Source organism: Mastigoproctus giganteus, chromosome 6 (assembly GCF_048544385.1).
Source record: "Mastigoproctus giganteus isolate SK-2022 chromosome 6, ASM4854438v1, whole genome shotgun sequence".
Lineage (NCBI taxonomy): Eukaryota > Metazoa > Arthropoda > Arachnida > Uropygi > Thelyphonidae > Mastigoproctus > Mastigoproctus giganteus.
Window position 1 is genome coordinate 145,957,167 of NC_143580.1, and position 249,135 is coordinate 146,206,301.

A 249,135-nucleotide genomic window follows, 5' to 3' on the forward strand; every position below is an offset into this window, starting at 1 on the left:
ATTAAAAAATAAAATGGGATAAATGGGAACTTTACAAAAGGGGAGAAAATATACTACTGCAGCAAATATCAACAAAATTACAACAGCATTTTTTTTTTTTCTGTAAAAATAAAAAATCTTCATATGCTGCTACATCATAATCCTCCTGTATCTCAGATATTTACCTATTTTATACTGCTGTAGAACACATAGGATATTAAATATTCTAACAGATTATACTACTCTTTGTCAAAAGAAAAATGTTCTCTGCTTTTAAAGTTTGGTTTAAAAATTATCAAATCCACCTTAATTACAAAGTTGTATATTTTAACAAAGATATTTCTGACATCATTAGAATCCATATAGTACTGGTAGCCAACAAAGTCGAAAATGGTACAATTTTTTTTTTTCATAATTCAAAATGGGTGTATGAGTATAAAAAGGACCGGAGTATGTCTGCCAGGGGCAAAAGTTGATGATGTAGAGCAGATATCATGTTTTAAGGGCACAAAATCATTGTACAAGTTGCCACTAATGACATTAAGTGTAGGAGATCTGCTTTTTTTTTCTCAGCAAGTACAGGTCAATGCTGAAAAAAAGTCACAAGTTACAGTTAAATTTGAAAGTGTCTGCAATCCTGCCAAGACACGATAGGAGGGAGTATATGATTGAGAGCCATGTCAATAAATTCAGCCCTGGAGAGACTGTGCAGGGCTCATGGGATGGAATTTTTCTCAGGGTGTTTTTTTGTACTTGTTAACAGGAGAGATTGCTTCTACAGGGATGGGATACACTTAAATAGAAAGGGTACAAGAATATTTGCTGATGCTATCAAAGCAATGTTAGGTGGGTCAGAAAACTGCTAGCTTGGGAGAATTCACAAACTAACAGGTTAACAATTAGCCACAGGCAGAGGTGGAAATGATTCTTGCACTGCTTCTATTGGAATGAGCAGCAGCCCAGAAAGCCAGTTGCTGGGGATTTGAACTGCTGGGGGGCATGAAACAAGTAAATACATGGGCTGTGTTAGAGTAACTAAGCATAAGAACAGGTGCATGTACACCAATGCTAGGAGTATAGTAAACAAATTTGATGAATTTGAAGTGCTGGTTAAGACATCCAAGGTGGATATTGTTGGATATCAAAGACCTCAGATATAAGGGATGTGTATTGGAATTTGGGGTGTACAATGTGTACAGAAAGGATAGGAGGGATTATGCTGTTAGTTAGCAAACACAAAATCTAAGGAAGTGCATCCAGTTGATATAGATGGACAGTGCAATGTTGAGTCAGTTTGGTGTGACGAGCACTGGGAAAGCAAAAATGAGGGTAGGAGTTTGTTATAGGCCTAATGAGTACAATGAACAATTATACAGAGAAATAGTGGGCCAGTAAATCAGGGGGATTTTAACTTCCCAGATATAGACTGGAACTTGTGGGTTGGTCACTTTCACACTAGCAAGGCTTTTGTGGATTTATCCAATGATTATTTTCTACAGCAGCATATCAGAGAGGCAACAAGAGGGAGTAACACTCTTGGTCTGATTATCGGCAGTGATTATTCATGCAGTAAGAATTTACTGATAAAGGAACCATTAGCACAGTGTGGGATTACTTAAAGTTGTAACTACCATCAGGGGTAAAGGGAAGGGTTTTTACTTTCGTAAAGGCAACTACAGTGGTCTCAGAGATTTTTTAGGTTCTATATGCTGGGACCAACTGATTATGTTACCAACAGCAAATTTGAAATGGGAAGCATTCAAGGAAGTAATCTTGGAAGCTACTAGGCTTTTGGCAACCAATGACTAAAACACCCAATGAAGGTTTGGTATGAACATCTAAATAGTGGAGATCAAAATGAACCCTTTTGCATTCACTTGTTTTATAAACTCAGTGCAACTTTTGTCAGGTTAAATATGCTTTTGGATGGAAAATGAAAGGAATATAGAAATTAATCTGTGGAATGATAAATCTTTCAAGGTATGACATTTTTCTAGAGTAAAAACACTTCCTATGCAAGGTTTTACACATCTATGGCTGAATTATTTATTTATTTTTATTTTTTGGGAATGTGAGAACCCCAGGGGCTCACATCTGGTGAGTATGGGCTTGGCACACCCAGGGTCCTGAGCTGGATATCATAATTTTTCTTTTTCTTGGTGATTTCCTTCTCTCTCTCTCTCTCTCTCTGGGTAACCCAGAATTTTTTTTTTTTTTTTTTTGCCTGGTGCAGCAAAAGCCTCAGGCTTCCTTGCACCATATGGCTGCTAATGATAATGATATGTAAATATTCCGAATGGGATGCTGTAATTTCTGCTTTAGGCATTACTGAAACAGTTTCACTTGACAATTTTTGTAAACTGTTGTGATACTGAAAGTGCTAGAATGTGTTTAACTGACGTAGAGATGTAAACATGAGGGTGTGATGCAAGATAACAATGATAATGTACTGACCTATCAGGAAGTTCGATAGGCAATAGTGCACTGCAAATATTTACCGAAGGTCTTTTCAGCTGAAAAATCATTTTGAGAACACTAGAACAGAAATCAGCGAAAAGCACCAGACCCTTCTTATCAAATACTTTAAATTTGTTTACAGTATTTTATGTATTTTTTAAATACAGTTCTGTGGTTATAAAACCTCAATAACCATTTCTCATCTCTTAACTTCAACTTATCAAGTCTTCTATATTTCTAAACAAAATAAAATTTGTGCTAGTAAAAATGCCCAATGCAAAACACTTTCATTGATGAACAAGAAAGTACTAAACCAGCCTAGCACTTGTTCCCATTTTTAATCAATGTGAAGAGTACAGTTTGTTGAGGCTAGAAAAGAAATGCAGAATACTGTAATTCTTTAAAAATCTCTGCAATCATACAATAAATTTTCCATTTTATAATATCTACTCTGTCTGCTAACAATACAACACTGCATTAATAATACTGAATCACAAGGCTACAATTAATGGAATTTCAAGACAAAGCAGATTCATCATTTATTCTGGCCCAAGAAAAATGCACCTCAGAAGAAGAAGGGATTATGCACAATGATGAATAAAACATTAAATAAAATTTACAGCTAACAAAGAATGATAACGTGTAACCTTAAATGAAGACATAAATGAACATGCACACTTTACACCATGTTTTTTCATATAAGCACAGCAGAGCGTTAATTATCTGTGGTAACCAAGGAAAGCTAGAACTAAAAACTCAAAAACAAGGTTAATCCAAATTATATTTTATTAAGATTGTTACAGGTATATGTTTCATGTGAAAAAAAAAAAAAAAAAATCATATAAACAAATGAACGTAGTTGTGTTCTAAAATGTAAAAAAACTAAACAGTTTTCAAAAAATCATTTTGTTAGAAAGTCTGTAATATGCTCCATTAAAATTATTTTAAAAAAATAAATAAATATCTGGGATCACAGTTAATCTAAACCCACAGATAACCCATGTTCTACTTTACATAGTTTAAGAGTAAATAAATTATGTAAGATATATCAATTAAAAATAATGTAAGAGCCTAATCTAAATACTATGCCTCAATTAAATAACCAAATTACAGGGAAATAATTCAGAATCTAGATCTCACGTAGAACCCTATCTAAACAAAAGATCTTTTACGGAAAAAAATTGAAAACTAGCTTTATACAAACAAATATGGATATAGAGTGTGCCATATTTATTTTCATCAACTTCTTTATTTAAAGTCACCATTATGTAGATTTAGGTCCAAGTCTTTTCAGACCATTACGTAACCTTTAATATATTGTATAAAAGCTATACAAAACAAAAAGCTCAAGACGAATTCAGCTATTAACTTGTTTCTAATTCCTTACCTTAAGCTCTCAACTTATCGAATGCATACATTGTGTGTAAATACACAATTTACTGTTTCAAACTGCTGACTCACATACAAAATATATTTTTATATAACAGCTTTATTCTAACATTGCTCCTAAAATTTAGGCAAGGGGCAGTTTTTAAAACTATATATACTGTACAAATTCTTAAGGCCAGAAAAATATTATTTAAATATCATCTTTAAAAAATGGCATCATTTCAAAAGTACAATTTCTGCCCATTACATTTTTTTCAAATACAAGACATTACAACTGGATACAATAAATTACAATAATTAAGGGAAGAGTGTAAAATGTTGAAAATTTACTATCAAAATTAAATGCAACTTTAATGGTAAAAAGGCACTTAATCACTAGAAAAATATGCAGTAACTCAATTTAAAATTTAATTTGATTAACTTAATTATCACGTTCCCTAGTGGGTTTTTTTTTTTTTTTTTTTTTGTAATTTGTATTTTCTTGAGGGAAGTTTTCATTATGTGGTATATACTACGTATGAATATAAACACTGAATATGTTGCAAATGTGGTTCATTCCACAACCATGCAAGAGGAATCTTGAAACCAATCATGGTGAGCCAATGCACCATCTTTCAGCAAGATGGTGCACTGGCACACCATGCTCCTGCAGTATGAATATATTAACATAATATTCAAGTGAATAATGAATTAGACAAGGATCTGATCTGATATAATATAGCCACCTCGAAGCCCAGGTTTCACCAACATGCAATTATTCATTTTGGGAGATTCGTGAAGGAGAACAGTGCTCTGCTGCTGATAGAAAGTACTGAAGATCTTAAAACAGCCATTTGGGATTGCATTTCTGGTATTCAGCCTTCAATCTGGAAGAAAATGTCTAAAAGAAAATGGATATAGATCAAATAATATGCAAGGGAACAGAGGACAACATAGAGATATGCTGTAATTTCATTGTATATGGATTGCCCTGTATGTACCAAACATTGCAGTCTCACTTTTCAAACCATCAGAAGATTAATAAATAATTAAATATTTGGATATTACACATCGGCACAAATAAGAAAAGAGACAAAAAATACTGTGGTCCTGTAAGGACTAGGAGACAGACAGACAGACATATAAACTAGCTGCTGATCAGAGCCTGCAATAAGTGTTAGCTCTTCCTAGAGCTATTTGGCAGTGATGCATGCTGGCCTACTGAGAACTGATATTACCTCAAGTGCTGGTGTTGCTAAGTCTGCTTGCAGCAGTTGTATGACTGCCCAATGCATAATTTTTCTTAGTGGGAAAAAATTCTTTGGACAGTTGTTCCAGACCGCAAATCCTACCTAAAATAAAATTGCAGTTGCACCAGAACAAGCAACACAGCTGCTAGTGACAGGCTTTCCACTCCAACTCAGAAGACCACATCTTGAACCAGACCAAGATTCTGGCCAACTTACACCACAAATAGAAAAGAATTTGCTTAGGCCTACCACATTCAAATCATTTCTCACATAAACAGGAGTGGGGATGATTGAATGTGGCAAGTAAGAAGATGTAGTCAGCATCACCTTCTCTTCTTCCTAAAAGAAAGCATGCAATTCCCCTTCCCCTGACTTCTCTGCAGGTCCAGCACATGACCATCTGAGATGAAATCACAATTCTCAGTAGGGCAATATACATCACTGTCAGACAGCTCCGGAATAACTAAGGAGCTCTCAGCTGTAACCAAAATGATTTACAGCCCAGTCCACATTTGTGTATCTTAGTGCTTACAGAACTACAGTAGAGTACTTATTTGTAATTTTTTTTTTTTTTTTTTTGAAAATGAAGATCCAAATACATAATTGTGTTATTACATTTATTAATTCCTCTGATGGTGTCCACATCAAGACTACAACATTTGACACCTAGTATAGTTAATGGATTTTATATTATATATTTCTCTAGCCATTAAATGTCTTTTTACCTCCTCCTCTATGCAATATTTTTATTTCTGCTATTAACAAACTTGAGTAAAACCATGTCTGTTGTATCTCATATTAAAACAATATTTAACAAATGCTTAGAACTCTTACATTAATTTTTACTAATCAAGGCATCAAAATATTTATTACATCACTTAAAAGTTATAGTTACAAATTCATCTCAATAATATTACAGAAATCTATTTATGTTAAAACATAACTACCATCCATTAGGAGTATAGTACAGAAGAGTAAAAATCACAAAAGAATAAATTCAGCATGTGTAAATTCCACACGACAAAATAAGAGGGTTGTTAACACACATACACACACAAGATGTGAAACTAAAGCATGTTTAATCCTCCAATTTCACATCTTAACCCACTGACACATGCAAACTTGGCCAGAAAACTGCTTGCTGGTACAATGCACATCCAAGACATCATGGCAGATTGTTACTGTACTATTTCAAATATTATGTTAAACTAAAACATAATAATAGCATTGTTATTATTAGATACTATTACATAATAACAATGCTATTATTAGAGTAATATAGAACACAACATTAAGTTATATTAATCTATTAACACTGAAACTCTAAAAATTTTAGATGGTTTCTTGAAAAATAGTAGCCTGTGTTTCTGTGATAATTCATGAAACCTTGTCGATTACTATACATTCTGACATGCAATTCAATCTTTGGAACTTTAAAAATCATTCCACAATTTTAAGATCAACTTATAGGCAAAACAGAATTCTAAATTTGAATTAAAGAAATTTTTAGGAATACATGAATTATTACAATATATTTACAATTTATTACATATATATATATATATTTTTACAGAAATATATTTTTGCTCACTTTTTAAAATCCAAGAATTTGTTCACCTTTTTCAGAAAGACACAGTTCATGGAATTTGTGAGAAGTTGCTTCAGGTTTAGTTTAGTTTACCTTTTGAGTTCTTGAAAAGTAATCCATTAGCATTAGAAAAGGCATACAATGCCAGAAAGCAAGCTTATGTAGCATCAGGCAAAAAAAAAAAAAAAACCATTCCCATTTCACCCCTCTGTTCGTTCCAAATAGCTGTCCAGCTCAGCCTTAAATTTATTTAGGCTATCAACTTCCACAACAACGGATGGAAGTCTGTTCCACCATCCGTAGTTGGTTGGTGGAACAGACTTCCACAACAACGGATGGAAGTCTCTTCCACCAACCAACTACCCGCTAGCTAAAGGCAAACTTTCGCACATCTATCCTACATCTGTCTTTCCTCAATTTGAATTTATGCCCTCTCAGGTGATTATTCTGAGCAAGAGGAAAAATCCCATCAGCATTGAGCATGCTCCCACCATTCAAGACTTTATACACCTCAATCAGATCACCTCGCAGGTGTCTGAGTCTCCAGACACTGTAATTTGAAAAATTTAAGCCTTTCTTTGTAAGAGCAACCCTTTGTCCCATTCACTAATCTTGTTGCCCTTCTCTGTACTTGTTCAAATAGCTCTACATCCTTCTTAAAATTAGGCCTCCAGACCTGTATACAGTACTCAAGGTGTGACCTGACCATTGCCTTATACAAGAGGATAATCACTTCCTTATCCCTGCTAGAAGAATTCCTGTATATCATTGACAAGACACTATGAGCTACTCTTGCAGACAGTCTGCACTGCTCAGAAAACTTCATATCTGCCTGCACAATTACCCCCAGGTCCTTTTTACTCTCTACCACTGTCAGTGTTGTACCACACAGTTGATATGTCACTCTGGGGTTACTGCTTCCCATATGTAGTATTTTACATTTGTCAATGTTAAACTTCATTTGCCACCTCTCAGGCCATCTGCTCAACTTTTCTAGATCCTGTTGCAGCAGCGTACTGTCATTAGTGTCCTTAACAACCATACCAACCTTCGTATCGTCTGCAAACTTGGACATTAAGCTTGATATACCATCATCAATATAATTTATAAATACAGAAAACAACAATGGACCCAACACTGAACCATGAGTGACCCCACTAATAACATTAGTCCACGATGACCAGTGTCCATTGATTACCACTCTCTGTCTTCTCCCACTCAACCATCCCTTTATCCATAGCCACACTGCTCCAATTTGTTCAACAGTCTTCCATGTGCAACAGTAGCAAAAGCCTTTCTAAGATTCAAATATATGATATCAAAGTTATTCCCTGCATCCTGTTCCTTTGTGACCACATCATAGTATCCAATCAAATTGGTCAGGCAAGACTTTCCCTTAACAAAACCACGCTGTGTCCGAACTATAACTGAAGTCTAGTCTAGATGATCCTGCAGCACTTCTTTAATCAGTGCCTCCATTAATTTTCCTGGAACAGAAGTTAAACTAACAGATCTATAATTACTTGTCGCCCTTTGTTCCTCCTTTGTGAATTGGAGTTACATTTGCACATCTCCAGTCCATGGGTACCTCCCCTGAGTCCAAAGAAGCTCTCATAATTATGGCTAAGGGTTTGCTTACTTCCTTTGCTGCCTCCTTTAATATAACTGGATAGATCCCATTCACCCCAGGTGCCTTTTTTATGTTTATCTTCAACAATTTTTCCTCCACTTTCCTCTCAGTTATTACAAAATCATCTATCTCATTGCCACACTTTAACTCACCTCTGGCATTTCTCTCCCTGAATAATTCCTCATGGTGAATGCAGATGCAAAATACTCATTTAGTTTGTTAGCCACCTGAGCAGCATCATCAGTAGTTGAACCAATCTGATTCATCCCTTTTCTTCTAGAGTTTACATAGGTAAAGAATTCTTTGTTGTTTTTCTTTACATCCTTTGCAAAAGATTTCTCATAATCTGCCTTTGCATGCCTAATCTCCTTTGTGACTTGGTTACAGACCAGCTTATATCTATCATAGGCTTCCATGTCACCCATTAATTTATATGTATCCCATGCATTTTTCTTCTCTACCACGTGTCTCATTAGTTCATCTTACATCCATTTAGGCTTATACCTTGTACAATATTTCTTAGTTGGTATGTAAAGCCTAGTAGCTTCCAAGATTAATTCTTTGAATGCTTCCCATTTTGAATTTGCTGTTGGTGACATCATCACTTGGTCCCACTGTATAGAATTTAAATACTGTCTGAGACCTCCGTAGTCGCCTTTACAAAAGCAAAAACCCTTCCCTTTACCCCTAATGGTACTTACCTATTTGAGTAAATCCGACTTCAGCACACTGTGATAACTGCCACCTAGTGGTTCCTTTACCTGCCGTTTCTTAATGCATGAAGAATCACTACTGATAATCAGATCAAGAGTATTACTCCCTCTAGTTGCCTTCCGAACATGCTGATGTAGAAAACAATCATCCAATAAATCCACAAAAGCTTTGATAGTGTGTGAGTGACCAACCCACAAATTCCAGTCAATATCTGGGAAATTAAAATCCCCCATTATAAGACGCTCTGATTTACTGCCCACTCTGTACAGTTTCTTATAGTCTAATAAGAAACTGTACAGTTTCTTATTATACTCATCAGAGTCATTTGGCCTATAACACACTCCTACTCTCAATTTTGATCTCCCAATGCTTATGTCACACCAAACTGACTCGACACTTCACTGCCCAGCAATGTTGGCTGGCTTCACTTCCTTGGATTTTGTGTTTCTTAACTAATAGCATAACCCCTCCTCCCTTCCTATCTATCCTTTCTGTACACATTGTACTCCCTAAATTCCAGTTGTGCATTCCTTATATCTGTGTGACACCACGTCTCTGATATCCCAACAATATCTGCCTTTGATGTTTTGAGCAATACCTCAAATTCATCAAATTTATTTACCAAACTCCTAGCATTGGTGTACATGTACATGCAAGTATACATGTACCTGTTCCTATTCTTAGCTACCCTAACACAACCCCTGTGTTTACTTGTACCGCAATGAGTCCCAGCAGTCTCTGAAATACCCTGCATCTTGTTTTCCAGGCTACTGCTCATTCCAATAGAAGCAGTTCAAGAATCACTTTCACCTCTGCCAGTGGCTACTGTTAATCTATTAGTCTTTGTATCCCTCCAAGCTAGCAGTTTTCTGACCCACCTAACACTGCCTTGATAGCATCAGAAAATACTCTTGCACCCTTTCTATTTAAGTGTATCCCATCCCTGTAGAAGCAGTCTCTCCTGTTAACAAGTACAGACCAGGCTGAAAAAAATTCTACTTCTTGAGCCTTGCACAATCTTTCCAGGGCCGAACTGTTCAACAAGGCTCTCATCATATACTCCCTCCTATCGTGTCTGGGCAGAATTGCAGACACTTTCAAATTCAACCCCTTCAATTTATTATAGCAAATGTGATTCCCTATTATTGCATTATTTACAGAGAACAAATCTGCAGAACACGAAACAAATCTGCAGAACATGAAACTGGAACAAAGAAAGGCTCAGTTACATAATAAAGGTCTTCTATGCCTCCGTAGCCGAGTGGTCAGGAGCAGGAGTGCAGTAGCGCACGCTCTTTGAGTAGACCGAGGTTCAAGCCCCTGACTGCTGAATTCCGTCGATCTGCCAACCCGCACTGGACCAGCGTGGCAGATTATGGTCCATTTCCTTTAGCATGAATTGTTGAGGAGGCTTCAGTGGGTTGATAATGGCTGCACTTTTTTTTTTTTTTTTTTTTTTTTATGTACACATACAGCATCAATAAGAGCAATGTCACATCATCACCTATGCCTGTAGGTTTTGGTTTCATGATTTACATAAGGGCACACTGTATATGATTACCACTTTCTTTACAGTGAAATAAAATTCTGCAATGTAGAAGAGCAGAAATTTCCATTAAAAAATAAGCAACAGTTTCTAATACAGAAGTTATTATTATTATTAGCTACATGGTGCAAGAAAGCCTAAGGCTTATGCTGCACCAGCCAAAAAAAAAAAAAAAAAATCCCGAGTTACCCTGAGAGAGAGAGAGAGAGAGAGAGAGAGAGAGAGAGAGAAATAAATAGAAGGGAATCACCAAGAAAGAGAAGAATGATGATATCCAGCTCAGGACCCTGGGTGTGCCAAGCCCATACTCACCAGGGGCTCAGCCCCTGGGGTAAATTTACTCTAATACACCATTGTGTGATGCAGAAGATGACTGTAAAAAAAAAAAAAGTAGCAGTTTTATATAGCAAATATGTGATTAAGCACTAATCTTCAAGACAAATAAATAAAAATTAATTGTCATAACTTCTGAAAAACTAAACTGCTTAGCAAAAATTCATGCCTTCTAGCATTTTTTTTTTTTTTTTTTTTTTTACAAAAAACTTTTGGACATTTTTAAGTACTTTTTGTTGTTCAAACCATCTCAAAAATTGCCCCTATAAAATCTTCTCACAAAGAACTAAATAATCAGTTGACACAGTAAAATCTGAAATCCAAATAAACTATCTATATATATAAAATGCTTAGGTATGCTGCCCAAATTTTCCAACTGCTAATTGTTGCCAGCACCCATTCACACAATTCATCTCACATAACCACCATACTGGGGATTCTTTTATTACTTTTTGTACTAACATTTTTTTAACTGAAGAAAGGCAACCTATGCCTGAAAACTATCAATGTATGTTTATTTTATCTGTCTCCAATTTCAATAAACTGATAATGTTTATACATAAACTGATAATGCTATTAGTTAAGAAGTGAAAAATGGCTGAACAGTGTGTAAAAACTTTGAGAAAATGTAGAAGAAATGCTAATGAAATAGTAGTAGTAGTAGTGGCATGTGATGCAAGAAAGCAAATGTATGAGCTTATGCAGCATCAGCCAAAAAAAAATCACACCATTCCCTCCAAATGCCTGTCCAGTTCCTCCTTAAATTTATTTAACCTATCAACTTCCACAACGACAGATGGAAGTTTGTTCCAGCAATTAACCACCCGCTAGCTAAAGGCAAATTTCCGCACATCTGTTCTACATCTGTTTTTTCTTAATTTGAATTTATGCCCCCTTAGGTTCATAATCTGAACGAGTGGAAGGATCCCATAAGAATTCAGCATGCTCAACCCATTCAAGGCCTTATACACATCAATCAGATCACTGCACAGGTGCCTAGTCTCCAGCTGCTGCAATTTCCAGAACTAAAGCCTCTCCTGGTAAGAGGATCCCTCATTCACTAATCTTGTTACCCTTCCGCTCAAAAAAACATGCTCAAGCAAATCTACATCCTTCCTAAAATGAGGCCTCCTGCACACAGTACTCAAGGCGTGGCCTGACCATTGCCTTAAACAGAGGGACAATCACCTCCTTTTTCCTGCTAGATTGTTGTTTTTTTGGTTTTTAGGAGCATTAGCAACTAAGGCCATATTGCTCCGGGATATGCAGTGGCCATTCCATGACCTTTCCGCATCCTCCGTATTTGGTGGTGACAGGCTCGAACCCTGGTCTAATCAAGAAGCGTGTGCTACGCACTGCTGCTCCTTCCCACCTGGCTACGGAGGCACCCTTCCTGCTAGAAAAATTCCTATATATCATTGACAATACCCCATGACCTGCCTGGCAGCCTGTCTGCATTGCTCAGAAAACTTCATATCTGACTGCACAATTACTCCCAGGTTTTTTTCATTTTCAACCATCTTAAGTGTAGTACCACACAGTTGATACCTTTCTCTGGGGTTATTTCTACACATGCAGTACTTTGCATTTGTCAAGGTTAAACTTCAGTTGCCACTTCTTAGCCCATCTGCCCAAATTATCTAGATTAGCCCAAATTGCAGTAGCACACTGCCATTACTGTTATTAACAACCCTTCCAACCTTTGTATCATCTGCAAACTTTGACACTAAGCCTGATATACCTTCATCAATATCATTGATAAATATACAAAACAACAGTGGACCCAACACCAAACCCTGTGGGACTCCACTAATAACATTAGTCCACGAAGAGTCCATTGTAGCAACCTGCCCTTAATACCATTCTGCTCCAATTTGTACAATAATCTTCCATGCGCAACAGTGTCAAGAGCTTTCCTGAAATCCAAATATATGATATCAAAATTATTTTTTGCATACAGTTCCTTTGTAACCACATCATAATATCCTATCAAATTTGTCAGACAAGTCTTTCCCTTAACAAATCCATGCTGTGTCTGAATTATTGCTGCAGTCTCGTCTAGATGATCCTGCAATGCATCTTTAACCAGTGACTCCATTATTTTACCCGGAACAGAAGTTAAACTAACTGGTCTGTAATTACTCGTGTCACCCTTCGATCCCCCTTTGTGAATTGGGGATATATTTGCACATCTCCAGTCCGTGGGGACCTCCCCTGAGTCCAAGGATGCTCTCATAATTATGGCTAAGTGTTTGCTTAGTTTCTGCTTTGCTGCCTCCTTTAATATAACTGGATAGATCCCATCCACCCCAGGTGCCTTTCATATGCTTAACTTCAACAATTTCTCCTCCACTTTGCTCTCAGTTATTACAAAATCATTACGCACCCTGCCACAATTTTATAACCTTCTGCCATTTTCAAACCTTAATAACTCCTCGTGTGAATATAGATGCAAAATACTCATTCAGTTTGTTTGCTATCTGAGCAGGATCATCAACAGTCGAACCATCGATATCAAGAGGACCAATCAGATTCATCCCCTTCCTTTTAGAGTTTATATAAGGTGAAATACCACCACTTTGCTTATTGGAGGCTTGAAGTGGTGAAACCCATGTTTAGTCTCTAGAGCAAAGTTTCCGGCATCCCCCCCCCCCATACTTCTCCTTCAACTCATTCACGGTACTAAGTACTATAGGTTTTGATACCTTTCGTGTTTAGGGTTTTCATTAAAAAAAAAAAAAATTAAAGAAATTATTGGTTTTTCTTAGCATATTTTGCCAAAGATTTCTCGTAATCTGCCTGACTTCCTTTGTGACCTGATTACAGACTACCTTATATGTGCCAGAGGCTTCTGAGTCACTTGATAATTTATATGCATCCCATGCATTTTTCTTCTCTGTCACTAGTCTCATTAGTTCATTTGATAACCATTTAGGCCTAAACATTGAAAAATATTTAATAGGTATGAAACTTTTAATAGCTTCCACGATTAATTCGTTGAATGCTTCCCATTTAGAATTTACTGTTGGTAACATCATCAGTTGAATCCACTGTACAGAATTTAAAAACTCTCTGAGACCACGGTACTCACCTTTATGGAAGCAAAAACCCCTTCCTTTATCCCTGATGGTAATTATATCTTTAAGTAAATCCCACATCAGTACACTATGATCACTGCCACCTAGTGGTTCATTTATCTGCAAATTCTTAATACATGAATGATCACCGCCACCTAGTGGTTCCTTTATCTGCAAATTCTTAACACACGAATGATCACTGCTGATAACCAGATCAATAATATTACCCTCTGGTTCCTTCTCGAACATGCTGCTGCAGAAAACAATCATCCAATAAATTCACAAAAGTCTTACTAGTGTGTGAATGACCAATCCACAAGTTTCAGTCAATATCTCGAAAGTTAAAATCCCCCTTATAAGATATTCTGATTTATTAGCCCACTATTTCTCTGTACAATTGTTCATTGTACTCATTCGGGTCATTAGGCCTATAACACACTCCTACTCTTATTTTTGCTTTTGCAGTGCTTATGTCACACCAAACTGACTCAACAGTGCACTGTTCATCTATATCAACTGGATGCATTTCTTTTGATTTTATGTTTTTCTTAATTAACAGCACGACACCTCCTCCCTTCCTATACACATTGTACTCCCCAAATTCCAATTCTGCATTCCTAATATCAGTGTGACACACTACATCTCTGATATCTCAACAATATCTGCCTTTGATGTCTTGACCGACACTTCAAATTCATCAAATTTATTTACTATACTTCTAGCATTGGTATACATGCACCTATTCCTAATTACCCTGACACATCCCATATACCCACCTGTTTCACGATGACTGCCATAAGTCCCTGAAACCCCCAGCACCCCTCGCTCCAGGTCACTACTTATCCTAATAGAAGTTGTTCAAGAATCATGTTCACCTCTGCCTGCGGCTACTTTTAACCTTTTAGTCTGTGAATCCCCCCCCCAAGCTAGCAGTTTTCCAACCTACCTAACACTGAATCGACAGCATCAGCAAATATTCTTGTACCCTTTCTATTTAAGTGTATCCCATCCCTGTAGAAGCAGTCTCTCCTGTTAACAAGCACAGACCAGGCTGAAAAAAATTCTACCCCTTGAGCCTTGCACATTCCCTCCAGGGCCGAATTGATTGACAAGGCTCTCATCATGTACTTCCTCCTATCGTGTATGGGCAGAATTGCAGATACTTTCAAATTTAAGCCTAATTCACGACTTTTTTGCAACATTGACCTGTACTTGTTAAGTAAATCTGCAGATCTTCTACTCTTAATGTCATTGGTGCCAACGTGTACAACATCACCTTTTGTGCCCTTAAAAGATGATATATGCTTTACAATGTCATCAACGTTTGCCCCTGGCAGACATACCCTGGTCGTGTTCCATCCATCCTTTTTACACAATATATTCCCCGTCTCCCTGACAATAGAGTCACCAACAATAACTAGTTCCTTTGGGACCAGCGCATTCTGCCTTGGAGATTGCTGCTGTGTTGCCTGATGCCCAGGAGTGAGCTCTGGAATTCAGTTAAGCAGCTGAGAGCTTGACGGGCCCCTCATATTAATTTCTTCGAGGGCATCTGCTCTAAACCTCAAGCTCTCATAGACACCCAGTAGAACGCTGAGTTGATGCCTAATTTCTAGACACTCTCTGCACCTGGCACACACAAAGACATCCTCCTTGGCTAGATCATGTTCTGTTCCTGAGAGTTTGGCAAACATTTCACAGGTTGCACATTTTTTTAGGCTGTGATGCGTTGGAGAATCGCCCCCCCCCCCTCAGTTCTCCTCGGAGTCGCAGCACTCCTGCCACTTTGTGTCCGTTGCTTTTGCTGCTCTAGTCTGGGGCATGATATTTTAAATTAATAAGATCAATAAATTTAATTAATTAATTGTCAATACTACGCTATCTAATAGAATCCTAAATGCAGTGATGCGTATTACACTATATAATTATACGTTAGAGCTACCTAGTTACCAAAATTAAAAATTTGAATTCCCTACTACTCTATACAAAAACAATGGCTGCAAGATTCGAACGAAATAATGGTTTTACGTATATTAAGTAGTAATCTACAAAATCTCTTTATCTAAATTAAAAATAACCAGCGTAACTATAAGACTACGTATAAAGTACAATATAAAATAACAATTAGGTAAATAAAAAGCAAACACTTATCGCTTTTTCGGAGCCTGTAATTCACAGCTGTAATTTTTAAAGAGAGTCAGCGCCCTCTCTGTTAGAAACGTTACTAAGAGACCGAAATGAGACTATGATTACGAAGATGGACAGAACATTGAAGAAAGAGAAGCAAGATCGGAAATGAGAAGATGCAGTAGGACTAATGAAATAGAAGTACCGGATGCAAATAATCAACAAGCTGTAATTAATGTGGAAGAGCATGACATAGGAAATGTGTTACACCTGTGAGTATTGCAATGCAAGATATTATTGGGGACATGAGTTAAAATATCAAATAGATACACTACATGCTGTCATGATGGAAAAGGTTTCACTTGACCCATTGTCTGAGACACCTACTCTATTATGAGAGCTGCTTACAGGAGATACACGTGAAGCAAACAACTACAGAGAACATACAAGAGTACAACTCAGCAATGGTGCTTGCATCAATAGGTGCAGAGATTAAATAACCACCTGGAAATGGTCCATACTGTTTTAGAATACACAGTCAGGTTTACCATTTGGACTCAGAGCTATATCTAAACGAGGCAAATAAGCCAGGATATGGACAACTTTATATTTTCGATTCTAATGAGGCAACAACAAAACAGCTCGAAAAAAAATCAAACCAAGGGTGTACAGCCAAAATAAGGAAACAATTGGACGAGATGCTGCGACAAGTTAACCATTTGCATAGTCATATAAATGAATGCATCAAATAACCCAGGTCAATCCAACAATGAATGTGCAGATGGCATTTATAGAAGACCCAGACTTAGATAGGAGATGATATAAAGCACCTACATCCAAAATGGAGGTTGCTGCAATATTTTTGGAGAAGACGGGGAACCATCTGCAAATAGAGACATATGCATATATCCCACAGGTGACTGCTGTAGAATTATATCACCGCTAAACAAGAATGGTGAAGACTGAAGGATCTAGATTAAACTATTTACGAAAATGGCATATGTTGCATTGGGTACAACTGGTATTAAAAGAATTCCATACAGTCAATTCATGAGTAACTGTATCAAAATTGCTAACTAGGTTAGTTAAACATGATTTTTCCCTTAACAAAACAATATTGTGTGTCTTCACGAGTCCCCTGGATTGCACTCTTAATGATTGCCTCCAAGATTTTTGCAACCATTAAAGACTGGTCTGTAGTTACCCAACTCACTTTTGGAACCGTCTTTATTCCAGTCCAAAGGAACATCTCCCAAGTTATTGATGTCCTCATAATTAACCTTAATGGTTCAATGTATTCTCTGGTTACCTCCCTCAAAATTACTTGGGTATGTGCAATCAACTCTAGGAGTCTTACTTCCCTTTAGGCTTGAAAGTTTCCTAATAAACAATCATCTGTACTTTGGTAATCACTAATTTCATATATCTCAGCCTCACTGCATAGCCCCTTCATGTTGAGACGGTGCAATGTGGTGAGGCCCCCTTCTCACCACAAAGGGTCTTTTGTGAGTAAAGATTGATGTGAAGAAACTAGTTAATTTGTCAACAACATTAGCTGGGTTATCTTAGACTTTTCCACAACCATTACATAAGAGATGGATCCAATTCATTTTCTTTTAAGTTTGTATTTACTATGAAAAATTCCTTGTCCCCATTCTTTGTTCTCTTAGCCAGTGCTTTCTCATTCTCAGCCTTTGTATCCTATCCTTTTCTGTGGTGCTATTACAAATCACCTTATAGCTAAATATAGGCTTCAGTATTTTCAATCACTCTTAACTTTTCCATACAATCTTTTTCTGTTCTTAGACTGATCAGCAGCTCAGTATTCATCCATCTCAGTATTTTTTTTTCTTTTTATGAAAACTCAAAACACGAAAGGTATCGAAACCTATACTACTTAGTACCGTGCATGGGTTGAAGGAGAAGTATGGAGGGGATGCCAGAAACTTTGCTCTACAGACTAAACATGGGTTTCATCACTTCAAGCCTCCAATAAGCAAAGTGGTGATGGAAAGGTTTTTTTTTTTTTTCTGGCAGATGCTTATACCAAAAAAAAAAAAAAAAAATTTGCTTTCTTCTATCATTTGCCAATACTGATACTATATTTTCTTAATGATATATATGCATTTGTGGCTTCTGTGATTATTTCTTTAAAGGTGCTAAATGATAGATGCCATGTAGGATCTTAGCAACTCTCATAGTCCACTTTCCTGAAACTAAAACATGCTAAAGGTAAAGGTAACATGCACCTTTACCTTTATCTTCCAACTAATGACTGCATGATCATTTCCTGCCAATGATTACTATAGTGTACTGTCTGCCCTATGTTACGAGCTGAGTTTTTCGGTTCCCTGCCCCCTTTAATTTTACTACCCCCTCCTCATTTAATTTTTCTACTATAAATTAATTCTTAGTTGTTTAATTACTTCCTTTTTTTAATCTATACAAAACCATATTCACTAGTATTCTAACAGTTAAAAGGAAAACCAGATATTTTAAGTGAATGTTATTAAAAGTGTTGTTTAGAGGTATTGAAAACCCCACTCATAACTAGGTAGAAAAATCTACATAAGCTTGCTAGGAGGAGTGCAAGTTTATTCAAAAAAATAGCAATTTCTGCTGAAAGATATGGGTCAGAAAAGTTAGTTGATTCTTATAAACACTGAAGAGTCTCAAAGAGATATAAAATGGACTAGAGCACTTTAAGGGCTTAAGCCTGAGGCTGTGAAAGAATTAAACAATGTACAAGTTAGTGCAAATGCAGCCTATTATTACGCAGCAATTCTAAAAAAAGCTAAAAACTGCATCAGTTTAGTTATATCTCATATTATGAATACCTTCACAAAGAGTTGCCATGATCTTGCACTACTTCGAATAAGTAACACTTCACTGACTATTCTCATAAGTAACAATAGTCTTTGCCACTGGTGAAGCTTTACTTATTCGAAATAGTGCAATATTATGGCAACTCGTGAAGGTATTCACAATGTGAGATATAACTAAAATGATGCCGTTTTTAGAATTGCTGTGTACTAATATGCTCCATTTGCACAAACTTGTACGCGATATGAAATGTTAATGTGTGACTAAAAGAGGGGAAGAGACTAATTCTCACTTGAATAAGTGTATACCTTTAGCCTACGTAAGTGCCCAAACATATAAGGTATATGCTTGGGCACTTACGTCCTTCTATTCCCAAATAAGGAGATACAGAAGTTTTGTTTATACATTTCAGATGCACGTGACGTGTGGCGGGTGTGATGGGGTAATTAGTCACCCCTTTTCTGCTTTTTCCATCATGTGCCAACCAAGCACTTGGGACCTGAGTTCTCACCTCAATGTCCAATCATATGCCACAATTGTCCAAATGTTTTGGGAGAATTTCTGACATAAAAGCAGGCCCCTGGGAGGCCCAGAGAAGAGGGGAGAGGCAGGATGAGTACAAGCAAGTCAAGAACCAGTGAGCCCAAGTCATCCAATCGATCGTGTTAAGAGGACAGCCAATGCCTAAGACCCCAAACTGTTGAGAACAGTCCAAAGTTTTCTGACTGAAAATATGCTTCTTTTATGACGAGTGTAAAAGGCAAATGGCTGAAAGCAATCAAAAAGGAGATAAGTGCGTTGATTCGAACCTGTAAGGAATGATAATGGCCAAATGATTTCTTCCTAGTAGTTCATGTTGGTATTTTGTGTTTCTTAGTATTTATGTTGAACATACATGTTAATGATGGAAGAGTTCTATCAAAACCCTCAAGCTGAGTTAGAGTTTACGGCTGGATTAAAGTTAAACAATGATTCAATGATAAAGAATTTGCTTATGTGTTATTACTATATTATGACCACTAGTGTCTGATATATTCACGTTTTAATCATGGAAGTTGAAAGTGTTGTGTAATATTTATTTTAATAAATGTTTGTTTTGTTTTTAATGATAGCCTCTGCTAATTTTCATTCATACCGGAAAGTACCAGAATTAGGAATAAGATATACTTACAAAGATTATTGCAGCATTGAAGGTGAAGGTACCTGCGTAGAGGGCCTCCAATGTAAACACAACAGCAGTCGAAGCTGCACTGTTCAAGACTCCACCCTCGAACGCTAAGGGCCATAGAGACTGTAGTCCTATTTGATGACTAGATGAGTATTAGGGGAAGTAAAAGACAATGGAGCCTGGTAGAACCCACCGTGCCCACACAAGAGCCATAACTACACTATAGGTGAAAAAGTAATAGGAATGCCTAGTACTATCCATTCACCTTTCCCTACAGTGGATCACAACTAATGGGCAATAGCTACTAAACCCCCTCCCCCCAGGCTTCGTAACACTATAATGTCATCTGATTCGTGAGTAATGATCAGATCTAGAATAGTCTTACCCCATTAATTTTCTCTAACATGCTGATACCAATAATAATCGTCTAGTTTATTTAAAAATTTTGTTCCTCATGGTGAGTACCCTTTCCACTTGATCCAATTAATTAAGGGCAATTGAAATCACCCGTAATAAGACACTCACTTGCTCACACATTCCATCTACATATAGACACCCTTGTCATACTCTTCACAATCTTCTGGTGTGTAGATTACTCCCACTCTCATTATACCTTTTATTCCAACTAATTCACACTGCACAGATTCTATGTTAACAGGCAAAATAATCTGCAAAGCTCTTTTCAGAATGAAGCTGCTTTTGATAAGCAGCATGGCTACACCCCATCCCTCTTCCTAAATACACTACATTCCATAATGAAACTCATCATCCCCTATTTCTGGGTGACATCATGTTTCTGTTAGCACTATTATTTCAGCATGAGTTGTACTAACCAGGAGTTCATATTTGCTCATTTTATTGACAACACTCTCGACATTACTGTAGATACAGATAAAACTAAATATTCTTCTACAGTTTATTATCCTAACACACCACTTGAAGTTATTTAAGCCTGTTTCTCTAGCATGTGCTCCCTCATTGTTTGAAACATAGCTACCCTTGGGACCTCCTGCCATTATCAGCTGTTTCAAAACAAACTCTTGAGATGTGTGCAAGCAGAGACGTAGCTAGATGTTTGGCGCCCTTGGCAAATTCATGGGTATGCACCTTTTTTTTTTTTTTTTTGATAATTATTGGTAAATCATAATAAATAATAATAAGTACAGTTGGACCTCTGTTTAATGAACTTCTTTATAGTGAATTTTTTTTAATTCCCCTCGGTAATTACATTTAAAGTAGTTTCCATAGAACGAAGAAAATTTTCCATATAACAAATGGATTATGAGAGATGTAACTGGGTACGCATCTCTGGCCTTCAAGCAATTTAGGAAATAGTGCTGTTGCTAAGCACAAATTAAGATCTAAAGAGATTACCATCTGCAACTTAGTGGTGCCCATTAAACCTATACAACTGTCTGTCCCACATACCAAGAAGTCGAGTTTGTCAACTACTTTCTATATAACCATAGCCAGTAGGCATATCAAGGCATTTCCACATTGGACAATAGGCTCTGGTCAAACTTCTACTGTAAGCACCCTGTTAGAAATTTAGGAGAGAATTGTTTTCCTTTACCCTGACAAGTGGTCATCTGTTGTTTTGCGGAAGTGAATCATCCACTTTACCATAAATTTCTCCTATTTCTGTTTACATGGTCACAATAGTTGAATATTCAAGTGACTTCGACATTTTGGGCAGTTTCAAAAAAAAAAATGTTTCTATATAAAGTTAAAATTATTAATTACATCAAAGCTTAATTTTTCTGGGTTTAGTGTTAGCAAAATTTCATCGAAGTCTATTCTGCTAGCAAGTTCATGTTTAATTGGAAGGAAACATAGATATGACATTTGTTCTTGTCCTGACGTCCATCTCAAATAATTCTTAAGTTTTAACTTGCTAAAACTTGTTTCAACAGTGGCTACTGTTGTTGGCATTGTAAGGAATATTTAAAGAAAAAAGAACTTTTTCAATATTTGGATACGTTTCTTGCAACTCCCATTTAGCCAATACACAGGGTCGTGTTGATGCTGTGGCCATACCGGCCATGGCCAGGGGCCTCGGGTGAAGAGGGGCCTCATTTTAAATGTAAATATTTTCTAAAGTAGTGACATAAATTTATAATAATAAACCAAGAAAACGTGTAATATAAAAGCATTCTTAAACTTAACTTGTTAAGTGTTTAAATTTTATTCTTATATCTTTTTTTGTACAATAAATAAGTTAAAAGTTTCTATTAAAATTGTTTTTATTATTACTTTATTTTTCAAGTCAAAAAACAAACATTTTTGACCTCTTAGTTTTTTTATCAAGGAATTATTATTCACAATATAAAAACCTATGTAGTATTTGTATTTATATGTATTAGTTTTAGTATTAGTAAGGCCACATGGTGCAAGAAAGCCTATGGCTTATGCTGCACCAGCCAAAAAAAAAAAAAAAAAACCGAACAAAACAATGATAAAAAAAAATAATAAATAAATAATAATAATTAATAAAAAAAAGGAAATTAAACCTATCATCCTATGCACTTCCCTGACCCAAAGTTACTATCCAGATGACCTTTGAATTTCCCCAAACTGTCAACCTCTACCACCCATGTAGGCAACTTATTCCAGTAATTTATAACTTGCTGGCTAAAATAAAACTTCCTGCAGTCCAATCTAAACATTTTCCCCCGTAACTGGAATTTATGTCCCCTAGTTCTTCCCCTAGTTCTAACATCATTTATAATCATGAAAATTTCGTCCTCATTCATTTTACTGATGCCTCTCAGAGTCTTAAACACCTCAATCAAATCTCCTCTAAGGTGTCTAGTTTCCAAACTCTGTAACCCACATAGTCGAAGTCTTTCTTCATATGGACGCCCTTTTGCCGATCTCACTAGGCGAGTGACCCATCTTTGCACCCTTTCAAGAAGCTCGATATCTTTCTTTAGGTGCGGTATCCATACTTGAACACAGTATTCCAAATGTGGTCTAATAAAAGCCTTATATAATGGGATTATCACGTCCCTATCTCTACTTGCAAAAGTTCGATAGATCATCAATCTTTTGCAAGTAGAGATAGGGATGTGTATGTGTGTATTACACACATAGGGATGTATGTGTGTAATATACATATATTAAAGGGGCCTCAAATTTAAATATGGCCAGGGGCCTATTTCATCCTTAATCCAGCCCTGCCAATACATTTAAAATATCTAAGTGATGTATTTATTGTATGATTATTTTTGTTTTCTGATATTATTTGATTTCAATTTTAAATTGGACTTGATTAATTTCAGGGTATTTCTCTGACAATAAATTAGATTGTCTTTAAATCCTTGCTTGTCATTGAATGCAATGCTTCACCAATCAAAAAAAATTAAAGTCTGTTATATTTTTAAAAGATTCAAATCTTTTGTTTAACTGCATCATAATAATAGAATCAATTATTGAAAAATAGGAAAGTTTTATTCCATCGAAATTCAATCTTCAGCATGCACACCTGGCTTTTTTTTTTTTCATTTCACCTTCCTATTTTCGACTGGTACCATTTTCATTTTTGCAAGTTTCCTCAATTTCAGTAAAAACATTATAAATTTTGTTATTTCTTGGATCTTTAAAATAATCTAAAAATCCTTTAATTAATACCGATGTTCGATAAATATCCTGATCTTGTTTGGCAGTGATACGTTGACTATTTATCCTTTCCAGTATCAAATTCAACAGGCTTAAAAATTTGTAATAAATTTGTAATTACTCCTTTGGTGGGGCAATGATTTAGATTTATCTTTCATTTCGTCTAATATTAAACTATTTTGTTCTAGTTTTCCGTATACGGCACTTATGGAATTTACTTTTGAACACCTGCTTGTATCGGTATGTCTCTTCAAGCTGATTTTTATGACTGATCATAGTTTTCCCATCTGCTAGTGGATGAAGAAAAGAAATTGTACAATCACTTTATAGTTCTGAAAAATGTAACATCTACATTAATGCTGGCTGCATGTACGCCTATAAAATTAAGACTATGTGAAGTGCAACATGCAATATACAAAGCAAGGGAATTCTCCTTTTGAAATGTGGCTTGGACACCTTTTTACTTTCCCGTCATATTAGCTGAATTATCATAGCCTTGACCACATGTATTTTCAATTAGTAGGCCACCTTGAATTAGTTTTTCCTTAATTTCTGTCACAATTCCCTCTCCTGTTTTTTCTGTTGTGTTTATGAAATCGATGAACATTTCTTTAATTGTATATTTATTATCTGAAAATTTTACATACCCAGTAACTTCTATTAATTAGTCTCTGTGTGATACATCTGAAGTGCCCTTGTGAGTAGTACAGTTGGAAGAATTGCAGTCCTCCCCACACAGGGCAGAAAAGACCTGAGTTTGAGTCAACATTGATGAAGTGAGGAATTTTATAGGCCATTTTTCACAACGTGGCTCAGTTAGTAAGTCTCAGGCGAGAGTAGCATAGTTTTTTTTCCCTGGAAACTCGGGTTTTTCGTCCAAAAAACAGAAAATTGATCTCAGAACACCACAATTTACAGACAATATACACTGCGCAATATTGCATTGACACTGATGTTCCTAAACCCTACTGCAACAACATCTGGGGTGTTACCAAATATTATACTATAATATTTAGTTATTTGGATTTCTTTTATTATTTATCTTTGTACTTTTAATGCTAACAAATTAATAAATTCATTCTGAATTTATGCCAATAAATAATTAGTGTGGCGTTTAAAATGCAATTCCAAAGCATTTTTCATACAAATATCAAATTGGCTGACAAATTTGATAAAGCTTAAAAATATACCAAAATTTTTTTCCCTTCGGTATCAATATTACTAGTCCATGAAATGCCGAATTACTTCAGCAGAGAACAATATACAATATATATTTTAATATTATTATTATTATTATGTGGCGCTGGTGGCACCAGCTGTATACAAGCTAAATTAGTGTGCTTATAAAGTTAATTAATGAAGAAGGTTTTAGATAGTGTTGCTCAAAAAGAAGTTATATTTTAGATAAAATAAGTGTTGATAAGTGATAGATTAAGATTTGGGACAAAAGGGTGGTAGCAAGAGCACGTGATGCAAAAAAGCAAACTTATATAGTGTCAGTCAAAAAAAATTACACACCCCCTTCTCATTTCACCCATCCACTCGCTCCAAATGTTTGCCTATTTCTGCCTTGAATCTATTTAAGCTATCAACTTCTACAAAGACAGATGGAAGTTCGTTCCAGCAATCAACTACCTGCTGGCTAAAGGCAACTTCTGCACATCTATCCTACAACTGTCTTTCCTCAATTTGAATTTATGCCCTCTCAGGTGATTATTCTGAGCAAGAGGAAGAATCCCATCAGCATTGAGCATGCTCAAACCATTCAAACCTTTATACACCTCAATCAGATCACCTCGCAGGTGCCTAGTCTCCAGACATTGTAATTTGCAAAACTACGCCTTTCTTCGTAAGAGCAACCCTTCGTTCCATTCACTAATCTTGTTGCCCTTCTCTGTACTTGTTCCAACAGCTCTACATCCTTCTTAAAATGGGTCTTCCACACCTGTATACAGTACCCAAGGTGTGGCCTGATTGCCTCATACAAGGGGGTAATCACCTCCTTATCCCTGCTAGAAAAATTCCTGTATATCATTGACAAGACACCGTGAGCTACTCTTGCAGACCGTCTGCACTGCTCAGAAAACTTCATATCTGCCTGCACAATTACCCCCAGGTCCTTTTCTCTTTTCCAGTTACTCTGGCGTTACTGCTTCCCATATGCAGCACTTTACATTAGTCAAGGTTAAACTTCAGTTGCCACCTCTCAGCCCATCTGCTCAACTTTTCTAGATCCTGTTGCAGCAGCGTACTTTCATTAGTATCCTTAACATCCCTGCCAACCTTCATATCATCTGCAAACTTGGACATTAAGCTTGATATACCATCATTAATGAATACAGAAAACAACAATGGACCCAACACTGAACCCTGGGAGAATCCACTAATAACATTAGTCCACAATGAGCAGTGTCCATTGATTACCACTCTCAGTCTTCAAATGATGCCACCCCAGGACATCCAACTGTTTTTAGTGAAACTGAGGAACAGACTTTCGTTTCTCATTGTATTGTGATGTCAAATTATGGTTTTCCTCTGACAAGATTCAACCCGAGGTGCATAGTGAAATCCTATCTGGATCACGTGGGCCGTACAGTGCTTATTTTTAGAAATAATTTTCCACGAGTTGACTGACAAAACTCCTTCATGGGTCACCATAAAATTCTTACGCAAATATTTACTCAAAATATATTGATTGCAAGAGCAGCAGTTAATGAGGACGTTGTTAATAATTTTTTTGACCACTTGCAAGCAGAACTTGATAGAGTTCCAAGTGCAAATATTTGGAACTACGACGAGACAAACCTCGTAGACGACCCAGGCTCTTGCAAAGTAATCACAAAAAGAGGAACAAAATATCCTGAAAAAATTAGGAACTCCACAAAAGCTTGCACTTCCATAATGTTTTGTGGGAATGCAGATGGCCAGCTTGCTCCACTTTATGTGAACTACAAGTCCAAGCATTTGTGGAATACATGGACTGAAACTGGTCCTGCAGGTGCAAGATATAACTGCACTCCTGGATGGTTTGACTATAATACGTTCGAGGACTTCTTCACCAAGGGACACTAATCAATGCAATGGAACCAGCAGGCAAACACTGGAGATGGCCTGCGGAAAAAGACAAAATTTGGTACAAAGACAAGGAGATTGTATGTAAAATAAATGCTCCTAAAAAGAGGGGAAAGCGAGCAATTTTTGATGTTCCAGAAATAACCCAGTTGTTTTCAATGTAACAAGTAATGAAATGTGTACCAACTGCTTTGAAGGGTTTCTTTTTGTTGTTTTTAGTAAAGTTTCTACCCTATGTTCTATAAAAAAATGTTTGTGCTGAAGTACTGTAAGCTAACATATTAATAAAATGCATTCATGACATTGTTCCATCGAAAATACTGAATGATTTGCTTCCGTTTATCCTTTGTTCTAAATTAGTTATTTATAGGTACAACACTATGATAGATGTTGAAATACAAAGGAGTGATAGCAGAATGTTGGTTGTCACAAAGTTGTCCTACAAAGGAGTGTAACATTGTGACATGTAATTTCTCAAATTCTAATTGTTCTAATGCAAATTTGTAAATAAATGTAATGGTATTCAGAAGAGGAGAGGTAATTATACCCATAATCATAATCGGAATATAATTTTGTTTATACTTACATGTATTTATTTTTAGAAAACAGCAAAAAGTGTCACAAAGTTGTCCTGGTTTACAGTACATGACCTTCACTGATGAAGGTTACCATAATAACTGAAAGTTTTTGAATGTATTTAATATTTAATATATGTGTGTTTTACAATTAGTATTAAACTTGTCATTATTTATTCTGTCTTCCGTTTCACTCTATGTCACACAGTAATCCACAATAATAATGAATCCAGAGCACACAGGCCTCTTTAATCATAAAATTGTTAATTTACAACTTTACAATACATAACAGTTAAAGGGTTATTTGAATCTGGGAGGAAGGAGATAGGGAATATCAAGACATACAAGCTAAATTGTTGATTTGGTACATATATGGATAGAACTGTGACATCACGAGGAAACTTCACCATTGAATAAGCTACCACATCTATATGGCTGTGACAGGTTTGGCAGATCAGCAGTTTAAATTTATTGCCTTCAACAGAAAATAGAAAAATAAGCCTCAAAACTAATTAGCCCGGATGTGATACAGCTGATCTTATTGGCGGTATCTGTGATGCCAACAAGCCTGATAACGACATATACAGTCAGTCAGTCCTCGTATAGCACGATAGTTGTGTTCCTAGAAACCCTCGTGCAATGCAAAATCGTGTAATATAAACAACAGGCCCTATGGGAAAAATAGGGTTAGGTGCCGACCACCCAATATTGAACACACATTTGTAACCAAAACATTACCAAACACAATAAATAATCATAATAAAATACTCACGTATTTTATTACGACTATTAATAAAATATTGCTATAAAACTTGTTTTTTGTTCGATTTTCTATCCAAACAGATGACAGCCGTTCCATCTCTTCCAATTCTTTGTGTCTTAATCTAATGGATTTTAATTACACTTTGAGTTGTTCCTGCTATGAAAGTTGTTTTTCTTTTATCTGCATTCTTTGTAATTCTCGGCGTTGCCTCATTTAGGCCTGTAGCACGTGTAATATCACATGGTCTTTCATTTCGCTCAAAGCGTTTCACAATTTCATATTTTTTCTCTGTCGACAGAGGTGGACTGGCCATAAGCCTTACCAGGGAAACCCTGGTGGGCCGGAGGCCGGTGTGATTTTGGCCATAAACCACAGTATGAGGCCACTATAAATTTTCCTGAGTAAGAATTTTTGACCCAGTCCGCCTCTGTTTATCGATATTGCTTTTCTTTTTCTCTCTGAATCTGTAGTGTCTTCACCAGGATGCTTCCTTTTCACACCTTTTAAGTATTTTACTCATTTTTAGGGAACAAAGCACAATTACAAAATGAGGAGGCATGCTTGATACACATAAACAAAGCTGCACGGATGTAGCAACTGAATAAACACCGTAAAGGCAGAGATACACTTAACATCTCACATTTTACTAAATCACATTTCTAGGGGTTACTACCATAAAACAATAAAAACAATTTCCAGTTGCATTTCTGCTAGCGGAATCTGTTATATACTCGATCTAATTGCATTTTCGATTATACCGATTGCTGGAATTGTGTTGGTTTTTACCTTATTATGGTGAAATGTGTTTCCCGTTCACTGATATAAAAAACATAAATACATTTTCAGAATCTTCTCTTCATTCCTATCATGTTGCGTTCAGTTGGGATGATTCTGCGTTCAACTGCCATTTCTTGTAAGCACAAAGGCGAATCGTGCATAAGCGAATTCGGTTCGTGTTATATACGATATTGTTCCTCTATTTATAAATCGTGTATGATCGAATTCGTGTAGTGTAAACACGTGTTATACGAGGACTGACTGTATTAAACTAGTCACACTCAATATTATGGCATTGTCAAGAAAAATTGAGGTAGTGTGTGGACATCTTAAAGGACAGAAAAATAAGCATACCTGGATTGAATGAATCAAAATGGAAAGGAAATGGGTGTAAAGAGTTATGAGGAGGCTTTACCTATATTTGACTGGGGGTATTGTAGCAAGGAAGGGTGTAGCCATCATTATAGATCACAGGATTAAGGAAAGGCTACTGGAGGTGAATAATATCCATGACAGGCTCATGTTAATTAAACTGCAAATGAATGACAGCGAAACATTGAAAATAGTACAATGTTACGCATCGCAAACTGGTTGCAAAGAAATGGAGAAGCTGTAGTGGACAAGCTCGAAGAGACCATCACAGGTGGAGTCATATAGTCATCATAGGCGACCTGAATGCAAAAGTCGGAGTGGAGAGACAAGGGCTAGAATATGTTATGGGTCCGCACAGTTGGGGACCTAGGAATGATGATGGTGACAGGCTGTTGGATTTCTGTTTACAGAACAGCTTGGTCATAGGAAACTCCTGGTTTAAGAAGAGCAAGAGTCACAAAGTGACAAGATACAGTTGGGACGGTCAACAGGAATCTCTCCTTGACTATATACTCATGGATAAAGAGCGACACAGAAGTGGACGTCAAGGTCATTCCTAGTGTCTCCTTAGGTAGTGATCGCAGGTTAGTTATTGGAGTTTTAAGATTCCCGAAATTGAAGAGGATCAAAATAACAAGAGAGAAAACTACGGGTGTGGAAGTTGAAAGAAGAGGAAAGAGGGGCAATGTTCAGAGAAGAGTTCAGGAAGGTTGTACCTAAGACAGTGGTGAACACTGCAGAATCAGAAATGGAAAGCATTCAAAGGCTGTATAGTAGGACTGACAGAGCAGGTTTGCAGAAGCAAAAGCAGGAGATGGAAAGAAAACCTATGGTGAAATGACAAGAGAGGCTGTGAAAATCAAGAATAATGCATTCAGGACCTACTTCCAGAACAGAAATGATGAGAATAAAGAGAGAGAGATGAAAAGAGAGGCCAAGAGGATAGTTAACGAGGAGAGAAGTGGTTGGAAGAATGGAGTTAAACTCTACGACAAGATATCGACAGTAATAAAAAGATGCTGTATGGTATGGTGAGGAATAGGAGAAGAGATGGTGAACAGAGCAAATACTTGATGGATGAGAATGAGAACCTAATAACCAAGGATGAAGAGATAAGAGAAACATGGAAGTATTTTGAAAATCTGTTGAATGTGCAGGACAGCCGGCAAAAGGGACAAAGGCAGGTTGATCATAAAAGAGGGGATGAAAGAGAAGATATGGAGAGAGACCAGACAGATTTGACATGGAATGATGTAGTGCAGGTGTGGAAATACATCAAGACAGGTAATTTGCTGGTATGGATGATATAAACAGAGAGAGAGAGATGCTGAAGGTTACAGGCAAGGCAGGGATAGCGTGGACATACAGACTGTTCTTTAAGATCTGGGATGAGAGACTTGTGCCAAAGGACTGGAAAGAAGACTTGATCATCCCATTGTTCAAGAAGGGTAACAGGGAAAAAAAAGTGTTCCAATTATAGAGGCACCAAACTGACGCCACACGTAAGCTGTATTAGTGAGTGTTAGAGCAGAAGAACGATTGAAAATAGGATGGCCAAGGAACAGTATGGCTTTAGGCCTGGCAGATCGACGGTGGGCCTAATTTTCTGCATCAGGCAACTGATGGAAAACTGTTATGAACACAATAAAGAACTATGGGTGGCATTTTTGGACATAAAGAAAGCAACTGATGCTGTAAAGAGAGAGAGAGAGAGAGAAAGTGTGGGAGGTTTTGAGAAACTTAGGGATAGAGGAACATCTTGTGGAGAGAATTGAGAATATGTACACAAATACAGTGAGCAAAGTAAGAACAGTGATGGGGTTGATGGAGAGCTTCAAAGGAGGCGTCCTGTCACCACTACTGTTCATAGCTGTCACGAATGATGTTAAATGAAGAGTGGTGGAACAGCTTGGACAGGACCAGATGAAAGTCATGCTCTTCGCAGATGACCTCTACATATGGGGAGAGAGCAGGGAACAAGTGCAAAAGGAAGTTGATATATGGGCTAGTATGGCCAATGAATTTGGACTGGTTTTCAATCAAGAGAAGAGTGAAGTAATGGTTCTAAAGAGGAGTGGCAAGCCTGATGGATACATTACAATGGTAGGGAAAGAGCTAAAAATGGTTAGCAACTTCAAATATCTAGAAATCATCATTACAAAGACTGGAGTGATAGACAAAGAAATAAGTAGAAGGATACAAGTGAGCAGGAATTTCTATAGGCAGACAAGAGATCTGATCTGGAACAGGAACATACCACTGAAGTGTGTTTTACAGAGATATTAAATAGGTTTAGTAGCGTTCGCTAGCTTCTTATTTTGAATTTAACTAGCAATTTTTGGAAGTTACGACTCCGGTGTTGGTGCCAATATTGTTGAACTAGGTGCCATATTGTAGTCAATAAGAAATAGTGTAATATATATATATATTATATATATATATCGAACTGATAGCATAAGGTATAAAGGTAAAACTAGATGGTGTAATACGAACACTCAATTAGGAATCTGTTAGCTTATTATAGTATTATCAATTAATCAAAAATATTATTAATCTTATTAAATTTCATTGTTAATTGAATTGTATTTAAACATAAATCATGACCCAGACTAGAGCTGCAAAGCAAAGATCACAGAGTAGCAAGAGTGCTGTGACTCAGAGGAGAAATGAAGGGGACAATTCTCCAATGCATCATAATCTCAAAAAATGTGCGAAATGTGAAATGTTTGCTGAACTTTCTAAAATGGGACATAATCTAGTCAAGGAGGATGTCTTTGTGTGTGCTAGATGCCCAGAGTGTCAAGAAATTAGGTGCCAACTCAGCGTTCTGATGGGGGTCTATGAGAGCTTGAGGTGTAGGGTAAATGCCCTCGAAGAAATTAATATGATCGGCCCATCAAGCTCTCAGCTGCCCGGCTCAATGGCAGAGCTCACTCCTGGTCCCAAAGGAACTAGTTATTGTTGATGACTCTATTGTCAGGGAGACGGGAAATATACTATGCAAGAAGGATAGGTGGAACAGGACCAGAGTATGTCTGCCAGGGGCAAAAGTTGATGACGTTGTAGAGCAGATATCATCTTTTAAGGACACAAAAGGTGATATTGTTGTACACATTGGAACTAATGACATTAAGAGTAAGAGATTTACTCAACAAGTACAGGTCAATGCTGAAAAAAAGTCAAGAGTTAGATTTGAATGTAAAAGTGTGCTTGTTTGTTGTTGTTTGTTATTTTGGTTTTTAGGAGCATTAGCAACTAAGGCCATATTGCTCCGGGATATGCGGTGGTCATTCCCTGACCTTTCCGCATCCTCCGTATTTGGTAGTGACAGGCTCGAACCCAGGTCTAATCAAGAAGCGTGTGCTACACACTGCTGCTCCTTCCCACCTGGCTACGGAGGCACCCATAAAAGTGTGCAATTGTGCCCAGACACAATAGGAGGGAGTATATGATGAGAGCTTTGTCAATCAATTCTACTCTGGAGAGATTGTGCAAAGCTCAAGGGATAGAATTTTTTTCAGCCTGGTCTGTGCTTGTTAACAGGAGAGACTGCTTCTACAGGGATGGGATACACTTAAATAGAAAAGGTGCAAAGAATATTTGTTGATGCTATCGAGGTAGTGTTAGGTGGGTCGGAAAACTGATAGCTTGAGGGGATACACAGACTAAAAGGTTAATAGTGGCTGCAGGTATAGGCAAAAGTGATTCTTGCACTGCTTCTATTAGAATGAGCAGCAGCCTGGAAAGCAAAGCAATGGAGATTTCCAGGACTGCTGGGAGTCATAGTAGAACAAATAAATACATAGGCTGTGTTAGAGTAACTAAGAATAGAAACAGGTGCATGCATACCTGCATGTACACCAATGCTAGGAGTATAGTTAATAAATTTGATAAGCTTGTAGTGCTAGTCAAGACATCAAAGGCAGATATTGTTGAGACGTGGTGTCACACAGACATAAGCAGTGCAGAATTAGAATTTGGAAAGTACAATGTGTACAGAAAGGATAGACAGGACAGGAAGTGAGAAGGGGTTATGCTGTTAGTGAAGAAACACAAAATCTAAGGAAGGGCATCCAATTGTTGTTGGTGGACAATACAATGTTGAGTCTGTTTGGTGTGACATAAGCACTGGGAAAGTCAAAATGACCGTAGGTGTGTGTTATAGGCCTAATGAATCTGATGAGCATAATGAACAATTGTGCATAGAAGTAGAGCGGGCCAGTAAATCAATGTCTTATAATGGGGGATTTTAACTTTCGAGATATTGACTGAAACTTGTGGATTGGTCACTTGCACACTAGCAAGACGTTTGTGAATTTATTGGATGGCTGTTTTCTACAGCACCATGTTTGAGAGGCAACCAGAGGGAGTAATACTCTTGATCTGATTATCAGCAGTGATTATTCATGCATTAAGAATTTGCAGATAAAGGAACCACTGGGTGACAGTGATCACAATGTACTGATGTGGGAATTACTTAATGATGTAACTACCATTAAGGCTAAAGGGAAGGGCTTTTGTAAAGGTAACTACAGTGGTCTCAGACATTTTTTTAAATTCTGTACAGTGGATCAACTAATGATGTTACCAACGTTGAATTCTAAATTGGTAGCCTTCAGGGACTTAATTTTGGAAGCTACTACGCTTTTCATTCCAACTAAGAAATACTGTTCAAGGTTTAGGCCTAAATGGATGTCAGATGAACTAATGAGGCTCGTGGCAGAGAAGAAAAATGTAGGGATGCATATAAAGTATCAGGTGACAAAGAAGCCTGTGGGAGATATAAACTAGTCTGTAATCAAGTCACAAAGAGGTTAGGCAGGCAAAGGCATATTACAAGAAAACCTTGGCAAAGGATGCAAAGAAAAACAGCAAAGAGTTCTTTTCTTATGTAAACTCTAGAAGGAAAAGGATGAATCAGATTGGACCACTTAACATAGATAGTTTTGACTACTGATGATCATGCTCAGGTAGCTGATAAACTGAATGAGTACAGTAAACCCCCGCTATTCGTGGTATCTGTATTCGCGATTTCGCGTATTCGCAGTCGCTGATTTAATATAAAATGAAACCTGAAAAAATGTGAATTTTAAAGGGCGGTGAACATTTTCCGCCATAAAAAAAAAACATGGGAGTGGCTAAAATTATCTTTCCCGGTAAAAACAGCGCTCAGCGGGTGGGGGGAGAGGGGTGACAAAATCGCGAGCGTGGATGTTTCTCGCTAATCCTTGTTCAGTATGTGTTATGCGCTTGTCATGGAAGGTTTCGTCGTTTGCTTTTAATTTATATGCTTATAAATTTAATAAATTGATATGCTTACAAAAGTGATAAATCTACCGTTTTGCAGTGTAAAACAGACTTTTTCGAGTGTGTTAACGGAAGAAAGTGCCTTTATTGTGGACAAGTTCTTTCTAACCCGTACAAAAATATGGCTATGAATAACAAGAGAAATGTGAAAAGATCAAAGAAAGTGATGACATTAACGAATAAAATTGAGTTATTACACAAAATTTCTAATGGTGAAGTGTCTCCTCAGTGGCAAAACATTATAAAATCAATGAGTCAACGGTACGATCAATCAAGAAATCGGAAGAAAAAAGCAAAACTGGTGATAGCACTGGCGGGATAAGTTTTTTAGCTAGCAAAGACACTGGTTTGAAAGATTTGTTTGAAATTTTTAATAAATATTACATTTAATATTAAATTGTTTCTTATTTTCATTTGGATGCCATATGCTTGCATTTCACTATGTACTGTCTATGTACATAGTCATATTATGAAGGTACATATAATACATACATAAACAAAATTTTAGACTAGTTTTTCTTATATATTTCATACTTTGGAATGGAACCCCTTTATTACTATGGGAGCCATAACTCAGTATTCGCGACATTTCTCAGGAACGTAACCCCCTCGAATAGCAGGGGTTTACTGTATTTTGCATCTACATTCACACATGAGTTCTTCAATTAGGGGAGTGCCAGAAGTTAATCAAACTCTAACAGGAAGCTAAGTGATTTTGTAATAACTGAGAGCAAAGTGGAGGAGAAATTGTTGAAGTTAAACATAAAAAAAAAAAAGGCACCTGGGGTGGACAGGATCTATCCAGTTATGTTAAAGGAGGTAGGAAAGGAAGTAAGCAAACCCTTAGCCATAATTATGAGAGCTTCCTTGGACTCAGGGGAGGTCACCCCATGGACTGGAGGTGTGCCAATGTATCACCAATTCACAAAGGGGGGCTCAAAAGGTGACACAGGTAACTATAGACCTGTTAGTTTAACTTGTGTTCCGAGGAAAATAATGGAATCACTGGTTAAAGAAGCATTGCAGGATCTACAAGACTGCAGTAATAGTTAAGACACAGCATGGGCTTGTTAAAGGGAGGTCTTGTCTGACCAATTTGATTGGATACTATGATGTGGTCACAAAGGAATTGAATGCCAAAAATAATTTTGATACCATACACTTGGATTACCGGCCTCCGTAGCCGAGTGGGCAGGAGCGGGAGTGCAGTAGCACATGCTCTTTGAGTAGACCAGGGTTCAAGCCCCTGACTGCTGAATACGGTCGATCTGCCAACCCGCACTGGACCAGCATGGCAGATTATGGTCCATTTCCCTCAGCATGAATTGTTGAGGAGGCTTCCATCCTGCAGTGGGTTGATAATGGCTGCACTTTACTTTTTTTTTATACTTGGATTTCAGGAAAGCTTTTGATACTATTGCACATGGAAGACTGCTGCACAAATTGGAGATAAATGGCATTAAGGGTAAGTTGCTACAATGGATAAAGGGATGGTTGAGTGGGAGACAACAGAGAGTGGTAATCAACGGATATTGCTCTTCGTGGACAAATGTTATTAGTGGAGTTCCCCAGGGTTTGGTGTTGGGCCCATTGTTGTTTTGTATATTTATCAATGATATTGATGAAAGTATATCAGGTTTAATGTCCAAGTTTACAGATGATACAAAGGTTGGCAGGGTTGTTAATGATGGTAAAGACAGTAAGGGTACTATAACAGGATCTAGAAAAGTTAGGCAGATGGGCTGAGCAGGGCAGCTGAAATTTAACATTGACAAATACAAAGTACTGCATATGGGTAGCAGTAACCCAAGAGAAACGTATTGACTGTGTGGTATTACACTCAGGGAAGTGGAGAATGAAAAAGACCTGGGGTAATTGTGCTGTCAGATATGAAGTTCTCTGAGGAGTGCAGACAAGCTGCCATAGTAGGTCATGGGGTCTTGTCAGTGATATATACAGGAATTTTGCTAGGATAAGGAGGTTATTATTCCTTTGTATAAGGCAATGGTCAGGCCAAACCTTGAATACTGCATTCAGGTCTGGAGGCCTCATTTTAGGAAGGATGCAGAGTTGCTAGAATGAGTACAAAGAAGGGCAACAAGATTGGTGAGAAGAACAAAGGGGTGCTCTTACCAAGAGAGCCATAAGTTCTGCAAATTGCAGCACCTGGAGTGTAGGCACCTGCAAGGTGATCTGATTGAGGTGTATAAGGCCTTGAATGGGTTGAGCAAGCTGAATGCTGATGGAATTCTTCATCTTGCTCAGATTAAGAACCTGAGGGGGCACAGATTCAAATTGAAGAAAGACAGTTGTAGAATAAATGTGCAGAAATTTGCCTTTAGCCAGCAGGTAGTTTTGATTGGTGGAACAGACTTCCATCTTTTGTTGTGGAAGTTGATAGCCTAAATAAATTTAAGGCTGAGCTGGTCAGGCATGTGGAACGAACGGAGGGGTGAAATGGGAGGTTTTTTATTTTTTTGGCTGATGCTATAAGCTTGCTTTCTTGTATCGTATGCCTCTGCTAATGCTAAGTGTAAAAAGGCTATATATCAGGCTTATTACGTACCAATTCTGACCTATGCATCTGAAACTTGGACTATGAGGATGAAAGCAGAAGTCAGGGGGCAGAAATGAGATTTGTGAGGAACATAGCCGAAAAGAGAAGACACGACAAAATCAGTGATGAATCGATTAGGGAGAGAGAATTCAGGTTGAAAAACTCCAGAATAGGATTGAAAGGTCCTGTTGACATGTTCAAACCATTTGAAATGGTTTGGACATGTCAAGAAGATGAACGAGAGGCGTTTGCCAAGAAGAATGTTTGATTTACAATTAAGGGACAAAAGACCTTGGGACAAAAGACCATGACAAAGACCGATGTCATTAAGAGAGGAAGAAACCTAAGTGAAATCAACGACAGAGAGAAGTACACGGACAGGGAATGGTGTACTTCTCTCTGTCGTTGATTTCACTTAGGTTTCTTCCTCTCTTTTTTGAAGACCCTTTTCTAATAATTTCCATTTTATGAAATTGTTTATGTGTTGTAACAAATTCTCATGAAATAGAACGTTTGGATTTAGATGTTTCCAGTCTTTAAATTCATCTGAGCTGCAAAATGGAACATCTGTGCTAGATACAAATAAGAGGCATAGAAAGCAATATATTGGATCTTTGTTTTTTTTGCAATAAAATAACCATTTCCTCTCTTTTTTTTTTTCAATACCTACATTTTTATATTTCCACAAATTAGTGTATAGCATTTTTATATTTCCATTAGTGATAGTATAAACACTTAACACTATGTTCCGGACCATGTTGCACTAAAAGAGATCTGTTTTTGTGGATAATAAAATTCCATGTGGTTGGATCATTAAAATTCAGACTTACATGTTCCATATTAATATTACTGCTGCCATCATTTTCTTCTGCCAACTGTTATTCGTTTTTCTTCATACTTTCAAATTCTTTTAAAATAATTCCAACTGTTTGGGCTTGTTCTTGGTCTTCCATTTCAGTGCCATCATCATTTGTTTCATGTTCATTCGAATGTTTGTTTGTTTTTGTTGTGACTTTCAGGTTTGGAGTGGCTTATTGTAAGCCAGTTTTGTAAACTAGCAGAATGTTTTTTTTTTTTTGTTTCATTTCCTTTTTATGCAGTCTTTCTATGCGGTACTAATGTTCACTATTTTTCATTATTAGCATGTATAAAATTAATCGGGCTTTTGTTGTTTTATTTAAATTATAAATCACAATTTCATGATTACCTGTTTGTATAGCAAACAAAAAAAACACTACACACACGTTATTTATAACTTCTAACTTATTCAGTATCATACAATGCATGAATTACAAACTGCTATGCATTCGAGCATGTACTGATGAAGTGGTCGCCTGATTTGTCCCTCAAAGTTACATTCTGGATGGCAAATTTGTCAGCTAGCCTCAGGTGTCAAAATAGCTTAGCACGAAACTGATGTGGCCTGTCAGTGGTGACCTTGGCTCCTGCCCTAATGCCAAGGCATTCCTACACTACTGTGTGCAAGCATTACTTTGACCCATGTTGTCAAATAAAGAGGCATCTATATTACCCATTTTCCCCTCCCTAAAGAGCAGTTTCTTCAAATCTTTAACATATTATAATTTGAGGTTGGTATGCTCATTACACTGGGAACAAAGAATTGTCATATGAGTTTGGTTTTACATACCTACCACAGGCTAAACAACAAACGAACTCATGATTTTCACAGGAAATTCCTACAGCCAATGCTCTGAGTTATGTATACTCAGAAGAAGTATTCAAAGTGGATCTTTCAGAACTCAGAAAATATTATCATATGGCCTGATATCATTAAGATCCGCCTTGCTTAATATTAAATACTTCATTTTGTTCTCATTTCTCAACAGTCCAACTTTCACAATACCTTTTGTTATCTCTGTGACCTGTTCTGGAGTTTCTCCCACTACTACTATATCATCTGCACATTAATAATAACATACACATGTACAGAGGTGGCTAGGTGTACTTGAATTTCGCAGGGCAGTCTTGCTTTTTATAAGTCTGGCCTGCAAAAAATTTACGTATTGAAATGTCCTGCTCTTTTTACTTTTTGCCCTGATTTGTACTGCAAAATTGAAATGTCAGAAGTTTGAAGACTAAAGGTAACGTATAACACACACAACTATTTTTCGTACTTTCAAAATTTCTGCGCATTTATTCACAGATAGTACAATAATCAGAATCACCTATGTTCATGATTCTGACTATTGCACTATCTATTATTAGTGAGTTAAAACAAAACAATGCACATTGCGACTGTGCTGTGGCCATTCTCAATAGCACTTTATTCTTGCCATCACAACATCATCATTCGTAGATGTGCATAGTTATCATTATCAAGTGTATACAGTTTCTTTTTGTTTTGAATTAATTGGAACATATAGGTGACAAACAAGGTTTTTCATTATTATATACAGGCAGTTCTCGCTTTACGAGTTCCTGGGTTTACGAGTTTTTTTTCTCCCAAGAATCAAGTATCAACAAAATCAAAAATATGAACATCAATTGCCAAAAATTAATGTTAAACATTCGTAAATACTGCATTTCAAACCACGTGCATAGGTATACAATACAGTGTACCCCGCTTTACAATATTAATCAGTTCCAGAGACACCATCGTATCGTTAAAATATCTTAATGTGAACCCAATAACACATTGTTTTTTGTAATTCATTTCAAGATCTCAGAAGTTGAAATTTTCGCTGTATAACTAAGCTATTTATCTCTCTAAAATGTAATTTTTAAAGTCATGAGGGTGACCTTAAGGCCATATAAAAGGTCGTAGTGCATTTTCATCATCATATGATAATGATGAAAATGCACTACATTTTCATCATTATCATATGTTCCGTTATAAGAACAATTTTAAACGCCTTTGTAATATTTTTCTAAAGCACATTTCTGGAAGTCACGACCATAAAACAATTTGCACTTTCTGGTTTATTGGGCTTTTCTGTTACTGTTAGTGCAAACAATTATATTCCAGTTTATTGGGCTTTTCTGTTAGTTCAAGCAATTATAAACGGATACATACATATTTAAACATATATATGTATAAAATACATAAATAAATTTTCAGAATCTTCTCTACATTCCTTTTTTTTTTTTAAAGGTAAACTTGTTACTCATAAACTTGTTTCTTCACGCGAATCGTGTTAGTTGCAATTTGTGTGTGCCGTTAAAAAATGCTTATGCATGTAACAGTGAAATTTATAATTAAAAGATAAGATTATCTTGGAAACATATGCCTCTTGAAACATTTCTGAAGATGACTCCTTGTGCAACAAACCAACGAGTGCCGAGCCAATAATGAGTGATCAACGAGTGTGCATTTAGTCGATGATGATGAAGAATCAACGTTCTTTAACATTTGTAAGTCATAAATAATTTCTCTATTATTATAATTTGCTTGATTTTACAGGCTACGTTTTCATTTCTTTTGATAAATCAATCATTGTTTAAACATAAACTAATCAGCTAACTAATTTCGTTGTTGAGAACGTAACCCCTATTTTTGACCATGTCTTTGGGAAATAAATTCCCACTTTACGAGTTTTCGCTTTACGAGCACGCGCTAGGAACAAATTAACTTGTAAATTCGAGAACTACCTGTAGTTGTTGTGAATTACAGTAAGTAACCATAAGTGAAAAATGCTATTTATTATTAATATCATATATAAAATGCCATTAAAAATTATTTTTTTAAGATGTCTGACAAAAAAAAAAAAAAAAAGAACAATTTACTCAAATGACATAACAAAATGCTTCAGGCATATAATCAAAGACAAACGACAATCAAGATGCAGGTGAATCAATCGTCAAATATGCAATTTTTCCTGCTTCATTTTCAGTTACATCTGGAGCTCCATCATGTATGTATCTAAACATAACAGAGTGGCACAAAAATCATTTAATGCAGGAAGTTAATCTCGAAAACTTCATAATTACCTGAGTAGTAATTTTGCAGAAAACAAGCATATATTAGCTATTGCAGAGGGTCTTTTAGCAGACTGCACAAGAAAAATCAACCAAACAGTATTAGACGTTTATTTAGTTGTTGCCTAACTAAATGTGAAGCCACCTGTATAAATGTGCTTACTATAAATCTGTTTACCATAGAATGAATTAAATGATGTTTTACAAATGGCCAGATTCTTGAAAATAATGTCGGGTGCATCAAACCACAAGATATATAATTGTATTCAACTATTGTGAGATATTTTAAATTCAAAAGGGCATACAATTTAAAGGTTTTGATTTAGAACAAATTACAGTTTTTGATTTAGCTACATTGAAATAAGAAATATCTGACATTATTTTAGACCATTTATATAATTTAATTATTAAACATAACTTGGAAAAAACAATGTGGTTGGAATATCAGTATAATACAAATACAACTTTGGGAGGAAAGAATAGAAAACATTTATAAAAATTAGTGAAAAAATTAAACAAATTCTTGGATTAGGATGTAGTGCTCACATTATATCAAACTCAATGAATACTGCTACTGGACTGATGCAAATAGACATTGAAGTCATTCTACCAAAAATTTACCTATATTTTGTAGATTTACTGTGAGAGTTGTGAACTTGGAAAAATTTTGCAAAGAAGCAGAAATAGAATACAAAAAAACGTTAAGTTATTCCAAGACACGTTGGCTTTCTCTGCCTCCAGCTACAGAATGTGTAATTAAAATGTTTGATCCTTTGAAATCATACTTTTTTGAGTATCAAAAATTGCCCTATAGCAATCAAGCAGTTTTTTCTCAATTCTTCAGCCAAAGTTTTGCTCTACTTCATACATTTGCAAGCATCATATTTCCATGAATCAATTAAACAATTAGAAAAAAATAAAATTTCTGTAATTCAGGTCAAACTAGTTTTGGATAATTGAAGAGAAAAATTATTTCAAAGATTCTGACAAAATTTCATTCCCTTAGTTGTTAAAACATCCTTATCAAAACTAGAAGATTCAAATCCAGGAATAACAAAAAAATTTTGAGCAATAAATAAGACTTTTTTATAAAACTAACTTGGATTATGTTGCAGAGTGAACTAAGATATTTATAGAATTCTAAGTACTTCCCTGGAAAACTTTGAAGGAAAAAATAAATTGAGGATGTACAGAAATCCAGGGAAAAGAAAAATGTAACGTTGAGATAGACAATAATTATCTTTTTGATGAAATAAATCGGTTGACTATTTATTGTGATGATGAAAAATTTAATGAATGGGTTTGTTTGCAAAATATGAGCAAAGACTTGAATTTTTTTTGAGAAAATGAAGAAAAACTCTGCTAATGAAAAATCTAGAAATTATAACTGAATTTAAAATGTGTGTACCACGAATGCTAGTGTGAAAAGAATTTTTTCGCTGATAAACACTTTAAGCAATGAAAAATAGTAATAGTAATAATATTTTCCATATAATGCAAGGAAGCCATGGCACTGGCAAAAGAAAAAAAAAATCCAAGTAAATAAGAAAATACAAATAATGTGCTTCCCTTCTCACATAGGTAACAATCCAGTTGACCTTTGAATCTATTCAAACTGTCAGCCTCAACTACCTGTGAAAAAAACAAGAATTACTCTTGAAACGTTAACAGCTATTGTCAATATAAAAGCCAAATGGAATGCAAAAATGAACAAATTATAATTTGTTTTAAAAAAAATTCACAGTAATGAGAAATATAAATTTTAAAACTAATATTGTACCTATTTTAAATTATATAATAATTATAATACAGAAATAAAATAAAAATTTTATTTTGCTGTCATGAGTAAAAAATGTCCTGCTTTTTCATTTCTTTGACCTGGTCACTCTGGTACAGTAAATAAACAAAATATTACAGAGTTTAAATTAATAAAGCATTACTGCAACTAAACTGTTACCAAAACTTTATCTATTACTGAAGTTAAAAATTACCAAAGAGAACATAACTTAGCAGGAGTTTTAAAATAAGTAAGAATTAAATTTACAAAATTACAGAAATTTTCTAAATTTAAAAGTTATTTAAACAAATCAAGAAAAACAGAAATTTGTTTACTAGAAACCTAAGCTTACTCCTCTTCAGTTAATCTGCTAGAATCAATTTAAAACGCATCCACTCTCTGTGACTGTCAAATGAATATATACATTCAAAAATCTTTATGGTGATTCCCCCCCCCCCAGGAATGAGAAAAACAGTCATTATATTGAAAGGACGTGCAATAGTTCATAAAATCAGCAGAATTCTACTGTTACAATATGGTATAATGTAATTCAGAATATGTACTACAGTATTAAACAAGAAAAAATGAAGATTGTACTTTTTTTTTGCAATTATTTTACACAGTGTAGTAAGTTTAATTTATAAATTACTATATACAGTAATTACAACATACAGTAAGCACTGGCTATAGTCATCACGTTTCCAAATTGGATTTTCGTTCTAATAAGCGAAAATCAACGAATATTATCCACAGACTATAAAAATAAAGATATAAAGAACAAAATTGCACTTTACTACCAAACGTTTATTAGAAATTAAATGATAAGTGAAAATCAGATGAATATTATCTACAGGTTAGCAAAATAAAAATAAATTATACTTACGTCATAGCTTAATTAATATACATATTAATTAAACATAACACTTTGTAATATGATTATAATTTAAAATACAGTAGTCACTTTAGATTGCTTTAAATTATCACTACAAAGTCTATTTATAAATTTTTAAATATTGTATAAGTCTATATTCACGATCACTTGCAGTTTCTTCCAGCATTCTCCTCAGGATGGCTATAGCATCATGATTTTTCCATTTTGTTACAGGAATTCTTTTGAGTTCATCCTCATTTCCGTCCTCCTTGGCAAAATTATCAGTAACAGACTGGGCAATTTCTTCAGATGTTAAAGCTGTAGTAACTTGTAGATCACCATCTATGTCCACCCAATCATTAAATGTTCGCCCATGTCTTTAGGCTTTTCAAAGTAATCAGTATCGTGACTTTGTTGACCATGGAATCAGTAATGAATAATTCCGACTTCCGAAACCTGCATTAGCAGCTTTCAGAAACTTCACTCCAGGCACTCAAATTCACTCTCTCACTATTCACTGACATTTCCTCCCCCCCCCCCCTTTTTCGGGTAGTAAAATCCGGGTTTACGAGTTTTTTTTCCAAGTCTCAACAAAATCGAAAATATGAACATTATTGCAAAAAAAATGAATGTTAAACATTCATAAATACTGCATTTCAAACCATGCCCGCAGCCATACAGTACAGCATACCCTGCTTTACGATATTAATTAATCCGTTCCAGAGGCACCATCGTATCATGAAAATATCATAATGTGAAACATTGTTTTTTGGTAATTTGTTCTCCACAACCTCGGAAGTTGAAATTTTCGCTGTATAACTAAGCTATTTATCTCTCTAAAATGTAATTTTTAAGGTCGCGTTGTGACCTTAAGGCCATATAAAAAGTCGTGGCGTGGTTTGTAAATTGTATTAGTTACCAATTCAAATCATTAAAATGCACTACACTTTCATCGTTATCATATTTTCTGTTATAAGAATCAATTTTAAAAGCCTTTGTGATATTTTTCTAAAGCACATTTCTGGAGGTCACGACCGTAAAACAATAAAAACAATTTGCACTTTCCGGTTTATTGGGCTTTTCTGTTACTGCAAGCAATTATAAACGGGTAGTAAACTCGATGTTATTGCATTTGCGAAAATAATGATAGCTGGAATTGTGTGGGTTTTTACATTATTATGGTGAAATGTGTTTGCCCTTTACTGAAATCTTTTATTAATCGTATAAAAATTATTATCAATTATTAATCGTATAAAAAACATAAATACATTTTCAGAATCTTCTCTTCATTCCTTTATTTTAAGCTTTGTAAACTCGTTACTCTGCGCAAATTGTGTTAGCTGCAATTTGTGCGTTCCATTAAAAAATGCTTATGAATGCTATTAAAATTTATAAAGAAAAGAGAAGGTTATCTTGTGCAACAAACCAACGAGTGCCAAGCCAATAATGAGTGATCGAGTGTGCATTTAGTCGATGATGATGAAGAATAAACTTTCCTTAACATTTGTAATTCATAATTTCTTTATTATTATAATTTGTTTGATTTTACAAACTACGTTTTTATTTCTTTGGATAAATCAACCATTGTTTAAACATAAACTAATTAGCTAACTAATTTCATTGTTGAAAACATAACCCCTATTTTTAACATTATGTCTATAGGAAATAAATTCCCGCTTTACGAGCGCGCACTAGGAACGAATTAACTCGTAAAGTCAGAAACTACCTGTATTAGATTCTGAAAATTTATATTTTTTATATGATTGAAGATTTTGGTGAAAGAGAAACACATTTCACCATAATAACGTAAAAACACAGAATTCCAGCTATTGGTATTATCTCAAATGAAATAAGATCGAATTTACTACCCATTTAAAAAACAGATTGTGCAAACAAAAAAGCCCAATAAACCAAAAACTGCAAAATTGTTTTTATTGTTTTATGGTTGTGATTTGCAGAAATGTGCTTTAGAAAAATATCAGAGAGGCATTCAAAATTGAATGCCTCTCTGATATTTAACCTCTCTTCTTATAACCAAAGATGCGATTCTAATAAACAATGAAAATACAGTGCATTTTACTGATTTGAATCAGTTCTTTGATATTTGATTCTATAAAGTGGCTGATTCTAATAATCAGTGATCGCTATAACCTGCACTTACATTATATACACATGAGAGGCCAGTTTTGTAAGTTGTGTGACAAACATCCTTATTTTGCCAGTTTTGTAATTATTAATTTTTATTATACATTTTTTTCCCTCCACTTTATATATATTTATACAGGGTGGTCTGTAATTCGTGGTACAACCAGCAAGAGTTTCCCCACCCATGGAGGGATGTCCGGATATTAATGGTAAGGCAGTGTGTGTGTGTGTATATATATATACATATATAACATATTATTAGGTCAAAATTCCAATTAATTTTGTTTTGCGTAAGGTGGTGCAATTTTTATTATTATTTTGGGAGGGAGGCATTACCAGTAATTAAGGCCTAACTGACTGACTAGCCATTGTTGTACTAGCAGTTGTTGGTTCACCTATTGTTTTATGTCAACAATTAACTGAAATAAAATAAAGAAATATATAAATGTAATATTTAAAACGAAAATGAAAGGTTAGAGGAAATAGGAAATAAAGAATAGTGGAAAATAGGAAATTATTAAAGAATAAATCTAGAGAATTGGCAATAACTAAGAAAAATTAGGAAAATAACAGTCTTTCACATGGCCATCTCTCTGCTACTTCCTCAGGGGCTTTCAGCAGACAGATAGCCATACTAAATGAATGTCTCGTGCATATCCATTTTTGTAGATCCAATAACAGTTTTGCTTACTTCATAATCGTGGTTAGTTTTAGAGATCCTAAAGTAGTATTAGTATTAGCAATGGCCGCATGGTGCAAGGAAGCCTATGGCTTATGCTGCACCAGCCAAGAAAAAAATATAATAATAATAATAATAAAATAAATAAATAAAAATAATAATAAGAAGAAAATTTTTAAAAAAATAAATAATAACTGAAAAGGAAACAGACAACCTATGCATTTCCCTCCTCCCGTAGGTGAGGAGAGAAATGCATAGGAGGGAAATCCAGCTGATCTTTGAATTACCCCAACCTGTCAGCCTCTACCACCCATGCAGGTAACTTATTCCAGTAATTTATAAATTGCTGGCTAAAATAAAAATTTCCTGTAATGCAATCTAAACATCTCCTCCCAGTAACCTGAAATTATGGCCCCTAGTTCTAGAATCATTTATAACCATGAAATTTTTTTACTCATTCATTTTACTTATGGCTCTCAGAGCCTTAAACACACCTCAATCAAGTCTCCTCTAAGGTGCCCAGTTTCCAAGCTGTGCAACCCACATATTCGAAGACTTTCCTCATATGGATGCCCTTTTGTCGATCTCAACAGGGTGAGTTACCCGTTTCTGGAACCTTTCAAGAAGCACAATGTCTTTCTTTAGATGTGATCTCCATATTTGAACATAATATTCTAAGTGTGGTCTAACAATAGCCTTATATAATGAGATTATGATGTCGTTATCTCTACTAGTAAATGTTCGAAAAATCATTGATAGGACACCATGGGCCTTCCTTGCAACCTGTCTACAATGCTCAGAGAACTTCATGTCTGACCGTATTATAACAGCCAAGTCCCTTTCCTTCACCACCAGCTTTAGTTCAACTCCACCAAGTGTATAAGTTATTTTGGGGTTACTGTTCTCTAGGTGTAATACCTTACACTTTGCTGGATTAAAGCATAGAGGCAATTTTTCTGACCATCCCTGAAGTCTATCTAGATCACTCTGAAGAAGACCTACTTGGCGGTGATCATTAACTATCTTTACACCATTTGCAAATTTAGACATCATGCCCTCTATCCTTTCATTAACGTCATTTAAGAAAATCAAAAACAACAGTGATCCCAATACTGATCACTAAGGAACCCCACTTCTTACATCAACCCAATCTGAGGAATAACCATTTATCACAACCCTCTGCCTCCTGCCCTGAAGCCATTCTGCTATCCTTCTAAAGATTTTCCCTGTGATTCCAGCCTTTTCCAGCTTATAAAGTAATCACTCATGTGGGACCAAGTCAAATGCTTCGCTGAAATACAAATAAACAATGTCAAAATTATTCCCTAAGTCCAGCTCTTGAGTGAACCTGTCAAAATAGCTAACCAAGTTAGTTAAACATGATTTTCTCTTTACAAAACCATGCTGAATATCCTTCAGAATTCCATTTCTATCTAAATGATCCTGAATTCCACCCTTGATCATTGTCTCCATGATTTTCCCTACTACTGAAGTTAGACTGACCGGCCGGTAATTTCCCACTACACTCTTAGAACCTCTGTTATGTATTGGCAACATTAGTACTTTTCCAATACAATGGAATCTCTTCTGAGTACAGTGATGTTCTCATAATTAGCCTTAATGGTTCAATGCACTCGCTTGCTGCCTCCCCTTAAGATTATAAGGGTCTATGCCATCAACACCAGAAGCCTTACTGGCCTGTAGGAGTAAAAGTTTTTTCATTAAATCAACATGTGAAATTTGAACATCATTAATTATATTTTTTTCAACTTCACTCCCATGATTTCTCATTGACACAAAGGGCTTTTCTTCTGTAACTATCGATGCAAAGTAACTGTTGAGTTCATCTGCAACTTCAGCTGGGATATCTAATACTATCCCATGCTCATTACATAAGGGTCCGATCTGGTTTGTTCTCCTCTTTTAAAAATATTCTAAAAATAGAGAACTTACTCAAAGAATTGAAGAAGTAGAAACAGATGAAGATGTAGACGACTCGATAATATGGGCTCTGAGCATCGCTTCAGTTGTCGTTAGTCCTACATCCACTATCTCTGTAGCTATATTAATAGGGTGGGGACTGGTTAGTGAGATGATTGAAGGCTGCAACATCACTGGCAACCAGATGCGTGATATCTTCAAATTTGCCTTTTTTAAAGGTGCAGGTTTGCCAATGTGGTTAGCATTTGCAGAAGTTTGCTCCCACGTATTGAGCAAGTTTGTAGATTGACCACGAGAGAATGTAGAAGGCCAAAATAACAGCGCTACTGTGGCTGTTGGAATAATTTCCACGTTATCAGGAGCATTTGTTGCTTTCCATTGCTGGAAACAAAATACTATAGATGGTCTTAACAACAATGTAAAGGGCACATGGATAACTGGCTTTATAGAGAGAACGATCGCCTTAGGTTATTGTATATTTGACAGCATTCTCAACGTGATAAAAAAAATTATAAATTTTGTTACAGGGTTATTTTCAGGGGATGAATTAGATTACAACTTATTGTCTGAATATGATATGCCATGTAACTTGTTCACCGAAGACGTCATACTCGAACCCAGTGATGCAATCATTGCATACTCAAGATTTATTGGTGGCACAAATGGCAACGCTATTGAATGCGTGGCAATTACTATTGCTGGCAGTGTTCAAAACCAAAATAGAGATTGTCATCTGATAGCGTTGTCACTTTGGTTCTGTATCAGTAGGGAGTCATTTAAAAATGCATTGGCATTACAATTTTTTGTGCCTGACATAACATGACTTGACCTTTTGAGATTATGTAAAGCATTTGACCAAGCTGGTATAGAAGGCTACAACGACATTAAAATTTGTGGTGGGTCTGGACTTGTATTGGCATCAGGACTGTGATGGACCACATTCCTCACTGAATATGGTTTGGTTGTACTTGTATGCGCCAAACAAGAAAAATTGCCGGATAGTTATGTTATTACATATATGTAAAAAAAACCATCACTTGTTACATTATTAACAACATTGCAACTAGTGATAATCTTGGATCACAACGTATAATTGACTTTGCTTTTGAACAGCTAATAAAGAACACTGAACGTATACTTAGTAGCATGTGTAGAAGTCAAGTTATGTTAATACCTTGTTTGATTGATGCATGTCAGTTTGACAGAAAATTTCCTGGCATTTTTGTTCCTATCTATGAGATTAGTAAAGCTCTTAACGTAAAGCAAACTACTCTGTTACCTGGAGGGTGTATATCACTTTTGTCGGGAGTTGTTAGTGGTCTTATTTCTAGGAAGACTCATGATATCACAAAAGAAAGTTGTGACATGTTGCAAAAATTATTACCCTATAAAAAAAATCTAAATCCTGTAAACATTGATGTTGAAACTTTGTTAATAGACCAAGAAGAGTTTCTTAAATGGAATGAGAAATTACTTATGTTCAAATATTGGTCATAACAGGGCATCGATGAAAATTACATTTTATTAAAATGCTGAAACCCTGAAATCAGCCATTTATCGTCAGCGGCAAAAGAGTTTTGCTTTAAAAGGAGACAAAATCAATTAAAAATGAATCCTATATATTTTGGTGCCAGAAGGAAGTGACGCAGGCAAAAACTTCACATTAAAGGAACTCTCGGAGATATTTCACGACAATGAAAGGGCAAAGGATAAAATGTTGGAAGCTGATCCAAACTTAGAAAGGAGTTTAACAATTTGCCAAGGCATAGAAAAGATGCTCGATCCATATTGTGAGTTATACGACGAGAAGAAGGCAAGCACTATTCAAACTACTCTTGATAATTTTTTTACAAAGAAATAAAACAGTTTAAATCTAAATGTTTCTAATGTTTTAAATTACAGTCAGGGCCGGATTTACGTATAAGCAAAATAAGCAGTAGCTTAGGGGTCCCCAACCATCGGGGGCCTCAGAAAAAAAATCCCATAATTTCCCACGAAAAGATGTTGATTACTTTAGATTTTATTTGGCAAAATTACAAGACTTAGCTCTCAACAACGATTCGGCGGTAGCTTAGCGTCTAGACATAAAACAAAAAGTAACTAGAAATGCCACTGATCCGTGGCTACATGGAAAGGTTTGGCAGCGCCCTAGTGGTGCTACTAGGAACTGCTACAGTTGAGTTAAGGCGGGTTGCCAGTCACCTTTGTTAGTTTCTCATTGAGTTTTATAACCTAACTAACAGCTTGCTGTCTGTTATAATTTATGGACGTCTTTGCATCCGAATTTATTTACATTTGTATCAAATACATTGAAATAGGTTAGTTTCTTTTCTTTATTATATCTTAGTATCTGATGTTCATAAACTATGTCATAAATAAAACAAGCCTAATCATTGTTTAGTATCAATCTACAGTATCTAATATCTCGTTTTGTAAACAACAGAATATATAATAATTTTAATATACTGATTGATAGAGTTTTTTCCAAGTATAATATATTGAAATACTGCAATTTCCATTATTTTAACAATATAAATGTTGTATAAATTGATTAATTTTATTCCATAAAATTAACTTAAATATTCTGTTTAATAACATGAACTATTTATTTTACTTTGCATCTACCTAAACATATCTGTTAACCTTGTATTCTATCTCATTTATATTATTAATAAGTTCTTATCAAGTAAGTAATTTACAATATTAGTTACATGTCAAAGTTTAAAGACTTTTATTTATTCACATTAATGATGATTCTAAATTAAAAATTCGCTATCTTGAAGCGATTTATAAATAGATTTATTCAAAACTTTTAATTACTTTTTAATTTAAAAAAATAAAAGTAATTCAAATGTTAATTTTAAAATTAATGTATTAATAATGTGTGAAATACTTCAATTAATTAAATACGTTATATTCGATTTGATGAACAGATTAAAAATGAAGAGGTCTTATGCCAGTGGAAGTCAAAAACGGAAGAAGAAAAGGGATGAAGAAGAACGAATGAACAAACTTCCTTAATTTTAGGTTTTTTTCCGGAAGAAAGTCTAAATGAAGATATCTTGTCAGATATTAACGCTGATATCAGTAATTCTTTTTCGGCAGATACAAGACATTTTTCTAATAACGGTACCGAATCACCACAAAAATGTACAGCAAACGACAACTTAGATGTGACTGAAAATACCCAAGACCCTACTGACACTGCTTCAGACAGTGCGAATTTTGAATCCAACACTGATAAGCAATATTGTAATATTAAATCTAACGATATTGGTCTTTGGAATGAACTGTCTGAAACTGATATTGAGTTTTGGATAGAAAAGGGTCCGACAGACTGTGCACATTGGGAGGGACCATTCGAGAAATCACGACAAGTTTTTCAAAATACTACAAGGTACTGTCCAAAGAATATTTTCGTCAGTACAAAGGCAAATGGAGAAACTTTCAACAGAACATGGCTCGTATATTCTCCGACAACTGGTCACCTATACTGCTTTGTATGTAAATTATTCTTTCCGAATACGAGTTCATTAGCAGGGCATGGATTTTACAATTGGCGGAATCCTAATATCATTAGACACCATGAAAATTCAGAGCAGCATAGAAATGCCTTATTGACATTTTTATCTCAACAACGAAAAGCAGGCAGAAATATGATTAGAAAGGTCCTTTCTAATCATATTAAAAATGAACAAAGCTACTGGAAAGAAGTTTTACGTAGAGTAATAGCTGTTATTTGTACGTTATCGGAAAGAGGTCTAGCTTTTCATGGCACCAGTGAAACGTTTGGATCACCTAATAATGGCAACTATCTCGGATTGTTAGAGTTAGTTGCTAGTTTTGATCCATTTCTCAAACATCACATCAAGAAGTATAATTGTGGGTTGGGAAACACATCTTATTTATCCAAAAGCATTTGTGATGAAATCATCCATCTTATGGCTCAAAAAGTTCGACAATCAATTTTGGAAGATATGAAACTAGCACGATACTTTAGTCTGTCAGTTGATTCAACACCAGATTTATCGCATGTCGATCAACTGACAATTATTATTCGATATGTGTCACCTGATAACAGAAAGCCAGTTGAAAGATTTTTGATGTTTTTAGAATTACAAGGACACAGTGGGGAAATGTTGGCAAATACAACTTTAGAATATTTAGAAAAGTGTGGAATTGATTTTAACAATTGTAGAGGGCAGTCTTACAACAATGTGGCTAACATGTCTGGACATTACAAGGGTATGCAGGTGAAACTATGTGAAATAAATGAATACGCAAATTATATTCCATGCTCAGCTCATTCGTTGAATTTGGTTGGACGTGCTACGGTTGATTCATGCTTGGAAGCGGTGAACTTTTTCTCTACAGTTCAAGAAATTTACAAATTTTATTCAGCATCCACACATCGCTGGGCACTTCTAAAGAAATCTATAGGCTGCAAGGCTTTAAAGCTCAAACGACTTTCCGACACAAGATGGAATTGTCATTCTGAAGCTGTTTCAGCTATTGATCAAAGCTTCGAGGATATTGCTGATACGTTACGCAGTATTTCTGAAAATGAAGATGAGAAAGGAGAAACGCGACATATAGCTGCATCTATAGCTGATAAAATGGAGACCTTGGATTTCGTTTTTATGTTGAAGCTCTGGAAATACATTTTAGATGAATTCCATAAAGTATCGAAAACTCTTCAAGATCCAATGACGTCCATCACTACATGTCGAAACTGTACTCCACACTTACAACCTTTGTACAAGATACTCAAAATCAGTTTGATTGTATCGAGCATAAAGCAATAGAAGTCTTACCAAATGTTGATTATAAACCTGCGACATCTAGAAGAAAGCGACGGAAGAAACAAGTCAATGATGGCAATGCACCTGATGTTATTGAAAATATAACCCCAAAAGAAAACTTTCGAATAACATCTTTCATTCCGATAATAGATTCATTATTGGTAAACTTGAAAACACGGTCTGTAGATTACAAAAGTATTTCGGACACGTTTTCATTTTTGATGACTGACTTGAAAACAAAAGAATCTGTTGTGAGAAATAACGTAAATCAGCTGCTTAAGAAATATTCAAAAGATCTAAATACTGATTTTACTGTTGAAATTTAAAATTTTTTTACATACGTGAAAGACACATACCCTAATACCAAGTTCAATCACGAAGAGCTGTACCATCTTATATGCCAGGACAACATTTTTCTAGCATTTCCGAACATTGAAACGATTTTACGTTTGTATTTAAGTTTGATGATATCGAACTGCACTGGAGAACGATTATTCAGTAAACTGAAAAGAATAAAAAACTATATGCGCACGACTGTCTCACAAACTTTGGGGGGGGGGCCCAAAAAATTTTGTGCTTAGGGGCCCCACAATACCTAAATCCGGCCCTTATTACAGTGTACTAAATAAATATTAGTTTTACTATTTTTTTCATTTCCCTATACATTTATAACGGACAGTAAGAGAGTTTTTAATGTTTTGACAAAAATTTTTAAATGTGACGGAACAATCGCAATTTTTCCCATTGATTATTAAGATTGCTTTGCACAGTCATTTTTACGGTCTCGCTCTACCGTTCAAAGCGGGGACTGCCTGTACTTGAATTTTAGGAAAGATTTTGATACTGTTGCACATGGAAGACTACTGTACAAGTTGGAGCAGTATGGCATTAAGGGCAAGTTGCTGCTATGGGTAAAGGGTCAGTTGAGTGGGAGAAGACAGTGAGTGGTAATCAATGGACACTGCTTGTCGTGGAATAGTGTTATTAGTGGAGTGTCCGAGGGTTCGGTGTTAGGCCTATTGTTGTTTTCTGTATTTATCAATAATATTGATGAAGGTATATCAGGCTTAATGTCCAAGTTTGCAGATGATACGAATGTTGGTAGGGTTGTTAATGACAGTAATGACAGTACGCTGCTGCAACAGGATTTAGAAAAGTTGGGCAGATGGGCTGAGAAGTGGCACCTGGTTTTAACATTGACAAATGCAAAATACAGGCATTCCCTAGCTTATGTAATACTTGACTTACGGAAATTTGACTTTACATAAGTTTTTGTCGGCTGGTGAAAACTTAAAAAAATCATGGAAACATATTTTGCATCCCATAGGAATAAATGGAGGTATCGTGAAAATATTGTAATGTGAACCCAGTAACACATTGTTTTTTTTTTTTGGTAATTTGTTCCAAGACCTCAGAAGCTGAAATTTTCGCTATATAACTAAGATATTTATATCTCTAAAAAGTCATTTTTATAATGGAAATTGCACTACACTTTCATCGTTATCATATGTTCTGTTATAAGAATCAATTTTGAACACCTTTGTGATATATTTCTAAACACATTTTAACACATTTCCGGAGGTCACTACCATAAAACAATAAAAACAATTTGACTTTCCGGTTTATTGGGCTTTTCTGTTAGCGCCATCTATTATAAAAGGGTAGTAAAAGGGTAGTAAACTCGATCTTATTGCATTTGCGACAATACCGAAAACTGGAATTCTGTGGGTTTTTACATTACGGTATTATGGTGAAATGAGTTCCCCTTCGCTGAAATCGTCATTCATATAAAAAACAAGTAAATTTTCAGAATCTTCTCTTTATTCCTATTTACTTATTACAATAGTGAAGGGAAAGGGACCAATGGAAAGTGCAAGTGCTGGCAGTGCTAGGAAATGAAACAAAATTGATTTAGAAGTGAAGTTGATTGATTAAGAAGTACGAAGTAGGACAAAGTTTTTCACCTATTGCATGGAATTAGGTCTCACTGCTTCAACAATGAATACTATTTTAAGGGACAGTGCACATAAAAAAGAACATGTTAAAGGATCAATGCATTTAAGATCAACAGTGATCACAAAACAGCATTCAGATGCTATATCGAATATGGAAAAGCTATTAATAATAATAATAATAGAAAATCAGATTCAGAAGCAAGTGCTCCTGAGTCCAATGGCCATTCAAGCAAAAGCAAGAAGTGTTTATGAAGATATTACAAATAAGTATGGCAAACCCCAAGCCAAGTTCATGGCAAGCAATGGGTGGTTTAATAGGTTCAAGCATCACGCTGGTTTCCAAAACATTAAAGTATGCAGTGAAGTCACAAGTGCTCATTTTGCAGCTGCAGAGAAATTTTGTGATATGCTGGAAAAAATCCCTTCTAAATCTCCATAGCCCTCAACTTCCGTAGCGGTGTGCTTATCAGCTGGAGAGGAGTTAATTCTGGCAATGATACTCGAAAGGTAAAACTTGCTGACATTATGCCTGTCTCCTCTCTCTCTCTCTCTCTTTGTAATTTTGTACACTTTTGTAATTTTTCCTGCACACGAGATAAAAAAATTTAATAAATAATTCTATTTACATGTTTGTCGAACATTTCCTTTTTGCTTCAAATCAAATTCAGCACGCATAGTTGCGAGTGCTGCATAAGCATTTAGGGAAATTCCGACTTACGTAGAGTTCTGCGGAACGCAACGCTTACATAAGCCAGGGATGTCACTGTACTACATATGGGCAGCAGTAACCTCAGAGTAACATACCAACTTTGCGGTACTACACTCAGGGAAGTGAAGAATGGAAAAAACCTGGGACGTGGAGAATGAAAAAAATCGTGTAGTCAGATATGAAGTTTTCTAAGCAGGGCAGATAGGCTGCAAGAGTAGCTCATGGGGTCTTGTCAATGATACACAGGAATTTTGTTAGCAGGGATAAGGAAGTGATTATCCCCTTTTATACAGTAAGGGTCAGGCCACACCTTGAGTACTGTATAGCGGTCTCCAGACCTGTGTTTCCTATTCTAAGAAAGCTGTAGAGCTGCTGGAACAAGTACAGAGAAGGGCAACAAGATTAGTGAGTGGAACAATGGGTTGCTGTTACCAAGAAAGGCTAAATTTCTGCAAATTGCAATGTCTGGATACTAGGCACCTGTGAGGTAATTTGATTGAGGTGTATAAGGCCTTGAATTGTTTGAGCAAGCTTAATGCTGATGGGATTTTTCCTCTTGCTCAGATTCTGCAACTGAGGGGGCATAAATTGAAATTGAGGAAAGCCAGTTGTAGAATAGATGTGCAGAAATTTGCTTTAGCCAGCTGGTGGTTGATTGCTGGAACAAACTTCCATCTGTCGTTGTGGAATTGACAGCTTAAATAAATTCAAGGCTGAACTAGACAAACTTTGGGAGTGAATGGATGGGCGAAATGGGAAGGGTTTGTTTTGCTGATGCTTGCTTTCTTGCATCATATGCCTCTACTAATGCTAACTTGGCCTAACTACAACAGGAAAATTAATTTCAGAAATTAATAATCTTTAAAATAATGTGTAAAAATGCATTTTCAGTGGCAGAACATGTTTTAAAAGAGAATTATGATGGTACATGATAGCGGTTAATTCACTTTCATAATTAGGCTGCATTTTAAAAAATATGACATGCAAGTTCGAATCTGTGATGGGCTTAAAACTTGTAACTCCTTCAATGAAACTTATGGTTTGACCACAATAGGTCCCTCCCCTTCATCACTATAAATTTTAGGTTCCATGTCTGCAATGAGTTCCTCTTGATTCGTGCATATAATGAAACATACAACATTAGAATCCACTTCAACATAGTTAGTCTTCAAAAATGTGTTTCCCTCTAAGTTTAGGCAATGATGCACATCCTCAAAATTTTCTTCACTATTATTGGACTGTTCTTCGCAATTAATAGACAAAGAAGCATGTGAAGGCTTCATTCGTTGAATCATTCAAGGTGACAGATCCAGTATGTTTTGAGCAATTGGCAATCTATTTCACCAACCTCATTCCATGATGAAACAAACACATTGCCCGCAGCATATCAATTTCATATTTTGTTTTGCTTTCAAGACACAGCACAATTTTCTTTAATAGCATTCTTTGAAAGTTTTCCTTAAAACACTGGATTACAACTTGATCAAGTGGCTGAAGAACTGATGTCGCATGAGGATGCAAGTACTCAACAGTGGCTGCACACAGGACATTCACTCAGCAATGAAGGGTGCAAGTTATCCATAACAGCAAATTATGATTCTTTAATCTTGATTTTTTCCCCCGAAAATCTTGCACAATGAGCAAAGAACAAGGGATGAGATTCCATCAGGACATAAAGGAAATGGAGCAGAGATACCAGGGAAGTTGGAATAAAAGCATGAGGGCAGACTACTGCTGGTGTTTAAAAAGAGAGAAACCTGGCACTATACATAAAAGAAAAACGATTAAATGTTCTTTTCAAACAAAGAGACGAAGGTCTGATTAATGAAAGTTTCAGAATTTTGATTAATACTTGTTAGTATTTACGTATATTTTGATATATGAAAATGTACTCCTATCAATTTGTCGTTACTAAATACAATAAAGTTATATACCTTCATAAAAAACAATACTTTTTTATTTCTTAAATTGTGATGTATCTGGATGTGATAGAAAAAAATCTAAGTCATATTTGAAATCACAGCAACATATTTCGTCAGTAGGACATATTGAAATTCAGACCCCAGTGAACAAACTTAAATTTGTAAACTACTGTTATTAGACAAAGAATCGCAATTGAATTTTGTGTAAAGTTAGGCAAAAGTGGTCAGAATATGTTTGAGATGATTCAAGAAGCATACAGGATGAAGCCTTGGACAGAATGGCTGTATTTAAATGGTGGAAGCATTTTAAGGATGGAAAAAAAACCGTAAGAGATGAACAAAGAAGCAGGTGTCTGTCAACCTCAGTGAACAATGAAAACATTGAGGAAGCCAAAACGTTATTGAAAGAAAATAGATATTTATCGATTCATGATATGGCAGTTCAGTTGAATGGTGGTGCAACAAGATGTCACGAAATTGTAAAGATGCACCTTAACATGTCACGTGTTTGCACAAGATGGGTACTGCACAATCTTACTGTAGAACAAAAAGAATGCCGCATTGAACTTTGTCAAGTCTTTATTGACAAAATGAAAGAAGAGCCCAACTTTTTTAATAAAATAATCACGTGTGACAAGTCCTGGATTAAACATTTTGATCCCAAGTCTAAACAGCATGATTCACTGGCTCCAAAAAAATTTAGCGTTTTTGGTTCATCAAAAAATTGATGTTGATTTGTTTTTTGACGCCCGCAGAATAATACTGCAGCACTGGGTTCCTGAGAAACAAACTGTAAATGGAGAATATATTATGCTAACACGTTGCAAGTTCACCTCAAAGGGGCAATTTGCAAAAAAAAAAGACTGGAACTGCTTAATCAAGAATTGTTTCTTCTTCAAGATAACACTAGGCCATGTGTCGCACAACCAGCAATGCAAGCTTTACCAAAAATTGGTGGTCAAACACTAGACCACCCTCCATATAGCCCAGACTTCACACCATGCGATTTCTGGGCTTTCCCAAGCTCAAAAAAGTGTTGAGAGGAAAAAAATTTAACACAAATGAAGAAGTTAAATCTGCCACATCCGCTATCCTGCAGCGCCTTTCAGAAAATGAGCTGCAGCAAGTGTTTCAGAAGATAGTGAAGCACTGTAAAAGGTGTATAGAATGTGAAGGATGCTATTCCAAAAAGGAGACTCATACCAGACTCAGAGCAATGATCTCTGTCCGCGTATTTTCGGAATAGCCCTCGTACATGGAAATCTTCATATCTGACTGAATTGTAATCCAGAGTCTCCATCCTGGATCACTTTTAATTTCACTTCCCCAATTTATAACTCCTGGATTTTTGTTTCTCAGGTTAAAAACTTAACATTTAGAAACATTAAACTGCAATTGCCATTTTTCAGACCATTTGTGCAATCGGTCTAAATGATTCTGAAGAAAAATGACCTGGTTCTGGTCATTAACCACCCTTCCTACCTTTAATTCATCAACAAACTTTGACAACCTACTCTGCACTCCCTCGTCATATCATTTATGAAAATGAGAAAAAGAAGTCCCAATAGTAATCCCTGAGGGACTCATGAAGGATCTTACTGATAATTCCACTTTGCTTGTTTTTGTTTTTTTTGTTTTTTGGAGCATTAGCAACTAAGGTCATATTGCTTCAAGCATATGTGGTGGTCATTCCCTGACCTTTCCGCATCCTCTGTATTTGGTGGTCACGGGCTCGAACCCCGGTCTAATCAAGAAGCATGTGCTACGCACTGCTGCTCCTACCCACCTGGCTACAGAGGCGCCTTCCACTTTGCTCCATTATAGTTAACAAGATTGGTCACACAAGACTTCCACTTCACGAATCCATGTTGTGATTCATTAAGGTTACCCCTGTATGTATATAAAGTGCTTAGCATCATAATACACAGCCATTTCTGAATAAACAGAAAATTTTTTTTATGGTGGCATCGTTTTAGGTTATATCTCATATTGTGAATGCCTTCACAACGAGTTGCCATGATATTGCACTACTTCGAATAAGTAACGCTTCACCTAAGGAGAAGACTAGTGTTACTTATTCTCAGATAGGTACCACCACCCAGACAGCACTGTTTCAGGGCTATTTGGCCCTTCGTCAGTGAGTGGGTAGGTACCCAAGTGATGCAATGATGGCAAAAACAGTTATGAAGTATAACTCCACAATATGAGAGATGCCTGATGGTGTATGATGTATTTAGACTAAGGCGCATTTAGGGCTAGAGCCTCAAGCTGCGAACAAATTTAGACTATGTATATAAAGTGCTTAGCATCATAATACACAGCCATTTCTGAATAAACAGAAAATTTTTTTATGGTGGCATCGTTTTAGGTTATATCTCATATTGTGAATGCCTTCACAACGAGTTGCCATGATATTGCACTACTTCGAATAAGTAACGCTTCACCTAAGGAGAAGACTAGTGTTACTTATTCTCAGATAGGTACCACCACCCAGACAGCACTGTTTCAGGGCTATTTGGCTAGCCCTAAATGCGCCTTAGTCTAAATACATCATACACCATCACGCATCTCTCATATTGTGGAGTTATACTTCATAACTGTTTTTGCCATCATTGCATCACTTGGGTACCTACCCACTCACTGACGAAGGGCCAAATAGCCCTGAAACAGTGCTGTCTGGGTGGTGGTACCTATCTGAGAATAAGTAACACTAGTCTTCTCCTTAGGTGAAGCGTTACTTATTCGAAGTAGTGCAATATCATGGCAACTCGTTGTGAAGGCATTCACAATATGAGATATAACCTAAAACGATGCCACCATAAAAAAATTTTCTGTTTATTCAGAAATGGCTGTGTATTATGATGCTAAGCACTTTATATACATAGTCTAAATTTGTTCGCAGCTTGAGGCTCTAGCCCTAAATGCGCCTTAGTCTAAATACATCATACACCATCAGGCATCTCTCATATTGTGGAGTTATACTTCATAACTTTTTTTTCATAGTTTTTGCCATCATTGCATCACTTGGGTACCTACCCACTCACTGACGAAGGGCCAAATAGCCCTGAAACAGTGCTGTCTGGGTGGTGGTACCTATCTGAGAATAAGTAACACTAGTCTTCTCCTTAGGTGAAGCGTTACTTATTCGAAGTAGTGCAATATCATGGCAACTCGTTGTGAAGGCATTCACAATATGAGATATAACCTAAAACGATGCCACCATAAAAAAATTTTCTGTTTATTCAGAAATGGCTGTGTATTATGATGCTAAGCACTTTATATACATAGTCTAAATTTGTTCGCAGCTTGAGGCTCTAGCCCTAAATGCGCCTTAGTCTGGTTACCCCTGTATTATTATTAACTACAGGCTCTATGATCTTTTCCACCACTTAAGTCAAACTCACTGTATAGTTACCTATCATGTCTATTGCACCTGCCTGGACTAGAGAAGTGCTATCATCATTAACATTCCCGACAGGATGATGCCCACATGTGCATCATCCAGTTGGGAATGTTTGATTCACTGTCTTCTTTTTTGTGTTCACATACAAAAAGAAGCCCTTGCCTCCATTTTTAGTTTTCTTTACTAGTGATTTCTTGTACCTAGCTTCTGCCTGTCTTTGATACTTTTGTTACATATGAAGGGACATTAGCATTAGTAGAGGCATACAATGCAAGAAAGCAAGCTTATGCAGCATCAGCCAAAAAAAAAAGCTCCGATTTCACCCCTCCGGTCGTTCCAAATACCTATCAAGCTCAGCCTTAAATTTATTTAGGCTATCAACTTCCACAACAAAAGATGGAAGTCTGTTCCACCAATCAACTACTTGCTGGCTAAAGGCAAACTTCCACACATCTATCCTACAACTGTCTTTCTCAATTTGAATTTATGCCCTCTCAGGCGATTATTCTGAGCAAGAGGAAGAATCCTATCAGCATTAAGCATGCTCAAACCTTTATACATCACAATCAGATCACCTCGCAGGTGTAATTTGTAAAACTCAAGCCTTTCTTCGTAAGAGCAACCCTCTGTTCCATTCACTAATCTTGTTGCCCTTCTCTGTACTCGTTCCAACAGCTCTACATCCTTCTTAAAATGAGGCCTCCAGACCTGTATAAAGTACTCAAGGTGTGGCCTGACCATTGCCTTATACAAGGGGTTAATCACATCGTTATCCCTGCTAGAAAAATTCCTGTATATCATTGACAAGACACAATGAGCTATGCTTACTAATGTCTTGCACTGCTCAGAAAACTTCATATCTGCCAGCACAATTACCCCCAGGTCCTTTTCATTCTCTACCACTGTCAGTGTAGACCACAGAGTTGATAAGTTACTCTGGGGTTACTGCTTCCCATATGTAGTATTTTACATTTGTCAAAGTTAAACTTCATTTGACACCTCTCAGCCTATCTGCTCAACTTTTCTAGATCCTATTGCAGCAACGTACTGTCATTAGTGTCATTAACAACCCTGCCAACCTTCATAGCGTCTGCAAACTTGGACATTAAGCCTGATATACCATCATCAATATCATTTATAAATACAGAAAACAACAATGGACCCAACACTGAACCCTGAAGGACTTCACTAATAACATTAGTCCATGAAGAGCTGTGTCCATTGATTACCACTCTCTGTCTTCTCACACTCAACCATCCCTTTATCCATAGCAGCAATTTGCCTCCAATGCCGCACTGCTCCAATTTGTGCAACAGTATCAAAAGCCTTTCTAAGATCCAAATATATGATATCAAAGTTATTCCCTGCATCTAATTCCTTTGTGACCACATCATAGTATCCAATCAAATTGGTCAGACAAGACTTCCCCTTCACAAAACCATGCTCTGTCCGAACTATAACTGAAGTCTTGTCTAGATGATCCTGCAGTGCTTCTTTAACCAGTGCCTCCATTAATTTCCCTGAGAGAACATAAAAAAAATTTTTTTTGGCTGATGCTGCAATTATGCTTCCTTGCATCATAATACTCATATATATATATATATATATATATATATATATATATATATATATATATATATATATATACACACATCAGTATCTCACAAAACTCTACTTTTTCTTTTGTTCACTTAAACTCTTAACCTCACTTGTCATTTACTTGGGCATCTTTCTTTTACAGAACTTCCACAATGGAACAAATGCATCTCTAGCTTCTGGGATAAATACCTTGAATACTTCCCATAATGAACTTGTATCCAACAATATATACAGTAGCTGTCTCTCCAGTTAACAGACCCTAAGAAATACCTCAATCCACTATAGTTTCCTCTTAAAATTGAAGTCTCCCTTTCACCACAGAAATCTCTTTAGATACCTCCCATTTTCCCGCACAATGAAATTTTGGATGCGGTTAGTTTCCTTGGTGAAAACCAAGTCAAGGACATTAGAATCCCTTTACTTTCTCTGACATGTTGGAATAAATAACAATCATTCAGATGTCTCAAGAATCTGTTTCCCACACAGATTATTAGCAGCCCACAATTCCCAATCTATAAGAAGCATAAATCACCCATAATATGCATATCACACTTTGCTGTCCATTCAAGTTGCCAATACCAATTTCTGTTGTACTCCTCAAGACTGTTTGGTTTGTAATGTATCCCAATTATGAACTTCCCTGTAATCATCTTTCACCACACAGACTAAACATCCATCTGAACTTGATCTGATAGGTGACTAGGTGCAGCCTGATCACTTTCAGAGAATTTTGTCGAGTCCATTGGTATCGACATGGATCTTTCGACACCCTTTAGTAGCCATAATAACTCAGCTGATTAATCACATCATCTAATTTTGCACCTGGCAGACTGGTTCTGTTCCATCTGTCTTTATTATATAATCCACCAGTAAGGCCCAGCTCCTGTGAAACCGAGCATTAAGCACCGAAAGATGCAGTTCTAGATATATTGGCTGGATTCAGGAGAGCATCACTACTAATAAACTGTACTTTAAAGTTTTCTGCTTCATTTATTTAATTCATTTATTTATTCAACAGACTAACAACAAAACATGGATAAAGCTGGCTATTGTGGACTATGCAAATCAACACACATAACAAGGTTGAGTTGCTCAACAAGTTAACTTAGCCTTCTTCTATATGCAAATTATTTTAAATAAACACAAACACACAAGCACTGAAATTGAGGTATTAAAAGGTAAATCTTTATTGTAAAATTCAAATATGTAAACAAACCTATGAAAACACTGATATATGAAGTCTAGATATATTTGTTCATCTTATGCTGTGAAGATGTACTTATACTGGTATGGTCACTATACTTAGACTAAACAAGAGCAAAGCAACCTAACACTAGCTATTAGGCATATGTCATTAAAGATCTATAATTTCGAGAGGGAAAAAAAAAAACTATAAATTTGTAAAATATGCACAAACTTCAGCGAAAATCGGAAGAAAACTACACATCAAAAAAAAAAAAAAAAAAGGAAGACACACCCAATTATTGGGTAATGAACTGTATTTGGACACGAATCAGCACAACTTGCTAGTGCTCACTTGTTGCACTTTTCAATTTTGTAACTTTGAAAAGTGCTCATTTTCTCACATAACTTAAAATAGGCTTGTTGAAGAGTGCTGTTGTTCTACCAGTCTACTTTAACATTTACCCAAAGACTGCCAACATGTACAAAAGTTTCAAAACCTTTTTTACTTCAGTGGAATGCACTAATTGAAATTGGAAGTTTTTTTCAATCTCTTTTCTTTCAGCACTTCTTTCTAGATTAGTATATGTACTAGATCAGTATATGTCCACCAAATACTAGATTAGTATATGTCCACCAAATATTCAGAGGAAGGCAAGCAGCCTCCTTTTCAGCAAACAAATTAATCAGATAACAAGGATGGCCTATTGTCACCATGTGCTCAATCTCCCCTTTTAACTCAAATCACACCCCCAATTTTAACAAAGATACTTGCATGATCCCTTGTTTTAACTATAAAAAAAATTCTTAGCTTTTTTACTGAATTTAAAACAATTATGAATTGCTATACCCAATTTAAAAAAATCAAAAAATTAAAAAATAAACAAGAGAAACCAATAATGATGATAAAAGTTTTTATTTTTTTGGAATTTTCAAGATCACTGATCCCCAGATGCCTATGTGGGATCTGGCAGACACAAGATAAATGTCTGCATTTTTCTCAGCTGTTTGCATTTAGCCAAAGAAATCAAAGCTCTATGGCAGGATTAGCTAACAGATTAGGCAAAAATGTATACCTAGAAGAAAGGTATACATTTTTGCTCACATGGAATCTCCTAAATGCCAAACAAAAATTTAGTGCCTTGTAATTCATTTAATAATAATAAATGAGTAAATTGTAATAAATTTAGTATATCAAAATGAAAACGGAAATTACCATATAACCCAATGATTCCCAACCGGTGTGCCACAAAATTAAGAAAAATTCCATTGAGTTCAATGGCAATCACTATTTCGGTGTGCCATTAATTCGTCTTTTAACTTAAAATGTGACTTGAGTGACAAAAGATTGGGAACCACTGGTATAACCAGTTAAAGAATAGTGGTGACCACAGGTACATGGGAAGATCTGATTTGATTTATAAAATGTTAAAAAATAACAGAAAAATTTTAAAAAGTGGCACCTGTCAGATGTCATGTTGGCAACAGAGGGTTAATACCTTTTCTACTCCAGTTTTTAGGCTTACCATGAGATGAACATTAACAACCCCCGGGGGCTACATCTAGTGAGTATGGGCTTGGCACACACCCAGGATCCCGAGCTGGATATCATCATTCTTCTCTTTCTTGGTGATTCCCTTCTACTTTTGACTCTCTCTCTCTCTCTCTCTCTCTCTCTCTCTCTCTCTCTCTCTCTCTCTCTCTCTCTCTCTCTCTCAGGGTCAGGGTAACTCGGGAACTTTTTTTTTTCCCTGGTGCAGCATAAGCCTCAGGCTTCCTTGCACCATATGGCTATTAATAATAACACTAACTGCCAGATCGCTTTCTAAATAAATCCCACAGAACTTCATGTTGATAAGATGAAGATATCCAGTCTAGAATCACCGACCAATACTGAGATAATGACATTTAGTGACCTTTTGTTTGTGACCTTTTCTAAAGTCATTAAATGGGATATAGCTTGGAATCACTTCGTTTACTGCCACAGATAGCAATCAGAAAATGGCATTTTTAAAGGCCATCAATCAATATTTCTTCTTCTTTCCCTCTCTGTCCACTTTCACTAACAATGGCTGCTGTTTTTATTCTTCTACAACTGTATATTTTTCCCTTTTTCACTATCAGGAAACATAATTCTGAACAATATGCCTGCAACTCAGAGAAAGATTATAGTTCATGATTAACAATACAAATGAGCACTCAGAATGTAAAACAATATAAGGATTATTTTGGGAGATGCACGAACCTCATTTAAACAAATGTCAAGTGACGATATAACAATGTGTATATACCAATGAGATTTAATGTTAAAATAATAAAATACAGTTACTTAGATACATTATTAGATAATTTTTAAATAAGTAAATTATGATGAGAGCAGTGATCATTTTTTTTTAAAGCTATAGAAAGTCAGACTTGCTACAGGTTTGGCCAGAGCCAATCTGACTATATGTAAATAGCTGAAAAGCTTTTTACATATGGTCAAATGTACCATTGTTTGAACAATGAGAGTATAATAGGTAATTAAAAGGGTTGGCATGAGTTTTTGGGTTAATTCATGAAATTCTATTGAAAGAATTTCTTGAATTAACTCAAACTGTTTTCCTTTCATGTCCTCTTGTAATTCTGAGAATAGCTAAAAGTTGCATAGTGCCAAATCAAGAAAATAGGTGATGCACCATAAAGGGAATGTTTTTCACACACTGTGAAAAATTTCCCACATTTTTCACTTAGGGTAGCTTTCCATTAGACTGATGCATAACAAGTTAAAACTTGGTGCATGCATACATGCTCAAAAGGTGGTAACATTTTGAACAATTTTATCTTGCATACAATGTAACAATTCTTTGGAAAGAATTGAAAAATGTTGTAAGTCCTGCTCACAACTTTTTAACTACTGTTATGAATTAAAAAATTACAAGACCATTTCACTGAACTTTTTGATCAAACCTTGTATAGATGTAATATGTACAGTATGTATTTATTTTTCATTTTTAATGTTGCTTATGAGAGCAACTTCCATTATTTGTGATCTTTGGTACCCACAGCTCCCGAACTTTTAGATAAAAGATGCACCAATTTGCACTATAAGCCTGATTTGCATTGTCTATTATTCCTTGAAAAATAAAGTGGAAGTCTATAATAACCAATCTTGTTCAAATACAGGGAAAAAATTAGTGAGATGACATCTTGACAACATAAATTTGAAGGGAAAATTGGACTTCTATTATGCAAAATAAAATAAAAAAAATTTTTAAAAAATTGAGAAATTGATTGAGAAATGCTGCTAATTGAATAAAATGAAATATTTTTGGGATTAACCTACAAAATATTAGTAAGAGTTCTAAACATTTATTTACCTATACAGTTCACAGAATACAGTGTACTTAATGTACACTGTATTCTGTGAACTGTATAGGTAGCAAATTGGAAAATATACCAGTAAATACAGTACATGAATTTAAAAAAAATAGAAACCTTACTGTATGATGAACTCAACATTCATATAAAATCTAATATTATGATATCAATACCTTCAACATGTGAACTGCTGCTTTTCCACATCTCTGTAAAATATAACACACTCCCAATCCAATTTCTGTTCCATTTGTCTCTCTATAGTCCAGCAGTCAGGAATCTGTTGGGCCATAGAATATTAGCTCTGGAATTTGTCCTCCTTGCACTCCTGTTCCATTGGTACTGTCTGATGAACACTGAAACTGAAAAGTTACACAACCTACAGCCACTTCACTCATTCCTTCCTGGCCAAAATAACTCAATTCTGTTCCATCTAAAATAGCAGTTGCAGTATAAAAAGTTTCAGCTTCAATCTGAATTGGATGTTCAAAATAGACATGAAAAGTATTGCTGGAACCATCAGAAAAAAATTCCGTATTGTTCTCTGCTAGCACCTTGCCCATTCGTTTCAGTTCAATCTTAACACTATAGTCAGATGCTCCATTGCTTGAACCATATAATCCAAAGCCAACAATGAATATTCGCTTATCTACACAGAATTGAATACTATCACACCTTCCTCTATATCTCCACTGATTACTGCGATATGCTGATGACTGGAATCTGTGGCAAACCAATGATTTTTGTCCAACACGAGGTTTTATTGGAAAACTCAGGCTGGGCTTATTATTAGCTGTAAAGTGAAGGAATATATCTGTAGTTTCTTGGGGTGTTAAGAGTCCTGACTGTGCTGCACCATTTGCAAACTCTTCAAGAGACATAGATGGTATTCTTATGAGATATAATGCTTCACCCAGCACATGTCTTTTATTTTCTGATGTAGCCTCCAAGTCCCGGCGTATACATTCAGCTGTAGCCCAATTAAATGCAGCTTGAAATAAAGTAAATTCTTTGGCATTTAGAGTCTCCCTTGTAAGGATGGATTCTAGAGTACTATAATCTATTTCAGTAAAGCCATCTGAGGCAAGTGCTAGTTCAGCTTGTGCATCTATGACTTCCCAACAACGCTGCATTAGTTCAGGCTCTTCAAAAAGTCTGCTTTGACTCAGAAGAATACACGAGTTTTTTGCAGTTAAACTGGTTTCTAAGTAACTAACACATGCTCGTGCCAAATGGGGAACCAAATATTTCTTGGCTGCATACAAAGTAGCAAGCACAGTGTCAGCTTCCAGAGTAATATCATCATAATATAGATACCTGAAGGGGGATGGGAGAAAAGGAGAAAAGAAATAAAATAAATATATTTATTTTTATTAGCATCAATCAATTTTATTAGCATCAATCAATTATAAAATAGCTAATGCAATTTTGGCTGTTTTAAAATTATGAAAAGTAGGAGGGCTTTCCCTATCTTCTCTTGTGATTTTGCAGTTGGCAGAATTTAAACTACCTAATGTTCAGAGCAGAACAAAGTCCATTTCATCACGAGCAGTTTTGGGTATTTACACTACTTCTTAAAGAGGCATAACTAGGGATTTTTTTATGGCATCTTAATTTTCAATCTTTTATGAGCACAACTGTGAAAAATCATTTTATAATGTGGTTATATATAATATGGTTTTTTTAATGTCCACATTTGGATGTTATATTCACTGTCAGCAAACAAAACTTTAAAGAAACAGAATTTGAAACGCCTGCATGCCTCAGTGACTATATTTCACAGAGATGCATACTGCAGATGTAAACATCTGACACTAGCATGCATGTTTTACTGGATGCTATAGATGCCACTAATTTTTAATTCTTTCTTTAGAGCACTTAATAATAATTATATGAAAGGACTGGTTTCATGAAGCCTAACAAAAACCTTTTATTTTTTTTTTTTTATGGCTAATTTGCATCAGTAATTCTTTAATAAAATAATTACTGATACACATTGAAAAGTCAAACTAATAATGAAGGAATACTAAAATTCATATTAATGTCACTTTAATAAGATATTTTTATTTTCAAATTTAAGTCACTTTAATGTATGGACTACAAGTGTGTTGTGGCTGAATTAATTACATTTATGAAAACAAAGGCACATTTCTGATATTCTAGGAATTTTAGACACATACATCAAAATTCCCAGTTACTCATCTGCTTTAAACAAATAGCATAGCCAAAACATTGCTCTGCTATTTATGATGTTCAAATGAGAACAAACAAAAATGAAATAATTCTTTATTTAATCCTAGGTAAGAAACGTCATTATTTTCAGGTACATTTGTAAATGTACCTGAAATAAGCATTGGGATCTCCCAATGAGCATTGGGAGATCTCCCAATTGATCTCCCAATAAGCATTGGGAGATCAAAATTGAGAGTAGGAGTGTGCTATAGGCCTAATGACTTTGATGAGTATAATAAGAAACTGTTCGGAGAAATAGAGTGGGCCAGTAAATCAGAGAGTCTTATAATGGGGGATTTTAATTTCCCAGATATTGACTGGAATTTGGGGGCTGGTCACTCACACAGTAGCAAGGCTTTTGTGGATTTATTGGATGATTGTTTTCTACATCAGCATGTTCGGGAGGCAACTAGAGGGAGTAATACTCTTGATTTGATTATCAGTAGTGATTCTTCATGCATTAAGAATCTGCAGATAAATGAACCACTTGGTGGCAGTGATCACAGTGTGCTGAAGTGGGAGTTACTCAAAGAGGTAACTACCATTAGGGGTAAAGGGAAGGGGTATTGCTTTCGTAAAGGCGACTACAATGGACTGAGACAGTATTTAAACTCTATACAGTGGGATCAACTGATGATATTGCCAACAGCAAATTCAAAATGGGAAGCATTCAAAGAACTTATCGTGGAAGCTACTAGGCTTTACATACCAACTAAGAAATATTGTTCAAGGTTTAGGCCTAAATGGTTGTCAGATGAACTAATGAGGCATATGGCAGAGAAGAAAAATGCATGGGATACATACAAATTAACACGTGACACGGACGCCTATGATAGATACAAGTTGATCTGTAACCAAGTTACAAAGGAGGTTAGGCAGGCGAAGGCAGATTACGAGAGATCCTTGGCAAGGGATGCGAAGAAAAACAGCAAAGAGTTCTTTACTTATGTAAACTCTAGACGGAAGGGGATGAATCAGATTGGTCCACTTGAGATCGATGGGTCAACTGTTGATGACCCTGCTCGGGTAGCTAACAAACTAAATGAATATTTTGCATCGACATTCACACATGAGGAGTTATTCAGCGAGGGGAATGCCAGAGGTGTATTCAACTCTAGCAGTAAGCTAGAGAATCTTGTAATAACTGAGAGCAAAGTGGAGGAGAAATTGTTGAAGATAAACACAAGAAAGGCACCTGGGGTGGATGGGATCTATCCAGTTATATTAAAGGAGGCAGCAAAGGAGGTAAGCAAACCCTTAGCCATAATTATGAGAGCTTCCTTGGACTCAGGGGAGGTACCCATTGACTGGAGATGTGCAAATGTGACCCCAATTCACAAAGGGGGATCAAAGGCTGACACAAGTAATTATAGACCTGTGAGTTTAACTTCTGTTCCCGGAAAATTAATGGAGGCACTGGTGAAAGAAGCACTGCAGGATCATCTAGACAAGACTTCAGTTATAGCTAGGACACAGCATGGTTTTGTTAAGGGGAAGTCTTGCCTGACCAATTTGATTGGATACTATGATGCAGTCACAAAAGAACTGGATGCAGGGAATAACTTTGATATTATATACTTGGATCTTAGAAAGGCTTTTGATACTGTTGCACATGGAAGACTGCTGCACAAATTGGAGCAGTGTGGCATTGGAGGCAAGTTGCTGCTATGGATAAAGGGGTGGTTGAGGAGGAGAAGACAGAGAGTGGTAATCAATGGACACTGCTCATCGTGGACTAATGTTATTAGTGGAGTCCCTCAGGGTTCAGTATTGGGGCCTTTATTGTTTTCTGTATTTATAAATGATATTGATGATGGTATATCAGGCTTAATGTCCAAGTTTGCAGACGATACGAAGGTTGGCAGGGTTGTCAAGGACACTACTGACACTATGCTGCTGCAACAGGATTTGGAAAGGTTGAGCAGATGGGCTTCGAGGTGGCAAATGAAGTTTAACATTGACAAATGTAAAGTACTACATATGGGAAACAGCAACCCCAGAGCAACGTATCAACTCTGTGGTACTACACTGACAGTGGTAGAGAATGAAAGGGACCTGGGGGTGGTGGTGCAGGCAGATATGAAGTTCTCTGAGCAGTGCAGACGAGCTGCAAGAGTAGCTCATGGTGTATTGTCAATGATATATAGGAATTTTTCTAGCAGGGATAAGGAGGTGATTATTCCCTTGTATAAGGCAATGGTCAGGCCACACCTAGAGTACTGTATACAGGCCTGGAGGCCTCATTTCAGGAAGGATGTAGAGCTGCTGGAACGAGTACAGAGAAGGGCAACTAGATTGGTGAATGGGACAAAGGGGTTCTCTTACGAAGAAAGGCTTAAGTTTTGCAAATTACAGTGTCTGGAAACTAGGCACCAGCGGGGTGATCTGATAGAGGTGTACAAAGCTTTGAATGGTTTGAGCATGCTCAATGCTGATGGGATTCTTCCTCTAGCTCAGAAAAATCACCTGAGAGGGCATAAATTCAAATTGAGGAAAGACAGATGTAGGATAGATGTGCGGAAATTTGCCTTTAGCCAGCAGGTGGTTGGTGGGTGGAACAGACTTCCATCCCTTGTCGTGGAAGTTGATAGCCTAAATAAGTTTAAGGCTCAGCTGGACAGGTATTTCGAACGAACAGAGGGGTGAAGTGGAAGTGGTTATTTTTATTTATTTATGTTACTTTTTTTTTTTGGCTGATGCTGCATAAGCTTGCTTTCTTGCATCAAATGCCTCTACTAATGCTAATGCTAATGCTAATGCTAAATGTGTCAAGCACCTGCTGTCTAATCATGTCTGCCTTCCCATCATTCTACGTGTAACAATTTGACTCTCAGTGGATAGATTTTCATGAACATTTATATCTGGGTCTTTTAGAAAGATTTGTCAAGCCATTCCAAATTCAATTTAAACTTTTTTTTTTGTTGTTTTGTTTTGTAACATTCAGTTATTGCTATAGATAAATGGAAGTATGTTTTGGATGTTTGTGCATTACTCAATATAGTAAAGTTTGACAACAAATTTTTTTCAGAGTATGTTCTGTAGGTCTCTGGGAAAGTTTTAGGATCACTGTCAGTTCAACCTCTCCCCATACACCAGAAATCTACTTTAGATAGTTAAGCATTACTTGAGAAGGAAAAGTCAGATCAACATCAAATTTTCAGCATGTTTTTTTGCTCCCTGGAGACTTTAAATTTTGATTCCTTGATCCACAGAGACACTGCAATAAAGTTCACCAGAGCTCTGTTCCTTTCCAAAATGTGATGGGTTCAGTATATTCTTCTAGACCTTTGTATCAAATATCATGTCATTAGGTTATGCCATATCTTATGTGCCCCCTTCCTCAAAAAAGAACTGCTGCAAAAATTGCACCTCAGAGCTAACCAACACACTGTGATTGTCATGTTATTTTATAATCAAATGTGCCTGAAATGTAATGCAATGAGTATATTACCTAACTTATTCACCAGTCTCCTCTTATATACAGACCTTACAATTCAAAACTAACCACCAGAGAATTTCTTTGGTTGGTTGCTTGCTGGGCCACTCCTGCACCTGAAACAATGAAAAGTTGATTAGATTTGCACAAAAGTCAATGGGTATATTACTTTCAGCCTGTAAGTAACAAGCCAGTAAAGAGTTCTGCCATTCCAGCTCCCCAAAGCTACAGAAATTCTGAGCTGAGCTGAGGAACGATGACGCTAACCATATTTTGAAATGAAAATACATTTGGAGTTACACAAAGGATAGGATAACTGTGAACAGCATTTTGGAGGGAAAAAAATATCATCATCATCATGGGTTCCTTCAGTCTCTACGACTTGTTGGTAGCACTGATGACTTTTTTCCACATCTCTCTGTTGAGTGCCAGTTCTTCAAAGTCCTGGTATGATCTTGTTGTTGTATCCCTTTGCAGTTGTTTTATGAAATTGTTTCTCGGTCACCCTCTGGGTCTAGTTCCATCAATCTTTCCTTATATAATCAGGCTTAGTATTTCACTGTGTCTTAGATTGTGTCCGAGCCACCTTCCTCTTCGCTCCTTGATTAGGTTTATAATTTTTCATTTTTCTCCTAGTTCTTCCAAGACTTCTTCATTGGTCTTTTTTTCAGTCCATCTTATTTTCTTGTATTTTCTCCAGCCCCACATCTCGATGCTTCAATTCTCTGTCCATCTTGTTTGTTTATCGTCCAGGTTTCGGATGCATATAGAGCCATGTTCCAAACATAGGATTTTAGAATTCTTTTCCTTATATGCTCATTCAAATACTTTGCCAGAATTTTTTGTTTTTCCCTGAAAGCTTGTTTTGCTTGCCCAATTCTTCTTTTATTTCATCGGTGCATCTTGCATCAGCATCTGTCCTAAATATTTAAATTTTGATACTTGTTCAATATTATTGTTTCTTATTTTGATGTGCATAGCTTTGGGGTCCTTTGAGAATGTCATGCACTTCGTTTTATTCATATTAATTTTCATATCATAAGCCTCAGCTGTGTGGTTGATCAGCTGTAACATCTCAATCAGGTCACTCCTTCTGGTTACTACAATTGCTTGATCATCCAAAAATTTTATTGTTTTTATTTGTTCACCATTTATGGTCACTCCTAAATTGCTATTTTCAAGGGCTTCTGCCATAACTTCCTCCGCATAGATGTTAAATAGGCCTGGTGAAAGCAGGCAGCCTTGTCATACTCCTTTTTCTCTTTTTGTTGGGTCAGTTTCCATGTTATCAATATATACTATGGCTTTCCGGTCTTTGTACAATGTTTTTATTAAGTTTAGTATGTTTTCTTCTATTCCTATTTTTTCAAGGACTGAGACGAGTTTTGGCCACTGTATTCTATCGAAGGCTTTCTCGCAATCGATGAAGCAAATGTAAAGGTTTTTTCCTAGATCAATAAATCTCTCTCCCATGAGCCTTAGGGTTGCGATGGTATCCCTTGTGCCCCTATCTTTCCTGAAACCAAATTGGTCGGGTGCTAAATATCTGTTGATTTTGTCATTGATTCTCTGTTTTATTATTTTTAGTATGATTTTGGATACATGTGAATAAGACTGATAGTCTGGTGTTGGCTGCATTCCTTGGTATTGTGCTTTTTGGGGAATGGGTTCATGACCGCTGTGCAATGATCTTTAGGTCATGACATGTTCTTTGTACATCTGGTTTGTTAAGATGAAAATAAGTTCATGTAGCTCATCACCTCCCTCTTTAATAAGCTATGGGCAAGGAGTCAATTCCTGCTGCTTTTCCATTAGGCACTGCTTTTAGCACCGCTTCAAATTCTTCTCTTATTATTGGCAGATCTTCCGTGTTGTCTTCTGAGTCACTCCTCTTGATTTCTGTTTCTTGTTGGTGGTCTTTTTGGTAGAGTTTGGCGATATATTCTTTCCATTTGTTTTTATTTCTTCAGGTTCTGTCAAAAGTTGCCCATGTTTGTTGTTTATACTGCTGGAACTTATTCCCTTCTTCCTTGTGAAGTGTCTAATTTCATTGAAAGTTAGATCTGATCTGCTTTTTTTATCTAGATATTCAATGATTCTACACCTCTCGCTCCACTACGTTTCTCTAGCTTGCCTACACTCTCTTTGAAGTTCATTCCTTAGTTCCTTATACTTTGCCACACCTTCGTCCGTGTTGATGTTTTTCCATTTCCTTTTTTCTTCTACTTTTGCCCAAATTGCTTGTGAGATCCAGGGTTTCCTTGCTTCTGTTCCTTTGACGGCTACAATTTCTGTTGTTGCTCTGGTGATGGTTTCTTTAATAAACTTCCATTTTTCTTCTATTGTTTTGTTTTCGTTAAGGTTTTTTTGTACTGTTTTGCCTATTGTGTTTTGGAATTTTTGCTTTGCTTCTTCTTGTCTTAATAATTCTATATTCCATTTCTTTCTGTTGCTCCTTTTTGGTGTTTTAAATTTTAGTCTGCTCTTTAGCATTAAAAGATTGTGATCACTATCTGCATCTGGGTAAGCTATGGACTTTCTAACTTGATTTCGATATTTTTCTTTTATTAGGATATAATCTAGCTGGTATCCGTTTGAGCCTCCTGGGCTCTTCCATGTATACCTTCTTCTTTTGGGAACTTTTTACCATGTATTCATGATAATAAGTTTCTCTTGTCTGCAAAAATCTACAAGGCGCTGTTCATTTCAGTTTCCCAGTTTGTTGTTGTTGTTATTTGTTTTTTAGGAGCATTAGCAACTAAGGCCATATTGCTCCGGGGATATGCGGTGGTCATTCCCTGACCTTTCCGCATCCTCCGTATTTGGTGGTCACAGGCTTGAACCCCAGTCTAATCAAGAAGTGTGTGCTACGCACTGCCACTATTGCCGACCTGGCTACGGAGGCGCCTTCCCAGTCTGTAATTTCCAGTGATCTTGTCTCAGCATTAGTAGAGGCATATGATGCAAGAAAGCAAGCTTATGCAGCATCAGCCAAAAAAAAAACGCTCCCATTTCACCCCTCCATTCGTTCCAAATGCCTGTCCAGCTCAGCTTTAAATTTACTTAGGCTATTAGCTTCCACAACAAAAGATGGAAGCCTGTTCCACCAATCAATTACCAGCTGACTAAAGGCAAATTTCTGCACATCTATTCTACAACTATCTTTGCTCAATTTGAAACTGTGCCCCCTCAGGTTCTTAGTCTGACCAAGAGGAAGAATCCCATCAGCATTCAGCTTGCTCAATCCATTCAAGGCCTTATACACCTCAATCAGATGACCTCGCAGGTGCCTACTCTCCTGGTGCTGCAATTTGCAGAACTTAAGCCTTTCTTGGTAAGAGCACCCCTTTGTTCCCCTCACCAATCTTGTTGCCCTTCTTTGTACATGTTCTAACAACTCTACATCCTTCCTAAAATGAGGCCTCCAGACCTGTACACAGTACTCTAGGTGTGGCCTGACCATTGCTTGTACAATGGGATAATCACTTCCCTGTGATGCAAGCAAAATTCCTATATATCATTGACAAGACTTCATGTCCTGCCCTGGCAGCCTATCTGCACTGCTCAGCAAACTTCATATTTGACTGCAAAACTACCCTCAGGTCTTTTTCACTTTCCACTTCCCTGAGAGTAGTACCACACAGTTGGTACATTTCTCTTGGGTTATTGTTACCAATATGAAGTTTAACATTGACAAATGCAGTACTTTGCATTTGTCAATGTTAAACTTCAATTGCCACTTCTCAGCCCATTTGCTCAACTTATCTAGATCCAGTTGGAGTAGCATACTATCTTTACTGTCGTTAACAACCCTGCCAACCTTTGTATCATATGCAAATTTGGACATTAATCCTGATATACCTTCATCAATATCATTGATGAATACACAAAACAACAATGGGCGCAGCAACGAACCATGGGGAACTCCACTAATAACATTTGTCCATCAAGAGCAGTGTCCATTGATTATCGCTCTCTGTCGTCTCCATTAAACCATCCCTTTATCCATTGTAGCAACTTACCCTTAATGCCATACCTCTCAAATTTGTTCAGTAGTCTTCCATTTTTTTTTTTTTTTTTTTTTTTTTTTGATTTGGTAGTTGTTGGCGCATCGGCTTCTGTGGCCATATTGCACCTCCCAAGGTTTTTGCAGTACTTTGATCCAAGCCCGAGGCGGGAATCGAACCCGCGACCTTTGGGTTGCCGGGCAGGTACTTTACCCACTCGGCTAGCCCGGTCGGCGTAGTCTTCCATGTGCAACAGTAACAAAAGCTTTCCTGAAATCCAAGTATATGATTTCAAAATTATTTTTGACATTCAATTCCTTTGTGACCACAACATAGTATCCAATCAAATTGGTCACACAAAACCTCCCTTAAACAAACCCATGCTGTGATGGGTTTGTTAAAGGGAGGTTTTTAACAAACAAGTTAAACTAACAGGTCTATAGTTACTTGTGTCACCTTTTGAATCCCCTTTGTGAATTGGTGATACATCTGCACACATCAAGTCCATGGGGACCTCCCCTGAGTCCAAGGAAGCTCTCATAATTATGGCTAAGGGTTTGCTTACTTCCTTTCCTGCCTCCTTTAACATAACTGGATAGATCCTGTCCACCCCAGGTGCCTTTTTTTTTTTTTTATGTTTAACTTCAACAATTTCTCCTCCACTTTGCTCTCAGTTATTACAAAATCATCTAGCTCTGTGTTAGAGTTTGATCAACTTTTGGCATTCCCCTCATTGAATAACTCCTCATGTGTGAATGTAGAGGCAAAATACTCATTCAGTTTATCAGCTACCTGAGCATGATAATCAACAGTCAACCTATTTTTTGTTAAGTGGTCCAATCTGATTCATCCCTTTCCTTCTAGAGTTTACATAAGTAAAGAACCCTTTGCTGTTTTTCTTTACATCTTTTGCAAAAGATTTCTCGTAATCTGCCTTCACCTGCCTAACCTCCTTTGTGACTTGATTACAGACAAGCTTATATTGCCATAGGCTTCTGCGTCACCTCATAATTTATATGCATCCCATACATTTTTCTTCTCTGCCACGAGCTTCATTAATTCATCTGACATCCATTTAGGCTTAAACCTTGAACAGAATTTCTTAGTTGGAATGAAAAGCCTAGTAGCCTCAAGATTAAGTCCCTGACGGCTTCCCATTTAGAATTCAACATTGGTAACATCATCAGTTGATCCCACTGTACAGAATTTAAAAACTGTCTGAGACCCCCTGTAGTCACCTTTATGAAAGCAAAAGCCTTTCCCTTTAGCCTTGATGGTACTTACATCTTTAAGTAATTCCCATATCAGTACATTGTGATCACTGTCACCCAGTGGTTCCTTTATCTGCAAATTCTTAATACATGAATAATCACTGCTGATAATCAGACCAAAGGTATTACTCCCTCTGGTTGCCTCTCGAACATGCTGCTGTAGAAAACAGTCATCCAATAAATTCAAAAGAGTTTGGCTAGCATGCAAGTGAACAATCCACACTCTTTTGAATTTTTCCTTTTCATTTAATTTTTCATTTTTCCTTTCCCAGTGCTTATATCACACCAAACTGACTCAACATTGCATTGTCCACCAACATAAACTGGATAGACTTCCTTAGATTTTGTTTCTTAATTAACAGCATAACACCTCCTCCCTTTCTGTCCTGTCTATCCTTTCTGTACACATTGTACTCTCCAAATTCCAATTCTGCACTGCTTATATCTGTTTGACACCACATCTTTGATATTCCAACAATATCTGCCTTTGATGTCTTGACTAGCACTTCAAACTCATCAAATTTATTAACTACACTCCCAGCATTGGTGTACATGCAAGTATACATGCACCTGTTTCTAATTTTAGTTGCTCTAACACAGCCCATGTATGTATTTGTTCCACTATGACTCCCAACAGTCCTAGAAATCTCCATTGCCTTGCTTTTCATGCTGCTGCTCATTCTAACAGAAGCAGTGCAAGAATCACTTTTGATTCTGCCTGCGGCGACCGTTAACCTTTTAGTCTGTGTATCCCCCAAAGCTAGCAGTTTTCCGACCCACGTAACACTGCTTCAATAGCATCAGCAAATATTCTTGCGCCCTTTCTATTTAAGTGTACCCCATCCCTGTAGAAGCAGTCTCTCCTGTCAACAAGCACAGACCAGCCTAAAAAAAATTCTACCCCTTGAGCCTTGCACAATCTCTCCAAAATTCAATCTCAGCTGTATATAACTTCTCCACTTAGCTTTCATTTCTGTTTAGATTGTTCTCACTTCAAATGATGTGGGAACAATATTCCATGATAGGGCGGATTTGCGATTTGTACAGAGCGAACGGCTGTTTGAAAGAAAAGTAACGCCGAGAGCGAAAGAGAAAACCAAGTTTTTTTAGATTTGGGTTGCAGAGTTTGGCAACTAGACACCTTAGAGGAGATTTGATTGAGGTGTTTAAGGCTCTGAGAGGCATCAGTAAAATGAATGAGGACGAAATTTTCAAGATTAGAAATGATGCTGGAACTAGGGGATGTAAATTCAAGTTACGGGGGGGGGAATGTTTAGATTGGACTGCAGGAAGTTTTATTTTAGCCAGCGAGTTATAAATTACTGGAATAATAAGTTGCCTTCATGGGTGGTAGAAGCCGACAGTTTGGGGAAATTCAAAGGTCATCTGGATAGTACTTTCGGGTAAGGGAAGCGCATAGGATGATAGGTTTAATTTCCTTTTTTTTTATTTTTTTTTATTTTTTTTTTGTTTTTATCATTTTTTTGTTCGGATTTTTTTTTTTTTTGGCTGGTGCAGCACAAGCCATAGGCACCATGTGGGCATTACTAATACTAATACTAGATGGAAAGGAAGCAACATTTGAAATGTGCTTGTACCAAGAGACATCAGAAGTCAGGGTAATCCCCAAAAGATATATATCATCTTGCCTAGAAATCGGAGTGTCACCAAAGATAAGCATAGGAACAAAAGAATCATTTTTGTGATATATAAGACAAGACTAAGTTTTAGGATTGAAATGAACTAAGTTTTGTTTGCCCCGCTGGAGAATTAACTGGAGATCGGCATTTAAGGAATTGGTAGCGAATACTCGAAAAGTCAAAGCTGATTGAGCAGGGCAGCATTTCTCAAAATGGAAAGTGGAATGCAATGTGCTATCATCAGCAAAACTATGGATAGGATTTCCAGTCAACGGAAGAAGGTCATTAATATACAAGAGGAAAAGAGTTGGGGGGAAAGAACTGAACCTTGGGGGACACCAGCATTAGTGGAGAAATTAGAACCATCTACAATCACCCTCAGTGAGCGATCAGAGAGAAAACTGGATAACCAATTGCAAAAAACCGTTGGAAAACCGTAAGATGGAAGCTTGTTTAGAAGACCTTTATGCCAAACACAAACAAAAGCCTTTCAGATGTCAAGAGCAACTGCTTGTGTTTCACCAAACTTTTCCATTGAATTTGTCCATAAATGAGTAACATAAGCCAGAATATTACCAGTGGATCGACACTGACAGAATCTATATTGGCGTTCATTGATCAGACGGAAGGTTTCAGGTAGTTTAAGAGTTGGCGGTTAATTGATTTTTCCATTACTTTAGAAAGAGCAGAAGGAAAAACACCTTTGGAATAAGAAAGTGATAAAAGGTGGCAAAGAACAGAAGTTCATTCAAGAGCACAGGTTTTGAGAACAAGTGGAGAAATACCATCAGGACCTGGAGCTTTCTTTGCATCAAGATTTGCCAAAATCATTCTGACATCCTTTTGACAGAAGACCACAGGAGGCATTGAATGGATCATGTTGGGAATGGTGGGAGGTGTTTTACCAAGATCATTAATACACGAGTTGGAAGAAAAATGGGATGCTAGCAGGTCACAGCTTTATCTTTGGCTGAAGTGACAACAGAATCATCTCGTTTTGACAGAGGTGGGAGCAGAGATGGGCAAAAGTTGCAGCCAATAGCTTTGGCAAGAGACCAGAATGCTAGGCTACCATTAGGGCAAGAAGCAAGTTTTCTACTCTTAGTCTGTTCAAAATCTAGTTTGGACTGATTAATAACTGCTTTACAATTGTTGTGAGCTTTCGTGCAGGCAGAAAATGAAACTGAAGAATTGGAAACCAGCCAATTACGACATGCAACCTTCTTCTCTTGAAAGCCTTAGCTCATTTATTGGAAAACCAAGGTTTAGATAAAGGACGAGATTTTAAAGTAGAGCATGGAATAAAGGATTCCATTCCTGCAAAAATAATTTCACTGACACGATCTGAGCATTAGAAGTTTTGAAACAGTAATCCGACCAAGGGAAAGAAGAAAAGAAATCTCGCAGGTCATCCCATTTTGCATTCTTGTAATGCCAAACAATACAAGGTTGGGAATAGCCATGAGATAATGGCTCCACTGGAGAAGAGACAATCATCAAGTTGTGATCTGAGGTGCCCAAAGGACCACTCACTTCAACCGTGTACTTAGAAGGGTTGTTTGTGAGAAAAAGATCAAGTGTGTTGGCTGTATGGTTAGGATTGACCAGTATTCTTGTAAGTAAATGCAGCTGTTCATAGAGGTCTTCTACTTCATAGTCATCATGGTTTGACTTTGGCATATAAACCTGGACGATCAGCATGTCTGCTGGTACTGCTGCTATTCTGCTGTTATTATTCTCATTCCTATTACTCGTATATCAGTTATTTCTTTTCTGATTTTTCTTTCTATAATTAGTGCTATGCCTCCTTGTCCATTTGTGGCACCAGAATGAGTACTCTGAATTCCTCACCCCAGAAGTCTCTTTCTCCTTTCCACCTGACTTTGCTTACTCCTAAAATCTTAAGTTGGTATCATCTCATTTCTTTTTTAATGCATTCCAACTTTCCTGTCTGGAGCAGAGTTCTGATATTCCATGTTCCAAGGTTTGTGTAAGGATTTCGTTGGTTGACAGCCTAAGAAGCCTTACATTGGTTGTGCTTTGATTAAGGTGGCGGCACTGGCTCACCAATGTCCCAGCACCGTCGTAGAGTTTGTGTGGCATTTTTTAGGGACAAATTACCAGGTTTGTCCTGGTAATTTGTGGTGTTTTTTTAGGGACAAATTACCAGAGTAGCTGGTGCGGCTTGTCCGGGGCCACCGAAGTAGCTACACAACACCTGGCGCTTGACTGACTGAGTTACCCGCTGAAGAAATGTGTGAAAAATTCATGAGTGCTAAAACATGGGATAGATAATGTGGTAGTTTCCCCTTCCTTTCCACATCGTAGTAGCAGAACCAAAGTCTTGAATATGCCAAGGGTGCTTCTGCAAGTTCACTCTGAAACCAAGCCCATTTTCTGCTTTCGGGTGATGATGAAAGGTGCTGCTGCCCTTCCTCATGGTTGGTTGTGCTTTGATTAAGGTGGCGGCACTGGCTCACCAATGTCCCAGCACCGTCGTAGAGCTTGTGTGGCATTTTTTAGGGACAACTTACCAGGTTTGTCCCAGGAGAGTAGCTGGTGCAGCTTGTCCGGGGCCACCGAAGTAGCTAGCCTCCATATCTGAAAGCCATCCCCCTATCCGCAACCTGGGGACATGCAGCTCCGCCCCTGGGAATTAACCCAGAACCAGAGCAAAAAGATAAGAGTTGGCAAAATGCACAGGGTGCCTCATAAGTTTGCTTCCACAGACAGGCTGATTATTATTATTATCAGCCATATGGTGCAAGGAAACCTGAGGCTTATGCTGCACCAGCCAAAAAAATTCCCGAGTTATCCTGAGAGAGAGAGAGAGAGAGAGAGAGAGAGAGAGAGAGAGAGAGAGAGAGAGAGAAGTAGAAAGGAATCACCAAGAAAGAGAAGAATGATGATATTCAGCTCAGGACCCTGAGTTTGTCAAGCCCATACTCACCAGATGTGAGCCCTTGGGGTTATTTGACAAAGGAGGAGAAAAACTGTTGATAATCATGGGGCTTCAATCTGAAGTCTTGGAAGATTTTACCTAGAATGAGCCATTAAGGTGCTAGCCTCTTCAAATACCAATAGCAAAAGGTGTTTCAGTGTTGCCAAGAGTAGCAGTGTTGCAAGTCAACAAAACCATACCTACATGCATATGGAACGTCACACAGATTTGTACAGTGATAGCCACACTAAAACACAACAACTTCTATAAATTTCATTACAGTGCAGTGGTTTTGATTTAACCTGTTATTGTGTTGGTGTAATTTAGAAACACCCTGTATATTAAATACAGAGTCATTCCAAAATTACAATCTAGTTTTAATTGTATATATAACTGCCTTCCACTCAGTGCTCTTAACCAGTCCCACAAAAACAGTGATAACTAAATCAGCACTAAGCAGGGAAACTTCTTTCCCATGCTTATAACTGATTTTCCTGCCTAGTGCTTTTGGTCAATTTTAATGAACAATCTCTCTCTATATATGTATATAATATGAAATGTAACAGAAACATTAAATTTCTTCAATCCATTTGCAACTACTTAAAATTTTGTAGTATCAACAGATATGTGATTGGAGGCATCTCCCATATTTGAGAGAAATTTATTGCAGTGTTTTTGTTAAAACAAATAACAGCCCACAGAAACTAACACTGGAATAATCACTTGCAGTTGTATTACAGTGAATGCTTCAACATGTCTTTAAAGTGAAGGACATGCATTTCTGATGACCTAATAATGTCACACAAACTTAACAGAGGCACAGAAAATAGAGATCACACTGTATACTTAATGAAATATCATATACAATATACAATGTACTACTCACTGAAATCGTGTTGAATTGTTCTTGCACCTAAAATAAACGTAGTTAAGCCATGAAAATGTGCTGAAATGTGTTAACTACATCAGAAGCATTTTTAGTTATAAAAAAAAAAGAAAATCAAACAGTATAATTCCTATGCTTAAATGCTTTTATACAGAAGAATATTTGAATAAATAGAAATTTATCAAAAAAATATCACCTTTATGACAAAAGCGAATGCACAGCATACAACAAATTTTTCAGTACAGGACATGGTAGCTATGCTGATATAAAAGCTCATTTAAAAGGAAGAAAACAAATTTCCACTGCAAGTAGGACCATAAAAGCCTTCTAAACACCCAGGTGTAAACAAGAAAATGCCATTCCTCACTACATGAAAAGACTATTTTTGCACCCCTGACAGATGGTACCTGGCGTCCAAACTTTCATGTTAACATGACTGACTGAAAGTTCTCCAAAATCAATTTTTTTTTTAACACTACTAATTTAGTAAATGTTTTTATATGCCAACTCAAAAATTTATACAAATTTTCACCAGAATGGACAAAAACAGCAACTTTAATTAAAAATGCTGTTTTTACCGTCCAGAGGTTATTTGAAGCAGGAACTAAAATTACAGTACAGTTGTGCCCCTGTATCCGCTGATTCAGTTACCCACGGTTAACCATGGAAAATAAACGAAAAAAACTTAACATGTACTACTCGCGTGCCCAATACAATGCTACCCTTTATTTTTCACAATGTCGATTTTAAATCTAATAGCTTCCCTTTATTTTTTACAATGTCACGTATGGTTGGTCGCCAACATTATAATGGTTCTTTAGAGATTTAACGGATGCACAATTTTCAAACTTTTGAATAATTTCAAGTTTTTGTTTAATTTGAAAGCACAACTCTTGTGTTTGCCCATCATTTTTGCGATTTCTAAACAAAAAAAAAAAAAAAAAAAAAAGAAAGGATCTGGGGAACTATAGAGGCTTAAGTGTTAATTGCACTATGTCCAGACTATACTCTAAAGTGCTTCAGTTAAAATGATAAAATAAGTGAAGATCAGTTAAAATGATAAGATAAAGGATAAGATAAGTGAAGAAAAAAGTGGATTTAGGTCAGGTCACTCTTGTGTGGACAATCTGTTTGTTCTATAACAGCTGGTGGAGAAAATAAAAGCAAAGAATAAAGATACCTTCTTTGCCTTCATCGATTTAGAAAAGGCTTATGACTCCGTTCCAAGAAAGGAATTATGGAAAGCCTTTCAAAATATGTCAGTTGATCCAGAACTTGTGGAACTGATTAGGGAATTGTACGGTAACAACGCGGCATTTATTAAAGTTGGGAATACGTTACTACCCAACAAAGGGGCTGAAACAAGGATGTAGCCTATCGCCTTTATTGTTTAATGTTTTCTTGGAATTTGCTTTACAAGAATGGAAAAGAAGCTGTTATGGAGTACCAATTAATGACAGATATCTTTGGAGTCTAAATTTTGCCGATGATCAGGTTATCACTGCCCAAGAAGCTTATGATTTAGAAGACATGTTGAGAAAATTGCATCTTGCATATGATTAATGGGGCCTCAATATCAATTTTACAAAGACAGAAAACCTAAGCACAGTGGAACATCCTGATGAATTGAAAGTTACACAGTCTTACATCTAAAACCTGTTGACTTTTTCAAATATCTTGGATGTAGATTAACTAAGGAAGGGTTAGGGGAAAGAGTAAGTTTACACAATAATTCATAAAAGTAGGAAGGTGGAAGATTCTTAGTGCCCTAAACTCTATATGGTGGGGCAACAATATCTCCCGTAGAACTAAAAAACAAATCGGACTGTCGTTAGTGGAATCGGTACTTTGCAATGGATGTGAGGTGTGGACACTGAAAGAGGGTGACAAAAAGAAGCTTAGGGCCCTAGAGATGGACTACCTACGTCAGAGTGCTAGGGGTTTTTAGGCTAGAGAGGATAACAAATGAGGAAATAAGAAGACATATGCACACAGATGAAGATATTATAGAACAAAAAGAAAATAGGAGGTTGAGATGGTTTGGACATCTGCTGCAAATGAATGAAGTGAGATGGCCTAAAATTATACATGAGTGGATACCACAAAAGGGAAGAGAAGGCAAAGATGCCCTAGTAAAACATGGAAAGAAGGTGCACTATCAGCCATGAGAAAGAGAAATTTGAAAGCTGAAGATGCCCACGTCTGGTGACTTTGGAAAATGGGAACGACAAGGTGGCGATCTGCCATATTAAGTCAAACATAGATGATGATACCTTTTCCCCTTTTTTAAGACAATCCAAAATGTATCTTTGATTCTAGAGAAATAAAGTTTCTTTTGAGCGGTGCATTTTTACTTTCCTTAGGCATAATTTAATTCACAATAAAGAAATTATTCCAATACAGTTCTTAAGAACTAAGTTTAGTAATACATACCCGGAAAAATTTATAAACAATCAAATAAAAACCAAAAGAACTTTACAAAAACCATAAAAGTCAAGAATTGCATGCTCCGAAGTCACAATTTTTTATGGTCTCAAACAAGCACAGAACCTAACACGGAGATTTCCCAATATTTTTTTTGCATAATCAGCCAACAGTGGGGATTCACAAAAAAGAATGGAAATGTTGAAACATGACATCCAACATAATACAATAGAACTTCGATTGTCCGTAAGACAACGGGACTGAGACCATGATGGATAATCGAACAGACGGATAATAGAATATGTACATTAAAAACATTATACATATAATAGACCAGGTCATCTAACTTGTTAATTTTATTACATAACCTAATGAAATTTAATTAAACTTTAAATGTTATTTATTTTTTAACGGGTCATCAAAAAATCATAGTACATACCTATCTTTCATATTTTGACTATTTTAATATATTCTGACTAGTAATGTCATAAAAAAATTTAAAAGAAAACAATATTACACACATACAACATTGTTCTAATGTCATTACAGAAATTTAAAAGAAAACAATATTACATAATTAAATTTCTTTTCTAAAAAAGTCGGTCAATTTCTTTATCCCTCGAGCCTTTTGGGAGGCAATGTTACGAATTTTATGCGAAAGTAACACTTGCGTAGCATCAGCTTCTTCTTGTACCTCAAACCACTCAATGCACCTTGGCAACATAGTTTCAGCATCACCATGGCTAATTATGTTTGCTGTTCATCGGCTGCAACTTTTTCTTCTTCAGTTTCAGAATCATCCGAAATTGCCATCACTCTTTGCACAATTTCATCGTTGTCTAAAATTTCGCATCCGATATCCATTTTGTCCATATCGAGCCAATCATTTACTTCCTCCATCGAAATATTTTTAAAACCAGGAACATTCAAACATAACTGCAAAATTTCAGTTTCTGTATCAGTTGAATATATTTCTGGCCACAACTTATTCCAGCTTCTTTGTATTGTTTGAACTGGAACATCATTCCAGGCATCAGCAATATTGAAAATTGCATCTTTTGTAGCGCAGCTTTTCCAAAATGCTATCACATCTAATTTATTTTCTGCCGAAACAAGTTTTTGAATGAACATTTTGCAATAACATTTCATACTCTCAATCACACTTTGGTCCATCAATTGAATGAGAGATGTTGTGTTTGCTGGTGGAAAGTGGCATGATATTTTGCCATCACCACTTTTTAAATCACATACGTGTATGGGATGAGTAGGTGCATTGTCCATCAGTAGCAATGCATATTGCGGTAAACCTTTTGATGCCAAATGTGATCTTACACATGGTACAAATATTTGATGAAACCAATCATGAAATATATCTTGGCTCATCCACGCGTTGTTTTGTGAGAAATATTTAACTGGCAAAGCATTTAAATTAATATTTTTAAATGATCTAAGCTTTTTTGGTTTTCCTATAACAATCAAAGGCAATTTATGACTACTGCTGGCATTAGCACCATACCATTATAGTGATGCGATCTTTTTGCATCTTATATCCTGGTGTCATATGTTCAGTCATTGAAGCATCTTTTAAAGTAGTGTCTTCCAATTAAGGCCAGTCTCATCGCAGTTGTATATTTGGTCTTTAATCAAACTTCGATCAGCTATTTCTTTTTTTTTCCTTCTGCAGTTTTTCATGATAAACAGAAATTGTTGCACTATCCGCACTTGGCTTCTCACCCTGGATTGACAACTGTTGAATAACATGGCGAAACTTAAATTTGTCCAACAATGCGATGCTAGCCTTGAATGAAGGATCTCTGCCTAGTTTTTTTATTGATTTCAATGGCTTTTTCGATTATTATAGGTCCTGACAATGGAATTCCTTGGCTACATTTTTGAACAAACAATTGAAATACTGCAGTATCCAATTGTTTATTTTTAGCAAGCTTCATTGTTTTACGACTTTTAACAACCAAAATTTTCATTTTCGACACGTGGTTTTCAATTTTGTCTGCATCACACTTCATATCATTTACTGTTGTTCTTCCTATTCCATAAACCGATGTTATACTTGTAGCACTTCTACCTTAGACGATTGATTATTTCAATTTTTTGTGATAATCCCAACAATACTCTCTTATGTTCCAGGTAAATTAATGGAAGCACTGGTTAAAGAAGCACTGCAGGATCATCTAGACAAGAATTCAGTTATAGCTCAGACGCAGCATGGTTTTGTTAAGGGCAGGTCTTGCCTGACCAATTTGATTGGATACTATGATGTAGTCACAAAAGAACTGGATGCAGGGAATAACTTTGATATTATATATTTGGATCTTAGAAAGGCTTTTGATACTGTTGCACATGGAAGACTGCTGCACAAATTGGAGCAGTGTGGCATTGGAGGCAAATTGCTGCTATGGATAAGGGGATGGTTGAGTGGCAGAAGACAGAGAGTGGTAATCAATGGACACTGCTCAACGTGGACTAATGTTATTAGTGGAGTTCCTCAGGGTTCAGTGTTGGGTCCGTTGTTGTTTTCGGTGTTTATGAATGATATTGATGATGGGATATCAAGTTTAATGTCCAAATTTGCAGATGATACAAAGGTTGGCAGGGTTGTTAAGGACACCACTGACGCTATGCTGCTGCAACAGGATCTGGAAAGGTTGAACAGATGGGCTGAGAGGTGGCAAATGAAGTTTAACATTGACAAATGTAAAGTACTACATATGGGAAACAGTAACCCCAGAGCAACGTATCAACTCTGCGGTACTACACTGACAGTGGTGGAGAATGAAAAGGACCTGGGGGTAATTGTGCAGGCAGATATGAAGTTCTCTGAGCAGTGCAGACGAACTGCAAGAGTAGCTCATGGTGTCTTGTCAATGATATACAGGAATTTTTCTAGCAGGGATAAGGAGGTGATTATTCCCTTGTATAAGGCAATGGTTAAGCCACATCTTGAGTACTGTATACAGGTCTGGAGGCCTCATTTCAAGAAGGATGTAGAGCTGCTGGAACGGGTACAGAGAAGGGCAACAAGATTAGTGAATGGAACAAAGGGTTGCTCTTACGAAGAAAGGCTTAAGTTTTGCAAATTACAGAGTCTGGAGACTAGGCACCGGCGAGGTGATCTGATAGAGGTGTATAAGGCTTTGAATGGTTTGAGCATGCTCAATGCCAATGGGATTCTTCATCTTGCTCAGAATAATCAGCTCAGAGGGCATAAATTCAAATTGAGGAAGGACGGATGTCGGATAGATGTGCGGAAATTTGCCTTTGGCCAGCGAGTGGTTGGTTGGTGGAACCGACTTCCATCACTTGTTGTTGAAGTTGATAGCCTAAACAAATTTAAGGCTCAACTGGACAGGTATTTCTAGCGAACGGAGGGGTGAAATGGGAGTGGTGTGTTTTTTTTTTTTTTTTTGGCTGATGCTGAATAAGCTTGCTTTCTTGCATCATATGCCTCTACTAATGCTCTACTAATGTTTCTCTGTCACTTCAATGGGTTTACTAAATAAAATTTAGTATTGGTGCCATGTGTCACTCAGTATTTTGTAAACAAATACTGAGTGACACATGGCACCAATATCGTAATGCATTATGGCATAGTGGTGTTAAATGACAGTTAACAGAGACTGACGGTAAATAGGATGACGGACAATTGAAGTTCTATTGTAGCAGGGTTTGCACAAAAGCTAAAAAATGCCATGTTATGCGAGATTTGCTGCAATTCTCTAACCATGTTATATAAGTACTGTGTTGTGTGAGGACTGCCGCAATTTATCAATCGAGTTAGAGCGAAACTGTGTTGTAGAAGCACCATGTTATACTGGGGTTGCCTGTATTTCACATCACTTCCAGCCCAATCCTTTTGTAAGTTGCAACTAGGCACATGAGGGTTCTATTTTACTTATTTACTTTGATTACATAGCCATCAATTTTCGGTGTTATTTTTCTTTTCCTTCTGCACTGGCCTTTTCTTTAAGGTGAAACTGAACCTCTTTCATATTTCAGCTTGATTATTTTGTTAACAGCTTTCCAAACTAACTTAACACTGTTAAAGTTTTCCTCTGCGTAAGGGAAGTATGTCATGTAAAGTTACAACCTCAATGTTTTCTAAGGGTCAAATCCCTTTCCATAACAAAAGATTTATGAACCTTACAGCTAAAGCACTTCTCAGGATTTCTATTTAAAAGTACAACTCTCTGCATAAATTATTAAATTCTTCCTTAAAACACACTTATAACCATGACTTTTAATGATATCAAACAATCCTATAAAGAAACAAATGAAAATTGAAAATACAGTTATAAATAACTGTTAACAAGTTGATAAAAGACAATACGCCAAAATTCCCATTAATTTTGCACAAAACTGCACATACATATGTATGTGCAGTTTTGTACATATATACACTGAGTTGGCTTTGCATTAGCAACACCCCCTTGTATAGGAATGGATTGATCTATGACACTGGTAAGGGCTCAAAGTCAGGAATGGCTGATATAGATTGCAGTTCTTTGACTGTCTGCAGGGAAGAATGGATTGTCATTGAGATATTTCCAACTTCAAATGTAATAATTGTGGGGGTAATTTGTGCAGGTGCAAGTATCTCAACAACAGCCAGCATAGTTAAGTGTTCCCATTCTGTGTTACTAGCCTACTGTGACTGGCTCAACAGTGGTCGAACAACCAGTCAAAGGTCACAAGTGAGGCAGCCATGTGTGATCAGTGCCTGTATGAGCATCATGGACTACCAATGTATGGAAATCTGTCATATGATCTGATTAATCCTGCTTTGAACTCTATAATGCTGATGGGTGTATACACATTTGGAAGCCATGGCACTTGACTGTTTTCATGTCAAGTCCTAGGACCTCTGATCACCATTAATGCATCCAGACAACTCCAGTGTCTATCAACAAGACAATGCACCATGCCACAAGGCCCAGCAGTTTGCTAACTAGTTTTAGGAACATGAAAACAAATTCTCCATTCTCCCATAGTTGCCCACCTCACCTCGCCTGATCTCAATCCAATTGAGCATGTTTGGGACCTACTGGAAATGGGCATTCGATGCTACGATCATCCACCTGACAAAGTGCAAGCATTACTGGACACATTGTGCAATGCATGAGTAGCACTATCACATGACACCCCGAAACACCTTGTGGAGTCCATGCCAAGACTTGAATGGGCTGTAATTATGGGCAAAAGGTGACCTCACAAGGTATTAGACAGGTGTTGCTAAAGCAAAGCCAAATTGGTGCATATATAATCTAAAAAAAAAAAAAAAAAAGGCACCAATATTTCACTCTTTTAATCATCATATTCACAACACTAAATTACATATACATTTCGATGTTGCCATCTTAATTGTTTGCTCACATAAATTTACCCTGTAAATACTGTAGTATTTCTTGATTAGCTTAAATAATATAATAAAAACTTAAACTTTACTTAACAAAAAAAAATGAACTTTAGTTCTTTATTTCTCTTCTACGCTTCACATACCACCATCCAAGACTGCTACGTCCACCATGGTTTCCCCCCCCCCCCCGAAGTTTTCACTCCTATTCCTTTGGTTATGATAGGAGAATCTGTATATGACAAACTTTTTTGAACAGATGGAAAATGTCTGTGGTACACTCTTTTCACTTCTGCAGAAAATTGGAATGCAAATTATGTAACTGTGCTACTTACTAAGCTATGTGTGTGGGTGTAGGGTGTGTGTGTGTGTGTGTGTGTGTGTGTTAATCAATTGCTAGTTAATAGATCATAGTTTCAATGCATTTTATCTGTTGGTGAAACAGGTTATTTTTATTTTTTCTTTTATTTTCTGAATCTATCCAAATATCAGTTTTATCAGTTTTAGCATAGGGTAAGGAAATTCACCAAATTCATTCTTATAATGGTGAAACAGATAGTTGTTTTTTTTTTTAATTATTATTAAAAAACCTAACCTTACTGTTTTACATATTTGCTTACATGTAAACTTAGTTATTCAGCAGATATGTCAACAAACTGCTTCTCCAATAGTGCTTTCAATAGTTTGAAACTAAGCATGAGATTAAAAAAATAATAATAAAAACTACCATTTTTTATTATTTTTCCCCGAGTTCCCATCAACACAAACTGAAACCAAAGATCCATGATTTTGCTAGAGAATATGAATAATACTTTTAGACTCTGGCACGTCTGATTATGCATATGGAGGTCACACTGCTGAATTTTTATGTGAGGTGTTCATGAAGGCAAAGCCAGCTCTATCATATTCAAACCTCGTATTCATTTGAACACCAGGAGTGAAATGAACTTTTTGTGTGTACTGAGTTTAAACATGGTGGATATAGCAGTTGCCAGTAAAAACACCTTCAAGCATGGGCAGCTATATATAGAATTACAGAGGTGTAGGCCATAGAACAGCATCAAAATTTCCAAAGAACATAGTGTTTAAAGAAATTCAGTACAGGGGTAGAATGGTAGTGGAATGGAGCCCAGGAAATGTTTTGTGGAGCCTCTATTTTTTAAATGACAATTATCCCTCATTGGTTGTAGGAGTTAAGAAGCAGAAGCTCCTTGCAATCAACAAATTCATATACAGCAAATATTTAAAAGTAATGAAAAAAATCAGGGGTCATATTGCAGTCAATCTGAAAAATACAAAACAATTTTTCAACAAAAGAACTAGACAAAAATTAATGACTTAAAAATTACTTAAAACTTACCAATAATCCAAAAATATATACCATCCGATCTGTACAATTCCATCCCTTCTTGTCAACTAACTGTTGACCTAATGCACTGTTTACATAAGCAATCAGAACTATAAATTGTGTGGTGAAAGGTATACAGAATGAGTGAGAAGAGGGCAGCTAGCAAATGACTTTCAACAACTTCGAGTCATTAGGCCTATAACACACTCCTACTCTTATTTTTGCTTTAGGTGTGACATAAGCACTGCGAAAGCAAAAATAACAGTAGGAGTGTGTTATAGGCCAAATGAGTACAATGAACAATTGTACACAGAAAGAGAGTGGGCTAGTAAATCAGAATGTCTTATAATGGGGGATTTTAACTTCCCACATATTGACTGGAACTTGTGGGTTAGTCACTCACATTAGTAAAGACTTTTGTGGATTTATTGGATGATTGTTTTCTTCAGCAGCATGTTCGAGAGGCAACCAGAGAGGGTAATACTCTTGATCTGGTTATCAGCAGTGATCATTCGTGTATTAAGAATTTGCTGATAAAGGAACCACTAGGTGGCAGTGATCACAGTGTACTGATGTGGGATTTACTTAAAGATATAACTACCATCAGGGGTAAAGGAAAGGGTTTTTGCTTCCGTAAAGGTGAGTACAGTGGTCTCAGACAGTTTTTAAATTCTGTACAGTGGGACCAACTGAAGATGTTACCAACAGTAAATTCTAAGTGGGAAGCATTCAAGGAATTAATCGTGGATGCTACTAAAAGTTTCATACCTATTAAGAAATATTCTTCAAGGTTTAGGCCTAAATGGTTGTCAAATGAACTAATGAGACTCGTGATAGAGAAGAAAAATGCATGGGACGCATATAAATTATCAAGCGACAAAGAAGCCTATGGCAGATATAAGCTAGTCTGTAATCAGGTCACAAAGGAGGTTAGGCAGGTGAAGGCAGATTACGAGAAATCTTTGGCAAAAGATGCTAACAAAAACAGCAAGGATTTCTTTACTTATATAAACTCTAAAAGGAAAGGGATGAATCTGATTGGTCCACTTGATATCGATGGATCGATTGTTGATGATCCTGATCAGATAGCAAACAAACTGAATGAGTATTTTGCATCTACATTCACACATGAGGAGTTATTAAGGTTTGAAAATGGCAGAAGGTTATCAAATTGTAGCAGGGTGCTTCATGATTTTGTAATAACTGAGAGCAAATTGGAGGAGAAATTGTTGAAGTTAAAAATAAGAAAGGCACCCGGGGTGGATGGGATCTATCCAGTTATATTAAAGGAGGCGACAAAGCAACTAAGCAAACTTAACTAAGCATAATTATGAGAGCACCCTTGGACTCAGGGGAGGTCCCCAAGGACTGGAGATGTGCAAATGTATCCCCAATTCACAAGGGGGGGGGGTGACACGAATAATTACAGACCAGTTAGTTTAACTTCTGTTCCGGGTAAAATAATGGAGTCACTGGTTAAAGATGCACTGCAGGCTCATCTAGACAAAACTGCAGCAATAATTCAGACACAGCATGGGTTTGTTAAGGGAAAGTCTTGTCTGACAAATTTGATAGGATATTATGATGTGGTTACAAAGGAACTGTATGCAAAAAATAATTTTGATATCATATATTTGGATTTCAGAAAAGCTTTTGACACTGTTGTGCATGGAAGACTATTGTACAAATTGAAGCAGAATGGTATTAAGGGTAAAAAAAAAGGATGGTTGAGTGGGAGAAGACAGAGGGTGGTAATTAATGGGTGCTGCTCTTCATGGACTAATATTATTAGGGGAGTTCCATAGGGTTCGGGTGTTGGGTCCTCTGTTGTTTTGTATATTTATTAATGATATTGATGAAGGTATATCAGGCTTAGTGTCGAAGTTTGCAGATGATACAAAGGTTAGCAGGGTTGTTAATGACAGTAATAGCAGTGTGCTACTGCAACAGGATCTAGATAATTTTGGCAGATGGGCTAAGAAGTGGCAACTGAAGTTTAACCTTGACAAATGCAAAGTACTGCATATGGGTAGAAGTAACCCCACAGAAACGTACCAACTGTGTGGTACTACACTTAAGGTGGTAGAAAATGAAAAAGACCTGGGAGTAATTGTGCAGTCAGATATGAAGTTTTCTGAGCAATGCAGGCAGGCTGCCAGGGCAGGTCATGGGGTTTTGTCAATTATACATAGGAATTTTGCTAGCAGGGAAAAGGAGGTGATTGTCCCTCTGTATAAGGCAATGGTCAGGCCACGCCTTGAGTACTGCATACAGGTCTGGAGGCCTCATTTTAGGAAGGATGTAGATTTTCTTGAGCGTGTACAGAGAAGGGCAACAAGATTGGTGAGGGGAATGAAGGGAATGAAGGGATCTGCAGCTGCTGCAAATTGCAGCAGCTGCAGACTAGGCACCTGCGCGGTGATCTGATTGAGGTGTATAAGACCTTGAAGGGATTGAGCATGCTGAATTCTGATATGATCCTAGGACCAATTTTTCAGATTACGAACCTAAGGAGGCATAAATTCAAATTAAGAAAAGACAGATGTAGAATAGATGTGCGGAAATTTGCCTTTAGTCAGCGGGTGGTTAATTGCTGGAACAAACGTCCATCTATTGTGGAAGCTGACAGGTTAAATAAATTTAAGGGGGAACTGGACAGGCATTTGGAGGGAATGGTGTGATTTTTTTTTTTTTTTTGGTTGATGCTGCATGAGCTCATACACTTGCTTTCTTGCATCACATGCCACTACTACTACTACCTCTAAAACTTCTCTTTGCTGTAGTGCCTATTTTTATGTATTAAAGGCATTAAAAACACGGTACGTGAAAAATATTTCTTGGCCGAATGTCTAAGAGTATGAAAGCGGCAGTTTATGCATGGGTATTGCACTTCCACATTTCTACTATCCAGGTAGTATGAATGCATCTTTTATTCATATCTCATATTGTGAACACCTTCACAATGAATTGCCTAGGTATTGCACTACTTTGAATAAGTAAAAATTCTCTGGTAGAGAAGACTACTGTTACTTATTCTCGGATGGGCACCATCACCCAGACAGCACCGTTTTGAAGCTAGTTGGCTTCATCATCGGTGAGTGGGCAGGTACCCTCTTGCAATAGTGACAACCCAGTTATGAAGTATAACACCACCACCACCCATGATGAAGCCAACTAGCTTTGAAATGGTGCCATCTGGGTGGTGGTGGTGCCCATCTGAGAATAAGTAACAGTAGTCTTCTCTACCAGAGAAGTGTTACTTATTCGAAGTAGTGCAATACCTAGGCAACTTGTTGTGAAGGTGTTCACAATATGAGATATGAATAAACGATGCATTCATACTACTTGGGTAGTAGAAATGATGGAAATTCCATACCCAGGCATAAACAACCTCTTTCATACTCTTACACATTCAGTCAAGAAATATTTTTGATTAAACCATGTACACCATCAAGCATCTCTCATATTGTGGTGTTATACTTCATAACTGGGTTGTGACTATTGCAACTGAGTACCTGGCCACCCACTGATGATGAAGCCAATTAGATTAAAAACAGTGCCGTCAGGGGGTGCTTTATGCTGCCCGGAGTTTCCGAGAATAGGTAACAACAGTCTTCCCCACTGGGGGCAGCGTTGCCTATTCAAGGAGTTTTTGAGTGGTGTGAGTTGGAGTTAGTCCCTTTCATTCTTCTACACCGTTTCTTTTCTTCTTCCTCTCCTACTATAACTTTCCCTCTACTTTTTTGCTTTTTTAAGTCTAATAGGGACAAGTGGATAGTAGAGTTATTATCCCACACATATACAACTAGCTTTAAAACGATCGTCTGAGAGAAGTGGCTTGTTTGTGATTTGTTTCATTCAGATGTGTTCTATATCATCAAAGTTGTGTTCTACTCATTCTGAAGATTGAGGAAAGTGTCTGATCGTATCAAGAGATTAGCAGCAGTCCTTCCAGCTGAGGTAACCCCCTTGTGGGGAACCTCCTTTGATTGTTTTTCTTTTGTTTTATATTTCTTTGAAATTTATTTCTGCCAAGTTAGGTATTTTCTTTTTTCATTTTGCTGGTGTCAGGCAGGACACGGATTTGTATTTATTCATTTTCCTTAAGGAACGGAAACTAATTATGGCGTAGTTCTTTTTTTAGAGAAAGGTCAATGGAGTTTCAGACTACAGAGGTTTGTCCAATTAGAGAGGTAATGCAGGGAGTACCTTAGGTTGTTTCAGTTCACGAGATAAAAGGATTAACTCCATTACTGAGGCAGAAATATCAGTTGGTCTTAAAAACAGTAGAGGCAAGAGAAAAGATTTTGAAAGGGTTTTCTACTAGAAATGTCATGATCAAACCTGTGGAAATTGGTAACATATGCAAAGTGGTTACTATTGACAGGTTTCCAGTAGAAATGTCTAGTAGTCCTGTCGAGAGCTTTTTTAACAAGTTTGGTAAAGTTGTTAAGATTCAAAGGAAAGAATGCGAGGAATGGCCAGGCGTAGAAACAGGTACGATGCAAATTCATATTGACATGAAAACGCCCGTGCCAAACATCATTGATTTGATGGGTCACAGGATATTAATTAATTACCCAGGAGTTCAGAAAGTTTGTTTGAGGTGTGGAAGTAAAGACCATTTGGGAACAGAATGCAAAAAAAAAAAAATCATGTTCTTTTAATTGCAATGGCACAGATCATATTACGGCCAACTGCCCTAATAATTTTAAAGAATGCAGAGCTTCCATGCATAAATTCATTCAATGCCCGGAACGCATGTTTGCCAAAAGAGTTGCTGGTAGGGGAGAATAGCGGAAAGCAAGCGAGCTGCCAAAAGATAAACCTATGCCTAATGCTGATAGCGTGGAAACTATAGTAGCACAGAGGGGTGAGACGCAGATTAAATAAATCACACCAATATTTACAATAGTGTACGATATGTCATCAACACAGTCGGAACATGCGGAACTGACTGAAGACATGGAAGCAGAAAATACAGTACGAAATGTACATAAGCAGGGGGAGAAGGAAAAAATAAGTGGTAAACTAAAAGAGCAAAAGGGGAAACAGAGGAAATTCAAAAAGAGACCAAAACAAAACAAATAGAGGGGGAAGAGGTATCAATTTTGTCAGGCGGTAGGAAAGATTGCAAAACACTTTCGGGGTCAGATTCGGATTCAGATGGTAACAAACAAGGGAATACGAAGGAATAGAATTAAATGTAGTAGGAAACACAAAAGAATACAGAGAATATAGGCGAAGCTTGGCAGAAATTGTTAAAACTCGAGAAGAACCGGTTTTTTTTTTTGGAATGAAAATGAGGATGGTAAAGTAATAAATATACAGTTCGCTTAGGGAGATTTTTCCAATATTAGAAATAAGACGGATGGAGATCTCACTGTGTTGCTCACCAATTACAAATTAAAATTAAAATGCTGAACATAGGAATACCTTATCAGAAGTTCTAGTAAAATTCTGCTCATAATGTCCAGAATAACATGTCGTTAAATGCAAGGTGGAAATGAGTGGGAAACATGGGCATACAATTAGACAAAGGATGATATGGCAAATTATGATGAACATGGGGGTGAAAATTTGGTTTCTACAAGAAACCTACTTCGCAAGTTTAGCAAACGTCCAGCAGTTTCAAAACAGATACCAGTTGTTAGGATTTTGGAAAAACGAATCGATCAGCAGGGGTGGGAATAGTAGTAGTTCCTCCAATTTTAGGGACTATACGACTGGTGGGTAGGGATACTGAAGGTCGGGTTGTGGCAGTGGATTGGAGTTATGGGGGCATACAATTAGACAAATCTGTGTCTATAGTCCAAATTCTACTTTAGAAAGGGAAACTCTGTTTCAGGGACTGGGCAACTATTTGAGGGGGGTGCAGTGGGTTGTAATGGCGGGGGACTGGAACTGCATTCCTGACCCCATCATGGACAAAATTCTGGGGGGGGGGGTAACCCACATCATGGTATGGTGGGGTTAGTGAATTAATCAAGGTTTGTACTAAATGGGGCTTGGTAGACGTCTGGAGGGGAAAAAATCCGGGAAAACGAGCGGCCACCAGAATAGCTGATAACGTAGGAACTAGAATAGATCACACTTATACGAGACAGTTGAAGGATAAAATAACAATGATATGGCATGTGAGATTTGCGGGAGGTCGACAAGTTTCAGATCACATGGTAGTAATGTGGAAGGGAGATTTATTTACAAACGTTAGTCTGGGAAAAGGCTATTGGAAGCTCAACCCAGCAGTTCTGGAGAGAGAGGACTAGGACTTTACAACAGTTATTAAAAATACAGTAGAGCAAGGTGGAAATGAGTGGGAAATGTAGGCGAAAATTAAAGAAAATGCAAAATCATTTTATTATACAAAAATTAAGGAAAGAAACAAACGTAGAAATAGAGTGAAAGATCTCTTACAAGTAAAAAGAATTTACAAACGGTGTGGGGACGAAAGGGCAACAGCGGAAGTACAAGCGGTTATTGACGGTATAATATTGGAAGAAGAGAAAGAAAAGGCATGAAAAATACAGCTGAAATTTAGGGAGGCTGAGAGTCCTTCAGCTGCATTTTACCAAAGAAGACTAAGGCTAAATAATTTAGCCAAAGCGGTTCAGGAAATTAAAGACAATGACAACACATATTCAACAATGCTCACTATTATGAATCATTTTGTAAATTACTATGAAAAAGAGCTTGCTTTGCAGGAAAAGAGAGAGATGACTATTTGGACGATTGGACAATTCACACCCGGGCAAAAAAGCATCACAGGACAGGGAAATAATTATGGGGATCTAACTGTGGCTCTAAAATCATGTAAATTACGACGCATGCCACGACCGGATGGTTTATGGGGTTGAATTTTATAAGAAATTTTGGAACTTGTTAGCGCCTATTCTTCTAGTTATCTTTAGCAAATTTTTTCAGGAAGGGGTTGTACCCGAAGGCTTTTTAAATGTCTATATTACTTTCATTCCGAAGCATGGATGGGATTTAATGAAAATTGGTAACTGGAGACCTATAACGTTGGCTAATTGTGACTACAAAATATTTGCAAAGATTTTGACAGCTAAGTTAAAACACGACGTAACCCCAGGTAGTTAGAAGTACACGGTATACAGTATACCGGGAAGGCGGATAGAATATAATCTTTGGCTATTAAAGGATATATTAGAATACTGGAAACGAAAGAGTTACAATTTAGCGTTAGTAGCAATTGTCCTAGAAAAGGCTTTTGATAGTATTGACCACGACTACCTTTTCTCTATAATTAAGGATACAAACATAGGATCTCAGTTATTTACAGTCCTGAGAAAGCTATATACACTTAGTAGCACAAGACTTTTGATAAATGGAAAAATTTTTAAAAACATTAAAATTGATAGGGGAGTAAAGCAAGGATGTCCGCTTAGTCCTTTGTTATTTACGTTAGCAATGGAACCACTACTGGGAAGAATAGACAGAACTGAGGCCATTCAGGGGATACCATTGCCAAAGCCCATTGCCAAAGCCGGCAGGGCGGTGCAAATATATAGTGTATGAGGATGATGTTACCGCCACTCTCAGTATGAGTTATGCGGTGGAAGAATTTATGTCACTCGTTCGATCTTTTGGTAAGAAGTCAGGGTTAAACATAAATGAAGATAAAACTAGAATCAGACTGTTTGGGGAATGGGTACATCGGCCTTTACCACAACGAGAAGTGGAATCGGATAAATCGATTCAAATATTAGGAGTTCCGCTTAGAGAGATTCCCATGCTACCTGTAGGAGGGCTCACCACTAAAATACGGGAAGGTTTAAAAGAATGGGAAGTGGGACAATTTTCTTTTGAGAACAAATCCATCATTGTTAGAACCATAATTCTTCCTATAATCTTATACATGGGAATCACAGCTAGGACAATGCAACAATTTTACGCTCCAACATTTCAGTTTTTATGGGGAGGAGTACGGCAAGAGAGAACAAATCCATCATTGTTAGAACCATAATTCTTCCTATAATCTTATACATGGGAATCACAGCTAGGACAATGCGACAATTTTACGCTCCAACATTTCAGTTTTTATGGGGAGGAGTACGGCAAGAGATAGCGCAGAAATTTTTATTTTTACCTTGGGAAGAGGGGGAAATAAGTATTTCAAAAATTAATCTGAGGTGTAGCTGTAAGAGACTGCTGGATGTGGCTAATGTGGTGCAATCTAACCATGCAGTAGTGGTACTGATAAAATATTTTATGGGATTTAATACAGCCTTAATTAAAGGCAGTAATTATCTAAAGCAGAGACAATTCCTATATATTACAAAAAAATTCGTGATATGTGCATGCAGTTAAGGGAGAAAGATATAGATCCCTTTAAGGGTGGTTTAAAACTACTCTACTGGACACTGTTTAACTTAGAATATCCAGAAAAGCCAAATTTAGGAAACCATAACATGCAGTTGATTTTAAAAATCTGAAAATTGGCGGAAACTACCCATCGCATATTCACTTTTCACGGAGGGTTGGTTACGGAAATATACTAGTGAACGATATCACATATAGATTTAGTCGGACAGGTAACAGATTATGCGAATTTTGTAGCGAAATTGAAACAGTGTACCATTTATTTTATTACTGTTGATTCGCGCAGGAAGTTTGGAAGAGAATTTGTAGGTTTTTGAGAATAAGACAGTTCACGCTGGAGAAGGTAATTTACTTGCGATTCAATCATCCCTTGGGCAAGAAAAAAATGTTCACGATATTTTTAATTAAAGAGGCTAAATATCATGTGTGGAAGCTTTGAAAACGGAAAAGGTTTGGGACCTTTAGGGGATGTCTCTAGGTATTGTCATCCTATGTCTATAGTTGTCAAACTATGTCTACTTCCATGCAAAGGTTTTTACAGTTGGAAAAATGGCTTTTAGGGTCTGATAAGTTTCTGAAAAGATGGGCAGATTGGTTGGAGATGAAGTTCATCTAAAATACTGGTTTTAGTTATTTAAAAAAAAAAAAAAAAAAAAAGCACCTGGTTTTTTTTATTGCAAAATTCAGTTTTCTTGATAAAAATCTAACAGGCTCTCATATTCTCATCAAAACAGTTCTGTTCAAAGTGTGAATTAAGATTTTCCATGATATATGTTTTAATTTTATAATTCATTTGTTTGGTTTAATAGATCTGGTCCAATGGTTTTTATTCACATTAAATTCACAACTAGCTTCGAAACAGTGCCATCTGGGTGGTGGTGCCATCTGAAAATAAGTAACAGTAGTCTTCTCTACCAGAGAAGTGTTACTTATTCGAAGTAGTGCAATACCTAGGAAACTCGTTGTGAAGGTGTTCACAATGTGAGATATGAATAAACGATAAGACATACCCATGCATAAAACAACCTCTTTTATGGTACATGAAGCTTGGCACTCTGAGAGATGACATCTGATTTATTAATGGAAGAGCCAGATGCTGTGGAAGTAGAAATCAGCTTAAAGAAATGTGTGACTGAAAGTTGCTTACCTTTCTTTTTTAATTTCTTTATAGAATTCTTTATAAAGTAATACAGCAGTTTTGGGTTATTCAGCCCCAAATATGAATCAGCTTGTGAAAATGTGCTTCCTTAGACATAATACATGATAAACCATTTGAACAAGAAGACGAGTAAAATAATCAGATTCGTTAAAAATATTCAAAACAAGAACCATAATAAATTTATCTTTTTATCATAATTTTTCATACAATTAAAGAATAATCTAAAATAAACTTTAAAACTTGTGCAAATGTATATTCAATATGTCTTGTTGCTTGGGGCATACAAATACACACCAGAAAATTTTCCTGTGTCCAGAGCAGCCCAAATCCACCTGGTTCTGTAGACAGATTTCAATAAACCATTTATATTAGGATTAACTACTTTATTTGTGTCATTCTTGAAGTAACTTACCCAGATTAATGCCATTAATCACCCTGCCCATGTTTGGTATAATCCACAAATTTAGACATTGAACTTAAAATATTTTCACCAATATCATTAATAAATATTAGAAATAGCAAGGTACCTGAAGCTGAACCTGTGGAACTCCACTCATAACATTAGTCTCTAAAGAGCAGCAACCATTAATAAGTACTCTATGTCTCTCATCACTTAACCATAATAGTGACGTTCCCCTAATGCCACACTGCTCCAATCTGCACAACAATTGTTTGTGTGAAATGTACAAGAGATATAATAAATCTTTTACTGAGGGTAAAGGCGCCTCCGTAGCCAGGTGGGAAGGAGCAGCAGTGCGTAGCACACGCTTCTTGATTAGACCGGGGTTCGAGCCCATCACCACCAAATACGGAGGATGCGGAAAGGTCAGGGAATGACCACCGCATATCCCCGAGCAATATGGCCTTAGTTGCTAATGCTCCTAAAAACCAAAAAAAAAAAATAAATAAAAAATAACTGAGGGTAAAGAATGCAAATGTAATTACAGCAGAGTATTTCGATAAGCAGGTCAAGGTCATTCATTAGTTATTCCATGACACAATCACGCTACAATTCCACCCCTTCTTGTCGACAAACTGTTGGCCTAATCCATGTTTACATAAGCAATCAGTGTGTGGTGAAAGTATACAGAATGAGTGAGAAGAGGGCAGCCAGCAAATGACTTTCAACCACCTCTAAAATTTCTCTCCGCTTTAGTGCCTATTTTTATGTATTAAAAGCATTACTGAAATCTCAATAAATTATGTGAAAATTATTTTTTGCATCTACTTCCTCTGTGCCAACTTCATAACAACTAATCAGACAGGTCAGGCATGATTTCCATTTAACAAATCCACATCGTGACTGCCTTATAAGCTTGAATTACTCCTTTAACTGTTGATGCCATGATTTTCCCTGGAACAAAAGTCAAATTTACATATCTGTCAAAATGCACTTCACCTTTATGAATAAGAGAGGAGAAGAGAAGAGAAGTTTGGAATTTTTCTGAGCATGAATGAGAGCCTTGTCAGCCAATTTAACCTTTGAGGGATTGTGCAAGGCTCATGAATTAAAAATATTCGGCTCTTCCATTTTTCATGAGGGTATAATTTTCCACATAATATTTCTAATACAGTGAAACTTCTCCTAACGGACACCTCTCGTTAACGGACATCTCTCTACAACGGACATTTTCAAATTCCCCAACTCACCTCCATTGGTTTTAACGTGTTTGCAGCTTCTGTCTAGCGGACATTCTCTGTAACGGACGCGGACAGGCAATCTGCACTGTTTCGTTTAAATTAGCACTTAATTTGATCTCCCCACAACGGACAGTGGGCAAGCTCACGGCCCTTTTACTAGGAACTTTTCTTCCACGTATTGCCTCAATCGTGTGTTTATTTTCTATTTCCGATTCTCTGAATTTTATCAAGGTTTACGTCGCAGTTCTAAACCCTTTTTCAAGACTTTTAAGGCACGTGTAAAACTTCTGATGAATTCGGTGTGTGCAGTGGGGGGGGGGAATATGGTCGGCCTTTCATCTTTTCAGTTTTCAGTTTTGTTCAGTGTCGTGTGAAGTGCACAATGTCTTCTCGTAAACATTTAACTTTAAAAGATAAAGTCGAACTCATTAATGCGTATGATCAGCAAAAAAATAGTGTTCGCAATCTCGCTGCAAAATTCAAAATCGGGAAGACGCAGGTAAGCGACATCTTAAAGAAAAAAAATGAACTGCTCAAATAATTTCGGCAACACGGAAATGATCAGGTTCAAAAATCATTCCCGAAAACTGTTGGACTTCAAATTGACAATGTTACGTATGAGTGGTTTTGTCGCGAACGTGCTAAAAAAATTCCCATTAATGGGCCTATTATTAGGGAAAAGGCTTTGGAGGTTGTAAAATCTATGGGAGTAAATGGGTTCAAAGCTTCTGTGGGATGGCTAGACAAGTTCAAAACTCGGCATAAAATTTCTTGGAAAACCGTAAGTGGTGAAGGTGGATCTGTTGATACTGGGGTTGTAACAGAGTGGACCGTCAAATTGGAAGATTTATGTCGTGATTTTGAAGCTAAGGATATTTACAACTGTGACGAAACAGGGTTGTTTTTTAAAGCTCTTCCTGAAAAAACAGAGTCTAAAAAACGAAAAGTGCCAGGGCGGAAAAATTGACTGTACTATTGTGTACAAATATGCTGGGAGACTTTGAACAACCTCTTGTTATAGGAAAACCACAAAATCCTCGTTCTTTCAAGGGCATAAAGTTGAATCTTTTGAATGTTGACTGGAAGTCTAATAAAAAAGTGTGGATGACACAAGATATCATGAGCGAATGGATAAGTCACTTTAACCAAAACATGATTCGTCAAAACAGAAAAATTATTCCTTTCATGGATAATGCTGCATCTCACCCGCACATTGAATTGTCCAACATTCAAATCGTTTTTCTGCCACCAAACACATCTGCAGAGTGTCAGCCCTTGGATCAAGGGATAATAAAAAAATTTTAACTTCACTACAGAAAACTTGTTTTAAGACATCTCATTGCAAACATGAACGATGTAACATGTGCGAGTGACCTTGCAAAGAAACTCAGCATCCTAGATGCGATTCAATGGATTTCCTCTTCAGTAAACGCAATTAGAAAACAAACTGTCGTGAACTGTTTTGTAAAGTCTGGCTTCTCAAACGCAAAAATTGAAGTTGTGAACAGCAATGTGGAGCACCAAGAAGAACAAGAACTTCAACATCTATTGATAATGTACGACACTTCAACTATAAGTGACCCTGGCTACAAAGATATAGACTCGAACCTCACTACAGAAGATGGTGCTATAGATATCAACGACATTATCATCCATATTTTTCAAGAAGTTCCTCATGAGGATGAAGAAATGGAAGGAGGTCATTCTGTCGAAGAACATATTAACGACGAACTACCGATGAAAATAGAAGAAGCGCTCATACAAATCAATCGTTTAAAAATGTTTTTCGCCGCTGAAGAAGATACTGAAGGACTTTCGATGGTTTCTTCACTCCAAACAAATGTTGAAAACAAAATTATCAGCCAGAAGAAGGTGCAGAAGAAAATAAGTGATTACTGTATGTATTTTTCTTAAGATAAAGTCATAATATGCATAGCACAATTGTATGCATATTATTTACAAAAATATTGTGCAAAATCTGTATTAATTTAATTTTACATTAAATGTTTAATGATTTTTCTTTCTTTCTTTTTTTTTTTTCTCCCTCAGACTTCTTGTTAGCGGACACCTCTCTAACGGACACATTTTCGTTCCCCATGGCTGTCCGTTAAAGGGAAGTTTCACTGTATTCGGGCAGTGCAGCAATTTGCAAGTACACACACACACACACACGTGTAGATGATTACGCAACTTTTTTCCTTTCTTAATTTGAGTAATAAATATATATATGCAGCATGATCTCCATAAAACCATAACCATGTGGGAAACTTATTTTGTATCACTGTGAGCACGAAACATAAATGAGCATTTACAAAACATGCTGGAAGTGTTCTCTATTATTATGAATATGTACAATAATCCTCTTTCCCACATTTTCAGAGGTACATATAAGAGTTTTAGCCCAAAAGTGACAATTTAGTATTAATTAACCTTTCTACATGTATGGAAAAGTTAATCATAATCTGGATGCTGCTAAATTTCCAAACCTAAGACCCTTCTATTTCTTTTCAAGGGGCTTTATCCAATGAAACAGCTACCAAACGAGAATTACAGATCCGAAAGAGCTACATGCTCATATTGTAGCCGCAGTTATAAAAATAATCCCAAAGCTTCTCCACAATGTATTCCACACTGCTGCCGACAGATCTCAGCTCTGCAAAACTATTTACAGTGCATCACAGATACAATATTTTACCTTTGAAATCCTTATAGTATTTTCAATCCAAAATCAAATTTCAAAGAAAAAATTCTTTTAGTCAAAACATTATAAACTTCTAAATGTTGAGCTATGAAAATCAATTAATATAGCAGATTAAACTACAAAGTTTTTAAAAATAATAATTACGCCTGTTATTAATATATTTTATATTTAGAAGGACTATGGTATGAATGAACTCATTTTTAAGGTTTTTTTTTTTTTTTTTTTAAATGAAAACCCCAAACACGAGAGGTATTAGAACCTATAGTACTGTGCACGTGTTGGAGGTTGAGAAGATGAAAGAAGATATTTGTGGACATTAGGCTTCAACTTCTGTAGACTGTAATTTTCAGGAAATACGTATAAAGGAAGGTTGTTCCAGAAAATGACAGTTGAATGAACAAATGACAAAGATAAAAAGTTGGTTCTGTGAGTTTGAATTTGGACAGTAAATGGATGTTGGCTGGTGATGGCATGTGTTCGGAATGTTTTGATAGAGAGAGCGGGAATTATAGAAGCCAATTCAGAAGAACAGTGCCCCCGTGGAAGTATCTGTAGAAAAGGCATGCAGCAGAAACAGTATGTCTATGCAACCGAATGTGGATAGACTGTTAGAGATTAATCATTAATTAACCTAACTACCCTCTTCTGAACGGAATCTAAAAGCCTGAGAGAGGTTTTGGGGGCACCGCCCCAGATGTGGGAACAATATTCCATGGTAGGCCAGATTTGCGATTTCCACAGAGTAAACAGAGTTTGAAAGAAAAGCAAAGCCAAGAAAAAAAGAGAAAACCAAGTTTTTTAGAGACCAGAATGCTCGGCTACCATTAGGGCAAGAAGAAAGTTTTCTACTATTAGCCTGTTCAAAATCTAGTTTGGACTGATTAATAACTGATTAAGTAATCTGAATATGACTTTTTTTTTTAACTACTTTTTTTCTTGCCTTAAAAGCAAAAAAAAAAAAAAAACCATCAAACCTTAGTGGGGCCTAAAAATATACAAAGTGGAAAATGACTTTATAACCACCACCTCTACATTAATATTAATAATAGTTTAAACTAATCAAATACTGAATTATACAAAGATAATTTTTATTCTAAAATTTCAGAAAACCACTGGACACTTAGCATTAGCATTACTAGAGGGATATGATGCAAGAAAGCAAGCTAATGCAGCATCAGCCAAAAAAAAAGAAAAGAAAATACTCTTATTTTACCCCTCCGTTTGATCCAAATACCTGTCCAGCTCAGTCTTAAATTTATTTAGGCTATCAACTTCCACGACACAGGATGGAAGTCTGTTCCACCAACCAACTACCCGCTGACTAAAGGCAAACTTCCGCACATCTATCCTACATCTGTCTTTCCTCAATTTGAATTTATGCCCCCTCAGGTGATTATTCTGAGCAAGAGGAAGAATCCCATCAGCATTGAGCATGCTCAAACCATTCAAGGCTTTATACACCTCAATCAGATCAACTCACAGGTGCCTAGTCTCCAGACACTGTAACTTGCAAAACTTGTCTTTCTTCGTAAGAGCAACCTTTTGTTCCATTCACTAATCTTGTTGCCCTTCTCTGTACTCGTTCCAACAGCTCTACATCCTTCTTAAAATGAGGCCTCCAGACCTGTATACAGTACTCAAGGTGTGGCCTGACCATTGCCTTACACAAGGGGATAATCACCTCCTTATCCCTGTTAGAAAAATTCCTGAATATCATTGACAAGACACCATGAGCTACTCTTGCAGACCCTCTGCACTGCTCATAAAACTTCATATCTGCCTGCACAATTACCCCCAGGCCCTTTTCATTCTCTACCACTGTCAGTGTAGTACAGAGTTGATACGTTATTCTGGGGTTACTGCTTCCCTTATGTAGTACTTTACATTTGTCAATGTTAAACTTCATTTGCCTCCTCTCAGCCCATCTACTCAAATTTTCTATATCCTGTTGCAGCAGCGTACTGTCATTAGTGTCCTTAACAACACTGCCAACCTTCGTATCATCTGCAAACTTGGACATTAAGCTTGATATACCATCATCAATATCTTTTATAAATACAGGACCCTACACTGAACCATGAGTGACTCCACTAATAACATTAGTCCACGATGAGCAGTGTCCATTGATTACCACTCTCTGTCTTCTCCCACTCAAACATCCCTTTATCCATAGCCACACTGCTCCAATTTGTTCAACAGTCTTCCATGTGCAACAGTAGCAAAAGCCTTTCTAAGATTCAAATATATGATATCAGGACCAGGGTATGTCTGCCAGGGGCAAAAGTTGATGACGTTGTAGAGCGGATATCATCTTTTAAGGGCACAAAAGGTGATATAGTTGTACACGTTGGCACTAATGATATTAAGAGTAGGAGACCGGCGGAATTACTTGACAAGTACAGGTCACTGATGAAAAAAAGCCGTGAATTAGGGTTGAAATTGAAAGTGTCTGCAATTCTGCCCAGACACGATAGGAGGGAGTATATGATGAGAGGCCTGTCAATCAATTCGGCCCTGGAAAGATTGAGCAGGGCTCAAGGGGTAGAATTTTTTTCAGCCTGGTCTGTACTTGTTAACAGGAGAGACTGCTTCTACAGGGATGGGATACACTTAAATAGAAAGGGTGCAAGAATGTTTGCTGATGCTATCGAGGCAGTGTTAGGTGGGTCGGAAAACTGCTAGATTGGGGGGGGGGATACAAGGACTAATAGATTAACAGTAGCCACTGGCAGAGGTGAAAGTGATTCTTGCACTGCTTCTATTGGAATGAGCAACAGCCTGGAAAATAAGATGCAGGATATTTCAGAGACTGCTGGGAATCATTGGGGTACAAGTAAACACATGGGTTGTGTTAGAGTAGCTAAGAAAAAGAACAGGTGCATGTATACTTGCGTGTACACCAATGCCAGGAGTTGAGTAAATAAATTTGATGAATTTGAGGTATTGCTCAAAACATCAAAGACAAATACTGTGGGGATTTCAGAGACGTGGTGTCACACAGATATAAGGAATGCAGAACTGGAATTTGGGGAGCACAATGTCTACAGAAAGGATAGACAGGATAGGAAGGGAGGAGGGGTTATGCTATTAGTTAAAAAACACATAAAATCCAAGGAAGTGAAGCCAGTCGACATCGCTGGACAGTGCAGTGTCGAGTCAGTTTGGTGTGACATAAGCATTGGGAGATCAAAATTGAGAGTAGGAGTGTGCTATAGGCCTAATGACTCTGATGAGTATAATAAGAAACTGTTCGGAGAAATAGAGTGGGCCAGTAAATCAGAGTCTTATAATGGGGGATTTTAATTTCCCAGATATTGACTGGAATTTGGGGGCCGGTCACTCACACAGTAGCAAGGCTTTTGTGGATTTATTGGATGATTGTTTTCTACATCAGCATGTTCCGGAGGCAACTAGAGGGAGTAATACTCTTGATTTGATTATCAGTAGTGATTCTTCATGCGTTAAGAATCTGCAGATAAATGAACCACTATGTGGCAGTGATCACAGTGTTCTGAAGTGGGAGTTACTCAAAGAGGTAACTACCATTAGGGGTAAAGGGAAGGGGTATTGCTTTCATAAAGGCGACTACAATGGACTGAGACAGTATTTAAATTCTATACAGTGGGATCAACTGATGATATTGCCAACAGCAAATTCAAAATGGGAAGCATTCAAAGAACTTATCTTGGAAGCTACTAGGCTTTACATACCAACTAAGAAATATTGTTCAAGGTTTAGGCCTAAATGGACGTCAGATGAACTAATGAGGCATATGGCAGAGAAGAAAAATGCATGGGATACATACAAATTAACACGTGACACAGACGCCTATGATAGATACAAGTTGATCTGTAACCAAGTTACAAAGGAGGTTAGTCAGGAGGAGGCAGATTACGAGAGATCCTTGGCAAGGGATGCGAAGAAAAACAGCAAAGAGTTCTTTCCTTATGTAATCTCTAGAAGGAAGGGGATGAATCAGATTGGTCCACTTGATATCAATGGGTCAACTGTTGATGACCCTGCTCAGGTAGCTAACAAACTAAATGAATATTTTGCATCGACATTCACACATGAGGAGTTATTCAGCGAGGGGAATCCCAGAGGTGTATTCAACTCTAGCAGTAAGCTAGAGAATCTTGTAATAACTGAGAGCAAAGTGGAGGAGAAATTGTTGAAGATAAACACAAGAAAGGCACCTGGGGTGGATGGGATCTATCCAGTTATATTAAAGGAGGCAGCAAAGGAAGTAAGCAAACCCTTAGCCATAATTATGAGAGCTTCCTTGGACTCAGGGGAGGTACCCATGGACTGGAGATGTGCAAATGTGACCCCAATTCACAAAGGAGGATCAAAGGCTGACACAAGTAATTATAGACCTGTGAGTTTAACTTCAGTTCCCGGAAAATTAATGGAGGCACTGGTTAAAGAAGCACTGCAGGATCATCTAGACAAGACTTCAGTTATAGCTAGGACAGAGCATGGTTTTGTTAAGGGGAAGTCTTGCCTGACCAATTTGATTGGATACTATGATGCAGTCACAAAAGAACTGGATGCAGGGAATAACTTTGATATTATATACTTGGATCTTAGAAAGGCTTTTGATACTGTTGCACATGGAAGACTGCTGCACAAATTGAAGCAGTGTGGCATTGGAGGCGAATTGCTGCTATGGATAAAGGGGTGGTTGAGGGGGAGAAGACAGAGAGTGGTAATCAATGGACACTGCTCATCGTGGACTAATGTTATTAGTGGAGTCCCTCAGGGTTCAGTATTGGGTCCTTTATTGTTTTCTGTATTTATAAATGATATTGATGATGGTATATCAGGCTTAATGTCCAAGTTTGCAGACGATACGAAGGTTGGCAGGGTTGTCAAGGACACTACTGACACTATGCTGCTGCAACAGGATTTGGAAAGGTTGAGCAGATGGGCTGAGAGGTGGCAAATGAAGTTTAACATTGACAAATGTAAAGTACTACATATGGGAAACAGCAACCCCACAGCAACGTATCAACTCTGTGGTACTACACTGACAGTGGTAGAGAATGAAAGGGACCTGGGGGTGGTTGTGCAGGCAGATATGAAGTTCTCTGAGAAGTGCAGATGGGCTGCAAGAGTAGCTCATGGTGTATTGTCAATGATATATAGGAATTTTTCGAGCAGGGATAAGGAGGTGATTATTCCCTTGTATAAGGCAATGGTCAGGCCACACCTAGAGTACTGTATACAGGCCTGGAGGCCTCATTTCAAGAAGGATGTAGAGCTGCTGGAACGAGTACAGAGAAGGGCAACAAGATTGGTGAATGGGACAAAGGGGTGCTCTTACGAAGAAAGGCTTAAGTTTTGCGAATTACAGTGTCTGGAAACTAGGCACCAGCGAGGTGATCTGATAGAGGTGTACAAAGCCTTGAATGGTTTGAGCATGCTCAATGCTGATGGGATTCTTCCTCTTGCTCAGAATAATCACCTGAGAGGGCATAAATTCAAATTGAGGAAAGACAGATGTAGGATAGATGTGCGGAAATTTGCCTTTAGCCAGCGGGTGGTTGGTTGGTGGAACAGACTTCCATCCCTTGTTGTGGAAGTTGATAGCCTAAATAAGTTTAAGGCTCAGCTGGACAGGTATTTCGAACGAACAGAGGGGTGAAGTGGAAGTGGTTATTTTTTATTTATTTATGTTACTTTTTTTTTTTTTTTTTTTTTTGGCTGATGCTGCATAAGCTTGCTTTCTTGCATCAAATGCCTCTACTAATGCTAATGCTAATGCTAAAAAGTTATTCCCTGCATCTAGTTCCTTTGTGACCACATCATAGTATACAATCAAATTGGTCAGGCAAGACTTTTCCTTAACAAAAAAATGCTGTGTCCGAACTATAACTGAAGTCTTGTCTAGATGATCCTGCAGTGCTTCTTTAACCAGTGCCTCCATTAATTTTTCTGGAACAGAAGTTAAACTAACAGGTCTATAATTACCTTTGATCCTCCTTTGTGAATTGAGGTCACATTTGCACATCTCCAGTCCATGGGTACCTCCCCTGGGTCCAAAGAAGCTCTCATAATTATGGCTAAGTGTCTGCTTACTTCCTTTGCTGCCTCCTTTAATATAACTGGATATATCCCATCCACCCCAGGTGCCTTTTTTATGTTTATCTTCAACAATTTCTCCTCCACTTTCCTCTCAATTATTACAAAATTATCTAGCTCACTGCCAGAGTTTAACTCACCTCTGGCATTCCCCTCCCTGAATAACTCCTCATTTGTGAATATAGATGTAAAATACTCATTTAGTTTGTTAGCCACCTGAGCAGGATCATCAACAAGTTGAATCATCAGTATCCACTGGACCAATCTGATTCATCCCTTTCCTTCCAGAGTTTACATAGGTAAAGAACTCTTTGCTGTTTGTCTTTGAATTCTTTGCCAAAGATTTCTCATAATCTGCCTTTGCCTGCCTAATATCCTTTTTTTTTCTTCTTTTTTTTTTTGTTAGTTGTTGGCGCATCGGCTTCTGTGGCCATAATGCACCTCCCAAAGTTTTTGCATTTACTCTGATCCAAGACCGAGGCGGGATTCGAACGCGCGACCTTTGGGTTGCCAGGCAGGCACATTACCCAACCAGCTAGCCCGGTCAGCTAATCTCCTTTGTGACTTGGTTACAGACCAGCTTATATCTATCATAGGCTTCCATGTCATCCATTAATTTATATGTATCCCATGCATTTTTCTTCTCTACCATATGTCTCATTAGTTCATCTGACATCCATTTAGGCCTAAACATTGAACAATATTTCTTAGTTGGTATGTAAAGCCTAGTAGCTTCCAAGATTAATTCTTTGAATGCTTCCCATTTTAAATTTGCTGTTGGGAACATCATCAGTTGGTCCCACTGTATAGAATTTAAATACTGTCTCAAACCTCCATAGTCGCCTTTACAAAAGCAAAAACCCTTCTCTTTACTCCTGATGGTAGTTACCTCTTTGAGTAAATCCCACTTCAGCACACTGTGATCAGTGCCACCTAGTGGTTCCTTTATCTACAGTTTCTTAATGCATGAAGAATCACTACTGATAATCAGATCAAGAATATTACTCCCTCTAGTTGCCTTCCAAACATGCTAATGTAGAAAACAATCATCCAATAAATCCACAAAAGCCTTGCTAGTGTGTGAGTGACCAAACCACAAATTCCAGTCAATATCTGGGAAATTAAATTCAGCCCCCCCCCATTATAAGACTCTCTAATTTACTGGCCCACTCTATTTCCCTGTACAGTTTCTTATTATACTCATCAGAGTCATTAGGCCTATAACATACTCCTACTCTCAATTTTGATCTCCCAATGCTTATGTCACACAAAACCGACTCGACACTGCACTGTCCAGCGATGTCGACTGGCTTCACTTCCTTGGATTTTATGTGTTTCTTAACTAATAGCATAACCCCTCCTCTCTTCCTATCCTGTCTATCCTTCCTGTACACATTGAACTCCCTAAATTCCAGTTCTGCATTCCTTATATCTGTGTGACACCATGTCTCTGATATCCCAACAATATCTGCCTTTGATGTTTTGAGCAATACCTCAAATTCATCAAATTTATTACACTTGATACAGTCATAACTCCAAAATTTATTACCAATCACATTTAGAATTATTTTTTACTTTAATTCCTAAACATCACTATCGATTTAATTTGTAAATTTAACACAGTCAGTAACAAATATAAATTTTATTAATAACTACAAAATGTTACCTTAACAATGAAAGAAAAGCAGCTGGTTCTACATCTGGAATTTCAATCTCGCATTTGTCTTCAGCTAGGCCACCAAAAAACATAGCATAGAAAACTGAGCTACCAGTAGCTAAGACATATTTATGAGCAGGTATTCTCTGAGTAGCACCTTTTGGGCCAACAAGAAAATGAACATCGCTCATAAGTTCATTATTAAACATTGCAGCATTTCGTTCACGAACACTGGCTCTAATGGCTTGCCAGTTAGGATCAACTGTTTCACTTGGAGCCAAAGTTCCAGCTCTGGGAGTATTTATTATAGATGGTGCTGTACTATAGAGAGATGAAGGCCCTTTATATGGAGGTGGACTTGGTAATGAAATGGTGAGTGCTGGTGGAGGAGACTGCTGTACAATAAAGTTGGCCTGTGTTAGAGGAAATGTTCCAATGCCTACAAAAGAAAAAAAAATTACTATTAGGAAAAAAAAGAGAGAGAGGGACATTAACCTTATTTTATTAAGAGAGTTTAAAGAAATTTTATGAAAATTTTATGAGTTGTGGATATATTTCACATCACAATACTTCTTTAAACAACGTTCACGCTAAGAGGTGTATTCAACTCTGGCAGTAAGCTAGATAATCTTGTAACAAGTGAGAGTAAAGTGGAGGAGAAATTGTTGAAGATAAACACAACAAAGGGACCTTGGGTGGATGGAATCTATCCAGTTATATTAAAGGAGGTGGCAAAGGAAGTAAGCAAACCCTTAGCCATAATTATGAGAGCTTCCCTGGACTCATGGGAGGTACCCATGGACTAGAGAAGTGCAAATGTGACCCCAATCCACAAAGGAGGATCAAAGGGAGACACAGGTAATTACGGACCTGTTAGTTTTACTTTTGTTCCAGGGAAATTAATGGAGGCACTGGTTAATGAAGCATTGCAGGATCATCTAGACAGGACTTCAGTTACAGCTCAGACACAGCATGGGTTTGTTAAGGGGAAGTCTTGTCTGACTAATTTGATTGGATACTATGATGTAGTCACAAAGGAACTGGATGTAAAGAATAACTTTGATATCATATATTTCGATCTTAGAAAAGCCTTTGATACTGTTGCACATGGAAGACTGCTGCACAAATTGGAACAGTGTGGCATTGGAGGCAAATTGCTGCTATGGATAAAGGGATGGTTGAGTGGGAGAAGACAGAGTGGTAATCAATGAAAACTGCGCTTCGTGGACTAATGTTATTAGTGGAGTCCCAAAGGATTCAGTGTTGGGTCCATTGTTGTTTTCTGTAATTATAAATGATATTAATGATGGTCTATCATGCTTAATGTCCAATTTTGCAGACGACACAAAGGTTGGCAGGGTTGTTAAAGACACTAATGACAGTACACTGCTGCAACAGGATCTAGAAAAGTTGAGCAGATGGGCTGAGAGGTGGCAAATGAAGTTTAACATTGACAAATGTAATGTAATACATATGGGAAGCAGTAATTCCAGAGTTAACGTATCAACTCTGTGATACCACGCTGACAGTGGTAGAGAATGAAAAGGACCTGGGGATAATTGTGCAGGCAGATATGAAGTGTTCTGAGCTGTGCAGACGGTCTGCAAGAGTAGCTCATGATGTCTTGTCAATGATATACAGGAATTTTTCTAGCAGAGATAAGGAGGTGATTATCCCCTTGTATGAGGCAATGGTCAGGCCACACCTTGAGTACTGTATACAGATCTGGAGGCCTCATTTTAAGAAGGATGTAGAGCTGTTGGAACAAGTACAGAGAAGGGCAACAAGATTAGTGAATGGAACAAAGTGTTGCACTTACGAAGAAAGGCTTAAATTTTACAAATTACAGTGTCTGGAGACTAGGCACCTGCGAGGTGGTCTGATTGAGGTGTATAAAGCCTTGAATGGTTTGAGCATGCTCAATGCTGATGGGATTCTTTCTCTTGCTCAGAATAATCGCCTGAGAGGGCATAAATTCAAATTGAGGAAAGAGAGTTGTAGGATAGATGTGCGGATGTTTTCCTTTAGCCAGAGGGTGGTTGATTGCTGGAACAAACTTCCATCTGTCATAGAAGTTGATAGCTTAAATAGATTCAAGGTAGAACTTGACAAACATTAGGAGCGAGTGGATGGGTGAAATAAGAGTTTTTTTTTTTTTTTTGGCTGAGGCTATATAAGCTTGCTTTCTTGCATCATGTGCCAATTCCAATGCTAATGCTAAAGGTTCCATATAGGGGGCTGTCAAGTGAGTAAATTATTACACTAAAATCTTCACTATGTTTCTGCATTAGCACTATGAGTTCCTCATATACTATTGATATTACAAGGTGTCCGAAAAATAACGGTGGGGTTTTGTACTAATGTTATACGACACATGGCAAGCACCATGGCTGGAAAGGTATTCAAATGAAGTCAATAGGGCAACAACGTTTGTTGCAGGCGCCATCAGCATGCAGTCAATCAGCAGTGCACGCAGCGAGGCACCCTCTATAATAGCTGTTCAGTGGGACATTGAGTGGTGTGTCAGTTAATCATCCGATTAACCCAGTGGTTTTCAACCGGGATGCCACAACAACATTCGTGGGGTGCCTTGTAATTTGGGTTTAAGTTACTTAAAGTTATTATTATTATTTTGAAATTTATATATTTATTTCATTATAAAAAGGATACAATATAAAGGGTACAGTACAATATGCATTGTACCATATCTTTTTAATTTTCTGGTGATCTATAATTGATCTTTATTTAGTACCTCTATATAGAGAATAAAATTATTATATATAGGTATATATTAAAAGGTCAAACAACCACTGTGTTAGGTATTTCTTTTGCCTAGGGCTGCCGTAAAAAATTACTGGGACAGTAAGGGCGCCGTGAACCGAGAAAGGTTGGGAACCTCTGGATTAACCTATGAGAACATGCTGTGATTTCTTAAATTAAAATTATAAAAAAAAACTATTTAATTTCTTTGGAGAAACATTTTTAAAATTTTTTTAAGTCTTCAAATGTTAATCAAATGCCTTCCCCCCCCCCTATTTTCTGGCAGAATCCACACTTTCACTTCACAGAACCACAGAGTTCCATGGAACACCACATGGGAAACACTGTTTTATTGAATTCATATTTACTAAGCCTCCACAGTGAAGCACAACATTAATTTAGACTAATATTTGAATTTTGTACAGCAGTCCTGACTGCATCCTTTTCAGAAAGTCCGTTAAAATAGCAGAAAAAGTTGCTGTGTCTAAATATGTTACTTCTTTCTGAGTTTTTGGCTTCTCTGAGATTCATGTCCTGATTCAGGAATTTGTCTTCTATAAGGTTATCCGAGCAACTGAACCACATCCTTATAACTACTGTATAATCTACAACTTTCTTCAAAACAAGCTGAAAATTGAAGTACTTAAAAGATTTTAATGGTCATAACCCCAGGGGCTCATATCTGGTGAGTATGGGCTTGGTACACCCAGGGTCCCGAGCAGGATATCATCATCATTCTTCTCTTTCTTGGTGATTCCCTTCTACTTCTCTCTCTCTCTCTCTCTCAGGATAATTCAGAATTTTTTTTTGGCCGGTGCAGCATAAGCCTCAGGCTTCCTTGCACCATATGGCTAATAATAATAATAATAATAAAATAATAATAATAAAAAAATAATAATAATCTTTCATAAAGCTTTTGCCATCTTCAAATTGAACAAATTATGCAAATTTTGCAAAAAAAAAAAAAAAAAGGAAGCTTGAACACAAATCGCTTTTATACTTTTTTCACTTGGCAAATTCGAGCTGTTCGTAATACGTGCGTGTGTGTGACATTCTCTAATGAATATCTGAGCTCATTATACAAACCAGACAAATTTGCCACATTATCAAAATCTGTCCCACACAGTCTGATAATTCAATATCTCTTTTTTTTTTTTTTTTCAGTTCTTTGAAAGAGACTCAGACAAATTTTCCAGCATGTCTTTGTTCTAAAGCAATGAATACTATACATAATAATGCTGGTTCTTCCCCTTCAGTTTGGTATTTGATTACCAAAAAGATCTGATCTTCATTTGAGCAGTCAGGAATTGAATCAAAAGCAACTAAGAAATAATTTTCTTTGTTTATACTTGATATTTTTCTGCCAATATAATCTTAGTATCAATAAAGTACCAATACAAAATATCAATAAATAAAAAGTATATATTAGCATTAGCAAAGGCACATTATGCAAGAAAGCAAGCTTATATAGCATCAGCAAAAAAAAAAAAAAAAAAAAACACCCTTATTTCACCCATCCACTCGCTCCAAATGTTTGTCAAGTAATGCCTTGAATCTATTTAAGCTATCAACTTCTACAATGACCGATGGAAGTTTGTTCCAGCAATCAACCACCCGCTGGCTAAAGGCAAACTTCCGCACATCTATCCTACATCTGTCTTTCCTCAATTTGAATTTATGCCCTCTCAGATGATTATTCTAAGCAAGAGGAAGAATCCCATCAGCATTGAGCATGTTCAAACCATTCAAGCCTTTATACACCTCATCAGATCATCTCACAGGTGCCTAGTCTCCAGACACTGTAACTTGCAAAACTTAAGTCTTTCTTCGTAAGAGCAACCCTTTGTTACATTCACTAATCTTGTTGCCCTTCTCTGTACTCGTTCCAACAGCTCTACATCCTTCTTAAAATGAGGCCTCCAGATCTGTATACAGTACTCAAGATGTGGTCTGACCATTGCCTTATACAAGGGGATAATCACCTCCTTATCTCTGCTAGAAAAATTGCTGTATATCATTGACAAGACACCATGAGCTACTCTTGCAGACTGTCTGCACTGCTCAGAAAACTTCATATCTGCCTGCACAATAACCCCCCAGGTGTTTTTCATTCTCTGTCAGTATGGTACCACAGAGTTGATAGGTTACTCTAGGATTACTGCTTCCCATATGTATTACATTACATTTGTCAATGTTAAACTTCATTTGCCACCTCTCAGCCCATCTGCTCAACTTTTCTAGATCCTGTTGCAGCAGTGTACTGTCATTAGTGTCCTTAACAACCCTACCAACCTTCGTATCGTCTGCAAACTTGGACATTAAGTCTGATATACCATCATCAATATAATTTATAAATACAGAAAACAACAATGGACCCAACACTAAGCCCTGAGGGACTCCACTAATAACATTAGTCCACAAAGAGCAGTATCCATTGATTACCACTCTGTCTTCTCCCACTCAACCATCCCTTTATCCATAGCAGCAATTTGCCTCCAATTTGTGCAGCAGTCTTCCATGTGCAACAGTATCAAAGGCTTTTCTAAGATCCAAATATATGATATCAAAGTTATTCTTTGAATCCAGTTCCTTTGTGACTACATCATAGTATCTAATCAAATTAGTCAGACAAGACTTCCCCTTAACAAACCCATGCTGTATCTGAGCTTTAACTGAAGTCTTGTCTAGATGATCCTGCAATGCTTCTTTAACCAGTGCCTCCATTAATTTCCCTGAAACAGAAGTTAAACTAACGGGTCTGTAATTAGCTGTGTCTCCCTTTGATCCTCCTTTGTGAATTTGGGTCGCATTTGCACATCTGCAGTCCATGGATACCTCCTCTGAGTCCAAAGAAGCTCTCATAATTATAGCTAAGGGTTTACTTACTTCCTTTGCCACCTCCTTTAATATAACTGGATAGATTCCATCTACCCAAGGTCCCTTTGTTGTGTTTATCTTCAACAATTTCTCCTCCACTTTACTCTCACTTGTTACAAGATTATCTAGCTTACTGCCAGAGTTGAATACACCTGTCATTCCCCTCCCTGAATAACTCCTCATGTGTGAATGTCGATGCAAAATATTCATTTAGTTTGTTAGCTACCTGAGCAGGATCATCAACAGTTGAACCATCGACATCAAGTGGACCAATCTGATTCATCCCCTTCCTTCTAGAGTTTACATATGTAAAGAACTCTTTGCTGTTTTTCTTTGCATCCTTTGCCAAAGATTTCTCGTAATCTGCCTTCGCCTGCCTAACCTCCTTTGTAACTTGGTTACAGATTACCTTATATCTATCATAGGCCTCTGTGCGAGCTATAACTGAAATTCTTGTCTAGATGATCCTGCAATGCTTCTTTAACCAGTGACTCCATTAATTTACCTGGAACAGAAGTTAAACTAACAGGTCTATAACTACCCATGTCTCCCTTTCATCCTCCTTTGTGGATTGGGGGGGCATTTGCACATCTCCAGTCCATGGGTACCTCCCCTGAGTCCTAGGAAATTCTCATAATTATGGCTAAGGATTTGCTTACTTCCTTTGCTGCCTCCTTTAATATAAGTGGATAGATTCTATTCACCGCAGGTGCCTTTCTTATGTTTTCTTCAACAATTTTCCCTACACTTTATTCTCAGTTATTACAAGATTAACTTGCTTACTGCCAGAGTTTAATACATCTCTGGCATTCCTTTCCCTAAATAACTCCTCATTGTGAATATAGATGCAAAATATTCATTTAGTGCGTTAGCAGGATCATTAACAGTTGAACCATCGATATCAAGTGGAGCAATCCCCTTCTTGATTTATCCTCTTCCTTCTAGAGTTACATAAGTAAAGAACTCTTTGCATCCTGTGCCAAAGATTTCTAGTAATCTACCTTTGCCTGCCTAACCTCCTTTGTGACATGTTTACATATTACCTTATATCTATCATAGGCCTCTGTGTCACCGATTAATTTTTATGTATCCCATGCATTTTTCTTCTCTGCCACATGTCTAATTAGTTCATCTGACATCCATTTAGGCCTAAATCTTGAACAATATTTCTTAGTTGGTATGTAAAGCCTAGTAGCTTTCAAGATTATTTCTTTGAATGCTTCTCATTTTGAATTTGCTGTTGGTAACATCATCTGTTGGTCCCACCGTATAGAATTTAAATACTGTCTCAGACGACCGTAGTCACCTTTACGAAAGCAAAAACCCTTCTCTTTACCCTTGATGGTAGTTACCTCTGAGTAAATCCCACTTCAGCACACTGTGATGACTACCACCTAGTGGTTCCTTTATCTGCAGATTCTTGATGCATGAAGAATCACTACTGATAATCAGATCAAGAGTACTACTCCCTCTAGTTGCCTCCCGAACATGCTGCTGTAGAAAACAGTCATCCAATAAATCCCCAAAAGCCTTGCTAGTGTGCGTGAGTGACCAAGCCACAAATTCCAGTCAATATCTGGGAAATTAAAATCTACCATTATAAGACTCTAATTTACAGGCCCACTCTAAACATCTCAGGATGAACTTTGCTGTGATTTTCTGTCATTTTAATATGCTGCTCCACAATGGTTAGGATTTTCCAAATGAGACATAATAGCCAAAAACAAACTGCAGTTTACCTGCAATGTTTTTTTTTTTTTTTTTTAAATTGCTGTGAAAAGGCAAGTTACTTTTGCAAGGAATTTATGACTTAGAGTATATGCACTATTTTTGATGGTTGCTATTTTTATATTCTACAGTTTTTAGCTGTCAGGTATTGAACTCTTCCATCTTTAAATTCAGTTGAAGAATTTAAATCTAATCTTTGAGAAAAGTTAGAAACTTTCTAACTTTTCTCAAAGTGGCATAAGACTTTTGCAGGTCTTATGCCACTTTGAGAGCAATGAGCATATTACACTCATTGGCCAAAAAATTAGAAACCTATATTCCATGTTTAGTAGAGCCACCTTTTGCTCGAATCATGGCACGGGCTGTAATTCGAGCAAAAAGGTGGTCAAAAAATAAATAAATAAAATAAATAATAATAATAACACTACCACTTAATTTACTCATTCTCTTTACTACATTGTCCAATCCTCCTTTAAATTTATTAAAGGAGGATTGGACAAAACTTTCACAGCCCCACATGGCAGTTTATTCTAACAATCACTCTGGCTGGCTGAAAGCAAATTTCAGCATATTTATCCAATTAGCCCCCCTCCCTCTGCCAGGCATGCAGGGATCTTCAAGACCCTGTATGACCTTCAGCGATGTACAACCATGCTCTTCATCTACTTGAAACTAAAATGCTTTCTTAGATTTTGCCAATGAAAACTTCCAGAAGTCTTGGTTATGATCACATAAAATGTAAAAAATGACCAGTTAATAAGCCTAGTCTCAATAATTATACGTGCAAGCTGAAAAATATGCATTTAAATTTGGCATAACATCTCTCATATACAATTACTGAAGCATGCATTTTCTGCTTTATGAGAGTATATCCAGTCATTACGCTCTCTCTCTCTCTCTCTCTCACCTCGCCTCACAGAAGAGTCTGGTTAGCATACTACTGCTGAAGCATGTCAGTTTTCCAACTGAAAAACAAACATGCTTCAAAACTAAAAAATACTTCAAAATATTTATTTAAAAATAATTAAAAATATTAAAATCAAAAATTAATTTACAATATTTATTTTTAATATTAAAAAATGGATTTTCCACAGTTGTATCCCTAAAAGAAAATAGAGGCAGCACCAAAAAGTAACACAATCTTGAATTATTTTATTTCTTGCCAATTTTTAAGGTAACTATTTTATCCCAGCGAGTGAGTGCACATATGAGAAACAAAAAAACCACTATTGTATCCAAAGCCAGGTTAGATTTCCTCATGTGTCATCCAAGAAAGAGTAAAGATGCAACCAATATTCAGTTTACTGAATCCATTTAAAGCCTTAAATGTTTCAGTCAAGTCTCCATACAGATGCCTAGTGTCCATATGCTGCAATTTACAGAATACAAGTTTTGCTTGGTAAGAGTACAGTACTCTTTGGTGCCCCTAACTAATTTTGTTGCTCTTCTCTGTCTGCACCCATTCCAATAGATTCACATCCCTCTTAAAATGATCTTTGGCCATGTATACTGTACTCAACGTGTGGCCTTATAATTGCTCAATGGAATAGTCACCTTGTTCCTGCTAGAAAATTACTGTATATCAATGACAGAATCTCACAAACTGTGCTAGAAGCATGTCTGCATTGCTCAAAGCACTTCACGTTAGACTGCTTTACAATCACCCCCTAGAACTTTTTTTTGAGAGCAGTACCACCCAATTTGTATGTTATTCTGGGATTACTGCTATCTAAATGCAGTACCTTGCATTTAACAATATTAAACATCCAATGCCATTTTACAGCCCATCTAACTAATTTATCCATCTTCTTACAAAAGCACATCCCAATTCCTGTCATTAATCATCATTAATGTCATTGATGCAGATCTATCTGGAATGACAGATGATATTGTCAAGGTGGATGTCATTGTGCTTGTTCGATGTAAAGAGTGTGAAGATATTAGGTGCCAACTCAGCATTGTTATGGGCTTTTATGAGAGCTTGAAGAACAGATTGGGTGCCCTTGGAGGATTTAAATTGGAAAACCCATAGAGCTCTCAGCTGCCCACATCAATGCCAGTGCTTGTACTTGATCATCAGGCAACACAATGGCAAACCCAAGGCAGAATGTGCTGACCCCACAGGAGCTAGTACTTGTTGGTGACCCTATTGTCAAGGAAACAAGAAATATATGGTGTAAAAAGGACAGGTATAATAGTAGTAGTAGTAGTAGTGGCATGTGATGCAAGAAAGCAAGTGTATGAGCTTATGCAGCATCAGAAAAAAAAATATATATATCACACCATTCCCTCCAAATGCCTGTCCAGTTCCTCCTTAAATTTATTTAACCTATCAACTTCCACATCGACAAATGGAAGTTTGTTCCAGCAATTAACCACCTGCTGGCTAAAGGCTAATTTCCGCACATCTATTCTACATCTGTCTTTTCTTAATTTGAATTTATGCCCCCTTAGTTCGTAATCTGAACAAGTGGAAGGATCTCGTCAAAATTCAGTGTGCTCAATCCATTCAAGGCCTTATACACCTCAATCAGATCACCGCGCAGGTGCCTAGTCTCCAGCCACTGCAATTTGCAGAACTTTAGCCTCTCTTGGTAAGAGGATCCCTTCATTCCCCTCACCAATCTTGTTGCCCTTCTCTGTACACGCTCAAGCAAATCTACATCCTTCCTAAAATTAGGCCTCCAGACCTGTACGCAATACTCAAGGCCTGACCATTGCCTTATACAGAGGGACAATCACCTCCTTTTCCCTGCTAGCAAAATTCCTATTTATCATTGACAAAACCCCATGATCTGCCCTGGCAGCCTTTCTGCATTGCTCAGAAAAACTTCATATCTGCCTGCACAATTACTCCCAGGTCTTTTTCATTTTCTACCACCTTAAGTGTAGTACCACACAGTTGGTACATTTCTCTGGGGTTACTTCTACCCATATGCAGTACTTTGCATTTGTCAAGGTTAAACTTCAGTTGCCACTTCTTAGCCCATCTGCCCAAATTATCTAGATCCTGTTGCAGTAACACACTGCCATTACTGTCATTAACAACCCTGCCAACCTTCGTATCATCTGCAAACTTCGACCAGTGGTCATAAGCTGATCACATTGTAGGTCAGATATCTTTTAAGGGCACAAAAGGTGATACTGTTTGTATACATTGGAACTAATTACATTAAGAGTTGAAGATCTGCAGACTTACTTAACAAGTACAGGGCAATGCTGAAAAAAAAAAAAAAAAAAAAAAAAAAAAAAAAAGGCCCAAGTTAGAGTTAGATTTGAAAGTGTCTGCAGTTCTGCACAGACATGACAGGAGGGAGTATATGATGAGAGCCTTATCAATCAATTCGTCCCAGGAGAGACTGCAAAGCGCGTGGGTTAGAATTTTTCTCAGCATGATCTGTGCCTGTTCGCAGAAGAGATTGCTTCTACAGGGATGGGATACACTTAAATAGAAAGGATGCAAGAATATTTGCTGAGGCTATTTAGGCAGTATTAGGTGAGTTGGAAAACTGCTGGCTTGGGGGATTAACAGAAGCCATAAGCAGAGGTGGAAGTGATTCTTGCTCTACTTCTATTGGAACGAGCAGCAGGCTGGAAAGCAAGGTGCTGGGAATTTCAAAGGCTGCTGGGAGTCATTCATGGATATATATGTCATATATACATGTGTGTGTGTGTGTGTGTGTGTGTGTGTGTGTGTGTGTGTGTGTGTGTGTGTGTGTGTGTGTGTGTGTGTGTGCTATTCACCAAAAAAAATTCAGAGGGTATACTCTCCACTAGAGCCCTGGGAATGAGTAAATACATGAGATCTGTTATGGTAACTAAAAGTAAGACCAGACTTAAATAAGAATAGGCCTAAATGGATGTCAGATGAAATGGGACTTGTGGCAGAGAATTCAAAATGCATGGGATACATATACAGTAGAACCCGGATAAGAAGCTTTCCAAGGGACTGGAGGTTTGGAACTTCTTACGTGGGAAAACTTCTTAGAAGGGAATATAGCCTAAGGGTATGAAATATTAACTACACAAATAAAAATGAAAAGATACACATAAGTTAAAAATCATTTTTAAATACTATTTCAGAATTCATAAATATTTTGCTCTGCCTATGGGAAACATTTTTAAACAGGATTTCTAATTGCTTAACTTTCTGTTCAACTCCTTACCAAATACTCATTACCAAGTTGGAAGGATGAGCTCCTTTGGAGTTCCAACATACCTTAAAAGGTCACAATTACAATAATACAGAGCAACAATCCGCTAAGTAATTCAAAACTGTTCAGAACCATCAGAACTTAACAGCAAAAGCATCACTGAGTTTCACGTGGCCGACGCCATCCAATCATGGATATCGATGAAAACAATTGCAATATGACACTTCCATTATATCAAAATATTAATACTAAAAAGGCTTTAGTGCTGAAAGCCTCAGCTATGGGAAATTCACTAATCGAACAAGTTAGTGCCAAGCATCATTTTAGTTTGTAGTAAATCACCGAAGTAGGAGAAATGGCATCGTTTGTTACATCTTATAGTGTGAATGCCTTCCCAAGGAGTTACCCTGATATTGAACTACCTCGAATAAGCAATGCTTCGACAGTGGATTCTCAGTAAATACCACCACCCCTGGGTGGTAGTATCCTCGTAACATTAGTCTTCTCCATTGGCGAAGCGTTGCTTACTGGAGGTGGTGAATTTCAGAGCAACTCATTGTGAAGGCATTCACAATATGAGATACATGTATATCAAAAACGATGCCAATTCTTCCTACTTCAGTGATTTACTATTAACTAAAATGATGTTCGGCACTAACTTGTTTGATTACCAAAATGTTTATATTGTTTAATTTTTTTTTATATTAAAAATAATTTGTATATTTAAAAAAAGTGTTAAGTGGGAAAATGTCATTATAATAATACTCTGTGTATTCTTTATCATGAACTTTTTATGCGGGAAAACCTTTTACCCAGGAAACTTCTTATGCGGGAAAATAATACATTACAATATAGAGAGTTTAAATTGGGACTTAAGAAACCAAACATAGTACAGAGGAAAACTTCTTATGAGGGAATTTCTTATCCAGGTTCTACTGTATTTTATGAGGATGACAGAGAAGCCTATGGTAGACAAACTAGTCTGTAATAATTTCACCAAGGAGGTTATGCAAGCAAAGGCAGATTACAAGAAATATTTGGCAAGGGATACAAAGAAAAACAGCAAAGACTTTTTTTTATTTATGTAAACACTAGAATGAAGAGAATGAATCAAATTGATCCATTTGGTATTGATGTTTCGACTACTGACCTTTAAGGGGAACAGGCATTCTGTGTGTTACCAAACACTGTCTAAAGCACGGATAGATCCAATATCTTTGTCTATTTCAGAAGATTTAGGAGAAGTCCGGTTGGCCTGCCTCCCTAAAATCCACTCATGCACACCTTCTGGATGGTAAGCCATGTTATGTCACTTAGGTGGCAACGAACGTGTAGAGTGGTTCTCTTCAAGACACCTGGTGTCAGTGTGAAGAGGAAAAGACCAAACCCTTCAGCACATGACAGCACAATGAAACAAATGGCCCTCAGTCCCCAGCGGCTTTCACTCCCCCCTCTTATGGCAGGGAGAGGATCAGAGTGGAAGCAGAGGGTGCTAAGAATCTCTGGGTACAATCAGGCTACCATGCACGGAAACTAAACTTGGCCTGTTACAACATAAGATCGCTCATTGGTGAAGACAGGATATTAGAGCTGGAAAAGGAATTAGAAAATGTGAATTGGAATATCATCGGTTTGGAGGAAACAAGAAGAAGAAATGATTCACTTATAAGTTTATCTAGTGGAAATCTGCTGTACACCAATGGAAACAGTGAAAGGAGTGAAGGTGGAGTTGGGTTTCTGGTCCATAAAGATTTTAAAAACAACATTTTGGAATTCAAAAGTACATCACCAAGGGTGTCAAGACTAATACTCAAGATTTCTAAGAGGTATAAGCTAAAGGTTATAATGATTTATGCACCAACATCGAGCCATGATGATGAAGAGTTTGAAGAAATGTACATTGAAATTGAGAGTCTTCTAGATGAACAGAAAACTCACTACACTATCATTATGGGGGACTGCTAAGGTTGGAAAGAGACAAAACAGCGCAGAAAGGGGAATTATAGGAAATTTTAGAATTGGTGAAAGAAATGAAAGACTTGTGGAATTTGCGGAATCTAGAAGAATGTCAGTAATGAACACTTTTTTCAAGAAAAGGGTGAACAGAAAGTGGACGTGGAAGAGCCCAAACTGATTAACAACTAATGAAATCAACTTCATCCTCACTAACAGAAGATATATCGTGAATGATGTTACTGTCCTGAACGAGGTAAATGTTGGAAGTGATCACAGAATGGTAAGTGCACACTTGATATAGATGTATGAAAAGAAAGGAAAAAACTGACTCGAGTAAATAATACAAAGGTCTTTGAGATAACAGAAGAGGAGAAAAAGCGGTATGTACTGGAACTTAAGAACAAGTTTGAGCTTCTGCAGACTGTTCGGGACCAAGAAACCTATAAGTAAAAAGAAATCCAAAGAAGAAAAAATCAGTCAAGAAACACTTGTCATGACGAACCAAAGACGACAAATGAAGAGCAAGAAAAACACTGACAGGGAGAAAATTGAGTATACTGAGTTATGCAAAGCCATTAGAAAGAGACTCAGAGAGGACATAAGAAAATTTAACACAAGAAAATTAGAAGAAGCATTAAGGGAAAACAAAGGATTTAAATCAGCAGTCATGAGCAGTAATACAGAAAGACAAATGATAATACTGACACTGAAGAATAGCAATGGTATGAATAGCAGAGAAGGCATAATTCAAATAGCAGAAGACTACTATAAAGAGTTATACAAGGAGCGAGGGAATGATAACAGCAGTGGGAAGATGGATTGCAAATTAGTAACACATACAACATACCTGATATCCTTACTGATGAGGTAGAACATGCGTGAAGAATCAAAGCTCCGGGGGAAGATGAAGTTACTGTAGAGTTGTTAAAATTGGGAGGAAGATACAGGACACAAAAACTGGCAAGACTCTTCACAAAATACATTAGAAAAGGTGTGGCGCCTAAGGAGTGGAATAATGCAATCATAGTTTTGCTGCATAAGAAAGGAGATCAATCAGAAATTGGAAATTATAGACCAATTTGCTTGTTATCCCACATCTAAAAGTTGTTCACAAGGGTCATTACTAACAGATTAGAAAGAATACTTGATGAGAATCAACCGAAAGAGAAAGCTGGCTTTAGGACAGGATTCTCAACTATGGATCACCTTCACGCAATGTCACAGCTAATGGAGAAGGCAAATGATTATAAAACACCATTATGCCTGGCATTTGTGGATTATGAAAAGGCATTTGACTCCATACAGCATAAGGCAATGTTTCGGGCACTGGAAAGACATGGCATAGATACCCCATATATTATGATTTTGAAGAAAATATATGAGAATGCCACCTCCTTTATTAGACTAGACAAAGACAGTAATAAATTTAAAATTGAGAAAGGAGTTTGACACGGAGACACAATATCTCCGAAGTTGTTTACTACTGCCCTGGAGGAAGCTTTCAGAAGATTAGACTGGTCACATAAAGAAGTCAATGTGAATGGAGAGTACCTAAACCATTTACGATTTGCAGATGACATTGTGGTCATAAGCCACGATCCCAAAGAATTAGAGGAAAATCTTAATCAGTTATGCAGAGTTAGTAAGGATTTTGGACTAAAGATGAATATGGCCAAAACAAAGTAATGATGAACAAGTATGCCACAGAAAGGGATATAATGATTGAAGGAGCAGTAATTGAAAAGGTGGAGTCATATACTTATCTGGGACAAGTCATTAGCTGTAATAATGATAAATGGCTGGAAGTCAAAAGAAGAATAAATTTTGGATGGATAGCATTCAGGAAATATAGTCACATACTGAGGAGCAATATCCCAATTTGCCTGAAACGTAAAATAATGAACCAATGTATACTCCCCACCATGACTTATGGAAGTGAAACTTGGGCACTCACCAAAAGAATGGAAGAGACGCTGAGAACTACACAGCGAAGAATGGAACGAATTATATTGGGAATCAGACTGTTAGATAAGAAGAGAAACACATGGATTAGGCAGCAAACTCAAGTAAAGGACATTCTTATCAAAACTAAAGAACTAAAATGGTCTTGGGCAGGACACATAGCTCGAAGACATGATGACAGATGGACTAAGAAAATAACAGAATGGTACCCAAGAGGAGCTAAGAGAAAACCTGGAAGAAACAACGGAGATGAACAGATGAAATTCATGAGTTTGTGGGTAGCAAATGGATGGCCACTGCACAAAACAGAAGGAACTGGATAGTTGCTGGAGAGGCCTTCATCCTGCAGTGGATTGAAAATGGCTGATGGTGATGATTCGACTACTGATGATCCTACTCAGGTTGCTGACAAACTGAAGAAGTATTCTGAATCTACATTCACACATAAAGAATTCTTTAGGGAATTGGAAGCCAGAAGTCTATCAAATTCTAAGAGAGGGCTAAATGATTTTCTAATAACTGAGAAGAAATTGGAAGCGAAACTGTTAAGAGTTAAACTTAAGAGTTAAGAGTGGATGGGATCTATCCAATTATATTAAGGAAGGCAGCAAAGCAAGTAAGCAAATCCTTAGCCATAATTACAAGAGCAACCTTGGATTCAGGAGAGGTCCACCCAGACTGGAGATGTGCAGATGTATTCCCAGTTCTCAAAAGGAGATCAAAGGATAATGAGTAATTACAAACCTGTGAGTTTAACTTCTATTCCAGGAAAAATAATGGAGTCACTCTTTAAAGAGTTAATGCAGGATCATCTAGCCAAGGCTATATGATGCTGCTGGTAATATTAAGAGTAGGAGACCGGTGAATTACTTAACAAGTATAGGTCACTGTTGAAAAAAAGCCTTGAATTAGGGTTGAATTTCAAGTGTCTGCAATTCTGCCAGACGATAGTAGAGAGTATATAATGGGAGACACGATAGGAGAGAGTATATGATGAGAGCCTTATCGATCAATTCAGCCCTGGAAAGATTGTGCAAGGCTCAAGGGGCAGAATTTTTTCAGCCTGGTCTGTACTTGTTAACAGGATAGACTGCTTCTACAGGGATGGTATACACTTAAATAGAAAGGGTGCAAGAATATTTGCTGATGCTATTGAGGCAGTGTTAGGTGGGCCGACGATAGGAGAGAGTATATAATGGGAGACACGATAGGAGAGAGTATACGATGAGAGCCTTATCGATCAATTCAGCCCTGGAAAGATTGTGCAAGGCTCAAGGGGCAGAATTTTTTCAGCCTGGTCTGTACTTGTTAACAGGATAGACTGCTTCTACAGGGATGGTATACACTTAAATAGAAAGGGTGCAAGAATATTTGCTGATGCTATTGAGGCAGTGTTAGGTGGGCCGAAAAACTGCTAGCTTTGGGGGATACAAGGACTAATAGATCAACAGTAGCCAATGGCAGAGGTGAAAGTGATTCTTACACTGCTTCTATTGAGCAGCAGCCTGGAAAACAAGATGCAGGGTATTTCAGAGACTGCTGGGAGTCATAGCAGTACAAGCAAACACGTGGGTTGTGTTAGGGTAGCTAAGAATAGGAACACGAACAGGTACATGTATACTAGCATATACACCAATGCTAGGAGTTTGGTAAATATAAATTTGATGAATTTGAGGTATTGCTCAAAACATCAAAGGCAGATATTGTTGGGATATCAGAGACGTGGTAGCACACAGATATAAGGAATGCAGAACTGGAATTTGGGGAGTACAATGTGTACAGAAAGGATAGGAAGGGAGGAGGGGTTATGCATTTAGTTAAGAAACACATAAAATCCAAGAAAGTGAAGCCAGTCAACATCACTGGACAGTGCAGTGTCGAGTCAGTTTGGGGTGACATAAGCATTGGGAGATCAAAATTGAGAGTAGAAGTTTGTTATAGGCCTAATGACTCTCATGAGTATAATAAGAAACTGGACAGGGAAATAGAGTGGGCCAGTAAATCAGAGAGTCATAATGGGGGATTTTAATTTCCCAGATATTGACTTGAACTTGTGGGTTGGTCACACACACACTAGCAAGGCTTTTAGGGATTTATAGGATAATTGTTTTCTACATCAGCATGTTCGGGAGGCAACTAGAGGGAGTAATACTCTTGATCTGATTATCAGTAGTGATTCTTCATTCATTAAGAATCTGCAGATAAAGGAACCACTCAGTGGCAGTGATCACAGTGTGCTGAAGTGGGATTTACTAAAAGAGGTAACTACCATCAGGGGTAAAGGGAAGGATTTTTGCTTTCGTAAAGGCGACTACGGTGGTCTGAGACAGTATTTAAATTCTATACGGTGGGACCAACAGATGATGTTACCAACAGCAAATTCAAAATGAGAAGCATTCAAAGATATAATCTTGAAAGCTACTAGGCTTTACATACCAACTAAGAAATATTGTTCAAGGTTTAGGCCTAAATGGATATCAGATGAATTAATGAGACATATGGCAGAGAAAAAAAATGCATGGGATGCATATAAATTAACGGGTGACATGGAAGCCTATGATAGATATAAGCTGGTCTGTAACCAAGTCACAAAGGAGATTAGGCAGGCAAAGGCAGATTATGATAAATCTTTGGCAAAGGATGCAAAGAAAAACAGCAAAGAGTGCTTTACCTATGTAAACTCTAGAAGAAAAGGGATGAATCAGATTGGTCCACTGGATATTAATGATTCAATTGTTGATGATCCTGCTCAGGTGGCTAACAAACTAAATGAGTATTTTGCATCTACATTCACACATGAGGAGTTATTAAGGGAGGGGAATGGCAGAGGTGAGTTAAACTCTGGCAGTGAGCTAGATGATTTTGCAATAACTGAGAGGAAAGTGGAGGAGAAATTGTTGAAGATAAACATAAAAAAGGCACCCGGAGTGAATGGGTTCTATCCACTTATATTAAAGGAGGCAGCAAAGGAAGTAAGCAAACCCTTAGCTATAATTATGAGAGCTTCTTTGGACTCAGGAGAGGTACCCATGGACTGGAGATGTGCAAATGTGACCCCAATTCACAAAGGAGGATCAAAGGGCAACACAAGTAATTATAGACCTGTTAGTTTAACTTCTGTTCCAGGAAATTAATGGAGGCACTGGTTAAAGAAGCCCTACAGGATGATCTAGACAAGACTGCAGCAATAATTCAGACACAGTATGGGTTTGTTAAGGGAAAGTCTTGCCTGACCAATTTGATTGGATACTATGATGCAGTCACAAAAGAACTGGATGCAGGCAATAACTTTGATATCATATATTTGGATCTTAGAAAGGCTTTTGATACTGTTGCACATGGAAGACTGCTGAACAAATTGGAGCAGTATGGCACTGTAGGCAAATTGCTGATATGGATAAAGGAATGGTTGAGTGGGAGAAGACAGAGAGTGGTAATCAATGGACACTGCTCTTCGTGGACTAATGTTATTAGTAGAGTCCCTCAAGGTTCAGTGTTGGGTCCATTGTTGTTTTCTGTTTTTATAAATGATATTGATGATGGTATATCAATCTTAATGCCAAGTTTGCAGATGATACGAAGGTTGGTAGGTTGGTTGTTAAGGACACTCATGACAGTACACTGCTGCAACAGGATCTAGAAAAGTTAAAGCAGATAGGCTGAGAGGTAGCAAATGAAGCTTAACATTGACAAATGTAAAGTACTACATATGGGAAGCAGTAACCCCAGAGTAAAGTATTAACTCTGTGGTACTACACTAACAGTGGTAGAGAACAAAAAGGACCTGGGGGTAATTGTGCAGGGAGATATGTAGTTTTCTGAGCAATGCAGACGGTCTGCAAGAGTAGCTCATATACAGGAATTTTTCTAGCAGTGATAAGGAGATGATTATCCCCTTGTATAAGGCAATGGTCAGGCCACACCTTGAGTACTGTATACAAGCCTGCAGGCCTCATTTTAAGAAGGATGTAGAGCTGTTGGAACCAGTACAGAGAAAGGCAACAAGATTATTAAATGGAACAAAGGGTTGTTCTTAAGAAGAAAGGCTTAAGTTTTTCAAATTAGTGTTTGGAGACTAGGCACCTGCGAGGTGATCTGATTGAGGTGTATAAAGCCTTGAATGGTTTAAGCATGCTCAATGCTGATGGGATTGTTCCTCTTGCTCAGAATAATCACCTGAGGGGGCATAAATTCAAATTGAGGAAAAACAGATGTAGGATAGATGTGCGGAAGTTTGCGTTTAGCCAGCGAGTAGTTGGTGGGTGGAACAGACTTTCATCCTTTGTTGTGGAAGTTGATAGCATATATAAATTTAAGGCTGAGCTGGACTGGTATTTGGAACGGAATGGAGGGGTGAAATGGGAGCGTTTTTTTTTTTTTTTTTTTGGTTGATGTTGCATAAGGTTGCTTTCTTGCATCATATGCCTCTACTAATGCTAAGGCTGCAATTATATTTCAGACACAGCATGGGTTTGTTATGAGGAAATCTTGTCTGACCAATTTGATTGAATATGATGTAGTCCCAAAGGAACTGGATGCAAAAAATAATTTTGATATCATATACAGTAGAGCAGTGGTTCCCAGTCTTTTGTCACTCATGTGACATTTTAAGTTAAAAGACAAATATTAATGGCACACCGAAATAGTGATTGCCATCAAATTCAATGGAATTTTTTTTAATCCATGGCAACTAGTTTAGATTATCAACAATCTACTGCAGTGGTTGGGAACCACTGCAGTAGAGTGTTGATAATCTAAACTAATTGGGACCGGTTGTAGTTCGAACTTCTGATTTGTTCAGATTTTTGAACTTATCAAAAAATACAGTTGTGGAGACTGAAAAAAAAAAGGTTTAGTAAAAGTTTAGTTTAGTAATTAGAAATAAAAACACTAAATTGTACTTACGTATTTTTATTCAAAGGTAACAAAACAAATGTAACTTTCAGCCACAATAACGCATGTGTATAGAAATTTTAATGAAATTTAATGAGTCTTTAATGAAAATAATTACCGGTGACCCCTCGGGAGTGCAGTAGCACACGCTCTTTGAGTAGACCGGGGTTCAGGCTCCTGACTGCTAAAAACGGTCGATCTGCCAACCCGCACTGGACCAGCATGGCAGATTATGGTCCATTTCCCTCAGCATGAATTGTTGAGGCTTCCATCCTGCAGTGGGTTGATAATGGCTGCAGTTTATCTTTACCTTTTTACCGTGCCCAGCACGGCTTCACTGTGCACAGATTCGCACTTAAGCAGTAGAAGTCCATGCAACATGGATCGTGCTGCATGCGGCCCAAGATTGATAGTAGTGCACAGTATCTGACTCAGCCGTGCTACCTTATTATATAGTATGAGTTGCTTTAGTACGATTGAATTTATAACGTCATCGATTTCATTCTAAGCAACTCTGTTATCAGAGACAGCTGTTTTGTGGCACTTTCCAGGTTTGCGATCAGTAAAAAATTTAGCCTCTCTACATTGTACCTACTTTTTTATTACAATATATTTTTCATTATGTATCTTTCAACTCAGAAACTCTCAGAAACAGCATGACATACTACTTGAACGACTCCTTAGTCAGCTTGAGTCTTGGCTAGTGACAGTGTGAGTTTCCGAGTTGAGTGAAAAGTGATTTCATTTTGTGTGTTTTGTCATTGAGTGAATTTATATTTTATTTCAATAGTAACCATAACATAATGGCTTGAAAACATGCCTCTACATCTGAAAGTGATTCCAGAAAGAAAAAATCCAGAAAAATTCTGTCACTGCATGAGAAAATTATTATTTTGAGGAAAATAGAGCAAGGAAGAACGTATGCATCTTTAGCTAAAGAATATGAGTGCAATGAATCATCAATACAAACAGTTAAAGTGCGAGAAAAAAATTAAAGTGAGCATTAGGTTGGCAACAAACTCTGCAAGTTAAAAATTCACATTTGTTAGTTGACATGATATGCTTATTGAAAAAATCGAACAGTTATTGAATGTTTGCATCGAAGACCAAAGGAATATAAATGTGCCTCTCAGTTCTTAATATGATCAGGCGCAAGGCCCAATATATTTATCATCATCAGGTGCAAGGCCCAACATATTTATCATCATCAGGTGCAAGGTACAATATATTTATCATAACAAAGGTATCATGCTGCTAGTGCAAATGGTGAATCACGTTTTGGTGCATCCAAGGGGTGGTTTGATAGATTTAAAAAAAGGGCAAATCTGCACAATATTAAAGTTGTTGGTGAGATTGCTTCTGCCAATGTGGAGGCAGTGGAAAATTTTTTACAGGAATTGAAAAATGTAACAGAAGAGGGAGGATACATGGCAGATCAGATTTTTAACTGTGATGAAACTGGACTCTATTGGAAAAAATGCCTGGCAAGACATTTATCGAAAGAAGAACGAGCTGCACCTGGATTCAAAGTGTCAAAGGACAGAATCACTCTCCTATTTTGTAGTAACACTTCTGGTGATTATAAATGCAAGCCTTTATTAGTGTATCGTTCAGAAAACCCAAGGGTTTTGAAAGGCAAAAATAAATCCTCTCTTCCCATTTACTAGTGATCGAATAGAAAAGCATTGGTGGCTGTCTCACTGTTTAGAGCTTTATTTCGTACCTGAAGTTGAAGGATATCTGAAAAATAAGAATTTATCATTCAAGGTGCTCCTTATCTTAGATAGTGCTCAAAATCACTGAGTACCACTTCTCGATTGCAATACAAATGGAGTATTTGTAGTAACACTTCTATTTTGTAGTAACACTTCTGGTGATTATAAATGCAAGCCTTTATTAGTGTATCGTTCAGAAAACCCAAGGGTTTTGAAAGGCAAAAATAAATCCTCTCTTCCCATTTACTAGTGATCGAATAGAAAAGCATTGGTGGCTGTCTCACTGTTTAGAGCTTTATTTCGTACCTGAAGTTGAAGGATATCTGAAAAATAAGAATTTATCATTCAAGGTGCTCCTTATCTTAGATAGTGCTCAAAATCACTGAGTACCACTTCTCGATTGCAATACAAATGGAAAATTTGTGTTTCTTCCTCCAAACTTGTTGATAAAATTGAAAAATTTCCAGATGAAAATGTCTGCTAATGTTGGGCTGAATTCACAATACTAACAGGTATTGAAATAATCAAAAAGTCATGGACTGAAATGAAGAAGTCAACTTTGAAGAACTGTTCTAAGAACTGTTCCCTGTAACAGGAAGTGACTCACTTCACCTCTATATTATTCAAACAGAAGTTGAGAAAATTATTAAACTTTCAAACATTATTGAAGGTGAGGAATTTAGTGATATAGGGCAGAAAGAAATTTTAGAACATTTGTCCCATCAGAAGAATTAAAAAATGAAGAGTCAGAAGAACTACTGGACTCCGATGAAGATAACTGTGAAGAAGAAGAAAATGAAGAGCAGAAGAAACCTTAACTAACACACAAGGATATATCAGATTCTAAAAGCAGATGTGTTCCTGAGGATTATGCAGGAATATCTCAACTTTCATAGCAGTACGAAAATTAAAAGAGGCATTGACCGTATTATGGTTTCTTATGTTAACATAAGAAAGATCACGACAAAACAAACAAAAATTGCGAATTTTGTAAGTCAACTTCAAAAGAATGTTCACCTTCTGGTAGCAGTTTCATTAATTGAACGTTTCGTCATGTGTTGGTAAGTCATGGTCAAAAGTTTTATTTCATTGTTTTACTACCTTGTTCAGTATGCAGTTTTATTTTAAATTTAGGTAGGAATTCATTTTGATTCCATAATGAAAGTGTATACCTGATTAAGCCTGTTGTTTCCATAATTTAGTTTTGATTTTTTTGGGGTTTAATTTTCTTTCATCGTGTTTTCTTTTAACATAGCATGGTTCACCTTCTGGCAATTTTCCTAACGTAAATGCAAAACATAGCAGTTTTGCATTTACGTTAGGGGCACAAAATTGCTGTCACTCAATTGGATTAATGGAATGAGAGATGAGAAATTATGGAGGAAGTCAGTCCCAATCATTTTTGAAACCCCCATTCCATCAAAAATTAGCATAGAAAAATATTACTTCCATATATTTTATAATGTTTTTCGTTGGAATACATTTTAAATTATAAAGTAAAATTTTTAATTTCTTTTAAAAAATAAACAGTACCAATTTTAACACAGATTATAGTTTTAATTTCCTACAGAAAAAGTTTCAGAACCTAATCCCCGTTTTTCCATTACAGCAGTACCCCACCAACCGCGGAATCACAGTGCGTGGAAGTTGGCTGGAACGTAGCCACTGCACTCAGAGGGAGTTCACCTGTACTTATTTTTTGCTGCATCATTTCGAACTTCATTTCTTTGTTGCCAGATCTCTCGTTCCTTTCAGCAAGAGTAGTCAGGTCTTTTACACCCCATCCTTGGTGTAAAAGACCTGAGTTCAAGTCCCTTCAATGATGGGAGGAATTTTTAAGGGTCCTTTTTTCACAACGTGGCTGAGTTAGCTGGTCTCAGGTGAGGGTAGCATGGTTTTTCTCCCTGAAACTCAAGTTTTTTGTACAGCAAACAGAAAATTGACCACAGAACACACAATTTACAGACAGTATACATGGAGCAATATGGCCTTAGTTGCTAATGCTCCCAGACCGAACCTATTGTTAACTCTTTAGGAGGCTTCCGGATCAGCTAGCGTATAATCTTGCTACCTCTACTCTGCCAGATAGTGACTGAAGGGAGTCCAAGTAGTGTGTATGCGGTGGGAGGGGGGGGGGCATGGTCAAGGCCACTTTATGTCAAGGATCTGGATATATTCTTACCATGTGTACACCATATCCAAAAATTTCATTACTTCATACAGCATGTCTCCCCCACTTTTTCTTACTATTGAATACACCATGAATTGTCAAACTAATATGGCAAGCTTATCTGCGAAAAGATCTAAACTTTCCAACACTTCCTAGTTCATTTCACAAATATATGTGGTCTCAAATCCAATCTCAATGATGTCCATTTCCACTTGCAGTCTGCCAAACCCCCATGTACTTTTTCTGACAGAATTTCAGTTATCAGTTGATTCAACTATTGCTCATCTCAGTTGCCCAAATTATTCGCTGTATGATTCCTTTCGCCTGTCAGAGACTTGGTAATTTGGAATCTCCTCTTTTCGATCTTCTCTGGCTTAAAATCTCTCTACCTCATTCTGTCAAATTCATCTGTTGTCTCTCCCATTCTCCCAACTCCACTAATCACTTGGAGGCCTTTGACTCTTTTCTCTTTGCAACTTGACTTTCTTCAGTAAAACTTTCCTAACAGTGAGGTAATTTTCCTTGGTGATTTTAATGTTCAAACTCCAGTTGGCTTCCGTTTTCTAGTCACACTGACCCAGCTGGTCGAGATGCTGAGGCTTTTGCAATTACTAATGACCTTGCACAGATTGTTCATTTACTTACAAGAATAGCAGACAATTCTAACCATACAGCCAACATGCTTGATCTTTTTCTCACAAACAATCCTTCTTAGTACACAGTCAAAGTGAGTAGTCCTTTAGGCACATCAGATCACGACTTGGTAATTGTCTCTTCTCCAACAAGGCTTTTATCTCATGGCTATTCCCAACCTCGTGTTGTTTGGCATAACATGAATGTAAAATGGGATGACCTGCAAGATTTTTATTTTTCTTTTCCCTGGTCGGATTACTGTTTCAAAGCTTCTGATGTCAACATTTGCTCAGATCGTGTCAGTGAATTTATTCTTATAGGAATGGAATCCTTTATCCCACACTCCACTTTAAAATCTCGTCCTTTATCTAAACCTTGGTTTTCCAATAAATGTGCTAAGGCTGTTCATCAAGAGAAGAATGTTGCATATCATAATTGACTTGTTTCCAATTCTTCAGTTTCATTTTCTGCCTACACTAAAACTGGCAACAATTGTAAAGCAGTTATTAATCAGTCCAAACTAGATTTTGAACAGACTAGGAGTAGAAAACTTGCTTCTGACCCTAATGGTAGTAGTCGAGCATTCTGGTCTCTTGCCAAAGCTATTGGCCACAACTTTTGCCCATCTCTGCTCCAACCTCTGTCAAAACCAGATGGTTCTGTTATCACTTCAGCCAAGGATAAAGCTGACCTACAAGCATTCCATTTTTCTTCCAACTCATGTATTAATGATCTTGGTAAAACATCTCCCACCATTCCCAACACGCTCCATTAAATGCCTCCTGTCATCTTCCGTCAAAAGGATGTCAAAAGGATTTTGACATATCTTGATGCTAAGAAAGCTCCAGGTCCTGATGGTATTTCTCTACTTGTTCTCAAAACCTGTGCTCCTGAACTTACTCCTGTTTTTTGCCACCTTTTTTCACTTTCTTATTCAAAGGTGTTTTTCCTTCTGCTTGGAAATTTGCTCATATCCAGTCAGTTCCTAAAAAGGGTGAGAAATCCCTCCCATCCAATTATCATCCTTTTGCAATTACTTCTACTCTTTCTAAAGTAATGGCGAAATCAATTAAATGCCAACTCTTAAACTATCTAGAAACCTTCCGTCTGATCAACGATCAACAGTATGGATTCTATCAGTGTCGATCCACTGGTGATATTCTAGCTTATGTTATCCATTTATGGACAAATTCAGTGGAAATGTTTGGTGAAACACAAGCAGTTGCTCTTGACATCTCACTGAGGGTGATGGTAGATGGCTCTGTCTTCTAACTTCTCCACTAATGCTGGTGTCCCACAAGATTCAGTTCTTTCCCCCACTCTTTTCCTCTTGTATATTAATGACCTTGGTAAAACATTAATTAAAACATTTTTAAGAGCATTTGGGGCAGTGCCCCCAAAACCTTTCTCAGGCTTCTAGATTCCATTCAGAAGAGGGCAGTTAGGTTAATTAATGACTCATCTCTAACAGAGTCTCTCCACTTGCTGTCTCATAGATGTACTGTTACTCTCCAACTTCAAACTCGCAGAACCAACTTTTCATCTTCCTCGTTTATTCATTCAACTGCCGTCTTCTGGAACGACCTTCCTTCATGCGTATTTTCTGAAAATTATAGTCTACAGAAGTTCAAGTCTAATGTCAAAAAATATCTTCTCTCGTCTTCTCAAGCTAGATACGCTGGTTATTTTTATTTTTAATTTAGATAAGAGTTTTTGTGGATTACTACTTAATATATGTAAAACCATTGTTTTGTTAGAATCTTGCAGCCATTGTTTTTGTATAGAGTGGAAGAAAATTCAAATTTTTAATTGTGGTAACTAAGTAGCTCTAACGTATAATTATATACCATAATACGCATCACTGCATTTAGGATTCTATTAGATAGCATAGTATTGACAATTAATTAATTAAATTTATTGACCTTATTAATTTAAAATATCATTCCCCAGACTAGAGCAGAAAAAGCAACGGGCACAAAGTGGCAGGAGTGCTGTGACTCCGGGGAGAACTGAGGGGGGGTGATTCTCCAACGCATCACAGCCTAAAAAAATGTGCAACTTGTGAAATGTTTGCCAAAATCTCTGGAACAGAACATGATCTAGCCAAGGAGGATGTCTTTGTGTGTGCCAGGTGCAGAGAGTGTCTAGAAATTAGGCATCAAGCAGCAATTTCCAAGGCAGAATACGCTGGTCCCAAAGGAACTAGTTATTGTTGGTGACTCTATTGTCAGGGAGACGGGGAATATATTGTGTAAAAAGGATGGATGGAACAGCACCAGGGTATGTCTGCCAGGGGCAAAAATTGATGACATTGTAAAGCATATATCATCTTTTAAGGGCACAAAAGGTGATGTTGTACACGTTGGCAACAATGACATTAAGAGTAGGAGATCTGCAGATTTATTTAACAAGTACAGGTCAATGCTGCAAAAAAGTCGTGAATTTAGGGTTAAATTTTAAAGTGTCTGCAATTCTGTCCAGACACGATAGGAGGGAGTACATGATGAGAGCCTTGTCAATCAATTTGGTCCTGGAGAAAATGTGCAAAGCTCAAGGGGTAAAATTTTTTTCAACCTGGTCTGTGCTTGTTAACAGGAAAGACTGCTTCTACAGGGATGGGATACACTTAAATAGAAAGGGTGCAAGAATATTTGCTGATGCTATCGAGGCAGCGTTAGGTGGGTCGGAAAACTGCTAGCTTAGAGGAGGGGATTCACAGACTAAAAGGTTAAAAGTAGCCGCAGGCAGAGGTGTAGGTGATTCTTGCACTACTTCTATTAGAATAAGCAGTGGCGTGGAGCGAGGGGGTGTTGGGAGTTTCAGAGACTGATGGCAGTCATCGTGAAACAGATGGATATATGGGATGTGTTAGGATAACTAATAATAAGAATAGGTACATGTATAATTGCATGTATACCAATGCTAGAAGTCTAGTAAATAAATCTGATGAATTTGAAGTGTTGGTCAAGACATCTAAGGAGGATATTGTTGGGATAGCAGAGACGTGGTGTCACACAGATATAAGGAATACAGAACTAGAATTTGGGGAGTACAATGTGTACAGAAAGGATAGAAAGGGAGGAGGTGTTATGCTGTTAATTAAGAAAAACATACAATCAAAAGAAGTGCATCCAGTTGATACAGATGAACACTGCACTGTTGAGTCAGTTTGGTGTGACATAAGCACTGCAAAAGCAAAAATAAGACTTGGAGTGTGATATATGCCTAATAAATCAAATGAGTACAATGAACAATTGTACAGAGAAATAGAGTTGGCTAGTAAATCAGAATGTCTTATAATGGGGGATTTTAACTTCCCAGATATAGACTGGAACTTATGGGTTGGTCACTCGCACACTAGTAAGATTTTGTGGATTTATTGGATGATTGTTTTCTGCAGCAGCATGTTCGAGAGGCTACCAGAGAGGGTAATACTCTTATCAGCAGTGGTCATTCGTGTATTAAGAATTTGCAGATAAAGGAACCATTAGGTGGCAGTGATCACAGTGTACTGATGTGGGATTTACTTAAAGATATAATTACCATCAGGTGTAAAGGAAGAGGTTTTTGCTTCCGTAAAGGTGACTACAGTAGTCTCAGACAGTTTTTAAATTCTGTACAGTGAGACCAACTGATGATGTAACCAACAGCAAATTCTAAGTGGGAAGCATTCAAGGAATTAATAGTGGAAGCTACTAAACGTTTCATACCTATTAAAAAATATTGTTCAAGGTTTAGGCCTAAATGGTTGTCAAATGAACTAATGAAACTCTGGCAGAGAAGAAAAATGCAATGTATATAAATTATCAGGTGACAAAGAAGCCTATGATATATATAAGCTAGTCTGTAATCAAGCCACATAGAAGGTTAGGCACGCAAAGGCAGATTACAAGAAATCTTTGGCAAAGGATGCTAAGAAAAACAGCAAGGATTTCTTTGCTTATATAAACTCTAAAAGGAAGGAGATGAATCTGATTGGTCCACTTGATATCGATGGTTCGACTGTTGATGATCCTGCTCAGATAGCAAACAAACTGATTGAGTATTTTGCATCTACATTCACACATGAGGAGTTATTAAGGTTTGAAAATGCCACAAGGTTATCAAATTGTAACAGGGTGCTTAATGATTTTATAATAACTGAGAACAAAGTGGAGGAGAAATTGTTGAAATTAAACATAAGAAAGGCACCTAGGGTGGATGAGATCTATCCAGTTATATTAAAGGAGGCGGCAAAGGAAGTAAGCAAACCCTTAGCCATAATTATGAGAGCATCCTTGGACTCGGGGGAGCCCATGCACTGGAGATGTGCAAATGTGTCCCCAATTCACAAAGAGGGTTCGAAGGGTGATACGAATAATTACAGACCAGTTAGTTTAACTTCTTCTGGGTAAAATAATGGAGTCACTGGTTAAAGATGCATTGCACGATCATCTAGACAAGACTGCAGCAATAATTCAGACACAGCATGGGTTTGTTAAGGGAAATCTTGTCTGACAATTCTGATTGGTTATTATGATGCGGATACAAAGGAACTGGATGCAAAAATAATTTTGATACCATATACTTGGATTTCAGGAAAGCTTTTGACACTGTTGCACATGGAAGACTACTGTACAAATTGGAGCAGAATGGTATTAAGGGTAAGTTGCTACAATGGATAAAAGGATGGTTGAGTGGGAGAAGACAGAGTGTGGTAATCAATGGGTGCTGCTCTTCGGCGGCTAATGTTATTAGCGGAGTCCCACAGTGTTCGGTGTTCGGTCCACTGTTGTTTTGTATATTTATCAATGATATTGATGAAGGTATATCAGGCTTAGTATCGAAGTTTGCAGATGATACAAAGGTTGGCAGGGTTGTTAATGACAGTAATGGCAGTGTGCTACTTCAACAGGATCTAGAAAATTTAGGCAGATGGGCTGAAAAGTGGCAACTGAAGTTTAACATTGACAAATGCAAAGTACTACATATTGGTAGAAATAACCCCAGAGAAATGTACCAACTGTGTGGTACTACACTTAAGGTGGTATGGTAGAAAATGAAAAAGACTTGAGAGTAATTGTGCAGTCAGATATGAAGGTTTCTGAGCAATGCAGACAGGCAGCCAGGGCAGGTCATGGGGTGTTGTCAATGATATACAGGAATTTTGCTAGAAGGGAAAAGGAGGTGATTGTCCCTCTGTATAAGGCAATGGTCAGGCCATGCCTTGAGTACTATGTGCAGGTCTGGAGACCTCATTTTAGGAAGGATATAGATTTGCTTGAGTGTGTACAAAGAAGGGCATCAAGATTGGTGAGGGGAATGAAGGGATCCACTTACCAAGCGAGGCTTAAGTTCTGCAAATTGCAGCAGCTGGAGACTAGGCACCTGCGAGGTGATCTGATTGAGGTGTAAAAGGCCTTGAATGGGTTGAGCACGCTGAATTCTGATGGGATCCTTCAACTTGTTCAGATTACGAACCTAAGGGGGAATAAATTGAAATTCAGGAAGGACAGATGTAGAATAGATGTGTGGAAATTTGTCTTTAGCCAGCGGGTGGTTAATTGCTGGAACAAACTTCCATCTGTCGTTGTGGAAGTTGATAGGTTAAATTAATTTAAGGAGGAACTGGACAAGTATTTAGAGGGGATTGTTTTGTATTTTTTTTTTTTTTTTCTTTTTGGCTGATGCTGCATACACTTGCTTTCTTGCATCACATGCCACTACTACTACTACCTCCAACCCAAGCACGGTACTAAGTATTATAGGTTCTAATACCTTTCATGTTTGGGGGTTTCATAAAAAAAGAACCCAACTTCAACAAGAACAAGCAGCATCTTCGAGGTATGGGGTTCATTATCTGTTTTAATAGGTTTTTTTTTTTTTTTATTTTTATTTTTACTGAACCATCATGTGAATCAAGTTTCAATGCAAACTTTAAAATTTTTTCCTTGCTGTTTTTAATTTTCTGTTATGGTTGACTTTTCAACCTTATAAAATCTTGCTAACAAAAACCCACTTTCTCTCTTGGAAAATCTGTTTAAAATCTCAATCTTCAATTTAATTGTTAAACATTTCTGCTTCCTTTTAAAAGAAGAAGACCATAACTTCAGTATGGTAAAATAAAACTGTAAATGTTCAGAATCTCTTCATTCCTATATCTAAACTCGTAAACATTTTACTCCGTACTCACTAGCACGTATCATGTTAGTTGCAATTTCTGCATGCCATGTTCTTTATTATTAAGTGATGCTTATCTTTTTTTACAGTTTTAGATTTTACAACCTAAAAAAATAAAAAATAAAATTCGGTGAACAGAAATACCAGATCACAGTGTTATGTTTAGTTAGTACTATATGTATATTAATTAAGCTATGTACATAAGCATAAATTTATTTTTATTTTGCTAACCTGTGGATAATATTCTTCCGATTTTCACATATTATTTAATTTTGTTAATTGGTAAGGTAAAATAAAAATATAAATTTGTCCTTTATATCTTCATTTTTATAACCTGTGGATAATATTCTTCCAATTTTCACTTATTACAATAGCCATTTAATAGAAATAACATTCACTTTGCGAACATGATCACAATAACTGCCACTTACTGTAATTATTTTATGGCACCAGCATAAAAACAATAAAATAAATAAATGCTGGCTCATTCAGATTACTGATGTTCTTATTTTCGATGCTTTACTGTACTTGGATTTCAGGAAAACTTTTGATACGCAAAAGACTGCTGTACAAATGGAGAAGTATGGTATTAAAGGCAATTTGCTGCTATGGATAAAGGGATGGTTGAGTGAAAGAAGATAGAGAGCAGTGGTGTAACCATGCCAATGCAGTTGCATTGGGACCCAAGATTGAAAGGGGCCCGTCAAATTTTGAAGACAGTTAATTTCTCAAAACAATTAACGAATTTCATTAATAAACGAGCAACTTTTTTTTAAATTAAATATAACACATTCTTATCAATCCAGCGACTGGCTGCCCAACTATTGTTTAGACTGATGTCATGCTTATAGAAATATTAGTAAATAACAGATAGTCGTGAAATATTCAGCAAAACCAGTGTCAAATATAAATATAACGGCTGGTTATAAAATAAGTTCCCTATTCAGGAGACCCTAGTGTCAAAATAGTTATGTATGTATGTTTCCTGTCAAGGGGTGGCATCCGGATCTACATCCATCTCCACCAATATAATTGTAGGCATATTACTCATCTAAATATGGTGGCCTGTTAATGTAAGTGTGTGTAAAAGTCTGTGTAGTATGTAATAGTGAACAGGCCACTCAACCACCAGGTGATAGCCACAATTGGGCAAATATCACCCGGTGCCCACATTGGCACAAAAGGTACGATATATGGTACAAAATGGTACGATATATACCTAACTCCCACACCCACTAGTAAAGTGCAAGACTAGTGGGTGCCAGCATTCTACCCTTAGGATGCCCACTCCTAGGAGCTCACAAAAAATAAAATAAAAAAATATATAAAAAAAGAATGGAAAATAAATAAATAAAAATAAAAAATAATAAGAAGAAAAATAATAATAAATAATAATAAATGAAATAAAATAAAATAAAAAAAAATTAAAAAAATGAAATATATACACACACACACACATATATATATATACACATACACACCTCAGGAGAGGGCGCCTCTGTAGCCAGGTGGGCAGGAGCAGCAGTGCATAGCACACGCTTCTTGATTAGACCAGGGTTCGAGCCTGTGATCCACCAAATACGGAGGATGCGGAAAGGTCAGTAAATGACCACCGCATATCCCCGGAGCCATATGGCCTTAGTTGCTAATGCTCCTAAAAAACGAAATAACAACAACCACCTCAGGAGATAACTCCCAAATACGGGGTAAAAACATCCCGCAACCTGAATTCACAGGAATCTGGGGGGGGGGGGGGTACAGGTATAATTAATATAAACATATTAGTAACGTCATTAATGCAATTATTCAGTAATAGTACTAACTGACAACAATCTCCTCTTTCTAAAAACCATTCTACAAAAATGCTGTTATGCGTCATAATTAACAGCTGAAGACAACAACACTGCCTCATTCCCCTTGCCAAAATTAGCCACCAAATGTATCATTTGGTGGCTAATTTTTATTACAGGTATAATTAATTACAGGTATAATTAATATAAACATATTAGTAACGTCATTAATGCAATTATTCAGTAATAGTACTAACTGACAACAATCTCCTCTTTCTAAAAACCATTCTACAAAAAGGCTGTTATGCGTCATAATTAACAGCTGAAGACAACAACACTGCCTCATTCCCCTTGCCAAAATTAGCCACCAAATGTATCAGCTCACATCTGAACTCATCATACAAATTACAATCGTATAATACGTGATCCCATGATTCTACCAGGCCACAAACACAGTAAGGCTCATCTTCCAATCCTAAGTGATGTAATTTCGCTTTCAGTGAACCATGTCCTGTAAGTATATATGAACCCTCCATACGAGAATAAAACCACTCGTTTAATTTATTCTTATAATTGAATTGTACACTAGAAATAAAAGAATATGTTGTCCTACCAGTTACACTTAAGTCCCAACGCTCCTGCCACAAATTAACTAACTTAGATAATATATCCCGCTTGTTTTCTGTAATTGTCAATGATGGATTAACAGTAATACCCAAAAATGTTATTTGACCTCCCTTACATAAATAATAACAGAATGATCTATATACAAGAAATAAATCCAAAGGCATCACCCCGGCTTAACTTGAACTGCATTGGTCAACACCGTCTTACATACCCGTAACATAGTTAGTAACATAACTCTTTGTAGAGACAATAATTTCTGCTTAAATTTTACCCAAGTGGTTCTTGCATACCAAATAGAGGCAGCATAAGTAACTATTGGTATAAAAATAGCATTATAATATAAATGTATAACTTTCTTACCTAAACCCCAATCATTTCTAGTTAATCTAATAATGGAAGTAGTATAATTTTTAACCTTAGAACTCAGGTAATCTAAATGCAGTGTAAATTGCAATTTATCATCAAGAATTATTCCTAGATATTTAACTTGAGAAACTAAAGGAATCTGTTTACCATTTATTGTTAATCTGGGTGGTCTATTGTAATCCAGCTTTCCTTTTAATAACATCATAACTGTTTTATTGGAAGAGATCTTTAATTTGTTTAATTCAGCCCACTTAATTAAATCTGGGATAATCATATCTAACCTACTTTCCAAAACTGCCCTTGACTTTCCAGTCACGCATAAAGCCAAATCATCTGCATAAGCCACCTTGTAGCAGAGAGCTATGGATCTACTCAACCACTGGTTTAAAACAAGATTCCACAATATGGGACCTAAAACAGAAAGCTGGGAACAACTTAAATCTCTAAGTGAGGCAAGAACACTTTGATACCAAACAGTATCAAATTCTCCCTCAAAATCGACAAACACAACAAATGCATATTTGTCTATAGTATTAACACTGTAACTAATTAAATCCTGTATGGCATCCTCAGTTGAATATTTTTTTTTAAAACCATACTGATGCTTAAATTCTAACTCCTTTTCTCTAAATAACTGTTCTAGTCTTAACAATATCAGTCTTTCAAATATTTTCCCCAAATTTGCCAATAATGAAATGGGTCTATAGCCACGTGGATCTGTAATGAGTTTACCAGGTTTCTGCAACGATTTTAACAAAGCAATCTTCCAAAAACCAGGAAAATCTCCCTGTTCAATACACTTATTATACATATTCATCAAAACTTCTGGGTATAATTCAGCACACTAACTAATACAATTATTTTCAATCATATCAATTCCTGGTGTCCTATTTTCATTTACATTAGAACAAATTGTTTTCACTTCATTAATACTAAACAGATCAAATTCCCCCATATAATGCTCATTCAGCTTCCTAATTGACCTTTGATCAACAGAATCCTCGTCACAATTATCCTTTAAAAATAAAACACTAGTAATAGTATTAATGGTTGTATACCAATCAGTAGATTCACAGTCATTGTTGTACACAGTGCTAATTAAATTATTAACATTCAGTTTATTCCTGGTAAGCACTAGCGCGGCTACCCTTTTTCGGGCCCGGAGGCAAAGAACATGTTCGGGCCCCTACTTAATTAATGAAAATTACAAAAACAGGAGACAGCCAAAGATGCTGGGCACCTTGCTTGCCTACATAGTAGCTACGCCACTGCTGATAAGCTTGAACACTAAACTCCAAGGGTTACTATTTCCAACTGTACATACCAAGTCTTTCTGTGCATTTAACTTATGTACATAAATGGCCTTAAGGAATTCTCGCCTTTTAATTTTGTACATCTCTATTACTTCTACTTCTTACTCTCTAAAAGAGCTTCCTATAATTAAACACCTCTTTCCTTAAATTAGTTAACTGTAAAGACCACCAAGATACCTTGTGACCAAACATTTTTTTCTTTTTCGAAACAAATTTAAAGCATTAAATACAGAACTCTGGACATAATAGGCATATTCACGAGCATTAAGCGTGTTCAACATTACCTTAACTTCAGAAGAAAAACTAATATTCAAAGCATTACTAAATTTATTCCACTTAATATTTTTATAACAGAATCTTGTGACATCATCAGCTGTCTCATGTGTGACATTATTCTCATCCAAATTTACTCTAATTAAAATTGCTCTATGATCGCTGTTGGACATGTTAGTCACCACATCCCATAAAATTACCTTTCTGCTTGTCAAAATGGTTAGAGTTAGCACTATGAAAATCGGTGGGTATGTCATTTAGGGTATGGGTAAGCGATTTGTAGAATTTTAAAAAATAGTTCAAATTTCTGCCACCAGGGGGAAATGGCACTGCACATATGTAAAAGTTGTCATTTACTTCAAGACATGCTGCTTACGCAAATGACATCCTGTTAGATAAAAGCAGAAAGGCCAACACCACCGCCAATAACCATTATAGCTCTTACAAAAAAGGAACATGCTCTTTTAGTAAAATGTTCTATCAGAATAATAGTAATGCTAATGCAGCACTATGGGAATAACAGAAACTTAAAGGTTTGCATAAAGGACCTTCAAAAACTAATAAAGAAATTTGGAACGACTGGGGAGTTAGGTATAATTCCAGGCAGGGGATGATAAAGTATTGGAACAGAGGTAGTGGATGAAGTGGCACTTGCAATGGCATCCAGGTCAGAATGTGAAACACTACCGGTCAGTAGTGCCAGAGGTGTGTCAACTGACTTGAACCTTTCTTGGTCTACTGTACGTAAAGTGCTTCGAATAATTTTATGCTGGTTCCCATACAAGATTCACGTAGTGCAAGATCTAAAGTCTTGTGATCAACAACAACGAATAGACTTTGCTCTATCATTTCTGGCTTGTATGGAACTTGACGATACATGGACTCGAATGATCTTGTGGTCTGATGAGGCACATTTCACTCTTCATTGGGCTGTAAATGCACAAAACTGCCGAATATGGGGAACTTCTCATCCATCTGCTGTGCATGAAAGATCATTACAAAGTCCACAAGTTACAGTATGGTGTGGATTCACAGCAGAGTTTATAATTGGACCATTTTTTTTGAAGAGCCTACACCTCGTGGCCCTGTAAGGTGTACGGTAACCTAGTGCACGGTACTGCACTCTTCTAAAAGATCACATTATTCCCACTATGCAAGAAAGGCAATGCTTGGAGACCGTAGTGTTAATGCACGATGGTGTCCCTCCCCACATTGGTCGACATGTGAAGGAACTGCTCCATTCAACATTCAGAAATGACAGCATCGTTTCTAGAGATTTTCTGCGGTTGTGATTTCTGGCTATGGGGATACCTGAAAGACAGAGTTTACCGTGGCAGCATACAGATGCTTGTCCATTTGAAAGCATTAAACAGCATGTAGCCAACATCCCCAATGAGATGCTACGCAAAACTGTGTTGCACGCAGTCCTCCATTTTCAGAATGTCATCTCAAGTGAAGGAAAGCACACAGAACAATATCTGTAGATTTCTAAGTTCTGATATTAAAATCTAAACCTAAGTTAAATATTCCATCTCATGTTTGCAGTGCCAATTTTTCCCCTGGTGGCAGAAATTTGAACTAATCTTTTTTCTTCTACAAATTGCTTCCCCATACCCTAAATGACATACCCACCTTTTTTCACAGCGCTATCTCTAACCGTTTTGACACTAGTGTCTCCTCAATAAGGAAATTTATTTTATAACCACCCGGTACACTGTTATTATTGTTATTTGTTTTTTAGGAGCATTAGCAACTAAGGCAATATTGCTCCGGGATATGCGGTGGTCATTTACTGACCTTTCCGCATCCTCGGTATTTGGTGGTGACGGGCTCGAACCCCGGTCTAATCAAGAAGCATGTGCTACGCACTGCTGCTCCTTCCCACCTGGCTCCGGAGGCGCACCCGGTACACCACAGTGATTTTATTCTAGCATTGGTGAATTTATTTTACATTTTTTTGGGTGTGTGCATACTCTGATAGTTGTCAGAGGGCAATATGTTTTATTTTACAATAGACAAATCTGTCACATAACAGTCTAGCTATGGCCAGTGTTGTCATTTTAGTACCTTTTGCATTAGATTTTGACTTCTTTTTTTTGTTTATCTGAAATCAAAAACTACCAGGGTTATGAATGAGTCATTACTATGCTAACTAGAGACACATCTAAATTTCAGATCCTTTGATTCTCGCATATGTCGATGACATTCTGAAACTGGCCAGTGCATTGAGAGGAACCCTTCTTGTAATTAGTATTTATCCCACAGTGTTCAGATAGCAGATTAAATAATGACCAGGCAGAGTAAAGACTCTTTTCTATACAGCCAACAGGACTCGAACTTTGTTGCTGGCCATGAATATTACATTTTTAACCCTTTATGTGTCTATTCTGTTTCCATTTGTGGTGGAAAAATTTGTTGCAAAGTTCCTTGAAGGACTAACTTGGGAAATAAGAGTGGAAAACACCATGAATAATATGTTTTTTACCCTTTTATATGTGCCTATTCTGTTTTCGTTTGTGTTGGAAAAATCTGTTGCAAAGTTCCTTGAAGGACTAACTTGGGAAATAAGAGTGGAAAACACCATGAATAATATGTTTTTTCTTTTATATGTGCCTATTCTGTTTTCGTTTGTGTTGGAAAAATCTGTTGCAAAGTTACTTGCTACCTGGGATTCTAAAACACTGATGGAACTGATATTCGGGTGACATTCAAGTCAAGTGGACCCAATTTTGGCAAAGTCCATCAACAGAGTGTACCATCAACATTTACTACTACTCTTCCAGAATCAAACAAACAGAAATTGATGACGTTTCTAAAAATTTCTCCCAATTAGAAGATCCAGGTATGTGACCAAAATTTTTAGCAATGAAACAGAGACTATTTAGTCGAAAATCCTCCTTCTCAAATAATCAAATGGCATTTTCCAAGAGATAATTTAGAAAGGAAATTTTCCACTTATTATTATAGTAGGTTACTTCCAAGTGGAGAAAAAGTATTGAGATTATGGCTAGTATACTCAGTTTCTAGAGATTTAGTATTCTGTTTGTATTGCAAACTTTTCAGAGATGGCAAATCGCAACTTAATAATGAATTTGGATGCAAAGACTGGCAACATTTATCACTTTTTTTTTGATTTTTTTTATTATATATAATGAAAAAATCTGTCTTTTTTTTTTTTTTTTTGTTTTTTATTTTGATATGAATCTCATATCAAAAATAGTAGTAGTTTTGCTCAACTTTGAATGAATTTAGCAAAAACTATTACAACTGATTCTTGAGAACAGAAGTCATATGAAACAGAAAAAAAAGTACTGGTATTCAGTAATTGAATGTATAATTCATGCAATAAAATTTTAAGCCCGACAATCTATAGCTTTCTGTAGATCATCTGAACAGTTACATAAAAATAATAATGGCAATTTTTTGAAGTTCATAGAAACTTTTTCAAAATTTGATGCAGTTATGGTGGAACATTTATGCCGTATTCAAAGCTCAACTTCAAAAAACATCGCTCGTTATTTGGGACATCAAATTCAAAATGAAATTGTTGACCTAATTTCTGATGCTATTAGCCAAAATATAATAGAAATGGTCAAAGATGCAAAATATTATTCCATCATTTTGGACACAACCCCTGATGTAAATCGCCTCGAACGAATGGCAATTATAATCTGTTTTGTACATTATAATAAAGAAGCAAGCACAAATGAAATCAGAGAACATTTTTTAGGCTTTTGTCCTGTAGATGACACAACTGGACAGGGATTATATGAATTTATTTTAAGTTATATTTGTAAACTAAAATTGGACATTAAAAATCTTTGTGGACAGGGATACGATAATGCTGCTAACATGAGGGGTAAATACAACGGACTAACTACAGCAAAAAATACTGGAAACTAACTCTAGAGCTTTTTATGTTCCTTGCTCAGCCCACAGTCTTAATTTAGTCGTCAATGATGCTGCAAAAATTTCATTTGAAACTGTTAATTTCTTCAGTGTAGTTCACAAATTTTACAATTTCTTTTCTGTATCCATGAAGTGATGGAGTATTTTACTTAAATATGTAAAAAAACTAACACTAAAACCATTATCTAATACAAGGTGGGAAAGTAGAATCAAAGTGATTAGACCTTTAAAATTACAGACCAAAGAAATATCTTGCTTTAAAAGAAATTGCAAATGATTCAACAAAAGATATGGACACAAGATTTCAGGCTAACACACTGATATCAAAATTAACAGCATTTAAATTTATTTGTTCTGTTATTGTGTGGTATGATATTTTGAGTAAAATTAATGTCGTTGGTAAAATACTACAGAGACCCGATTTTAACTTGAGCGAAGCTCTCAAAAATTAAAAAAAAATTAAATATGATTTAAACAAATTTAGAACAGATGAATCATTTGAATCTATCATAAGTTGTGCAATTCAAATCGCAGAAGACAGATATTGAACCAACGTTTCCTGTCAATATAAGACAAAGAGGAAAGAAAAGAAGTTTTGATTACGAGTCAACAGACAAATGCATCATAGATCCAAAATTAAATTTTAAAACATCCTTTTTTTTAGTATTAATAGATTGTGCTTTAATGTCATTGTGTGAGCAATTTAAACTTTTAGAAGAATATAATGACACTTTTAAAATAATAGAATAATTAATTAAAATAATTAAGTGCACTATCGGATTGGGATGTAAAGTTTTAGTTGTAAAGATTTACAACTAAAACTAACAGATTACTCAAATAAGAGTAGTGATATAGATGATGCATCTCTATTCGAAGAAATAAAATCTTTGCAATGTTTCTTAAATAAAAACATGACACCCAAGGATGTTTTGAATTTTATTTCTAATAATCATTTAGTTGATTCTTTTCCAAATATTGCTATTTCTTTAAGAATATATTTGTCATTACCGGTAACAGCTGCTACTGCTGAACAAAGTTTTTCAAAATTGAAGAAAATAAATTATTTAAAATCCTCAATGTCTCATGAAAGATATCTAATTTATCAACAATTTCTATAGAAATGAAGTATTATAAGAATTAGATTTAAGTAATATAATTAAAAAGTTTGCTAGCTTAAAGGTCAGAAAAGTTACAATATTGTATTAAAAATATGTTAGAAACAGTGCTTTTTTTGAGACGGTATGCAACGGTACTGCGTACCAGAACCTTTATTAACAGTGACGAGTGACATTTGGATGCACTGCACTTCGAAATTTGTAATATTCCGTAAATTTTTTTCACGTGTTTACCTACTATTCAAATAAGCTTAAAATTATTTAACTAAATTTGCATTTTTTACTGTCTATTGTTAAGATATTAACATTTATTGACTATTGTTAAGATATAAGACAGTAGCGAACGGATTAGGAGAGAATTAACTCAGTTCGCACTTTTTGCATTTCTGGCCTTCAGGCAATTTAGGCAATTAGTCCTGCTAAGCGAATTAAGAGAGCTAAAGCATTCTACAACTTAGTGGTACCTGGTAAAACCTATCCGACCACCTGTCCCTCATACGGAGGAGTCGTGCTAATCAAGAGTGAGCAGATCAAGATGTATACCCAATGGGCTCTGGCCCATCTTTTACTGCAGTGGTGTCCAACCTTCTCCCGTATAGTGGCCATATTCAAAAAAATTCAAAGAAAATATTCGAAAATTTTATTAAATACAATACACAATTACATTTACTGAACAAAACATTTAATGAGAATTTTTTTCATAAATAACAAATTTTAAAATGTTTTAGTTCACTTTCCTCACGGTTGGACACCTCTGTGAATCAACTGTAAGCCACCCGTTCGAGAATTAGAAAAGTGATTTTCTTTTACCCCGACGAATAATCATCTGTTGTTTCGCGGAAGTGCGTTATCCACATTTTTCCATAAATTTTCCCTATCTCTGTTTACATGGTCACAGAACCTGAATATCTGAATGACACCGACATTTTGGACAGTTTCAAAACAAAGAAAAGAAAAGAAAAAATTCAAATTTAAGAACTAGTGACAATACCGATGACGAGAGACGGAAAACGAAGACAACAAAGGTATAATCCTTCTAAACATGAATTGTTGTAATTTGGTGAAAGCGAAGTTAGAAAATTGTCAATTAGGTTACAGTTAAATGAAAGATATGCAATTCTTGGGTTTCGGGGATACCTAATTGATAAGAAGGTTTCGGAAGAATTGAAGAATTTGATGAACACTCGGAGTACGATACCAATTTCATCGAGTGAATGTGAACGAGGTTTCCCAAATGAATCTGATCATCAACCCAAGCATTGATGACAAAAACAGTTTCTTCACAACTGTTTCTTAAAATTGTAGGCCCGCCACTGACCCGCTTCGATCCAGCAAAATATGTTGATTCATGGCTGCTTCAGAAACGTCATTCAACAACCGACACATAAGAAGTCGACAACCTGGGGCTCACGAGCAGCTCTTTTAGCATTAGCAGTAGCAAAGACTCATGATGCAAGAAAGCAAGTTATATAGAATCAGCCAAAAAAAAAAAAAAAAAAAAAACAACGCTTATTTCACTCGCTCCAAATGTTTGTCAAGTTCTGCCTTGAATCTATTTAAGCTATCAACTTCTACAACAACAGATGGAAGTTTGTTCCAGCAATCAACCACCTGCTGGCTAAAGGCAAACTTCCGCACATCTATCCTACAACCGCCTTTCCTCAATTTGAATTTATGCCCTCTCAGGCGATTATTCTGAGCAAAAGGAAGAATCCCATCAGCATTGAGCATGCTCAAACCATTCAAGGCTTTATACACCTCAATCACGTACTGCGGTTCTTTAACTTTACAACTCACATGAAGCACAATTTGAAATGGAGTTAAGAGGACTTAAAAATCAAGGATATGTGGAGTGCAAATAAAATGCCTTAAAACTTGAAATTGAGGATTTGGAGAGGCAAAAGGCTGCCCTTGCAATTCTACCTAAACGGACGGCGATAGATGAGTTTAAAATGCAGACCAAATTGTGTTCGATGCGTGGAGTAGCTTACCGGACTCACATAAATTTGAAAATATTTGCGTTTGGACTTCTCTCAATTTTTGGTTCAATGTATTTCTGCGAGCAAATATTGTTGAACATGAACTATATTAAAAATAAATCAAGAAACCGTCGTCTGAACAATGCGAGCATGTTTAATTACGACATACTCGCATGATGTTGAGAGACTCGCTCAAGAAGTTGAGCAAGTCTCAACATCAAAAGTCTCATTAATTTGTAATTACACTAATTACAAATTAATGTGACTAATTGTCACATTAATTTGTAATTAGTGTAATTTTTTTCAGTATTAATAAATAATATTTCAAAATATATTTTTTTCAATAAACACCTTCCCACTCTATTCCATTTCTTAAAAAACTCTCACCTCCCCCCCAACTCCTCCCAGCTTGAGCTAAGGTGCAAGCTCTTCGGATTCTCTCTCTCTTTTTTTTTTTTTTATTAGATCAAAAATGGCTCTTCACTCAAAAAAGGTTGTCAACCCCTGGCATAGGGTGTCAGATGAGAACTTAATAAAAATTTGGAATATTCTACAAAAACTTTATCATGAAATTATTTTTACTTATGTTATTATTTTTTACTTATTTTACAAACATTTTACTTATTTTTTTATATACTTGAATAATAAATTTATGCTTAATAAACTGTGTTAATATACTTAATTTGTTCTTATTCTAAAAACATTACTAATAAGGTAACAATATCAGAAAAAAAAATTTTTAGAGTACTTTTCATATCCTTTTAATTTTTAATTTTTCCTGATAGCAAAGAATGAGTACCAGAACCTATTTTTTTACAAAAAAAGCACTGGTTAGAAATATCTTTATAATCATAATATAAAAAAATTATATTATTTCTTGTAACTATTCATTATTTTTGTAGTGAAAGGTTGTTATATGTATGTATGTTTGTAGTATCAACATCTTTCCTTTTTGTCCTTCATAAACAGTGACTATTATAGTGATTCTGGGTCGAAGGGCTTAATTTTACAGTTGGGTCATTGAAGGGATGCCAAAAAGCTGTTTGCACAAAGGCACCTTACATATCAGCACCAGCCTTGACTGTGGCATACGTTTTCCTTATTGAAAGCGTTTTGTTTTCTCGCTCTTAAAATATGAATTGATTCAAGTGTTAATTTTTTATATTGAATCAACATCATTATCAGTTATATTACTCTTAAGCTATGTTACTATAATCTCATTTGAATTAAAAATCTGAAATTGTCAGTAAACAACGAATTAAATGAAGCAGGAATTAAAACAATGATAATTTAATATTTAAAAAGGCATTAATCATAATATTAGCAATTATGCCCAAGAAGAAAATGTTTCAAATATTAAGTATATGTACAATATTATTAATGATGGACTTTTAGGATCGACATTTCCGAATGTTGAAACAATTCTGAAAATATTTCTCACAATGTCTGTGACAAATGCAAGTTGTGAACGGTCTTTTTCATCAGATCACATTAATGCTATGTGTGTTTAATTTTAGGAGACATTCAATTTTGGGTCATATTGACATGGAACTAAGGAAACAAATTCAGTCTGAAGAAAATTATTAGCAAGATATTTTAAAAATAATTATTGCTACTATCCAGCTTTTGAGTAAACTTGGTTTAGGATTTAGGGGTAGTAATAACAAAATTTATACGGAACGTAGAAGTAATTACTTAAGTTGCCAAAAATATTTGAGTAAATTTGATCATTTTTTATCAAATTGACTCAAATTTGATACACAATTAGCACACATCTCACATAGAGATGTATGCTAATTGTGAACCCGGCAAAACCAATTATCTTTCACAAAGCCTGCAATGAATTTATAGAATTGATAGCAAAAAAAGTTGAAAAGGTATGGTTTCTGAAATTCAAGAAGCAAAATATTTTTCTATTATTGTTGATTTAACCCCTGACATTAGCCACAATGACCAATTAGTGTTTATTATAAGATACATGTCACAAAACACAAAATGGTGTCATCAAAGAATGATTTTTAGGTTTCCTTCTTATAGAACATCACAATGCTGAATATATAGAAAAAACTATTTTAAAAAGATTAGGAGATTTATCAATTGGTATTACAAATTGCAGATGACAAAGTTACGGTAATGCTTCAAATATGGCAGGAAAGTATTCAGGAGTCCAAGCCAGATTGAAGCAACATAGTTCTACTGCATTTTATGTACAGTGTACTAGTCACTCTAGATTTAACTGGAACTAATGCAGCTGAATCTTGTTCTACTGCAGCACATTTTTTCTACTTTATACAAAATTTATATAATTTTTTTTTCTGCTGCCCCAAGAAGATGGAATGTCTTAAATCAATATTTAGGAACTAACACTGAAAAATTTATGCGATACAAGATTGTCTGCTAAGGCTGATGCTGTCTCAGCTCGTCGAAATGATCATAAATTAACAAAAGAAGCCTTAATTAATTTATCAACACGTGAACATGAAAGATCAGTGGTGTCTAGAAAGGAGAGGGCGCTGACTCTCTTTAGAAAATACAGCTGCGAGTTACAGGCTCCGAAAAAAACGATAAGTGTTTGCTTTTTATTTACATAATTGTTATTTTATATTGTACTTAATACGTAGTCTTATAGTTATAATTACGCTGGTTATTTTTATTTTAATTTATATAAACAGTTTTTGTAGATATACGTAATACTTTATATACATAAACCGTTATTTCGTTCGAATCTGCAGGCACTGTTTTTGTATATAGTGATAGGGAATTCAAATTTTTAATTGAGGTAGCTCTAACGTATAATTATAGAAACAGTAATACGCTTCACTGTTTCTATTAGATAGCGTAGTATTGACATTTAATTAACTTAATTTATTGATTTTATTAATTTAAAGTATCATGCCCCAAACTAGAGCAGCAAAGCAACGGGCTCAAAGTGGAAGGAGTGCTGTGACTCGGGGGAGAACTGAGGGGGGCGATTCTCCAATGCATCACAGCCTAAAAAAATGTGCAACTTGTGAAATGTTTGCCGAACTATCTGGAACGGAACATGATATTGCCATGGGAGATGTCTTTGTGTGTGCGCAATGTAAGGAGTGTAAAGAAATCAGGCGACAACTCAGCATTGTTATGGGCCTATATGAGAGTTTGAAGGACAGGGTGGATGCCCTCGAAAGATCTAAATTGAGGGCCCATCAGGCTCTCAGCTGCCCACATCAACGCCAGAGCTTCCACTTGGTCATCACGCAACACAGCGGCAACCCCCAAGGCAGAATGCGCTGGTCCCACAAGAACTAGTAGTTGTTGGTGACTCTATTGTCAGGGAAACGGGAAACATGCTTTGTAAAAAGGATAGGTGGAACAGGACCAGGTTATGTCTGCCAGGGGCAAAGGTTGATGACGTTGTAGAGCAGATATCATCTTTTAGGGGCACAAAAGGTGATATAGTTGTACACGTTGGCACTAATGATATTGAGTAGGAGACAGGCAGAATTACTTAACAAGTACAGGTCACTGATGAAAAAAAGCCGTGAATTAGGGTTGAATTTGAAAGTGTCTGCAATTCTGCCCAGACACGATAGGAGGGAGTATAGGATGAGAGCCTTGTCGATCAATTCGGCCCTGGAAAGATTGTGCAAGGCTCAAGGGATAGAATTTTTTTCAGCCTGGACTGTACTTGTTAACAGGAGAGACTGCTTCTACAGGGATGGGATACACTTAAATAGAAAGGGTGCAAGAATATTTGCTGATGCTATCGAGGCAGTGTTAGGTGGGTCGGAAAACTGATAGCTTGGGGGGGATACAAGGACTAATAGTTTAACGGTAGCCGCAGGCAGAGGTGAAGGTGATTCTTGCACAACTTCTATTAGAATAAGTAGCGACCTGGAGCGAGGGGTGTTGGGGGTTTCAGGGACAGATGGCAGTCATCGTGAAACAAGTGGGTATATGGGATGTGTTAGATTAACTAAAAATAAGAATAGGTGCATGTATACTTGCATGTATACCAATGCTAGAAGTATAGTAAATAAATTTGATGAATTTGAAGTGTTGGTCAAGACATCAAAGGCGGATATTGTTGGGATATCAGAGATGTGGTGTCACACAGATATAAGGAATGCCGAACTGGAATTTGGGGAGTACAATGTGTACAGAAAGGATAGACAGGATAGGAAGGGAGGAGGTGTTATGCTATTAATTAAGAAAAACATAAAATCAAAAGAAGTGCATCCAGTTGATATAGATGAACAGTGCACTGTTGAGTCAGTTTGGTGTGACATAAGCACTGCAAAAGCAAAAATAAGAGTAGGAGTGTGTTATAGGCCTAATGACTTGAATGAGTACAATGAACAATTGTACAGAGAAATAGAGTGGGCTAGTAAATCGGAATGTCTTATAATGGGGGATTTTAACTTCCCAGATATTGACTGGAACTTGTGGGTTGGTCACTCACACACTAGTCAGACTTTTGTGGATTTATTGGATGATTGTTTTTTGCAGCAGCATGTTCAAGAGGCAACCAGAGAAAGTAATACTCTTGATCTGGTTATCAGCAGTGATCATTCATGTACTAGGAATTTGCAGATAAAAGAACCACTAAGTGGCAGTGATCACAGTCTACTGACGTGGGATTTACTTAAAGATTTAATTACCATCAGGGGGTAAAGGAATGGGTTTTTGCTTCCGTAAAGGCGAGTACAGTGGTCTCCGACAGTTTTTAAATTCTGTACAGTGGGATCTTTTTTTTTTTTTTTTTTTTTGATTTGGTAGTTGTTGGCGCATCGGCTTCTGTGGCCATATTGCACCTCCCAAGGTTTTTGCAGTACTTTGATCCAAGCCCGAGGCGGGAATCGAACCCGCGACCTTTGGGTACAGTGGGATCAACTGACGATGTTACCAACAGTAAATTCTAAGTGGGAAGCATTCAAGGAATTAATCGTGGAAACTACTAAAAGGGTCATACCTATTAAGAAATATTGTTCAAGGTTTAGGCCTAAATGGTTGTTAAATGAAGTAATGAGACTCCTAACAGAGAAGAAAAATGCATGGGATGCGTATAAATTATCAAGCGACTCAGAAGCCTATGGCAGATATAAGTTAATCTGTAATCAGGTCACAAAGGAGGTTCGGCAGGCGAAGGCAGATTACGAGAAATCCTTGGCAAAAGATGCTAAGAAAAACAGCAAGGATTTCTTTGCTTATATAAACTCTAAAAGGAAGGGGATGAATCTGATTGGTCCACTTGACATCGATGGTTCGACTGTTAATGATCCTGCTCAGATAGCAAACAAACTGAATGAGTATTTTGCATCTACATTCACACGTGAGGAATTATTAAGGTTTGAAAATGACAGAAGGTTATCAAATTGTAGCAAGATACTTAATGATTTTAGCATTAGCATTAGCATTAGTAGAGGCATTTGATGCAAGAAAGCAAGCTTATGCAGCATCAGCCAAAAAAAAAAAAAAAAAAAAACCCACTTTCACTTCACCCCTCTGTTCGTTCAAAATACCTGTCCAGCTGAGCCTTAAACTTATTTAGGCTATCAACCTCCACCACAAGGGATGGCAGTCTGTTCCACCAACCAACCACCCGCTGGCTAAAGGCAAATTTCCGCACGTCTATCCTACATCTGTCTTTCCTCAATTTGAATTTATGCCCTCTCAGGTGATTTTTCTGAGCTAGAGGAAGAATCCCATCAGCATTGAGCATGCTTAAACCATTCAAGGCTTTATACACCTCTATCAGATCACCTCGCTGGTGCCTAGTCTCCAGACACTGTAATTTGCAAAACTTAAGCCTTTCTTCATAAGAGCACCCCTTTGTTCCATTCACTAATCTTGTCCTTCTCTGTACTCGTTCCAGCAGCTCTACATCCTTCTTGAAATGAGGCCTCCAGACCTGTATACAGTACTCTAGGTGTGACCTGACCATTGCCTTATACAATGGAATAATCACCTCCTTATCCCTGCTGGAAAAATTCCTGTATATCATTGACAATACTCCATGAGCTACTCTTGCAGCCCGTCTGCACTGCTCAGAGAACTTCATATCTGCCTGCACAATCACCCCCAAGTCCCTTTCATTCTCTACCACTGTCAGTGTAGTACCACAGAGTTGATATGTTGCTCTGGGGTTGCTTTTTCCCATGTGTAGTACTTTACATTTGTCAATGTTAAACTTCATTTGCCACCTCTCAGCCCATCTGCTCAACCTTTCCAGATCCTGTTGCAGCAGCATAGTGTCAGTAGTGTCCTTGACAACCCTGCCAACCTTTGTATCATCTGCAAACTTGGACATTAAGCTTGATATACCATCATCAATATCATTTATAAATACAGAAAACAATAATGGACCCAACACTGAGCCCTGAGGGACTCCACTAATAACATTAGTCCACGATGAGCAGTGTCCATTGATTACCACTCTCTGTCTTCTCCCCCTCAACCACCCCTTTATCCATAGCAGCAATTTGCCTCCAATGTCACACTGCTCCAATTTGTGTAGCAGTCTTCCATGTGCAACAGTATCAAAAGCCTTTCTAAGATCCAAGTATATAATATCAAAGTTATTCCCTGCATCCAGTTCTTTTGTGACTGCATCATAGTATCCAATCAAGTTGGTCAGGCAAGACTTCCCCTTAACAAAACCATGCTGTGTCTGAGCTATAACTGAAGTCTTGTCTAAATGATCCTGCAGTGCTTCTTTAACCAGTGCCTCCATTAATTTTCCTGGAACAGAAGTTAAGCTCACAGGTCTATAATTACTTGTGTCAGCCTTTGATCCTCCTTTGTGAATTGGGGTCACATTTGCACATTTCCAGTCTATGGGTACCTCCCCTGAGTCCAAGGAAGCTCTCATAATTATGGCTAAGGGTTTGCTTACTTCCTTTGCTGCCTCCTTTAATATAACTGGATAGATCCCATCCACCCCGGGTGCCTTTCTTGTGTTTATCTTCAACAGTTTCTCCTCCACTTTACTCCCAGTTATTTCAAGATTCTGTAGCTTACTGCTAGAGTTGAATACACCTCTGGTATTCCCCTTGCTGAATAACTCCTCATGTGTGAATGTCGATGCAAAATATTCATTTAGTTTGTTAGCTACCTGAGCAGGATCATCAACAGTTGACCCATCAATATCAAGTGGACTAATCTGATTCATCCCCTTCCTTCTAGAGTTTACATAAGTAAACAACTCTTTGCTGTTTTTCTTTGCATCCCTTGCCAAGGATTTCTCGTAATCTGCCTTCGCCTGCCTAACCTCCTTTGTAACTTGGTTGCATATCAACTTGTATCTATCATAGGCTTCTGTGTCATGTGTTAATTTGTAAGTATCCCATGCATTTTTCTTCTCTGCCATATGCCTCATTAGTTCATCTGACATCCATTTTGGCCTAAACCTTGAACAATATTTCTTAGTTGGTATGTAAAGCCTAGTAGCTTCCAAGATAAGTTCTTTGAATGCTTCCCATTTTGAATTTGCTGTTGGTAACATCATCAGTTGGTCCCACTGTATAGAATTTAAATACTGTCTCAGTCCATCGTAGTCGCCTTTACGGAAGCAATAACCCTTCCCTTTACCCCTAATGGTAGTTACCTCTTTCAGTAAATCCCACTTCAGCACACTGTGATCACTGCCACCTAGTGGTTCATTTATCTGCAGATTCTTAATGCATGAAGAATCACTGCTGATAATCAAATCAAGAGTATTACTCCCTCTAGTTGCCTCCCGAACATGCTGATGTAGAAAACAATCATCCAATAAATCCACAAAAGCCCTGCTAGTGTGTGAGTAACCAGCCCCCAAATTCCAGTCAATATCTGGGAAATTAAAATCTCCCATTATAAGACTCTCTGATTTACTGGCCCACTCTATTTCCCTGTACAGTTCCTTATTATACTCATCAGAGTCATTAGGCCTATAGCACACTCCTACTCTCAATTTTGATCTCCCAATGCTTATGTCACACCAAACTGACTCAACACTGCACTGTCCAGCGATGTCGACTGGCTTCACTTCCTTGGTTTTTATGTGTTTCTTAACTAATAGCATAACCCCTCCCCCCTTCCTATCCTGTCTATCCTTTCTGTAGACGTTGTACTCCCCAAATTGCATTTCTGCATCCCTTATATCTGTGTGACACCACGTCTCTGATATCCCAACAATATCTGCCTTTGATGTTTTGAGCAATACCTCAAATTCATCAAATTTATTTACTAAACTCCTAGCATTGGTGTACACGCAAGTATACCTGCACCTGTTTCTATTCTTAGCTACCCTAACACAACCCATGTGTTTACTTGTACCGCAATGGCTCCCAGCAGTCTCTGAAATACCATGCATCTTGTTTTTCAGGCTTCTGCTCATTCTAATAGAAGCAGTGCAAGAATCTCTTTCACCTCTGCCAGTGGCTACTGTCAATCTATTGGTCTTTGTCTCCCCCCAAGCTAGCAGTTTTCCGACCCACCTAACACTGCCTCGATAGCATCAGCAAATATTCTTGCAGATTTTGCTTTCAGCTATTTTGCAATAGCTGAAAGCAAAGTGGAGGAGAAATTGTTAAAGTTAAACATAAGAAAAGCACCTGGGGTGGATGGGATCTATCCAGTTATATTAAAGGAGGCCGCAAAGCAACTAAGCAAACCCTTAGCCATAATTATGAGAGCGTCCTTGGACTCAGGGGAGGTTCCCACAGACTTGAGATGTGCAAATGTATCCCCAATTCACAAAGGGGGATCGAACGGTGACACGAGTAATTACAGACCAGTTAGTTTAACTTCTGTTCCTGGTAAAATAATGGAGTCACTGGTTAAAGATGCATTGCAGGATCATCTAGACAAGACTGCAGCAATAATTCAGACACAGCATGGGTTTGTTAAGGGAAAGTCTTGTCTGACAAATTTGATACGATATTATGATGTGGTTACAAAGGAACTGGATGCAAAAAATAATTTTGATATCATATATTTGGATTTCAGGAAAGCTTTTGACACTGTTGTGCATGGAAGACTATTGTACAAATTGGAGCAGAATGGTATTAAGGGTAAGTTGCTACAATGGATAAAAGGATGGTTAAGTGGGAGAAGACAGAGGGTGGTAATCAATGGGTGCTGCTCTTCTTGGACTAATGTTATTAGTGGGGTCTCACAGGGTTCGGTGTTAGGTCCACTGTTGTTTTGTATATTTATCAATGATATTGATGAAGGTATATCAGGCTTAATATCGAAGTTTGCAGATGATACAAAGGTTGGCAGGGTTGTTAATGATAGTAATGGCAGTGTGCTACTGCAACAGGATCTGGATAATTTGGGCAGATGGGCTAAGTGGCAACTGAAGTTTAACCTTGACAAATGCAAAGTACTGCATATGGGTAGAAGTTAACCCCAGAGAAAAGTACCAACTGTGTGGTACTACACGTAAGGTGGTAGAAAATGAAAAAGACCTGGGAGTAATTGTGCAGGCAGATATGAAGTTTTCTGAGCAATGCAGACAGGCTGCCAGGGCAGGTCATGGGGTTTTGTCAATGATATATAGGAATTTTGCTAGCAGGGAAAAGGAGGTGATTATCCCTCTGTATAAGGCAATGGTCAGGCCACGCCTTGAGTACTGCGTACAGGTCTGGAGGCCTCATTTTAGGAAGGATGTAGATTTACTTGAGCGTGTACAGAGAAGGGCAACAAGATTGGTGAGGGGAATGAAGGAATCCTCTTATCAAGAGAGGCTTAAGTTCTGCAAATTACAGTGGCTGGAGACTAGGCACCTGCACGGTGATCTGATTGAGGTGTATAAGGCTTTGAATGGGTTCAGCACGCTGAATTCTGATGGGATCCTTCCACTTGTTCAGATTACGAACCTAAGAGGGGCATAAATTCAAATTAAGAAAGGACAGATGTAGAATAGATGTGCGGAAACTTGCCTTTAGCCAGCGGGTGGTTAATTGCTGGAACAAACTTCCATCTGTCGTTGTGGAAGTTGATAGGTTGAATAAATTTAAGGAGGAACTGGACAGGCATTTGGAGGGAATGGTGTGATTTTTTTTTTTTTTTTTTTTTTGGCTGATGCTGCATAAGCTCATACACTTGCTTTCTTGCATCACATGCCACTACTACTACTACTACTACTACTACTACGAGGACATCACTGGGCTTAGGAGGGATTCCCTTGGATAGGAGAAGTGCCAGTGTTTCAACAATAATAAAGGCAGTCTAAGAATGAAGTGGTTAACTACTGACCTGTCATTTATCTGACCTCAATGAAAAGGAAAAGAACTGAAGCAGTGATCAAGAATAATCATGGGTGCAGCACAGATTCATTTAGATAGAAATGGAATTCTGATGGAAGCACAGCATAATTTTGTAAAGGGAAATTCATGTTTAACCAACCTGGTTTAGTTATTTTGACAGAATCACTGATGAGCTGGATATAGGAAATAATTTCAACATTGTTTACTTGGCTTGCAGCAAAGTACAGTGGTTACTGCATAAGCTGGAACCAGGGGGGTAGCTCGTCCATAGGCAGTGCGGCACCGCAGCATCCACAGCTATTTAAATCTAGATATACAGTGAACGGAGTTATATGAAATTCTGTGAAGAACAACGCAATGAATATTTTTATTAACAGGACCCACATATAGTATGAGCATCCTCTATTTCCAGTAATCATTTCAATAATAAACAAATAAAAACACAAAATTGTTTCCAACTTTGAAGTTTAATTAACCTTAGGCCTCACTGTGTGCCAGGCGGTGATATATTTTGCATTCCAGTGAATATCTAGTAGTTTGTTGCCATTGGCAACCAGCATATTGGCAACTTGCCAATATACATTTTTTATAGGTGAAACGAATCAAAGTCACTGTAAAGCGCACAGTGCAGATTTCATCGTTGACCATGATGGGTGTGTAGCCACAATGTCAGTGTCTTTTTGTTATTCACCCGAATTCCCATTAAGCAACTAAATAATATCAGTGTTAAGTCAATATTCAACATTCAACAGTGTAATTATGTGATTATAGCTTAATTACAAATTGAGCTGGAACTTGGTAAATTGAAGTTATATTATGAGGTGATATGTAAGTAAAACATTATTTCTATGACACACGATTTTGTGAAATTCGATTCGATCGTAGGCCTCCATGCTTCCCCATGAAGTAAATTGCATGACAGGGAATAAACTTCAGCAACTTAGTTTTTCACAATTATCTCTCCAAGAAAAAAATGTGATTAAAAAAGAAGGCCACCCCACACCAAACATTCAAATTTCTCAGCGGGCAATAAGTAATAATAAGAAATATATTCACAGTTTTAAAACTGAATGGTACCAAAGCAAAAGTTAGCTTTGTGGTTATGAAGTTAAAAATGCATTGTTTCGTTTTCCATGTTTACTGTTCAGAGGTGGCCTAACGTGGACAAAAAGTGGCTTTACAAACATAAACAGAAGGAAAGAAAAAAAACTCTAAAACATGAGAGTTCAAAGAAACATTATTGATATTGATAATGTGATAATGTGATTTCACTATCGCTTTTAGGAAGCGTAAATATTAAAGAACAGCTTAGTGAGGCCTACGGACTTTCGATCTGCAACATAATGTTTCAGATCGGTATATGTTTCAGTATAAAGAAAAGTTACCAAAAATCGTGAAGTATTATCTAAAATAATAGACTGCATCAAATTTTGTGGACAGTTTGAAATTCCTTTCAGTGAACATGATGAAAAAGACGATTCTAAAAATGCAGGAATATTCAGAGGATTAATAAATTTTGCCTATACATTAGATTCCAATTTAAAGAACTATTCAGAATGATATTCTTGACTGTTTTCTGCAAATACGTCGGGATGAAATAAAAAGAGAAATTAAAGAAGCTTCATTCGTTGATGTCATGGTGATGACACAACAGATGTTTCAGAACATATACAAATGGTAACTGTTCTGAGATATGAACTGAATGGAGACATTTTTGAGCGTTTCTGGGGTTTTTTCACTCTGGAAAGCCAAATGGCAGACAGAATATCGAAGTGCATTCTAGATCAGTTAGTCGTAATCCTTGAAGGAAATACTCAAAACTGGTTGCTCAGACATTTGATGGTGCAAGTGTGATGAAAGGCAAGAAAGGGGGAGTTCAGGCTAAAATAAAAAGTGTAAAAATTGCATATTTTATTCACTGTTATGTACACCAACTGAATCTGATGATGAGAAATGCAGCAAGTAGTACCCGAGATTCAAGAATATTCTTTTTGAACCTCATGTCGATTCCAACATTTTTCTCGGATCACCACAGTCTCTCTCTGTTCTCAGAAAGCATATGGACAGCCGTGTTGCCCGACCTTCCCCTACAAGCTGGAACTTCAATATACGCACCGTGAACAGCATTTATGAACATTTTGAATCCTTAAAAAAGCGCATGGAGGAACTACAAGCAACAGCAAATGCAGATAAGACGATTTCAGAAGCAACTGGAATTTTGCACATCTTGAGTAATGAAAAATTCAAGTTCTGGTTAGAACTTTTCCATCAGATAATGCCTCACGTGGAAGTTATTTATAATCAAATGCAATCTCGAGAAATTGAGGCAGTTAAAATACATGAATATATAGGAAACTTTAAGAATGCCATTCTAAAATCAGGAATTAAATGTACTGTGAAAATCCTTCAAAAACACTCATGATTGAAGCGAGGGAAGTATGCGACTATATAAATGTTGACACATGTGAGAAATATTCTTTTACAAAGCAATTAATTGCTGCTAAATTATTTAACAAGGAGAATTTTGTTATTTTTCTTACGAAAATGCCCATGGAAGAGGTACAGGAGATACTGAGTTGCTGAAATTAACTGACTTGCTGAAATTTATCTCAGAAAATAATCTTAGCTGAAGTTCTTGGTGAACTTACAAAACTCATAAAAGTTCTTTTGACCATTCCGATGACTACTTCAGAGCCCGAACGCTGCCATTCAACATTAGAAAGAATAAAAACATTTTTAAGAAGCACTATGAATCAGGAAAGGCTAAATGCTCAAGCAATGCTTTCAATAGAGAAAAGCTTGGTCAACAGTGTACCAAACTTGAATGAAAAAGTTATTAATCTATTTTCAACAAATAAAAACCGAAGAATGGATTTTGTTTTTAAATAAAACTTCAAGTCTGTTAATGGTAAATGTCTAGTTAATGTTTTGTGGTATTTTTAACTTGCTTATTATTATTACTGTGTATGTCTACGTGTCTTATAACCAAGGCAACAATTTAATGTAACTAAGATGCAGCATCCCCAAACATCAGAGTCACAAGCTGCCACTGGCTGGAACATGTTGGAATTACAATGAAAGTCCTTAGTTGAATAGCAGAGTGGCTGCAGGGTAGAAAACAGAGGGTTGTGATTAACAGTTGCATTTCAGGTTTGAGTAACATGAGAAGTTCCAAACAGACTGATACTGGGACCACCGACTTTCTTAACCCCAGTACCAGGTGCAGGGCCTAAAAACCCCCGGGATCTTTTTTCCCAAGAGGAAAACATTACTAGAAGGAATATTCAAAACAGTAGTAAAATTTATTTATTTTACCTTAAAGAACCATTTTTTTTTAACCCATTCCTTCTTATAAATTATTCCAGTCCTTTAAACTTTACCTTCTTATAATTATTCCAGTCCTTTAAACTTTACCTTCTTATAATTATTCCAGTTCTTTAAACTTTACTTTTGTATAATTATTCCAGTTCTTTAAACTTTACTGGTCACATTCACTTATTAGAAATTTTTTTGTACCTGATTAGAGGTTAAATGATTTTGATGAAGTGATATATATATAGGACACAATGTCAAAATGTGCAGATTTCAAGATTGGTAGAGTAATTAAGTGGAGTTTTTGGCACATTAACAACTAAGACTGTAATGTGCCATTGTGTATTATGTCTGCACAAATTATTATTATCATTATTATTACTAGCCATGTAGTGCAAGGAAGCCTGGGGCTTATGCTGCACCAGCTTAAAAAAAATTTCCAAAGTTACCCAGAGAGAGAGAGAGAGAGAAGTAAAAAGGAATCACCAAGAAGGGAAGAATGATGATATCCAGCTCAGGACCCTGGGTGTGCCAAGCCCATACTCACCAGATGTGAGCCCCTGGGGTTTAATATGCACTCATGGGCTGATTTGCATGTTGTGAAAACTAAAGAAAAATGGCACGTGGAACATCAACAAAGCTCTGTTACTTGCATTCTCACTTGGATTTTTTCTCAACAAATCTGGGCAATGTTAGCGAGGAGCACAGGAAGAGAGATCCCAACAAAGCAGTCAGTGGGAAGAAGAGGTACCAACAAACGGTTGGATGAAGCTATGATGGACAACTGCATCTGGTTCTTGTGTTTAGGATGATCATCACACTGACCACAAACGACAAAGACATCTAAATGTCTTTGTCGTTTTGAGGTATTGCTCAAAACATCAAAGGCAGATATTGTTGGGATATCAGAGACGTGGTGTCACACAGATATAAGGAATGCGGAACTGGAATTTGGGGAATACAATGTGTATAGAAAGGATAGACAGGGGAGGAGGGGTTATGCTATTAGTTAAGAAACACATAAAGTCCAAGGAAGTGAAGCCAGTCAACATCGATGGACAGGGCAGTGTCGAGTCAGTTTGGTGTGACATAAGCATAGGGAAATCAAAATTGAAAGTAGGAGTGTGCTATAGGCCTAATGACTCTGATGAGTATAATAAGAAACTGTACAGGGAAATAGAGTGGGCCAGTAAATCAGAGAGTCTTATAATGGGAGATTTTAATTTCCCAGATATTGACTGGAATTTGTGGGTTGGTCACTCGCACACTAGCAAGGCGTTTGTGGATTTATTGGATGATTGTTTTCCACATCAGCATGTTCGTGAGGCAACAAGAGGGAGCAATACTCTTGATCTGATTATCAGCAGTGATTCTTCATGCATTAAGAATCTGCAGATAAATGAACCACTAGGTGGCAGTGATCAGAGTGTGTTGAAGTGGGATTTACTCAAGGAGGTAACTACCATCAGAGGTAAAGGGAAGGGTTTTTGTTTTCGTAAAGGCGACTATGATGGTCTGAGACAGTATTTAAATTCTATACAGTGGGACCAACTGATGATGTTACCAACAGCAAACTCAAAATGGGAAGCATTCAAGGAACTAATCTTGGAGGCTACCAGGCTTTACATACCAACTAAGAAATATTGTTCAAGGTTTAGGCCTAAATGGTTGTCAGATGAACTAATGAGACATGTGGCAGAGAAGAAAAATGCATGGGATACATACAAATTAATGGGTGACATGGAAGCCTATGATAGATATAAGTTGGTCTGTAACCAAGTCACAAAGTAGATTAGGCAGGCAAAGGCAGACTACGAAAAATCCTTGGCAAAGGATGCAAAGAAAAACAGAAAAGAGTTCTTTACCTATTTAAACTCAAGAAGGAAAGGGACGAATCAGATTGGTCCACTGGATATTGATGGTTCAACAGTTGAGGATCCTGCTCAGGTGGCTAACAATCTAAACGAGTATTTTGCATCTACATTCACACATGAGGAGTTATTCAGGAAGGAGAATGATATAGGTAAAGTAAACATTGGCAGTGAGCTGGATGATTTTGTAATAACTGAGAGGAAAGTTTAGGAGAGATTGTTGAGGATAAACATAAAAAAGGCACCTGGGGTGGATGGGATCTATCCAGTTATATTAAAGGAGGCAGCAAAGGAGGTAAGCAAACCCCTAGCCATAATTATGAGAGCTTCTTTGGACTCAGGGGAGGTACCCATAGACTGGAGATGTGCAAATGTAACCCCAATTCACAAAGGAGGATCAAAGGCTGACACAAGTAATTATAGACCTGTTAGTTTAACTTCTGTTCCAGGTAAATTAATGGAGGCACTGGTTAAAGAAGCACTGCAGGATCATCTAGACAAGAATTCAGTTATAGCTCAGACGCAGCATGGTTTTGTTAAGGGCAGGTCTTCCTGACCAATTTGATTGGATACTATGATGTAGTCACAAAAGAACTGGATGCAGGGAATAACTTTGATATTATATATTTGGATCTTAGAAAGGCTTTTGATACTGTTGCACATGGAAGACTGCTGCACAAATTGGAGCAGTGTGGCATTGGAGGCAAATTGCTGCTATGGATAAGGGTATGGTTGAGTGGCAGAAGACAGAGAGTGGTAATCAATGGACACTGTTCAATGTGGACTAATGTTATTAGTGGAGTTCCTCAGGGTTCAGTGTTGGGTCCGTTGTTGTTTTCGGTGTTTATGAATGATATTGATGATGGGATATCAAGTTTAATGTCCAAATTTGCAGATGATACAAAGGTTGGCAGGGTTGTTAAGGACACCACTGACGCTATGCTGCTGCAACAGGATCTGGAAAGGTTGAACAGATGGGCTGAGAGGTGGCAAATGAAGTTTAACATTGACAAATGTAAAGTACTACATATGGGAAACAGTAACCCCAGAGCAACGTATCAACTCTGCGGTACTACACTGACAGTGGTGGAGAATGAAAAGGACCTGGGGGTAATTGTGCAGGCAGATATGAAGTTCTCTGAGCAGTGCAGACGAGCTGCAAGAGTAGCTCATGGTGTCTTGTCAATGATATACAGGAATTTTTCTAGCAGGGATAAGGAGGTGATTATTCCGTTGTATAAGGCAATGGTTCCACATCTTGAGTACTGTATACAGGTCTGGAGGCCTCATTTCAAGAAGGATGTAGAGCTGCTGGAACGGGTACAGAGAAGGGCAACAAGATTAGTGAATGGAACAAAGGGTTGCTCTTACGAAGAAAGGCTTAAGTTTTGCAAATTACAGAGTCTGGAGACTAGGCACCGGCGAGGTGATCTGATAGAGGTGTATAAGGCTTTGAATGGTTTGAGCATGCTCAATGCCAATGGAATTCTACATCTTGCTCAGAATAATCAGCTCAGAGGGCATAAATTCAAATTGAGGAAGGACGGATGTCGGATAGATGTGCGGAAATTTGCCTTTGGCCAGCGGGTGGTTGGTTGGTGGAACCGACTTCCATCACTTGTTGTTGAAGTTGATAGCCTAAACAAATTTAAGGCTCAACTGGACAGGAATTTCCAGCGAACGGAGGGGTGAAATGGGAGTGGTGTGTTTTTTTTTTTTTTTTTTTTTTGGCTGATGCTGAATAAGCTTGCTTTCTTGCATCATATGCCTCTACTAATGCTAATGCTAATGCTAAATGTACAGTCAAGATTCAGTTAAGGGTACCCCTTCCAGACTGCTAGCGATACAGCCATAACTGACGGGTGCTGACTCTGTCCAGTGTCATGTGATCTCCTGGACATACGGAAACATCTGACATGGATGTCACGCGGTGCATATCACCCGTGCCAGATGTTACCATATGTTCAGGTTATGTTATCGCTGGCTGTTCGAAATGTCACGTGGTGTTAATATTTGATTAGCTGATTATTTGATTTTTTGGATGCGTAATTAAAACAAAAAAAGAAAAGTTTGTTGGTTTTGGAAAAGGCTGAATAATATGTGTATCAGGGTGTGGGGGCAAACTTCCCACAGAAGTGGGGAGTTTGGGGAGGGGGAAATTATTTATTAAAGTATTTGATTGCTTGTGATTTACTTTTTGTTTCCCTTGGTTGAGTGTGGGTTTCTGTTGAATTGGGTGATTTGTTCTTGCAAAATATTAGTTCGAAAATGTTGGGTCGTTTAGAAGATATAATTTGATTGATGAGGTGATCGACAATTTTCAGTGTGAAATCATCTAGTTATCAGTGATTATTCAATTGCTTATGATTTACTTTTTGCTTTGCCTTGGTTAAGTGCGGGTGTCTCTTCTACTGGGTGACTTATTCCTGCAAAATATTAGTATGAAAATGTTGGATCGCCTAGAAAACATAATTCAATTGATAAGGTGAGTGGTTTTCTGTCCTTTTAGCATTTCTGTTGACAGGCATTGGCAATTTTCAGTGTTAATGCTTGTGAAATCGTCTGGTAGTAAATCAGTGGTTGCAAGTGGTGTTCATTTTTGTTACAAATCATGTGGTAATTACTTATTTTTTAATGTTTGGTCAGAAAAGCAGGGGATAGGTATCAGCATCCCCTATCCCCCGTCTAGTAATATACGGGCAAGAAGAATCAGTGGTTGCACATGGTGCAAATTTTTTTTCTTCTTTTTAAAAAAATTGCTGTATCGCCTTTTCTGTTTCTTCATTTCAACTCCAATTTTGTGGAAAAAAAAAAAAAGCACGGGTTAGGGGGCACAGCCCCCACCAAAAATTAAAACAAAAAAAGTATTTGTGTGTTCACTCCCATCAGCTGTTCTCATTGTTAATGCTCGTGAAATATTCTAGTTATGTACGGGCAAGAAGAATCGGTGGTTGCATTTAGTCTGAATTTTTGTTACTTGTTTTTTTTTTAAATTGCCGTTTCGCCTTTTCTTTTTCTTCATTTCAGCTCTGCTTTTGTGATGACATATTGCAATCCCTGAATATCTGCATTTTTGTTACTTTCTTTTCAAAAAATTTGCCATTTTTTATTTTCAGCTCGCTGTATTGTTGTCACGTGACATCTGTCTGTAACATGCAGTTGAGAAGAAGAGAGGCATTTTTGTTTGTTTTATTTTTAAAAATTGTTCATTTGCCATTCCTTTTCTTTTGCAATATTTCCTTTTAAATGACCTTATCTCCTTTACAGCTCTATCTGACTTATTCAAATGTCAAGTGACATTTTGTGATAACCGAAAAACGTGCATTTTTGTAACTTGAATTTTTAAATTTATAGGATTTATCCTGTTTTCAGCTGCCATATTTGCTGCTGTGCCAGGTGCTATCCGCGTGTCACTTGACACCCACCGGGCGAGGAGTGGAGGGGGAACGCAGTGAGGGGGGAGTCACAACCCATCGATCACTGCTCTCCCCCTCCTGTCCTCGCCGCCATTTTGAAAGCGGTACCGGTTTCTGAATTTTTACCAAATGTACATTTATATATTTTTTTTTTTCTTCACCCATGGAGGGTTTCTACTTTTTGTGTGTTTTTTTTGTTTTGTGTTTTTTTTTGTATCAAATATTAATATTTTTGTATCAATTCAGCATATACAGATTCACAACGAAACACCCAAAAGTGGAAACACGAGACCGGAAAAGAAAAACCAAGAATTGTAGACAAACATTTTTTTTTTTTTTTTTGACGCAGGTATATCTCAAATCGCAACTGTATATACGATACATACCGTACATAAAAGTTTTTCCTGAATGTGCACAAGTCGCCTCATCTCGCCGTATATTTGTTTTAGCAGACATACTTTCTGAGAAATTCAAATTAATTAATTCGTAATTTCCACTGTACTAATAACAAACACTTACCACACGCAACTACATATTTTTAACCAAGTTAAAACAAACTCCATTTCTACATTCAGGTAGGGTTGTTTTTGACAAACGCGACACCTAACTGCCGAAATATTATACATACGCCACAGTTTTTCAACCATTTTTCCGTCCGACACCCACTTTCGAAAAATTCGATTTTTTTAGCGGACTCACAATACGTATATTTTCAAAAAATACTTTTGTAGAAATTAAATAAATAATAAAGACATTTGTATTATTTCTATAAATAATCAATAAAAAAAACACACCTGTATGCAATATTATACACAGTACACTATCGCATACAGACGCCCACGTTAATTACCATCAATTGTTGCCCAGATTTGAGTAACCACCATCAGCCGAATTTAAGAAATTGTTTTCTTTGAGACAAGTAGACAAGAGAAAACCAGCTTTTTTATTTTCACTCGGGGTGATAACTAGATAAGAAAATCATTCCGCGTACAACAGATGGATCCAAATCCGTTGATGGACACAAATTTAAAGGAAAGCCAACAGAAGTTTCTGGAAGACTTTAATATATTTTTTTTTACTTAAACATTATTAATTATAAAACATGAGATTATATAATCAGGATTACTGACAATTTAATAATAAATCTTAAAAAGCCAATCAAAATAACTTTGAAAACTTAAAAAACACACAAAGTAGTGCCATAAGAGAGTTGATGTAGTAGAGTTAGGAACATCAGTAATTAAGGCCATGTTGCTCAGAATATACTGTTTCTGCATGTGTTAGGTGGTCGATTTGCTGTTTTCTGGAAGAAAACCCGAGTTTCCGTGAGGAAAAAATCGGATTCGAATCCTGTCGATGACGCGAAGAACTTTAATGGGCTTTTTTTTTCACTCTAGCTGAGTTAATCAGTCTCAGAAACGTAGATAGCAAGGTCCCCCCCCCCCCAGAAACGGGTTTTTCGTCCATCGAAACAGACAAATCGGCCATAGAACCCATGCAATTAACAGACATAAGGCACACAGCACAGAAGATGAATTTAATCATTCAGGTGGCCTAAAATGAAATAGTAGTTTAATACTGGATGGTATTCAAGTATCGCTTGGTAACTGGGAGGTGCGGCAACCTGATCAACCAGTGTGCAATATTACCACTTTGCTTATTGGAGGCTTGAACTGATGGAACACATGTTTAGTCACCAGAGCAAAGCTTTGGCAATTCTCCCCCTTTCCATCATATAGTATCATTGATGTCTTTTGAGGATAAGATGGACATCATAGAAAGGTCCATTCTTCCTTATATTTCAAGTACAGCTCTAAAACGGTGTTCACCGACCGTGAGATAGACCACCGGACCTGTGCAAATGTGTCCCCAATTCACAAAGGTGGATCGAAGGGTGACACGAGTAATTACAGACCAGTTAGTTTAACTTCTGTTCCGGGTAAAATAATGGAGTCACTGGTTAAAGATGCATTGCAGGATCATCTAGACAAGACTGCAGCAATAATTCAAACACAGCATGGGTTTGTTAAGGGAAAGTCTTGTCTGACAAATTTGATTGGTTATTATGATGTGGTCACAGAGGAACTGGATGCGAAAAATAATTTTGATATCATATACTTGGATTTCAGGAAAGCTTTTGACACTGTTGCGCATGGAAGACTACTGTACAAATTGGAGCAGAATGGTATTAAGGGTAAGTTGCTACAATGGATAAAAGGATGGTTAAGTGGGAGAAGACAGAGGGTGGTAATCAATGGGTGCTGCTCTTCGTGGACTAATGTTATTAGTGGAGTCCCACAGGGTTCGGTGTTGGGTCCACTGTTGTTTTGTGTATTTATCAATGATATTGATGAAGGTATATCAGGCTTAATGTCGAAGTTTGCAGATGACACAAAGGTTGGCAGGGTTGTTAATGACAGTAATGGCAGTGTGCTACTGCAACAGGATCTAGATAATTTGGGCAGATGGGCTAAGAAGTGGCAACTGAAGTTCAACCTTGACAAATGCAAAGTACTGCATATGGGTAGAAGTAACCCCAGAGAAACGTACCAACTGTGTGGTACTACACTTAAGGTGGTAGAAAATGAAAAAGACCTGGGAGTAATTGTGCAGTCAGATATGAAGTTTTCTGAGCAATGCAGACAGGCTGCTAGGGCAGGTCATGGGGTTTTGTCAATGATATATAGGAATTTTGCTAGCAGGGAAAAGGAGGTGATTGTCCCTCTGTATAAGGCAATGGTCAGGCCACGCCTTGAGTATTGTGTACAAGTCTGGAGGCCTCATTTTAGGAAGGATGTAGATTTGCTTGAGCGTGTACAGAGAAGAGCAACACGATTGGTGAGGGGAATGAAGGGATTCTCTTACCAAGAGAGGCTTAAGTTCTGCAAATTGCAGTGGCTGGAGACTAGGCACCTGCGCGGTGATCTGATTGAGGTCTATAAGGCCTTGAATGGGTTGAGCACGCTGAATTCTGATGGGATCCTTCCACTTGTTCAGATTACGAACCTACGGGGACATAAGTTCAAATTAAGAAAGGACAGATGTAGAATAGATGTGCGGAAATTTGCCTTTAGCCAGCGGTTGGTTAATTGCTGGAACAAACTTCCATCTGTCGTTGTGGAAGTTGATAGGTTAAATAAATTTAAGGAGGAACTGGACAGGCATTTGGAGGGAATGGTGTGATGATTTTTTTTTTTTTTTTTTTTTTTGGCTGATGCTGCATAAGCTACTACACTTGCTTTCTTGCATCATGTGCCACTACTACTACTACTACTACTACTACTACTACTACTACCAAACCTATTGGTAACTCTCTAGGAGACTATCGGATCATCAAGGGTGTAATCTCGCTGCCTCTCTTCTGCCATCTCGGAGTAGTGTGTATGCGGCGGGAATTGTCGAGGCCACATTATGTCAAGGAGTTGAGTATATTCCTGCCGTGTGTACGTCAGATGCAAATACGTGATTACATCATACATAGCCTTGGACAACAATGGTACACGATACTACACATATACAATATCCATACACTTTTAAATCTCTGGCACTTCCAGCAAACTGGCACACCCATCACAATGTAAACAACGCGGAGATGGGGGAACCCCTGGTGCCGTATGACCCTAAATACACTTTACACTTTACATAGCCTTGGGAGAGGTATTTGCTTCGGTCAGAGCGGCAGATGATCAGGATACTTTGTCTTGGGCACCCACTATTAATAGGATCCTTGATGTTATTATCCATCAGGATAATGAGGATTGTGTTCATCCCACGCAAGCAGAAATCAAAATGAAAAACTCTGCCTATACGGTTCTCCTGATGAATCCCCTTTCTCAGTAGAGGAAATTGACTCTGCTATCAAATCAATGCGCTCTGGAAAATGCCCGGGTAATGACGGCTTAGAGGTTGATATGATTAAATGGGTTTGGAAGATTGTTCCTGCTCTTGTCCTTGCTTTGTTTAACTCTTGCCTTTTGCAGGGCGTTTTTCCTAGGGCATGGTAGATTGCTAATTTGAAGATCTTACTAAAAAAACCAGAAAAGTCTGAGTCTGATCCGTCCTCTTACAGGCCTATTGCCTTGCTCCCTGTTTTGGGCAAGGCACTTGAGAAGGTTATTGCTGGACGCGTTCTGATTGCTTACACTATAAAAAACTTCCGTCTCCAGTGCAATATGGATTTACACGTGGCAGGGGTACGGAGGATGCAATTGCTCCTCTTCTAGCATCACAGACGGAGACTACAACTAAATATTTGCTGGGCCTCTTTGTGGAGTTCAAAGGGGCCTGGAGGGGTTCCAGGAGGCCGAAGTGTCAAGAGCAATATACAATCTTTTGTCAAGCTATTTCTGACATCGTTCCATAAACGTCAACAGTGGATCTGTACAGGTCTCTAGGAATGTTCCACGAAGTTGGAAGTTGCGGCCAATCACGTACTGCAAGCACTTTCCCGTTGGTCTGAAATATCCAAACTCCAGGTCTCAACGTCTATAACATCTCACATGATGCCTAAGGGTAAGCTAGATAGGGGGCGCCCTCCACTGATCAAGTATCGAAGGCAGTCCATTGAGTATAATTCCACAACTAGGTATTTCGGCATCTATCTTGATGACACCTTAAGTTTTCTGCATCATGTAAGGTACATAAAGGAAAAATGTTAATCAATTCTAGCAAAATTACGATTAGTAACCAGAAAGGAGTGGGGTCTGAGAGGTCACTCTCTTAGACTATATTACAATTGTGTCTTTTTGTCTATTATTACCTATGGTGCTGGTGCTGGTGCTTGGGGCTATAGAGCTACTAAGTGTGCTGTGATTAAACAGTTGTTACGGGCCCAGCGTGCTGCCCTCCCTCCTGATGATGTCTAGAGCATGTAGGACTACATCTACTGTGGCTTTATAGGTTCTGTTAGGAAAACTACCAGTACATTATGAGATACAATACAGACACATGAATTATCATCTGAAGAACGCCCTGTTTCCTTGGAAGACGTGCAGCTTGATTTGAGTGCCTCTTTGGCTTCTGAAAGGAAAAGACTGCATTCCATCTACACTGAAAAGTGGCAAAGAGATTGGAATACTTCAGGTCTTGGTAGTGTAACGAGAGAATTTTTAACTTTAGTTAGAGTGTTCAAGAAGAAAGAATTTCTATGGTTTTCTCCAGGATTGCACGGCACATTCCTGCTGACGGGTCATGGCAGCATTAATAGTTAAACTATTTAAACTAGGACTGTCTCCTACTGCACTTTGTCTGTGTGGGGCTGAAGAGAACGTGGATCATATCTTATTTGATTGTCACTACTATTTGGACTATAGACAAGAAATTCAAGTTCCCTAGGACACATCACTAATGAAAATAAACCTTTACTTGTTCAACCTCGGGTTGCATTTAATCCTCTTAATACATTTGCTTAATACATTTGCTACAAGTGTCTTCAAAAGGAGAGATGAACTTTGATCAGTTAGTGGGCTTTTTTCAGTCCGTGGCTGAGTTAGTTGGTCTCATACGTAGATAGCAAGGTTTTTCCCTCAGAAAGTCGGGTTTTTTTCGTCCAGCAAACAGGCAAATCGATCAGAGAACACACGCAATTTACAGAATATATGAGTAGGTGTAATCATTTACGGGGGGCCCTAATATCGTTATTTTTTTTTTTATACATAGCCTTGCAATCTGGGGTCGTCTTCTATATCGCCCCCATACTTCTGTCCCAAGATAGACCGTTGTTTTGTGACTCTTTGTACCTCATGGTTGGTGTACAGAAAAGTGACTTTAACTACGAGTTCTCACAGTAATTGCTTGTATTAGATGGTAACAAATGTTATTGTTATACATTAGAACTACTGGATTTCTACTGCCTCTGGAGATTATACTTTTTGTTCCTTAATGCTACTCCAGTGGATTATCCTTTTGGACTTATTGTTTGGTGAACTGTTGAAGCCAACTAAGATTTGATATTGATTGTACATAGTACATACAGTATATTTGTTAATGATGAATCTTTCCCTATTAATAGTTTGATGGGATATTTGACCCATTATATTTGGACTCTTTCCCTCAACGAAGAAAATAATGTCTTGAGGAGCTTTCTCTGTTTGCTGATTCTGATACCAGGATGGGACTTTTTGGTATGGTGCCAGGCACCCGTCACAATGACAGCAGAACAGAGCACAAAATTTACTCCCAACAAACACTACACACACACACACATGACCGCTTATGGTGCAAGCCTCACCACAAGAAGTATAAAAGCGGCTAATGGGGGAAACCCTGGGGTCCGCAACAACTACACTTAAATACTTAAATACATAGCCTTGGTCTGCGTGTGTAGTACAGTGGTATTGTCATCGTCCTCCCCACACTGGGTGGAAAAGTATCGAATTACGGGGGGGCCCTAATATCATTATTTTTTTTTTATACATAGCTTTGCAATCTGGGGTCTTCTTCTATATCGTCCCCATACTTCTGTCTTCCACAAAACCCTTCAGTCTCCCCACACTCTACCTAACCCGCCAATGTATGCCCACACAAGCTGTCAAAATCTAATAACGTTCAAAACTAAATCCCACCTGCATAAATCTCTTTCGGCTTTTTCTTTTCCTAGCGCTTAACCCCCTCCCCCTTTTTTTCTATGGGCCCCAGCCACTGAAATCTCAGAAAACTAGGTGGCAGGGCCTCTATTGGGTACCTGGCCTGGCCCCCACGGGGCAAAAATGTGGAAACGGTGGGTCCCAATAGGGACCCAACGGCTAAATGCCCAGAAGAACAACGGTACACATTACACATATACACAGCCCACACACTTTTAAACCTTTGGCCTTGACAGAATCTGTCTCATACTCACAATGAAAAACCATGCGGAGATGAGGGAAACCCCTGGTGCTGTGAGAACCTAAACACACTTTACACTTGTATATGCCCTTGCATTTATGAAGTAATCACGCCACCTGCGTACACTTGCATACATGCCACCTGCTGCAGGTGTGGCAAGATATATGGACTGAAACAACCAAAGAGAAAATCACCAGTAAGTTCCTTCCACAGCTGAGCACGATCTACCCAAAAACACCTATGTGGTTCTTCCTGAGGCTAGGTACAACGTATTTACAACGGCTGAATGGCCAATAGAACAACGGTACACAACATTACACATATACACAGCCCACACACTTTTAAACTTACCCAAAAATACCTATGTGGTTCTACCTGGGGCTATGTACAACGTATTTACTGACGGGGCATGGTCCCTTCAATGCAAAACTCTCCAACTTTGGTTTCACCGAGGATCCACACTGCTTCCGTGGCAGTATCGAGGACTGGAACCACCTTATGTTTGAATGCCCAGAATATCAGGACCTCAGAGGAGTGTTGATCACATGGATAAGATTACTTCCGAGGGGACGAGAGTCTCATCTCCTGGACACAGAGGAGGAACACAAAAAGCCCTAACAAAGTTTGCTCAAGACCTCTTCGAAAGGAGGAGAACTTTAACAGCCATCTACCAAATCAGAGAAAATAGTCCTGTAATCATCAGTCAAAGATCGTATATCAAACGCCGCTCACGGAACAAGAAACCAGCTTAGAACTGATTAAGGTGGAACAAACCTGACAGCCACTGACATCTCGCCCAGACAGGCTCTGTCCTGGTAGAGACATTATCAGAACTGAAAACCACCTGACACTGGACTGGCACTACACCGTCACTGACTTCACAGGGAAGTAACCACAACTGCCGGACGAGACTCAACCCCATGTGTGAAGTACACTTGGAACAGGAAGAATGACATCACCCGGACTGGCACTGCTTCGCCATAATGAGAAACACCAGAAGAGATGACAAGAGATCACCAGCTCCTGGATGAGACCCAGTCCCAGGAACGAAATGTCACCTGGACTTGGATGGACTCGGGTACAAATGATGGAAATGCACCTGAACCTAAGAAGATCACAACAGCAGAGACCTAGCACAGTCCTGCTGTCGGCCATATTGGCCCTCCAAGCCATCCTCCCTTGCCCCCATACTTCTGTCTTTCCCCCTCAGCCTTCAATTCGCCCCCCATACTCTGCCTAACACCCCAGGGTATACCTACATAAGCTGTCAAAATCTAATAACGTTCAAATGTAAATCGTGTCTGCACAAACCTCTTTCGGCCTTTTCTATTCCCAGCACTTAACTTCCTTTTTATATAGGCCCTTGCCACTGAAGCCTAAGGAAACTAGGTGGCAAGGCCTGCCAGAGTAAATATAAATCTACTGGGTACCTGGCCTGCCTCCACAGGGCAAAATGTGGAAAAGGTAGGTCCGAATAGGGGGCCCAACGGCTAAAGGGCCAGAAGAACAACAGCCCACACATTTTTAAAACTTGACAGAGTACTGTCTCACACTCACAATGAAAATTACGTGGAGATGGGGGAAACCCCTGGTGCCGTGAGACCCTAAACGCACTTTACACTTTACATGCCCTTGCTACCTTTTCTTACTTGGGAATACACGATCAACTGTCAAAATAATAGAACAAACTATCTGCGAAAAGATCTAACCCTCCCAAACACTTCATTGTTAATTTCTCAAATATAAATAGTCTCAGTTCTAGTCCCAATATCCATTTCCACTTACACTATTAAAACTATTATTATTATTATATTTAGGCCACCCAAATAATTAAATTCATCTGCCGTGCTGTCTTATGTCTGTTAATTGCGTTTGTTCTATGGTCGATTTGTCTGTTTGCAGGACGAAAAACCTTGTTATCTATGTCTGAGACCGATTAACTCAGCCACGGAGTGAAAAAAGCCCATTAAAGTTCCTCGCGTCATCGACGGGATTCGAACCCGATCCTTTTCCACCCGGTGTGGAGAGGACGGTGACGATACCACTGTGCTACTTGCGCAGACTATTTAGAAAGAATATTCAAATTATTGTATTAGGGCCTCCCATAATTTCTTATATATACCTGTACGTATTATTTCCGTAAATTGCGTGTGTTCTCTGGTTGATTTGCCTGTTTTACTGGACGAAAAACCCTAGTTTCTGGGGGGAGAGGGAAGAACCTTGCTATCTACGCCTGAGACCGACTAAAAAAGCCCATTACAATTCCTCGCGTCATCTACAGGATTCGGACCCGGCCCTTTTCCACCCCGTGTGTGGAGGATGGTGATGATACAAAACTGTGCTTCAGCGCAGACATATAGAAAGAATAGAACAAAATACAGGAATTTCGACAAGGAGGGTCACTCTGAAAGAGCGTATACTGAGTCATAGCAGTATGTGACGAATTTTACATCACCAATTACTGTAACCCTACCATATCCAGAGAGTACAAGGTCTCAGCAACACAGACTACCCTCACAGAGTGCTCCCATAGTCAGTGCGGATCTTAACAGAAAATGTGCATTATCTCGAAAACGGTTCCCAATGTTGACTCGGACTTTTTTGCTTATTTTAGTTTGTACTTTTCACCTTTAAATTATTGACCATTATTTTTGAAACACCCTGTATAGCATCAGCCAAAAAAAAAAAACTTCTCATTTCACCCATTCCCTCGCTCCCAATGTTTGTCTAGTTCTCCTTTGAATCTATTTAAGCTATCAACTTCTACAACTACAGATGGAAGACTGTTCCAGCAATCAACCACCAGCTGAATAAAGGCAAACTTCCTCACATCTATCCTGCAAATGTCATTCCTCAATAGTTTGAATTTATGCCCTCTCGGGCGATTATTCTGAGCAAGAGGAAGAATCCCATCAGAATTCAGCATGCTCAGACCATTCAAGACTTTATACACTTCAATCGGATCACCTCGCAGGTGCCTAGTCTCCAGACACTGTAATTTGCAAAACTTAAGCCTTACTTCGTAAAAGTAACCCTTTGTTCCATTCACTAATCTTGTTGCACTTCTCTGTACTCGTTCCAGCATCTCTACATAAAATTTAGAGATGCTGGAATCTCTACATTGCCTTATACAAAGTTACATCTCTTCTTAAATCGCCGGCCTCCACACCTGTATACAGTACTCAAGGTGTGGCTACCCATTGCCTTATACAAAGTTATAGTCACCTCCTTATCCCTGCTAGAAACATTCCTGTATATCATTGACAAGACACCATGAGCTACTCTTGTAGACCGTCTGCACTGCTCAGAAAACTTCATATCTGCCAGTAAAATTACCTCCAGGTCCTTTTCATTCTCTACCACTGTCAATGTAGTATCACACAGTTGATATGTTACTTTGGGGTTACTGCTTCCCATATGCAGTACTTTACATTTGTCAATGTTAAACTTCAGTTGCCACCTCTCAGCCCATCTGTTATTAGTGTCATTATCAACCCTGCCGACCTTCGTATCATCTGAAAACTTGGACATTAAGCCTGATACACCATCATCAATGTCATTACTAAATACAGAAAACAACAATGGACTCTACATTGAACCCTGAGGGACTCCACTAAGAACGTTAGTAAACGAAGAGCAATGTCCATTAATTACCACTCTCTGTCTTCTCCCACTCAACCATTCCTTTATCAGCAATTTGCCTCCAATGCCACACTGCTCCAATTTGTGTGCAGCAGTCTTCCATGTGCAACAATATCAAAAGCCTTTCTAAATTCCAACTATATGATATTAAATTATTTTTTTCATCCAGTTCCTTTGTGACAACATCATAGTGTCCAATCAAATTTGTCAGACAAGACTTTCCCTTAACAAACCCATGCTGTGTTTGAATTATTGCTGCAGTCTTGTCTAGATGATCCTGCAATACTTCTTTAACCAGTGCCTCCATTAATTTCCCTGGAACAGAAGTTAAACTAACAGGTCTGTAATTATTTGTGTCACGCTTTGTTCCTCCTTTGTGAATTGCGGTCCCATTTGCACATCTGCAGTCCAAGGAATCTCTCATAATTATGGCTAAGGTTTTGCTTACTTTCATTTCCTTTGCTGTACCTTTACCAGTACCTTTCTTATGTTTATCTTCAACAATTTCCCCTCCACTTTGCTCTCAGTTATTATAAAATCATCTAGCTCACTGCCAGAGTTTAATTCACCTCTGGCCTTCCCCTCCCTAAATAACTCCTCATGTGTGAATGTAGATGCAAAATACTCATTTGGTTTGTTAGCTACTTGAGCAGGATCATCAAGGTCCTTGAGCAGGATCATCAAGCCAGAGTTTAATTCACCTCTGGCCTTCCCCCCCCCTAAATAACTCCTCATGTGTGAATGTAGATGCAAAATACTCATTTGGTTTGTTAGCTACTTGAGCAGGATCATCAATAGTTGAACAATCGATATCAAGTGGACCAATCTGATTCATCCATTTCCTTCTAGAGTTTACAAAAGTAAACAACTCTTTGCTTTTTTTCTTTGTATCTTTTGCCAAATATTTCTCATAATCTGGCTTTGCCTGCCTAACCTCCTTTGTGACTCGGTTACAGACCAGCTTATATCTATCATAGGCTTCCGTCTCACCTGTATATGTATCCCATGCATTTTTCTTCTCTGCCACATGTCTCATTAGTTCATATGACATCCATTTAGGCCTAAACCTTGGACAATATTTCTTAGTTGGTATGGAAAGCCTAGTAGCTGCCAAGGTTAATTCTTTGAATACTTCCCATTTTGAATTTGCTGTTGGTAATATCATCAGTTGGTCCCACCGCATAGAATTTAAATATTGTCTCAGACCACCGTAGTCACCTTTACGAAAGCAAAAACTCTTCCCTCACCCCTGGTAGTAGTTACCCCTTTGAGTAAATCCCACTTCAGCACACTGTGAGCACTGCCACCCTAGTGGTTCCTTTATCTGCAGATTCTTAATGTATAACGAATCACTAATGTTCACATTGTTTCAATGGGAAAATGTGTCCCAGGTTTTGAACAGCCTTCAGAGTTATTCCAGTACAATATATTAAGAACTTCTGGAAACACACTCAGAGGTTTACTTAATGCAATTTCATACATACAAGATTGGAACATTAGAGAGCCACAGATTAAAAAAGAACAGATACTCGATTTCAGCAGATATTTGCAGCGCCATCATTCCCAACAGGCTTTGGGGGGCTCCCAAGCCAAGACATTTTCCTATAGTGTTCTAAAATAGATTAATGTTTTCAGTAAGCATCATAAAAATCTTGATTAATTTAAGCGAAAATTTAAGCAAAGAATTGAAAAGTACAATATTTCATTTATTTGCCACCTATCTTTTATTTATTTATTTTTTTTTTATCATTATTATTTTTTGGGGGACCCCCAAATATAATTTGCCTAGGGGCCCCAACTATCCTTAATCCGCCACTGATTCAAGTAATACAAGAGAATTATTTTTTCTATTTTTTAAAACCGTGACTGGGTTTGTCGGTCTCGTGCAAGGCATAAAGTGCCGTAGTAACATATCTATTACTCTGTGGCGCGAGGTTTGCACGTTCTGCCCTCGGGAACTCGAGTTTTTTATCCAACAAAACAAGTAAAGCAATCACAAAATACACTGCTCAACAAAATTAACGGAACACGTAGAAAACATAATTCGTGAAGCTTGCGTTGAAGCTTGTGATGAAGCTTGCGATAAAGCGGGACGAAAATTGGTAAGTGGTGTTCCACGGAATAGCGAGGAAATGAGGAGACAGGTATAAGGGACATTTTTAGGAGCTGTACACTGAGTGATCACTTAATTATGACCACCTCTATGAAAACTGAATGCGACCCGTTGACCACGTGAGATACGGCAGTGCACAGTTAATCGACCTACGTAGCATAGATAAGGTGTCAGTGGTTCAGTAAGTAGTAAAATTCCGAGCGTGATGGATAAAAGGAAGGATTTATTGGACTTTGATAAAGGACAGATTGTGGGAGCTCGTCTGCTGCTGACTGTGTACACCACGCTACGTTACACTTTTTCCCGAATGGCGATAGTGTCTTCCAAGATGACAATGCGCCGAGCCATCGGGCACTTGTTGTGCAGGGATGGTTTGAGGAACACAGTTCTGACTTCCAGCATATCCATTGTCCTCCGAACTTCACCGATATCAATCCCATAGAGCACTTGTGGGGCACTATGGAAAGGCATATCAGGCGTCTGGATACACCAAACACCTCCATACTTACATTGCTGGCCGCATTACACACAGCTTGGTTGGCCATACCTGCCGAACGCTTCCAACATCTTGTTAAATCAATGCCACGTCAGATAGCTGCTGTACTCAGGATAAAAGGAGGATCTACGAAATATTAGGTAGATGGTCATAATTCAGTGATCATTCAGTGTATTAGAATTACCAAAAAAGTTCACATTACAGAAATCGATACAAGAGGCTCTAAAATATAGTTACATGACATTAGAATGGCGTATGATCCCCTCCAACGGCTAAACAGGCCTAACACCGGTGAACTATGCTCAATATAAGGGTGAACCATGCTCAATATAAGGGTATCAATATAAGATTATGTGGCAACAAATCCCATTCTTCCACCAACGTAGACCTTAGCTGACCAAGTGACTAAGGTGTTGGCTGTCAGTGTGCAATGCGACGCCCAAGGGCGTCCCACACATGTCCGATCGGATTTAAATTTGATGATCCTGCTGGCCATAGAAGTCGTTGGATATCTTCAGTTTCGAGATATTCCTCCACCACTTGAGCTCTATGTGCAGTGGCGTTGTCGTGCATGTAAAGAAAATCTGGGCCAACTGCACCCCTAAAAAGTTTCATATGGAGTTTTCGAGGATCTGTTCTCGATATCTTTGCACCTTTACTGCACCCCTACTCGAAACATGAAGAGAGGTGCGGCCATTGATCATTATTCTGCCCCACACAAGAACACTGCCTCCACCATAAATGTCTCTTTCTCTGATGTTGGATGGATGGCAGCGCATTCCTCCATGTCTCCAAATAAAATAGCGTATAGAATATATTTATAGGCTAAAACGGGACTCATCAGAAAACAGAACTGTACCTAATTTTTCAAGCTCAAAGTCACATGTTCATGACACCAGTTTCGACGACCTGGTTTGGGGTTAAGAGACAGTTGATGAGAGGACATAGTAGGATTACGTCTTGCTATTGACGTATCCCTTGGGCGACCTTGGTCATTGTAATTCTTGTAATTGTTGCTGTCCCTTGAAACTGCTTCCATAGTGCGAAGAGGACATTACGTGACACATTAAGGCCACCTCCAGATGACTTGCCATCTGGAGTACTGGAAATTTGGCTCTCCCACTGAACAAGCCAAAAATCGGGAATGAAGTGATGTGGTCACACCCATGTTTTTATAGGCATGAATGATTTGCGACTCTGTAAGGTAGTAGATCGATTTCCATTGGATACTCGGAATTTTCATGGCAGGTTGCCTATTATAACAAATATTTGCCTTCGGCGATAGGGTTCACAATAAAATATTCATGAAAAACATTTTGTTCTGTTAATTTTGTTGAGCAGTATATATTCGGTTCACGATACACTAACTCCTCATAGCCTTAAATGATATATTCGTCAATAAAAGTAAATTACTTTTCGTTATAAATACAATTATACCGCTGTGAAATTTTAATATCACAAGTATACAGATCGCAAATTCAGACGGCAAGTTGCCTGAAGGTTTTATAAAAAAGGGACAGTGATTCTGAATATTCTCGTATGTTTGCCTTTAGGCTAACATAATCTAGAAGTGTAGCGAAGGGCATTTGCCGCTGGCAAGAGATCCTGAGGTAAAAGTGCGACGAGTAAGTAAAACAGTGAACCTTCTCATACAAAACTGTCGGTGTTCATGTTCCGCAATACCTGACTTAAGCCGTGCGCCCGGTCATGTCTCTAGACAATATTTTGCACGTGTAATGGAATCGAGAGTTGTTGCGTAACCCCATAAACGTGTCATTGACACGTATTCACGTGACCACCTGAAGAATACTTTCAACATCGCAAACCATAAGTTGAACGACATCTATCTGAAACCAGGTGCGTGCCTTTACACATATAACCACTGCATGTAAATCACGCATTGCAGATAAGCACTTTAATTATTGAGTGGTAGTAGCACAATTTTCACGATACAGAATTAATGCACAATATGACCTAGGATGCTGTGCACCGTAAACGTTAAAATGTCATTCCGTTGTAAATGGGACGAGAAGGGGCAGTCCATCAATGCGGTTTTGCCAAGTTTCCCGATTTGCAAATAAAACGAATGGCACTTCCTCTACTCTAGGTCAGCTTTGGAAAGAGATGAGAAAAATATACGTGTCAACAACCAATCACTTTTCTCGTCTTTAGAGCTATGGCTATTTGAGTTTTAAAGAACGTCTATCTATGGGGTTTTGAAGGTAAAAACAATAATAAAAGTAATAAAATAAATAAATAATAAATAAAAGTCATAAAATAAACAAGAATATGCAAACACATACCTAGTAAAGTGTTTATTCCTTATCTGTTCTTCTTATATACACTATTTTTTATTTTTGTTTTTTTTTTCACCAGTCAAAAATCCATAGGTTTTTTTTTATTTTTTTTATTTTATTATTATTATTATTTTATTTTATTTATTTGTTTTATTTATTAGTTATTATTATTATTTTTATTATTATTATTTTATTTATTATTATTTATTTATTTTATTTATTTTTTTTTTTTCAGTTCAAGCAGCCATAGCCCTATAAACGTTCAGAGTCGGCACTTTAAATGATTTTTTGTACCCCTAAAATATGTCCAAAATATATATGATTTGAATTACTATGAATCTAAAAACAACTGTTGTTATTATTATTGCTCTTACATTATTTCTCCCTGATTGGGGGTTTCCACCCCGTGACGAGTATTGATACCAAGTACACAGGGTGCTTGTTATTATGTCTTGTGTTACTGTTGGTCGAGAAACTCTCTGACTATCCTACAGGTATTCAAGATTGCGACTTTCTGGAGTTCCTTGTAGGTGTTCGCTGGGACATCTATTGCTGGCTGTTATGTAGGGTCTTTGGCACCATACCTGTGGTTGACACGATGATCGGGATGGTCGTTACTTGTTGCATATGCCACATCTCTTTGATCTCTGTCTTAGGTTCGTGTATTTCCTGATTTTTTTCTCATGGGTTTTCTGCAGGTTGCCAGTGTTGGGTACCGCTATGTCAATCAGATAGGTAGCATTTTCTTTCTTGTCCACAAGGGTTATGTCCGGTCTGTTGTGCGGTATTGTCCTATCCGTTATTATGGCGCGGTAAACTTTCTTCGATCATCTGGTATTTCCTTGCTAGCTTCTGATGTCTGGCTACTTGGTCGTGTCTATGAGTGTACTCAGTCTGGGTGATCACCTTGCATCCCCCGGTGATGTGTTGGATCGTTTCTGAGGCCAGGTGGCATCGTCGACATATGTCATCGAACACTCCGGGCTCCTTGGCGATGTATTTTCTATAGTTCCTGGTGTTGATTACCTGGTCTTGGATGGCGAGCATGAATCCTTCAGTCTCGGGAAAGAGCGTCCAGCTCGTGAGCCATGCATTGGAAACAATTGTATCTATGTGATCTTGATGGAGATCATTGTAGTGTCTGCCATGGAGTGTCTTCTCTGCCCATCTTTCTAGCTTCGTTTGTGCCTCCTGGACTCCTCGCTCAGGTTGAGTAGGGTATACCTAACGTGACCATGCGTCACGTTTTGAACTGGACCATCCCGTTTTTAGGTAGCCTATCCCGTTGTCCCCAAGCACAGCTTCGGGACGCCGAAATGTCCCGTTTTCAGAAAGAGAGCAACCCACGGTAACAATTTCAAAAAAAGGCGCGAAAAATCAAAAAATCATCCGACGGTAGCGCCTAATAGCGCGGCGATGACGGCATGGCAATACGTCTCACACATATGTAAGTCGGTCAGAAGCCTGGTAGCTCGCTCGCTCCTCGGTTGCGAGTACACGTAGACGGCTCGCGCATCTTTCTTGACGATTGATTATTGTTTTTTTATCGACGTGTGTTATTGTAGTCAATTTAAATTTCTTGTACGTAAACCCTTCATTTTAACAATGCCTAAACGCAAGTGAACTTTTAATGTTAACTTAGAAACTAAGCACCCGTTTATAAAGCAAAGAAGTACTCCATCGGACGTCAGATGTGAAAAGTGTCGTACAGAATTTAGCATAGCCCATGGAGGTGCCAGCGATATTAACCAACATTTAAGATCAGAAAAACATAAAAATTCCGATCTTGCTGCCGCTTCGAGTTCTTCGATGCTTAATTTTTTTAAGAAAACGGATTCACCAACTTCGAAGTTGCTGCGATGGAAGGCGCCTGAGCTTATCATACGGTGCAAGAGAACCAAGTTTTCGCTCAAACGATTGTGCGTCTAAGTTAATTCAAACATGTTTTGAACAGAAATTTAGATGTGCTCGTACGAAAACAGAAGCTATTCTTGTAAATAAGTTAGCGCCAACAGTAATAGGTGAATTAAAAGTTCGCCTCAGCGAATGCAGCTGTGTTGCTATATTAACTGATACTTCAAACCACGGGTCCAAGAAAATATTCCCTGTTTTAGTTCGCTTCTTTTTACCATACGAAGGCACACGAGTCAAACTTTTAGAATTTCAAGACCAACCGGGCGAAACATCAGATGTTATTGTCAATTATCTAATGAAAGTATTGCCAGAAAATAATTTGACTTCAAAAATCGTGGCATTTTGTGGAGATAATACTAACTGCAATTTTGGCGGATTGAAAAGACGAGGCGTCAACAATGTTTATGCAAAACTAAATTTATCTCTCGGAAGAACATTGATAGGAATCGGGTGTGGAGCTCACATAATTCACAACGCCATTAAAACTGCCGCAGATTGTCTACCTGTAGACTTTGAATGCGTTATTGTGAAAATATATTCACATTTTTATATCTATAGTGTTCGCGTGGTAGCTCTGAAAGAATTTTGTAATGAAGTTGCTACAGAGTATCACAAATTGCTAGGCTATAGTAAAACTAGGTGGCTTGCGCTTACCTGCTATTGCCTAGTGTGGGGGGTGGAATTACAAAATAATTATTAATTAGTTAGAATTTATTATTGTTCCCTTATTATGTTGCTTTCCACCTTAGTTTAATTTCCCCACTTACACATCTGACTTTACTTTACAGGAGAATTCCAAATTCAAGGGAACTTCTCAATTAATTATAATTCCCTTCGGAAGGGCTGAGTGTTCAGGAATAACAAACAACACATTTTAATAAGCAACAAAGTTTATTTACATATATATATATATACAACATAATATGCAATTGAATAAAAAAACATGTACTATGCATACAAAGTTAAATATAGGATACCTTGCATATATTATTCTTATATTAACAATCAATATGCTATTTTCATCATTATACTCTGTGTTCTCTCCATTCTGTTACAATACACTGAAGACCAATCTTAACTTTTCTAAAGTCTCTATTTGTTATTAGTCTTCAGTTGGACCAACAATTCTTCATCAATACAAACACTATATATTCAATTATTTATCCTTAAAACAATCAATTATCTAATTGAATTCAATTCAATTATAATTCAATTATCTATCTTTGAACCTCTCTGAACCAACAACTCTTCATTAATACAATCACTATATACAATTATCTATCCTTAAAACATTATAAAACCTTCTCATATTAACTTTACTATCCTCCTAACACATTATATAATCATTTGACAACAATCTAACCTATTACTTATCTTTCGTTTATCTTGCATTCTACAATAGCCTTTTTTAAATAATTAAACTCTGTTTGTATATCTATAATTTACTTCAGAGATAATTTATCTATCAATTTACTTTTAGTGCTACCACTATTTTCATTTTAATTAATCACTATACTGTTTCCTAACAGTCCTTGTTAACTTACATTACTTACTATTATCTTTTTTCTTTCCTTTGCTTTCCGGGGCGGTTTCAAACTTCCATTTTTGGCTCACTGAGGTTCTCCTTCATCTGCTTTCACCTGGAACTGCTATAGATAATTATCAGGAACTCTATGCTGCATGGATCTGGCGTCCTTCCTCCACTTTATTCGGCTACCTTCCATTCACTGCTTCCTTCCTTCTCATTGAGCTACTAATTCCGAGTTTTCGCTCCTTCACGAGCTACTGATTCTGCGGATTTCGCTCCTCCATCGAGCTGCTAATTCTGCAGTTTCGCTCCTCCATCGAGCTACTAATTCTGCAGTTTTCGCTCTTTTTTCTCCACCTTATTAAAACCTTTCACAAGGAGAAAGCTCATAGGGGCTACCCTCGCTTTTTCCGCTCCACCTATTAAAACTCTTTCCAGAAGAAAACTTCCCAGGGCGCTACCCTTCTCATTTTTCCAACACGACCGAACTGACACATATTTTCTACTACAACAGAACTCTCAACTGTACATGTTACTAACACATTTTTACCTATATCGACGAAAAACCCAACTGTCTGTTCTAACTCATTTTTACAACTCTGACAAGAATCTCGACTTTGTCATTCTTAACTCGTTTCCCCAAACACCCACAAGAATCTCACTTTGTCTTCCCCTAACTCATTTTCGTAACCACCCGTATACAGCTCAACTACGGGATCTGACGCCTAACTCATTTCCATAACCATCCACCTAATGCTCAACTGCGGGGTCTCACCTCTCTCCCCCTCTTCACTCACTTTTTGTTCATCTCAATTTCTGTACCGCCTACATATGTCAAATCCGCTCTAATTTTCAGTTAACCAATCTTATTCATTTTATCAACTTTCCCTATTTCCTATTCGTCCTTTAAAATTTCTCAAGCTGTATGTATCTTCAGAGCTAATATTAATCTTTCTCACGGTGTCCGTTTAGTGCCCTATCCCTTCTTATTTTGAGAACTTTGTAAAATTTCTCAGGCTGTCAGTACCTTTGAAGTCAGCCGCTTATAGTTACACTGTGGTAGACTAATTTCCCACGATCTAACAACTTTGCCATCACGACAGCCAGCCGCCAGCCTTAAATCTAATTCCCAGCATTTCGTTCCGTATATACTATCTTCTCTTCTCCAGTTGTCACGATTAAAGAAATGTCCTGACAGTAGCATGTTCCACGGCGCTATTGTTTACCAGATTTGCCGCCTTCTGCTAATAGCAGTAGTTACGCGCTTCTATTGTTTTGGTTTGTCTGTGTGAGCTGGGAATCGAGTGTACCCAGGTTGCTAATAGCTTTCCACTTACCGCTCCCCTTATACAGACGTTGTCTAATTTAATCCCTTGACTTGTAAGGTTCGCTCCCCCATATTGCCATATCCTAATCTTTATTTTACATAAATCTCACTTTTTTTTTTTTTAAATATTAACCATGTAAGATTTTACATCTTATACTAGCAATTTCTGATATTTCTGATACTCTGTGGCAACTTCATTACAAAATTCTTTCAGAGCTACCACACGAACACTATAGATATAAAAATGTGAATATATTTTCACAATAATGCATTCAAAGTCTACAGGTAGACCTTCCACAAGCCATTAAAAAACTACTTTTTGAGTATCGATAAATGTCCAAACATATTGAGAACCTTTTTTGAAAACCCTAACTCTGAATTATGGCTTTTTTTTATGCATGGACAGTCAGCAACGTTCCGTCAAGCTATGTTAAAGATCGAGGGTCAGTATTTCTGTAATTGAAGTCACGAAGGAAATAAATCAACTTAAAGATAATTTGGCCTTGAAACAAAGTACTCTGTTTCTTCCCCACTCCGTTCGTAATTTAATGGCAAAATTGCAAGAAGGTGGTTGTAGTGGTGTTGACAAAGAATATATGAAAACTACAGCTGCTGAATTCTATAAAATAAGCAAAGAATATTTGGAGCAGTGCACTTTGTTCTTTGAAGGGGAATGGACGAATTTAACCAAAATACCTACGTGGGAAGAAATTCAAAGTGTAAGGGATGTATTGATTGAAAAGGGATTACTTCTGTAATACTTCTGTAACCAAGATACAGAAGTATTTGATGAGTATTCACTTATTTCTAACTACATTACATCGAAAAAAGTGACAGAATGGAACACTGGGAATGTTTCAACCGAAAGTCATTGGGTGGAATTGTTCAAAGACTTTCACACCAATAATTTGAATCATACGAACTTTCGTATAATTATTGAATATATTTTATGTATGCCCGGCACTAATGCACCCGTAGAAAGGGTCTTTTCTCTTATGAATAAGTTATGGACGAGCGAAAAAACACAGTTTCAAGTCGCAGTTCTTAAAGCAATGTTAATTACCAAAGTAAATTTTAAGAAATCCTGCCAGGAATTTCATTCTTATTTGAAATCAACACCAAATATACTCAAGCAAATTTGTTCTTCAGAAAAATATAAGACCTCATAAATTATTTATTTTCACGTCTTCATTCCTGTTCTTTTCATTAATAAATAAAAACTACGAAGAAATATGCCTTTTCTTGAATACACACACTATTACCTAAAAATTAGTAAATGTCCCGTTTTGAAGAAAAAAATAAATGGTCACGTTAGGTATACCGCATGTCTACCTTCCTTATGGCCTGCTGCTGTGTGTTTCTGGAAGTAATCTTTCAGGTTAATATTGCTGTCTTCTGTTGCTCAGTGAGGTCTAGCCTCCTTCTTTCCGGGCAATTGTCAATCTCTCCATGGCAGATTTCGGCTGGTGTTGGCGTCTTTTGGTCATCATAGTCCTTGTCTTTCTCATGATATCCTCTAGCTCGGTGTTATTCCAATCTATAACCCCGAAGGAGTATGTTAGCATTGGGACTGCATAGGCTATTATTATTATTATTATTATTATTATTATTATTATTGCTCTTATATTATTTCTCCCTAATTGGGGGTTGCACACCATGACGGGTATTGCTACTAAGTACACAGGGTGGTTGTTGTTATGTCTGGTGTTACTGTTGGTCGAGGAACTCTCTGACTATCCTACAGGTGTTCAGGATTGCGACTTTCTGGAGTTCCTTGTAGGTGTTCGCTGGGAGACCTATTGCTGCTGGGCTGTTATGTAGGGTCTTTGACACCATATTATTATTATTGCTCAATATATCCTATGTTTTATTATTATTGAAAATTACAAAACAGTTACCTCAGTACTTCTTCATAGGATGACTTCTATACTGTACTCTACTCTCCAGGTCTGATTTAAAATCATTTAAAATGCATAAAAAAACTTTTTTTTAATGTGTTCAACACTCGGTACATGAACAATCCGACGCCCCGGGATCACAGTCGAAAGCTCCAACCCATCAAACCCTCCACGAAACTTCAAGTGACTGAAGAATTAGGTCAAATACAGGTAGTTCTCGACTTTACGAGTTAATTCGTTCCTAGCGCGCGCTCGTAAAGCGAAAACTCGTAAAGCGGGGATTTATTTCACATAGACACAAGATTAAAAATAGGGGTTACGTTCTCAACAACGAACTTAGTTAGCTAATTAGTTTATGCTTTGGCGACTCCATGGCCAGATGGGCAATAGCAGCAGTGCGTAGCACACGCTTCTTGATTAGACCGGGGTTCGAACCCGTGGGCCACCAAATACGAAGGATGCGGAAAGGTCAGGGAATGACCACCGCATAGCCCTGGAGCAATATGGCCTTAGTTGCTAATGCTACTAAAAAACCCAAATAACCAAACCATCAATCATTTGGACAATGATTGATTTATCGCAAGAAATGTAAACGTAGCCTGAAAAATCAAGCAAATTATAATAATAGAGAAATTATTTACGACTTACAAATTTTAAAGAATGTTTATTCTTCATCATCATCGACTAAATGCACACTCGTTGATGCATTTTTGCTCGGCACTCATTATTGGCTCGGCACGCGTTGGTTTGTTGCACAAGGAGTCGTCTTCAGGAACGTTTCAAGAGGCGTTTGTTTCCAAGAAAATCTTCTCTTTTAATTATAAATTTCACGATTGCATGCATAAGCATTTTTTAACGGCACACACAAATTGCAACTAACACGATTCGCGTGTAGTAACAAGTTTACGAAGCTTAAAAAAAAAAGGAATGAAGAGAAGATTCTAAAAATTTATTTATGTTTTTTATACGATTGAAGATTTCAGTAAGGGGGAAACACATTTCACCATAATAACGTAAAAAACCACACAATTCCAGCTATCGGTATTTTCTCAAATGCAAGAAGATCGAGTTTACTACCCGTTTATAATTGCTTGCAGTAACAGAAAAGCCCAATAAACCGGAAAGTGCAAATTGTTTTTATTGTTTTATAGTGACCTCCAGAAATGTGCTTTAGAAAAATATCACAAAGGCGTTTAAAATTGATTCTTACAACGGAACGTATGATAACAATGAAAGGGTAGTGCCTTTTAATGATTTGAATTGGTAACTAATACAATTTACAAGCCACGCTCACTACCTTTTATATGGCCTTAAGGTCACGCTCGTGACCTTAAAAATGACATTTTAGAGAGATATACAGTACAGCGAAAATTTCAACTTCCGAGATCTTGAAACGAATTACCAAAAAACAATGTGTTATTGGGTTCACATTACGGTATTTTAACGATACGATGGTGTCTCTGGTTAATATCGTAAAGCGGGGTACACTGTATTGTATAGCTACGCACGTGATTTGGAATGCGGCATTTATGAATGTTTAACATTCATTTTTCGAAATTAATGTTCATATTTTCGATTTTGTTGATACTTGAGGAAAAAAAAACTAGTAAACCCGGGAACTCGTAAAGCGAGAACTGCCTGTACACTATATAAAAAAATAGACGCCGATAAAAATTTATCATGAAATAAAATCTGCTAAATAAAAACAACGATGAAAATAATTTACGAAACTTGCTTTCCTTAAGGGGACCAAGCCTTTTAAAAAAAAATTTAAGAAGTTTTTTATGCATTTTAAATCGGACCTGGAGTATAGATGTCATCCTATGAAGTACTGAAGTACTCTTTTGTAATTTTTAAAAACATATGATTTGTCTATAAAATAAGAATATGCCAGTCGTAAAACAAGTATTGATGTCTGCTATACTGATTTTTTTTCTATTTTCGATTTTTTTCCGCTTTATTATTTATTTAGTTTATATGTATGTACTATATATAAGTTGTTGAAGGGTTTTAGGCGCATCAGCAACTTAGGCTGTATTGCGTCATATGTATTACGTGTGTAAATTGCATGTATTTGTGATCGATTTGTTGTTTTTTGGATGAAAAACCCGCGTTTCCAGGAAAAACAAAACCATGCTACCCTCTTGTGAAACAGACTAACTCAGCTACATTGTGATAAAGGCCCATTTATATATATATATAGGGGCTCACATCTGGTGAGTATGGGCTTGGCACACCCGGGGTTCTGAGCTGGATATCATCATTCTTCTCTTTCTTGGTGATTCTCTTCTACTTCTGACTCTTCTCTCTCTCTCTCTCTCTCTCTCTCTCTCTCTCTCTCAGGGTAATTCAGAATTTTTAATTTTTTTGGCTGGTGCAGCATAAGCCTTTGCAAAATTAACAAGTGATGCAGTTTTTTTTGTCCGCCACTGTATAATGTCACGCACGATATGCTGCAGAACCTGCATACGTGTTTGTACTGTATGCTTCAGCGTAAGATCTGTAGATGTTCGACTTAATTCGATCAGAATTCGGCAATTAGCCGATCTTTATTTGTGCGTGCTCAAATGCAGCCATCCCTTCCACTACCACAGTGCTTTACTGTTACCGTTCGCCGACAATTGCTGACCTTTCATTCTTGGAATATTCTTAAATAAATGAACCAAATTACAAATACTTTTATGGTATATTACAATAAATGAAACTTTTATAATGCGAGACAAAATAGGTACTTCAATCGGGGAGCGGGACTGTCCTGCCTAAATCGGGACGTCTGGTCACTTTAACCAAGAATGAAGAACACAATTAATTACCCTGTGTGAATTATAAATAATTTAATGAACGGAAGTACAGGACAAATAATAAGCGAAAATAAACATCAGTGAAAAACACGAAGTAGAAATACAAACAAAAAAAGTAAGTAACAGGAGAGAAGAATACCGTGAATTTTGCCAGAAGTGTTACGGCCTTCAACAGTGAATCTTGGGAGTTTTTCAGACGGGAAACGAAGTGCACAAGGAGTATTCACCCCCACGGAAAACTTGATGGCGGCTGCGAATAGAAAAAGATTGTAATTGGTCCAACTCGGACGTCAATGGGAGCTGTACACTCTCAACAATAACAATTTCCTAGAGTCTGACAGACTGCCAAAACATAGTGGCTTCGAGAGAATGCTATGTCTTGCTGATTGGCTCTGGTTAGTCTTTTTTGAATACGCAGTGATCTACGTTTGATGACTGGGCTTGAATAGGCGACGGTTGGTTAGTGTTATCTCTCTGAAAAATCTGTCTTGAATTCTCTAGGACTTACTAATGCCGGCAAGAGTAACCCTGGATGTGGGAGGAGGTAAAGAAAATACTGAAATGGGGAGAGAGCATCCCCAGGAGAAAACGGGGTGGGAAGTATTTCTTGGGTTGACACCTGACGTCGGGGAAGAGGACAATCCAGGAGGAAGAGACAGTGAACCTTCCAGTGTTTCCGCTGAAGTTGGTAATATATATAAAAAAATAATAATAATTTTTTTGTTAAAACATTGCTTTTCCACAATATTTAAATCCAGTAGAGGTCTGTTTAATACTTTAATCTCTTAATTTCAATTTTATAATCATACGACAGTGGCAGATTAGTTATTATTATTATTTCAATAATAATGCCTCGCGCGTAAACGCTAACAAGAGCATACTAGAAAAGAAACCGGCGTCAATCTTTCTGTGGCACATTTATTCGTCCAACAAAAGTACATTTAAAAATTGCGATTGAAAGGACAATGATTTCAGCAGGAATACTGTATCTACAAAATGTATTGGTTAAACTTCAGTGTATGTCACTTACCTATGGATCCATGTGACAAGGAGTGATGGGCACGCATGTGTAGTTGCGAATGATTGGCTGCCGCGATTTTCTGTTTCCTATATTACCTAAGGCCTATTATAGGCCTTAAGAGTGAACAAACTCTTAAGGCCCATAATAGGCCTTAAGAGTTTGTTCCTTTAGAGTGAACAAACGTTTTGAAAACTACTTCAGCTGGCAGTGTGTTTATCCTTTTTTTTTTTTTTTTGCTTATTAATTGAGTTAATCTTTAGTATACCGTAGTAAAACAGAAAGGTTATGCCGTAGCCGAGTGGTCAAGTGCGCAGGTGCGTAAGTATACGTGCGATGAGTGACCGAGGTTCAAACCCGTGACTACTGAATACGTGCTGTTTCTTGTATTCTATCTATCTTGTGAACTCCTCTGACCGTTTGGTCGTCCCCCGAGTATAAACAAAAAATTTAGGTCATGTTAGTTTGTACGATTTTCGGGAGGGATTCAAGTTTAAAAAAAGAAAAATATATATACTGTATATACAATTCAGTGTGTCTATTCTTTTTTGCTTATTAATCGGGTTAATCTTTAATATACCGTAGAAAAAAAGAAAGAAAGAGAGGTTATGTTATACGATTGGTGTGGGTTTTTTTTCGCTTGAATCCCTCCCGAAGTCGCACGAACTAACATAACCTTTTTTACATAGAAATTTTTTTTCATAAAACTTTCATTATTTTTTTTACATAGAAATTTTCTTACATAAAAAAACAGGGAAATTATGACGAATTAAACGCATTGAAAAGCAAATGATAAAAAGTTGTTAATTATTTGCAGTAGTACATCTACTAATCAGCGAGAAGCAGTGGGCAGAGCTACACGTGCCCATCACTCCCTGAAGCACAGATTTATGGGTGAGCACTATAAACTGAAGTTTAACCAAAATATTTACAAGGAAGTATATTTTGGTCTTCTTCGCAACATCCTTATATACTTCTCATACTGTTTCTTCTCTAGTCCTCTGCCATCTCTTTAGAAGTAACCTTCTCGGGAATTACTTCCTCATCTTATGATGATAAAAATAAGGAGCGGAATAATAAAAGTCAGATGTGTTTTGCCATTCTTTCCGCTTCCACCAACGTATTGAAGTCGGCCTATTTTTTTTTTTTTTTTTCATTTTGCCAATCTTCATAAACTGAAGATTCGCTCAGGCATGGTCAGAATGCGGAAGTGATAGCAGGAATTCTGTTAATTTAATCAGATGAAACGATGATGTATCAACCAATAAAATCTAAAGCGAGATTTTCGCTGTCTCGCTGAACATAAACAGAAACGCATTATTTGCTTTTTAAAATCGGAACTGTAGGCAACTCTCAAAATTATATCGAGTATGCGCAGCATAATTTTGAGAATTAAATTCATTGAGAGACATATGAACAGGCGAAAAGACAGTATACCGTATTTTGCTTTAAATAAAAATTCACTAAAATATCTCTTACTGATTCCATCAAAAGTACACCTTCGGAATGAAAAAAAAAAATTAAGATTCTTACTGTTGTTATGTGGACACCATCCTAACTGAGATATCCGAAAAGGCTTCATACAGTAGAAGGGCGGAATATTCATGGATCTGAAAAAACAAATAACCCGGCGAATTCACATATAAAATATCCGTCAATCAGCGCACAGATAGCAAAACATTCTCCCTGTGTCACTTCGCATTGTGTAACGAGAAATATGAGATGACTGAAATTAAATTTCCCTCAGTGTTTACGTCATTCCCCCATTTCTGAATGGTTTCGTCATTATTTTTCTTATACACGTGACTGTCGTTATCAGGTAGCTTCGCTACCCGGAAATCACCTCGCTTGAAACTGTGACAAAGAACGAGTTCAGGGCAAATACCCTGTAAACGAGGAATGTCTTTTGCTATGGTGATAGTAATGAATATTAAAAGAAAGAGATAATACTGTACATTTATTCGGAAACCGCAGACGCGTCACGTGATCACTGCCTTGATCCATAAACTCTGTGCATATAGCTTATGTAAAGAAGCATAAATTCGTTGAATAATCCATATTCAGTTGCGGTTACATTTAGCATCATAAATCAGTCTTCAATAGTATTTGTTAGTCAGGGTCGCTACAATTTACTCGCTGATATTTCAGAGCTTTTACTACCAGCACGACCTTGAGAATATTAATTCGAAGTCACGTGATACATAATACATTTGAGAAAATCGTACAGTATAAGGTATGAAGCACTGTACTGTAGCAAGTAATGTTGAATGAAATCCAAAATGGCACAATTTTCTTTTTATCCTTCTTCACTACATCCATGCGTATATTCTTCCATAAAAATCCAGTGAAATTCAGCTGTTGAGACTAATGTTTTTTCAAGGCTCTCTGAGGCTTTTTCATGATATGGACTAGGATGGATAGTAACTGGCTACCTGTATCTTTGATAATGCAATTAATTAGCACACATCTGGGCATGCTGCAAAATTGGTTCGTGACACAGCTGACAAACCATATCATTAAGATGATGTCTGGCACCAAAAAAAAAAAAAAAAAAAGAAAGCACATTACGCAGTCGCTGTTAGGAAATATCTTTTTCTACGCACAACCTATTCAACGTTCTGGAAAGTTGTTTTTCCGGAGCGTTGGATTGGTTCGGGTCACTCACACTAATTGGTCAACTTGACTGGCCATCTCGAAGCTCAGATCAATGTGCCTTTGTTTCCTTCGCAACTTCATAGAGAAGAATGTTGCATTCAGCAGCAAAACTACAAATGGCGTAACTATTGATGATCCTGATCAGATTTCTGACGAGCTAAATAAATATTTTGCATCTACCTTCATTTGCGAAGACGTTTTCAGGTATGGGAACACAAGAAATACACCAAATTATAACTGAGAGCTTCACGATAACTTAGAAGAAAACGGAAGAGATATTTTTGAAGCTAAAAGAAATGCTCTCATAATTACGACTTCTATAGATTTCTATTACGGAGAAATTAATGGAGTTAATAGATAGTGCAGGACCATCTTAACAGGTAAGCAGTTATACGGAAATCACACAGCATAGATTCGTTAAGGCAGAACCGGTCCCAGGTCTATCAGCGCCCTGTGCGAGATTTTTTGTTGCGCCCTCTCCGATTTTAAATTTACAGCAAATCAGTGAATTTTCGGGTAATTTGGCGCTCTGATCGGGGGAACCGCTTGGTTGTACCTTAAGCTAGTCCTGCGTTAAGGAACGATCTTGCTGACCCAATCTGATTAGCTACTGTGACGCAGTAACCGAAAACTGGATGCAATTTTTTTTTTTTTTTTTTTTTTTTGACATTATGTACTTATATTTCAGAAAAACTTTTTATACTGCTTCAAATGAAAGACTGCTGAGCAAATGGAGTAGTGTGATGTTAAGAACAATTTACTGCTATGGATAAAGGGATAGTTGAATGGGAGGATACGGAGAGTTGGGTGCGGCTCGCCTTCAACGAATAACATTAGTCCAAGCACTGAACCGCGAAAGACTCTACTACAGAGTGGCTCAGGGTTCAGCGCTGGGCCTATTGTTGTTTTCAATATTTATTAATGATATTGATGAAGGCATATAGGCTTAATTTGTTTTCAGTTCATGCAAGAGATTCGCAGAATAATTAATGACCAGGGTATGATACTAACAAGGTCTGGAAAAATTGGTAGATGGGCATTGTTTAGTGCAGTTTAATTTTATTATTATTATTATTTTTTTTTTCGTGATGCCATGTAAGGTTGCTTCCTTACATAATTTGTCAAAACTAATAGTAATTCTGGGTACACAGTAGTATATGTAATGTATCAATGACCAAAACCACGAACTCCCAACTTTTCCATAAAACGGTCAATTTTACTAAAATAAACTACTCAAATCATATACTGTATTTTGAATCATATGCAAATTTTTAATTTTTTTTTTTTTTTTTTTTTTTGCAAGGTAAAGAAATTTAGACAACTGAAAGAAACTTCTGTCTCTCTCATTAAAAATAAAAGATGTGATCGATCAAAAAGTTCGGAGAGTCGATTTGTATCTTGAAATTCCCTCTGCAGTTCATAAGATGCTGCGGGGATCCCAGTAACTGCACGCATTGTCAAGTGGATCGCAGTTTGTAAGCTTTTTACGTAGTTACCCTGTTTTTTGGATTTTAAAATATGGCAACCCTTTTTCAATCATTTTTTATGCTAAATGTTTGTTTTTAAAGTTTAGCGCATATAAAATGTTTATCGTTTATTGATAAATGCATTATTTAAATTGATGGAATAGTAACTTTTATTGGCATACAAGCAATACAGACTTTTCAAAAATTCCACGTGAAAGAAATAGCCCATTTTCCTCCTTGTCACGTGGATTCATCGCGTGATTGCAATGAGCTAGAAAGTAAAAGGGAACTTCTCACACAATTAATCACGGAAGCACGTGCAAGCACTTACCCTGCGGCTTTGGAACACGTTGTTCACGTGCTTTAGACAAATCTTAATGCAGGAAGTTATAACTGGAACAATATATTTAATACACTTGTTTAACTGGGAAAACTTGTGTCGTGTTGTAGAATATATGTAGAATAAGAAAATATGTAGAATAAGACGCGAGGGTAGCAGAATAAGAAAATATGTAGAATAAGACACAAGAGTAGCAGAATAAGAAAATATGTAGAATAAGACACAAGAGTAGCAGAATAAGAAAATATGTAGAATAACACACGAGGTTAACTGCTTTCACTAGATGAGAGATAATATAGGCGATCATACAGTGCAATTTACTGTGACTTGACTGGTGTTGTCCTTAGGGCAGGGTGGGATACAAACTGTTTTTCCGGGGGAGGGGGGGATGATTCAAACTGCTTTTATAACAATAATGTTATATGTTGTTGGCGATCTCCAGTGGCAAGTGTGTTCATTGGCTGGTTGAAAAGCGTTTATTGCGATGACTCTTTGAATTGATTTGCAACTTGGAATTCTAAGGACTGTTTTAGAGTTTTCCTTTCTTTTCATTTCACTTTACTGTATTTTATATAATAATTGCAAGGTTCTCACGTCCTTGTCGTTTGGGGGTGGAAGACCGGGGATACCTGGTCGACTAAGTAGAGCCGGACTGTGGGACGGTGATTGGAGTGGAACTATAATTCCGTGCCCTTTTTGAGAGACTATGAAGCGTCAGAAAGGAGGATTATTTGTGTTGTGAGTTTGAGTTATGAGTTGATTTTGTAAATAATGCACATAGACTTTATTTTATTTATTGCTGGAATTTATGTATACTTTTGAAGTTTAAATCTTCAGTTTCAGAATTAACAGCGTCATTGTTTTGATTAATATATTTTATTTTTTTAAGTACTGTACTTTCTTGATCTGTATCTGGCCATGCATGCTAGAAGTAAGGGGTCGTGTCCTCGCCTGGTGAAGCTTCAGGGGAAAGTGATATGGATTCGGTTGAAGAGACTGTAGCTCAGTCTCCACCAAAGTTGAAGTCTGTGTTGCGATAGCTGAAAGATTGAAAGGAGGAAGCGAAGAAACAGGAAAAGAAGATAGCATTTCTCAAAGAGAGATTCCTAGAAAAGGGGCACATAACCATGGCTGCCGCAAGTGGGTAGGCGGAGTAAGCGTCGCTTACGGGCGCCAAATTTTTTTTTGTCATCTACAAGTCGGACCTCCGTTTAACGAAGTTCTTTTAAACGAAATGTTCTATTTAGTGATATTTTTTGAATTCCTCTTTTGGTAATTACATTTAAAATAGTTTCCGTAGAAAAGAGAATTTCCATATAACGACGGATTACGAGAGACTTAACTGGGAACTCATTAACAGTTCGCACCTCTGGCCTTCAGGCAATTGAGACAATTAGTGATGCTGCTGCTACTGCTAAGCACGAATTAAGAGTTAAAGGGATTACCATTCTGTAACTTAATGGTACTGGTAAAACCTATCCAACCTCCTGTTCTACATACCCAGAAGTCGCACTGGTCATCTGATTAGTTAACGTTTATCAGTATTCAACACGGCAGGCAAATAATTAATTTGAAATAAATTCAGTACATGATATCACAGACTTGTGTTAATTTTCTTATTATCTGGATCTGTGTTCAGTGCCGGATTAAGGTACAGGCAAGCAGGCCTCACTTGGGCGCCAAAAACAGAAGAACAATGAGGCAAAAATATATCCTTAATAAGAGCGCTAAAAAATCTTTCTGCCCAGGGCACAGAAATACCTTGGTCCGGCACTGTCTGTGTTTCATATTTATATTTCTCAGGGTTGTACTCCAGAACATGGCTACACCCGTAATTCGGCGAGAAAGAGCGGAAGAAAGCAGAGATAGGACGTGAAGGCAACTTCCACTCACTGTTATTCCCTTCTCCTCCTCACCCGCATGTTATTGGGAGATGTCACGTGATATGGCCATATGTCGTAGCTGAAATATAGAAACAGAAACGGCAATTTTTTTTTAAACTAACAAAAATTATCACCACTACCACTGATTCTTCTCCTCTGTATGCTACTAGACATCTGTTTTGCTGTCCTATTGTGTTAGACGTTGATTAGTTAGCTCCTGGATTTTCATTGTAATATTGTGTTTTCAGGCCATCCCCCTAGTTCTAAATATGTCCAAGAAGACAGTAAACTTTGGGTGAGTTGACTGATACCTTTGGTTTTGCTGCTGACAGTTGAGAGGTTGACATTATATAACTGATTCAATTTGGCGTTTATTTCGAATTCTGAAACTGTTGTATGGCATAATGGCTGCCATAGAGAATTTTATTTCTTAGCTGTCAGCAGCATGTGAATATTTTATTGTTATATTTGTTCTTCCTAAAACCTGGGTTGGACAACAGATTTGACACTTATTTTGGACTGCAGGGTGGCTGATATTGGTGATGGGTTACTTTTTATGACATTTTTCCACCAATAGCCAGCCAATTTTAGTTTTTGACAATCGTTGGCTCTAACTACACAAAATGTATTCTTATGCTGCCATCTTGTCTCCTCCCTTTTTACTGACAACATGGCGTCCTCACGTGTGATTTTTGGAGGGAAACCTGTAATAGGAGGCAGCCATCTGGAACGTCATAGCTTATACAATCGTTGACAAAATATTATGACTCTAACGTTATTCCTATGGACCTTGCCCAATTGTTTCATACTGAATACTGTGCTCTGATTGGATGTTTCCCAGTGATTACGTAATTAACCTTGTTCAAAAAATGGATCCCAGTATGTATACCATACTATGTGTATAGTGGTTTTAAAAATATTTGGGTACTGTGACATAAATTGAAATTTCTCTCTAGGTGACCCTAACATTTTGAACTTGGTGCAAATGTTTGCGGTAGGCCCTGAGTATCACCACTACCAAGTTTTATGCAAATTGAATCATTAGATCAAACGTTATTAAGGTTTTTTACATTCTGTACAAAATGCCATTCAACTTATTATTGGGCTCTTTTGGGCTGACATTGGATACATGTTTAACCCTTAATATCTCAACTGCTATTGGTCCAAATGAACAGTTCTTTGGCCAATAGATTAATGGACAAAATTACTATGTATAAGTATAGTGCGAAAGCATCAATAATACATAGCCAAATCTGAATGAACAGAATATTAGCAAAGCAGCATCGTTTTAAGTTATATCTCATATTGTGAATACCTTCACAACGAGTTGCCATGATATTGCACTACTTCGAATAAGTAACGCTTCACCTAGGTGGAAGATGACTCTCATCTTCTAGGTGGAAGATGACTCTCATCAACCGGTGAAATACCACCACTTTGCTTATTGGAGGCTTGAAGTGGTGGAACCCATGTTTAGTCTCTAGAGCTAAGTTCCGGTCAACCCTTCCTTATCTCTTCCATCATGCAGTATGATTGATGACTTTTGAGGTTATGATGAACGTCGTGGCGAGATCCAATATTCCTTACATTTCGAGGGTACAGCTCTAAAACGGTGTTCGCAGGCCGGCCGCTAGTTAGTACACCGGACCGGACCTATTGGTAACTCTCTAGGAGGCTTCCGGATCAGCTAGTGTATAATCTTGCTACCTCTACTCTGCCAGATAGTGACTGGAGGGAGTCCGAGTAGTGTGTATGCGGGGAGCATTGTCGAGGCCACGTTATGTCAAGGATCTGGGTATATTCTTACCACATGTACGCCATATCCAAAAATTTCATTACTTCATACAGCATGTCCCACCCACTTTTTCTTACTATTGAATACACCATGAATTGTCAAACTAATAGAGCAAGCTTATCTGCGAAAAGATCTAAACCTCCCAAGGACTTCCTAATTCATTTCACAAATATACGTGGTCTCAATTCTAATCTCAACGATGTCCATTTTCACTTGCAGTCTGCCAAACCTCATGTACTTTTTCTGACAGAATCTCAGTTATCGGTTGATTCAACTACTGCTCATCTCAGATGCCCAAATTATTCGCTGTATGATTCCTTTCGCCTCAAAGGTGGTACTTGTGCATATGTCCGATCTGATATTCCCTGTCAGAGACTTGGCAATTTGGAATTTCCTCTCTTTGATCTTCTCTGGCTTAAAATCTCTCTACCTCATTGTGTCAAATTCATCTGTTGTCTCTACCGTTCTCCCAACTCGACTAATCACTTGGAGCTCTTTGACTTCCTCTCGTTGCAACTTGACTTTCTCCAGTCCAACTCTCCTAACAGTGAGGTAATTTTCCTTGGTGATTTTAATGTTCACAACCCCAGCTGGCTTCCGTTTTCTAGTCACACCGACCCAGCAGGTCGAGATGCTGAGGCTTTTGCAATTACTAATGACCTAGCACAGATTGTTCATTTACCTACAAGAATACCGGACAATCCTATTCATACAGCCAATACGCTCGATTTTTTTCTCGCAAACAACCCTTCTAAGTACACGGTCGAAGTGAGAGCTCCTTTAGGCACTTCAGATCACAACTTGGTGATTGTCTCTTCTCCAATGGAACCTTTATATCATGGCTATTCCCAACCTCGTGTTGTTTGGCATTACAAGAATGCAAAATGGGATGACCTGCGAGACTTCTTTTCTTCTTTTCCTTGGTCGGATTACTGTTTCAAAAGTTCTGATGTCAACATTTGCTCAGATCGTGTCAGTGAAATTATTCTTGCAGGAATGGAATCCTTTATCCCACACTCCACTTTAAAATCTCGTCCTTTATCTAAACCTTGGTTTTCCAATAAATGTGCTAAGGCTGTCCAAGAGAAGAATGTTGCATATCGTAATTGGCTTGTTTCTAATTCTTCAGTTTCATTTTCTGCCTACACCAAAGCTCGCAACAATTGTAAAGCAGTTATTAATCAGTCCAAACTAGAGTTTGGACAGGCTAAGAGTAGAAAACTTGCTTCTTGCCCTAATGGTAGCCGAGCATTCTGGTCTCTTGCCAAAGCTATTGGCTGCAACTTTTGCCCATCTCTGCTCCCACCTCTGTCCAAACCAGATGGTTCTGTTGTCACTTCAGCCAAGGATAAAGCTGACCTGCTAGCATCCCATTTTTCTTCCAGCTCATGTATTAATGATCTTGGTAAAACACCACCCACCATTCTCAACACACTCCATTCAATGCCTCCTGCGGTCTTCCGTCAAAAGGATATCAGAAGGATTTTGATGAATCTCGATGCTAAGAAAGCTCCAGGTCCTGATGGTATTTCTCCACTTGTTCTCAAAACCTGTGCTCCTGAACTCACTCCTATTCTTTGCCGCCTTTTTTCACTTTCTTATTCTAAAGGTGTTTTTCCTTCTGCTTGGAAATTTGCTCATATCCAGCCAGTTCCTAAAAAGGGTGACAAATCCCTCCCATCCAATTATCGTCCCATTGCAATTACTTCTACTCTTTCTAAAGTAATGGAGAAATCAATTAACCGCCAACTCTTAAACTACCTAGAAACCTTCCGTCTGATCAACGATCACCAGTATGGATTCCGTCAGTGTCGATCCACTGGTGATATTCTGGCTTATGTTACACATTTATGGACTAATTCAATGGAAAGGTTCGGTGAAACACAAGTAGTTGCTCTTGACATCTCAAAGGCTTTTGATCGTGTTTGGCATAAAGGTCTGCTAAACAAGCTTCCATCTTATGGTTTGCCAACTGTTTTTAGTAATTGGTTATCCAGTTTTCTCTCTGATCGCTCACTGAGGGTGATGGTTGATGGCTCTCTGTCTTCTAACTTCTCCACTAATGCCGGTGTCCCCCAAGGTTCAGTTCTTTCCCCCACTCTTTTCCTCTTGTATATCAATGACCTTCTTCCATTGACTGGAAATCCTATCCATAGTTTTGCCGATGATAGCACATTGCATTCAACTTTCCATTTTGAGAAACCGTATCCTGCTCAATCAGCTTCAACTTCTCGAAAATCTGCTACCAATTCCTTAAATGCCGACCTTCAGGTAATTCTCCAGTGGGGCAAAGACAACTTAGTTGATTTCAACCCTTCTAAAACTCAGTCTTGTCTTATATCTCGCAAAAAGGAATCTTCTGCTCCTATGCTTATCTTTAGTGACACTCCAATTTCTAGGCAAAAGGATATATCTCTTTTGGGGATTACCCTGACTTCTAATCTCTCTTGGCACAAGCACATTACAAATATTGCTTCCTCTGCATCTAAAAAACTTGGTTTTCTCTTTCGCTCTCGGCGTTACTTTTCTTCCAAACAGCTGCTCACTCTGTATAAATCGCAAATCCGCCCTGCCATGGAATATTGTTCCCACATTTGGGGTGGTGCCCCCAAAACCTCTCTCAAGCTTCTTGATTCCATTCAGAAGAGGGCAGTTAGGTTAATTAATGATTCACCTCTAATCTATTCATCTCTCCACCCGCTGTCTCATGGACGCACTGTTTCTGCTGCATGCCTCTTCTACAGATACTTCCATGGGCACTGTTCTTCTGAATTGGCTTCTATAATTCCCGCTCTCTCTTTCAAAACAGTCCGAACACGTGCCGCCACCAGCCAACATCCGTTTACTGTCCAACTTCAAACCCACAGAACCAACTTTTCATCTTCCTCATTTATTCATTCAGCTGCCGTTTTCTGGAACAACCTTCCTTCATACGTATTTCCTGAAAATTACAATCTACAGAAGTTCAAGTCCAATGTCAACAAATATCTTCTTTCGTCTTCTCAATCTCCAACCCAAGCACGGTACTAAGTACTATAGGTTCTAATACCTCTCGTGTTTGGGGTCCACATAAAAAAAAAAAAAACCCTGAGGTGGAGTTATACTTCATAACTGTTTTGCCATCATTACATCACTCGGATACCTACCCACCCACCGAAGAAGGGCCAAATAGCCCTAAAACGGTGCCGTCTGGGTGGTGGTATCCATCTGAGAATAAGTAACATTAGTCTTCTCCTCAGGTGAAGCGTTACTTATTCGAAGTAGTGCAATATCATGGCAACTCGTTGTGAAGGTATTCACAATATGAGATATAACTTAAAACGATGCTGCTTTGCTAATATTCTGTTCATTCGGATTTGGCTATGTATTATTGATGCTTTCGCACTATACTTGAACATAGTCTAGACTTTTCCATAGCTTGAGGCTTTCGCCCTAAATGCTTTATGGACAAAATTACTTAATTTTCATACAATTTGTGGCGCCCTCTGGTGTTGTGCAAGAGAATTATAAGCAGTCAAAGTTAAGGTTACTTTGCTGCTTAAATTATACAGTTTTTGTGTTGTGAACGTTGCCATCTCATTGTTTGAGATGTAAATATCTTGTCCACTGCATTGGCGGTCAGGACCTCTCAATTAGAACTGATTTGCTGGCTGGCAAAGATGGCATAATAATTCCACAGTTTTTATTTTGTACGTGTAGTCTTACTACTATGGAAATTACTTGTCCACTGCATTAACAGCTGTCCACTGAGTTTGTGGTGAGGAGAATAAATATCTTAGTATTTTGTTAAATTAAAATATTGGCTAGTCTGACCTAGGTCATAGTTTATATTGTGTCCACTGAGTTGCCCTTGAGGGTACTGTGTTTTCTATAGTCTCAAAATTACATTTTGTTATAATGACTCATAACAGTGCTTCTACAGTTGAGATGCCTGGAGAACTTACTCTGGCTGCTGAATTGGAGGTTGGTGAGCCCCTGGCAGACGTTGTCAAGATGGTGGAGGACTTTCCACATCTTCGTTCGGATCATCCTTTTGTTGGTGATCTTAATTCAAGTGGGTTGTGTGACTTGGACCAGAATAATTGTACTGCTGTATTGGAATTGATGTATGGAATAAAAAATAATCTGCTCGACACTCTTAAGGAGAGTGCCCAGGTTACGCCCTCTATGATCGTTGATGCTTGTAATATCTGCATCAACCTCTCAAGGTTGATCCAGATATTACAAGCATTAGCAAAGGCACATCAGCCAAAAAAAATAAATAAATAAATAAATAAAATAAACACCCTTATTTCGCTATCCACTCGCTCCAAATGTTTGTCAAGTTCTGCCTTAAATCTATTTAAGCTATCAACTTCTACAACGACAGATGGAAGATTGTTCCAGCAATCAACCACCCGCTGACTAAGGGCAAACTTCCGCATATTTATCCTATAACTGTCTTTCCTCAATTTGAATTTATGCCCTCTCAGGCGATTATTCTGAGCAAGAGGAAGAATTCCATCAGCATTGAGCATGCTCAAACCATTCAAGGATTTATACACCTCAATCAGATCACCTCGCAGGTGCCTAGTCTCCAGACACTGTAATTTGCAAAACTTAAGCTTTTCTTCGTAAGAGCAACCCTTTGTTCCATTCACTAATCTTGATACCTTCTCTGTACTCGTTCCAACAGCTCTACATCCTTCTTGAAATGAGGCCTCCAGACCTGTATACAGTACTCAAGGGGTGACCTGACCATTGCCGTATACAAGGGGATAATCACCTCCTTATCCCTGCTAGAAAAATTCCTGTATATCATTGACAAGACACCATGAGCTACTCTTGCAGACCGTCAGCACTGCTCAGAAAACTTTATATCTGCCTGCACAATTACCCCCAGGTCTTTTACATTCTCTACCACTGCCAGTTTAGTACCACAGAGTTGATACGTTACTCTCGGGTTACTGCTTCCCATATGTAGTACTTTACATTTTTCAATGTTAAACTTCATTTGCCACCTCTCAGTTTTGCCTGCCGTTTTGCCTGCCGCCCCTTCGGCGATCAGTTATGCTTCTATGGTTGCTTCCGGCACGGGCATAAAATCAGATGGTAATTTAATTCCTCTGGGATTAGAGTAAACATGTTGTAGTTGTAAGAGCTTCTGACTCTTGTAATTATAAGAGTAGTGAGAAAGTTAAACTTGCGGTCTCACAAAATTTTAAGAAAGAATTAAAGTGTGTTAAAATAAAAGCAATAAGGAAGATGAGAGAAAAAGGAATTATTATCGAAACTGCCACTAGTGGTGATCTTGACAAAGTAAAGAAATGTAAAAAATTCTTTGAACACAATCTAAATGTAGATTTTCTAAGATGCTTAACCCTACCTTGATAGCCTATGGTGTTGGTAAAGACGTTAAAGATAATGAGTTTTTAGCGGTTCTTTATGAGAAAAACTTAAAATATTTGGATATAGACCATGAGGAATTTAGTAAATTAGTTAAAGTAAGATTTAAAATAGAGTCTAGAAATAAGCAAAACTCTCATTGGATTTTTGAGGTCTGATAGTAGAATTTATTCGGGCTGGTCTGCCCACAACATAAGGGATTTTGTGATAGCCTCTAGATGTTAAAAATGTCTGGGCTATGGGCATTCCGCCAAGAATTGCTGTCAGACTGAGTTTTCTTGTGGCCACTGTGGTCAGCAGTGCCATCAGCTTGACACTTGTCCAGACATTGATTCCCCTATAGCTGTGCAAATTGTCGTTTAAGGAAGCACAAAGCAGACCATTCTTTCCATGACCGACATTGCCCGGAATATATCCGTGCCCAAGAAGCTACAAGATCTCACACCAACTATGTTCAATAGTGTTCATGGCAATAAGGTAAGTGATTCTATTAAAGTTGCTCAGCTTAATTGCCAACGGTCGATTTCGGTTCTAAATGGCTAAATATATTTCTGAGAAAAAATTCCATATTCTTGGTGTACAGGAACTTTACACCTACAAGGGCAAAGTAAAAGGTCTCCCCCTATTTTGTAGGATTGTTCAGTCCAACACTCATGTTTCTGGTGTTGGAGATCGTTTTGTGGCCAGGGTTTTGGTAGCCCTGGTTGTGGTGGATCCTCTAATTACCATAACTAGAGTTAATGATTCGACTCATGCTGTCTGTGCGTGATTGGAGGGTTGCTTTGGGCAATTTTTTTTTTTTTTTTTTCTATTTACTTCCAATTTTCTCAGGCTCATCAGTCAATAGATCCCTATATAAATTATGTTGAGATGGTTCTCAATAAACTTGCTGGTAAGAGAATTGTCTTCATGGCTGACGCTAACGCCTCCTTTACTCTCTGGCATTGTTCGGCTTCGAATCCTAAAGGAGATATCCTGGAGGAATTCATTCTGGCCAAAAATCTAACCGTGTGGAACTTCCCTGACAATCCTCCTACGTCTGTCTCTGCCTCAGATCAATCAAGTATTCCCATTACTTTTTCCAATTGTGCTTTTGGACAAAACATTGTAAATAGGAAGATTTTTGATGGGTGAACTGGCAGTGACCACAATCTTATTTCTTTTGAACTTAGTTTTGTTAAGAATCTGCAAGTTGTTTTGCTGAATTATGATTTTCCTCGCTTTAAGACCAAAAATGGAAACGCGCACGATTTTAATAAGAAGTTGTTGGAATGTTTTCCACCTGATGTTATTTCTCACCTTGCTGATTTGGATTTGTCTGTTCAGTTAAATTAGATTATGAGTTTGCTATCTGCTGAATGTAGCTCGATTTTTGCTAGGAGTAATAGACGTCCTAATTCGGTGTCCTGGTGGTCGGCAAATTTATCCGTTTTGAGACATAATACGAACAGTGCACGGCGTTCTTTTCAAAGAGCTAGGTCTCATAGATCGATTATTGAGACTCAACGTCTCTATGAACTGTATAAGGAAGCTAGACGTACTTATTTTAATTCCATCTATAGAGAGAAGCGTGCCTCCTGGGAGCGTCTTGTGGAGAACTCTATAAATCTGGATCCCAGGGGCCTTGTCTACAAGTTGGTTGCGGAGAAGATTCACCTGGGTGAAATTTTCTCTGCTATTCTTAATTCTGACTGTCCCTGGCTTGGTCTGATTCCATGAATGTAATACTTGGCAAGTTAATCAGGCAGGATTCCTCTGTTCCTGAAAATGATGCTCAAACTGTGCTCAGATTTGAACATCTGACTTACGTTGGTAATTGTTATGATGATAAATTCTCCCCTGCTGAAATTGATTCGGCTATCTTTCTATGCGAGATGGAAAATGTCCTGCCCTGAATTTAATGGAAGTGTCGGTTTTAAATCATTTCTGGGAGTGTTGTCCTCAGATCCTTGTTGACCTTTTTAATAAATGTCTTGCAGTTGGTCGGTTTCCCCGTTCGTGGAAGCAGGCTAACCTTAAAATTTTGATCAAGAATCTTGAAGAGCCTGCGAACCTTGCCTCCTCTTACATACCCATTGCGCTGCTTCCAGTACTTGGCAAGGTGTTGGAGAAGCTTATTGTCTCTAGATTTTTGACTTATTATCTTGGTAAAGGTCTTCTTACCAGTTCGGTTTTTGTAAAGGCCGCTCTACTGTTGATGCTATTAGGCATACCATGTGTGCAGTCTCCGACTCTCGTTCTAAATATGTCCTCGGCCTCCTTGTGGACTTCAAAGGGGCCTTTGACACCGTTTTGTGGCAAAGTGTCCTGGCGAGGTTCTGGGAGGCTAAGGTTTCTATCCCTCTTTACCGGTTGATCACGGATTATTTTTCTGATAGATGCCTTGTTGTCTCCTCTGGTCTGTGTGCTGTTCGGAGACCGGTTGCTCGTGGCTGCCCTCAGGGATCCGTTCATTGGCCCATGTACTGGAATGTGGTCCTTGATGGGTGGCTCAGTTCTGAACATGATTTTGTTACTAAAATGGGATATTCCGACGATCTGGTTGTTCTGGTTTCTGTTAATTCTAGGCGCTAATTGGAGGAACATGCTAATGACATTTTATCGGACCTTCATAGTTGGTGTCAGATTCATAAATTGGAGATCTCTATCTCCAAAACTAAACAAATGCTGTTTAAGGGTTCCCTTAGCATCAATCGCCCTCCCAATATTAGGCTTTTGGACCAGCACATAAAACTTGTTAAATCTTACAAATATTTGGGTGTCTTCATTGATGACCGTTTTCAATTAGTTCAAAACGCCAAATTTATTCTACAAAAATTAAAAACTTTAACTGAAAAGTTAATCAGAATTACAAGGGCTTCTGTGAGACTCAAACCTTCTGTTCTTAGAATTTATATAAAAGCATTTTTCTTCCTATAGTTTGTTATGCTGCAGGTGCTTGGGGTCCTAGTGTGTCGAAATTCTTAGTTAATAAATATTTGACTCAAGCCCAGCGTTTCTTTCTGCTGGCTACTTCTCGCGTTTGTAGGACTATTGCTTCCTCTGCCCTCCAAGTCATTACTGGTAAAGTTCCTATTAAATTTGAAGTGATTTTTACTTACCTTCAATATTGTAGAAGACAAGGTATTCCTTCTGTGCTGGATCGATATTATTTAAATTTAGATCTTCCCGTAAAATTGGATATTCAACGTATAAGAGATCAATTTCTTTCTGAATGGCAGCTTGACTGGATTAGTGGAGCTACAGGTCGTATCACTTTTCTATTCTTCCCAAAGGTCATTGAAATTAATAAGGAAAATTTAGATTGGTTTTCTCCTGGTCTTTATGCTACGTTTTTGTTTTCCGGTCATGGAAGTTTTAATGAAAAATTGTTCTCCTTGGGTCTTGCTCCTTCCTTAGATTATTCCTGTGGTGCAGTAGAATCTGCCACTCACTTAATTTTTGATTGTATAGAGTACGTTGACTTTAGGTCTGAATTTCAACTGATCACTGGGGTTTTACATGTTGATGATCTTCCAAAATTGGTGGAGACTTTAGAAAACTATGATGCTTTTTCCACTTTTGCGGAAAAAAATCTTCAAACGTCCTAAAGATTGGCTTCTCTTGATTTATAGTTTTGTCTTTTCTTTGCTTTGGACTTTCTGCGGCTTTTTTGGTTTTTCTGCGCTGTTGCTTGTTTGATAAAAATTTTGGTTGCTTTGTTGTTGTTTGTTTTTTAGGAGCATTAGTAACTAAGGCCATATTGCTCCGGGAATATGCGGTTGTCATTCCCTGACCTTTCCGCATCCTCCGTATTGGTGGTGGTGGGCTCGAACCCCGGTCTAATCAAGAAGCATGTGCTTGGCACTGCTGCTCCTTCCCACCTGGCTACAGAGGCGCGCTGGTTGCTATGTATTGGTTGCTTGGGGTGCTGTTTTTCTTTTTTGATGTTTTTGTTGCTTGCTTTTTAGGAGCATTAGTAACTAAGGCCATATTGCTCCGGGAATATGCGGTTGTCATTCCCTGATCTTTCCGCATCCTCCCTCTTGCTTTTTTTTTTTTTTTTATTTTTATGAGTGGTTGTCAACGGCTCTAGATCGTTATTGTCAACGGCTAGTGGTTATTGTCAACGGCTCTAGATCGAGTTTTTCTGTATACAATGATTTGAGTTAAATCTTGTTATTTTGTCAACGGCTCTAGATCGAGTTTTTCTGTATATAATCATTTGAGTTAAATCTTATTATTATTAATGATTTGTTGTAATTCTTTTTTTTTTTTTTTTTTTTTTTTTGTTGCCCACTGCGGGTGGCAATAAACTTTTATCTTGTTGAATTATTGTTTAATGCTAAATTATCTTGTACAATTACTGTATTTAAATGTATTTTGATAATTACTTGATGTTTTGTATGGTATTTCTAGCTTATTATTAGTAGTAGCTATGTAAGCTTCTTTTGCATACTTCAATTAGTGTTGTGAATTTTCTTTTATGAGGATTTAAAATTACTGTGTTGTTAATAATGTAAATTGAATTTTGCAGTCTCTGCGCCTTACATGGCTCCAACTGTATATTACGATAATGTCTTGAACTGTCTTCTAAGGGTTATAAAATTACTATTTTGTTAATAATGTAAATATTATTTTGTTGTCTCTGCGGGTTGCAGAGAGCCATTTCGTTTGTTGGCTAATTGTATTTTGTTAATTCACCTCGTTTCGTTGGTGAATTACATATGCTACATTACTTTAAATTGTTATGTTCTTATTAGTGTAAATATCATCCTGTCGTCTCTGTGGGTTGCAGAGGGCCATTGCGTTTAGTTGGCTAACTGTATCTTGTTAATTCACCTTGTTCTGTTGATGAATTGTTCATGCTAATTATTTTTAGCTGATGATTCGGGGTTTTAGTGGATCTTTCACCCATAGCTTGGGTCATATGTCTTTGACAGCAGAGGTTTTGTCGTCTTAATATTTCGTGTTATTCCGTTTGCAAAAGAATGGATGTAAGACTGTTGAATGGTGTATGAGTATAAATTTGACAGCTTCGGAATGCATGTGCTTTCAGTGTGGATATTTGATGAAGTGCACTTCATCAAGCATGTGAGGACTGATCAGTTGAGTTTTTTTTTGTTTTTTTGTTTAGTTGTTTCTTGACGATCTGATGTTTTTCGCAGTAATTGTATATGTATGATTTGTTAGCATCAGGTTCTCTTTATACTAGTGGGGTGTGGGGAGAAGCATCCCCCAGAACAAAAAAAAAAAAACAATTCTGTTGACGTGCATGAGCAATTCTCATTGTTAATGCACGTGAAATCGTCTAGCAATGTACAAAAAGTATTCTTGTATGCAAAGGCGGTAACCAGGGTTCCCCCTATACGCTGCCGAGTCATCTGACGCAAAGTGCCAAGGCCGGCATTTAAAAAAAAAAAGGATTTAATAATGAAATGTTTGTATCTTTATGTGTATATTAATGTGTTTTGTTGTATGTTGTAAGCCGACACCTGGCATTTAGCAGTCGGGGGGGGGGGGGAAGAACAAAGGCTTCCCTACCCCTTCGACTCCCGTCCCAAGCCACGAGGAGGCAGCCAGGTACAGTACTACTATCAAGAGACACGTACCGAGGTTGTCACAAGGAGAACCTCAAAATAATTTAGAAAGGAAGAAGGGAAAAGGGGAGAGAGGATGAAGAAAAAGGAACAGAAGAGAAGAGGAATACAGATATCCTCTAGAAATATAAGCAGAAGAATATGAAAGAGAAAAGTAAGAAGACTACAAGGAACATGTAATTAAAAACTAATTATCAACAGCTAAAACTGATTGATACATACAATAAATTTTACCCAGTAATAATATCAACCATTAGGGCAAATAATAACTTAAAATCAAATTTAAAACTCCAAAAACAACAAGGCAAGAATCATACCAATAAGCAATCGAAAGACGGCAAATCAATAAGATTACAAAACCTTGAAAAACTTAAAACTAAAACAGCCAATCAATCAGCAAAACCACCCAACAACACTATTAATGCAAAATAACAACACAAAACAAGGTAATTAATCTAATACCACTTCCAAAACTCAAGAGAGCAAGTCAAAATAGACAACTTAAAATTTAACTTAACAATAATCAAGCAGTATTTTACATTTTAACAAGTGATAGTCTGATCCCAACCCCGACACCAGAAAACTGGGATCAGGGTCAAGCCAGCAAACACAAATACAGGCTGTCAGGACAGAGACATCCAAACAAAACAAGGAGAAAACACTAATGTTGAGAATCCTCAACCAGTACTGATAGCAATTTACTAAACAGCCACGACAACTTCTATAATATAGAAGTTCAGCTGAAACTATCAGCACGAACAAATAGAAGTTAAAACGATAAAACAGGTCATAAAATCTAAAACCCTTTATGCAACAACTCGCATAAAATCATTTTAAATAAGTTCAGATTTAAACAACTATTAAAGTTATTATAACCGAGGACAGAAGAGCAACACGATAATTTCTCATTTTCCGCAAAAAATCAGAAGCGAATTTGAATCCAATCAAAAAATCAGAGATAAAATGTATATTTGGTTGCATCAATATCATTAAATTACTCATTCCCAATAATCAGCCAATTGCAGAACTCTACCGGACAATCACTTCTCCCATGTTCTGAAGTCCAGCCAGAATAATATATATCAGGAGTGGCCAACTTAATATGTGATGCGATCTACTTTTTTCCTTCAAAATGCGCCGCGATTTACTCTCTCAAAAATTTCATTGCACAAGGTGCACAAATCGAGGGATGACTGTATATTTAAAATTCATTGTGATCGACCGAAATTAAATCCGCGATCGACTCGTTGCTCACCCCTGATATATATGATACTATTTTTAGAAAGGCAATATCTGGATTGGCCAGCCCAATATAGCGTTCAAGGGATCTTCAAAAGATTTATATGAAAATGAAAATGGTAACTTTTTAAAACTTTCTGAAACAATTGCTCAATTTGATTCAATTATGGCAGAACATATTCGCCGTATTCAGAAATCTGAATCGAAAAATATCGTGCATTATTTGGTGATCAAATACAAAATGAAATTATTGAAATAATTTCACAAAATATTACAGATAAAATACTAGAAATGACTAGAGAAGCTACATATTTTGCTATGATTCTGGTATATCACTGAAGACGAAAATAAAGATATGGATACAAGGAAACATGCTAAATCAATAGAGCTTAAAAATAACATCTTATAAGTTTCGTTTTTTTTTGTTCAATTATAATTTGGCATGATATTTTAAATAAAATTAATCCGATAAGTAAAATGCTCAAAAAAAAAAAAAAGAAAAAAAAAAAAAAAAAAAGGATTCTGATATATACTGCCCTACCATTAATATCCGGACACCTGCCTTTAGACAAAAAAAAAAAAAAAAAAAAAATAGCTTTTATTATGTCATTTAATATTTTGTGCTGAAACCTTTTGCTTTTATGACGGCCTTCAATCCTCGCGGCATACTCTCAACCAGCTTTTTATAAATGTCAAGTGATATGTTCCTCCACTCGGCCTTTAACGCAGCCATCAGTTCGGCCTTGTTCTTTGAGCGATCTCGACGTGCACGTACCCGACGATCCAATATATCCCAAACATGCTCGATAGAGTTCAGATCAATACTCTGGGCTGGCCAATCCAACTTTTACATACCCATGTCCTCAAACAACTCTGCTACTACCCAAGCAGTATGGCATGGCGCGTTGTCTTGCTGATACAGGTATGAGCCTTCCCCGAAGTATTGCCATAATGTTGGAAGTGCATAAGTGTCCACGATGTCCTGATATTGCACAGCATTATCGACATTATCGTTATCGACAAAACCATCAATGCTGTGCAATTTTTTTTTTTTTTTTAAATTGCACAGCATTGATGGTTTTGTCGATAACGACTAATGGGCCAGTAACTCTATGTGCCGTCCGTGAGTTTGCCATAATGTTATTAATAACATCTTACATTGCCACATAAGATATTATGTGGAAATGTAATTGTGAAGATCGCTTAAACATTGGAAAAAACTAACTAAGAATAAGGCAAACTGGCCAGTGGCGGATTAAGGATAGTTAGGGCCCCTAGGCAAATTATATTTGGGGGCTCCCCAAAAATAATAATAAAAAATATATATATATAATAATAAATAAATAAAAGTTAGGTGGCAAATAAATGAAATTTTGTACTTTTGAATTTTTTGCTTAAATTTTCGCTTAAATTAATCAAGATTTTTATGATATTTACTGAAAACATTAATCTATTTTAGAACACTATAGGAAAATGTCAAAGCCTGGGGCCCCAAGGCACGTGCCTCATTGCCTTAATGGGTAATCCGCCACTGAAACTGGCAAAGATATGATTGTAGTAGAAGTAATTAAACAGTTTTCTGAAAACGGTACATTGCTATTGTTGGATGTATAATGCTTGTTAAACTCAGCGAGAATTTCCTATGTATGCAAAAAAATGCAATTGTGAAGGTCGCTTAAAAGCCCACATAAACCAATAGATGAATCATCATCAGGGCCGGCCACAAGCATATTTCACCGATTCCTGTCGAACAGAACCCCGCGCTAAAATGGTCTAAATAAGAATATCATCCGCGTCTTTTCCGTATTTCTATCAATGTGCTAGAATTTTCAAGCACATTGATAGAAATACGGAAAAGAAATATCTACTAGCAATTTTCAAGTCGACCCGAGTCGACTTGAAAATTGCTAGTAGAGCGTATACTTCGTTCTCAATGTGTATATTTCGTTTGATATCGAACAGAGGACGTTATTTAAAAATTTGATTTTTATGTCATACTCACTTTCAGTAATATTTGTATTGTTTTTAACTTCTGGAGGTAAGGAAATAACAAACAGGGCCCCGCAAGTAATTCCTGAACAGAGCCCAGAAAGTAATTCTTGAACACGGCCTCGCAAATATTGATGCTGGCTGATCATCATATTATAAACCTATAACTTTATTGCCGGTTTTAGGAAAAAATTAGACTCATGGTCAGGGTCGCTACGACCCAATGTGCCGCCAGTAATTTGGATTAAAAAATAAAATAAGGCGTAATTAATTTATTTAAAAAGAAAAGAATTACAACGTATATCGCATAAAATATAATGAAACAACAAACAAAATCATTCTGAAGTTTTGGAAATAAACTTTAAATTCCAAATCACAGTAATCGTTCCCACAATAATAAAATAAAAGGACAATTATGATGTTCAAAAAAATATATACAGTATACAAATTTGTTTTCTTGCTTTATATGTGCGAATTTGTTGATTATTTCATTTATATCTATTTGTTTCAAAAGATCATTTTCTATTGAAATTATTGCCAAATTAGAGTCGTTGTTGAGACATTGTCGATCATAAATCATTTTTGATTAATTTTAATTTTGAAGATCTCCGTTCACCTGAGGCAACTGAAACTGGTAAAGTTAGAAAAATTCTTAATGCAACTGCTACATTTGAAAAAGTATCTGTAAAATCGTTGTAAAACTTCAAATGGAGTAATATTGTGTTTAATATAAATTTGAAGCACTCTTTTTTAAGTTCTTCAGATAATGCTAAACCATGAATATCAGACTCATTACGGTCAATGTCACTTTACTTAATATGTAAATCTTTGCAATGATTTAATAAATCATCTAACCGTTTTTTAAATTCAGAAATATTATAAAACGTTTGAAATATGTATACATGTTCTTTCATATTTATAACCTCGTTAACCTTTAACGAGAAAATTATGTTAACGAGAAAATTGTTGTGCCCATAATTTCAAAGAAAAAAATAATTTTGAAATTTTGTTGCGGATCCTGAATAGCTTCATCTCTACTTTCATAATCGAAATGAAGTTTTTTCAATCTTTTCTTTACAGCACTTACTTCTGGAAACAAAGCTTCAATGACAATGATAGTAGTCATATTATGTGTTAACTAAATTGAGAACTTTTTTGAACTGCTTCCTCCGTTCTATTTTCTTTAAAATATTCCGTGATATTTTGTAGACATTCAAGAGCTTCGTATATATCAGAATCCTTTTTTTTTTTTTTTGAAGAATTTTACTTATCGGATTAATTTTATTTAAAATATCATGCCAAATTATAACTGAACAAAGAAACTTATAACATGTTATTTTTAAAGTTATTGATTTAGTATGATTCCTTGTAGCCATATCTTTATTTTCGTCATTTCTACTATTTTATCTGTAATATTTTGTGAAATTATTTCAATAATTACATTTTGTATTTGATCACCCAAATAATGCAGGATAATTTTCGATTCAGATTTCTGAATATGGCGAATGTGTGCTGCAATAACTGAATCAAATTTAGCAATTGTTTCAGTAAGGTTTAAAAAGTTACCGTTGTCATTTTCATATAAATCTTTCAAGATTCCCTGAAAGCTATACATTGCCTTGCTAAAAATAGTATCATGCATATTATTCCCCAGCGCCTCCGTAGCCAGGTGGGAAAGAGCTGCAGTGCGTAGTACACGCTTCTTGATTAGACCGGGGTTCGAGCCCGTCACCACCAAATACGGAGGATGCGGAAAGGTCAGGGAATGACCACCGCATATCCCGGACCAATATGGCCTTAGTTCCTAATGCTCCTAAAAACCAAATAACAAACAGCATATTATTATGGCTGAAATCCAGAACATGGGTACCTCCGTTGTGGGAGTGGCTGAAGAACGGAGTGATTGTCTGGTCGAGTTCTGTGATTAGTTGATTATATAGATAATATAATTGATATGGAATTTACCTCATTTTGCGTGTTTCAGTGGATGATAGTGAATTTGATAGCTTCGGAATACAAGTGTTTTCGGTGTGGATGTTTGATGACCCCAGTGGCTCACATCTGATGAGTATGGGCTTGGCACACCCAGAGTCCCGAGTGCTGGATATCATTATTCTTCTCTTTCTTAGTGATTCCTTTCTACTTCTCTCTCTCTCTCTCTCAGGGTAACTCAGGAATTTTTTTTGGCTGGTGCAGCATAAGCCTCAGGCTTTCTTGCACCATATGGCTAATAATAATAATAATGAAATATATCGGCCAGCATGAGAGGACTGATGAGGTAATTTTTTTTTGTTTGTTTGTTTTCAAGTTGTTTCTTGACGGGGGTATGGAAGCAGCAACTCCCAGAACAAAAAAATTGTGTTGTTCCGAGCACGCATAGCGGAAGTTAAGTGAAACTTCTTTAGGCGGACATTTATCACTTGACCGAGGATCTCGTACTAACCGCATGAATGCCGCAAGCAACAAATCTACATGAATGGGAGATTTAGAGATATGAAGTGCTGTGGCATCAGATGATATTTAAAACCAATTTGATTTCGATAGAGATGGAAACATTTTGTTCTTGAGAGAGCCACGACAGCTATTATAGGCCGACATTTGACTTGCATCCTAATTTGGAAATGCTGTTTGAAGAAGAGCGTGATCTCGAGCTGCTACAATCTCCACATTGTTCTTGCACCAAAGCTGATCACACACAGAACAGACCAGACCGAACCGAAATAATTATTCAGGAATGTACGTTTAAACTGTGTGTGCATGCTTCGGTGTTTCTTAAAATCCTGTTGCTGCTCTGCTGCATATTATGCCACTACTGGTTGAATGATTTCATGGAGTACTTCTGGCTGTCGGTTTTGGCTTCTTCGCTTTTCGTTTACGACTGGGCTTCGAGGACTCTTCGTCGTTTTCATTTGCGGTATCAACTTCCATGACTCCTTTCAAATTCACTTCTAACATTTTGAGATGTAAGGCTCTGAAGATGTGAATGGACCTATGGATCTTCTCCAGCTTCTTTGTTCCAACTCCATTGTACGCTGTAATTATTCCCACTGTCGAAATAGCTTAGATCTCATTTGTACTCATTGGAGGTGGTTTAGGTGTTTGCATTGCACGTACACGTGATCTATATGCCTTACAACGCTATTAGTCTTCGGGCATGTTGAATTATAAATTTTTTTCTGTCGAAATTTTTTATTAAATACGGTGGAGAATGACAAAGAGTGTAGCATGACGCAATCAGTAGGGGTACTGATTGGGTCATGCATTGTTCATACGTGGTAGGGTGTGGTACAATTCTGTGTGTGGGGGAGAGAAACGAATCATTTAATGTCGCATTTTCTTGGCGATTTTTGTCAATCAACAGACGCATTGCACGTGTACATGCGCTATACACCTTACAACGGGGACTTCTCCGCTTTACGATTGGTTCTCTGTACAATCAAATCACTTTATGATGGACACTCCATAACAAAATACCGTTCACTATACAATATGTACAAGGAACTTTCAAATATAAGTTACAATTGCCGCCATCTTTTGGTATAATTGCGCAACAAATGTGGTGCCTGTGCGGAATGGAGTTCATATCGTTCCCCCCCCCCCGGTAGGCGAGTTTTGTTGACATAGTTATTATTATTATTATTATTATTATTATTAGCCATCTGGTGCAAGGAAGCCTGAGGCTTATGCTGCACCAGCCAAAAAAAAAAATTTCTGAACCACCCTGAGATAGAGAAGTAGAAGGGAATCACCAAGAAAGAGAAGAATGATGATATCCAGCTCAGGACCCTGGGTGTGCCAAGCCCATACTCACCAGATGTGAGCCCCTGGGTTTATTTTGTAACAGTGTGTAGGAGCAAGCGTTCATAATGGCACGTCAGCTAGAATGTTTGAGGTACGCGGAACAGTACGATTTTTGTGGGCGAAACGTTTGAATTTCTCCGAGATTCATCGTGAAATATACGACGGTGTATGGGGAAAATGCAATGTCACGTCCAGCCATAGTAAAGTGGTGCCAGCAGTTTGAAAGTGGTTGCACAGAATTGACAGTGCTGATCGAAAAGGAAGGCCATCAGTGTCGACCACTGCAGACAATGTGATGCAGGTTAATGAAATGATTTGCAATACAGTAATCGAAGACTGACAGTCGCAGAAATGGCAAAGGAGTTGGATATTTCGATAGGCAGTGTTCATTCCATCGTCCGTGAGCATCTTGACTATTGCAAATTGTGTACACGATAGGTTCCTCGTTCACTGACAGACAAACACGAAGATCAGTATTTTTTGTCATCTCTAGCCTTCCTTCAACGCTGTTCTGTGGAAGGGCATGACTTCTTACGCTGCATCATCACTGGCGATGAAACGTGGGTGCACCATTTCACCCCAGAAACGAAGAGAGCATCTATGGAATGGAGACACACAACATTGCCTGTGCAGAAGAAATTCAAAGTTGCACCATCAGCAGAAAAGGTCATGGCCACTGTGTTTTTCGACTGTGGAGTTGTTAAATGGAATTTATGGCAAAAGGCACAACAATTAATGCTGCCTCATACTGCCAAACATTGCGGTCTTTGCGAACAGCCATGAAAAACAAGAGTCCTGGAAAATTAAGCAAAGGTGTTGTTCTCATTTAGGACAACACCACGCTACACAATTCGTGCACAATGCGACACTTGCTCCAAAGTTTTGGATGGGAGGTATGGCAGCATCCACCGTACAGTCCCAGTCTTTCGCTTTGTGACTATCACATCTTCAGCAAGCTGAAAGAAAATCCAGGGGGACGATTTGCAAACGATGAGCAGGTGCAAACAGCAAGTCGACAGTGGCTGAATGACCAAGGAGTGATTTCTATCATCAGGGAATCAAACCTTTAGTCACACGTTCTGAGAAGTGTTTACACCAACTTGGTGACTATGTGGAAAAGTAGTGCAAGGTGCATATGCTTTCTATTGAGGCAATATGGTCTGAGCAGCCCTTGCACCAAAAATAATAACAACAACGGCTTCTATTGCATAATGTTGCATACCTCAATAAATGTCTCTTGGGCTACAATGGTGAAGTGTAATTTATTTTTTGAATTACCCTCGTAGTAAGCGCCGGTCATTGTGATAACGAAATTCCATTCTATTAACGGCGATTCTAATAAGTGAAAATAGGAGGAATATTATCCACAGGCTATACAAGTAAAAATTTAAAGCCAGATTTACACTTTATTACCTTTTTCCAATTAACAAAAAATTAAAATGATACGTGAAAATCGGAAGAATATTTTCCACAGGTTAACCAAATAAAAAAAGAATTATAACTTCAGTGGGTATTCGTAGGTGATTACCCTCCCAATTCTAACCGTGTGTAAAGCCACTTAATTTCAGTGATCACATGAGATCCCGTGCATTTAACCTAGTATGACAATTGGCTGTCAGAATGCTTAAGTTGCCATAAGTAAAGTAATGCCTTTACTTATAGCAAAGGTCACATTTTCGTTGCTTTTTTTTTGTCAATACACGAATGCAAGTTACTCCCATCTGAAAATTGCCTAGAGCACGCCTAAAAAAGTTTTACTTCAAAATTGCCGGTTTGTTGTTTCTTTTTCTTCATTTCAGCTCCAACATATTGTGATGTTAATGTTCTGAGAAGTGTTTACACCAACTTGGTGTAAACACTTCTCAGAACGTGTGACTAAACGTTTGATTCCCTGATGATAGAAATCCACTCCTTGGTCATTCATCCACCGTCGAACTGCTGTTTGCACCTGCTCATCGTTTGCAAATCGTCCCCATAGATTTTCTTTCAGCTTGCTGAAGTAACATCCCCCAGTAACATGCAAGCAAGGAGGGGGGGGGGAAGCAGTGAGTGGGAGGTGCCTTCACTTCCTATCACTGCCTTAATCTCTTTCTTGCCAAAGTAGGTGGTTGTAACCATGTTCTGAAGTATAACTCTGTGAAACATAAATATGAAACACAGATCCAGATAATAAGCAAATTAACGTGTCTGCAATTTCATGTACTACATTTATTTCAAATGAATTATTTGCCTGCCGTCTTGAATACTGGTAAATGTTAAATTGACTCTTGATTTTTTAAGGAGTCCTTATGTGCTGTAATGTAATAACTAGATCGTATATATAGCTTAGCTTAATTTTCAGCACTCACCTCTATATATACGATCTGGTAAATGTTAACTAATCAGATGACCAGCGCAACTTCTGGGTATGTGGGACAGGTGGTTGGATAAGTTTTACGAGTACGCCTAAGTTACAGAATGGTAATCCCTTTGGTTCTTGATTCATACTTAGTAGCAGCACTAATTGCCCAAAGGCCAGAGGTGCGACCAATGCATTCTCAGTAAGTCTCATATTCCATTCGTTATATGGAAATTTTCTTAGTTCTACAGAACTACTGTATTTTAAATGTAATTACTGAGGGGAATTCAAAAAATATTGTTTAAGTAGAAAATTTCGCAATAAAGTTCATTAAACAGTGGTCCAGCTTGTATATGTCAATTTTTTTGGCATCCTCCTGAACTGCTGCCCGTAAGCGACGCTTACCTTGCCTACCCACTTGTAGTGGCCCTGTTCACTGTACAGAGGTTACTACAAAAATATGATAAAAATATTATGGTGCAGATAGCAAAAACAAACGGTACATGAGACTTTGTTTAAGTACGTTCTGGGTGTGTTTGATGAAAGTTTAAAATGTTCAGACAATTTATATAGACAAATGCGGAACTACTTCCAAAAGAGGGGTGTGAAAGTGATTACTAAATAAAGGTCATCAAAAAAGGTGTCCGCAATTTCCCTTTAAATTATCTTCGGAAATATTTGATCAATAGCTGTGATAGTAACAGCAAACAGTGTGGTAACTCACCAAGTTTTATTTGACCTCAACAATGATCTTGGCTGCACCGTGAGCGTGCACACTGCCTCAGTCAGTGTCAGTAAGATGGCTGTGCAACAGAAAGTGCAGTGTGTTGTGGTACGCTGAATTTAAATTTGTCATAACGGTGCAACCTCAATACGGGTGTACACTGGTATTGAAATTTAACGTACCACAACACACTGTGCTTTCTGTTGCATGGCCATCTTACTGACACTGACTGGGGAAGTGCACATACGAGTCATTCTGTGCACACTCGTGGTGCAGCCAAGGTCATTGTTGAGGTGACAAATAAAACTTAGTGAGTTACCACAGTTTGTTGCTACTATCACAGCAATCGATTAAACATTTCCGAAGATAATTAAAAGGGAAATCAGGGACACCTTTTTCAATGACCCTGTATATTGAAGTCACTAAAATATATATATACCTATGGGAGATCCTCAGGGATCTCTGTTGTAGGACTCATGGCATGGGCATTTGTGATGGATTAAATGCTCCATCTGGATTGGGCCGGAGGTAGTCCTAAAAGCATATGCAGATGATTTAATGGTATTATCATATGGAAATTCTAGAAAAGAACTGGAAGAAAATGCTAGAAGGGCTATGGAGAACATTGAAAACTGCACAGTTTTTCATAAGACGGGGTTTTTCATCAGAAAACAGGCGGTTTATTAAAAGGCAAACTGTATGGAAAGGCATCCTACAGTTGTGCTTTTCCGCTGCCCAGTTGGGCATATTTCTGTTATTCAATACTTGGGATTGATGGTAGAAAGAGACTCCCAATTTTGCACATTAAGTGCACTGGTAAGAAAAGTTATTTATTGTAAATTTAAAAAATATTCTGTGAAATGATGAATTATTATATCAATCATATCTCCCTATTGCGTTATATGGTTGCAATGTATGGTGCCTTATGATCCAGAACATGGTAGTAATAGGAGGAAGTGGTCTCCAATTGCAGAGAGATATGTTCTTCTTGGAGTGATCCAGGTGTGCTTCTAATTATGCTTTACAGGTAATAACAGGATATGAACCAATTGATCAAATTGTTGCCAGATGGACTCTTCAGCTTGCTACTAAGGTTAATATTTCAGTTTAGATATCTGTGAGTGAATTGTGCCTAATTGACTTGAGAATTAGGCGCAGTTCACTTTGCAAACTAGACTTGAGAATGGAGTGTAAGAGATTTCAAATTGATGTCATTAGGCTATAGCCAACCAACCAGCCACCCACTGGCTAAAGGCAAACTTCAAACACATCTTTCCTACATCTGTCTTTTTTCAATTTGAATTTATGTCCTCTCAAATGATTATTCTGAGTAAGAGGAAGAATTCCATCAGCATTGAGCATGCTCAAACCATTCAAGGCTTTATACACCTCAATCAGATCACCTCGCAGGTGCCTAGTCTCCAGACACTAATTTGCAAAATTTAAGCCTTTCTTCATAAGAGCAACCCTTCGTTCCATTCACTAATCTTGTTGCCCTTCTCTGTACTCGTTCCAACAGCTCTACATCCTTCTTAAAATGAGGCCTCCAGACCTGTATACAGTACTCAAGGTGTGGCCTGACCATTGCCTTATACAAGGGGATAATCACCTCCTTATCCCTGCTAGAAAAATTCCTGTATATCATTGACAAGACACTATGAGCTACTCTTGCAGCCGTCTGCACTGCTTAGAAAACTTCATATCTGCCTGCACATTTACCTCAGCTCCTTTTCGTTCTCTACCACTGTCAGTGTAGTACCACAGAGTTGATACGTCACTCTGGGGTTGCTGCTTCCCATATGTAGTACTTTACATTTGTCAATGTTAAACTTCATTTGCCACCTCTCAGCCCATCTACTCAACTTTTCTAGATCCTGTTGCAGCAGCGTACTGTCATTAGTGTCCTTAACAACCCTGCCAACCTTTGTATCATCTGCAAACTTGGACATTAAGCTTGATATACCATCATCAATATCATTTATAAATACAGAAAACAATAATGGACCCAACACTGAACCCTGAGGGACTCCACTAATAACATTAGTCAATGATGAGTAGTGTCCATTGATTACCACTCTCTGTCTTCTCCCACTCAACCATCCCTTTATCCATAGAAGCAATTTGCCTACAATGCCACACTGCTCCAATTTGTGCAGCAGTCTTCCATGTGCAACAGTATCAAAAGCCTTTCTAAGATCCAAATATATGATATCAAAGTTATTCCCTGCATCCAGTTCCTTTGTGACCACATCATAGTATCCAATCAAATTGGTCAGGCAAGACTTTCCCTTAACAAAACCATGCTGTGTCCGAGCTATAACTGAAGTCTTGTCTAGATGATCCTGCAGTGCTTCTTTAACCAGTGCCTCCATTAATTTTCCTGGAACAGAAGTTAAACTAACAGGTCTATAATTACTTGTGTTGCCCTTTGATCCTCCTTTGTGAATTGGGGTCACATTTGCACGTCTCCAGTCCATGGGTACCTCCCCTGAGTCCAAAGAAGCTCTCATAATTATAGCTAAGGGTTTGCTTACTTCCTTTGCTGCCTCCTTTAATATAACTGGATAGAACCCATTCACTCCGGGTGCCTTTTTTATGTTTATCTTCAACAATTTCTCCTCCACTTTCCTCTCAGTTATTGCAAAATCATCTAGCTCACTGCCAGAGTTTAACTCACCTCTGCCATTCCCCTCCCTTAATAACTCCTCATGTGTGAATGTAGATGCAAAATACTCATTTAGTTTGTTAGCCACCTGAGCAGGATCATCAACAATTGAATCATTAATATCCAGTGGAGCAATCTGATTCATCCCTTTCCTTCTAGAGTTTACATAGGTAAAGATCGCTTTGTTTTTCTTTGCATCCTTTAACAAGGATTTCTCATAATCTGCCTTTGCCTGCCTAATCTCCTTTGTGACTTGGTTACAGACCAGCTTATATTTATCATAGGATTCTATGTCACCCATTAATTTATATGTATCCCATGCATTTTTCTTCTCTGCCACATGTCTCATCTGTCATTCATTTAGGCCTAAATCTTGAACAATAGGTTAAGACAGTTAGGAACTGAGGAAAATAGTTGATATTGTGGTAAGGAATAAAATACCATATTCTAAGAGACTGCTTTATGCAGTAAGAGTACGTAGGATTTTTATGAATAAATGGACAATGCTACACAAGCTCTTTGAAATTTTAAAATAAAAAGTACATTGTATTTTTGTAGTTTGTTTCAGCTATAGAGGAAAAAAGGAAGCATGTTGAAATTTTGTTTTTATTTAGTTTTTTTATACAGCAAACCATTATATAACACTGATAATTGTACCGAAACTATTCCGTGTTATGTGAAACCGTGCTAATTGAGGTATAATTATAATGGTTTTTAGTTGAATGCATAGCAGAGAAATAGTTTATAAACAAATTATAATAAATCTACAAACAATTTGGTCTTGATAGCCAATTAAAAGGATTTGAAATAAAATTTTGCAAAAATTTTTTAATGAAAAGGAAACATCATGAGAGATGAGAAAATGTTTTAAAAAAGGCAGTTGTTTATTTAGGTATTTCAATAATACCTAAAATGTTTTCTCAGCATTCAAGTCTTTTTAGCATCAAATCCCATCTTGTAAAATTTGCCGTCTCTTGATGCTATGTTCAACATTCAGGTCTCCATTCATAATCACCTCGCAGGCCATGTCAACCCCCTGAAAGACTTTCTCCAATTCTTCTGTTGAAAATACTTTTGGTGCCACTTCAGAATTGTTTTCCTCTTCTTCATATGCAGTTTGCTCATCAATTTCAAGGAGAGTTGCAGCAGTGATCATTCGTGTATTAAGAATTTGCAGATAAAGGAACCACTAGGTGGCAGTGATCACAGTGTGCAGAAGTGGGATTTACTCAAAGAGGTAACTACCGTCAGGGGTAAAGGAAAGGGTTTTTGCTTCCGTAAAGGGGAGTACAGTGGTCTCAGACAGTTTTTAAATTCTGTACAGTGGGATCAACTGACGATGTTACAAACAGTAAATTCTAAGTGGGAAGCATTCAAGGAATTAATCGTGGAAGCTACTAGACTTTATATACCGATTAAGAAATATCGTTCAAGGTTTAGGCCTAAATGGTTATCAAATGAACTAATGAGACTCGTGACAGAGAAGAAAAATGCATGGGATGCATATAAATTATCAGGTGACGCAGAAGCCTGTGGCAGATATAAGCTAGTCTGTAATCAGGTCACAAAGGAGGTTCGGCAGGCGAAGGCGGATTACGAGAAATCTTTGGCAAAAGATGCTAAGAAAAACAGCAAGGATTTCTTTACTTATAGAAACTCTAAAAGGAAGGGGATGAATCTGATTGGTCCACTTGACATCAATGGTTTGACTGTTGATGATCCTGCTCAGATAGCAAACAAACTGAATGAGTATTTTGCATCTACATTCACACGTGAGGAATTATTACAGTTTGAAAATGGAAGAAGGTTATCAAATTGTAGCAGTGTGCGTAATGATTTTGTAATAACTGAGAGCAAAGTGGAGGAGAAATTGTTGAAGTTAAACATAAGAAAGGCACCTGGGGTGGATGGGATCTATCCAGTTATTTTAAAGGAGGCGGCAAAGCAACTAAGCAAACCCTTAGCCATAATTATGAGAGCATCCTTGGACTCAGGGGAGGTTCCCACGGACTGGAGATGTGCAAATGTATCCCCAATTCACAAAGGTGGATCGAAGGGCGACACGAGTAATTACAGACCAGTTAGTTTAACTTTTGTTCCGGGTAAAATAATGGAGTCACTGGTTAAAGATGCATTGCAGGATCATCTAGACAAGACTGCAGCAATAATTCAAACACAGCATGGGTTTGTTAAGGGAAAGTCTTGTCTGACAAATTTGATTGGTTATTATGATGTGGTCACAAAGGAACTGGATGCAAAAAATAATTTTGATATCATATACTTGGATTTCAGGAAAGCTTTTGACACTGTTGCGCATGGAAGACTACTGTACAAATTGGAGCAGTATGGTATTAAGGGTAAGTTGCTACAATGGATAAAAGGATGGTTAAGTGGGAGAAGACAGAGGGTGGTAATCAATGGGTGCTGCTCTTCGTGGACTAATGTTATTAGTGGAGTCCCACAGGGTTCGGTGTTGGGTCCACTGTTGTTTTGTGTATTTATCAATGATATTGATGAAGGTATATCAGGCTTAATGTCGAAGTTTGCAGATGACACAAAGGTTGGCAGGGTTGTTAATGACAGTATTGGCAGTGTGCTACTGCAACAGGATCTAGATAATTTGGGCAGATGGGCTAAGAAGTGGCAACTGAAGTTCAACCTTGACAAATGCAAAGTACTGCATATGGGTAGAAGTAACCCCAGAGAAACGTACCGTGTGGTACCACACTTAAGGTGGTAGAAAATGAAAAAGACCTGGGAGTAATTGTGCAGTCAGATATGAAGTTTTCTGAGCAATGCAGACAGGCTGCTAGGGCAGGTCATGGGGTTTTGTCAATGATATATAGGAATTTTGCTAGCAGGGAAAAGGAGGTGATTGTCCCTCTGTATAAGGCAATGGTCAGGCCACGCCTTGAGTACTGTGTACAGGTCTGGGGGCCTCATTTTAGGAAGGATGTAAATTTGCTTGAGCGTGTACAGAGAAGAGCAACACGATTGGTGAGGGGAATGAAGGGATTCTCTTACGAAGAGAGGCTTAAGTTCTGCAAATTGCAGTGGCTGGAGACTAGGCACCTGCGCGGTGATCTGATTGAGGTCTATAAGGCCTTGAATGGGTTGAGGCACGCTGAATTCTGATGGGATCCTTCCACTTGTTCAGATTACGAACCTACGGGGGCATAAATTCAAATTAAGAAAGGATAGATGTAGAATAGATGTGCGGAAATTTGCCTTTAGCCAGCGGGTGGTGAATTGCTGGAACAAACTTCCATCTGTCATTGTGGAAGTTGATAGGTTAAATAAATTTAAGGAGGAACTGGACAGGCATTTGGAGGAAATGGTGTGATTTTTTTTTTTTTTTGGCTGATGCTGCATAAGCTCCTACACTTGCTTTCTTGCATCATGTGCCACTACTACTACTACTATCTAAGTCACTTGTATGTGAATCAGTGCAGTCAAGTACATTAACAGTGTCCAAAGTTCCAAATCCCAAGTCTTTTCCGATCATTACAATGTCTTCGGCAGTTGTCTGAACTTGCGATTCAAAACCAGTGAAATCATTCACCAAATGGGGCAAAACATGCTGCCAAACAGAATGCATGTTGTTAACAACATGCATTCTGTTTGTATCTTAATTCTGTTTGTATTTTAATCGTATTTAAAAGGATAAAAAATAAATTGTGAAATGAAAAGTTTGAAAAGCTGTCACGTCTTCTCGTCAAGATGAAATTAAGAATACTGAACACTTGCACATTGCAGCTGACTGCCCGAGGGAAGCTGATGTCAAATGTGCATGTGAGACAATAGAGTTGGTGCCGCATATATGTACCATATCTAGGCTACGACAATGCAGCATATGTGCAGAGTATGTGTCTAGGCTATTGAATGAGTTTTAATATGTACAGTAAATTTTCCATTTAAACTTAATTGAAAACCATGTTATAGTGAAACCCATGCTGTTTGAAGCCATGCTAAATGAGGTATTGCTGTATATACATGGAGTTTTTATTTGTATGTATGTATATATATATATATATATATATATATATATATATACACGCACACAAATAAAAAATGCCAATGCTAGTAACTTTATCTGATGTAGGCTATTGTTATTTTTATTTTATTTTTAAGGTTACTACATTTATTTTAAAGGTTACTACATTTTGGCTATCTTCCTTTTTGGCCTGTGGCTTTCCAGATGTTTCGTGCTACCATCATCTTTATTTTTATTTGTCATATTTTTTAATATGCATACACACTACTTACATTTGCACCATTGCTGCTGCTTTGCACGCTTCGGTGCATTTGCTATATCTTATCCTGTTTATATCTTATCTGTTTTTACTCTTTAATACTATCTCTTAAATAAATGTTTTATTTATATATATATATATATGTAGCTTCTCATAGGAGTGGCCTGGATATGGGAAAAGCATACCAAAGGAACCTCGTGAGGTACAGAAATGAAGGAAACAACACCGACACAACAACGGAAACAAAACGGTACAGACTTTATTCAAAAATGGCAACATAGCACTGGCTGCCATGATAGAGATGCATCACTGCCAAAATAGCACAAAGGGAAGAGGTGGTCCTCAGTAGGAGATATGGCCACCCCTAATGTCGATGCAGACTTTGCATCGCCTGTCCATACTGAGAACAATGTTGTTGATAAGTTCTTGCGGTAACATCGTCTGTCAGCACCAGCTGAAGATGGTGAACATTTTCTGGTGGGTGTGAATGTGCCGCTAGGCGTCTCCCCTATGCGTTCAATGGGATTTGAATTGGTGGAACGGGCAGGCCAATCCATACGAACAATGTTCTCACTTTTCAAAAGCATATCGACAGCTGCAGTGCGATGGGGTAGTAGTAGTAGTAGTAGCAGTGCCATGTGATGCAAGAAAGCAAGTGTTTGATAATTAACTATATAACAACAGTTATATAGTTAATTATCAAAACCCATAAGGATTATGCCTAGTGCATTTAATTTTCCAAATACATTACCACCACACCCTTCTGGCATCTCTCATAATGTGGATATAACTTCGCAACTGAGATGGCTTATTGTATTACCTACCCGTCCACTGATGACGAAGCCAAAAAGCTTCGAAACGATCGTCTGGGTGGTGGTACGCTGAAAATAAATAACAGTAGCCTTCTCTACTAGAGAAGCGTTATTTATTTGAAGTAATTCAATAGTTGCTATCTTGTTGTGAAGGCAACCACATTATGAGATACAATTAAAACGATGCCTTCTACGCTACAATCGTAGCTCAAATCTATGGGTTAACTATGGTGTATTTACACCGATATTATATAATTAATGACTAGCATAACAAATATAAATATAAACAAAAGATATTTATTAATAGTTAAGGCAAAGCTAAGTAATATTTGACAGGTGCTCTCAAAATATTCCAAAATGAGCATTTGCAACCTTTATACAACAGTTTTGGTAAACACTACAATTATGTCTGAAATGTTATCAGAAACCCTCAATTTGCTTCAGTTTATCATTTTAAATGGAAAACGAAATGAAAAGTTCACCAGGTGCAAACTAATATTTAGTTGAACCGTCTCTGTCCCTGATGACAGCAGCACCATCAAGGCATTGACAAGATCAATTTCTGAAGATAACCAACTGATAGTTCGTGGTTCCAAACACAAATTATGGCTTCCTAAAGTGCACGAAGGGTCTTTGGTTTCTTTCTGGCAATTGCAGATTCCACACGATGTCAACAGTTCTCTATAGGATTCAGGTCTGAGCTCTTTCCTGACCAGCTAAGAGTTGTAATGGACTGTTCTTTCAACCATTTTTTCACCTGTAACAAATGTAAACACTTTACTGTCGAACCTCTAATGCAGAAATGAAGCTAAAGTAACTACAGAAGTGCCTACTTACACTTTTCACCCCATGAAAAGGAGCAAAGTCGTCCTGTCAGATGCAGTCACTTGGCAGGTTCAAATGGTCTCTAATGGTTGGCAGCAAACGAATACACTATTTATTGAACTCGTAAAATGAAATATAAAGAATGTAAGTACCTATGTATATTATGTATCTGAATATTTCAAATGCTTTGATTTCTTTAACATTTTTATTACATTCATTTATATTATCTCCACAGAACACAAAATGATAATTTGATCCAGGAGTACAGGAACGAAAACGACAGACTAAAAGAAAAATTAGCAGAGAAGCAAAAAAAATTCAATAACTGTGTTTTTTAAACCATCCATCTCCATAACAATAGTTACATTTGTAAAAAAATAGAAGTAAAAATCAAAGAAAGGGAAGGTACAACAAACAGCAAAGTAGAATTGATGGAACTGGAATTAAAGACTTAAATTCAGAAGACATAGAACTTTAATAAATTATCCAAATGATATTGCATTATGGACAAAACCTTTAAGTAATAATGCCATTATTATTTAATAAATCCACCTACAAATGTACGGGACATTACTAAATTGAATATACAGAAGGAAATGGCTCATATTTTTTGAAATGTGTCTATTGTTTTTGCAAATGTTACAATAACTTTCTGGCTAATGATTTGAAAAATACACTGTATAAATAAATTAAAGAAACATGAACATTCTAAGGGTTATATTACATAGATGTGTATTTTCTGAAAGAGACGTGGATGGTTGTATTGATACAGTGCTAAGCAAACAGACAGACTGATTATTGACTTTCTGCAACTGTTAAGCTGTTATCAACAACAGGCATTGCTTTTAGAGGCCATATAGAACATTCTATTGCTAATAGAAAGGGAAATTTTTTTGAGTCTTTTGGAATATCTGGCAGAATTCTATGCTTTCTTTAAAACATTGAGAGATTTTCCAATCCCAGTCAAGGAAATGTTAGCTACTTATTATATACAATTTGTGACGAATTAATTGGTATAATGGCAAACTAAGTTAAAGACAAAATTATTTGTGAAATCAAAGAAGCCATGTATTTTTCTATTATTATGGATTCAACTCCTGACATTACTCATGTTGAACAACTAACATTTTTTCTGAGATACATAAATCGAGAAGGTAATGTTTGTGAAAGGTTTATGGATTCTATTCCAATTAACAAACATAATTCTGAATATTTAAAATATGCCGTTCTGAATACAATAAATAATTTTAAAGATGAGGCAGTTCATTTTCTAAAGTTTATCTGTGGTCTTGGTGCCATCCAATAATTGTAGCATTTTTAAAACCAGGGAAAGACCATTGAAATCCTTGGAATTATCCCCCAATATTGCTTTCTAGCTGTCTTACGAAAACTCTTGAAAGAACGAGAACCAAAAATTTGCTGAATGCTGATCAAATTGGTTTTTGCAAGTACAGATCCCACCTTGGCCTTATGATCAAAATAGAATTTAATATTCACAATGCAGTCATTAAAAAAGAAAATATGGTTATAGTGAGCCTAGATATAAAAAAAGCATCAGACACTACTTGGCATTATGGAATCCTGCAGAATTTATAAGCTAGAACTTTGAGGAAATCTTCTGCTCTTTATTCAAAACTTTCTACATCGATCCTTCCAAGTACGATATCAAAATACTCTTTCCAAACATTATACACAAGAAGCACCCAGTGATCGACAAGTAAGCCCCACACTCTTTGCTCTAAGGCTAAATCAACTAACGACCTTTTGAATTCAGTGCAAAGATATCTTTTTTGCAGATGACCTATCAATATCATGCCACTCTCCAGATATGGCACATACAGAAAGACAACTGGAAATGACAATCAATGGAATCACCGCAAAGCAAAACTGCAATGGCTATCATCTACCAAAACAGAAGACAGTAGCCATACATTTTTGTAAAAAAATGAAATCTACATCCAGACCCACAAGTATATTTACATTGCCATATTATCCTGTTCACTAGCAACCATGCGCTTCAACACTTGATAAAAAAAACTTAACTTCTAGGCATAAAAAAAAGTGGTGTCAAGTATCTAATTTTAAAAATTTTAGATATATGGCCCATCTATATATATCATTAAGGGACATTTACTATATATTTAATCACCAAAACTACATGACCATAATCCCATAACTAAATTCTCAGGACTACAGTTAGTCCGTGGTTCTGGGATTATGGACATGACATGGATATACATTGTGAGATCAAGTCCATATGCTGCCACATAAATGTGCAGCGAAGCGTGAAATGTGCTGGTATCTAGGATGCAAAAATAAACAGTTAAACATTTATATTCAGTATGGACACCATGGCCAGAACTTATAAGTTCATGGTGTTCATAAAGAATATAAATGTAAATTTATGATATAAAATATGACTCTTGATTTTTTAAGGAGTCCTTATGTGCTGTAATGTAATAACTAGATTGTATGTATAGCTTAGCTTAATTTTCAGCACTCACCTCATAGTAATCCGCTTAGCTGGTGGAGAGTTTTACCACATACATAGTGGTTATAGGATTCTAATAACTTACAGGGATTATGGGTTTAAAACTAAGTTATGGGCTATAAAAAATTTTTTAAGAAAGGAAAGTGCACCTTCCATTCTATGGTTGCCTAATTAAATTAAATTAAATTAGATGAAGAAAAATAGAAGCTAATAGTCGCGCACGAGCGACTTTCGAGATTCCTCGTCTTCAGTTAGTTATAGTGGGGGGGGGGGGAAGAGAGCGCGCTTGTGTTATATACAGGTTGGGTTCCCGAAATGTATTTCAGTGCATGTGGAAACTTAATATGTGCTAAATTCCAAATGGGAGAGAAATTGGTGGGAATCTTTTTGTTTAACACTGAATGATGTATGGCGCTTAAACCATTTGATAACGAGGGCTTCGTTTTCAAGGATTTTGTAGCTAGAATTTAATTTAACTACTGTGATGGCTGAATCGATGAGTGGGTTGTGATTTTGAGATTGGACTTGCACTTTCCTTTCATAAAAATTTTTTTATAGCCCATAACTTAGTTTTAAACCCATAATCCCTGTAAGTTATTAGAATCCTATATTCCACTATGTATGTGGTAAAACTCTCCACCAGCTAAGCGGATTACTATGAGGTGAGTGCTGAAAATTAAGCTAAGCTATACATACGATCTAGTGATATAAAATATTTAAGCAATCTTAAAACATAGGTCGATTTAGGCAATCAATTAAGTTGCAACAGACTAAAACTGAATTGAAAACACAGATCACACGTTTGGTGCATACTGTGTTTACAGTAAAGATGAGCAAATCCATCTAGTGGCAGAAGCTTTGATATCCACATCAATGGAATTCAGTATGTCTGCAGTTGAAAAATATAACATGTATGCAAATCAAAAAAATGTAACAAATTTGGACAAAAATCCAAAATAAAACCTTCGGTATAACTGAAAGATATGATTTCTGGAAATTCTTCAGGAATATTTGGCAGGTATACAACAGTGCTTTGAATGATTTGTCAAAGAACCCAAGTGTTACTGATTAAACCATAAATACATGGTGCTGGGGTTTTCAGGGACTGATGGCAATCATCATGAAACAGGTGGGTATATGGGATGTGTCAGGGTAACTAGGAATAGATGCATGTATACCAGTGCTAGAAGTATAGTAAATAAATAAGATGAATTTGAAGCGTCGGTCAAGACATCAAAGGCAGATATTGTTGGGATATCAGAGACGAGGTGTCACACCGATATTAGGAATGCAGAATTGGAATTTGGGGAGTACAATGTGTACAGAAAGGATAGGCAGGATAGGAAGGGAGGAGGTGTCATGCTGTTAATTAAGAAAAACATAAAATCAAAAGAAGTGCATTCAGTTGACATAGATGAACAGTGCACTGTTGAGTCAGTTTGGTGTGACACAAGCACTGCAAAAACAAAAATAAGAGTAGGAGTATGTTATAGGCCTAATGGCTCGAATGAGTACAATGAACAATTGTACACAGAAATAGAGAGGGGTAGTAAATCAGAATGGGGTTCGGTGTTGGGTCCACTGTTGTTTTGTATATTTATCAATGATATTGATGAAGGTATATCAGGCTCAGTGTCATCAAAGTTTGCAGATGATACAAAGGTTGGCAGGGTTGTTAATGACAGTAATGGTAGTGTGCTACTGCAACAGGATCTAGAAAATTTGGGCAGATGGGCTAAGAAGTGGCAACTGAAGTGCTGCAACAAAGTACTGCATATGGGGAGAAGTAACCCCAGAGAAACGTACCACTGTGTGGTACTACACTTAAGGTGGTAGAAAATGAAAAAGACCTGGGAGTAATTGTGCAGTCAGATATGAAGTTTTCTGAGCAATGCAGACAGACTGCCAGGGCAGATCATGGGGTTTTGTCAATAATATATAGGAATTTTGCTAGCAGGGAAAAGGAGGAGATTGTCCCTCTGTATAAGGCAATGGTCAGGCCACACCTTGAGTACTGCGTACAGGTCTGGAGGCCTCATTTTAGGAAGGATGTAGATTTGCTTGAGCGTGTACAGAGAAGGGCAACAAGATTGGTGAGGGGAATGAAGGGATCCTCTTACCAAGAGAGGCTTAAGTTCTGCAAATTGCAGTGGCTGGAGACTAGGCACCTGCGCAGTGATCTGATTGAGGTGTATAATGCCTTGAATGGGTTGAGCACGCTGAATTCTGATGGGATCCTTCCACTTGTTCAAATTATGAACCTAAGGGGGCATAAATTTAAATTAAGAAAAGACAGAAGTAGAATATATGTGCGGAAATTTGTCTTTAGTCAGCAGGTGGTTAATTGCTGGAACAAACTTCCATCTGTCGTTGTGGAAGTTAGATAGGTTAAATAAATTTAAGGAGGAACTGGACAGGCATTTGGAGGGAATGGTATGATTTTTCTTTTTTTTTTTTTTTTGGCTGATGCTGCATATGCTCATACATTTGCTTTCTTGCATCACATGCCACTACTACTACAACATAGCATTTATCATAGCTCCAAAGAAATTCATTGAAGTAAGTTTTGATCATTGTAGAAGTCAAGATGAGACGGGATCACCTAATGAACCATTTATTCTGTTTGCCGTAGTGAGAGCAAAGTGAAGATTAGTACCATCCAGCTGGAAACTACATTTTTTTTATATGCATTCAGTGCCAAATCTCATGTTATAGCTGCATTCAGCTCTGTGCTCATATACCCTTTGAAAACATGTCCCTATAACCACAATTTATTAGACCACAGCTTGCCATTCCAGCAGGGTTTGTTCATCAGCCAGCACATTAGTCTTTGATCAGTGATGTGCATTCTAAATATGAGTATGAACCATTCATTAATAAACAGCATGTGAAGTTGCTGTCATGTTAAGCTGTTGAATGCAATTAATACAGTAAACCCCCGCTATTCGCGGGGGTTACGTTCCTGAGAAATGTCGCGAATACCGAAAACGCGAATACTGAGTTATGGCTCCCATAGTAATAAAGGGGTTCCGTTCCAAAGTATGAAATATATAAGAAAAACTAGTCTAAAATTTTGTCTATGAATGTATTATATGTACCTTCATAATATGACTATGTACATAGACAGTGCCTAGTGAAATGCAAGCATATGGCATCGAAATGAAAATAAGAAACAATTTAATATTAAATGTAATATTTATTAGAAATTTCAAACAAATCTTTCAAACCAGCGCCTTTGCTTGCTAGCAAAAAAACTTATCCCGCCAGTGCTATCACCAGTTTCGCTAAAGGAGTTTTGTCTTTTCACGAATGATGAGTGAACTTAACGGAATTTTATTTTGAGTTTGGTCTTCTATCCACAGATTTAAAGACTTTTCCATTTTTTCTAATTTAACATCACGAGTTACAGAGCAAATTTTTTTAAGCAATTAGCGCGTTTTCACGGACACTACGGCGGATTTTTTCTTCCGATTTCTTGATTGATCGTACCGTTGACTCATTGATTTTTTAATGTTTTGCCACTGAGGTGACAATTTCACCATTAGAAATTTTGTCTAATAACTCAATTTTATTCGCTAATGTCATCACCTTCTTTGATATTTTCACATTTCTTTTTATTCGTAGCCATATTTTTGTAGGGGTTAGAAAGAACGTGTCCACAATAAAGTCACTTTCTTTCGTTAACACACTCGAAAAAGTCTGTTTTACACTGCAAAACGGTAGATTTATCATTTTTGTAAGCATATCAATTTATAAATTGATAAATTTATTCAATTTATAAACATAAAAATTAAAAGCAAACGACGAAACCTTCCATGACAAACGCATAGCACATACTGAACAAGGATTAGCGAGAAACATCCACGCTCGCGTTTTTGTCACCCCTCTTCCCCCACCCACTGAGCGCTGTTTTGACCGGGAAAGATAATTTTAGTCACGCCCATGTTTTTTATGGTGGAAAATATTCACGGCGCTTTAAAATTCACATTTTTTTAGGTTTCATTTTATATTAAATCGGCGATCGCGAATACGCGAAACCGCGAATACAGATACCGCGAATAGCGGGGGTTTACTGTACTTTTGTGCATCAGAATCACACACTGAAAATGTGAAAATACTTGAAATGCTTCTTTCTGGGTATTCAGGGAAAAGGTTCCTGTTGATACTACTCTAATGCCACAGGCCCAATATTGACTAGTGGTCATGGAGGGGGGGGGGGTTACAACTGGCACAAGCATTTGGGTAGACCATAGTTTGAGCCCATATGACCTCTAAATACAATTAATATTCTTCTCAAAAATTAATTAAATCCTATAACTTATGTGGCAATGCTGAAGTATAAACATAAAATAACTTACAGACCATCTTTGTAACCACACCCACTGCATGCTGCTCATATGTAGATGAACTGGACCAACCATTCTTTTGTTACCATGAAAGTCACTAAGTTTGTGCAGCAGAAGGCCATGTTTTGAAATGATAGCTTTGAATGAATTTAAAATTTGAATTTCTGCGTGAATTCTTCTGTAGTTTTCTTTGCTGCCTTTCATGTGTTAACATCATTGGGATGCTCCTCACTAAACGAATTCAGCTAGGAACTGCAGACAAAAAACGTGGATTTTTAAGCAAAGGCACTTTTTCTCATTTGTCAACAGACTTACGTCACATACTGTAATTGGTACTGTATCAGTTAACATACTGATTTGTGTTGGACAACAAAGCAATCATTTTTGCGAGATGCTTTTTTTTTTTTTTTTTTCATATTGTTTTTCACCTTGATCAATGTCACAATACAGAAATATTTACATTTGTAAACATCTAAACATTAATGTGAAGAGACTAACAAGATTTCATGTTAGTCATTTATTATGATTAAAGGATTTAAGAAACCCTTGCAGGATGGAAAAATGTGAGAAAAAATGTTTTCTCTTTAAAAGATTTAACTACATTCTCATATTACTATAGTTAAATGAAATTAAACCAAATACAGTAAATGCATAAAAGGTAAAGAATACACTAACTGAGCAAATATGTTTTTGAAGGATTTTAGATGATGTGCAAGAATTTCAATTTCCTATTTTTTTTTAATACTAATATTCATTTGAACTGTTTCTTTCTGGAAAGCAGAGTGAAATTGTTATGAAATAACTGGGATTAAGTGCAGATTAAAAATTCAAATTAAATCAAAATTTTAAGATTGCATCCATTTATTCACATTTCTATACAAAATTCTATTAGCATTTTTTTTTAAACAAGTTACATAAACATTACATGAGAAAGACAGCTGTGTTCAGCTAAAATATACAAAAGATAACCCATTAACAGGTCACATGGCATACCAATAATCTATGTACAAATCTATTTAGTCACAGAGGAATGTTGTATGTTTGTGTAATATATATATATATATATATATATACATGCATATACACAAAGTTATCCATTAGAGAAAAAGCTCTAAACATTTCATATGTTATGCAGCAAATTGCAATTCAAAATTTAAAAGTACAGAAAATATTCAGTATTTATGTTGTGTGGGTGGGTTTGTATGTGTCTATATATAAACATGTATACTGATAGATATAGTGAAAACACTTTAGAATACTTTGACAACCAAAATATTTTGTTCATTTTTGTTTTCTATAATTACATATGAAAATAGTACAGCAAGCCTACCGCAAGGTATCTTGAAAGGATTTCCTTTCAGACAGCTTTTACAAGTCTTAAAGTTAGGAAACAGTTTAGTGGCACTTAAGCGTTATCTAGAACAGTAATTAGGCAAAAAGTACATCTGAGAAATATGTTACCACAAAAGGCATATAGTACACCAGCACACATTTAATACAAGGTACTTGGTTCAATGTATCTCATTTACATGATACTCCAGTTACAAGCATACACAGACAAATCATTGTTCAATAAAAGAAATAACAATTTCTAGGTGAAAATGACACAAACATCTAATCTGACCAAAAAAAAAATTTAATAGATGAATCAATGAAATTATAATTCAACAAGTCATGCAATTATTAACAAGTTAATATGTACAAAAAAGTAACTATTGGTCTGTATCAATCATACATTTTTCTGCCATCTGCATAGAACTGTCAGAAGTACTTTTCCCATATAATATTTTCCATGCTGTATTTAAATATTTATTCAGTTTCCAATAAGCCAGAAGACTGAATATGACTAGGACTAATGTTTAAGTACATCTTCAATAACAGGATAACATGAGCAGAAAATCAGATTAACATTCATATAAAAATACCAGTAATTGGAACTTAACATACTGCATTGCATTTTGCTAAAAAAAAAATTCAAAAACACAAGAACTCTCTATACTATAGTAAAAAAATATTCTATGGTAGCACATGCCATTTCAGTTTATCAAACAAGTAAACTATGATGCAATGTATATGACATCAGTGAGTGTGTAAAAAATTAATCCAAACATGGTAAAATCAAGTTGTTAATCCTTAGACTTCTCAAACCGATAATATACACTTTAATAATTTTTTTTTTTGAAAACTGCTGATCTATAGATTGCTCAGAGTTAGTGACAAAATGGTAGTTTTTCTTCCATAATGATATTTTTAAATATTCTGTAGTAAATACTGATTATTCAAAATACTTGCACTTTATTCATGGGATGGAATGTCACTTTGGATAAATATTCATTAAATGTGATCTACCATTCAACAATTTCTAAAAGAGTGCAAGTGGTTTAAGTTAATTGCAAAATACATGAAGAGGTTATCAAAAGTTGTCATTCCATATATTTCTCACCTATAATATGAGAACTACAGTCAGAGATGAGATTTTGGGGACTGCCAGATGAAGGCAGATTATCCCTTTTGAGCACTCACTTTCTTTATCTTTTAAGGAAAGTGAAAAGTATAGAAGGTGGGAAGACTATTTCATTCAATTGTTTTAATAAAATCTCTTAAAATAATTTCCTATATTTTAATTTATGGATTTGCTGAAAATATTGAGGTGGCAGAAATACTACCCAAAGGAATAGCATTCTCTGAAATCAAGTCATGCATTTTATATTATTAGGAATCACTCTGGAATTCATAATTCACTTGAAGTATTTCTTACTGTGATTTTACCAGTCTTGAAGGCATGTCCAAGAGCTGTTAAGGCATATTCACAAATGTTTACATTTATTTTTTTGATTGTACAAAATTGGACTGGTTAAGAATGTTATTTCCCCCCACCCAGACTACAAAGATTAAAAGTTGCAAAATAGAGAATAAAAATGTATATTATGGTCCAAAATATTTTTTTTCCCCCCAGTAGC

The 249,135-nt window shown here is 37.3% G+C and overlaps 1 protein-coding gene and 1 long non-coding RNA gene across 3 annotated transcripts; one reads left to right on the forward strand and one right to left on the reverse strand.

The window, feature by feature from the left end:
- Nucleotides 1–4,335: 4,335 nt before the first annotated feature.
- On the reverse strand, nucleotides 4,336–176,221 carry LOC150084638 (BTB/POZ domain-containing protein 6-B-like). Its single transcript, XM_090376521.1, has 4 exons — nucleotides 176,117–176,221; nucleotides 114,527–114,956; nucleotides 67,556–68,696; nucleotides 4,336–4,705 (listed from the first exon to the last, which is right to left on the reverse strand). The coding sequence occupies exons 1-3, from the start codon at nucleotides 176,184–176,186 to the stop codon at nucleotides 67,652–67,654; spliced, it is 1,545 nt and encodes a 514-aa protein (XP_090232647.1). The 5' UTR covers nucleotides 176,187–176,221; the 3' UTR covers nucleotides 4,336–4,705; nucleotides 67,556–67,651.
- A 24,826-nt stretch (nucleotides 176,222–201,047) lies between these two features.
- On the forward strand, nucleotides 201,048–239,643 carry LOC150084639 (uncharacterized). Of its 2 annotated transcripts, none has more exons than XR_016547091.1 (2): nucleotides 201,048–201,259; nucleotides 239,574–239,643. It is a non-coding gene; the product is annotated as an uncharacterized LOC150084639 (long non-coding RNA). The 2 variants fall into 2 exon arrangements; XR_016547092.1 differs by lacking the exon at nucleotides 239,574–239,643 and adding an exon at nucleotides 205,548–205,626.
- Nucleotides 239,644–249,135: the final 9,492 nt, after the last annotated feature.

Bases quoted from the DNA above. Each gene is read 5' to 3' on its own strand.
- LOC150084638 (XM_090376521.1), bottom strand. From the start codon at position 176,186: ATGTCTGCTAAAACAAATATACGGCGAGATGAGGCGACTTGTGCACAT. The intron at 114,957-176,116 runs GTATGTATCGTA...TTTCTTTTGTAG, and splicing joins AGGAAAAACTTTTATGTACG to GCATTGGAACATTTCCTCTA. The intron at 68,697-114,526 runs GTAACATTTTGT...ATCCCCCTTCAG, and splicing joins GCTTTTCTTTCATTGTTAAG to GTATCTATATTATGATGATA.